This window comes from Megalops cyprinoides, chromosome 12, assembly GCF_013368585.1.
Source record: "Megalops cyprinoides isolate fMegCyp1 chromosome 12, fMegCyp1.pri, whole genome shotgun sequence".
Taxonomy (NCBI): domain Eukaryota; kingdom Metazoa; phylum Chordata; class Actinopteri; order Elopiformes; family Megalopidae; genus Megalops; species Megalops cyprinoides.
Window position 1 is genome coordinate 21,476,995 of NC_050594.1, and position 269,713 is coordinate 21,746,707.

General features: G+C 42.2%; 12 protein-coding genes and 1 long non-coding RNA gene across 17 annotated transcripts; 9 read left to right on the plus strand and 4 right to left on the minus strand.

Moving 5' to 3' along the window:
* Positions 1-4,081: 4,081 nt before the first annotated feature.
* LOC118787200 (prostaglandin E2 receptor EP2 subtype-like) lies at positions 4,082-11,377 on the plus strand. Its single transcript, XM_036542671.1, has 2 exons — positions 4,082-5,354; positions 10,204-11,377. The coding sequence occupies exons 1-2, from the start codon at positions 4,545-4,547 to the stop codon at positions 10,495-10,497; spliced, it is 1,104 nt and encodes a 367-aa protein (XP_036398564.1). The 5' UTR covers positions 4,082-4,544; the 3' UTR covers positions 10,498-11,377.
* A 14,998-nt stretch (positions 11,378-26,375) lies between these two features.
* txndc16 (thioredoxin domain containing 16) lies at positions 26,376-52,654 on the minus strand. Its single transcript, XM_036542485.1, has 19 exons — positions 52,183-52,654; positions 50,997-51,079; positions 50,224-50,297; positions 48,925-48,999; positions 47,939-48,060; positions 47,692-47,782; positions 47,322-47,478; positions 46,025-46,191; positions 45,631-45,691; positions 45,431-45,551; positions 44,992-45,138; positions 44,612-44,671; positions 43,962-44,130; positions 41,007-41,143; positions 40,095-40,179; positions 39,620-39,758; positions 35,284-35,480; positions 34,071-34,261; positions 26,376-26,759 (listed from the first exon to the last, which is right to left on the minus strand). Exons 1-19 carry the CDS (start codon positions 52,412-52,414, stop codon positions 26,518-26,520), a joined length of 2,550 nt encoding a protein of 849 aa, XP_036398378.1. The 5' UTR covers positions 52,415-52,654; the 3' UTR covers positions 26,376-26,517.
* Positions 52,655-53,143: 489 nt separating this feature from the next.
* Positions 53,144-74,629, plus strand: gpr137c (G protein-coupled receptor 137c). 2 transcript variants are annotated; one of them, XM_036542510.1, is made up of 7 exons: positions 53,144-53,802; positions 65,130-65,179; positions 65,865-66,093; positions 68,131-68,280; positions 69,957-70,082; positions 70,848-70,972; positions 71,668-74,629. In XM_036542510.1, exons 1-7 carry the CDS (start codon positions 53,416-53,418, stop codon positions 71,894-71,896), a joined length of 1,296 nt encoding a protein of 431 aa, XP_036398403.1. In that variant the 5' UTR covers positions 53,144-53,415; the 3' UTR covers positions 71,897-74,629. The 2 variants fall into 2 exon arrangements, with proteins under 2 accessions (XP_036398403.1, XP_036398404.1); XM_036542511.1 differs by having other exon boundaries at positions 71,671-74,629.
* A 1,470-nt stretch (positions 74,630-76,099) lies between these two features.
* On the minus strand, positions 76,100-81,457 carry ero1a (endoplasmic reticulum oxidoreductase 1 alpha). The gene is made up of 16 exons (XM_036542286.1): positions 81,148-81,457; positions 80,805-80,924; positions 80,631-80,714; positions 80,504-80,542; positions 80,347-80,423; positions 79,603-79,676; positions 79,249-79,369; positions 78,946-78,989; positions 78,759-78,770; positions 78,625-78,651; positions 78,177-78,269; positions 77,808-78,054; positions 77,420-77,489; positions 77,213-77,299; positions 76,544-76,680; positions 76,100-76,443 (listed from the first exon to the last, which is right to left on the minus strand). Exons 1-16 carry the CDS (start codon positions 81,247-81,249, stop codon positions 76,383-76,385), a joined length of 1,395 nt encoding a protein of 464 aa, XP_036398179.1. The 5' UTR covers positions 81,250-81,457; the 3' UTR covers positions 76,100-76,382.
* Positions 81,458-83,063: 1,606 nt separating this feature from the next.
* Positions 83,064-88,685, plus strand: psmc6 (proteasome 26S subunit, ATPase 6). The gene is made up of 14 exons (XM_036542022.1): positions 83,064-83,170; positions 83,920-83,999; positions 84,159-84,198; positions 84,379-84,431; positions 84,728-84,795; positions 85,153-85,267; positions 85,573-85,660; positions 85,839-85,900; positions 85,982-86,105; positions 86,315-86,376; positions 86,541-86,661; positions 86,876-86,956; positions 87,829-87,900; positions 88,047-88,685. The coding sequence occupies exons 1-14, from the start codon at positions 83,086-83,088 to the stop codon at positions 88,163-88,165; spliced, it is 1,170 nt and encodes a 389-aa protein (XP_036397915.1). The 5' UTR covers positions 83,064-83,085; the 3' UTR covers positions 88,166-88,685.
* Positions 88,686-89,699: 1,014 nt separating this feature from the next.
* styx (serine/threonine/tyrosine interacting protein) lies at positions 89,700-96,903 on the plus strand. Its single transcript, XM_036542620.1, has 11 exons — positions 89,700-89,896; positions 90,643-90,675; positions 93,238-93,291; positions 93,449-93,546; positions 93,788-93,848; positions 93,945-93,981; positions 94,455-94,494; positions 94,647-94,697; positions 95,358-95,430; positions 96,258-96,351; positions 96,651-96,903. The coding sequence occupies exons 1-11, from the start codon at positions 89,837-89,839 to the stop codon at positions 96,722-96,724; spliced, it is 675 nt and encodes a 224-aa protein (XP_036398513.1). The 5' UTR covers positions 89,700-89,836; the 3' UTR covers positions 96,725-96,903.
* Positions 96,904-98,741: 1,838 nt separating this feature from the next.
* Positions 98,742-103,472, minus strand: gnpnat1 (glucosamine-phosphate N-acetyltransferase 1). Its single transcript, XM_036541539.1, has 6 exons — positions 103,348-103,472; positions 101,445-101,607; positions 101,270-101,332; positions 100,948-101,075; positions 100,798-100,859; positions 98,742-100,394 (listed from the first exon to the last, which is right to left on the minus strand). Exons 2-6 carry the CDS (start codon positions 101,596-101,598, stop codon positions 100,247-100,249), a joined length of 555 nt encoding a protein of 184 aa, XP_036397432.1. The 5' UTR covers positions 101,599-101,607; positions 103,348-103,472; the 3' UTR covers positions 98,742-100,246.
* Positions 103,473-113,074: 9,602 nt separating this feature from the next.
* Positions 113,075-114,503, plus strand: socs4 (suppressor of cytokine signaling 4). Its single transcript, XM_036543020.1, has one exon. The coding sequence runs from the start codon at positions 113,244-113,246 to the stop codon at positions 114,417-114,419; it is 1,176 nt and encodes a 391-aa protein (XP_036398913.1). The 5' UTR covers positions 113,075-113,243; the 3' UTR covers positions 114,420-114,503.
* Positions 114,504-117,778: 3,275 nt separating this feature from the next.
* On the plus strand, positions 117,779-135,441 carry wdhd1 (WD repeat and HMG-box DNA binding protein 1). The gene is made up of 26 exons (XM_036542947.1): positions 117,779-117,813; positions 118,424-118,517; positions 119,060-119,171; positions 119,884-120,035; positions 120,915-121,026; positions 121,266-121,316; positions 121,536-121,631; positions 122,000-122,092; positions 122,204-122,310; positions 122,509-122,659; positions 123,024-123,225; positions 123,679-123,857; positions 124,203-124,387; positions 125,001-125,242; positions 125,641-125,778; positions 125,977-126,133; positions 126,248-126,362; positions 126,876-127,007; positions 127,386-127,579; positions 128,083-128,219; positions 128,655-128,711; positions 128,882-128,913; positions 129,580-129,750; positions 130,781-130,920; positions 133,249-133,384; positions 135,253-135,441. Exons 2-26 carry the CDS (start codon positions 118,441-118,443, stop codon positions 135,439-135,441), a joined length of 3,357 nt encoding a protein of 1,118 aa, XP_036398840.1. The 5' UTR covers positions 117,779-117,813; positions 118,424-118,440.
* A 1,277-nt stretch (positions 135,442-136,718) lies between these two features.
* Positions 136,719-148,569, plus strand: gch1 (GTP cyclohydrolase 1). Its single transcript, XM_036542793.1, has 6 exons — positions 136,719-137,238; positions 141,070-141,179; positions 145,572-145,627; positions 147,695-147,726; positions 147,968-148,052; positions 148,322-148,569. Exons 1-6 carry the CDS (start codon positions 136,878-136,880, stop codon positions 148,446-148,448), a joined length of 771 nt encoding a protein of 256 aa, XP_036398686.1. The 5' UTR covers positions 136,719-136,877; the 3' UTR covers positions 148,449-148,569.
* Positions 148,570-155,335: 6,766 nt separating this feature from the next.
* Positions 155,336-188,782, minus strand: samd4a (sterile alpha motif domain containing 4A). Of its 4 annotated transcripts, XM_036541994.1 has the most exons (13): positions 188,622-188,782; positions 186,405-187,007; positions 170,085-170,600; positions 168,042-168,311; positions 165,739-165,848; positions 165,301-165,387; positions 162,954-163,173; positions 162,660-162,745; positions 162,173-162,291; positions 161,439-161,643; positions 160,214-160,340; positions 158,882-158,965; positions 155,336-157,207 (listed from the first exon to the last, which is right to left on the minus strand). In XM_036541994.1, the coding sequence occupies exons 2-13, from the start codon at positions 186,598-186,600 to the stop codon at positions 157,179-157,181; spliced, it is 2,049 nt and encodes a 682-aa protein (XP_036397887.1). In that variant the 5' UTR covers positions 186,601-187,007; positions 188,622-188,782; the 3' UTR covers positions 155,336-157,178. The 4 variants fall into 4 exon arrangements, with proteins under 4 accessions (XP_036397887.1, XP_036397889.1, XP_036397886.1 ...); XM_036541996.1 differs by lacking the exon at positions 168,042-168,311; XM_036541993.1 differs by lacking the exon at positions 155,336-157,207 and having other exon boundaries at positions 158,809-158,965.
* A 14,536-nt stretch (positions 188,783-203,318) lies between these two features.
* LOC118786499 lies at positions 203,319-224,828 on the plus strand. The gene is made up of 3 exons (XR_005005343.1): positions 203,319-203,431; positions 213,841-213,936; positions 224,575-224,828. It is a non-coding gene; the product is annotated as an uncharacterized LOC118786499 (long non-coding RNA).
* A 12,523-nt stretch (positions 224,829-237,351) lies between these two features.
* Positions 237,352-247,871, plus strand: bmp4 (bone morphogenetic protein 4). Its single transcript, XM_036542681.1, has 4 exons — positions 237,352-237,647; positions 242,872-242,994; positions 243,625-243,989; positions 246,953-247,871. Exons 3-4 carry the CDS (start codon positions 243,632-243,634, stop codon positions 247,798-247,800), a joined length of 1,206 nt encoding a protein of 401 aa, XP_036398574.1. The 5' UTR covers positions 237,352-237,647; positions 242,872-242,994; positions 243,625-243,631; the 3' UTR covers positions 247,801-247,871.
* The last annotated feature ends 21,842 nt before the right edge of the window (positions 247,872-269,713 follow it).

The window sequence follows — 269,713 nt, forward strand, 5'->3', positions numbered from 1 at the left end:
AAGTAGCTTAGGGTACTTCAAGTAGGGTCCTTGAAAACTACTGACATCTGCCTGTCTAAACACTAGGTGGCCTACTGAGCATTTTTATGGCATAGCCTAGTTGAAAAATGCTAAAAAAATAAATAAATAAATAAAAATCCAGTTATATCCCATATTTCTGTCATTTAATGACATTTAATTCATTTTGCCTGAATAAATTATTGCTGCACAAAATTACATGTTACATATGATAAATGGACTGCATTTATACAGCACTTTTCTACTCATTTTGAGTACTCAAAGTGCCTTACATGTTTATGCCTCACATCTACCTACTAGTGACAGAGGCTACCATGCAAAGTACCAACTAACCACTGGGAGCAGTTTGGGGTTCAATGTCTTGCTCAAGGACACTTCAACATTCTGCCAGGAGAAGCGCCAGATTCAAACCAGGGGCCTTCCAATCCCCAGTCGACTGCTCTACCTCCTGAGCCACTATATATAGTTCTCTCTTACCAGAGGGATACTGTGTGACCTGGAGAGAGCCCTATACACAGACCATGAATGTAATCCACATCTTAACGTTGTAAACTACTGAATACCAAGGCGCATTTTGGGACAGTGTTTACAGGTTTGCTCTGGCTCCACCATGCCATTCAACGCCGGAATCCCGAGCTTGCCCCCGTTCATGAAAGATTAGTGACATGCCAACCTATTAGGTACACAAGCTAGATCAGAGTGTGTGTTATTTGTTTTACGGCTTGGTGGGTTGACCGGGGATGCAGAGTCCCCTGCTTCGGGTGACCAAGCATTGAATTTGTATTTCATGTTTTTTGGACCCAATGACCGGGCAGTGAATGCATTTTTTTGTGTGTGTGTGCTGAGCCAGCCACCAGGGAAATATCACCAGCCCATTATAAAAGCAGCTGTGCCAACACATTCCAGTCACTGGATGAGCATATTTCCCGTTAAGCCCTTGTATTACGAGCGCAAACCTCCAACATTACTAAAAGGACAGGGTGCCATTTGCAATGTGCGAACCAACATGTCTACTTTAATGGACATTCAATTAAGCCATCAATTATTAAAGAGAAAGTCTGTGTGACTCTAAACGCATGAGTGAATGTGGAATTCATTTTGGAAGACATCCTGCTGATGGAAAAAAAAATGATATAAAAGAAAAAGTAATTCAACTCAGGAGTGAAAAAGAATGAGGAAAACAACCTGCACCCTTCACACCAGTACCGCTGTAAGGACAGCATTGTGTTTCAGTACCAAGGTTTAAATGGTTGTCAGTACCAACAGGACTCTGCTGTCCTTAAGCAAAACACTATTGCATTGGACTGCTCCAGCTCACTCATACATCTTGTCATGACAGTCATTTTGAATAAATTTGCCAAACTGATAAGAAAGATATTATTCGGTCTCATTATTTTTTTTACATTTTTACATTTGTTTATCCTTGCATCTCCATAATATGATAATAAATGCGGTGAATTCTCTTCTTGAAAAAGCACTGTGCATCTCGCAGGCGTGGTGGTGGGGTTATCCTTCGATATGAAATATTTTGAAATCCATGAATTAAAGGCACTATAAAAATCCATTCTGTTTAAAAATGATGTATTATTATTCATATAAACTGAGAACATTTGTGTATACAAAATTAAAACTCCAACAAATATATACACCACTATCCAGTACTGTTCAAAAGATCCATGCTGTCCTCCCGGTGCACACAGTCCTCTGTTTGACCTTGCTAAATGAAAATCATGCAGCTAGCTGTGTTGTGCACAGGGATCAACAGGTCTTTCATGTGACTGAATATGAGAATCAGTCAGTGGTTGTATGAAACTGCTGATGTCTACACATCAGTGGTCTATGTCAGGGGCTGAGTGTGGCCACTTTAACAATCAAGGGAAAGGGTTGGCGGAGAGGTAGTATATTGGAGGAAAGGGTCAGCAAACAGGGGTAGAGAGGGTTGATTGAATTGAGCTGAGGGGTGAGAGAGAGAAGCAGAGAAGAGGCACAGAGTCACTATGTTACTTTTATAAAACAATGAATGCATTTTCCTTTGATTTTTTCAGGAGCAACAAAAGACTGCATGGCAGGTGCCCACAACAATTATATATAACAACAACAATACAACACCTACTACTAACACAGTCTATTGAAACTGAAATTTCACCACCCTGCACTTTTAAAGAGTTTGTTTTTCAAAAGTCTCATCAAAGATGGTAGTGTCAGGTCTTCAACTCACCAACTGACATAGACAGCAAGCAACATATACTCTATTGGTATACCAGAATTTAATGTCCAAACTTCATGAACAACAAACTTACACCACAGAAGAAGTACAGAACTACTGATAATACGGCAAGACTGTGTTGCTTAGCTAGGAGTAGTTATTATTAAGGAAACATTCACAATGCTGATTCGGGTGACTGGTGCTGGCTGTCACTGCTGCAGTAGCTTTGCTTATCATAATGTTCCTGCTCAGAGGTCCCCTATTCGACAATGTCCACCCCACAGAATGTGCTGGAATGTTTTTCTACTGGTTGTTGAGTTAGTTCTGGCTCCTCTTTTGGCGGTTCTGTAATATCATTTGACTTTTTTTAACAGTCCCATCATAAGTTTTCCTTTCCTTTCTTATCTCTCTCAGATGGTCTGATTTTAACACTGAGCTCTCCCTTATGGACTGATTTTATGACTGATCTCTCTGGGATGGTCTGATTTTATCACTGATCTCTCTCGGATAGTCTGATTTTATTACTGATCTCTCTGGGATGGTCTGATTTTAACACTGAGCTCTCCCTTATGGCCTGATTCTATCACTGATCTCTCTGGGATGGTCTGATTTTATCACTGATCTCTCTCAGATGGTCTGATTTTATCACTGATCTCTTTCGGATAGTCTGATTTTATTACTGATCTCTCTGGAATGGTCTGATTTTATCACTGTTTCACAGGGATCCCTCCAAGTCATCTTCAGCACAGTCTGCCCATTGCATCATAATACACATTCATTTTAACATGCAATTTGCACAACATTGAGGCTATGTTCCATTTTGCTGCAATAAAACATTGTATTGTTTCTCACATTCATTGTTTCTCACTTTAGTCTTACATTTGGAAGACAATATTTTAATGACTAACCAGCCAACATACAGAACAGAGTGGTTAGCTGTTGCCTCTCTGCCTCTGGCTCTTGCTTGCTAGCTTCACAGATATAGCTAATAAAGTAATGATTGTGATATCTACTAGCTAGGACTGTGTTTTGACTGACATGAAATAATAAAATCAAATTAATGTCAAAAAATGCCCAGCATTTTCTGTTTTTTTTTTTGTTTGTTTTTTTTTTGGGAGGGGGGGGGGGGGGGGTGTTTGTTTGTTTGTTTGTTGTTGTTGTTTTAACATGCATGCAGGGAAAGAATTAATCTTTTTTATTCTTCTGATATTCTGTATAGTACGGAGAAAATAACTTTTTTGTAATAATGAAAGCAAAATAACTCCATGCCATATTTGGTTTGAAATAATAACAGGTCGGCTTTCATATACAAAGTTTCTGCATGCCGCAATGCAGTCTGAAGGTTTTGATAACCTACGGAGCTAGTAGCAACAGACCACGACGATTAATGGCAGTGTTATGTAAATGTAAGAAGCAAAATCTTAGTAATTTACATTTAAAATGTAAGTGTATCCACAAACAAAGTTCTAGTGTAATCCTGACTGCCACCAAAAATCTCAACTTTTATTTGGTCGCGCTTATCAGGACAACTTCGTATTGTACCTTTCATCTTACATACAGTATGTGCTATCCACACTGCTGCAGTTCAGGGTTAGTGCCTAACAAAGGTTTACCTAGGAAGCGGCCATGTAGTTTCCAAATTAGTAGTGTTATGCTTGCAGTAATAGAAATATCAGTATTGTTCTACTTATTTTATGTACTATTTTAAAGCATGTTCATACTTGAAAAGGCATCTACAGTAGTTGGCGTTTTGAGGAGAGGGTGTGTCGACAGCTGGATGACGTCACCCCATCACTGACTTCGGACAGCTCATTCAGAGAGGAACCCATGGCTCATACGGACTGTCTCACCGTCGCTTCAGTGTATGGCAACCCGCGAGCCGCTCATTCAGAGAGGAACAACTCGGAGGGGACAAGAACCGTGTACTCTGACAGAAACATTTTCAGAAAAGGGAAACTTCCACATAGATCCTTCTGTACTACTTACGCACGTGAAAACGCTGAAGACGGATTTTTTTCATTGTGTGCGAAGGAGGAGTTTAGGCGTTCAGTTGAAGATATGTTTCGAATATCTCTGAGTTCAGAACTTTCAGCCCATGTGCAACTCGGTTATTAACATTTGAACACGGCGCCAAGAAGAAAAGGTGAACTCTTGTGGCGATTTCTCTAGCATTGAACTTTGCAGCTACTGGACAAATAAAGTCTCTCAGTTGTATGTTGCCATTGTGTTCTATTTGCTATATTAAAAAAGGAAGTTGTATGCCATAACAGAAAATAAAAAGGCAGCTGGAGAAATCCGGGGCAGTGGCGAAACTAGTCCTATGGAAGTAGTGAACATATCGGACACCTGCCATCAAAGGGAATTTATTGAGCCAGGAAGCCCGACCATCAGCGCGCTGATGTTCTCAGCGGGAGTGATCGGAAATGTAGTCGCTCTGCTCCTCTTGGAGATACGTCGGAGAAAGGACCAAAGCCGGCAGCGCCTGTCTCTGTTTCACGTGTTGGTGACCGCGCTGGTTGTTACGGACCTGATGGGAACGTGTCTCATTAGCCCTCTCGTGATGGCTTCTTATGCGACTAATATGACAATGATAGGTATGAGTGGCGACCTCACAGTGTGCAAATACTTTGGCTTTAGCATGACATTTTTTAGCCTGGCCACTTTGTCCATCCTTTTCGCTATGGCATTAGAGCGTTGCTTCTCCATAGGATACCCATACTTTTACGGGCGGCACATCACCAAGCGCTGCGGGTACGTCTCCATCCCGTTCATTTACTGCGTGTGCATAGTCTTCTGTCTGCTGCCTTTCCTTGGTTTCGGCGATTACGTACAATACTGCCCGGGAACGTGGTGCTTCATCGACATGAACCCCCCACAATACCACCACAAAGTTTACGCCAACGTGTACGCTACCGTAATGCTTTTAATTATCACCTCCATAGCGGGTTGTAACGCGTTTGTCGTCTATCACCTGGTCCTCATGTATCGGAGACGCAAAGTGAACCGAGGATCCATGGTGTCAAGGAACAGAAGGGACCGAAGGTCTTTCTCCATGGCTGAGGAGGTCGAGCACCTCATTCTCATGGTCTTCATGACAGTGGCTTTCGTGATTTGCTCACTTCCGTTAATGGTAAGACGAACGAACATGCTTTATTGTGCAGTTGCAATTTCATTTTTGATTTGGGGCTGACACTCCATTAGAAGTGGTTAACGCTGGCCTAATACATTCTTTCTCTGTTGTAAGCGGAGTTGACCGCCAGATTTTGATGCTAAAATCATTACCAAGCATAACAATGCAGACTTTGAGAATTGATTCATTTACTTTAATCCAGAAATCCACAAGAAAACACAATTTACCTTGTGGGTGCCATTTGATATTTCACCGATTATTATACATTTTGGCACACAAAGAGGATATTGAGTTTTTATGTCTAACGAAATAGCTGTAGACATTAGGCCAGTTCTTTACCCTGGAGCTGTTCGGCATGTTTTGTACTTTAGTGTGCTATAAAGGCGTGTACTTTTACTTTGTTTAAATGTAGGTGACCTCGCATTCAATGATTTATATGCGCCATATCAGATTGTATTTCTCAAAAAATATATGCATGTATATAATTGTAATTTAGGCAAAAAAATGACAACAAATATTATTCTGTATGTACTAAAATTGCTGTTGCTGTTGTATTCCACGAGAGGAGACAAATAGGAAATCACACGCACATCTAATAGACTAATAAGTAAAGGTGTAGTGTAAGAAAAGTTATTTAAACTCAAGAAAACCAAGGTGTCCGTACAAAGTTCACATGTTTGCAGATTTAATGATCAAAGAGTTTTTGATCAGAAAAAGGGCTTCTCTTAACATTGTCAGTAGTAGACATCTGTAGAATGTTCCCTTATCATTCGGCCTTGAAAAAAACCCGTAATCAAGTTTTTCATTCGGCTACAGGTCGAGCAAGCAGCACAATTTGCCTTTAAACGCTGGTAACGCTGGTGTTGGTTTGCGTTTTAACTGTTAGTCAAATAATCTGCAAAATTTGAAATGGGTTGGAATTTTTTCCAAACGTAAAACTTATGGAGGATATGAGATGAGATTCTTTCTGATACTTCTACACTTGAGATATCCATGCATTTTATTACCACCGTTAGGTAATTTTGCGGTAGGATACTAGGACCGCTGCACGGCTTTATTGTTAAATAGGGTTCTGGGGAAGAGTTTAAGGCTTGTGGCCTTAGGACTTGAACCTTGTTAACAGCTAAATTATGAAAGAGGTCCTAGACACGTCTCATTACACACTCAGTAGACAAACATTACATTCTTCGTTAATTTCGGTGATCACTACTTGGAGAGGATAAAGACCTATCGTGTGTATGTTTGTAAATTACACAGAAGTTAATGTAATAGCAGTGGGGAAAACTCAAGCTGTTGGAAACGTAATGAAATTTATAGAACCAAAATCCCAGTGGAATTCTTTGTAAGAATCCATGTATTGTATTACTCCCTGGCATACAAAAGTCCCCTAAATTACGTTGTAAATCATCATTTACTTAATTACATTGAAGACCTGGTCATTATGGCAAATTGGCTTTCTGATTCAATGAAGATGGAAAACTTGTCCATTTCCAGGTTACCAGTTTCCTGATGTCGCTAACCTGATACAACTTGATGTAGGAGTAGTCTCCCCTGTACATATTTGAAACACTAGGTACCAAACAGAAAGCAACCCAAAATCTATTGCCTCACTTCTGCTTCCCATCTCAAAACAAAACATGATCATGCTTATTGTGGAAAAATATTGTTGTTATCATAGTCTAGCCTGGAGAAAGGTAAGATGGACAGATCGCAAATGAAATTGTTCTTGTGACAATGACGGGAAATGCTGCGCAAGTGTTGTCGTTTGAAGGAGTTGCTCAAGAAGGAAGGAAGCTGACGGCACAATGTAGCTGGCCAAGTGGTGTCCTTCAGGTCTGTGGCTGTGTCCCCTTGTGTCACAGGAGGAAAAAATGGTAACCACAGAGGGGCAACACCGGTATATTTCGAGAAGAACAATGATCTCTCTGCAGTTCACCTTATAGATGGTTCAATAGGTACTAATTCCATGGTGCACGTTTGTTTGCAGTGGGGTTGATGCTGTGCGTTGGGGTTGATTCTCTGAAGTTCAGACCCCTGGAAGGATATTGCAAACCTAAGGAAGGCACATGATTGGTGAAGAGATGGCTAGATGAAAAGTCCCAAGTGAATAAAGTGCCATTAGCCACTAGACTTTATGGCGATATCATGAATTGTGGTCATTGAATATTATAAATATTGTGGTCATTAAATTTGAGCTGAAATAATAGCTTGATAGATATGCCATTTGATATGCAAAGAGATGCAAATAACACAGTGATGCTCACACAGTTGTACACTACTGTGACATAAAATAGGCAGGCCTTACAGCATAACAAAAACTGGTGGCACATATAAGTTACAGTATATCTGTAGGTCACCTCTAGCATAATGTACTGCAGGGGGTGTTTAGTTCAGCCCACAGTCTTCATCAGTCCCCTGATGAAACCCTAATCCTATCTGTACTATCATTTAGTATGCACCCTTTCCCGTTTAGAAACTCTAGATAACATGAATAATTAAAACAGCACTCAGCACAATCAAATATTCCAAGTGTGTGTTTGATGTAATTATTTTCTACAGCTCATTATACAACGTCATCTAGTGCTTTATACCTTTTAGGCTGAAAGACAAAAAAGGAGTAGAGAAGCTTTAATATTCACAGATTATTATTTCATTTTCAAACCAGTGGCAACATGATACATTAGATATGAGTGCAGGAGAATCTTAAATGTAAGCTTTGCAAAGGCTCAATAGATTATATTTCAGTACATTTACTTACTAGACTACTCTTATCTAGTGTGACTTATATACCTTACATCTTTATATGTCATCCTTTCATACAGCAGGACATTTTACTGAATGTCATTTGGGGTAAGTACCATGGCCAAGGGTACAAGGGAAGTGCCCTATGCAGGAAATAAACCCGCAACTTTTGGATTAGAAGCCTTACTCCTTACAATTACACCTTATGGCTGCCCAAAGTGTAGTGTATGTGTAAGCTTTGCATATCCACATTACAAACAAGTAAATTCAGTGTCTCATGCTCTTTGCAAGAACACTCTAAAAATCATGACATGATGTGCAAATAACCAAGTTAAAGTATCACACTACTGAAGCACAAAAAGCGCAAGAGGTTTAATTCCTTATTAAGAACAGTGGTCGATACAGAGTCTGATAAATGTATCTACTTTGCCTCTTTTTGGAGGAGCACTCTGTCATCTCTCCTAGGACTGTGTGTAATTTTCTCCATAGTCTAAAACTGATGTTGGACAGCATAATGGTTTTTTTTCTGCATGTAATGGGATGCTTATGGGAACATGATATTTTCCCTTCTGACAGAGCTCTTTTGTTTGTTCATCCATTTGTGAAGGGCGCATGGTTTTACCTGCTTATAACAGAGAGACCCGGCATTGAAGAGTATTTGTAACTTTTTGAGATGAATTTTTGCACTGCTGGTGTGAAACTGTGCTCACACTGGTCATGGCCCAAAGGTTGTGTAGGGGAATGAAGGATGGCTGGTTTATGATACTGCCGTGCAGGTATGGACAGCATGCACTTAATGAGTCAGGATTATATAATGTACCAGAACGCTGTCAGACGAAGCCAGAAATTGTTGCGGGGAGTATGAATCTTCGCAGTTTAAAGCCATTGATGTGGTTGCAGTAAGTCCATGTTCTGATATTTTGATCAATTATGAGTAGAAGCAAAGCGACAAGCTCCATGCCACAAAGAAACTGGAATAAAATAATCTCCTCTGAGTACCAAGGATGCCGTCCTTTTCAATTTGTCCTTTGATAGAGGACCCTTTTTCCACTGTACTGGATTAGCTGTTTTTCTATAACCTACTATACTGTTGCCATGTATTTGGGTTATTTTTTTTTCTGTATGTTGACTTTAACAGTTACGCTGGTGTCAATATCCCTGGAGTACACAAGCATTGTTCCAGTCAGAATCTGTAGTCAACACGCTCCACTCATAGCCCTTAATCAGTACACCATAATTTAGGCAGTGCTAGAAAGACAATATTGAGGGAATCTAGATAGCATTAATTGCTGTTACTGAGGGAATCTAAGTGCTTTAGCTTGTGAACTGACCACCTCAGAAAGCCGTAGACTCAACAAAACTACTCAGAGGACAATGGTAATATTATGATTGTTTTTGGGCATTGCCCAGAGACAATTTAGCGCACTTTCACTTCAACATCTGTGAATCACATTGGAAAATCCAGAAGCGCAGCTGCTGAGTAAAATTGGCAGCAAGTGTGGTATAAGAATGTGTGTGTCATTTGAATACAGAGTTATAAAATTAGTGAGACAGTCATTTTCCGCTCATTTCTGTGGGATGAAATGGGACAGAAATCAACACCAATACCCAGATGAGTTGTAATGTTAAGGGAAAACGGAATATTTTTATTGGATGACCTGTCTCCAAGATATGCCTGAAGTCTGTATTTTTTGAAAATGAACATTTTCTAGGGTCAAGTAACCAAGGCATCACAATTAGCAACATTTACCACTGAGTATATTTTTAAATTCTAATATAGATGTTATTATATTCATTGAATGATTAAATATATAAATGTATAAGATCATAAATTAGATCATCACCAAATGGAGACTGTCTGTATTAGTTTGAAGTAATTTAATGTCATAACCATTGTTCAGTTATAAAATTAGAGCTGAGTTTTCATGTAAACTTAACTGATATACTTTGGCATCCTACTTTTAAATATTTTGAATGTGTTTATTATAATGTCTTGCTTTAAAAACACAACAATTTAATTGCATACACCACAGTCATGACATGCTGGCAAACATTCTTGTTTTGGAAAGCAGTGATAGTGACTGACTGGGTTTCCACCTCCGCCTAGGTTCGCGTCTACATAAACTCCACTGGGCAGAGGAAGGAGAGCCACAAGACTGACCTCATCGCCCTGCGCTTCCTGTCTGTCAACTCCATCATCGACCCCTGGGTGTTCATCATCCTCAGCCCGTCTGTCCTGCGCTTCCTCTGGGGGGTACTGTGCAAAAGCCCGGACCTGCGCCACGGAGGGGTAGTGTTCAGCTCCTCCCTAGGGAAGGAGTCGCACATCCAGCATGAACTCTGCCCCCGCACCAGCACCACAGAGATTTCAAAGCTACAGGGCCTCGGTCAGATGGTGTGATTTGGTCACGCTAACTGCTCAGACAGGTCCCAAGGAAGTGGCCTGCTGTGAAGCCAAGTGACCACCGTGCGCACGCCATGTGGTTTAGGTCTAGGTCAGGACTTGTCAAGCTATTGAAGTGAAAGCCAAGAAATCAGACAAGTCACATCCTACACATTTCACTACATATGGACTTGCACGGAAATGTGGTTTGTTTGTTTCTTTAATAGTTCCTTTGTTTTGATTTGCTGAAGGCAGTGAGTTTTAGCTTGCAATGTGACTTGGACAGAGCGATAGGGTGAAAGACGTCAGAAAAATTGTTCTCTTAAGGACCATAGAAATGTCTTGATGATAGCACATCTTGTCTCAAGATATTTTTAAAGTCACGACATTTCCTCAAGCAAAAGCATACCATATGATTTAAAAATGTTTCAGATGGATTACATGCATTTGTTATGGTCACATGTCATTTGTAAGCCTTAGGTCACAGCAACAAAGTTCCATGAGCTCTTTGTGTTATGACAGGTCATCCTGCTCTCATAGGGTTGAATGGAATGAACAGCACATCTCCGTGCAGAACAGCACACCTCTGTGACGTATGTCAGTATTACATATGCCTGCCTTGGGCCTGCAGTGGTCCACCTCAGATCTCAGACTGCTTCAACACCATGTCTGCCTGTCTCATGGTTTTACATCACTGCTGGAATTTCCATGGTACTGAGAGGGCATGGTAAGGGAGTTATGTGCTGAGTCACTTAGCAGGAGCCGGGTGTTCAGTGCGATTGTGTGGGTGTGCTTTGAAAGAGTGGTGTGACAGCACAGTCTTAGCCTGCTCTTGCCTCTGATTTCCATCAGTAAGCTGTTCATTCTACTATGACTGAGAACCCCAGTCAGGGCAGCAGAAGTCCACACTGTATGCACAACATTGGTGAAATGGAAAGCTACAACATACTGCTGTGGATTAAGCCGATCTTAAATTGTTGCTGCGTGAGTAAAAATATGTGTAATGTGCACTGAAATTACACGATGTCATAGAGTCATAACAGATATAGGCAACTTCATGTATTGTTTTGTTATGTTGTGTCGAGTTATATTATATCACTTTTATTATGTTAAAGTGTGTCATGTAACCTTGCTCTGTAAATCAGTGTGGATAAGTGTGCCTGTAATTAAATGATAATAATAATAATAAGGTAATGTTTTGTTATGCTTAACTGTTATGGCTGTTGTTATTCTGTACTGTAGTATTTTTGCACTGAGCTATGAAACAATGTAAACCATAAATGTATGTGCATGTCTGTCAAGCCTGCTCCTGAGCTGCTTTTCTGATCAAGGCTTTTACTATGGAAGAGGTTCTCATTTATCAAATATCAAATCAGCAATTCTTAGCTCAAACATCTGAAAATTGCTCGACAAGTAAGCATTTTCAGTTTCAGGGCCAAGTAGAATAGATAACCATAAGGAAAGCCAACATTTACAACACAAATTATTAACTAAATGTGGAATCACTTCCTGTTTTCGCTTTGGAAATATTAATTAACGTAGTTAATCAGTAGTAGAAAGCACTTTATTAGCAAAAAGAAAACAGCAGCGTAAGACAAAGCTATGGTGGGAACTGAGGCCTCTGAACATAAATGCACTAGAGTTAATTTCTGTTATCATAAGTCCCCCTCCTACACAAAGAGGAAGTTAAGTTAGGCTTAGCTGCAATCCTACTGGGGGTTTGGGAGAAAAGCAGGCACGGCAAAATGAAGCCTGCTTTCCCACAGGTCGAAGCAGCAGATACCACATGTTCTGGCTGTACCAGAGCTCAGACATCTGTGGTCCTTATCTTTCAAATTCCCAGAGTTTACAATTTTCTCTTTTTAATTTTATAAGAAAGACATGTTCACCTTCAACATAACTTTTGAACCAGTGGTGTTGTTAGGTCCGGGGCTATAGCCCTGAATATTTTAAGCTTAGCCTGAATATTTTCGCCCTGAAAAAGGAGGTGTTCATAGCAAAACAACAGACAGACTGTGTCACAGAACGGAACTTGACTTGCAGCATCCGAAGGTGTGATAATATTTATTTATTATAAAGGTAGATATAACCTCCTCAACCTACCAATGCCGATCTCCCTTTAGAAAAAAAGACAAATTTGACTTAGCCCCAGATCTTTTCAATAGCTAGAAACATCCTTGTTTTGAACCTTTACCCACACATCTATATCGTGCCGGATATTCATCTGAAGTCACCTTCAAGAAGTCAGTGTTCTAAAAACAAGATATACTTAAGCATTGCGTTGTCTTACGGTCACATAAAATGCCCACAGTTTTGGATCAAAGGGTAATCCATTTCGCAAGATGTCAAAGTTTGGTAGTAGGGAAGGTCGGTTCACAGTTTCTACACACACCATGAGGAAGCTGGAAATTTGTCTTGTGGTTTTCGCGAAGCTTTGGAGCATGTCTCCTGTGGGTGTACTTGGAGGGAAAGAAATGCCAAACCTGTTCTAACAGCCTTGCTGTTCTCCCTGAGCCTCTCCCCGATTTCATAATCACTCAGTGTAAGTTGGATGTATTTCAAAGAACAGCTCAGCCTCACCTGAACACTAAGACACTAATGTGTGAGAATTAGATTTTTTCTGAGTGATACAGGCTGGTATAAGATTAAAATGCCACAACCAATTGGTGGAGTCTTTTATTTCAAAGGCTAAACTAACTCATTGCAAAGGACAACAATGTGTCATGGTAGGCTGCACTGGTTGACTATCCCATGATGCATTACTTCCTTATTTAACCTGTGTTTCCTAATGTGTGCCATGTGTTTGGATGAGTTATACCTTTTGTGCCTTAAAGTTTGTGTCCTCAGATATGTGTACGATGTCCTTCATGTGCTGATAGTGTAATGTATTCCAGGTTTGCCATTAACTTAAAAAATGTATATTGTGATCCAAGAAGTTTGAAACAAATGACATTGTAATATAATATAATATAATATAATCTTTGGTCTTGGTGATCTCATCTGTAATGTGTTCTTGTATAGTTTAAACATTGTGTGTCAGTTGCCTTCTTTGTATAAAACTGTAGCCTTAAAACATATACCAATAATGGGAAGCTTGTGGAATATTTTGTTTTTGTATCCATACTTTATATTTTCTGTCCATTATGCTATTTTTCCCTTAGCAACGTTTTCTCATAATAAGAGTAATCAGCCTTAAGAAAACCAGAACGGTATCTGTGTACATTGGGAGTGCTCTCTTCCTCCATGGTAATTTCATTTAGAAGAGTTTATCAGCATTGACAAATTGGATTACTTTTCAGTCAGAGGGGCAATTCGCACTGTTGGAGGAAGCGCTTGTCCATGACTCTGCGTTTATTGCATTGACCCAGCCCATTTTGTACTGCGTTTTCACAGGCAGGGGCAGGAAACAGCTGTACCGAATGTGAGGAGATAGTGGAGTCATAGGAGCAGACACACACACACACACACACACACACACACACACGCACACACGCACACATAGAGGGAACACCATAAGCCCAAGATAAATTACTTTGTAGTGTTTTCTTTAAGGAGTATGACAGAGAATTATTTAATGATTTGCTAGGCAGAAGACTTGAGTTTTCCCTAGTCTCATTAGCCTAACAAGTAGTATGAGAGAATGGCAGTGCTCTCACCTGTATCTCTTGCAATGGTAGGCCTTGCTGTGTTTGTCCAGGTTTGCACAAGCTTTCAATAAGCTCCACAGTGGCATGTTTTCATGATTACTTAGGTGGGCTACTATATTAACAAATGAATCAGAGGCAGCTTCTCTTGATTACTCAGAGCAGACTGGAAAAAATATTGAAAACACTTTTCAGACACTCTTGGTAGTATTAGGCCAAGGGTAACAGTCGCAAGGATTGAATGGATTGAATTTTGGTGGAATGGAACCAGACTGTAGCACTCAAGCAAGAGTACAAAGCCACCATTAGAAATCACTGGTTACTTCAGTTAACACAAACATGAATGAATGGCTTACTCACAGTTTTCCTCACCATTACACCCCAGCAATCCATGAAAGCCAATCACACTGGTTTATGTTAAAGGAACAAGCTGTAGCCATAACAAAATGAATGTCTGTGGATAAAAAAGCAAGTAAAAGTCAATAACCTAAATTATGTGCTTCCTACTGTTTACATAAGTAGCTTACTTCCTGTAACCTGATTCAGCCTGTAACTGCCTCAAGATCAATACAAATAGGATTAAAAAAGGTATTATCTTTCAAGTTTTCATTTTTTGTAAGCATTAAAAGCCAGAACAAACAAACAAAGGCTATTGGTTTTCATGAACAGAATTATCCTATTCCCCCGACAGCATGCATCAACAGCTGGATGATTTCAGACAGGAATTAAACTGATATTATCCAGCTACATTCAAACAGAACGCAAAGACCAGCACAGATTCTGGACCCTGTCACTGCCTCTAGAAATGCAGCTGGCTGCAAATAAATACTGTTATACATAAACGTGTTTCAGTATGTGTTTACACACATGTATATGTGCTCAATGACCACAGTACACTACGTCATATTACAATGAGCTCATCAGTACATGCTGGACAGTCACAAAGCTCTGTTCTTTGGCCATATGAGATTCGATCAATACATTGAAAAATTTGTTCATCAATTAAGCTTATCTACAAAGCTGTACTTCTTACCAGAAAAGCCGTAATGAGCCAGTTCACTAAGCTGTTTGTCACTTGTCTCATAGCCTGGGAAAAACTGAAATAACAGACCATGAAATCAAAATAATTTGGCCAGGATTCAAAAATATTTTATCTCATGAAAAAAAGCAACAACAGAATGTCCCTCTGATTTTGAGCTATTTCCAGATTCTTGCATAACAGCTCTCTTACTTTGAGAATTTTTATGTTCTTTGAAAGATTTCTAACTTTGAAAGATCTGAAGGCTTTATAACTATACCAACCTCATAAACTATGTCAAATTCAGCTTGCTTTTTGAAAGCATCCCTTTGCCCAGCTCCAAGACATGCGGTCCATTCATTTGACTTGTCCAAATGTGAAATACAACTGTGCAACAGCTGTAAAGAATTATGAAATGTATAACAGTCAGAAGAGAACAAACTGATGCACCAAGAGAATGAATTCATTGCTTCTCAAAATGTACTTTCATTTTGAGACCTCTGCAGTTATATAGTTACTGTTATATAGTTAATTGTAACAAATACTGACAGGCAGTACCATCTTTCTATTAAACAGATCAAACACATCAGCCAATGAACATGGCAAAAAACTGAGCTGAATAAGTTAAATAAATGTTCTCCTGATTCAGTCATTAGTGTGTTAAAGCTAAAGCTATTACTAACAATAACAGGCACAGTAAATTTTAACATCACACCTAAATATTGCAGTGTAATAACAGAAAGGGTTAAATAAATGCTGCTCTAGGCACTATTATAAAACAATAAGTTAGACATTACAACATCTTTCCCTTTCTGTTCATTTGTACAGAAAGGGAGTTCCCACTTTAAAATAGACAGAATGGTTACCTAATTCAGGAATGTCCAGAATATCCACTCTAACCTCCTGAGAGAGTGGCAGTGTCCCCACATTTATGAGAACTCAAAGAGCTGTGACACTGCCCAAGAAGACTTTTCATTTCAAACCACAAGCTGTTGTGAAAAAAATTTCTTCCCACAGGGCCATGAGATGATCAAATCACTTCAGGTTAACTGCTGAGGATTAAGAAGCAGCCTTTGTTTCTGACAAGAGCCACACAAATATTATTTACTATAGAACATCATTTCAGTGGAAATTGTCACAAAGCATTGAACATCGGACATAGTGCATGATAGGGAGGCAATCGAAATACCAGAAAACCAAGGGGCAATTAACTGGACAATTACCCAGGAATAGATGCTCAAGAGACTCCTGGAATACATTGGAAATGTTAACAATGGAACAACATGAAAAATAATGTATCCATTCATTGCATCAGTTCAAGTCTATGGGCAGTGTGGTGGAGACAGGATAGCATGTTTGCCTCAGGCAAGCCATGAGGAGGGACCCTCCATCTAACGGTAGCCAGGGCAAAAACATATGGTTTTACAGCACAGTGATAGTCCGAACATCTTTTCTATTGAAGCAGGTAAATCAGCGGGTGAGGCCACACAAGCCCTGTATGTATTATACATATCATACTTCCTGTTATATATCTGAGGTTGTGTTAACACATCCCAGACTGAAAGAGGGCATTGTCTCATCTCCTAGAGACTGAGGCCAATGACATTCGTGCCTCATTTTTCATTTTACAGGCTTGTCAAAGTACCCCTTTGCAGGACATTTGCTCTTGGTAGATAAGCGTGTATCGTATCAGGGAGGACATATGGGTTATCTGCAAACATTTTCATTTTGGATTTATTTCCCCAGAAACAGGAAGTATGAGCCAACAGAGTGCTTTCGACCTGTGTGCTTGGAGAGCGAGACAATAAAGCCAAGGGATTTTTCTCATCCCTTGGCACAACCAGTGCATTTCTGGGACTGAGAACAACATGCTGGGCTGCAGTGGAGTAGTGGTCAGGGTACCAGTGTGAAACAATATGCAAGGCAGCTGTGTGGACCAGCGGTATTTTATATTTGGAGTAATAAGTATTTTATAACTGGCAGAAAAACCTATGCAATCACAAATACAATCACAGGCAATGTATTTATCCTTCTAATTGATTCCCAGTGTCAGTCTCATTTTGGTTAACTCAATTTCTCTGCAGGCAGTTAATGCATATTATCAATTTAGTAAACTAGATGAAATTCTGCTGAAACAAGAACAAATGCGATGAATGGCAGGACTTTGTATATGTTTGTTCTGCATGTGCAAATCAGTACTTTCACTTGAAGTATTTGAAAGAGTAGGACAGTGGTTCAACCGCACAAGAGGACTGTGTCCTCTGGAATACAGTCCACTTCAGAGGCAATGTCTTCCCTCTGAAACACACAAACAACATTCCAATTATTGCCCTTCAGGATAAGGAAGACCTCCAGCTTCCTCTTGCTAATTGATGAAGTTTGCCAAGAGTCCAAGCCAGGTCTTAGTGCGAGCTAATAGATAGAATGAGAAGTGTAAATAAGCTATACCAGCTGACATGCTGGGCTTTTAACGAGAATTATAACCCATCCAAAAGCAGACATGTTTGGTTATTATATCAGCTTTTGTTTCATAACAAAAACTGACCTTGAATAGTGGGTGGAAATAGACAGAGTTGTGAAACAACACACAGACCTAACAGCTGGCGGGTCTCTCCAAGAGTCCAGCTCAGTGCCTGGAGGGCAGCCATGTCTGCCTCCTGCTGGCTCAATTACATTCACTGGACAAATTGAACATTACCATACATGCTGCTGGATGTTTATAATTCAGATCTCTTAAGTCGTCTGCTTAATAAGACATGGAACATTGGGTTTAAAGATACAGGGTTTCCTCAATTAATAGAGGGCCTGTATAGGAGCCTGCAATAAGATCAGGATCTGGGCCCTGGCAGCTTGTACTTCACGCTCCAGACTATGATTCCTTCATATGCTGGGGCGATGGCTATGCCTAAGGCTAAGGCTAAGGCTAAGGCTCTACATTAAGGCTCTTTCCTGTTTTTCTTTGTGGAGGAAGTGGCATTGGTCAGATTTTACTAGGAGGTGAAAGGAGTCTCAGCACCACCACCTCCCCTACCTCCCTCAGTAGGAGGATATCACTCTTCACCCAGTGTTCTGTTTTTTTTTTTTTAAACTTAAAATGTGCACATGACAAGAGAAAAACCTCTCACCTGAATCCCACGTGAAAAGGACAGGAAAGCTTGGTAGAGGATTTTGGCTTGCTTGCAGGTTTTAATTTCCTTGCCCGTTGTTTGAAACATGTGGTATATCAGATTGCCCCCATGACCGCTCTACGAGGACAAATACATTCCAAAGGAGGCTCGGCTGACAGCTGGAGGCCTTTCTAATGCAGCCATAGCTATTAATGCATGTTCATGTCTATAAAACAATACCACAGATCGTGATACAAGTTGATTCTGTTACATAAATGGAGAGAACATTATTCATGTTATGCCAAAAACAGAGGGTGCAAACCAATTAGGCACTGATGGACTAAATAACGTGGCAAGGGGTAGATCCCATCCTGTGACAATGACATATGTTACATTTACAGGATTAATGTATGGGACAAATTTGAGAATAATTTTCAACCAAACAATAGCAAGTAAACAATTTTCAAATTTTCATCACCGGGATCTTTTTTTTAAAATGTTCTAACGCCACATTTATATCCATGGCTTGGAAAAGGCTGAGCAGCCTAAATGTTTAAAAAAATTAACCCAGACTGTTAGTTTGGCTCTGGGCTTTGGAATATACAACAACTACGCCAGCACTGTACCTATTCACTATGTACCTATGTGAGTGATATTCTGGTAAACATTTCCTATCTTGAGAGGCCAGTTATGTTAAAAGGGAAACTGTTAGTAAAGCTTATAAGACTCTTGATGACCCTTGCTGTGTTGCCATTACAATATGCTTTTATTAGATGGCTTTCTGCGTTTGTGCTTGGCCCCTATTAATAACAGATTTTAAACACATTTTTCTTTTTTTGAATGTGCCCTTACTTATTTTGCTTAAGGTTTTGGTTACTAAGGCCATTTGGGAGAATAGTTTCAAGGCTCTCCATTAGCAACGGGTTCAGTGCTAAAACTATTTTTATTTAAACCACCCCAATCCAAACAAAATTCATTCTGTAAATTTAGACTATCATGTACACAACACCCACACATTACTCAAAGAATGATCTTGAAGCACATTTGCAATTGTGTTTGTATTTGTGTACCTACTATTTCTAGATAGTGTGTCATTTTGAGAGGGTGAAGACAAACATTCACTTGAAAAGCAATTGTAGGACACAATAGTTACTGTAAGATTCCGTACTTCAAAACAGTTGGCCATAGGCTTGGTAGATTCCGGAAGCTACCTGACCTGCAAAAAATAATAATTCTCAAATGCTGATGATTCAGGTAAATGACCTCTGGGTAGATATTCAGTATCCTGAGTCTAAATGATTATTTAAATTAAGGAAGCTGGAAATCCCGCCTACTGAAGTTCCACCTTAAGACAGCCACACCCTTTTTTGTGGGTTTGTGTTTTGCAATATTTCCTGCTTGCTCAAGCTGAATTGTGCAACCATATTATGCTCCAGTTTGAATTTTTAATAGAAATAATGAGAAACAGTGGCTCCAGCTGATACAGACAGTGGACCACAGGAAATAGAGGGCATTAAGTAGGAATACATCAGCAAACCTCAAACTCCCTTTCTACCAGGTCCATCAGTGTTTTCAGCCTGCACTACATCTAAAGTGACTGCGCATGTAGTTTTGATTCAGCATTTACGTTTTTGTTAGAAATGCCAGACCGAGTTCCAGTTTCTTTTTTATGCTTCTCCCCCTTTTTAAATTTATTATCACCAATTGTGTATTAAGCTCATCTTGCTGCAAAATCCTTTGCACTCTGAAAAACTCAAACAGCAAAGACAATCCTCCAATACACTCACGCTATTTTTTCATACAGCAAGTCCCACAATGCACCAGAGGACAGTGAATACCAAACGGAGGGTAGGTGCAGCTCTCACTGATGTCACCGGAGAAACTCAAGGGCACCTGACGTGGATGGTAACGAGTGATATGAAACTGGTGGGGGAACACTGGTGGATGCAATCCACCATAGCCCTGACAGAACAAAGCACATTATATCCTGTTACTGTGGGCTCCAGGTTGTTGTCGGCTTATGAGCCAACCTGCACATGGAATAAGAGCGTGTAGCAGTTGAGCCGCTCAGCCAAGCTCCACCCTCCTCAGACAATTCATTACAGCTTACAAGCTGAATGATACAGTATAAAAATGTTCTCTAAAAGCTGACTCATAACTTACAACATGTTCCAGCTTGACAATGGCAGCAGCTTGGTTGACTCAACCTTGAGACTCATGAAGGCCCAATACTCATGAAGTCATCGCTCCATGCATACATGCATACATTCTTGACCTAAAGTTTTCAAGGAATGAACCCTGAAATCAGAGAGTTACCTCTCAGTTTGTCCCTGTGAAAAATAGTTTATCTTAAAGAATGGTCCTCACATAAACATTACCAGATACTGTTCTGAAAACACTGGCGCAACCTGTCTCATTCTGGACTGTTACTCTTTAAAGTTAAGAAATTCCACCCTGTGGGGGAGTTGTGATGCATTCACTTTAATAATGTGAGGAGAAAGGCTGGCAACAGGGCATTGAACAAGGAATTCAATATGAGGGGTGAACAGTTTCTTTTTACCAATTACTCTGTCAGTCTAGAAGTTTTAATAACCCATCCTCTCAGGCCCTAAGCTTTCAAAGGCATGGGAAAGATTAGAAAATGTTAACTCAGAACTCTCCCACACACCTTTGACATGCACTTATTAGAAACGGTTTGAAATGCCAGCACTATTGCTTCAGCTCTGAGGTTGAAAAGGCAATTTTCTTAGATTACTGTTTCTATAAAGGGGATACAGAAATCAAAGGACAAAAAACAAGTAATCGCAACAAGTTCAGAAAAAGCATGTGTAACGTCACATTATGATAATGACAACAGATCTTTACCATTCACAGTTTAGTAGACTGTGTAATGATTGTTAAACAATCAAGATACATTTACATTTATGTTTATTCCCTTGGCCTATGCTTTTATCCAAAGCGATTTACCAAGGAAGACATCTCAGCCATCTCAAGTCATCTTACTACTTACAGGGCCCTTGCTGCCTCTTGTGGCAACTCACCAGGCAGACTCTTTTCCAGAATGCAGCTTGATGTACCGTTGCACAAACCTACAACACAACCTCCCCTTAATGACCTCCTGTCAACCTTGAATGGTGGCACATGCTTTCTAAGAGCTAAATAGGATGTTGCTCTGACTCCCTGAAAATGAGAAATGTCTCAAAAACAATGAACGTTTTCACAAACAATATAAGCATATGTGCCTGGTGGATAACGGTAATGACTGTTGCTGTGTAAATTACTCCCACAACCAGGGGACAATCAATCAAAATTTACAACTTAAACCAGAGCCTCCTGAGTAAAAAACAACCATAGTTTTACTAGTAAGAGCGCTCCCTTGAAAAAGGACAGCTGTTGAAATGCATTTTCCCAGGGTAGTGGGATAAACCAGTATCAGAACTTGACCAGAAGAACCATGCTGCTGTCTGTAGCAGATGGACCTTCTCTCGTAGTGCAGCAATTCTAGTTTTCTATGTCTAAATTGTTTAAATGTCAAGATGAACCCATAGAGCCTTCCGGCCTGATAGAAAGCAGATATGAGAGCATGCTAAAGCCTGAGAGTGATGACAACCAAACTATGCAGCTTCCTGTGACATACCCCCCAAGATCCTTTTAGCTACTCCCATTCACTTTCCTCTTAGCTCCTTGACATGCCAATCCAGATGTTTCACAGGGCTTGAAGAACCACTGATATCATGCAAAACAGGTAAGATTGGAAATCTTGAAGGTGAAATGCGTTCCTGCATTATCAGGGCAGTTCTTTTCCCTGACATTGTGTATGTCCTATAAAAAGAAACTGAAATATACTCATAAAGACAGACCACACCAACTAACATCTGCAGTTCCAACCAGGTACAGCTTCTGTCAGAAAATCCGGAGCACGACTTCAGACTCCCCCCCCCAAGTGACGCAGAATGGCCTGACGTAAATTAGCAGGAAGGAAATCAATAGACTGATGAAGTTTGTATAATGTCTGGTCACGTACATGGCACCACAATAATAATATCACAAACTACCAACTAATGCATTAAACCCAATATGAAATTCTGTGACTCAGAGGGAAATCTTTAGTCATACCAGACTGTGTTCATTTATAAGTTCATTTCATATTTCAAGAACTGCATGAATGGATATCATCATGGGTATTGTGCTTCCTGCTTTCCAATGCAATGGGCAAGGTCCCATATTTTTGTAAAGCCGGATATTCAGCCCTAAAATGACTAAAATATGGAGGCTATGGGACAAAACCTTAAATATAACCTCTGAAATGATGAATAATGTCTGCGTCTGATACTGCATTTCCACAGCAATGATCCCAACCTCCCATATTTCCTGTGCCTGAGACACAATCATATTTCCATCAGAGTATTGATAATGTGGGGGATCTGGCTGACTTTCCCACACTATCTCCACTTTCCCATGTCTGTGAGGGAATTACAGACTCATTCTTGTTGACAGCCCTGTCCTGAGGACAAACCGGCATTCATTCATATCATTAAAGTCAACAGTAGGAGGCTACATCACTACTTGCATCTCTGCTCACGTCCCCTGAATTTAATCTTTCATATTTCATATTTCATATTGTGTGAAGTGAACCAGTAACAAATCATCAAAAGCAGGAATGTCTAACTAATGGACAAAGACGACTGGCTGGCGGATTTAATGAAGTCTGCAGGGCAATTAATTTCATCAGTAATTTCATCTCCCTGCAATACGTATAAAAAGGTTGCTATATATGAAACAATAGATCATAAATCTATGCATGGCTAACAGTAAAAAAGACAGAGAAATCAATATGAAGCAGTGTCCATGGCCCTCACTCTTAGACTCAAGTTCCCCAGTTCTTACTGTTGCCTTTACCCAAGAGAATGGAGGGAGGCTATATCACTTCAGCTCAAGTGGGTGGTGTCAGCAAAGCAATTAACACGCCAATGAGTTTTACCAAAGCAAAAAAAAAAAAGAGACTGTGGGTAAGAGTAGGAAGCCAAACATCCCATAACGGAAGGAGTAACTAACCTTTTGGTAACATTGCATTGCATCATCCTCCTCAGTGTGCAATTAAATGATCATAGGTAGCAAAATTATGTATCAAAAATATTGATGTGTGAAAAAGATTTGAACTTTTAATTCAGACTTTTATGTCATGATTACAGCATTAACGAAACTGCCATCAAAATGGAGGCCAAAAGGAAATCAGAACTCAAACTACCATGAGCCAGTTTTACCCCACAATGGGGAAAAATTCAACTGTATTGATCATGGCTACAGCAAATGGAGATAGGCACTGAGATTCAAGAGTTGTGGCATTTCTTGATAAAATTCCTCTTCTGAAACATTTCCTCAACAAATGTGAGTGTGTGATGCTAGAATTATGACTACACATATGCACATACTTTTTGTGTCATTTATTGTTTGGCATGTGTTGCAATGTAATCACACAGCTAGCGGAAGGCTTCCTTTCCAGGTAAGTATAAAAGGTGAACCACTTACCAGAAGAGGATGAGAAGAGACAAAATCCACAGCAGCGAATATGGAGGGAGACATTGGTGCCTATTGGTTTGATGCAGTCTGAATGTGGAGACCAGTAGTCCACATTTATCAGGGTTAACAATGAACTTGACCACTTTGTCAATGCTGTTTGTTTTCACCAGGATGCCTATAGCCAACTCTTGTTTGGGGCCGACAACAACTGTAGTGCAAAGTTACTGTGTTATGATGTTGTGTTTCTGAAGTTCACAAGGTGGCATTTTGGAGACTCCTGTCCACCGTCAGCACCATCAACCCGAGAGCGGGACTGTCGCCTTTGTGCCATCGTTTTTAATAGAAATAAACTGAATGAACCACCTCTGTGACTCCACTGGCTGTAAAGCCCAGAGAACAGAGCTGGCCTGAGAGGAGATCCCCAGAGTTGGCAAGTCACCTTTGCTGCCTTAGACTGAGAAGTCTCCCTCATGCCTCTTTTGGATTTTTTTTTTTCATCCACTCACACAACACTCAATCAGGTTATTGCTAGCCCATTACAGCAATCAAGCCAGGGAGGCTAGAGTGAAACAGTAATTGCTGTTTCTTCAAACATACATACATACACACATGTAAATGCATTCCACACACATTTTTTTGGTTCTATGAAAATGTGTAAAACTGTAATACCACTCACCAAGGGTATGAAAACTTTTGGAGGCGACTGTATATTAAACAGTAAGTATTAGTAATGTATTTATGTACAGTACCAGCCAAAAGTTTGGACACGCCGACTCATAGAAGGGTTTTCTTTATTTTTATCATTTTCCAAATTTTAGATTAGTAGTAAAGACATCAAAACTATGAAAATACACAAATGGAATTATGCAGTGACCAAAAAGTGTTAAACAAATCAGGACTCACACTTCTTCAAAGGAGCCAAGCAATATTTTTCAAAATTAAATTTTTTTTTGGGAAGTAACTTCATACATAGGCATCAACTTCATTATTTACACTGAAACACATTTCAAGCATTTAAGCATTTAAGTCTTTGGATCAAAATGTCTTTGAATGCATGTTTCCCATTACTTTAATCAGGTGTGTCCAAATCTTTGACTGGTATTGTATGCAGGTATTTATTTTTTAAATCCCCGATCTAAAAGCTATATTTTTCTTTTCTCATCTTTACTGGAGGAGACTGGAGGTAAACAGGATGTCCCTTCATGGATAATCCACAGGGAATGGCACCAATACTCTGTGTCTAATGTGAACCTGCCCTCAGGCCTCCACTGCCCACATTCCTCACCAACACCAGGCCTGTGCCAGTGTCAACTCTGGCTGCTTTCCACTCCACCCTGAGAGAACACACTCCAGACGCGCTGGATTATGAGTGGAAAGCAGAGAGGAATACAACTGCCTTTGAAGTTCTTTACTGAGATTCAAATTCATAAAAGAGACTTAACACAACAAAGCAATACAGTTAAAATGACTTTGATTCAGAGATATGGTGACAACTGTTAATAGAAACAGAGTTTCTGACTTGAATGAGAAATAGGGACACAAATAATGCACACTGGCAGAGACCTGTTTTATTTTTCCTTTGGAAAAGCTGTTGACATTATTGCAGGGCCCACTCCATTAGGAAATGAAAGGAGAGCGTAGCGCCCTGCAAACAGATCAGGTTAATTCTGAGACAAACATGAAAGCAGTGAAGGTCTGGCTGGCTGAGTGCCTTTATTGACTGAGCATTGCCGGCAGTGCTCAGCATTGGCAGGAAATGGTCAATCAATGGGGGCATTTTTCTCATCTTGCGTCGAACAAATGCTTTTGTGCAATAGTTTTCAAGGCAGCTGTGGAGCGTTTGGAACAGCTCTCAGTGCGTAAGACCGACATCCAAATCCGAGCTGCTTATCAGCGCAGGGCTGTTGGAGGAAATGTGTGTGTGTGCACATGTTTTTGTTAACAAAAATAGCCACTTCCACCTCTGTCCTAGCCGGGGCCTTGTGCAACACATTAAAAACCTGGAATCAAAAGCAAACATTGGCTGTATCGAAATGGCATCACCATAGATATGTTTTTTGTTATAATTTGCTTGTTTACAGGCAAATGATCACAATCAGAAGCAGACTCAGTGCGTCTGTTTGGAAATTGCACTTGATGCAGATTACGCCTGGATTCAGCTCCAGCCTTAGTGGCATACTTTCACTGCCAGGGTTTTTGGAAGAGGCCACATGCGTTTAATTACCCACAACTGCTTTTCAGATCAGTGGCACTGATGCTCTGTGTTCTTGTTTCACATGAGTGTAATTAATTTTAACAAGAAAGCTAATACACTTGCTGATTACCAGACGCAATTTAGAACAGACTTTTTCCCATAACTGAAGCATTACAGAATGGAATAAGACACGGAGACTTTGTGGATTTTAAGGCAGTGGGAAGTCCCTCACAGATGGCTCAGGTATCAAAACGACTTTCCTGGAAGATGATCTCATACAGGGCCATTCAATCAAAACACGAAAGACCATCAGAAGACACAAGAAAAAAAAAAAACTCTAATAGATATAAAAATATACATTATAAAAAGTATTCATATGTAAGAGGAAAATAATTTAAACTAGCTGATAAATATGTTCCTTCACTGGCAGGATAGCTACGAGAAACATGTTTCTGCACACCGTACCAATGAAATAGTCTTTGCTGCCATTTGTATGAGGCAAACTTAGTACCCAATAAGGTGCCCCTTTCACTGAGTAAAGCTGCATTCTAGGGATCAGAGTTCATTGTGCTGGTGAGGTGGACGAGGTCCCAGCTGGGACTTGGGGAGCTTGTGATTGAGTGTTCTCCCGTCACCAGAAATCCCCTCTTTGTCCAGCCCTTCTTCCTCCACCTCCCTTCCACTTATCTTCAGCTTTGGGCTCTTCTGAGCAGCGTATCCAGGTGCCTCCTGGTCCATGATTGACAGGAAGTCGTAAAATGGCACAGGGGGACCCCACTTCTCATCTGAAATCACGCCTAGAAGAGAGCACAGCAGATCACGTGACTTCATTATCAGTCCATGCTGCTCCAAGCATCCATTACTCATGCAGAGGAGTCTGAATGACTAAAATCTCCAGAGACCTCATGAAAGGCTTTGAGGGATCCAATATGGAAATAATGAGCACAAGACTGATGGGAACCAACAGAATGCTTTCAGATATCTGTCATTTCTAATGACGCAAGTTTAACTTTACTGTGTTCTAACAGACCCTTCCTTGTCTACATAAAACATAGCACACAATAACAGAAATATCTTACATTTATGGCAGTAAGGTATTACTCACAGTGCTTAATGTATTTTTCAAATTCACCAATCATAGTGCTTAATTATTCCTTGTTAATGTTAAACATGGGAATTACATTGTAAAAATGCTTCCAGCTTTTTTCTAAATAGCACATATTCTGCAATCCTCAATATCCAGTTTCACAGAAAGGTAGTTACAACTTAAAGTAAAGGGGGCACATACTAGTCTTTTCAAAAGCATAGTCTAATGCCCAGTATAATTACACATTTGTTCTCCATTGGCAAGTGATTAGATAGCAATATCTTAAAAGAAGGTTGCTTATTACCAGTGAAATCATGGCATTACCTGATACAGTACTTTCATTATCTAGAAATTATTTTTTTACACAAATTATTACAGATATTACTAGAAATGTATGATTATTTTGTAATTATGGGAGACAATAGTAACAAATAAGTATGTTTAATTTAAAATACCAACTTAATAAAATAATAAAAAAATGAAATTTGTTCCAGACATGTATAAATCCTGAGAGGCAAAAGCATCTCCATTGTTTGTAACTAAAGTTTTAGCAGTTTCACAACAGAAAATTTGGAAACCCTTGCCATACAAGAATGTTTTAATGAAAACAAAAATACATATTGGTACTGAATCAGCTAGTACAAAGTTCACACATGTGCAAAGCATTAATTCTCTAAAGAATGTCAACAAAACTTCCTGTTAAAAATAAAAAGCTGAGAAGGGTTTACACTGTCGTCTTGCAGTACTACGCCTAACAGGGAAAAGGCAACAGCACCCGCGAGCAGGCAAAAGGTTGCTCTGGAATACTGGGCTCAAGGGCCATACTCAGAAACATTCTGAGAGAAAACATAACACTCGAGCATGAATCTAAGATTCAATGTTGTTACCATTTTAATCTTGGTAATGCCCTTATATCTGTATGTCAGTGATCTGCTAGACTTCAATTAAATATGCCAGTAATAGGGCTCCAGAGTAGCTCAGTGGTTATTGCGCAAGCCTTATGAGCAAGATGAGCTCTAATAGCCCGAGTTTGATCCCAATAAATGATCCACATCAGCAAAACAAATTAACTTCTGTTTCACCAGGGACAGGGGTGGGTACGTTGGCCACTGTCTCCTTGTCTCCCCACTCTCAGGCACCCTGTGATTTGTTAGGCTCCTGCGAGTCACTTGGATGACATCGGCAGAGTACAGCCTATCCTCCGATCTGTGAATCCATGCCCACTCCACTGTAGTGTACTGTGCGAATTCCAGTGTGAAAAACTGTTGGCTGTGTGTGAATGTCTCAGAGGATTGCGTTTGTCTCGCCTCAATGCTCCTGCACAGAGGTCGTGGTGGTGAGATGAGCTTAGTATACAATCAGCAATTTCAAAATACGTTTGCATTAAGGGGGAAAAAGCATTCACATAATAGCCACAACTGTTTATGCCCTGTAGCATCTTTTCAGTCTCTAGGTTCTCTGAAAATACTATCAAGTTATTCGTTCATCTGGACTTTTTACTGTTTTATGAGCAATCTAGTCAGCTTTATGAATTTCTGTGTGACTGATTATACTTAGTCTTGAAAATTCCAAGAATACAAATGAATCTTGGGCTATTTTTTATTTTGTATTTATTATATATTTGAATTTCTACAATTAGAAAACAGCCACAGAGGATAAATTTAAGTTAATTAAACTCTTTTGTTTGGGTTTGATCGCCTTTGCACTGAATTTGAACAGTGATCATATCTCCAACTGACGCAACAATGTCTCCAAAACCCTAGAAAATGTGAAGGATGCACATTAACATCACAGTTTGGTAAACAGTGACACATGGCTTTGTTCAACAGCTGAAAACTTTTCCCACTTTGGTCTCCTTAAGAGGTCCTCAGTTGTCTTGGCAAGATGCATCTGGCTGTATTTCCTAACATGTGCAAAGCAAAAATACCCTGTGTACCTGCACTACTGTAATAAATTTATAGAGCACTCAGCTAAACAAAACCTTGCAGTTTAAGTAGCCAGTTATTATTCCAAAGAAGGTCAGGTAGTCATTTTTTCAATAGCTTGTCAAATATTGTTGTAAGATTTTTTTAAAGGAGACAATTAACTGTATCTAGCTGACTAGTCAACACAATATTTTCATCAACTGAACAATGTTTCACATTTATCTGTGTAAAATCAAAACCATAACTTTGCACAGTCAAAACCAACCTGCTTAATTCATACATGTTAGGCTTTCTACCTAGATACAGCCACACTGGTCTGCTAGCCCCAGACCACCTCAGGAAATAGCCTTTTGCCAGACCTGATAAGTGTCAGTGAAGCCCTTGTACAGTAAACCACAGCAGTCACTGCTGGCACCGCAAACCAGCCCATACTAATACAGACTGAGATTTCCTTCAATATTGGAGCACACCCATTTCTACAAGTGGATTCAGATTAGGCTGGAATCAACAGCCGTCAAACAAGCAATGTGGCTTCTCTGGTGACTTTTTTACAGATTGCAAGTTGGTGCAAATATTGAAATATTTCAGCTGTGCTTGAACGAACAAAGATGCTTATGTGCTAACACGAATTAAATTTCATTAGAGCGGGATAGGTGAAATAACTGACTAGCCCTAGGGAAAGAAAAAAATAACAGGTGAGGCAAGGTGAAGAACTGAAACCCCAGGATTTCACAGGAAGTTGGCTGGAGACACTTACTGCTGAGAAGGGGAAAAATTACGTTTTACCACAAAAAATACTGACTTTCTCAACCACATCAGCATGCAAACAATGGAGTGCCTTCAGGGAATTTAGAATCAGAGAGTGCTTTGGAGGAAACCCAAAAAGAAATCAACACTGTCAAATGGTACTCTTAAGAAGTGATGAGTTTTTTCAAAGAATTCATACACAGAGGCAACAATACTAATTGTATTAGGTCAAACACACAGAAGTAGATTGAATAGAAGGGGCATGATCTCATTCATTAAGGAAAGACTATTCAACAGACTGAAACAGAGGCTTAGGTTGACTGAAGTCTGGCACACAAACTAGCAGAATACAGACAACAGCTTCAAAAAGGAAGGCTACTGATCTACAGACAAAGTGGTGGGAAAAAATGATCTGCCATTATATCAAGACATGTTTGTCTTTAAAAGGAAAGCACTTTAAATGTATGACTTCACAAAATAAAAGGCTGAAATTCTTGTGTAATAGGAAGTGTATGCCTGAACTGGAAAGAAAGGTACTGTTCTCCATCTAGAGGCCAGAGCCTCTTACTACAAGATGGCTATTGGCATGCTTTGCATGACTTTGGTATCAAAAGGCAACCTTGCAACCAGGTACAGCAAATAATAATGAGAATTTAAGATAATAAATGATGATAATACTAATATTAGTAATGCTACCACTACAAATACCTCTACTGCTACCACTGCTACTACAACTATGAATAATAATAATAATAATAATAATAATAATAATAATGCCCATTATTATTATTATTATTAAAGCAAGCAACCCATGTCCATCAGCTGTGGGATGTCAACAGGGAGAAAGCAGCCTGTAGTGCAGGTGAATTTACATACATACTCACTGAATATGAACATGGCCAGAACACAGTGAGCTCAAGAATGTGACTATCCTTCTGTTTATTGCATTGCAAAAAATGCAAGTTTTTTGGCCATATAAATACCATACTGGATATGGACACCCTGTGGCTTCAACACACAGTGTTTGAACTGTGCCCAATAGGGCAGGATAGCAATCGATTCCCATAGAACAACCAAGCGTTCTGGTATTCATAAACACTGAATGTCACCCCTGCCCTCTGTCATCATATTTGACTTTAATGTCCTTCCTTAGAAATGAATGCCTTGTCTTCCAATAAATCAGTAAACACAGTCACCATTTATCCATTAAATCATATTTCCCAGGAAAAATCTGAACTGTTGTTGAGTATAGTTCGCTGTTTATTTTATTTAATCTTTATTTAATTTTATTTGGAAAGTACAATTCCAGACAAATGCTAAATAAGAAATGAAAAAACTCTCAGTCTAGGCCAGAGGTCTTTAGGTTATTAACAAAAAGTAATTGAAAGTAAACTTTCAATGTTCACCCCAGCTGCCAAAAAAGTCACCCTTTCGGAAGCCTGAGTTCAGAGAGCATGGTCATTTTTCATTTCGTCTTGACTAGGCAAAAAAGAACCAAATCCCAATTATACATCTGTCATTATATGTAGCACCTCATTCAACTCATAATGATCTGTCCAGAAAAAGGCATCTAGAGTCCCTAAGTCACATCTCAGGGGTTGCCAAACAATGAATCTACTGACAGATTGTTTTAACAAATTCAGTTCTACCCATTTATACTGTTGGAATGGCAGTGTAGCATAGTAGTAAGGAGCAGGACTCGTAACTGAAAGGTTTGATTCCCTGCTGGGGCTCTGCTGTTGTACCCTTGGGCTGCTGTTGTACCCTTCTTAACCAGAGTTGCCTCAGTAAATATCCAGCTGTATAAATGGATAACATCTCCTCTAGCTTATGTTCAAACCCTAGTTTAACTGAAATTAATCAATTCTCAGACAGTATAGACTCCACTTTACGTAAAACTCTGGATGCTATTGCTCCCCTTAAAAGGAAGAAAATCACAGACAAAAAGCTAGCACCTTGGTACAATGACCATAGCTGTGCTCTCAAACAAACTACACGAAAACTCGAAAGAAAATGGCGCTCCACCAACTTTTTTTTCCCAAGTTTTTTCCCTGGTCATGGAAGGGAAGTCTCCTAACCTATAAGCTTACCCTCATAGCCACCAGATCCAAATATTTCTCTACCCTTATAGAGAAAATTAAGGAAAATCCTAGGTATCTGTTTAGCACTATCACCAGAAAAATTAAGAGTCCTGCATTAGTTAACCCTAACATGCCAGCAATTTATAGTAGCGATGACTTTATGAACTTCTTTGACAGCAAAATCATAAAGATAAGAGACACAATACAAAAGTTTTCATCGTCTTCTTCCTCCTGCCTGGCCAGTCCCGTTCCAGACAACATAGGTATGTCTATTAGGCCTGCCTCGTGCCTTGACTCTTTTACACCCATTGAATACAGCGACTTTTTCTTTTATCAATTCATCTAAAAACTCTACCAGCTAACTAGACCCCATAACAACCGGCTTCCTAAAACACCTACTACCTGCAATTGGCACACCGTTATTAAATCTTATCAACACTTCCCTTACGTCTGGACACAGTCCTTCAAAGTAGCAGTTATCAAGCCTATTCTAAAGAAGCCCAATCTAGATCCCAATGACCTGTCAAACAACAGGCCCATCTTGAATTTTCCATTCCTCTCAAAAATCCTGGAAAAAGCAGTATCAAAGCAACGCTGTGAATTTTTACACTCTAACAACATTTTGGAAGTCTTTCAGTCTGAGGTTAGACCTCATCATAGTACGGAAACCGCTCTTCTGAAAGTGCTCAACAATCTTCTACTCTCCTGTGACAATGGCTGTATCTCTCTTCTTGTGCTACTAGACTTTAAGTGCGGTCTTTGATACCATCGATCATCGTATCCTCCTCGACCGCCTTGATAACCTGGTTGGCGTAAGTGGACAGGCTCTATCTTGGTTTTAGGTCCTATCCAGTGTGCGAAATACCCAGTGGCAATCGGGGGTCCACCCCAACCATAGCCTACCTGCCAACATTTAGGTTTCAAAATACAGGATGTTTTTTCGGCGGAGGGCAGGTGGATAGTAAATAAATAAGTAAATAAATAATTTATTATATATAATTTATTTTGATATGCTGTACGTTGTGAAGTGATAGGGACTTCATGACTTATTCAACTGAGAAGCAGGAGTGTGAACATGGGTGAAGAAGTCAGTAAAGCTATTACAGAAGTTTGATCTGTCTTCATAATGTGATTACTTCGGTATGTACAAATATGTGACTAGCATCATTACAAAGCTCTGGTTCCGCTCTTTCTTGTGATATGTGTTCCATATCTATGCAATGACGAGTTCATGAGTAATTCAAACAAGAGTAATGGATGTGGAGATGGACGCAGAGCTGTATGCAGATTCTATCTATGATTAAATTAGTAAATTCAAAACTATTTTTCTCAACAACACATATACAAATATACAGTCACATATACAAGCACCTAGCATCGTTAGCGATGAATACTTCGTGAGCAATTCAACCGAGAAGAAGGGATGTGAATTTGGATGCAGGCTGCGTCTGTCAGGCTTTAAGGGTTAAAAAACGTTTTTAGTGACAATTACAAGTGACAAATAATTTTTAAAGATTTTTCCAGAGACACCCCAAAACCCCCCCGTATTCCACACCCTGGTCCTATCTATCAGAACGATATCAGTTTATCTCCATTAACAATGAATCTTCTGCTCATTCCAGAGTAAGATATGGTATACCACAAGGATCTGTGCTTGGGCCTCTGCTCTTCTCATTATACATGTTGCCTCTTGGCGATAACATCCGTAAACATGGCATTAGCTTCCACTGTTATGCAGGTGACACTCAGTTATACATATCAGTCAAACCTGATGTCCCTCTGAATATATCAAACATGGAGGCCTGCCTAACAGATGTAAAGAAATGGATGGCCCGAAATTTTCTCCTCCTTAGCCCAGACAAAACCGTATCTTCTGGTGGTTTGTCTTTAAGGGTGTGGCTCCATTGTAGTGAACAAGGTTGTTCTGAATTGATACAGCAAAGTGATGTACAGGCAGTTCCACACTTTAATTCAGAATAATCTGGATTGTTAAGCAAAATATTAGACAAACTGGTTACAAATCTCATATATTTGACACGCAATGACCGTTCAGAGAAAGCATTTCAGAACAGTGGGAGAAGGAAGATGGGCTGACACTCCTGGGGATTCGTGGTCATGGGAAAAGTATGAAGGGGTGATTGGGCAAGAATTGCTGGTTTAGTGGTGCAGGCAAAATTGTATAGTTTTGAGGACAGCAGAGTGGATTGACAGCCAATAGTGCTGACTCGTGTAGAGGGGGCCGGGAGGAGACGAAAGAGTAACCCTTACCTGCAGGCTGTTCCTCTTTCTTCTCCACTCTCTGCAGCCACTGTAGGATACCCTCAGACAGTAGGGGCTGTTCTGGAGGGTACTGGAATACCTCCCGCCCAGTGCTCAGCTGGGACAGCACCAGGGCTGGCAGCATAGGCACTGAGCCCAAGTAAGATTCCAAGACAGCCCGCCCGCTCGGAGTCCGTCCTCTGCAAAAGCAAGCACACACCAAGCACGAGTCTAAACACACATTCTACTTGCCGATTTTTCTTTTATGTTAGGATACAAAACATTCCGGTCTGTTCTTATCTCTTGCAGGAACTGGTTGACCAAACTCATTCAGCTTTCTGTCAGGAAATGCTCTCTGGCTGTTTCTGAAAAATGCTACTGAAAAGGGCACCACAGTGATTCAGCTCTTACACATACAGTAATTCGTAGAAGAAGATGCAATAAAGTCAATAGTGTGGTTTTAATTCCCTTAATTTACTATATAAGGGCAATTAAAAGAGCGGAAATATTACACAACCAAGGACTGACAGATGGAAATCGTCAGTTTTTCAGAATTCCCAATTAGTTATGGCTGATGTGACACGCAGAGCATTCTGATTTCCATCCTTGGCAAGGTAGAACATCAGGGACTGATCAACAACTCTGTTTTAACAAGTTTTTTGAAACAGAATGCTGGTGTATAAATATCTCTTCCTGCCACATAAGCAATGGGGAAAAATGGAAAATTGCTCCTTTTTTGCCTTTATAGTGTACCTTATATAATCTGCTACTTGGTTTAAGAGTACTTTGTTATGTACTTAGTTGAAGAGTGGGCAGTGAAGTAGTACGGTGGAGAAGAATAGGGCTCATAACCCAATGCTTGCCAGTTCGACGGGGCATTGCTGTATGTCAAACTGCCTTACCGGTACTGCTTCAGTAAATATTCAGCCGGACAAATACATAGCATGTAAGCTCTGTAAATCGCTCAGGATAAGGACATCTGTAAAACAAACACAACGTACTGCATATGGCAATGCTCTTACCTCCTCTGCAAAACGTAAAGTGATTTCCAGGATATTCTTTGTGTGACGAAAACCAGCTCACTCCTTCAAAACCTATTTGTTGCATCCCTTTACTAAAGTAGAGTTTTAGCCTGCTCAATTCAAGCTAAGCACACTGCTAATGTTTTTGAAACAAAATCAGCTGCTGGAGACACTAAATGAGCAACTGCTGAGGTACTAACAGGTGTATCCAGCAGGGCAGGTAGGAGTCTAGTCGTCCTGTTCCCTGTAGGCTGCGTAGCTCGCCACGGACAGCCTCGTACTGCCTTGCCCCTTCCTCCTCCTCCTCCTCCTCATCCCCCTCATCCCCCACGAAGAGCAACAGGAGAGGCTTTCCAAGCTCCAGGTACGAGGGCAGGTTCTCCACTGTCAACTCCGGCTGGAAGACAGAGTATCACACTTTATTAACGTTTACGGGCCTTCTTAAAGCATCCATAAATACCTGGTATTACTACTTTATAAAGGATTTTTAAACAACTACAACGCTTTAAAATGGACGAAGGACTGATGTGGTGCTAGAATAAAGCCATTTAACTAGAATAAAGCCATATAGTCTTAAAAGTGTCATTTGATCTGCAGGAATTTTATCTTCCGCTGTTGTCTCAAAAGGCATAATGGGACCTGTAAATGATCATGTCTCTCAATGGCTGCCATAGCAATTGATCACTTTCTTGCTGTGAAGCAATGCACTAAATAATATCCAGCAGTACCATAATTGCATGTTCTCATAAACCCCTGATTTGAGCTGTCCTTCTCTTGCAAGTTGTACCTTTCTTGTTTCCTAGAACAAATGCACAAATTTTTAAATAAATTCTCAAGATTAGTTTATTGATATCAATGGAAACCAATGAATGAAAACTTCCAATTGTGCCTTTGCTTCTGCTCAATTGCACTGTATAATATTCTGACACGACCAGCCCTGCAATTTTAACAAAATCAACACAATGCATCTCCCATCTGTCAATCACAAATAGTGGACAGGACCATTAATATTTTCCATACTGGGACCTAAAAACATATGGAGTGTTTTAAAGAACTAAACAGAAAAAACGACGGCATATTAGAGCATTTACGTGTTATCATAGCCTATGTACATCATCCATAGTCATATAGAATAGTTGAAGGCAGGGGCAATACTAAATATATTCTGTTTTGACCCACCAAAAACAAGGACAGAGTATGCACATTTGACTACTCATCTCTCAAAGGTCTTACCCTCCCCACCAGGCAATGACTGGACTACTGTGAATGCATATTTCAGGGCACTGGGCGATACCCTTGCAGGAAGTTGTTGTTAATGTACTGTGGTTAACAAGCTATTTACTGATGGTGGATGAAATGCAAAATGTCATTACATCTAATTTAGGGCACTCTCAACAACAACTTTGAAATCTGTATTTCAATGCCAAGGTGAGAGAAGGAAACTCAAGCAAAAGAGTCACGCCGGCCACAAGACTTTTCTCTAAACAAGCACTCACTTCACATTAGCGGGAGTAGTCTGGTTTGTGTTAAACATAGTTAAAGTTAAGTTAAAACATATAAAAGAGAAAGAATTGTATGGTGTTAATAAAATCGAAACAAGTACAATAAGTATCTGCTCATGCGTACAATTACCAAAATCCTTTCATTTTGACATCACTGCAGCTATGTAATTAGATGTGATACGTTGAAAGAAAAATTGGTGAGTTGGCTCAAACTGTACCAGCTGAATTTAAACCAGTAAATCACTTGCAGTGTGGAAAACCTAGGCACCACAACACAAAGCAAAGTGTTACTACAACCACACAGGCCATCATGTTTGACATCTGGAAAAAACATGGCATGCTACTGATCACACAGATTTTTGCATTCAATGCAAAACACAATAAATATGTACAGCACCTGCAGCGATTTATGAAAACAATGTAGAAAAGGAAAACAACACAGAAAATCATACTATCATTTGGAGCTTGTGCAACAGAAAGCTACAAATGGTGCGTCAGTACAAATCAGAATTTTTTTGAGGATCAACAACTAGCTTGTCCAATAACAAATACCACCTTTTTATTGCTTCAAAACATATTATTATAATACTGTGCACTTCCATATACATTTATCAACAACACCAAGCTAGCACCCCTTTGAGCAATTCCTGCATAGTCTGTGGGAAGCATAATTTCCGGTCAACTTAAAAAATGCAAAAATGTAAAAATAAAAGACCAAGTACAGAAGCGTTGATTTGGTAGATAAATACTGACATCTAGTGTTGAGTTATTCTCAGCAGTGCCTATGCCAGCTCCACTCCTTACAGAAGAGTTCAGTTCAACTCCTTTTCCAGCACTGACTTGAACAAAAAACATCTGGGACTATTGGCAAAGTCCACTTCTGATTTCAAGGGTTCATATCCCCATGGACTATTCCGTACATATATTTCTGGTAATAGATCATACACATGCTGTACACTACTCACAATGTGGAAAAGTAGACCCTGAGAAGCCTGCCATTAGAGATTTCCAGTTCAGAAAAAACCCACAACATCAACAGGAAATGTCCCTGACTTTTCTGGTTTCTACATCTGTTGTGGATATCTGACATTCTGACAAAGGACTGTTGCTTAAGAATGCTGAGCAAACTGAAAATCATGTTTAACAGGAAATTTAGTCTTTATGCTAGCCATGAGTAACTGAACTTTACATTTTAAATAAGATCGCTTTGTTGACAATGCAGATCACTCAAGACACCAGGTTCAAGTGCAATGTTAGCAGTCCGATGTAACAACTGCCAAGACAATTTTCCTTTAAACATATCGTTCTGCTTGTTAAAGTGTTAATTTGTTAGTACTAAGCACAAACGTGTTCTTACACTGCGATTTCAAAGTGTGCTTTGCTCAAAGGAACTCTGGTCTGTTTACATAGGCAAAAGGTAGATTTCCTTTAGCCAGAAAGAATAATTACCCATGGCCTCAACTGTGGAAGGCAATAATGTGCATCCAACAGTGTGACAAAACATGGCCATAACCAAACAAGCACTGGATGTACCGGTTTCAAACAAGCATACAGACAACAGAACACACCTTTACATATATAAACTTTTAAAAGTGATTATTCCTTTTAGAGCATCATGGTTACCTTCAAAGTTTTATTTTTGAGTCTATTTTATTTGAGGGTATTTGTGAGTCTTGACATTGTTATTTGTGAATCCACAAATTACTTACATTCAAAAGTAAAGGGCCTCCTATTTGTCATTGTAATATTCTGACTGGCACAACTGAGCAAGTATGACATGACTACATATTAATGCATTTGATCTCAAACTGGATAACCAATGCACTATAACCATCTCTGATTGACTCTTGTCATACTGAAGCCAAGCGTAACTGTGAGAGACACAAACAACACAAAGAAACGAATGGTACAAGAATATTGTAGACACACTGCTAAAAAAGTTCATTTCAAAATTTGCTTTTCTTTTTTCTGCTCAAATAGTGCTGACCAGGCCAGTATCCCAATCAACAACTGTGAATTTACGGTTCTCTCTCGAAAGCTTTGTCATGACAGACACCCACTCGGCTTTGTTTCAAAACATGTTTCTGGCTTTTTGGGGATGAATGTTAACATCTGCATAAACCTCATAATACGCTATTCCCGGGGGTTTTTTTATATAATCTTGAACCTTTGTGGAGTGAAAACTTAACACTGCTTCATATGTCAAGAATTTCATGGAAACTAGTCACCACATAGCTGGGATTGTGTTAGCCTCAATTCCAAGAATGCATTTGTAGGGGGTCTTACTCAATTATGTGTGAAGCTTGTGGTTCCAGGCTCGCTGGCAAGAAGTTTAACTTCTTCTATCAAATACCTACATTTAAATCTAAATAACAAATCTATAAATACATAGTGTATCTACATGGTCATACAAGTCATGGTGCACAATCATGTATATTCCTTGACCAGGAATAATTTATTTATTAATCTACTCATTTATTCACGCAATAATGAGAGATGATGATGATGAAAGAAATGGTGATACATAAAGTGAACAAATCTTGCTGTGGGAAACTGCCATCCAGTTGGAGAACGCATAGTAATTCAACTTATTACTTCCAGTTGCCCGGTGAAAAAATCAGCACTATAATTTTACCACATGCTATGATGTTTGTTTCATAATAAATACATCAGAAACAGTATTAACGTTACTACATTATTAAATAATTAGTTTCATCATAGTTTAACATATTTACAAGTAAGTTCAATTGTTGCCATGTACTCCCCTAGCAGACAGGATGCTGTAAATTTAGGTTCTACCAAAATATCACCCAGATTCATCCCATTGGGTCTCATTTGAGTAAACAAAACAAATGATAGAGATTTTGTTTTCGTGCCTCTATGGATGGGGGGATACCAAGTGGAGCAAGAATTTTATTATAACATGAAGGCTGGTAACATCCCTCCCTATCCTAGTCCTTTGCCTTCGCCAAGATGAAACAACAATGATAAACTTTCTATCATGCCATATCAGATATAAAGAAGAACCCCTTACAAAGCTGTCCAGCACAGCCTTGCGGATGTCTGCAGCCATTTCTTCCACTGTAGACAGATGAAGGGAATAAGGCTCAATATGGGTGCCAGGCCCCCTGGATAATAGGATTGCAGGTAGCGTCACTGAGTAATCTTCAGCCCTGAAAAAGGACAGAAAAAACAGCAATGTTACATATTAACACAAAATACACATACAACCACGTCTACGTTCCAGTGGGAGGACATTGACCAACTAGCATGAAATGTCATCGCTTTCACAGAGACTACTTGTCCCAATTGAGTGGTATCAGTTTAAAATGCATGCGTCTGTGGCCACATCTCTCTCTCATGAAGAAATAGCTCATCTGCATCAACATAGACATGAAATACATTTTTTCATAAAACAATAAAGTGAAGAAAACTATATTTTCCCCACATTTCAGACATGAAATAAAAAATAAGACAGGAGATAAAAAAACCCTACAAACGCAAAGTACCATTTTTGTGTCTGCGTTTCTGAAAAAAGGCCCAGCACTGTCTCGCCTCTCAGGAGCCTCGCAGCTTCCTCAAACATGCCTCTTCCTGGAACAAAAAATGTTTCCTTATTATTACCTCAAATTATGGAGCAATTTAGTTCAAATAAAAAAAAAACATCATCTTTCCAAGGGAGCACGCACAGGGCAGCTGAGGGTGGACTCAGCGTGCCTGCAAGCAATTCATAATTGTAATTAAAAACATTATCTTTCCTGGAAATTCGATCTTTACATTATTTATGCTTTTTTCCCTTTATGCAACTTTGTTTTGGAATCACCACTGCACGTTACGCAAACTCCGCAGTAATACAAGAGCACTGAGGCGAGACTAATTCACACACATGCAGCCAGAGGCTATTTTTCACAGATTAAATTACATTATTGTCATTTAGCAGATGCTCTTATCCAGGGAGACTTACATAGGTTACAATTTTACATGTTACCAATTTATACAGCTGGATATTTTCTCCATAAGTACCTTGCCCAAAGATACAGCAATAGAGCTTTAGCGGGGAATCAAACCTGCAACCTTTTGGTTACAATCCCTGCTCCTTACCACTATGCCATACAGCAAGTCACACAGTGTACCAAAGTGGGAACCAACTGGAGGATGCGCCCTTTTCCGCTGACGCCATCTGAGCAACTTAGAGGTGCCTGATGAATTGTGAGGTGCCTGAGAGGGCCAAGACAAGGAGACCCTGCCGACATACCCAAACCCCAACAGAACAAAACTAATTGTCCCACTGTGGGCTCCCAGTCTGTCGGGCTGATGACATGTCGGGATTGATTTTGGGCTGTAGGATTTCTCTGGAGCCCCTAGAAATAAGATATGACATGCCAAAAAGCCGTCCCTAAAGACCGAATGGGACTGTGTACCTGAGTCGGGACTGGAGCCAAACAGGCCCAGCACTCTGACTGGGGAGAGGGCAGCATGACCCTGGTGCAGCTCCCCTCCCAAGAAGGACCACGCTTTTTCCTCAGAAGGCAGGAGTACAGGGGTGGGCACATGACACCTGCCAATCAGAGAAAACAGGTTATGTTCCAGAGAGGACCAGAGAGCAGATGTGGCACAAGGCAGCGCGCAGAGCAGTGGTTAGGGTGAAGGACCGGTGATTGCAAGGGTCGGGAGTCAGAATGCAGAGCAGCACCGTGCTACCGACACCTGAACCGAAATGCCATGAGAAACTGAAAAAAAGTATTCAGGATGAAAAATTTGAAATTTAAGTGCTTTTAAGTCCCTGCAATTTCATTGTCTTGTCTATGTGAATTTCTAAATAATAAAAATATGGATGATCACAGCCAACATGCACTCACAATCCCTTCCCCCACGCAGTTCCACTTCTCCCTGTTATTACAGTATACTATATTATACAGTGCATAATTATTTGAGTGGAAGGAACAGAAAGATCATCAAAAGATGCTTCCATAAACCACTGCCATCTCCCTAATGGTAACAGGCAAGTGAAGAGAGAAACTCCAGAATTACTTTTCCAGTTAATTATCAGATGTGCAACCATAACCTTTGCCCAGCTGAAACTACTTAGATCACTCTGATATCAAGAATCACATTGCTTTAAACTGGCTTTTAACGACATTAATGATATCATGGCATTTTAGATCAATCGGAGTAAAAGACTGGAGGGAATTGCTGAGACTTTACTGGCAGTGAAAAAGTATTAAAACAACTGAGAAATTTGAGTGTACGCATGCAACCCATGTGAAGTAAAACCAGACCCAAAGAGTTGCAGGGAGGCCTCCCAGGCTCGAGCAGTTCAAAAGCGCCATGGGATTTCGTAATGATGAGCTGGTACATCGCAGCCAAAATCTCAGTTAAGGGAGGGTTTCATCAAGAGACTAAAAGTAGATATTCTATTTATTACTGTAACAACAGTGAGTGTCATGCCATTAAAGTACTGCGTGCCAAGAACCGGACATTCTCTAGGATACATTTTTTATCACTCTGTTATTTACTACTGTCTATCAAAACTCACATGTCTTAAAGTACATTGTATAATTTCAGGTATTCTATGTAATTCTATCTGCGCAGTGCCAGCCAGAAGCAGATGGGCTCCCCCTATGAGCCAGGTTCTGCTCAAGGTTTCTTCCTGTAAATTAGGGAGTTTTTCCTTGCCACTGTTGCCTTAGGCTTGCTCTCAGGGGGTCTCAGGCCTGGGAACAATGTAAAGCTGCTTTGTGACAATTTGTGTTGTAAAAAGCGCTATACAAATTGAATTGAATTGAACTGAATTGAATAAAGTGACAAATGCAAGGCTTTAGCTCTGAGACTCCCTCTCACTGTGGCAGATTACTGTGGTGAAAGGAAATTTTCCCCTTGTTGGAGATCTATAAAAAATCTGAAGGGCTCTGATTACTGAACCAAAACATTTATGGGACACAACATATGCTGAATCAAAAATGCTTACTTTGCCCATGATAATATTTTCAGAAAAGCTCTTTTTACCTTAAAATATGGAGTATTAGACTCACAGCAAAACTACACAACCACATGTGACAACAAAGGCCAGACTAGGGCATGCTTATTATAACCACACAACTGAAACTCCTACAGTGTAAGCGAGCCTAGCCACCTACAGCTGTCTTACAGAATTAAAAGGCTGCAGTGTCAATATGCAACAGTGGGACTTCTGTGCATTTACAGTCAACATTTTGCATGGAATTTGCTGTATTTATTGCACTTAATAATGCTTTGCTGTGTGGCTCCAAGTAATTATAAAAACCCATAGCAAGAGGGTTGTCCATCATTTTACTTGCACTGATGTTGACCGGTACAGGGGATAGCTACTAAGTAATGAAGTCATAAGTACTGATCATAAATTAGCTCATACCATTTTCTGAATTTACTCTTCTTTAAAAATTATTCACTTGAATGGAATTAATAAAGCAGATATGGCAGACTGCCTTTCTATTACATACTTCATAAACTGATGGATTTTGACAACAGAAATTCAAATTATAACAGCTGCAACAGAAGTAGTAGCCCTGAAATGCGCTCTTCACCCTACGCATGTTCTAAGTTAAATTAGATTGTCCAGCTTTAATTTATTATAAAAGGATGAAGTTAGATGCACAGCTGGAAGGTAAAATGGTGCTCATCTATGATTCGAACAGCTTCATTTTTGATCTACAAGTGTGGTGCGCATCATATGTATTTTTTGTATTTTACGACTTTGAAAGGCCAGCGCTGTGTCATCAGCGATCTAATAGCCTGGGGCCGAGTCACAAAGGAGCCCTGGAAAAACAAGATCATAAGAAGGTAGCCTATGTTTCACTTATACACAGCTAATGTACTGAAAATGCATTATTCTCTTTGTAAAGTAATTAAAGCTTTAAACTCTGTCCATTGCTGTAGATCTGTTGGAGAGGAATCTTTCCTACATTAATATATAAGCATTGGTTTTAGCTGCTAGTTTCACTGTAAGATTGCTTGGGCAACAGAACAGAAGAGAAAAATGAACATTTAGAGCCAGCTTTACAGAGGAACCCTGCAGGAGACAAAAAATAAAAACAATGCTCTTTGCTAGCAAGTAACTTGCTAATGCATCAGAGCCCCTCAATGCTCTGTCAGTCTCCATGTGCTTAGTTTCTGGATTAATGAGATAAGTACAACATACAATGTATGTAAGCCAATAGTTTAACAGACATGGAAAGCATCTCAAATCATTTTTTGGTGGCATGCGTCTTTGAGCACTGCTTTCTAAGTACTGTTAAAATAGCTATAAGCTATATTTCTCTTCTGCCCATTATTGCTGCAATGTTTATGCACTGATATTTGTAGTAATGTCGAAGAGGAGTGGAGGAATGTTCCCTCACAGCATGATGAAGTTGCTCAGGCTTTCGGCTCCCAGCATGCCCCTGTAGGGCTGGGGCGGCTCCCCGGGACGGTACACCCTCACCGTGGGGAAGGCAGAGACCCCCTCGCTGCTGCACACGTCCGTCCACTCGCCACAGTCCACACAGGCCAGCTGCACACCCGCCACACCTGCAGAGACAAACCGGCGTCCTCACGCCTCCTTACACCCAAGACTCTCACTTGTTCTGGGAGGAACAAGTGGTTGCACAATCATTTAAAGCTATAACGCTGAAAATGTGGCTTGGAGAGGTTATTGACAAGAAAATTGGAAAATAAACTTAAAGTGCAATTTAATTCTGTCTCAAGACCACTACAACCAAGATATCATGGAGGCATAAAAAATAGTACATTTATGAACCACTGCATGTGCAGAAACTGACTGAGAATCCCCTTACAGGAGATTAATTGTGACAGGTATACTAAAGCAAGCAGGTTTTCTTCCATGACTCCCTAAGGGCCATCATGTTTCACTGTATCTCATGAGCATGAACTCAACATTACATGCAAATACCATTTTCAGTAAGAAGAATTTCAAGTATAATTACATTTAAACAAAACTGTACAACTGTATCTATCTGTATCTGTATCTAAATGTAGACGACATCTTTACCTTCCAGTGTTTCAGCAACGTCTTGGTATGACTGCATGAAAGCCATGGATACAGCATCCCCTTGAGGGCAAATAAGACATTTTTGGTTAATTCTTTATTCTTTATTTTTCTCTGTATTTGTTGTTCTCATTCAGGCCAAGTCTCATGCCAAAGGATATAACAGCTTGCCCCATCTGGTATTTGATTCCTCTGGTTACGCGTTCAACTTCACAGTCATCAAATCACACAGCAATCCTATCTTTGATCTCAGGTACTATTTGAAGCTACTAAGCAAACGCTATACAGGAAATGCAGCGGATAGTAAAACGTGAATTTCAGCTATTATGGATAACATTGTGCAGCACAAATTTAACAGGTGAATTTACTGTAGATATACTCACATTTGACAAAGAACAGCACCACCACGTGGTCATATTCTGTCACAGCTTTGTTGAATGTGTCTGCTGTCAACTCCAAGATCAGTTCCAGGTCCAACCCCAGGTCCCTGTCCCGGTACACAGACTCTGCTACCTCATCATCTAAGACATCTGGGAACATAGAGAGTAAATTTGTTTGCTGATTTAGGATTTGTTTGCAAAGAGAATGCATTCAAGTGCATCTCTTTACCTACATTTAAAAAAATAACACGCACAAGTTGGAACAAAATCCCTTTAACAAAATTGCATATCACGGTCTTTACCTGGCAGTGTGTGTTTGACATTTCCAACAGAGCCTGAGCAGATGGTAAATTATTCCTGATACTTACACAGAGTGAAGAAAATCCACCTTAGGAAGTGCTAATGAGGGAAACGCATGTATTGGAGATTATTATTTTTTTACCAAGGACGGCCCAATCCTCTTCATCTTCCTTGTCTTCCTCTTCATCTTGAACTGGTTCTTCTCTGAAAAGGCTGAAAACTTCCTCAATGTTTTTCAAGGTGAAGTACTTAACTGCTGAACCCTGGTTAATGGACAAAAAAGCAGATATTCACAAACCAGTGATGTTTGGAACATAAAATTTGTGCTTTATAATTTCTTACCTCTGCAGGTAGTCTGTAAGCTGCATTGTACTCTTGAGGAGTTTTCACGTCAGGACTGTCCCTGCCCCAAAGACAGAATCCAGCAAATTTGACACACATTAACTTCATCATTTTTACAGAATTGCATATTGCCAGAAACATTTCCAGATGTGCCTCATTTTCAAGGAACTGCCCTTTGCGTGAAACAGCTCCACACATGCCTTATTGCCTAATTTTTTTAGGAACTGAAAGAGACAGCTCCACTTGTACGCATGTGGATTAGCACGCACTTTCAGCAACATCTTGAGCAGCTTAGGGATCTTAAACTACGATTTCATCAACTACTAGTCGTAGCAGCAATACTGATAAGAGGAGTCTTATCCATGATTTCACAGTGCCCCCTGCTGGTACGTACCTGTGTACAAGAGCCAGGCCCACCTCACCCCGAAGCCTCCAGGCCAGAGTCTCTGCAGTGTTTCGATCCACGGCCAGGGTCTCAGCCTGGGTGAAGAGAAACAGCAGGGGTGTGCGGAGGCGGTTGTGGACCGTCTCCACCTCAGTGGGGTCCATCCTCGTCTCTGTCTGACATAGAGAAAGTGGAGTGGATTATACAGGGCTCCCGGCCAAGAGAGAACCATGTAATTCCTCTACCCACTTAATGCATTATTTATTTACTTGACAGATGCTCTTATCCAGAGTGACTTTACAAAGCTATTAAGGCATGACATCTTAAATGCATCACAGGAAAAACAAAATCAATGACTAAAGTACATAGCAGCCAGACCAACAGTAAGTCAGCACTGAGATGAAAAACAATGTGAAAGTAAAATCATAGTAAAACTATGTAAAACTGCCAAACAGTAGTCTATAAATGCAAAATTACAGTCATGGTGTGTATTTGGCACCAAACAACAGTGACCAAAAAACAGTGACTATTACTACCCAAAGGAGCTACATAACACTATACAATAATTAATTTAAACCTTGAGTGATCAGGTTTATAGTGTTTTGTACAGGACATATCCAGACAATGCCAAACAAGATAAAGTCAGCACCTTAGCCTGATCAGGTTACTGGAGAAAAATCAAAAGTTCTTCACCTACCAGGTGGACCAAGGAGTTGGACCCACAGACAAATAAAAATTGTATGACAGAATTAGAATTAGGTAAAAGCACCCCAAAATTCAAAAGTAGGTGTGCGAACAAACAAAATCAATGATCTATAAACCCATCATAGCAGTATTATTTATCATTGTTATTTTACTGGGAATTATCCCACTGATATTCCACTGATAGTCCTGGAACTGGAACTGCTCTCAGATTAACCAGTCAACTAATACTGGTGTAAATGAAAAGAGCAGCTGAACCACCACAACCAATGACTGCACTGGAAAGATACAAGTCTGTTCTAAGGATCGACTCACAGCTGGTAGTACAGTTCACTTTGGTCTCCTCCACTTGTCAGTTTCAGCTTCAAGCACTTCATTTTGTCTTTGGTCTTTCTCCATGGACTGAATCATGGAGAAAGCACTACTTTTTTTGGTGACAATTTTCACATAAACATTTATGAAACACATGCACCTCATGGCAACCACAGCTACAGGACTTTTGTCTTGCTCTGACAATTTCAAAGTAAGAAGCTATTCATCCTGGGGGCCACCTACACTGATCTAGGGGGCTCTTTTGGAAAAACAGGTATGTAGGCCATCTCACCACCAATGGAGCTTCCATCAGCTGCAGGAACGTGTATATGTTGAGGGTGGTGAGGGGTCTCTTCAGGGCAGTGTGGTGACAGGGGTCAGAGCGGCGCATCACTTCCTTACAGTGCAGGAACCACAGGCCGGACTGGAGTGAGGATGGGTCCTCCACACTGCTGGGACACAAGCACAGCCACACATTAGCAGCGCCTCATCGCTAACTCGAACTACTTAATGTACATTACGGAAGGACTACGAGTTATCCACAGCGAGTGAAACACTACGCTGCCTCTGCTCCCTCTGCTACAGCCCTGTGCTGCTTCTCCTGAATTTGGAAAGGCACTGGGGGGTGCAGGAAACACGTGGCGCTGGGAGAAGTGACTCACCCCATGTGCTTCAGCACAGAGCCTCCTGTCGTCAACACAAATTGATACTTGGTGCCGTACACGAATGTGGCCTCCATCACAGCCCGGTGCTCTGTAAAAGCACCAAACGAGCATGGCATAGTATGAACAGCACTCCTACGGGGAAAGAAGGTTCTCTGTGTATATGCAAGCAAGTTCATGTGAGAAAACTATACCAAAAGAAAGACAGGCATGCTCGAGCATGAAGGTCTATTAGTGAGACACATACCTGGTAGCCCCAGGATCTGAACGTATGCCAGTACGACATCAGCCAGGCCTTTTGCTATCCTCTCAATGCTCAGAAGCTCTGCTGGTGTCTGCACATACCTAACCTCATTGAAAAGTACCGCACTGTGGTGGGAGACACAGTTACATTCAGAAGCAAGTCACACACAGACCTGTGCAAGAGGTTGACACATCCACACACCATTATGAAATATGCACACACTTATCACAGATATAAGCGTTACACAATGCAAAGGCAGTAAAGCAAAGGCCTGGTAATGTTAGCACTCAGAAAACATAAAACTCCTATAGCACAAACAGCAACAGCTCCTATAGCAAAAACAACTGAAGCTGTCTATTTTTTTTATCCCAGAGGGACCAATGCTTTTGTATCCGTGATAAAGATTCTTAATCAACATTGCTTATGTAAATATCTGGCTGTATGAATAAATATGTGAAAATTTAAGATATGCCAAAGGCCCTGGTTTAGGGCATCCACTTAGCAAATCATTAACAATCATATTTGCAATTTTCACATGTACATAAAAACAGCTAAAGGAGTGCTCTTAAAATCAGCTCCTGGAAGTCCTTAATTCAGCAGATTTTATACACCTCTTTTTACTTATACCTTCTCAGGAAAAATATCTGAACTCACCCAAAAATAACAATGAATTGATTCAATGAAGTGATTTAGGGCAAAGATGCAATGAAAACATTCCAGGGTTTTTGGGACTCAAACCAAATCATACAGAACATTTTCCAAAAGAGGAAGCAGACAGGCTAAGTGAAATCTGCAGTTCTGACTCCTTCAGCAACAAGAGTCAAGATGGCTAAATGAGTCAACATTTAGGTTTCAAAAAATTATCAAAGTATCAAAAAATTATCATCAATCAATTATCGTATTAAAGACAGAATGTAATTGCATCTATAATATTGTGCCACTCCAGGGACAGGTTGGCTGAATGACTTGGTTAAAAGTGGGTTACTCACAATAGAACATGAGCCACAATAGCATCGACATCAAACACAGTGTCTGCGTCAAAATTCTTCAGAACATCAGATCCTCTGGAAAAAAGAGAAAAAAGTCAGTAACTCCTAGAGACATACTATACCAGTCATATAAAAAGACTAAGACTCTATGTTTTTTGCTAATACTACCTGGTTACCAAATCATTACTAATCAAGACCAATATTATAACACTGAGGGGCAGACACTTTCTGTACTGTACATCACAGTTAAAAATAATTGAATTGTAGTGCAACAGAGCATATATCAGAGAATATCAGCAATATTTTTTGTCAATGAGGGTGTATAGTGAGGAAGACTTCATACTTTGTAAATGATGACTCTAATCATCAGAACAGAGAATCGGTGCATTTTTATATACTATCTAGATGACAATAAAATAACGTGGCATGTGAGTAGCTCAGCTGCTTGAGGTGCTCGTTCCAAGCGTAGGCTGAGTCCTGAGACCCAAGACACTGCAAGTTTGATTCTGGGCTGCTTCATAAGCCAACAATGAAGCCTGCAGCGGCACATAACTGGCTCTGTTTTACTGGGGTAGGGGGAGTAACAGCAGCCAGTGTCCGATTGCCATACCGCTCAACAGCACACTCTAGCAACTCATCAGGCGCCTATGAGTTGCTCAAGGACATGAGTGTGAGATGTGCCTATCCTCTGTGCAGCATTTGGCCTCCTGTGGTGCAGTGTGGGACTTCTGGTGCAAAAAACGGCTGGTGGCTGCATGTAAGTGCATCAGAGCAGCACATTCATCATGCATCTAGACACTCCAGCGTTAAATGCAAACGTTGGACGTTGTGACGATACGAGCTTAATGTGCCTGACTGCCAATTTCAGAGTGAAAAATGGGGAAAGGCATTAAAAATATGATACGCTACCTACCTGGTAGCTAACAAGCCTAGCTCATTTTTAAACTTATTTACTAGGTAGATAGCTAGATTTTCAAACTTGTCAGCTTATTTACCTGTGACTTGACAGCTGTGAAATGGCTAGCTAGCAAAGTCAGGCCATTTCCAGTCTTATCAGCTTATTAACTAGCTTTTAATCAGAGACTATTTTCAACCTTACTAGCTAGCTTCCTCACTGGAAATAAAATGAGGAATCTAGCTGGCAGTCTCAGTGGATGTTCAATTTTATAAACTCCAGCTTGTGCTGTTCCTTGATAAAAAAAAAACAGCTCTTGCCACATAAGTACAATACTAAACACAATATATCACCTTTCAGTTAAACAGAATCTCATCATAAACAAATGAAACTGAAACGCTTACCGGAACAAATATACTTTCTTCATCAACTTTTCACCTGTGCAATACTTTGGCACTCTTTCTTTCGTGCAATTTACCTGCAAAACATTCAGTTAAAAACACCACATGTTTCAAATGTTGATCGCGATCAGATTAATCTACCCAAAGTTGAATCCTCCATGTCCAACAAAATTTAACTTAAAACAAATAATTTATTCTATCTTGTGTTCATGCATACATCAATAGTTTAGTTTATTAACCATAATATACTGATGACATTGTAGTGTAATGGGCTCAGAGAAACTAAAATAACAAGGTGAACAGAACAATTGTTAGATTACATATATACATTTTACTTCCCTTTCATCAGCTACAAGATTCCCTACAAGACTGCAGTCAAATAACTCAACTTGGATGCAGCCGGTTAGGGTTAGGGTTTAGGTTTAGGGTTTAGGGTTAGTATATTGTGGGTTAATCTATAGTTAACGCTTCCCTACGAAACTGAGAACTGATTCCCCAAGGCAGCGATGTGGCCTTCATTATCTCACAAACCAGATGAGGACAAGGATGCAAATTACATAAATGCATTCTCTCACAAGAGGGAGGGACAGACGAATTGGCATAGGTGTTGGATTCCACATGATGCTATGCTTAGAATTCTGCATGCTAGCTGGTGGAAACCGTGTCACTGCTGTTGTCTAATGTCTAACTGTGGAACGTTTACCTAAAAAAGCCAAGAAAGTTCTCTGCACCAAAGCTTACGTGGGTATCTTTCATCTCAAAATCATTTTGGTTACCTTAGCAACTAAAATACCATAATCTTCCAAAGCGTCTGCAGACTTCTCCAGGTGCTCAAGGAAGAGTCTAATGGTGGGATTAACTGAAAAACATCAAATTCAGGAAGTTATTATGAGTTTTTACTTTCTACCAATAAGAACACAAAAACAAAGTATAATTTTGAGAACAGACCATCTCTATGTGAAGTTTGGATATGAAGGGCCCCAGAGTCTACCCATAAATTCTTTGAAATTGATCCATGGATTTATAACTAATGTGAAGATCTACCTCCTAGTCCTGCAGAGAAATATAATAGCAAGCATAAGCACATTTTTTCTAACAATGTGTCAAACGTGGTTGCTCAGTCTCCCCAAGTAAATCCATACCTCTCCCCTACTCATAACGTCCCACCAGTTACCAATCACAGTACAGAGAGCCACGATCAACTCTTGGCCTAGATCCTGACACCTCAACCCCTGTTACCTGGAGGGAAATCTGTGGTAGTGCTATTGATCAGTCGTAAGCACTGTGTGTATGTTGGTGTGCTGCGAGTTGATACAGCTCTTACGGTTGTTCTTATGTTATTCTCATGCTTCTTTGTTCAGCATTTTCTTTGTTTTTAATGCTATTATGCTTTTATTGAAAAGAGAAGATGTTTTCCTTACAATCACTTTAAAAACTATATATTAGCTTATGTTAGATCGGTTGCATGCATATATTACTACTTGCTACTTAGTACCCAGGACCTAGGTGAAATTTGTGCCTGGTTGACAGTACGTTCATCCTATTACATACTGAGCATGAGCTGAGCAGAATATACTGTTTCAATAATCAGCATAACGTACATGCTGCTTAAATCAAGAACATTTTGCCTGTCATCAAGCACATAATCAATATTTGATCATTTTGCATATAGCCCATGACAAGGGGAAACGGGAGGAAGTACATTTATTTAAATGAATCCAACCTATTCTTTACCAGAACTGAATGCCAGCTGACCCTGAATCAAAAAGCTTACATATTATATTCAAATTACAGGTTGTAGGGACATATCTATATTCTCCAATATGACCTACACATCCTACAATACATTTGTATTTACATTTGTAGCGTTTATTTATTCATATTCAAAATTAATCATGTAAATGTATTATAATATGAAACGTGTATCCTAGGGCATGTTCACGTTTGATTGGAGTTGCTTACCTTGGTTTCCAAAATACACGAAGGAAGTCTTCCCAGACTGCAGTGCTTCAAGAAAGCTAGTTTTTGTATGATCTATTAATTTTGAGGTATTTGCGGTGACGCATGGAGTCGTTTTTATACACAGAAAGAATACCAAAAAACAAAAAGCCCAGGCCATGCTTGGTAAAAGATGCTTTAAATATAAAAAACGCACATATTTGGGCCTATATGTTTTAACTTTTATGCGATTCATTTTTGAATATTTCTCAAGTTTTCTATATTACTTTTGGACATATTAGCTACATGTGCTAGCTAACGTTAGACCTCCTTTCTTACAACTTAAGAAATCATCATGATATCTTAATTAGCTCGAGATTCATGACCTGCAAGATCAAACACATTCACCCTCTTAGGTGTAAATGTAAATGTTATTGGGTTGAAACAATTTACAGGGAATTGCTAGCATCTAAACTTGCACTTCGTTTTGTTTTTCGAGAACAAACCCTTCTGTTCAAATTTTAACTTCCGGTAATGGCAGATCCCGGACTTCCAAACAAGCCAATGAAATTGAGAGTTTTTTTAAAGACACTTCACGTGGTGACAAGTCCAATAGCAGACACTGGGAGGCTGAGCACTTAGAGCTGATATCATCGACAACAAATAGAAACGCAAAAAAGAGGAGGCCTGGTGTAGGCCTGACCAATTAAAAATCACTTGAGTTTGGTAGGCGGAGAGTTACATTTATACGCTTATTACAAGGGAAAGGGTTTAAATTGTATCCATTTTGGTTCCACTGAGGTCCGTATCGAAGCTAAATGTAAAGTGGTTTTGAGCCAAGATGGCGTAGGCAGGGAACCAGAGTCCAGTTGTTGCCTATTGGCTAGGAGGCGGGTCTCAAATTGCAGTCTCGCTCAGCTGATCGCTCCCCCCATCACATCTCCCCTTTCCCAGAGTTGTTTTTTTGCACAGAGGGAGCTGCTTAACACAGATTGCGGGGTTTCTGTGGAGGGCTTTTCTTGTTTGTCACTTTTAAAACCCTTGCTCCTAACCATTTATGTTGTAGCTAGGTAGCTAGTTTGTTAGTTTTGTTGTTTTTAAACAGAGCTCGCTAGTTGACTACATTTACTTTGACGTTTATTTATTTTTTAGCAAATTCGAAGTAATTAAATGAAAAGCTTGGGCCTTTTATTATTTTAAAATTAATCAGTACTATTAACATTTTAGTCAGCTGTCGATACATTTTACCTATCCGCTATGTTGTTAACCGATAACCAGGTCAGTCTCAGTGTTTTCACGTCTGTAACGGACACAACTGATGAACCGATCCGAGCCGCGGTCCCTCCTTCAGTGGAGCTCGGTCTGACCGTTGTGTATACTATCCTGTACTCGCTGCTTTTTGTGTTTGTTTACGTGCAACTCTGGCTCATTTTGCACTATGGCCATAAGCGCTTCAGCTACCAGAGTGTCTTTCTCTTCCTCTGTTTGCTGTGGTCAGCGCTTAGGACTACATTATTTTCCTTCTACTTCAAGAACGTTGTTCAAGCGAACCAACTGCAGCCTTTGCCTTACTGGCTTTTGTACTGTTTCCCAGTATGCCTGCAGTTCTTCACACTGTGTCTGCTAAATCTTTATTTTGCACAGGTAAGACTTTTTAAATTTTATTTTAGGTTTTAGTTGGCCAGTTATATTTAAGTTACTGTTGCTCGAAGTAATGTTTTATGTCACAATGAGTCATTAACGCAACCCATTAATTCTCTTGTTCATATCCAGTCTAGCGGGGTCCTGTATGTTTATTTCATTTTTTCCCAGTACTTATCATTAATATTTCGCCATTTCTCCCCAAAGCCCCTTACAGGTCTATTTATATATGAATGTTTTTAACGAGTCGCTTTTTTGTCTGAAAAGCTTGCTGGCTAGTCGGGCAATACACTGCGCTGAACGGCTTTATGGCCATTCTTTTTGTTTTCGAAAAGCACTTGCTCCAACAATATGCCTTGCAAAGTAACTAAGTTGGAGGTTGGGTGATTCAGGAGGATCAGCTATACAGCTATTTTACGCAGGTAAATACTGCAGTTGAGCTGACAATTGTGCGCCTTTGCAAACCTACATCGTTCAGTACGCTTTGGTTGCGTTTGTTTTTTCTTCTCTGTGTGAAGTAATCGGCCCCCTCCATCAGGCCATAGCATGTTTCTGGGGCACGCTCGCAGAAGTAGGGTTCAGTGCTTTTTTAACGTAACACGGACTGCGCTGTTACAAGATCCTTTTGCAGGAGACCGCAGATGAGGTCCACTGTAGCCCCCCATCGCTGCACCCTCAATGATTGGAGTTATGCAGGCTCGTTGCTGTACGGCACATTTAAACAAAGTAGAGAGGGGCTATGTGCGTTGTTATTCTGCGATATTCGTCTGTATTGTGTTCTGGTCTGAAATGTAGGCCAGAGAAGTGTGTGTATTGCTGCACTGTTTTACTAGATCGTCTCTTTAAACAAAGTTTATATAACTTGCATATTTTTGGTTTATGATGAATAAGTGGATTGTAATTATATCTTTCACTCCTAGTAGCTGCAAATTTCGAAGCGCCATGTCCAGTGTTTTGAGATAATCTTTTTGGGATCGCACTGGTAAAGCTTAATACATGAATCAAGCCCTTCATAGCCCTTCTCCCCTGGTTTTGAAAGAAGAATATCTTCCTCCATTCTGTCACTTGTCAGGATTGTTTGATTACTGTTTACTGGGATGAGATCTATCAGATACTGACTTCTTACAACAGCATTGCAAGTCAAATTCCTCATTGGTAAGTGATTACTTCAACTTGCTACTGAATATTGTATGCATTCAGGTGTTAATGTGCAGGGGTAATGCGGTATTAAATTGTTAAAATGAGGATGGAGGAGTGGGTGTTTTCCATGTTGACTGATATTCTTGTTCCACACTTGTTGGATGCGTTGTGCACAATCCCTTCAAATTTGCATGGCATATCAGGACATAGGATCTAAAGATGTAAATTGTGTCATTTTATTTGTTGTATATGGCCTTCACGTTTAAATTTAATCAGTTTGTTGAATAAGTGATCATGTGGTGCATGCTACTTTTTCCTTTGTTTACACAGTCAGAGAAGCCACATTTAACTCATAGGATGAGCCCTACAGTTTTCAGTGGCTTCAAGTGACATTATTTGCAGGTTTTGCAATTTCCTCTGCAATTTTCAGATTGTGCTGCAGGCTTGCTGCTCCCATCCACAGCATGTAGGGGAGTGCGCAGATAATGTGGAGGGATATTTCAGTGTTTTTCTCCACACTGACAGCGGAGAGCAGCGCACGGATACCGAGGTCTGCCGGAGTTGGCATTTAAAAGCATGAGCCAATCAGAGGCACCTGCAGGACCATTACATCACCGTTTTCAGTGCTATACAGTTCCAGGAGCACAAAAGCGGGTGTGCAGCGCCCTGCAAGAATTTCTCAAGGCTTGCACAATGGCACAGATCATCCGGGTTCGATTATCAGAAATGACACCTCCATTGCTAATTTGATGTTAGTTCTTGAAGTGAATAATTACAACTACTGTAGCTTGTGTATGCAGCATGGATAAACTGCAGCAATCAGAAATCTTTTGTTTGTGGTGACCTCTACAATGGTATACTCTATATTGCAATGTGCCACTCTGTTTTGCTCTAATGTTTTTACAAGGTGAAATGAGCCCAGTTACCTGTTCCTGCATCCCCCATATACTGGCAAACTGAAGGAGTAAGAGCCCAGGATGTTTCATGCAGTTGTCCTGATCGTGGATCACAATATTTAGGGAAGTGGGAGCACAGCACCCATGGCCTATGTTTTTGTTTTTTTAAAAAATGTGGGAGACACATCACCTGCATGTGGAGGTTTCTGCTTAATTCAGAATTTCATTTTGACATGGCAACCCACTGAGGAAAGACTAAGAAAAGGTTGAACAGCAGCCAGGAGGTGGATAGCAGTGTGTGGAAGAGGAAGGGTCTGCAGCTTACAATAGGGTGATCACAGGCTGTGTAAAGGGCTTCCAGGGAGGACGCATAGGTCAAAGGCCTGATGTGTTATAGTACCTTCAACTGCATTTCTGTGGATTGTGTGTGATGTAGGTAACTTTAGTTAAGTGTTCTCTCTTCCTGCGTTGCTCTCTCTTTCCCCCTCCCAAGAGGCTGGAGCAAAGTGATGAGAAATTAATTTTTCAGATTATGACTCCAGCAAGTCCCTTGCAGTGTCTCGGGAACACATTAGTTTATTGTGCTTTGAATACCAACAGTTTACATTAAAAAGCTACTACCTGCTGTATGGAATTAATGTGAAGTGCTGTAGAGCATTGTGTTCATTATTGTCCATACTGAAGGATATTGCTGTTCGACTGGTGGCTGACCTAACTTTTCATCAGTGTAGGTGTTTAGAAATACCTGAGAGATACATGTTTAAGGTTTCTTTCCAAACCAAACTAAATCCACTTTTGGCCAGTATCAGATAATGTAGTCATCAGATCGTGGTCCTGTGTTGAGCCATGTTTCTTTCCATTCCTGAGGAAAATACTTGAGAGTTGGATGCAAATCTAAAAAAGAAAAAAAAAAACAGGTGTGACTTTTAATGTAGAACAACATTCATTTTTAAACATTCATGCGTTTATTCAGGTAGTGCCAGTGACACCTAGGCAGATTTTATTTTCATTTTTGTAACTGCTCTCTTCAAAAGCTCTTAATGGTATCCTCTGTTCTGTCTCTCATACCTCTGCCACATCTTGCTTTGTTGGATTAAAATTTGTAAAATAGAAATGAATCAGAAAGCAGAGTCCTTTCTTCCTCCAGTTACCGGAATTAGATTAAGAGTAACAGGTTATTTGAATTATATTCCAAATAATGCCTTCTTCTAAATGACCAAGGTGTACACAGAATGAAAATGAATGAAAGAAATCCCTTTGACCCTGAAAGACTCAAATCTCTGTCCCTGATTGCATAGATTTAATCAGGTTAACAGAGGGGTGGAAAGGTGATCTTTTAATTGAATGGTTAAACAAACAACTTTAATGTAAACTGGCCCAAAGCAGCAGCTGTCCTGTCAGATGAAGGATCATTAATAGTTTTGTAGATGTTGAAGAAATGTTCAAAAGATGAAAATGTGGTGGGGTATGTTCTCTTCTCAGCTGACATACAGTAGTGTTTGCACAGTGGTAAGGCGCATGACACCCAGGAGATGTGAGATAAGGAACTGAGTCTGCATGCCTGCACTTCAACACCCTGGTCAACTTTGGCCAGCCAAACATACCCAGCCCTCCCAGTATCAGCAACTTTTTACCTCAATATAGCAATACAGAACATAAACAAAAGATCTGTGGTTGGCCTAAAAGATTAACATTAGCTTGCAGACTGGTACCCAGGCTATTGTGTAGCCTCTAATTTCAATTCATTGTCAATGATATGTTGGAATCACTTTTGCTCATTTTATACAGAAATACAGACAATGCATACAACAAAAACCAAACATGATCACACTACTCCTCCTTTAATTCTAGTTCATATAATTTTATCTCAGTTACAATACAGGTCTACAGGTTTTTCAAGTCAAAATGCAAGGCATTTTCAGGGCGCTCCCCAGTATTAGGCCTACCCTGTACTAACTGTATATCATTGATGTAATTCCTGATGTGGGGCGTGTTAATTCCTGATGAGTTTAGTGAAACGGCAAGCTGCACTAAGCTGTGGAACCCTCCAGAGAGGTGCTTGAGAATGCTTCCTCTGACACACTGCCAGACTCCACCACTGCTGCATACAGCTGAATATTTCCCCTACCTAAATGGATGGCTGTTTTTTTTTTTTTTTTTTTTTAAATTGGATTTTTTTGATTAATATAACCTGAAGTCCCAGGTTCAGATGTCAGTTTCTTGCTCAGAGCAGAGTGGGCCTAATCTGTGGTTTGAGCAGAGTAATAGCTCTTTGCTGCAATTTGCATTTTACGTTGTAGGTGTGTTTCTGACAACAGTATATCTCATCACATACGTTGTATTGCTCATTGGTTAGCTGAGAGTGAGTAGTGCATCATGTGATTTGAAATAGTAGCAGAACAGCAGCGGAAATTCAGTGTGTGTGTGTGTGTGTGTGTGTGTGTGGGGAAGTTCACTTATGTCACTGAGGTTCTGAAAATACAATCAGTAAATTTTAGATACTCAGCTGCTGATTTACAAGTCTTTAAACTGTTTGCCTATTTACCTGAGTAGTGATGTTTGGCTTGTCTTTGAACTATGCAGTGAAGTGGCATATGGTACACTGTGGGCTTTCTTTTCCTCTTTCTTATTGCATTTTGTGTCATTGTTCTTCACCAGTGAAATCTGGTTACTAGTGCTAATGTGGCAGACTGTTGTTAATGTGTAACTAGGCCACAATATGGAGATGAAGCTGTTTCAGAGGCAGGGCTCTCTAGGTACCACCAATCTGCTTGTTTAATAAAGACAATAAGTGGGTAATGCGGCCAGTTCACTGGGGTATTGGAGAAAAAGAGTTGTTTAATCTTGAATGTCTATTGCAAGCCTCCCTTTGTACCCAAGACCTTAATGTAGATGTCTTGGTAGTTGCTCATCCAATGCATTATAGTCATGATAAAGCAACAGTGAGCCATACCACAAATCAACACCAGGTTGTTTTATTTCATGTTTTTTCTCCCTGAATGTACAAAATACAAAGGAGAGGAAGACGGTGCAAGTGCTGTGCATCGGTTTATGTTCACAGTATATTTCATTACTTGCAGGTGTGTTGAAGTGCGCTGTCGTGCTTTTGCCCAGTCTCAGCTCTGTCCTCAGTCTGCGCTCCAGTCACAGGTGACCCATGATGCACAGCTGGAGACGTGTTTACCGTCTGCAGATTCAGCGCGAGCACTTGCGCAACGAAGTGACTGTCAAGAGTTTTGATGTATGAGTCACACAATATGGTCTCTGTGTGATGAGGCCTGCTCCAGTCACGGGTTTCCTCTGTGTCAAAAGCTCACTCACACTATGCTGATTTGAGTGACGCAGGCCAAGAACAGATTCCAGCGAAGGCGCTCATTGGGCAGGGTTTGTCCAGGCACGACGACTGAGAGGAACTAGTGAAGAAACCCCCGGTGAAGATTCCTTTCTCGCTGATTCAGCAGGCATGTGCCTCTCTGTGTTTTCCTCCAAAACCAACAGTCCACTCATCATCAGCACTGTTTCACTTCGAGATCAATGGCTGATGTTGCATTACTCTGTGGTTCTGGTCCAGGAGAATCATCTGGCTTTGGTTTCGCAAAAACTCTTGGATTGGATTGATTGTTTAGCCTTAATTGCAACAAATGGATGGCTCAAGATATTGAATAAATGCTAAAAACGGTGTTGGCCAAAATATAGTGTGGGGTTTCCCCCCTTGGAATGCATGTTTAGAAAAAAACTTCCACTGTATTTGCACACCACAAGACCAGAACTGAAGTGGCAAAATCTGGTACCGTTGTCTAAAATGAAGTTGGTGTATAAAGAGTATATACAGCTTCCATGATTTTTTTCCTCTCCCTTTTTCACATTGACTTATGAATTACTAATGTGTCTCCCACAGGGAAGCACTGAGCTGAATCCTCCAGTATACTCACCTGCAGCAAACGGCAATTTCACATACACACACAGTGTGCATTTTTGTGCCAGAAAAACAAAACATTTTCTTACCATAGAAGGTATCAGCAGTCGGGTGGAGATTGTGTTTGTAATCTAGTAACATGGTTTGAAATCCAGCATGTCAAGTCTCGACATGTTTTGTAAAATCAACAGTTTAATTCTCTGAATCACTTGTAGAAATGAGTCCCACAGCAGTTTTGAGAGTCAGTCATAGCTTTGTCAGACACAAGTTTTTAAGTTCTCAAAGTCTAATCATATTGGCTCCCTTGTAGTGCACTGATTGGTTGTTGGCGACTAGTGTATCAGATTGTACGCTTCCCACCTCCTGCATGAGTGATGCATGAGTTTGCTGAAATTGCATTATTTTTGGTTCTGATGAAGTACATTTTTGTATGTTTTTTTTACATTCTTCTGTTTGAAAAGGAGTGGTTCAGGTTGCATTATAGTCAAACCATTATACCATTCATGTGGTGGAAAGTTTTTCTGTGTGTTGTCTTCAACGTGTCTTAGCTTGTCAGCTTTGAATTTAGTTCCAGTTAATATGTTGTGGAGCTGGACTATTTATGGTCAGTGTTAGGCCCACATGGTGAGTGGGTTGTTTGCCTGCTATCAGAAAGTGGAACATCTTTTACCTTATACACATGGGAAAACTCTTACATCTCAGAGGACACCAGTTTCCTCTTAGAAAATCTTGACATTTTCTTTTTTCTATCACTAGTGCTGACACAAAGTTGGCATGTGACTAGAGGCATGATTGCTATCTCACCATTAGGACCGAGGACCAAAGACCTGCAGCCGGCCTCACAACTGCACTTACGCAATTTTACGCTATTTTCAAATAGAGCTGCTCTTGTTTATGTTTTGATGCACTGCAGGCAGGGAAAAGTGGGTTTTATCTCCTCAATACACTGATGCTATCTTCTCCTTGTAAAAATGCCTGACAAGTAGTTTTTCTTGTTCAAACTCTTCTCTTTACCCCCTTGATGGGAAGGAATGTTGCAGTGCGATCAGGTTGGAGTTGAGATGTGACGTTTGCAGTCAGTTGGTCGCCGCGGCTTTGACCTTGGGGATGCGCAGCATCAGGGAAAAGAAACTTGCGCACACACACACACCCCCCTCCCACCCCCCCAACCAAACATGAAAGTGGGGCAGAACCATGAAGGGGAAATGAAAGAGACTAAGGAATGGAGAGGAAAGGAGAAGCTGAAACCGACAACCCTTGATAACCTCAGAGGGCAGCGTTCACTTACAAAGCACACGTGTGGGTGATTGCATTTTCTCACTCTCAATCATTCAGATGTCTTCAGAATTGCTTGAAGGGTGACATACACTAGGTATCGGTTTCCCCTTAAGGGGAACCTCCTCAGTCTCTTGCGCATGTATGGTATGTAATACTCTGTTAACGTTGTGCCAAGCTGGAATGTAGCCTGTTCCTTTTTGTGTTGTTTTTGCCTTTCTTCATTAAAAAAATTGCACACATTCCAGATGTAGTGAAAAGACTGAGCTCACAGTACAGGGAACACATGAGCTTCCCCTTGTCCTGCCTCATGCCTAATCCCATCCCTCTTATGATACCAGCACTCAGAATGAGCGACCTGCTTATGTGAGTCATGAGTTTATATTTAATCCCAACAAAAACGCTCCTGTGGAACTCCTAAATTCTGACCCTAAATTCTGTTTATTCACAGGCAGGCTTTTTCTCTTCTAGAATCAAGAAGTTTGATTTAAGCATACATTGGGTATCATGTCTGCCATGTCCTTTGTTCTTTTAAATGCTTTTAGCCCTTTTTTTTGGAATCTCCAGTTGTACCCTGGGCTTTTCTCACTGCGACAACCTCTATACGTATGCTGAAGTGAGGCAAATGTGCTGATGTGCTTGCACACAGCCAGCAACTATTTCATACATTACGAGTCACACAGTGCACTACAGTGGAGTGGGCGCTCGTTGGAGGATAGGCACTACTCTGACGCCATTTGTGCAACTTGCAGGAGCCGGACGAATCACAGCGTGCCTGAGAGTGGTGGAAGGGGGAAACCCTTGCCGACCTACCCACCCCTGTCCCAAGGAAAATAAACCTAATTTGTTCCACACCTCTCCTGGCTATTGTCATCAAATGACATGGCCAGTTTGTACTGAGGCTTTAGGGCTCAACGTGAGTACCTCTCCTACTGAGCCACTCACAACCTCCATGTTCTTTATTCTTGATCATTAACGGGCTCAAAATAGAGAATGGGCCCCTGGGTCAGTGGCCTCTTTGACTTCTCATTGCGTCAAGCAGAGTTCTGAGTCTGGAGGAAAGTGTGCCCTGGTTTTCCTCAGGGTGCAATGAGCACAGAGGCGTTTTACGTGTGGTCTGAGGGCTGCATGCTCAGTGAAAGCTGCATGCTTCCAGTGCTGTGGATCCCCCGAGGTCTGACCCCTGATCCCGTCCTGGGATGACTAATGCAGAAGTTCAGTTTTACTCTTTATTCTGGGCGCTTTTTTCCCGGTGTGCCACACGCTGATACTGCTGTCCCTCTCAAGGCTGCTGTGTGCCTTAGTGCTGAGAGAAGAGACGCGGTCCTATTGACAGGAACCGCTTCAGCTGCAGCTAGAGTGCTTCACTCTTTCATTTCACATCAGAAAAAAAACTCATGCTGAAATGTTCATTTCTTACACGTTATTCAGTTTTCTTTCTGATCAGTCTTCTCTGTGTAAAATTCACATTGAAGATGATTTTTTTTATTTCTTATTTTTGTGTGTGAGCAGGAGGTCTGCCGGCAGCTGTCCACTGCTGTAAAATAGTTGAACCGATTAAGCATGAGTATGTGTTTTGACAGGGCAGTAAACAGGACGAATGATGGTGCCATGTACACAAGTAGGCTTCTGAGTGCCTGAGGGCAAGCAGCTAGATAGACAGGATAGGGAAGCGCACAAACCTAGCAATCATAAGCATACACTGTGGACACTCCCATATGCGCGCACACACAGACAGCCAAATGCTCCACTCAAACACAAACTCGCATCAGACATCCCCCAGGCACACACACGCCCCCCTCAACCCCCTCAAATCATGGACCCCTGCCCCCACCCTTCAGACACACACACACACACACACACACACACACACACACACACACACACACAGCATCTGTTTGTGATTTGATTTAAAGCCACACATTTATCTCATCCCTGTCACTGGCTCTGATGAAGTGAAAACGTGTCACCCCGGATTGTGTCAGCTCAGCCAGCACTGCTTACCCTCTTCTCTCTCTCTTTCTCTCTCTCTCTCTCTCTTTCTCTCTCTCTCTCACCGGTGCTGAAGAAGGCCATGGCGTTTCCATTCAAACTTTCTCGGTAAAGTGGCAGGAATTTCAGCCACCATAAATAACCCATCCTGCCCAGCTCAGGTCCTCCTGCGCTCTCCAGCCCTTCTGAGCGTTCCACAAAGCTGGCGAGGCCGCCTGCCATTAGATTACATTTATCCGCCGTGCTGGAATAAGAAGTCTGGGGAATCCGGCAATTTTATGACATTCATCACACTACATTGCCGCTAATCCCTCCATGCACAGAACCAGGTCAGCTCCAGTGCAACGCTGTCATTAGCATCAGGCAGGGAATATGTACACGCTGGAATCTCACCGCTCTTCTCCCACTTACAGGAGCTAAAGATGGGCTCTTGGAATGTTGGACCTGGGTGTGGATTTCACAGCTGTTTCCCAAATAAAAGGACTTTGCATGTGTAGCCCCAAGTTTGTTTTTGCATTCTTTTTTCCCCCTCCCTCATGTGAATTTACACTTGTGACCGTCTCGCTTCATGTTGGCAAGATAAGTGTCTGGGAGACAGGAGGGTCCCTGCTTAGTTGCTGGCATGGGCTGTGTTTCCAGGCGTACTGTAGTTACCATGGAAAAAAACTGATGAAAACCCACTGTGCATGTGTTAGGGAGAGGTACTGAATGGGTATTAGACTGTCAACAAGCAGTGAATTGAATAACAATCAGATGCAAATGGAGCATTTAAACAGAAAGGCGATGGTGTGCTTTTGTTTGTTTTAGAGTGTGGTTGTTACAGGAAGTTTGCCAGAGCAGGTGGCAAGTCCTGAGTCTCAGCAGTGAATGTGAGGAGACAGACGCCCTTCTCTGCAGCCAGTCTGTCTGTCCGTCCTGCTGGGTGTTCCTACAGGGGGGCGTTGGCTATTATGATCCCTTATTTTTTGTTAGTGCGCATATAACAGAAAGCAGTCACAAGACTGTGCTTGTCAATGGATATTCTTTTCTTTCTGGATTACAACTCGACATGGGTTCAGTGAAAAGCAGTTCTCTTTAAAACATTTTGAATACACGCTGTTTCTCTCTTTTGAATTTAGATTTGAGGGCCAGTGCATGGCGGTTGGTCTGTCTCTGTCCCTCCCTGCCAGCACTCACTAATCCTGGACTGTGGAGATCAGTCCACTGAGCCGTATTCATACATCATTAACAATTTCACTGTCCCTCTGAGCCGGTCCACAGCTGGAGTCTTCCTTTGCTGTTTGTGTTAGATAGCAAGATACAAAGGAGATAAAGTGATAAAAAAGGTAAAAATCAAGTTTGGGCAATGGTCACCTGATAGCACCAGGTCTCTTGATGGCTCTGAAAGGTGTTCTTAGAACAATGGGTAAAGATCATGTAACATTGTTTGGGGGGGATGCCCTGGAGCTAAACCCGTTTGCCACGTGATATCATTAAGGCCAGATATTTGACCTCACAGGGACTTCTGCAGTTTTCTGTACACCTGTTTTCTTTTTACCGCGTCAGTCTAAATGGGAAAAGCTCCCGGTAACTCCTGCTGCATGTATGCTAGATGGGTTTTGCTGCTGTGAAGGCAATCTGTGTTCTGTGTCCCACTCTACTGCACTATTAATGTGTAAGCCCTCTGGGAACTGTCAGTTTGTAGGAAAATGAAGAAATTCAGTCAGAAGTGCAGAAGTTTGTCCCCATGTACCAGGTTTGCTGCTGCCCAGTTCTTTAGACTTAGCTGGGTTATTCTTCGTGGGGAAGGGATTCAGCAGACGCTGACTAGTAGTAATTTCTAAACAGCCATGTGGCCGAATGCCAGGATAATCGTGATAAAGGCGCCTTAACCCCATCAGTGCCTCCACCTTCTAAAACCAGGGATCCTGCTGGGATGGATGAAGTAACTCTGTCTGAACCCATTCCACAACTGGCCCTAATGTTGCCACACCCCTGCTTTCTGAGAGTGAAATCACACAATGTGTTATCTCCTAACCAGGGCTCAAAGTGGTTATTTTCAGTACTGTTTACAGTTCAAACGATTAAGGTCATCTCCAATTAAAATGCTCTCTCTTTTCATTTTTCCCCAGGTAATGTTTAAAGCCAAAGCTAAATATTCTCCGGAGCTTAACAAATATAAGTAAGTATGTTGCCATGTTCCTTACAGTGCTAGATTTGGGGGGGGGGGGGGGTGATATGACAGGATCTGTAAATTATAAGTAGTTTTGGAGAGGTGGGTCTTACCTGTCTCTAAGGATTTTATTTGAAGGGCTATGGGAATAATTGTACTCCTTAGGTAGTGGTTCTTTTTCAGGTAGCCTGTCATTCTCCATGTCTTTAAAAGTATTTGCTTTAGTTTAAAGAGGACAATATGAGTCATATTTTATATGAGATGACACAGAGAGTCTGGATTGTGTTTCCAAAAATTTATTTGGTCATGTATCTATCTGGTGCTTTATTAAAGTAAAGCAGCATTTGTGTACCTAATTTTTAAAGTAACATATTAATAAAAGGAAAGGGATCATTCTTGATTTGCTTGTCAGGTGTCTGTATTGTGCTGGGTTCCTCTGGGCTATGCGTGTGTTTTTACATGAACAACTGATTTAAAACTGGACTGAGATTTGACTTGAATATCTGTGCAAATAAGGACTTTGTTCAATTGATTGGTGCCTAATGTGGGCTGAAAAGGTCAAAGCTCAGGTCCTGGAACTAGGCCTACAGGGAGGAGAGCTGAGAATGGAAGTCAGCATGCCCGTGTATTGCTTCATTTGATTCTCTGTGTGTAGTATCCTACTGACAGATTGATTTGTTCCCTCTCCTCCCAGGGTTCCGCTGCGACTGGCCTTCCTCTTCGCCGGCCTCTTCTTCCTGGTGGTGAACGTGACGTGCGCCATGCTGGTGCAGGGCAGCGCGGGAGACGTGGAGGTGAAGCACGCCGTGCTCGCACGCGTCCTCATCAACGACAGCCTGTTCGTGCTCTGCGCCGTCTCGCTCGCCGTCTGCATCTTCAGGATCGCCAAGATGTCCTCCGCCAACGTCTACCTCGAGTCCAAGGTAACGCCGCGAGCCGAGAGTCACAGACAAACATTGGAGGGAGACTTGTGTAAAGGAACGATGAGATGAAAGTAAAAGGGGGTGGGGCTGAAGGTTACGAAGGTTTCCTTGGCAGCGTAACGGTGTTGTCTACACAAAAGCTAAAAATGCCAAAGTGTTTTTCTCACTGCCCCAGAAATGGTCATACGACTGCAAGAGACTGGACAACACACAACAAGATGGCATCTCAATATAAACATTTCCCCGAAAACTTTCTGGGAAATTCAGCTTCTGAAATGAAGAATGATGTGTTATGCATTGATTAAAGACTCTTTTGTCAATACTGTATCCAATGTAATTTGTAATCTGCCTTTGTGTCCTTACTTAGTTAATGTTGCCTCTTAGTACTGTGTATGGACTGTCTGAACTATCATCAATGCTATGTAACAGTGCAGGGATCCAGATCATTCAAATAATTGACTGTTAATTCTTATTCCATGTGTAATAACTAAAATTGGTGAAATGATGGGGATGATGGGAGGAACTACCCTCATCTTTTCAGCATCATAAGCCAATGTGCCTTATACTTGCCAATACTTATTTCCAATTTGATGTCACCGAACAAACTTATTTATTTGACCTAGGCAAGACCAAGGTTGGGAGGGGGAGGATGGAGACACTTTATTGGTAGTTATTATTCTACTAATGGGCAAAGAACAGCACATCTGACATCACTGACATTTGTAGCTAGCTGATTGGAGAATAACAAATATATGCCCTGTTTATGGTTGCTCCATCCATTCAAACAACAAGTGTAGAAAAAAAGATTATTTCAGACAAGGTTCATTTTTGAGAATAGTGCAACTGAAAATGCATCAAAAAACACTAAATGAAGTGGGTAAATGGAAAGGTTAAAATCAGTAGAGGCCCCTGAACACACAGGAGAGTACTTCATTTCAGTTTAGCTGCAAATATCAACCGAACTATCAAGCCATTTAGTTTTACCAAGGAACATCAATTGAGCAACTGAATTCTCCAGTTTCCTGTCACCATTTGAATCAAACAAATGAATAACTTATCTGGGAAATCACTCACCCTTGAATAAAACACTCTTGAGATCATGAATCCAGCCACAGATTAAGAAGTTAAATGCCACTGTACTTTTTTAATCACATTCCGATGAGAAGTGACTGTTTACCCTAAGTCAGTCTCTATCTTTGTAGCTCTCTGCTTTGATAGGTCTTAAAACTGACAGTTTATTAAATTCTTAAAGTCTGTCAGAACTTCTTCCTCATTCATACACTGTAGATCGAAACCAACACACAAGGTATTTGTTTTGTTTATGCTCTGTTTGAAGATTTCAGCCATGCACACTTTTCCAGGCTGTAAACATGCTCTGACAGGGCTGGGTTGCTCAGTGCCTCCTTTGTTCCAGTAGTCATGTTAGTCTTTGATCGCTCATCATTATGTAACCAGAAGTAAAGTCAACATAAGTATGTAACCTTATTAATAACAAACTATAGACATGAGACGTGGTGCTGAGGTAAAGGGGGGGGGGAGTGACGTTATCAGAGAGCTTTAGTTACATTGTTCACCTTAAAAGCACCATTACTCTAATCCATCCGGTTCATCAGATTTCAGATTCAGATCTGTGTAATGTGTTTTCTTTTGGCATTATGATACAGTAACACTAAAACATAAAAACAGAACATTGTAATCATACACTCTCCTGTGCACACATTTGCCAACGTACAGTATTTCAGCAAACAGTGCCTATATGCCCAAGCTTGGAATTTATTTGATAAAGACTGTTTTAAAACCTTTAGAGTAAATGTAGATTTATATAGAATTTAGAGGTAATTTAAAATTTAATGTCTGAATTTGGGAGCCTAACCGCACTTGGTAAAAGTCCAAGTTGCTGTCATTGTGCTTGGCTACTCCTGTATCAGTATTTATGACATAGTTCAACAGCTGCTCTCATTGCAGTGTACTTCCATCATTTACCCCAGTGGTCTCATCTGGGGGCAGGAGCTTATTGCGCTTTGCTTGTACCCTCAGGGCACGTCGGTGTGCCAGGCCACAGCGATCGGGGCGGCGGTCATCCTGCTGTACACCTCGAGGGCCTGCTACAACCTGGTGGTGGTGGCCCTCTCCCCAGAGGACCGGCCGAGCCCCTTCAACTACGGATGGTACAACGTGTCCGACCAGGTGAGTCCGCATCGGGGCTGCTGCTCACCTGTCACGGCTGTACGCCAGGCTGTGTCTGAGGCAGGATCTGGGCTTTTTTTCTGAGTGTGTCTTTTTGAGACTTCTGTTCACCCTCTGACAGCTGTATCTCTGTTTGTTAAAGCTGTTAAACCCTCCCTGAATGAACCCGGCTGACCCAGATAACAAGACCTCAGTTTGTCGCCAGCCAAGCACAGAGCTGCTCTCTGACATAATTAATAAGCTATTATGCCTCTGATCAGTATGTAAACACTCTGTCTCCGTCTGTGATGTGCCTGTTTGTGTGTACCCATTTTCACGATTTTAGTGTGTGTGTGTGTGTGTGTGTGTGTGTGTGTGTGTGTGTGTGTGTGTCGCGAATGCAGAAAGCTGATGGTTGTTGCAGAAGTGAGGCACCCGGCTGGGGTTCTGGTTCCAAGGATTTCTCTTCCCCAGTGCTGATAGAGACCGTAGACTCTCAGATCGTAAACCTTCTGATTTATGCCTTGCAATGTGAAAAAGTGAGACACTTTGTCCTCCTGCATGAGTGTGAATATATTTTCTGTGTCTGTCACTGAACCACATGTAAATGCAGCACTATGACAATAATTAAATGAGATCATTCTCATACACAAACATAATGTATATGGAGGATATATTGGTCATTTCAGGTATACATTGTTGGTTGGTGACTGGCATGTCATTTAATTGGCTTGTCAGAAATGGTCTGACTATGCATATGCGTTTTTGCGGGTGGTCAGTATTGCACTATGTGCTGAATGGCTGTCAGTGCATTTTCACACAGACGTGTGCTAGTCTGGATCTGAATATTGATGGGGCTTGCAACTTTCTGTGCTCTGTCTATAAGGAACATTCCAGCAAAATTGCGAAAGGCCCTGCCTATGGCATGAGATGTGGTTATCACATTCTGAAGCCCTCCCATTGGAGGGTGGAAAGTGCTGGGTCACATTATTTGTTGGCCATAGTATATATGGAAAACGTGACCAATACAATTTCCTACCCATAATATCACTCCTAAATAAGTCATCTATTGTAACTAAGCCAGGGCAAATAAATATACATTAACAGGCTGAGAATGTATTTGAATGTATTTAAATTGCCAATATTAAGTGCTTAGAATTTCAGAAAAATGAAGACCAGTTTCTCATTTATATGTTGTTGTGTTCTGTATACCACACTGTCAGTGTGTCAAATGAAGTCTGCCTTAAGGCGAATTAGTCCATTCTGAGCAGATCTGTTTTCTCTGGGCTCACCGCTCTACAGAAACAATCCATTTCTGGGGATTTAAAAGGATATTGTCTCTGTGGGGGGAAAGGTCTTTGTTTGGATATAAATAGCCAGGGCTGTTCACCAAAGCCACAGGCTGGAGTGGTGGTGACCTAGATCGGCTTCACCCCTGAGACAGACAGCCAGCAGTACGCTCTCCCCAGGCCTCTGTGGGTCTGTCCGAGTCACCTCAGGCTGTGTCTGTGACTCTGCATGTCTGTCTGTCTGTATGTATTTCACCACAGGTCTGCAGGTGTGTCTCAGTGTCCTTTTCATCATCTATTTGTAAGTGCATTGCGGAGCTGTCTGTGGGCTCCTCTGTCTTTTTTTCCTGTCTCTGAGCCTGCGGTCTGTCAGTGTGTGCATTGCTGAGTGGTGTGTTTCTTGCCCAGGCTGACGTAGAGAAGATAAGTGGTGAGGCCTACATAGTGTTTGGAATCATCCTGTTTTTCTGGGAGCTCCTACCCACCAGCCTAGTGGTGGTCTTCTTCAGGGTCCAACGGCCCAATCAGAACCTGGTGAGAGAGCTGTCCCCCAACACCACTTTATACCACTCATCTTAAACCAACTTTACACTCAGGCTTCTGTTACTGGACTCTCTTCATTCCCCGATTCAGGCTTAAACTACTCACCTTAAACCAACATTACATTCACTCTTCTGTTAGCCATCTGTTAGCCACTTTGTTTCCCAGCCTTGTATTAATCCCCATCATGTCTCACCCTACTATCCTTAACACCATGTTCGCTGTCTTCTGTAACCCCCCAGCCCTCTGATCCCCAACATCACATTCACCTCTTGTCCCCAACACCGCCTTAATCCCCATTACCCTACACCCTCCTCATTTCCAGTACAAATTACATCTCCAGTCACCAAATAGTCCCTTTACTCTTCCCCATTGCTCCTAGTCTAGATCCAGCACAGCCTTAGACATACAAGAGGCAGAAGGAGTTCAGGATTCCTGGCAGGGGTGTGAATATAGATTTCCACAATGATTTTCATATCCCTCTTATTTAAAAAAGGGAAATTACAAATTAACACAATACCACTGAAACACTATGTTGTTCTCAGTGCTGTTCACTTTAATTTTAGTGTTTTGGGGCCTCCTTCATTGCTCCCTTTGTTAACGTTGATGCTAAAGATGTGCAACTGCATGATGGGAAAAGGACTAGCATGCCAGTGTTTTGTCCTGGTGGGAGCTATAGGCTCATGTCAGTGACAAAAATACTGTTAATGAATTGTAGCACTAATATGTGTGTGTGTGTGTGTGTTGGCTCTGTCTTAGGCACCAGGGGGAATGATAAACAGTCACAGCTTTAGCTCCAGGGCATACTTCTTTGACAATCCACGGCGCTACGACAGCGATGACGACCTGTCGAGGAGCATCACCTCCCGAGGGGATAGAGGCAGGTGGGCAGAGACTGCGTTTACTCTCCTGTGTTTCTGAGTGTTGAGTCTGGGTGCAAGCACCAATCCCGGATGGGCCAAAGATGCTTTACCTTTAAGCAAGGAATTCTGCCTAAATTACTTCAATAAACGCCATCTTTCACATTCAGAAATCTTGAGGGAATTATGAGTCATATGTAAAATGACAGCCTGCATATATTAAAAGCACTGCCTATTGTTTTATCATATGAACAAAGGGTACAAATGCGTAAACGGCTAGTGTTTGGGGAGGTTGTCATGGTGATGTGTAGGTCTGCTGAGTATTGGTTAGAACTGTGAACTGGAAGAGATGAGTTGCTCTGTGTCAGGGTGGGAACCCACTGTTGTACACTATTCTGAGTTACTTCATCTGAATTTCCTCAGGTGCGTGATTGTCTCCCTAATTGCTGTGAGGTACATAAAGAACATTGACAAAGGACAGTGCTCACCTGAGGCTGAAAGAAACATAAAGAGATTGTGAAGAACAAAACTCTTTTTCAGAATAGAGAATGTAGTTCAGATTTTACTTTGTTTAGTTTGCATTTGAATCAGAAGGATGTGATTATTTTTACTTTTTCTTCTTCTTGTCTACTGAGTTACTCTTATGAAATTGAACTTATTGTTGATTAACTGTTGTGCAGTGCAGTTATGCTTATTCTTTCCCACCTTTTGTCTCCCAGCAGTATACTATCATCTACGCCCCAGGCTGGGCCTAGCTGGTACGGCTCCATACAGAGGAACGGCAGCCTCACAGGCATACCGCACTTGCTCAACGGGCAGCCTTCTGCCACTGCACCCCTCCTCCTCGCCTACGGCAATATCCAGACCAACCAGCACCACAACTACTACTCCACACCCCAAAATTACTATTCCACCCCCCAGAACTACTACTCAACCCCCCAGAATTGAACTGCAGCCTCCCTTCAACCCAGGCAAGGCAGCCAGGCCATCTGCTTTGTGGTTCCGCCCCACTGCAGACCCGTAAACCCGCATATCTGGCTCAGCTCGCCCGTGCCCCCCGATTCCACCAACCGTCCTGCTCCTCACCTGTCTGGTAGCTGTCACCATGGCAATGACCCTAAGGGGCAGGAAGTTAGCAGATGGGACCACGCTGGGGGCAGACCCGGGCACGGTAGGGGAAGACCCTGTGAGCTTGTTTACTTGGCTGTTTTTTTTTTTTCTTTAATTATTCTTTTTCCATAATTTCTTGGAAAACTACAATTCCTGGAAGCTAGCTGGACAATTTGAAAATAAAAAAAAAGGAAAGTTCTTTTCTACCGAAGCACTTGGAAATGTGCTTTCTTCAGAGGTAGATATTTTCTCTTGCTTTCCCAGAGAAGCAAACATTTGGAAACGGAACAGTCTCCTTTTGCTGTTGTGGACCAGTCTGGCCTGTGGACCAGTTTCTCTGTTGTTGACTCAGCCCCTTCTCTCCCCACAAATGTTTTCCCCACGTGTTGCTTTGTTGTTGACTCAGTCCAGCAGGCAGCACCTGTTCCAGAAGCTTCCTGCACAGACAGGCTCTCCCTCTCTGAACTGGGATGCAGTATTTGCACTTCAAAACCTGTTCTAGTGGTCCTGATCAAATGGCTTTTGTCCTGAATGTAGACACAGCCTCTCTGTGTATTCTTGTTTTGGGGGGGGGGGGGGGGGCCTTTCCAGTTTCCCCCCTCTGGTAAGGGGGTTTGGGAGGATGCGATGAAAATGAGTCAGTCAAGCTGTGGCACTTCACCATACCGACAGTGGACAGATGCCAGCACCGCTTTTGCCTGGGCGCACTGCAGCCTGTTTTCGTGGTATTAGAAGCCATTGTGCGCCAGGAAAAAAGGAAAACATTAAAATTGGTGTGTCTGGGTCTTTTTACTGACAGACGGTAAGAACGAAAATCCACCTCTGCCAAAGAGCACAGACTGCAACTGTGACTAGGCCGAAACTCGAGCCTGCACCTTGACTAGCAGGAATAGCCCCGCTCCAGTGTATGCTCTCAAGCCACTTACGGAAGGGAGCTCCATGGGGGTGGAGAGCAGTCCAGTGGGAAGCTGTGTGTGTGTGATGAATGTTCTGGATTCAGTAACATGAATGTATTAGGACGGATCAGCATTCTTCAGCAGTCTGATCAGTGGAATATGTTACTGTGTTCCGGTTTGGTACTTCTTTCCTGGTAGGCCTCAAGTAGATGGAGAGGGATGCTTTGATCACTTTGAGGAAACCATCTTCCAGTATATATCTCTTGTATGTGTCAATATTATACAGTAGCTATCTGTAATGTGGTAGTTTACAGCGTCAAGCTCCCTATCTTGTAGAAATACCTGCCATTGTGCCATCGCTTTGTGTTTTTTTACTAGGAAAACCTGTTGCACAAAATGCTGTACATATTTGATATGATTAATAAGCTTTATTTCTTCATTCTGGGTCCTGTTTTACTAAATTCCACGTCTTACTTCTGTAGCAGGGCTCCCACATTTGGGGCAATGTTCAAATCAACATTGCTATATTAGGACCATGTGTACATGGTACAGCTGATGTGTGTGTTGAGGAGTGTGTGTTGTTTGTGTATGTTGGAAATGTGTTGGAGTATGTGGGAAAAGTTCAGAAAGTTTAGGGAACTGTAGGTTCTGTGTTTTTTCATCTGTGTGTGTGTTACCAAACAGTGTTTTGCACTTGCAAAAACTGTTCACCGAGAGTACGAGGTGAAGCAGAGGCCTGTTTTCCTTTAGTGTGAAACCCCAAGCTTTTTGAAAATCTTTACTTATTTTTCCTTCTTCATGAATGTCTGAAGCACATTGTTTTCATTGTTATTACTATTTGAATACGGTATATCGTCTGACAAACACAATCTCTGGGCGAATGCAATCATATATATCTCACTCTTTTTTTTCCACCACCAGTGCTCTGTACATCATTGTGCTACCTGTAGGTGATTCATGATTTCTCTGTTGGGCTCTGTTTGTCTGTGCTGAAAAGATGGCCAGAAGAGCATTCAGCATATCAAGTGGAGCAAGGTCTAGTTCAGCCTTCCCCTCCAAAATCCCACAGACATTCTGACAAGTCTGACCTCTCCACTCAAAGGACCAGACACAGGCAGCCTGGAAGTTGCTTTCTTTTAATTCTTTTTCTTTTAATCAAAATGATTTCTTAAGAGGTTATTGCAGGGTATGGGGTTGGGTAAACAAAAACACCAAACAAATGGTTGTGTAATCATTATAACTGGTTTGGGTAAAGAGGATTTTTACTATTGGTGTCAGCGAGCCATTAGATGGTTGTGACTGTGGGTTGCCAGATGCTGCTGTAAAGCAAGAGAGAGGAAGCAGTTGTCAGCACTGAGAAAATCAGTGGGCTCTAACAGTGTGGTTCTCTTCACACACATATCTGAGGACTTAAAAGCGTTCTGTTCAGAACAAAGACAATTCACCACATACAGCATACAGTGGAGGGGAAAAGTGTATTTCACAAAAAGTGTTGTATTTTTGTTATTTGTTTCTATGAAATCTGTTATTATATCAGCTTTTGTTTCTGACAAAGAGCCAGGTTGTAGCCTTTATTCTTTTTTTATTATTTTGTTTGTGGCCAATGAATGTAACACGTTTACCCATGTTTCATAGTTCACTAAAGCTGTATGCAAGCACTACCATGTTAAAATAAAGTTTTACTGCACTGTTTTAAATGGTTGTGTGGGCGTCTCCATTGGCCTCTGAAATATTTATTCCACGTTTTGTATAAGGAAGAGATCTCTGTGGATGCAGTTGAGGTCACAGGTTTCAAACTGCCATCTAGCTGACATGCAGATTTGTTGATGAATATACTGCATGTAGGAATGTGAAACAGTTTGTGGATGTGGGTACACAGTGGTTGAGGAGACCAGTTTTTGGAAAGACCGATCGGTTGTGTCTCTGCATTGATTGCTTCAGAACAAATCATGTAAAATATGTAAAAGAGACTGTAGAAGTCAAGCTAAAGAAGACCATCTCCAAAGTAAATAAAATCAAAATCAATAAGTAACTCTCAGAAGTCCAACAAGACAATTGTTACAATGAGACTGTGATGAATCTGAAGCTGGCCTTATTTGCAGTGGTTAACCGCTGTGGTTGGAGTTAAAACTCCCAAATACCAGAGTTCTGCCCTTACAAAAAGATCTCTGTTGAAGAGATTAAGTTGCCTTTTGTTTCTTGGCTGAACCCTGGGTTTAAATTGAATTTGTAGTAGTTCAATCTGATTGAGCTTAGTGTCCGTAGGTTTTGGAGAGAGTGCCTGTGTCAGTTGGCACATCAGGAGTATGATTTTTATGGGAACATTCTGGGCGGATTATTTTTTCACTCTCATACTCAGTTTTTCTGTTGTCATTAACCTTCACATGAGGATGCTGGACTTCAGTAATATCAGAATACAGTGTGCACCTACCAATGAACATTTAAAGTTGTACATCCAAACCAATGTGGAGTTAAATGCACTTTAGTAAATATTCTCTCCTAATTTATAAAGTGTATATATGCAAGAAGAAATACTGTGCCTTCTGCCAAGTACTCAAATGCATATTAGCATTTTATGCAGAATGTATGTATGATTTCCATTTGACTTTCAAATATTAAGTTGGATCCCTTTAATCAACTGTAAACAAAATGGAAGTCTCACATCCTTTCAGACATAGCATTTATTCTTAAGTATAAAACACATAAATAAAAAATTCAGTCTTTCCAAGTGTCTTGTGCTTAAATCTAGTGCAATGTGACACACAGTGATTTGACAGCATGAAAGCAGAATTTTGATAGGCCCTGAGCATGGTACAAATTCAGTCTTTGATTGGTTATGCTGTACTCATAAAGATGAATATCACTTCAGTGGTGTGAATATAATAAGATGCAGTAATTGACACTGTGTCTCTCAAAGTTACTGCTCTCAGTTTGGCAAATAACCCATTATGGATTTCAGTAAAATACAGACCAAACCAAAATTTCCAATTTATACCCTTAGAACATGGCTGGAGAAAAAGAACTTGAATATTTCCCCCAGCACTTTTTTCAGCCACAGCAAATAGAGAATGGGAGAGGCAGTCGAGCCATGTTAGCAGAGCTACAATTAAAATGTAGAAAAGTACACATCTCCAGATAACTAGGCTAAAAGAGATAAAGCTACACGATATGCAGCAATTTAAGGTGCCCATTAAAAAACAGTAGTAAGTAGCAGTAAACCCTACGAAGCTTATTTTCCAAAGACAAAAATTGCATGGAGCATATTCTTCCGACAGAAAAGAAAATGAATGAAAGGGTCAGTAAAAAAAAAATTATCAGTATTTGTGGTCCCTAGCCTGGCTCCATCTTCTACCCTCGGTGACTGTGGCTTCTACTCTCTTCCTGGGGAGAGTCTTACATGATTAGAAAAGAGAGACTCGCTCCTGATCTCAACGGACCTTTGATAGCAGCCCGCGGAAGTTCGCCAGTTCTCTGATGCTTGTTGAGATTCTGAAAAAGAACACAACAATATAAATAAACATGTTTTTCTAAAATCAAAACATAACTCCCTCTGTTTCATATTGGGTAGTTTGTAGATGAATGGCCATACCTCCCAAAGGCATTAAAAAGGGCTACAATTTCCTGGCGGGTCAGCTGGAAGCTGGGGAGGCTGCTTTTGGACTTGGGCAGGGCCTCAATCTGCCGCTCAGAGAACAGGATCTTCAGTGCCGTACCCAGACCTTGGGTCTGAAAGAGCAGGAGGTCAACATGTCAGCATCACGACCATACCACAACACAACTCTGAGCCCCTCTATTTCATACCAACACTTCAACACAACACTGAGGGAACCTCCTGTGCCTCACACTAACACCTCAGCACAACTGAGTATCTCACCTGCACCTCACACTAACACCTGAGCACAACCAAGTATCTCACCTGTTCCTCACACCAACACCTCAGCACAACCGAGCATCTCACCTGTACCTCACACTAACACCTCAGCACAACCGAGTATCTCACCTGTACCTCACACCAACACCTCAGCACAACCAAGTATCTCACCTGTACCTCACACCAACACCTCAGCACAACCGAGTATCTCACCTGTACCTCACACCAACACCTCAGCACAACCGAGTATCTCACCAAATGTTTTTCTTGAACGCTCACAAAAGAGCTATTCAATATCAGATGACCCAAATAAATGTAAAGACAGTACCTTATTTATCTCAGCATTTACCTTTCAAAGCAGTACTGTAACATAACCTGGTAACGTACCTGCAGCTTCCCCCAGAGCCTGCACTTGAAGCACCCGACGCAGTCCATGATCTTGGAAATGTTCCGAAAGGTCAGCTTGAAGTCTTCCTGACATCAGAGATGAGAGGAGAGATATGATAAAAAAATACATGGCCATCACAGAACGGTGCTGAAGCAATCCGATGATTGATTTCACTGCAGTTCCTGCAGTCAAGGCCTTATACTTACCTTGAGCTTGGCAGCTTCCTGTTTGTTTCCAGTAAATAAAGAGGTCTCATCAAAGTGTAAGGGAAAAGATCTAAAAAGAATTTACAGGGTAAGGTACTCCAAAACATCTTAAATTACTTAGAGCAAAGAAAGAAATTTTATGAAAGCCAACTGCCATCTGGGTCCTGTGAATATCAATAGTGTAAATACTATTTTACGTTAAATGTCTCTCATATAGAGGAAATGTTCTTTGATATAGTGTTCTTTCTGTTGAAAGTATTGAAGTTACAAATATCACTCCTTCAGCTTACGAGAGTTGCAGTAAATAACACAGTTGTGGGGAAAAAACCTTGGTATGAAAAATACCAAATTCATCATGTTTCAAACATCATGCCTGTGGTACACTCACTTGGCCACATGGAGGAGCTCTACCAAGAGATCTTTGGTGCGTCCATCCTGGTCAGGCTGGCCAGTGTACAGCTGGAAGGAGGGCTGCTCAAAGAAAGGCAGGACTTTGGACAGTGCACGCAGCTCGATCAAGTACAGGAAGTAGAGGTTGCGCAGCCGTTTAGGCCCCTCCCCTCTCGTCAACTCTGCATCAAACCGCTGCTGGAACTCTGTGACATTGTGACCCCACTTTTGCTCAAACCAGTTATCTGAGGAGGGTGGGAGGGGCAAAGAGATCATTAATCTGTGCACAAACAGAATCTAACACAACACAATCATAGGAGAGTCAGTCATAAGTCAAATATGAACCATTCTATTCTGTCTTACTCACCATCCAAGAGGTACCTGGCACTCAGGTGGATGTTAATGCTGGCGTGAAGCCCAGAGACTAGCCTGAAGAAAGCTCTTTTCTCCACACACAGTCCTGAGAGATGCAGAGACAGGAAACTGATCATTTCAGTGTTGCACTAAAATGCATTTCATTTTAGAACTCCCTGAAACAAGGCTTGGGAACCCATTTTCTTTGTGAACCACTGGATTTTTTGTGGTGCTTTGGCGCAAGATCTAAATCATTAATTAATAAGAGACTCACCACACCTGTTCTATGCGTAAATCATATGGTGACTTTTCACCCAGCGACTTAAATTGATCTAATAAGTGTTAAGGCACAACACAAAACCAGCAGATCCTGTGGCCCTGTGGGAACAAGGATTAGCACTAATGTACCACATCCAAAACAACTATTAACAGCCCAGGGTGGGTTTCAGGGTGATACTCACCTTCAAGCCATCTGTAAAATGTCTTTCCTAAAAAAGGAGAACAATGTTTTTGAAGAGGTCAGGACTAATATCAAGTTTAAAGAATGCAAATACACAATATGTTGTTTAGTGTGCAAAGCATCAGGGCTTCTTACCATCATTTTCTCCTGAGGGAAAGAAAAAATATTAAGGTAAATAATATATAATAAACAAACATATTGACTTCAAAGGTATTTGGGAATAACATCTTCCACATGAATATGAATCAACTGAAATACGCAGATAGGAAATATGGGTGTGCAGTTTCAGAGAAAAACAGGAAGACGTATACTGTCTACTTACTGTAAGCTCTTGTAGGGTTCAGTGGTCGCTTAACAGAATATGGCCTGACAGAAACACAAACCTCACAATGAAGATGTATTTAAATACAAGACACATTGAAAATATAGACGCATTTTAAAATAACTGCAAGAAATAAAACTGACAACAAAACATGCCTCTGACAAGAGACACATCAGCCAGCAGAGGGCAGTAATAGCAAACTGAACAAACAGGAGGAAAAAGGCAAAGTACATCAGACACGTTTAACTTGAATCGCAAGGCAACACTCTCTCCAGCTCATATTAAAAGCATGAGCAGTCTTACTTGAAGCAATTTTCCTCATAGATGCTGTTCCATATCTGCCAGGCTTCAGGCCCCTTGTATCCAGTGTAGCGCTCTGGGTTGAGCAGCAGATCCACATACTGGGAATTGGGGGACCCCTCATCTGGGAGAAACAGGGGAAACGCACATGGGTCATTCCAGGTCAGCTGCACTGAATCTGTTATCTTTCTTCACGCTGTCAAAGCCATCTGTGAGCTTGTTTCCCATCGCCCGTCTGAGACTGAGAGCAGCACAGATTTCTGACACGTGCAGTGCAGAGTGCTCGTAAACTGCTGGAAGTGGGAGTGAGAGGGGAGGCTAGGAAATTGCCTCAGTGGGACCGGGGGGAATTCTCACCGTCAACCACACAGAAGCGGTCTTCTTCATCATCGTGTCTGTTCCACTCTAGCAGGGCCTGGCGGGTCTCCTCACTGCACAGTAGAATAGTTACTGTTAGATAAACTCATTAAATACTCCCAGGTACATTACAGGGAAGAGTTCTGGCCCATTAACACGGCGGTGACTGTGCTTGGGTTAGGAAAGGAAATACAGCTGTGGCAGTGATTGGTGTTCACAGGAAAAGAGATTGTGCAAGGTACGTGTACCAAGTAACAGAAGAGCAAGAGCGGATACACCCAGTTTGAAATTTTTGATAAAAATAGGCCATTCTGAGAGTTTCTAGCCATTGCATTCCATAGCAAAATACAACTGAAAAAATCATGTAAGTTACACTTCCACATTTAAAATGTTTGCTAATGACAGCTTGTAACATAAACATGAACATTTGCATGTCTAAAAAAAACAGACATTATATTTTATCTAACCCAAAGCATATTAAGTAAAATATCGATGATGTAGTGTAAATGATTTTCCAGATTTTGTCAACGTGGGTAAGTGGGCAATGGTGCTGTTTCACTGCAGGTCTTTTATCAGATGTTTTAATGTGAAAACCAGTTTAGAGAGAAATATTCAACAATGCACTAACAGTTGGGTAAACAAAGCCATACACCCTTGTTTACAACCATTATAGTAATACATATTGCATGAATGTATTTCTTATCATCGCCTCATGCATGTTTAATTAAATCCGTTACGCAGCACCTGAGTGAGCTGTCTACAGCGCCCAGCTTTTCAGCTTTCTCACACTCCTGTAGGGCATTGTTGGCCTCTTCTGAATACTGTAGAAAAAAACATTGGTCGTCAGATATAATTCAGGCATACTCTGAAGTTATTCATTCTGGCACTCGTTCTGTAGTACCTTATAGCTGTTTGACTTGATCCCATCTGGCACCTCATTCTGTAAAACATCAGAAAGTAAAATTCATTGCATTGCTAGGGATCTCATGACAGTAGCATAGTTTTTTTTTATTAATAACGGGACTCACTGGTTTGCAAGGTTTCACAGCACAGTATTTCGATCCACAGTGCCTGTCGTCTGCCCAGAATGGACAGGGCTTGTTCAGATTCACCTGAGACAAAGACAAAGGGGGACGTTCAAATTTTCGTAATCCCACGAGTAAACAGGTGTTATATAGTACCGATGAAGCCTCTGATCCTACCTTGTAAAACCTAAAGTAGTCAGATTCCAAAAGCCGTTGTAATTTTGGAAAGAGCTGCATGTTGTTGAAGGCGTCGATGCTCTCCACATCACACACACAGTCATCAATGTGTCCCGTTACCTTAAACGATTCCCAAGTTAGTTTATTTTTCTCTTCACAGTAAAATTGTAAATATTATTGTTTATTATTTTATTAATATTGTTGGTATCGTTGGTACTATCATGAGTAGTGCTAACAATGATGTGAGAAGCAGACGTGGTACCAGCTGTTTGAATAACTCGTTACAATAGTGCTGGAAAGGTGGTGGTGACAAATATTTAACTCCCAATCACAATTACCTTACCTGGCAGAAGCACCTTTGCTCAGCCGAACTTGAGCCTGAGTCTTTGCAATTTAAAAGCTGAAGAGTACACAGCAAAAGCATCACTTTCATTACACAGTCCATGGTTGCGTTCTATCCGTAGTCTGTCTTCTTTGAATTGTAGGTTGCTCCTATGTGAGAAATTCGCGTCTTTACCCCCTTGCTGACTGAAATCAAGGGATTGAGGGATTTCTGCGACGTGTTACTTGAAGTGTCAAGAGTGAAGTGGTCGCGAAGTGACTTGGTCCCGTTTCATTTCGTTTTCAGCGATTTGACAGTTGCACGTTCGCACCAAGAGATTGAGTCAGTAAACTACACTACTTCCTCTTGACTCAGTCAAATACGTGAGTTACGTGACTGCGTCTGTTGCTGCTGTCTGGATACATGCGAGCTGAATTCTCAGTTCATGTATTCATTTTACAATGGGTATGCAGTATTATTAATTAAATTCACGAGACCGAATGTTTTAGAGGCAAATAGACTAATTAAGTGCTTTAGAATAAAGCATGGTAAGATTCACGTTTCCTGAAACCGCGTGAATAAAACGTATTAGAATAACCATAGCTAACTTGCTGTGCTGGTAAGCAGTCGCGTATTTGCATTCAGGTGCTTCAACCTCCAAAGTACTGGTATGTTAAACAAGAAAGCTAGAATGGGTGATATGCTTTATACTAAGCTGGAGGCCAGCTACGGTTATTTCCAGGTGTATTGTAGGATGCAAAGGCTATAATGACACATTATGACATTACTTTCTTTCCTGTTTAGTCATTTGGCATTAGCAAGATGGTTATCTCCCGAAGTAAGCTTACGTAGTCTTCTAAGGTGGCTACACGTACCCAGTCGTATACAACTTTCCCACACGCCCATTTAGCTTTGACAATGAGGTGTCGGTCACTGCCGCAAGCTCATGTTTGATTCCGAATCCGATATGCGTATGGAGATGCACACACTTGTATGTGTGTCCACATTCAGACATTGGTTGTACAACTGATTATTAAATCAACCCTTTATACTCCTTTGACATTCTGGAAATAATTCTGGGGTTTATTTTCTTTAGCAATAACTAGGTTTTTGACCTCCCCACAGAGGACCTTCACTTTTGTATGGGAAGGATATTACTGAGTCTTAAACTATACATGAATGCTGAAAAGTATTTAAGAAATGTTTATGTTATACCCCAGGCGTAAACTTTATATTAAACACGATCCATGGATATGGCAAGTTTCATACTGAGAAAAATGCTACTATAAAAGCATCTAACAAAGTATTTGAATGAATGAAGCCGTGGATCATAAACCAAGGCTCTCTTTTATTGCGTCGTGCACTTGCAGTAGAGAAGTGTCTGCTGTAAGAATCTCTAACTGGCTCAGTATTCACTGCAATTAGTTACACCACTGATTTAAAAAAAGGGGTTTTAGATCTGTTCAGAACTCTACACCATAAAGAGGTCAGTGAATCTACAAAGATCGCGTCCGATACGTGGTATAACCTTGCTAATTCAGTTGTAGATTTTTCACTGTATATGATTTTTTTGTTGGTTGTAATCCATCATGCATATTTCCTTGTTCACTTCAAGTACTAGTTAATCGGATTTTGTTTTAAAGTGTGTGACATCGCATCTAAAAGGAAAAAAAAATCTTTCTTTAATACACATTAGATAACCTAATCTCCAGAATAAAATGTTACATATGCGTAATACATTATTTTATATACAAGCATGGGAAAACTGATTCCGTGAAACTGATTAGGTCACTACTGTTATTAAAACCACGAAGCATGACTGCCTCCTCTGTGGGTCGCAGCATTGCGCTCTCATTCGCGCAGAATTGATTTCAGTGAATACACAACATAACCCAGAATACCTATCACCTAAATCCCACAATTCCATGCGGCGCAAGAGCTGTGGTCAGGCAGTGCATCATGGCGGACCCAAGAGAGAAAGCTCTACAAGACTATAGGAAGAAATTGCTTGACCACAAAGAAATTGACGGGCGTCTTAAAGAGCGTATGTTCTGTGTTATTCATGAATAGTATTTAATCTGCGAGAGTACTCAGGATTTGTGTCACTAGATCGTATCTTTTGTACTAAAAATGATGTGAACAAGGCAACTGCCTAAGTCGCTTTGTCATCCAACCATCCATTGATGTACTGCCGAAAAATGTGTTGTCATGTTGTCTGTCTTGAATGTCCAGGTAGGAGTAAAGCATCACCTTAAACGATCTAAAACCAGTGTAATTTCAATAATATGTGCTACGAGTGGTATGGTCATGGCCAAATCTACCTATTTTAATTTGGTTCTGTTTTGAATTTAGTAACTGGCTAGCTAGCGAGCTAACTAGCTAGTGGCTAGGGATCACCGTTACGTCCGCTTGCTAGCTAATGTTTGTTGAAGTAGGATGAACCTCTGTCATCGTGATTCAACCTGTTTGTTTGAAATTGGCTATCTGTTTTACAAGGTAATATAGCTGGCTATCGGTATATATAGACGACGAAGAAAATGTATCGTACTCGCTAGCTATCTGTAGAAGGTAATACGGATTCTGAACTGTGGGGACGATTGGATAAATATCGAATGTTAGACTAGACACCTTTTGTTGTACAGTTGTTTAAAGAACAATTGTCAAGTCACATGCTGTTCCCACAGTACCCAAGTATAATTCAAAACCAAAATTAATGCGGGACGTGACAATTTGCCAGCTTATCAGGTGGTGGTGTACTACTGTTTAATTTAAGCATTTGTTTTTGCATTGTAGTGCGAGAACAGCTGAAAGAACTCACAAAGCAATATGAAAAATCTGAAAATGACCTGAAAGCTTTGCAAAGTGTCGGGCAGGTAAGAAAATAGCATATGAATGTCTCATAATGATACCCCAAACATTAAACCTGATGATGATTACCCACACCTTGATATTGAGAGACATACAGATGTGGGAGTAATTGGACTGTTGATTCAGTGGCAGTCGCAGTATTGACAAAGTTTTTTTGTTTCTAGATTGTTGGTGAAGTCCTGAAACAGCTAACAGAAGAGAAGTGTAAGTACTGTGTCCTCATCAATGAGTTTTTGTTTTGCTATTGTAATCTCATTGCTGATTACACTTATATTGTTTTATTGGTGGACTGCATATTTGTCTCAAAATTAGTCAGAGCAAAGATTTTGGTATCAGCAGGTTTTTAAATTGTGTTTGCCTTAAATACTTCTAATTGTATTGCAGTCATTGTCAAAGCAACCAATGGTCCGCGATATGTTGTTGGCTGCCGTCGACAAGTAAGTTCAGTCATTGCAAATGATCTTTCATGTGTATATTTATATACACATGGATAAGTTTTCTCTTTGTAACTGCACACCTCAGTTTTTTTAATAACATCCTCTTCATATCATTTAAAATTCCACTGACATTACTTATACCTGTTTTGCACATACTCTGGTTAGGTGTAAAGTATCACACCAATGCCATGCAGTTGTCAGGACTAGTCTGCCTGTATGTGTTTGTGTGTGATAGAGGTGTGAATGCCAAGTAGATTATGTTTTTAATTAGATTTTGTGCTTTTCTTGTGATTCAGCTGGACAAGTCCAAACTCAAACCTGGCACCAGAGTTGCCTTGGACATGACCACATTGACCATTATGAGGTACAGATTGGGATGACTTGTATGTGTTGTTGCACAAAGTCAGATATTAATCATGCATCTTTTTAATACAGAAATGTAGATGGGTCTTCAGTACAGCACCAGCCAGAATGTTCTTAAGGTAACAGGGCCACTTAATTCAGCATAGCAGCATCCTTCAGTTCCAGGGCTGCAGGTGCCCTGTGAATGCTGATACTAATGATGGCCAGACAGCTAAGACATGTTAATGAGCTAGTCCCACAAATATAAAGATTCTTGAAATCCACAACATTAATTACATGTGGAGAGGTATTCCTAATTTTAGTGCAAACATTTTTTTATCTTAAACACTCAGTTAAAGATACTGAATGTGATTTGTAGGTACCTGCCCCGAGAGGTTGACCCCCTGGTGTACAACATGTCCCATGAAGACCCTGGCAGTGTCTCCTACTCAGAGATCGGAGGCTTGTCAGAGCAAATCCGTGAGCTGAGGGAGGTAAGTTACAAGTTGGTTTGTGAATATCTTATTATTCAGTGTAGGTGAATTTTTCTATTGAAATATCCATAGAGTGGAAAGTCATTGGCTGGCATAATCTTGCATTGTGCTGTAAGCGGTGTGTTTGATTCTCATTAAAGTGAATGTGCAGTGTTCTGTAGCATTTTTATCATTGAAGTCATCAGTGTCCTTTAAAGTCAAGTTTATTTTCTTGGGTGTGTAGAGTTTGGGCAGTTTTAGAATGGATATTATGAGCTCTAAGGATGCATGGTTGCCAGATGTTCAAAGTTCCTCTGCTGTGTCAGGTGATCGAGTTGCCTCTGACGAACCCTGAGCTTTTCCAGAGGGTGGGTATCATCCCCCCTAAAGGCTGCCTGCTCTACGGACCTCCAGGTGATTAGATATATTTTTACAGTTAATAGTTTAATATGCTTGCAGGCTCAAGCTTTGGTGTCTGTTGTGAGATAGCTGTACCTACAACTCAAGTGATGTTCAAAAGACTTTTTTGTATGGTTACTGTGTCAGATGTGGGTGTAACAGATAAAGCATCATGTTTAATTTTTATCTTTAGGCACTGGAAAAACTCTTCTGGCCAGAGCAGTTGCCAGTCAGCTTGACTGCAACTTCTTGAAGGTGAGCTGCTTTCTCCCACACTAGTTTCTGAATTTTCCTGTGGAGAAGCTGTATGACTGAACAGCTGCTTATCTGACCCAGGTGGTGTCAAGCTCCATTGTGGACAAATACATTGGAGAGAGCGCCAGGCTGATCAGGGAGATGTTCAACTATGCCAGGGATCACCAGCCCTGCATCATCTTCATGGATGAGATTGATGCCATAGGTAAAAACACAAAGACTTGAACAGGTTACTGTGCAGGCAGGGACTGGGGGATCTTCACATCTCAGTGGCCACAGTTTCCATGTTTGTTTCCACCTTCTCAAGCAGAAGGCCGTCAGTGCTTCAGTCACACAAACATTTCAACGCATTAGTGAAATAAATTTTTGAAATCATCGTGGCCCTGATGTCCTGTTGTTGTTGTGACTATTAAGGCGGCCGTCGTTTCTCTGAGGGGACGTCTGCTGATAGAGAGATTCAGAGGACGCTGATGGAGGTGAGCTTTTTGTCAAGGCATTATCCACGTGGAGAGTCATGTAGAATTTAATTGATTCCTATTTATTTCTATCCATTTAATTTTTCTTGGAATTTGAATGTTTCACACCATAACAGATTCTGAGGAAGTTGACAGCCTTGCTGTTCCTTTTTTCTGTTCTTCAGCTCCTGAACCAAATGGACGGGTTTGATACTCTGCACAGAGTGAAGATGATCATGGCCACAAACCGGCCTGACACCTTAGACCCTGCCCTGCTGCGCCCAGGGAGGCTCGACCGCAAAATTCGTATGTACCAGAACCACTGGCAGTTCCTCTAACTCTGACTTGTGTCCTCAGGCCTTTAGGGATCCTGCCTGTAGACATTTATACATGTAAAGCACAATTTACTTCACTTCTGCAAGAACTTTTCAAATACTTGTGTAGTCACAAATGTCACTGAAGGTACAGGATTTTTGGTAGCGATTAGTACTCAAAAGGATTCTTTTCTCCCACCCTGCAGACATTGAGCTCCCTAATGAGCAGGCCCGTCTGGACATTCTGAAGATTCATTCTGGGCCCATCACCAAACATGGAGACATAGGTCAGTCTGCAGAGAGCTGGGCCCAGGCCCACAGGGGGACTTGGCTCCAAAGGCTGTTTTGGCTAGAACTGTGATGCTATAGTTAAGGCACAGAGCCTCTGTAAGCGTGGCAACTTACACTACTGTAGTCTGGTAAGAATAAAACTGTATTAAAAGCTGTTGTGGCTCATGAAGGGGTGCGAGCTTTCTCATTTTGATTGGAAATCTTTGTCAGTTTAGAAATGTCAGGTCTTTGGAAGTGGTATGTGCTGCTTGAGTTGAAACAAAGATGAATGAAAGAGTGAATGCTTAGTTTCTCAACATCTCAGTCAGAATCCTCACAGGCTACTATTTATCAGCTGTCTTAAGCTCATGCTTGACAAAGTGCTGTTTTGACTGAGAAGGGTTTTCCTCCCAGGTGAATGTGGTTCATATAGTCATTGAGCAAATTTACCCAAGATGGTGGTATCATACCTCTGAAATTTCACTTATAGAAAGTTCTGTTTCCATTATCAATAATACCTGTGTGTCTACTACTCCTACCAATTGCATGAGCCCCAACATACACATTTCAGAAGCACATCAGTGTACACTTGGTACCATTCCTCTAAAAAAAATCCACCAGTCTTTTTGGTTACAAGCACATATGGAGATGCAATAGTGAATGATTTGCTTTAATAGATTCCTTGAATTGAGCAATGTATATTTAATCTAAATGATATTACAGGATTTTACCAGGTTAGGTTAATTGTTGCAGCTTGAAAATTGCAAAATACTAGCCAGTTCTTCAGTGTGCTGCCTGTTGTGTGTGGCTGAGAGTCATTTGTAACCATCTGTTGAAAGCTTTGTCATTGCTTGGTTTTGAAAATTGTGTATGTTTGACATCTTTGCAGATTATGAAGCAATTGTGAAGCTCTCTGATGGTTTTAATGGAGCAGATCTGAGAAACGTGTGCACTGAAGCGGGTGAGAACCACAATCTGTGAATGCCTTAAGCAGTAGTACTCCATTAACGTAGTCTTGATTTTAGTTACTCTCACACCAATTTATACTTTCAATAGCAATGTAAAAAAAATATTTGTGATGTGTATGATCTGTAAATTGTTTTGCAGGCATGTTTGCAATCCGTGCCGATCACGAGTATGTAACTCAGGAAGATTTTATGAAGGCTGTGCGCAAGGTGGCAGACTCAAAGAAGCTGGAATCCAAGCTGGATTACAAACCTGTATAACAATGTTCCATACCATCGATGAAGATATTGGGTGCACAGAAAAGAAAAACAAACTATACTAAACAAAAAAAATGGGAAAGTTTGCTATTTCTGTACTGTATTCCATTACAAATATATATACAATTGTAGAGTGTAGAATCCATTAACTTTAGAGAGTAAAGCTATGCTACAGTGTTTTTTTGTATGTAGCATAAAAAACAGCTTTGTTCTATTCTGTCCATTGAAAAAATATGGATGTCTTGATTAACTGTCCAATTCCAATGTCATATTATATGATACTCTTTGCCATTTCTACACCAGTGTAATAAGAACCATCAAGTGACCTCAAGGATGATTGAATATACATTTAATACAATTGTTCCTGGATCTGTCATGTTTCTTTTGTCCTGGAGAAGTCCTATTAAACACTCTGTTAAAAGTGAAAGTATTTCAGTGATTTATTACCACTTTAGGAGAAAAGAAATGTTCTTCATCATTGGAGCATTTATATCTATCGCTTATAAAATATATGAAAGCTGTATGCCTGGTTGACTTTGTACCATGTAAAATACAGTCATTAAAACTTTCAGTAAAATAACTAAACTTTGGTGCTTGTGTCTGTATTCTCCAGTGAACGTGAGTCAGCATTCTTGAAAAACGTTTCCCACTAGACACATAATTCAATACTACAGTTGCTTCTAGTCCTTAGTATGGAATGATCACTTGAGAACTATCAGTATAAACAAGGTTTTTCCTCCTAAAAATGGCTGAACACAGAGGATGGAGCCTTTTATAGCGTGTCTAAATTCACTGGGGACTAATTGTTTGACACTATCGCTAAAGCTTAACTGCGAGAAATGCAGTATGATATATTCGTTAGTATGACTGTCCTTGATGGTGAAAACGCCTTACAAATTTAACCACACGGCTTTCCTTGGTCTGACTGGACTGGCTTAAACTTTATAAAAGCAATGAAACTAATACAACATTCTTTTGCTACATTCATTATATTAAATTAGTTGTGAGTGCATCAAATTTTCAGAATATGCTTTTGAAACAGGATGGAACACAAATTTCTCTGACTTGCTTTCTTTTGACTTGATGCTTTAACTGGCAATATTTAGTATCACATCCAGCAACGTACACGTACATATATTACAGTTAAATAATTACTGAAGAAAATGAGGTGAAGTGCTGTGGTTTAGAGTAAAACAGTAGTGATTCATGGAGGATCTCAACCTGCAACACAACTGCATCTAAAGATATCCATTAAATTAGGTAATGTCACTCATGCAGCTGCAGAAATATATCTTTAAAATGATACTAGTCTGACACTAACTTCAATAAAGGCATTCTGGTTTGGACTAATGCTGCACTGGTGCAATATTGTCTAACTCTAACTACCACTCTGTCCAGCCCTGTTTTCCTGTTACAAACAGCTGCGGCTTACAAGCGCAAAATAATTGAACGCATGCTTTATAATGGTTAACTCCGAGACGGTCCCTAACTTTGAAAGTCGGGACAGATCACGTGACTTTCTTAGTAGTGAGCAACATGGCGGACATGCATGTGGAGCTCCAAAACAAACTCCAACGATACTACAGTTAGCTAGCTAGTTACTCCTTCAAATAGCATCATCTTACGGCGTCTGCTGTGCGGGTTGGGCCACCGGTGCCCAAAGAACACCGCAACATGGACGGGGAAAACAAGCTTCAGTTCCCGTCCCTGCCTGCCTCCAAGGAAGACCAACTGGTAAATGTCATAAACTAGCTGGCTGGCTAACTATCTGATCAAATATCTTGAAGCAGGTAGCTAGGAAGCTAATAGCAATGTCACATTTATCTGATAGTTAGTTGGTTAGATAATTAATTTGGCAATAAATCTGAAGCTGTAACTGATTCCTAAAATCCAGATTACACGGTTGACAATAAATAGCTAGCTGGACACTAACAATGCTCTGTGTCATCTAGCTAACATTATCTGACTAGCTATTTAGCTAGCCATATTGCTAGCCGGCTAACTACATTTTAAGGCAGTTATAATCTGGTTTAATTCGGATTAGCTAACTGGCTAACTTTAATGGTTTCATAATAGCTGGCTGTCTAAGGAGGTATTTATTATTGTTGGATAAGATAGTAGTTTAGATGACTCCAGTGAAATACTTAGCTAACTAGCCAACGTTTTTTTCCAAACCTCGTCCTAGTGTTTGTTTCATTGTAGCAGTATCGCCCGGCTAGCTAGCTGTGCGAGCGAGTAAGAATAGCTAATCATGTGTTCGATTCGCTTTGCTCGCTAACAAACAGTTGTTGAGTACTTTTTAGTTAATGTCTAGCCTGGGTAGCTAGTTAGCTACGCGCCTCACACACATTCTCCGAATTCCACGGTAATCGCTTTAGTGTAACCTTTGAGGGTTTTTCTTATCCAACAAGCTATAAAGGAATTTTTAGGGTGTGCGCTAAGATATTCAATTGACTCACTTTGGCCTTTTTATTTCACAGGACTGGGCATATCCAATGAGACGAGAAATGCAGGTAGGTCCCCATGTTAACATGCTTCAGGTCCCTCGGTTAGATCTAGTCAGCTAGTTGGTAAAATATATAAGATGGTGTGTTCACAAGCAGAAGGCATTAAGATATTTACATGGCGCATATCATAAGTATTTTTTTTATAAAGAATTGTTTGTCGAAGCTCATGGAGTTATTCCCCTTTCCCTCGTTTATTTCCCTTACCTGAACATATGGTTTATTATTCTGTGATCTGAACAATTACAGAATGGCTGCCCTCACTACTGTGTGTATTATAACACACCAACACATTTCTTTAAGGCCAGGGAAAATGTTTTGTCTAGTGTAACCAGTAAAATTTCGGCTTCCCAATTTTTTGTGCTTTATTTTGTATGTCATTTATGTTTTAAGGTAATTAGCGTTTTCCCGGAGTGCAATTTCAAGCATTTTTGCTGCATTATCACAAATCCAACCTTAGCAGTTCAAAACAGATGTTCATGATTTTTAGATAATTAGACCAACAAAAGATAAGAACATGAATAAATCTAAACTTCAATTACAAAACAATGTGTGAACAAATCAGTGTTTCTATAATTCAGTGATGTCCATTTCACTATGAATGGAGATTCTGTCTTGCCCTGTGATCTGTCAACTGGGGTATTTTTTCCTAAACAAATCAATATTAGAAATTACTTGAAGAAGAAGTATGCACATATTAAATATATTTTTCCAAAGACTTTTCTAGTTTTACTGATCTGTCATATGCTTTTACAATGTTTTCTAAAACAACTAAAATGCAGTTCACTGAGATGTCCTTTGTGACCCACCATACTTGACATTGAGAACAAAAAGATTCAGAGTGCACATCACAGAAGGTATCTGTATCCTAAAGCGTTCATTTTAGCACTTAGTATCTTGCTATGCTTGTAATGTTCCCATTTTAATCCATTTCTGGACACATCAAAGTAGAATAACAAGCCCATACATATGAGGTGACATTAATTAAAGCTTTGGTAATTATTCAACAGCAATTTTTACCTGGTAGAGAAAAAACAGGACAAACACATTTTATGACTGTGTTAATGTGAAAGTCATAGGTTAGTAAGGCTTATTTAAATATTTTCTTGTCTATCATGAGGTTAAACAGAATACACAATATGTGATCACAGCAGTTATAGGCTTGCAAAGGTGTCCCCTCCCCTTGTTCCCAAGGCCCTATTGAGTCTATCCAGGAGATAGTGGCTTGCTTGCAAGCTGATGGCTGCCACCTGACTAGCTAACTGAAAAAATGAGCGTTTTTCCCTGGCACCAAGGAAATCTCCAAATGGAATCTCTCCAAGTCTGTAAGGATCCACTGGTGCCAGGAAAGGCAGTGGGATGGCTGCCACCATCAGTGCAACCATCTTCTGTGCTGCAGTGATGCCCACTAATGGGCCCCTCCTCTAAATGGAGGAGAGAACCGGTGCTGAGTCATCCCCAAAGAGCACATTTATGTGTGCATTACTTCTGATATACTAGAAGATTCCCACTCCCAGAATCCTGCTACCCCTGGACATTCTCGTGCTGTGTGTATAAAGAGGTCTGTATCACTGGTACACCCTGAGAACAGTGTAGACACAGGCGGTGTACAGTCTGTTTTAGGTCATTTTTACACCCCCCCCCCCCCCCCCCCCCCCCAAAAAATTAAATAAATAAATACAAAATCTAATAACTCCAAATAAATAATTTGGCGAGTCCAGTCTCACAATGCAGAGAAGTGCAGAGAAAATGCATAATTTGGAAAGGAGTGCCCATTGTGTTCAGGTTGTGAAAAGTCATTTATGCCTCCATGTGAGTGTATGTAAGGTAATTATTAATACAAGGGCAGTTTGACACATTTCCCTAGAACACTACACAAATTTTAACAATGACAAACAAGTATTCTGTACCTGACATACTACAGTAGTAATTTCAACAATAATGGTAGCAAACATGTAAATGGGAGCCTTCAGGGTACTGCAAACTTTAAACAATGTATGAGAATACCTTTTTAAGGATTATTCTCTAACATGTATCCTGTGTGAATTATAATCGATCAATGTCACATTATGTACAGCTGTACAGTGAGGGGCAGAATTAATGTTCTCTTTATAAATACTGTACTTTTAAAACTTGTTGACATGACAAACCTGAATGTTTACTTTCTATCAATATGTACAATGTCCTTGTAAGAACTTTTACTGTAAGAAAAAGACTCAGTTATTAAGAGGTTAAGTCAATATGGGTGTAGCCAATTGGTACTTAAGCTGCCTACCGATTTAACATCCTCCTTTGTATATATTACATGTGAAGTACTTTCATGCTTATCTAGAAGCTTGCATTTATGTCCACATACTTATAATTTCTAATTTCATGTGAGTTTCTAATGGTAACTTTTGTAGAGTTAACTTTGAAAGCAGCCTGATGCTTCAGTAACTGGCCATCATTTTCAGTCTTAAATACCATTTGTGTAAACTGTGTTGAGAAGTGATGGAGTAGTTACAGGGGTCTTGGAATGCTGGACTTTGGAAACCTCTGAGATGGGCAAACATGTTCATTTTGTTGTTTCAGGAAATCTTACCTGGCCTGTTTTTAGGTCCTTATTCAGCTGCCATGAAGAGCAAGGTAATCCTTACTAAAGAGTATGTGAATGCAAAAGGCTGAACGACAAAGTATATTTTACATAAGTATGATTTCTGAAGTTTGTTGCCAGAATGAAATGGTGGTTGTTTGATGTTCTGAATACCAATTTAATCATTTCTTCCCTCTTTCCCCTATTCAGCTGCCCACCCTTGAAAAGCAAGGGATTACTCATATTGTTTGTGTCAGACAAGATATTGAAGCCAATTTCATTAAGCCAAACTTTCCACTGAAATTTAGGTGAGGCAACATTAAGTGCTTGAAGAAGATTGGATTTTTTTGTGTGCAAGCTAGTCTTTGCTTCTAGACTTGTAGTAGTCATTCACTTTAAAATTCCTGCCATGTATCATAATTTAATAAAAAATGTTACTTTAACTAAATTTTCTGCATGTATATAGCACCAACTTTGCTGAGGCTAAAGGTACTCCTATTTTGCTTATACTTCATGTAATTTCATGTATTCTTTCTTCTGCGTTTTCAGATACCTTGTCTTAGATATTGCCGATAACCCTGTGGAAAACATTATTAGATATTTCCCAATGGTGAGTTACCTGGCATGTTTTAGCATATGATGCAATCTTTGATGGTTTCAGGAAATTCAGGATAATGCTTATAACCTCTTTTCTCTTTTTTTCTAGACTAAAGAATTTATCGATGGAAGTTTACAAACTGGAGGTAGACGATACTGCATGTGACACCAAACCAGTGGCTCACGAGCAATACAGGGCTCAAAATCCTAACTTTCATCTAACTTTTTATTATTTTGAAGGAGTGGTGGGGAGATTATAAAAACAGCTAGATCCATGAATAATATGGTAATATGAGAATGAATATCTCCACTTGACTGCCTTCCACACATAAGCAGTTTTTTTACACGGTCAATATTTATGATGATATGATATGTAAACTTTTTTATTATCATTCATCCACACGGAAATACATGAATGAGATTTGTTCCTGTGTAAATCTCACAGGTTTTCACAGCCATATATGTATACTTGTTGTGTTAGACATGGTTCAGAATGGCTGGGGCCATGACTGTTGAGCTCTTTGTCTTGTGTTCACATACAAACCTTTGACAAGCAATAAGAATGTTTTGATTCTGTTAATGTATTGATGTGGAAATCATCTTGATTGTTATTTTTCAGGAAAGGTACTAGTTCATGGAAATGCAGGAATATCAAGAAGGTTTGTTTTGTTTGTGAATATGAAATTGATTTCCTCTAAGCAGATCTGGCCAAGTTACAAATATTTCTCCCAGTAGTTCATTGTTAAACTAAATTTATTTTATCAAATCCTCCTCCTCAGTTCCTCTAACTAGTTGTCTCTTGTTGGTTTAGTGCTGCCTTAGTTATTGCCTACCTTATGGAAACATTTGGTGTAAAATACAGGTAAGTAATTCTTATTTTTAACCAGTTAAATTCAATGTGCAACGATTATTGCACTATTTTGGACAGACAACTACGTAACGTTATCCTTGGGCCAGATGTTACTCTGTTACACTAAGCAGTGATTTATTGCAGGCATTCTCAAACATGGGGATATCATCTTTTTTACTTGACCTTTTACTTAATACTAGTACATTCATTGTGACTTCATGAAAATTAATTTTGGGGATTGGTTATCACTGTCAGCATTTTTCAAATTTGACCTTTCAAACTTGAGGTTTGGACTTCAATGTAGATTTAGACACAGATACTGTAAAACGCTGGACAGCTTACTGCTGAACCAAAATAGTTTAGACATGACAGTTTACACCTGAACGTCATAATCTGAAAACAACCTTAGCTTTGTAACGTGTGAAGATGACCTAAAATAATTTATTTAGGTTTTCCTCCCATTTACATACAGAGAGGAAATTGTCAGTTTATGTGATCAAATTGTGTGTATCTTCACAATGCATATCTTGTGCACTGTCAATACCATAGTAACCATGTGGCTGTTTCTTACCTTAGCTAGGTCATCTTTTAGGCATGTTCACATTGTTAGGTACACCATGTTTAAGCTCCCTGTCTTAGTTGACCTATTGTGCCATTTATGCATTTTCACAGGGATGCTTTCAGCCACGTTCAGGAGAGAAGATTTTGCATCAATCCAAATGTTGGCTTCGTGCATCAGCTACAGGTAATCTTCTGAATGCCTCTGGAAACATTAATCCAGTTTATCCAATTCACAATTTAATGTGAATCAACTGGACCCCTATTGCTGTGGACTTGCGGGGAATCCTGAGAAGAAAATCAATCCATCATCTATTCCACTCCACTGAAACCTGAAATGAAACCGATATGATTCCATCACAAAAATGTAGGTTTCGGGGTAACATTTTGAAGGGGTATGCAGGTCTACATAGCAACTACATAATCTCACTACATGATGCTGTCATTATAAATGGTGCATGTTTTCCATAGAAGTTGCCTACACCACTCAACATTCTGCGTTTTCAAAATTCAGTCTGGTTGAAATGGGCTCTCACAATACAAGCACAAAAGATTTTCAAGGCCTCTAAATTTAAAATGGTACTGATGTTACTGTTATGTCAGCATTAACATAATGTCTGAATACATACATGAAAACAGAGCATTTTGCAGTAAGACACTAAAATGAGATTAAATGTACTCACGTGGTGCTAATGGCTCTGCATTCTTCCTTTGCTCCATCAGTCCGTCTCCTACGCAGTTGTCATTTAACACTGATAATGTTTAACATGGTGTATGATAGAACATTGTGCTGTGATAATTTCTGTGTGTCAGCTTTGTGGAGATGAGTTCATATGTACCACTATGTCAGTTAATATAAACTGACACCCATCTTATTTGACAAATTATGTAATTTTGGTGTGGAGAGGGACTTCCACACCAAAATTTTGTGACTGTATATATGAACTGTATGAAGGCTTGTGTCACCTAAAAAAAATATTAATGCCAATAAATGCTTGTCAATGTGTTCTACAGGAATACGAAGCAATCTACCTAGCCAAACTTACCATCAAGATGATGTCGCCAATTCAGCTGGGCCGATCATTCTCCTTACAGGCAGGGATGCCAGGTCAGTGGAGCGGTGTATCACAGATTGTGAAATCCTAAGGATTTAATGGTTTTGGGAAAACGAGACCGTTGAATAAGGCCTCAGCGGCACCACACGAATGTGCCCCTGGGACCGTATAAATTTTAACATTCAGTACACTGCATTCAAGTAAAACAGAAAGGTTATATTTCACACAGCGTGCAAGTGAATAGCCTGAGTGTAAGGCTTAAGCTGTGTCTTCCCACGTAAGTCTTTAGCAGAAGAGCTGTGTTGTTTTAGGTGGGAGGGTGCAGTTTGACTGTGGGGTGTCTCTCTCACAGGGAGCCTGAAGAGAACGCTTGAGGAGGACGAGGATTTTGGAGGCATGCAGGTCACTGCTGCGCAGAACGGATAGGACCCTGAAAGCGCTTCACTCAAAAAGGACTTATTTTTACATTTTTATTGGGATGAAAAAGAAAAAAAAAATTATTTAAACTTTTCTAATGGGTGGGAAAGGGGAAAGGGGAGGGGGTAGAGAGACTGCTCTTGGCGTCTGAGACCTCTGGAGCTGGGGACGGATTTGAGATGTGAAGACTTTTGTTTTTGGGGGGGAGGGAGGGAGCTGTACGCACTGATTTTTTTTTTTCCATTGTTTTTTTTGTTTTGTTTTTTTTGGCAGTTTTATAGTATTTAAAGCATTTTGCATTTGCAGCGGGACAGTATTGCAATAATGCACTTTTGATACTTGAATTTTTTTTTTTTTTTTTTTTTTTGCAGGATGGGAGTAATGGTATAAGGGAAGGGGCAGAAAGTCAGTGTTCTGAGTGGAGGGAGGAAGAATACTTTGGGGTGCCAGAGAGAGACTGGTGAATGTGAATCTACAGTATGACTAACTATATTCCACGGAGAGAATCAGCTTCTCTCAAAGACCGCTGACACTTAGCTCTGCTGCTGCTGCTGTCCTTAGCCAGAGGGAGGGGGGCAGGGGTTATTTGGCAGGGATTATTTATCCTTATCAAATTATCAGTTATTTATCATGAGGGACAGTTTATTCAGCATTAAAAATTGCTTGCCGGGGGAATAAATAAGCTCTTGCTCACTTTAAAAAAAAGCTAACTAATTTGCAGTGTAAGTTTCTTGCCACAAGGTGCAACCTCTCCTTTCAGAGTCTTGACCACCAGTATGAATACTACAAAATATTTGCCATGGAATTATCAGTCTTTATATCGAACTCGAGAGAACAGCACTTACACCGCAGCATTCAGTGCAAAAGCGTGATGTGAAAGTCATATTTCTGTACATGCAGATTATTGCTCCTGTGCTGCTCTTCTTCACAAGGGTACTGCTCTGGAGTGGGAGTGTGAAACTGCTTTCTGGAGGGCTGCTGTGTATGCAGGTTTTCACCTCAACCACCTCCTCAGTGGCTAATGTGGTCTGTTCACTCATACCCACATGGGTCCCAAAATGCTGGAATATTTCCTCCAATTAGTGCACATTTTGGGCTGTATTGTACCTGTTGTCAGAATTGCAGATTGAGAAAATTAAACGCTGTACTCTCAGGTATCGCAATGGAAACCAGCAGACACGGTGCCCCTTTAAGAAATGTTTGATACTCTTGCTATGTGGGTTTATTCATTTTGTTCAGGTGGTGCAGTGCCATTAGTCTTTCGGTGGCCTTGCGGTAAGTGTTTTATTACTTGGTGCAAGCTGTTTGGGCCATTCTTTCTCTGCTTGTTTTATAAAGAGTGATGCTCAATGGCATTGTAACACAAGACCATAAAGCAGAGATTAATCTGGAAGTTAAACCAGAACACGCAGTTAACACACCGTTACCAGAACACACAATGGTTGCCAGCTTGAAGTATTATCTGGCTTATTTGAGGACAATCTTTCACCAGTACAGAAATGTAGTGGAGTGTGTGAGATTTTCATTTTGTGTACATGCATGTATTTTAAGTCTGCGGAAGATGTTCATCTAGATTGGTTTTATTTCTCTCCTATTCAGTTAAATTGTCTGCTCTGTAGTGGAACCAATTGAGGGAGGTGATGTTACTGCATTGACATACCGTTTAGAGGCATGAGAGGGGCGATTTTTTTTTTCCTTTCTTTTAAAAACCCCAACATTGGTCTGCAGTAAATATTGTACATAATAGGTGCAAGACTGTAAACCAAACTAAATAATATTTATGAATAAAAGAATTTTGCTTTAGAGGGTTTTTCGATTTTCATTGCCTAAAAAACAAAGGAAGAGAAAACAAACAGGCAGTTGTTTGCAAAAGATAATTTATATGCACTTTACAACATTGTTCATTTTTGCAAATAAATAATGTTAAGACATGAATTATCCCCAGTTCCCAAGACTTCAGGTATATTATTTCTGAATCTAAATTCATACTATTGAAATTAAATAAATAAAAAGCAACTATACTTCTAAATTCTCATACCCCAAAAACTCAGTAAATGGCAATTTATATATATATATAATATATATGTGTGTGTGTGTCTCTCTTCATCTGTAAGGGGAAAATGTTGGAGATCTTTTGTAAATTTCCTCATTTACCTTGGGTCCAATTCCATTGTATGCTGTGTTTGAGCAGGATTGCAGTTTATTAAAAAAAAAAAAAAAAATCAACCATCTACCTGAATTCCACATGGAATACAGTGGGTTTGGGGTTCTAACTCTTGCTCGTTGCCATCAAATTATATTGAGTTACACACATCACAAATAATGTTTAAAATAATGTAAAATTCTGAACTGGGAGACTGATAAATGAATAATTGCCACATACATAAGTTTAACCATCTATGTTACTTAGATATCCACCAGTACCAGAAATTCTGATGATTAACAGCATAACACCACCACTCAACCAAAAGTGTCCAGAATATTCATTCATAAAATGAGAAAACAAGCCCTTTTTACTGGTGTTTTTCCTTCTAATGTACTTCATCTAACAGTATTTTTATGTACATCCAGTCTTTGGCTTTTTACATCATGAAGTCAAACATTAAAATAAGTGTTTTTAAAAACTTGTGACAGTTAAAGAGGGGAGTACACCTTTCCAGTAACATGACTCATTTGGATGAAGCATTGTAAAATCTGATGTAAATGTTTTCAATGCATCCTCAAGGGCTACTAAAAATAGGGAACAAAATGGGAGGTAACTCTCACACCAGACTCTTGCTGTGGGATTCTCAAGACAGGGTGGCAATGTGTACACCAAATTTTACAGTACCTTTGCACAAGATGGCCAATACTAGAAACAAAAAACACATCCCTGGAGTAAACACTTTGTTTTAGCATTCTGCATACATATCAAACAATAGATTTGGGTTCTATTTTGGTTACTGAGGTGCAAATAGCAGAAAAACGGGTAACTTATGCTAATGCATAATCAATACATATGAAATAATGATTTATACATTTGTACATTGTTATTCACAGTTCAATTAGTCATTGGTGCAGGGGTGTTAGAGACCTTGCTAATCACCTTTGTATCTCGAGAATTACAGCTTCTACAGCTGGGCCGAACAGTCTAAATTTGATCCTGTCATGGGTCGAACAACGAAACACAGCATTGTCGTTTTATGTAAACAGTGAGTCAGGTTGACCTCCAGTCCCACAATCTTTCCACTCCAAGCACTCAAAGGAACAACTGCTGTAGTTCAGAGGTTCAAATATGGAGGGTGTATGCTGACATTTTGAAATGCACGTTCTGAAGTACACTTACTGTAACAGCCTAAGCAGTGTCTTCATGGAGCACAGTGTTCTTACATGACCAGTTTAATTTTCTCTTGGGGGGTGGTATATGAAGAATGCACAGCAGGAGCTCCAAAGAGGTGATGTACCTTTGGGATCTTAGCCTGTCTGTTTGTATGAGGGGTTTGGGGGTTTGTTATCCCAGTTCCATCCAGCCATCAGGAGCTTGGCAAGACCTTATTCAAAGAACCGACATTGCATGTACGTCTCATCTGATGCAGAGTAACCAAATTTCTTGTAGAAGGCCACATTATTTGGTGCACATTCCAATGTTATTTTGTAACAATCCAATTTTTTGCTGAGAAGGGTGAGAGTTGACACCAACCTGTAATTTGGGAAATAATATTGAGAATTTACAAATGACAGTACGACAAAAGTGATTCAAACAGTGTTGCCACTTCTTCATGGCAGAAAGTCCCACTAGACAGCCTAAAATGTCATTTTAAAAAAATGTTTATCATACTTAAGTGTCCACCAATTGAAAATGTCTGTTTCCAAAGAGAAAATGTTGAATATAATAATATTGCAACACGTAAATAAATCTCACTTGGTTTCTCTTTGTCTGTAGAGGTGATGATAAAATTGTTGATAACAATGTGTACTCATGGCTAGGTGACATCTCAAATTAACACATGTCATGCTCCAATGACCACCCTAGATGATGTCACTGAAATCTTTAGACAGACATTCCAGGAATTCCTAAGTGAATTGTGCACAGTCATACTTACAGTTTCCCCAACTGCTTCCCTCGGCACTCGTCACTCACTACAACTTCCTCCACTCTCCCTCTCTGTGAAAAGCACAACAAGGATGAGTACTGCCTCTGTGCTGTATCCCCGAACAAAGAACGGCACACTAAGCAGTGAACTGCACTCTACCTTGGCACAGGCGTGGATGAATTTGTGCTCTGTAATGAGTGTTGCTGTAGCAACAATTTGCCCAATATTTGTGTCCTCCACTACAATGACGTAGTAATCGCCCGTCTTCTTCATGTGCTCGAAATTCTCTAAAAAATGCAGAACAAGTTTGTAAACACAGTATGTGCTGAAACTCATACCTGACTTGGCACTTTTCAGAAGTATATAAACCAACAGACATTCCCCCACTACATGTTTTCTGCTTGTTGTTTTTTTTTTTTTTTTAACTTCACTCATTTCATGTACCTTACAGATCTGTGAGAAATACCTCATTGCCACTTACTGATAAACTGTTCAGGTGTGACATCTCCGGCCAGGGTGAGCTGAGACAGCACTTTGTAAAATCCTGTATTTCAGGCAGAAAAACATGATCATCAACCAGTCAGCAGTAGAAAATCTTTGGGTGAAATGAACATGGAGTTGCTAGTCTGCCACTGTGGGTAGATTTGCACTGGTACCTCGGTTTAGGTCGGCAGTGTGAAGGGGACGGAGGACCAGGCCTTCTCCTGGTTGGGAGGGGGAAATGGGTGGAGAGAAGGGCACAGTGTTGCTACTCCAGTCCAGGTCCTGGAGCAACGAAGGGTCGAAGAGCGGCGTCTCGTCCAGTAACATCCCACAGACCTTGAAGATGGGACAAAAATGGATAATCAACAGTACCACTCAATGTGAAGAGTAATTTGAAGATACCCACCTCATGCACCCATGTTTCCTATATAATCACTCCATTTGAGAAAAATTGGTCATCCATTTTTGCTACCTCTCAGCAATGGCATACTATCCTTATCCATACATACCTTAAACATATTCCAAAAGACTCTTCAGGAGACTCTTGCTCTAACATATCATTATGTACAGAACTACTTCCATTAAAAAGTATAACACAAAAGGTGAATGAATCTCTGAACTATTCAATCTGGATAAAAGAGTATCTTAAAGCAAAATGAATTTGCATTCAAAAAGCATACTGCAGCGTCTATCTCGATTTGGAAAGAACAGAATTAATGACAAATGATATAAAACCTCATCATGTTGTCTAACATCCCGTTACTTACGCGTACAATGCACGAAGTTTTAGTGCTCTCTAAACCCATTCACACACCCATTTAGGCAACGCTAAAACAACAATCAAGGCGTCAAATGGTTGATTAATTGCCTTGGTGGAGCGCAAACTCCGGGAGCTGGGCTTAGAACGTTTAACCCCCGTTACAAAGCAGCTTTTTTGGCCGACCTTCTACCCAGTCCCCTCCCCTCCAGGATTTGAAACAGGAGATGGACATCAAGCACCCTTGCATTTTGGGGACTGGTAGCACTGTAGAACACGTTTACCCAATCGTACAGCAGCGGGACTATTTTTCCCAATGGACTTTGATTCGGCGCAATTATTCAGTGTGACGCACCTTTTATTAATGCCAGCGAACCCTAACTTTGTGAAAGTTTAATGAAACCGTAGTAACAATGTGAGTGATCGCTTGTTTAAGATTATTCTCTCCTGGAATTAAATGCCTGAAGTTAAAAGCGATTAGCAACAGTTCATTGAGTAAATGGATGTAAAGTAATAAGCTAGCTAGGTATCTATCGTTCAAGATCTGTGTTTTTCCAAGATCTCGAATTTAGCACTTTACCAAGCTAACGTTATTTCAATGTATGCTTGCTCATTACTGCAAGCCATCCAGGCAGTACTCACTTCGTCTCAGAAGCATTTAACTTGCCGGCTAGCTACAGCAGTTGATCCGCCTTGATAATCATTTCCTGTTCGCTTGCACTGCTTGCAAAGTAATATCAATTCTCACTTCATAACTCTTGCTGTACACTGTCTGATTAAAGACCGTTCATTTACCAGCTAAGGCTATTCTGACGAATCGTTATACTAGCTAAATAGAAGACTTGATTGCTCAAAAAGTAGCTGCCGCGTCCACCTAGCTAATGCTACCAGTCTGGTTTGCAAACTAGTCTATAGTTGGCTCGCTACTTGTATCGCTAGCTGGCTATCTGTCATAATTGGCTAATTAGACACGTCGGTGTCTGATGGGTAGTTGTGAAGCTACCTAACTAGGTAATTGCCAACGTAATTCACTAACCATGCAAAGGAACATCTAAACTTAGCAAATTTAGCTGGTGAGCAATCCAGGTTTATGTCAGTAAAACGACTGACAGTCTTGTAAGTACGGTCACCCATCTAACTTAAAGGGCAAATTCGGTTTAGCTGTTATCTAACTTAACGCTGCCAGTTAGACTAAGTTAACCAGCGCTGGCTAGGTGACACGATGGTGGGTGTTTCGTAGCAGCCAGTCACCTATCTGAACTGTTTCGTCCAAATACAAAACAATAACACGGTTCAAAAGGAAATGTGACATTACTTACAGTGACGACGACGAGAAGAACCGTTGGCTTGGTAATACGATTTTCTGTAAGTTTCGTCTGAATGAAACACCTCCGAATTTGGTGGCTAACTACCTCCAGCAACTGGCAGGAGTGTTTCCTCCTCCTCCCCCTCTCAACACTACGATATGACGTGGCAGGGGCTGGAGAGAAGGGGGCGCGGCGCATTGACGTACTTAGCTATCCAGGATGGGTCCTGTGCAGTTCCATGGAAACCCCTTTGACATGAAATAAACACAAGGAAATGTGTGGAATACAGCTAACGCCTCGTCGTTAATGAGTAATTAAAACGGAATGAGTGGTATTAAATCAATTTATTCCATGGCAGCAAGTAAATTCGCTAGCTAGCTAACCTTTCTACAAATGTTGCAACATGTGGAAAAATAATGCTGCGCCCTAACTAAACAAAATTACAGGATTGCGTTGCCTGTGAACCGGTGAAATTCTCATGAAGGCAACAGAATGGTTAATGTTAGAGAGCAGCAAGCCATCTTGCTAATTAACGTTTATAAAGGAGAATACGTTTGTCAGGCTCTGCTAGATAGCTGGGAAGCTCATCGTGTTCATTCAAACACTGACACTTTGTTAGCGCTACTTGAATTATGTTAGCTAGCAAGCAAATTCTTAAGATAGCTAGCTATCTTATTTACTGAAAGTACGATCATTGATACCGTTAATGGATTTATTCATGTAGGTAGCTATACAACGAACTCAGTTTGCAATGTACCAAGCAAATGCTCATTGCTATTGTAGTACGCTATTATATATTAGTGTCATTGTACAAACTACTGCACTTTAGGGCCATCTAGTGGATAAGGGACACGTCCATTTCCCCAGAGTCGTGTTGTGTAACATTTCAGCTCGTAAATTTCAAGTAAGTGCGTAAGTTCCTCAGACGCACATAATTCTATTTAATTTTAATAATCTACAAATCTGTTTATTGTGTCGCCGCATAAGATGAAATCTGACTGGCAGGACAACAGAAGTCTGGGGTGTAAAATTCATCGTCTGTTACAGTTAGTGTAAGTGCAAATACTTATCGTCTTGAAGAATGTAGTTGATAAGATACATATTTTAACGACGTGTTAAGTTAACAAGTGGGCATACAGTGTTCCCTGAGCTCCCCAGTCCTCAGCAGCGTACAGTAATTAGGAACACATACCAATGGTAGAGCTGTCACAAAGTCCATAGCATACGACCTTATTTTACCAATCCCTGCCTCCACTGCCCACTGCTGATTCATGGGGGTGGTACTGAGCTCAAGTTCCTGAGTTTACTAATGGGTCCGTCTTCAAAGATTAGAGTCCTGTTTTTTCACACAACTCTCTCCTCCCATTGCTGAGGTCTTGCCAGGGAGTCTACGATTGTGACACCACCTCCTTTTAATTCTCCATGTGACTTATTGTTGTTGGCATGTGTGTGGAGTCTTTTTTCCTCATCCATAGAGCGTTTGCAGATGGTGATGACCAAGAGTTAGTTTTAAGAAGATACTGGCAGTCTGACTGGTGAGTTGATGTCATTGAGGCGGTTGCTGTCCCAAGGGCTTGTGTATGGGTGTTTTTTGTGGTTGTCACTGTTCCCAGTGAGGATTCTGTTTCCTTAGTTCATCGCAATTACAAACAGAAGGCTTGGCCAGTCCCTAGCTCCTTCAGTTACTTCGCCACAGCCCAAGTTTGCCTTTGAGTAAGCCTCTGTGTTCAGACACTCTGACCTCATCCTGAACAGCAAGGCATGTAAGCAATGAGAAATTATATGTAATGTTGTAATCTTGTGCTCAAACAGTCAAACAGTCTTAAATTTGTAGAGCTCTGTTCATTTTTCTTTAATCAGTCATTTCCCCCAGTGTTTCATTGGGTTGGTCACACTAATACTCCCTGTAGACAGTCTTAGTTTTTTGTCCTCATTGGGTTCATAGCTACACAGGAATTGCCTGGTTTTCTCTTTCCAGGCGTGCCTGTCTGGGGGTGTGAAGGGATGATGAGAGAGAAGATGCAGCCTGACCTGTTTTTCAGGAGGCTCAACATCATTTGTCACATTTCCCCTTCCCAGGGAGGGGCTGCCCAGTTCTGATCATAAAGAACAGTAGTTTAGCAACATTTCCTCTTCTTTTAAAATACTATAACCAGTGTTTTGACACCCAGAACCTTAATCAATTACAAACTGCTTCCGCAATGACCATTTTGTATGGCATACCTTAATTCTTGAATATATATGAATATGTACATTTTTAAATATGTACAACATGATATAGCTGAATTTTTAAACAAATAATGTCTGCTAGCTAGCTAATTATACTAGCTAGGTATTGCATTGCTATGTGTGACAGTATGTATTTTTATATATAGTTTCTGTTTTATATTTAATAATTGTGCTTCAGGTTAGTTGCCAGTAGTCTAGACTCCTAAAAGTGACTATGTGAATGTTGTGGAAAAAATGCCTTTGAAAAGGGTAGTCAAACTTGAATGTATAGTGTGAGCAGAGCTTTTCTGGTTCTGCTCACATTCATTTCCAGCTAATCAGTCCTGATGGTAGTCTTAAATGGCATTATGCCCATTTAAAAACATCAAAGTCTGGCTCTACAATGGAAGATTTTTTGTGTTTTAATACCAGGCTCTCATCATCTGAGTATTTCGTCCACATTGTTATTAGGAGTGTCCACATAGCAGAGGAGTGCAGCCACCCAACGGCCAAATACAGATTGCCATGGACATCACTGGCAGCCTGCAGTCACTAAGCAACTCAGAAATGATCCAATATGGTGAAAGGGTCTGCAGTACTTTAATGACCGACATGTCCAAAATAAGAGGAACCATCTTGATGAATAGTTTTGCAGAACAACAAAGTCCCTGTCATCAGCGGATCCAGATCCAGAAGAGAATACTTTATATGTGCATTCTACTTAGATTTGTATGCTGCTTTTCAAAGGAAAATCTGTCTGTGTACAGAATGAAGTCTTTGTCTCTGAGGACACCTGTGTGGTATTCTTCTTCCTCTTTTCACTTCAGCTGCATGTTGATTAAGTGGGCGTGATTTTGTGCTTCCATCTCTGCATCAGTCTTCCCAGCTGGATCCAGCGCAGTGGAGATACCAGCATCACCTGATGATGACGTCTGCCCTTAAGAAGAAAAGTTTGCCTCTTTCCATTTTCTTCTTCGAGGGATCTTGATTTATTACATGAATGTGTTTTTCCCACAAGCTTTAACATCTATAGGAAGCAGTGTGATAAAACAGTATTGGATCACAGTTACAGCTTAATACTATTTGATATTTACCCAGATTAGGCTTTTGAAGGAAAACACTGACAGAACATCCAACGTGTATTTCATACCTTCACATAATGTACATTGAACGCCAAATGGAGTGGGATTCAAACTCCTCAATTGATTTGATGGTGATGTGAAATGTCAAAGTATTTCCTGTGTGTATGGAAATTTGGGAAGATTGTTAAGTCTTTTAGCTCTGCTATAGATCTGTGTTGAGTGTAGTCTGTCAGTGTCATTGATGTGTCTGCCTGTGATGGTAGACCCGCTGTGTAAGCAGCATACAGACTAACAGTTACTGGAATTTCACTCCTCTGCTATTGATTTTCATGTATCCTTACATTTAGATGAATAAAGAGACATATAGGCCTTTTTGATGATTTCACCCCATATGCATTTGGGGTCATGAGACAGCCAGGAGATGTGCACAGTGTAGGAGGTTTTAATGCAAAGGCGTTTTACAAGAGAACAGAGTTAGAAACCTGTTGGTAAGTCCCAGATAGTTTAAATTTACAGGTTGGTGTTTCAGAGTATTTAAAATGTTCTTGTGTTTCCATCTAGATAAGGCATAAGTAGTTCACATTTCAGGGAATCCATTTAATTTACACTAGGAGTTTATAACATCTTTGCTGTATGATGCAGGTGTGGAAGTACATAATACTCCTTAATAAGTCTTGATGAGTCACTGTGAGGAAGATGATGTCATGCTTGCATTGAATTGTGGTGATGGATGCGCATGGTGTTTCTGCATTTCACTGTTCAGGGACAAGTTGAACTAACATGGACAGTGTTTTAAACTGTACACTTACATGCATGAGTAATAAGGGAATATTTTGTTGAACATTGCAAGCATTTATGAATCCGTCTCGCATTTGTCATCAGCTTGTCCAACCAAACACTTTCCTTGTGTTTCGTTCTGAAATAATTGATGTTTTTTTTTTTTTCAGGACAGCACAGGAATCATTTCAGAAGCAAACTGCATATATACTTAATGGAAATGATAATAGTGTAGTTAACAATGATTTTACCTAAATAATAACCTGTATAAATGCCCTAAATAAATTCATAACCTAAATAAATGCCCTTGACTGGACCCTCTAGACTGAAGGACAATCAAAGTCATCTGTCTTTCTAAAACAGGGTGTTAAATGCAGGACAGCTGCATTTGCTACAATTTGCCCTCCAAATTTCTGCTCTTGTCTGGTTTACAGATATAGTTCACTGAATTTCACCACACTTCTGACTCATCTAATGAAGGATGCACAGTCTCCTCAGAAAATTGTTTGGGCTATCTGGGTAGGTGTTAAGTGTGTAATGGCTGGAAATGGGTGGCACTAAAACCACGGTAAACCCTGAGGAAGTGAGCTTTAAATCTAGTCCTCTGAATCTTGGCCAGTCGGTGATGTGTAAAACCCACTGCTGACAGAGTTTAAAAAACATATGGTGAGAATGCTGGGGAATAACAACCCCTCGACAGTTGGGCCACAGTGAAAAACAGCCAGAGATCTTTCTAATGTGCTAAACCAACAAAGCAGATGGAAAGCAAAACCGAGAAAAAACTAGGTATTGAATTAACCTAGCGGGAAGTGGGATGACACTGCACATAAAAATCCTGGGCCCGAAAGCTGATACACTGGTTTACATGACTGTGGATCATTGAATTGAGTGGGAGATTTATATTGAGGAGATGCACCCTGTCTGCTCCTAATGGCTACTCTGGGATGAAGCAGGGAACAAGGGTGAGTTTCACATGGAGGGGGCCTGATGTAGGAGGTCCCCCAAGCAATAGGAGCCAGAAAAGGGCAGGGGATCCTGAGTTCTGAAAAAAAGTAAATTCCAGGAAATCTACACCAGGAGGAAAGGAAGTGATTTCATGTTACAAAGTCAGAGGGACCATACTAGGCAGCACACCAAGGAGAGGGGCCGGGCATGTGTGGTGTTGGGGTCACCTGGTAAGATTTTATTTTTCCTTCACATTTTCCCTGAAGATAATTTACACATCGTCAGTACTGTTGATGAATGTATTTAGGCATGCTTACTAAATGCAGTGAAAATAACAGAAAAATACAGTTTATACCCTCATTAAAGGCTCTACTAAGATTGTTCCTTGATATGTGACTGTGGGAGCTTGCTTCTAACAATCTCAGCATCAATACAGTCCCAACTTCAAAGGCAAGACTCCTTCCATGCAGTCTGTGGGAGACAATGGGGGGAAAAGGAGGGCTGGCTACAAGTCTCTGAGCAGCTTAAATAATCGGTTTACCTTGTAATCAGTCATCCTGGAGGTAAACCAGTGACAGTGCACAGCCCAGAGACTCCTCCGGTGGATGACAGTGTCCAGAACACCACAACAGCACAGCACTGCACTACGGCAGAGACCACAGCGGCCCTTTGTTGATTACAGATTAATGGAGTCAAACATTTGGAGAAAGTCTGAGGCTCCGCACTGGTAACGTTTTTACCTTGATTCCAAGCATCTTTCTCATTACAATGGGCTAACAGACCTGTGATCAAATATGAATCTAAAAATTAAGCATACACAGACAATATGCACAGTTGCACTAAAGGATGTGCAGTACAGGGTCTACAGTCCTAAGTTGTTTTACTGTCATTATCGGGCCAGGCGGGAGGTGTAAAAACCTGAGAGAATGGTAGCTCGTAATCGAGTGAGCGCTGTTTGTCTAGCTTTTACCTTCCTATTCATCTGTACCAACTAATAAATTATTCACGGTGCTCATCCTGGTCTGCTGTTCATCGGATCGATAACACTGTAATATCTGGCATTTATAAAACCTCCCTGATCAGGTCCCTCAGCAGCCATAACGAACTGTACCATCTTAATGGCCATACTAAGTTTCCTCCACATCCTGACTGTGAGCACTCTGGTGTGAGATGACAGACAGAGGATTGTAACCGTGCATCATGCTCATATTGGGTTGGCAAGTTATATTATCCTGAGACAAAGTCTCATAAGTATGCCTCTTGAAACAATACCACTTACAGTGTTTTCTGCTTAGTTTACGTATTTTTCAATTCGTATTCACTTTATTTATTGTTTAGATGGTAATTCATGTTGACTCTGTGGAAGACAAGGCATGAAAGATTTGATAACAACATGAAAATCAGATGTAGCTGTACTGCATTTACTTGTTTCCATTGTAATTATAAGGAATAGTCAGATGAAACAGACCCATTAAATGTCAAAACCACAAGTTTTCCTATAAAACAAGGCAGAAAAAACAAACAAACATTTACCTGTTCTGCTGAAGGACAAGAGCTGGTACTCAAAGCCAAGGGTATTATTTTCCACTGATTAGAGACAGGGAAACAGTTGAGAGAATTTATGTACAATTACAGCATACAAACTGACATCTATCCCAGCCGGCAGCATTACCACTCAGAAGCATTCTCTGTTCAAATGGCTGAACCTACATAGGATTGGGTTGGGTTAGGTCTTATCTTTAAACCAGGCAGATACAATGGCAAACTATATTGCAGGAGGTACATGGATCAGCATGTTTGCACTGTGAGAAATACATTGCACTCATCATAAAAGACTAGGGCTGTGTGCCGTATCCTACTCATCCCTCATTTTAATAGCCATGTATGATGCGTGACATGGCTTTCTGGTGCAAAAATGGCTATCATGCCTCAGCTGGGTGGATGTGACACATTGTAGTTGAGGTTTCCTATTGTCATTTCCTGCACAATGCTTTCAAACCATTGAAAGGGATGAAAACACCTTCTAAAAGAAATTTATCAGCACTTTCATAACCTTCATTGTAATTTCACAGAACCTAACATGATCCTTGCTCAGACTCTTTTATGTACATTGTATACTTGTGTACATGCATTTCTCTTAAATCCATGTTCAAGGCCAAATGAGAAAGCTCCATTGTTGTAAATCTTTACTAAAGTTCACAACTACCATTTTACTGCACTTTCTGCCTTTGCCATAACTGGTAGGCCTTTGCAGAAAATTAATAGTCTATCCCATACCATGACAAAAAATATAGCTCTTTTTGGGGTTTAATAATAAACGACTCATCAAATATTAAAAAGCTGTTTCATCGGAAGGAGGATGTCATCACATTATCTGGATCTTTAAAAACTGACTGATGATCTCTCGTTTTCCTTCTTTACACTTAGCCCAATCAGAATGGAAGCATTGGTATTTTGATTCACCAGTTGTAATGGCTTAGTCCTTATAAATAATACATATACTACAAGTTTAATATGTCTAGCAAGGAATGATGTGGACAAGGCCATGAAAATTAGTTTTAAATATGAACATGACATCACCTTATTAATGACTACTGTGGATGGGCAACGAGCTATTGGATTTATCCAACAACGCTTTTAGCTGCCCGGATGTCCAGTATTCAGATACTCCTTTTGATATCTGATACAGAGCGTTTTAAGGCGGAAGGTGGGAATGGCTTATAGATTGAAAAGAGTTCCGTGTCGACAAGACTCTTCTTTTCTTCGTCGAACAACGGCGAGGTCGCCGGATGTAGAGGAACTTAAAGGAACAGCCTTATTGATTAAAAAATCAATAAATCATTCGCACAGCGCTGTCTAAAAGCATCACCGTTCCCTTCCCAACAAGGCTGTACTGGTGAACAGAAGTAGCAGTCTATTATTATCGCTTAATTACATTGAGGTTTGTTAGATGGCGAGTCATAAATCTTGAGCAGACAATGAAGACAGTCGTTTCTGGCTCTACAGCTAGAACGTTATCTGACAATGTAGAACCAAGGAGGTTCAGACGCAGCATATTTCTTGGAAATTACATTAAATGACCTTTTACAGACCGATCTTTTTTGTTGTTGAACTGCTATGTTCCTTTTGATTAATTTATAAACTTCATGGAACTGTGCGTTATTAAAAAATGAAAGAGGATCTGATTGTACAGAATAACAATTGTACAGGACAAGAACAAACTATTACCTGGCTTATCGTGATCTTGATTGAAAGCCCAGCTCCGTATTGATTGGCGACTAATCATTCATTTCCCCTAAATTTACCTCTCTCACCCAAGGGAGGAAACAGGGTGTCCAACCTATACCTCAGTTATAATGGGCCGTCACTTCCTCGACATAGTGTAGGTCTGTACGCGTGCGATTGTGTTGAGGGGGGAGGAATACTCCTTACCATCCAGGCTAATGAGGGAAAAGGACAACTCCCAGAGGACCATCAGGGCTGTGTTCTTTAAAGCGAGCGGAGCGCTAGTCTACAGTGGTTTGACAGTGCTTTGAACAGTGAAGACGTAGGAGTGCGGAATGGAAAAGACTCTGTTCCGATCAACTAACGAAATGTTTTGCTAAAAAATCAAATACGGTAAGTTTCTTAAAACTTGTTTCATCAGCTGAAATTCTTTAGAGAGTAGCCGTAAAATTGTTGATCATTTTGGATTATTGTAAGGGTGGCATGCAACCAGTCTGTGTATTTTACCTGTTTAGCTATAAGTTTTAATGTTTTTAGTTTGTCATGACAAAGCCATAACATTCTTGCATAGTCATACCAACTGTAATTCAAGAGACAATAATTAACTATATAAAATATTGATGGTATACGCTATTTATAAAGGGCAAAAGCCTGTTTTAGCCAAATATGGGTCAAAGTAAATTTTAAATTTTAAATTGTGTGCAATGGTGATTACATCCCGCTTGGGGTATAGGCATGGATCCTAGGTCTATTTATGTCCTTTATTATTATTATTATTATTATTATTATTATTATTATTATTATTATTAAAGACAAATACGAATTACTTTGCACATATACACGTTCGCGTATATACGGCATTGCGCACGTTGCGCATTTGGTACACAGGTCAACAATTCCGCCGTTGTGTCTGATAATGGATGTTTAAAATGTAGATTTTTAACATGTAGAGATAACCGCTAGGATTTTTTCTTCGTGTCTAACAACGTTACAATATTGTCTTATAATTATAACTTCACTAGCGGTAATGTGGGAGTAACGTGGGGCTGTTTGAACTCTCTGTGGCGTTATAATAATGCTAAATGTTGATCTATATCCGCATTCATAATCAAACATTTTAAATAGCTAAGTTCGTCGTGTTTGCAAACCATCTGTTGTTGGATTAGTGACCATATCACAGTGTACTCTGTAGGCTAGCAGGCCTCCCTGGGGACTGACTAGCACAGCAAACGACCCAACATTGATTTCCTTTCGTTTTTCCCACAGACTGAAGAAGCAAGATATTTAGACTTTTACTGGAACTTTCAGAAGGGGAATGCATTGGTGTTCCAGTAAAGAAACAAAGTCAAGAAAATCCATATGGAACAGAAAAAACAGTGTCGCCAGAGGATGTCAATAAGTTCAAAGTTGTGATGAAAGGAAATATTGTCTCTAATTTCAAAAAGAGGTTTGGACTTGTCCATTAATAGATTCCCATTAATACAAGAAAATAGGAACAGAATCATTTCCTCCTCATTCCATGTAAAAACAATTCTGTGGCATGTTTTAATACAACATAAATTTCAACCTGTGGATTTTCATTGTACTCGCAGGTGAACTAAATTCTAGAAATTATCTTTAAATAGTGTAGCCTTTAGCTCAGTTCATTACATTCAGCGAAACACCAGATCTATGAGCTCCAGAAAGGCAGATATGTCAGAGAAGAAATCTCGGAACTCGGACACCCGGCCAAAATGCATCCGCAGCTGGAGTGCAGACAGCTACGTATGGAGCAGCAAGAAGCGGTCCAGGAGCGCCCAAAATGACATGGGTGTGAGGGGCACGGAGGCGGAGGAAGATCAGGTGGGGCGCTCAGCTTCCTGCCCTCGGAGGCGCAGGGAGAGGAAGTGCAGCTGCACAACGCTGGGCGAGGGGGACCCGGAGATCCCCTGCCGAAAAGCCCTGTCCCGCCGATCCCTCCGGCAAAAGTTTCAGGACGCGGTTGGCCAGTGTTTTCCGATTCGCACCCACCACCACCACCATCACCATCACCACCAATCCGGGGCCTCCCGTCCCTTCTCTGTACTGCTCTGGTCAAAGCGCAAGATCCACGTGTCGGAGCTGATGCAGGATAAGTGTCCTTTCTCCCCCAAATCTGAACTCGCGCACTGCTGGCACCTTATCAAAAAGCACGTCTCGCAGCCGGGTGGGTCCATAGGTGTAGGCGCTGACCACAAAGAGAGGGCTTTTCCCTCCTCCTCTTCCTCTTCCCCTCCGCCCTTGATTTCCTGGGAGGAGATCAGCTCGGGCGGGACTCAGAGCCTGGACGACTGGGATCCCTCCCGCCCGGGCAACAGAGCGCAGGGCTGCTCCCACACCGACTACATCCTGGTACCCGACCTGCTCCAGATCAACAACAGCCCCTGCTACTGGGGCGTCCTGGACCGCTTCGAGGCTGAGGAGCTGCTGGAGGGCCAGCCGGAGGGCACCTTCCTGCTCCGGGACTCCGCCCAGGACGAGTTCCTCTTCTCTGTCAGCTTCCGCCGCTACAGCCGTTCCCTGCATGCCCGCATCGAGCAGAACGGCAAGCGCTTCAGCTTCGACGGCCGCGACCCCTGCGTGTACCGGGACCCCAGCGTCACCGGCCTGCTCAAGCACTACAGTGACCCCGCCACGTGCCTCTTCTTCGAGCCTCTTCTGTCCCGCCCGCTGCCCAGAAACTTCCCCTTTTCCCTGCAGCACCTCTGCAGGGCGGTCATCTGTAGCTGCACCACCTATCAGGGGATCGAGGCCCTGCCCTTGCCGCACTCACTCAGAGACTATCTTAGGCAATACCACTACAGGTGTAATGGGGCCTGTGCTGTGTAAAGCATTTAGCACTATAAGATAAGGCTTTGGCCTTTATAATCCCCACTGATGCCCACCAAAATACTGAATAATTGCTTTTTTTGTTATTTTGTATGAGACACCTACCAATTCTGAAAAACTTGCTCTGGATGTACATTTCTGGGTGACAACTTCAAGTTTAGTACTGACATTTATTTGGATAACAGACCTGAAACTAAAACTGTGATTAGAGCTTCTACTCATCAAAGTTCAATGAAAGAAAAAGGAGAAGGAGGCTTGGTTGCTTAGTCCTTCAGACCCAGTCATGGACTCATGTCTAACAATCAAATGCCATAACTGCAATGGCTAAGGAAGTCTGGTTTGGGTTTTAGACAATATCAGTGAGACAAAGGTTGCCCACAACCCTCCTGCTTTTGTTGGCACTTTCAAGTCTGGAAACGAATTATAAACAGAAGAAAAGAAGATTGTGGAATCATCAAATCATCAAATACAGGTGGAATGCACATTTGTGGACAGACTGGGAGGGTTTTTTTTTTACTACTTCCTGTTTGCACTACATTATAGCAGAGACACAAAATTCAATACTGAAGTGGTTATTTCTGATGATGCTGTTTTATTAGAATCCACCAGGTGGCACTTTGTGTACAAGGTTGAAAGGCCCCTGTGGTTGGCTTCTATATGGCATGTTTCAATCAAATCTGACAGTCCTGACAGACATTGTCACTTCAGCAAGGCATTGCTCATTTCTGCATTCCTTATGTAAGAGAAGACCACATTACAATATTAAAGCTCTGTTTGCATGATCATACTCACTTAAACAATTTGTGTCGACATGGGAGAGGCAGTGTTTTGTTTTGTAAGAAACAGACTATCAGAGGACACTGGAACAGAAGAGCACATTTGAAGTGTACACGCCCCGGTTCCTGCATAGGTTAGGCCAGTCAGGGCCTGTTTTTCCTTATTTTGATGGGTAGTATTTCTAAACAGCTGTTGTTTTTATACTATCCCTTTTTTTAGTCGTTTTATGTACAACTTCATTGTCATCTGACATTGCACTGCGTGATGCATATATGGTATATAGAAACCAGCCCATCAACTGAATAATTAGCAAAAATGCACTGGTCTGTATTTTGTTCTGTATTCCTGTTGATTAACCAATACATTTCTTAAATTTTAAGCTTATTTAAAGATTGGACCCAAACAGTATTGAATGTTTTAATAAACCCTTGTCATAGGAGATACTATTATGACATATCCTTTTTTCCATTCTTGTACCTGTTTTACTTGTTGAAATGCAGTACACTGAGCAGTACACAGTTCGCCCACCTATTCCCATGCTTTAGGTTTTTTCCATGCTGCTTCATGGCGATCGCACAGCCTGTAAAACCGCATTTGCTTCGTGAATTGAACACCCACTGCACAAAAGATATCAAGTCAACATTTTTATTCTGCCTTTTCTTTACAGCCACAGTATTTTTTCGAGATGTTCCTGAGTTGCTACTAAAATGATAAACCCAACCTTCCGTAAGCCTTAATGGTTTATTGCCTGTAGTAATTGCTAAAGGACAAGCGGTGGTCTTCATTACCAGTAGAACCTGCTTCCATGTTGACTTTACTGTAGTGCCAGTTCATCTCTGTTAATGCCTAACTATGATTTGCTGATTTGCTGCACCTGAAGGACAAGATAACAGCATGTAAATTTTTCCTCATTTGAAGACAAATGTTATTGAAAAATGAGTAGAAAGTGCATCCTATGAAAGATTTTTTTTTTAACAAGAATGCTGCAGATTGAAATGGAGAGTGCTTTTGCTATAAGCTACATAATCATTTCCATGTTTTATTTACTTCATTGCATTTATACATTATGTACAATTCCAACCATACATACTTTACACAAACTTTACACAAACTCATTTGGAACAATTAATGTTTATTGGTCCAGAATGCAGGTATTCTGCTTTGTTTTTATTTTGTCTTTTGCCTTGCTTTCCTAGGGAAGGAAAAACTCAACAAAGACTGATACAACCGTTTACCAAGCTGGTGTATTTACTTTATGTCCATACCTTAGAAATGGACTGTTGCTGGAGAGTGAGGAGCCACAATTATTGATCTGCACAAACCACAGAAATAAAATATTTATGCATCTCAATTGATCAGGTTGTCATCTCACTGTCTCTGTCTTCATCCAAATTCCAGGATCATGTTGTTATACAATATGGCTGAGCAGAGGTTTATTTATTTATCAGTCTGGTGGAAAATTCGGGAATAATGATGCACTGAAATTGGTATGTCTGGAGCTATACGTTAAACTGAGGCTTACAATGAATAAATAACTGGGTCAGTCATGAGATTATCTTGCAGACGAGCCACCTCTACTCAAATTTCATTGCAAAAGAAATTCAGATACAGATCTGCAACAGGATATTTCCTGGTATGGTTATTAAATTACCCCTCAGAGACACCTATACCACTCAGACATATTGTGGGGAGACTAACCAAAGTCAGGCTTTCCCAGGGGGCATTGTTTGGAGTGAGCTGATTGGTTTAACAGAATGAACGTTCCTTTTGCTCTCATTTTACTAGTATTCCGGGAGGCCTGTTCTGCCAGTGCTGCCAGAGGAGTTAATGATAATAAATATTGACTACCCTTTAGGCTGTTTGATATGTGATATACATGAATGTGTGGAAAATACACATATTACACCTATTAGCTCCCTAACTGATCATTTGAAATTCACGTCTTAATCTCTGTAATCCCGACATCATACAATAAGCATAATAACAGCAGAAGACAAGTACTTTGCTGACGTGTGTCTACACAATATATTGTTTTAGAATACCAATAAGGTAACAGTAAATTATACCAGCAACCTTGGTTTGCTGGCATTTTTACACAAAAAAGAACATTAACTGAAAAGAGCAAACATTTGAAACTGTCCCTTTTGGGTCATTATCCCTCTGCTGGTTGACAGTACATTCGTATTGTTTTTAAGCAGCATGGCAGAGCAGCTAATGTGGAGCACAGTTAATGAGATCAGTCAATAAAATGATATTAAGACGAGCGCTGCTGCGCAGCATAGCTCTAAAATATGCTATTTTAATGAGCATCAATTCAGATATGGCGCTGTGCATTAGTACTCATATGGAACACATATGCAGTAACGAGCAATATGTGTACATTCCCATCACATCCTGTTAATATAAAAATAACTTCATCTGAGTAGGCTAGTGACTGCTGGCATTAGGGACAAATCCACAACCGCGGACCGCCCTTGCATGTTAAAGAGCACAGAAGTGAATTGTGGGAGGGCACTGCGCCGATGACGTCGCTGGCGGGAAGACTGAAGCGCTCAGAGTTGTTTCCTTCGTGCAGCGCGGGAGACAGGGCACAACAATTCCTACTGCCAGCAGCAATGTAAGTTCAGTTGCACTGCAACGATATTCCCGACAAGTTTGTATCACATTGTAGTGGTCATATTTTATATCAAATAGGTACATAATGCGAGGAGCGTTCAGTTACAATGTGCTGGCCTGTTTTTTGAAATGCATAGCTAGCTAACTGGGCTAGTTGAGCACAACCTTACTGCTAGGCTAGATAACGTGGCTAAATTGCTGCCTAGATACCATTCTTGCAAAGAGTGTTTACGTGGTATCATTGCTAATCTGTTATGTATAACCGATTTATTAAAACCATGATTTACTTACACGCTGGTATTTGTAACCAAGGAGTTGATGGATTCAGCTAACCTCGGGGTAGCGCATTTGAGAAGACTGGTCGTGGTTAGCCAGCTCTTTTGTCACGGGTGAAGTCAAGTTTACAGCAGTAGTTATCTTTGTCTCTGAAAGGAGAGGTCCCAAAGACCTGAAACAAATAATAGTGAAATCACTAGCCTAAAGAATGTCTGCTTCCCGGGTTTTATGCTTTTATCCAACAAACACACTTTGTCCAGCTTTCCATGACGTATAAGGAGTAACTAATGTTTGTTTGTCATATTTATTATTATTATTATTTTCCCTTTTCATAGTCTATTCGAAGTTGGAGATGCCAGCTGAAAGAAAACCGATGCGCTATGGCCACTCAGAGGGACACACAGATGTCTGCTTCGATGACACTGGGAAGTATGTAGCTGGCCGTGAAGCTTTCCTGTGTGTGACGCCTGCTAGGACTTCACACTTACAGTTGCTGTTTTTGGATAATGTCAGTTATGATTTCTTCGAGTATTTGGTAATGTAAATTGGTATGGATCTCAGCCATCGGTAGCTATTTAAACTGGGAAATTTCGTGCAGTTTGTGCTTTATAAATGACTGGCTGAACTGCAACCTTCATCAAGTAGTGAGCAAATGGATATACCTTTTTATTACTGGTAAATAGCTGTATTTATGGAAGCATTTGCACTACATAATATCACAAAACACCACCAGAGATCTTTTGTGATTGTTTCAAAGCTACCAAAAATACGCATCTATTCTAGTAATTTTACCCTTATGTAGGATTTGCTAATATGTACGGGGCAGTCAGGACAAACACTTGTATTTGTCATTGGTAATGGCTAGATTCTGTGCTATAGTAGTGTATATGTCCACACATTGAAGAACTTGTTCATCTGGGTTTGTGTTGGTCTCCGCTCTCTGCACAGCTTTCACTCTCTTGCCTCTTCAGGTATATAGTCACCTGTGGAAGTGATGGGGACGTACGGATATGGGAGAGTCTGGATGATGATGACCCTAAATCCATCAGCGTGGGGGAGAAGGCATATTCTTTGGCCCTGAAGGTGAACACAAAAGATCACTGTGATTCAGTTTTATTATAAAGTAGTACATGAGGTCATATTAATCATATGACAGTGGTCTGTGAAAGACCACATAGAACTTGTGTAAACTGTTCATATTTCATTTTCAAGTCAGAATGGTTAGAAGACTATTGCTTTGGTTCTTTTGGTTGTTTTCTTCCTTATGTAGTTTTAAATAATTTGCCGCATTGCCTGCTTTTGGCTTATTATCCCTCATTAGTCCACGTGCATGAAATAGATGTCCAAAGTCATGCCCAATATGGTGGCCAAAGCCTTTTTTCATATGTTAATGAAGTTTACGGCGCTCAGACATGACTCTTACACTTGGCACATTCATTAGCCGTGGATTGCAGAGGTGTGCAAACTGATTGCTGTGCCTGTGGGTCCCTGGCCAGTCTTAGCCGTGCCCACTATGGTAAACACCCACATTGTCTCTGGATGGTCTTTTTGTAAACAAGACTTCTTGTGCATGTCATGGTCGGCATTCTCTCCAGCTAATTTTTCCAGTATTTGTAGGTGCACTCTTGACCATGCCTCAGTCCCCAGCCATTTGAATAGCAAGCTTGATGCATCCCTTGCGGCCACTAGTTTTTAATGAAAGCCGTTGATCACAGTTGTGTTTGCAGGTGGTTACATGCACTGCGGATTGCGTTCTGCAGTTCTGATGGCTGCTCTTACCTTAAATGTCCTACAGAATGGGAAGCTGGTCACTGCCGGGTCCAACAACACGGTCCAGATCCACACATTTCCCGACGGGGATCCGGATGGGATTCTGACCCGCTTCACCACCAATGCCAATCACGTCGCCTTCAGCAGCAACGGGTCCAGAGTCGCAGCCGGCTCCAGGTGAGCATCTGCTCATTTAGTGATTAGGATAAAACGGTGCTGGATTACAGTTTGGAAAACAAAATGAATATAGTTTGAGGAACGTGTCGCCTTTTATCTCTTTTACTATTTTTGTTACTCATGATTGCTTTAAAAATGGAGTCTGAAGTCAGACTTAAGTTGAAAAGGGTCTAAATAGGTACCTTCACTGAATTAAGTGCTTTGGTCATTGGGTCTATAATGTGGGAGAAGAGAGTTCTGTTATTTGTGGCTTGTTCTCCGTATTCTGAGTCAACTGAGTTGAGGAGTGAAATAGAATGGAAGTGAAATAAGTCCTAAGGTACAATTTCAGGCTTGTACATTCTCCGGTCCAAAAGAGAGACCTTTGGCAAATGCAAGCCACCACTGAACTAATCTAACTAAGGTCTCACACTTCAGCTGTTAGTTAATTCCTTGAAAAGGTTCTGCATTCTTCATACTCCTTCCCTTATTCAGAATGACCAGCGTTGCAGTGTTGGTTGTTGTATTTCTTGCCTGACGTGAGGTAAATGCCTGTTGGCTGTGTGCATCGACTTTAACCAGGTGGATTACGGAAATTAAGCTAATGACCAGCTCACCTGATTGATTGTCCTTTTGTGTGTCCGATGTTTGTTTGATTATTGATTAGGAGAGATACGCCAGCTGGGGCCGCTGGAGCGTTATTGAACTGGCTCCTCGAAAACCTCAGAAATATGCACAGAGGAGCCTTTTCCATTAGTTCTCACTGCGGAACCTGCAGATTGAGATCTTTAATATGAGCCTGCCTGTCTCTCTCTTCCTCCTCCTGCTGGATAGAGGGTGTCAGAGTGAAAGGTGGATGCAGGGTGCTGTGATTTCATATTTCTCCTCCTTGGCCCCCAGTGACTTCCTGGTGAAAGTTGTGGAGGTGTCGGATAGCAGCCAGCAGAAGACGCTACGTGGCCATGATGCCCCTGTACTGAGCGTGACCTTTGACCCCAAGGACGAGTTCCTGGTAGGTTGCGGGTTCTGTTCTTGCATTCCAGAAAGGCGCTATCAAATTTGCTAAGGACAAACGTATCGGCTGACTCAGGGAGGCTGCCTCTGGCATCCAGACATATCATAATTGGTATAACATGTTATTGGACGACTGCCACTGATTTAGATTATTAGAGCATTTGATTATAGGTCCACTACTGCTGAAAATGCTGTGTATAAGTGGAGTCTGATTTCAGTGTTTTTATTCCAAACCAGGGCTCATCTAGCTGTGATGGAACTGTAGCTGTCTGGAAAATTGAAGACCAGGTATGATGATCAGGCAGTGGACTGTAGTTTGTCTGGCTCCTTTAATTTATTTGCTCAGTGGATGACCTTGACTGACTTGCAGAATCCATTTGGTCATTTAATTTAGATTGCAGTACTGAACTAAAGTTTACTGTGGTGACTGAACCTCTGCCCCATCAGGCAGTTGGCCACACTGCTTCCTTGAAATAATACACAGAAATGTGTTTTAATGCTTTACAGGTACAAGTGAAAAACTGGAAGATTCTTCAGAAGTTTAATGATGTCAGCAATGCCAAGTCTCTGTGCAGGCTTGCGTGGCAGCCAGGTTCTGCAAAGGTACCCGTTAACCTCCTCGCCTCAGTGAAGTAACTGTATTCACCGGTGACTCTTTCATTTCCTTGGACATTCACGAATGCCTACACTGTTCGTAATGCTTGTTAACCTTTTGTGGTTGGTCTGTGCTAAAAAATGTTCAGGTTGAATGAAATTGCTGGCAGACAAGACAGACACACTGGCAACACCTTATGAGATGCCATTGTGGCTACGTGTTCGTAGAATGTTCTAGTAGCATTGCTAACTACCTTACATGTTTTACTCTGATCATGAATGTAATCCGGTACAGCTCAGACCTGAAATGGTACTATTTTGTGGTACAGTATGCCAGTGGTTTCCATAGTGACACACCGTGGTGCTGTCTGTTGTAGCTGCTGGCTGTTCCCGTGGATACAGCAGTGCAGCTGTATGAGAGAGACTCCTGGAACCATGTGAGCAGCCTCTCCGATGACTTCGTAACTCAGGTGAATGGAGATTTCCCCCCCGCGCTGCATTTTCAGTCCACATACTGACCTGTCTGATCCCTATGCCTTTTTAACTTTTTTTTCTCTTTCTGATTCTTCTCTCTCCTCCAGCCTGTTAACGTGGTGGCGTGGTCACCGTGTGGAAAGTTCCTCGCAGCAGGAACTGTGGGGGGCATCTTGGCGGTTTGGGATGTGGAGAGGAAGCTGTGTGTCGAAAGGTAATGGAGCACCTTAGGGATTTTAAAAATGTGTTTAGTGCTAATGTTTTTTTTGGAAACGCATTTTCATTTAGTATGATAGATGGTAGGAGTATTTGTCTTTAAAAAATTTAAAAAAGTGAATCGCCTGGAGATGTTGTTGCATCTGTATCTCGTAAGGGTGCTGCTTGGCTGAGTTTGCTGTTTGTCCTGCCTCAGAGAGAAACATGAGAAAGGCTACACTGTGTGTGGGATGGCCTGGCATCCGTCTGGGGGACAGATAGCCTACACTGACACAGAGGGTTGCCTCGGTCTGCTCGACGGGGTGTCTGCCACCACCTCTTCATCAGCCGCCACAAAGAGCCTCAAGGTCAGTCTGTGACGTCACTGCGGTGCTCCCGGGACAGTCCCTGTGACAACATTACTAATGAGGCATATCAGGAAAAGAAGCACCTGTGTCTAAATGAAGCCAAAAATGTGGTCTGTTTGAGCAACAATAAGGTTCCTGTTTGTTGGACAAAGGAGTGCCCGTGTTCTTGGCAACAGGTTGCATTTGTAATGTGTGGAAAAGGGTGAAAATGCAGTCACTAACCTGTCACTACAATATCATGTAGCTGAAGTGAATTTCAGCGTGGATATCAGAGTCGGTCTGTTGAAGGACAGGCAGGTTGGAAAATGATTTGCTGGCCGCATTTGACCTTCTCACCGAGACAGTGGTTTGATGATGCTTGCAGGCCACAGAAAACAAAGTCGGAGGAGAATATGACGACCTGTTTGATGGGGACGATGACGGGCTGCTGGGGGAGAACCTGAGTGAGGCCGGCTCGCCTGTGAAGAACCCCATCGCCGACGATGAGGACGATGATGACCTCATGCCCTCCACCGGCAGGCCCAGAAACCGTGGCGCTTTCCTGGATGATGACGAAAACTCTCAAGGTGGGTGACGTCAGAGCGGGCTCGTAACCGTCTGAGGATCAATGTCTGCTTGTTCCAGGAAAAGGAAATTAAATAAATGCATTCTGACTGGGGCTTTTGTTTTTATGGACGTGTATTAGATACATGAGACACATGTAGAACCTGTCCACCGATCTCTCACACACCTGGTTTGGCAGTTGCTGACAACCAGTTGCCTGGTTTTCCACACTTAAGCTTCTGGTTCCATGAAGCTGATTAGCACAGCCAAGATATGCGTGTTGTTGTGGGGTACCCAGGTCAGGTGCTCAAGGATGGCTAATCTTGTATGACAAGTACAAAAAATTAGACGTGTCACATCTGAACATGTGGTTGTAAGGACTGTAGTTTTTTCTAACTGATCCAAAAACACGAGGGGGAGGGTCGAGGAGACACAGCGGTACCAATTCTGAGCCCGAGCGTGTTTTCTCTGCACAGATGCGGGGTCTGTGAAGTTGGGCTCGGACAAATATGGGGACGATGACGGGGCCAGCACCATTCTGCCGTCCTCGACACCTGCCCCGCCCCGCCCGGTGTACGAGGGGCCCATGCCCACCCCCCCGCAGAAAGCCTTCCAGCCGGGCTCCACTCCAGTGCACCTCATGCACCGCTTCATGGTGAGAGGACCGACCTCAGGCGCCGCTGTGGGCTCTCTGGGGTTCTGCTAGTTCAGATCCTCATCTTCTGAAGCATCGCTCTTGTTCGCCTCAGTGCGGTTGTGTTTGATATCCTTATAAAAATAGCTTGGCTCAGGCGTGTGTTCTTAGAAATCACTGGGCTTTTTGGGTGACTGCTTTATGATTAATTCTGAATTGAGTCTGTGAGGAGATGATCATTTGAGAGTGCTGAATGTCAAAGTCTGCCTCCTTTTGTAGAAGAGAGTAATGACTGGTTAGAGAACCTGTTGTGTCATTGTACCTACTGAGAATGTGACATGACGTCCACTGTGTCCCACGCTTCAGGTATGGAACTCTGTGGGCATCGTGCGCGGGTACAACGACGAGCAGGACAACGCCATTGATGTGGAGTTCCACGACACCTCCGTCCACCATGCCATGCACCTCACCAACTCCCTGGGCCACACCCTGGCCGACCTGTCTCATGAGGCCGTGCTGCTGGCCTGTGAGGGCACGGACGAGCTCGCCAGGTAAGGTACTTCCCACCCGCGTCCTACAACAGGGGCTTGTCCTTTACGGAGCTGCGCGTTAAATTGACTTCACTGTGCGTTACTGAATCTGAAGCTTCAGTGTGAATTTAGACAGCGGAGTTCACAGTACCGGTCAAAGGTTTAGACACGCTTGATTAAAATAGTGGGGAAACATACAATCAAAGACATTTTGATGTAAAGACTTATGCTTAAATGCTTGGAATTTGTTTCTTAGACATCAGCTACACTATTTATATTTGTCTATGTATGAATTTCTTTCAAAAAAAAAAAAATATATATATTTTTGCCTTCTTTGAAGAATCTAAAATGAGTTCTGATTTGTTTAACACTGTTTTTGGTCACTGCATTATTCCATTTGTGCTATTTGATAGTTTAGTATGTCTTTACTATTATTCTAAAATGTGGAAAATAGAAAGTTTTTTTTATTTTTGCTATGACTTGGTGTGTCCAAACATTTGACTGGTACTGTAAGTGAGCACAGTTTTGTAGTTGTTTCTGCATTATAACCATCAATAGAGAAAGCCTCTCTCGGGTGTTGTGCAGGGTACCTCAGCTGTGCGGCTTACATTGCTGTTTCCTCTCTCCGACGCAGCAAGCTTCAGTGCCTGCACTTCTCCTCCTGGGACACCAACAAGGAGTGGATGGTGGACCTGCCGAAGGGGGAGGACGTGAGGGCGCTGTGTTTGGGGCAGGGCTGGGCGGCCGCGGCCACCAGCGCCCTGCTGGTGCGGATCTTCTCCGTCGGTGGGGTTCAGAGGGAGGTGTTCTGCCTGCCGGGGCCCGTGGTCTGCATGGCAGGGCATGGGGAACAGCTCCTTATCGCCTACCACAGAGGTACACACATACGGATGCACGCTGGAATTATCTCACTTGCTGTGGCCTAGCCTCAAACCTTTTGAAGTGCGTATATTTCCGCAAGAAGATTTTGAATTTAACTGTACTGGAAATCAAATAACATTGTTTTGTTGTTGTTGTTTGTTGTTGTTTCTGTTATTCTATGGAGAAGGCACTCTAAAACCTTTTTTGGAGGAGTTATCTTTCATTTTTAACAGATAACACTGAAAACATCTGAAATTGCTTGCTGATTTCACTAAACTGTTATAACGCTGAAACAATGCTGGCTACTGTGTTCTGAACTTGCCGATGCGGAGACTTGTGTTTCACGCATTGTCGCATTTGATGGTTCAGTTGCATCCCCATTGATGTGGTGCCTTGTCTGCCCTGGCTCCCAGGCACAGGGTTTGATGGGGAGCAGGCCCTCGGGGTCCAGCTGCTGCACTGTGGGTCCAAGAGGAAGCAGGTGATCCATGGGGAGCCCCTCCCCCTCTCACGAAAATCCTACCTTTCTTGGATGGGCTTTACCGCTGAGGGTGAGTCTCTCCACCTCTCCACACTCTCTCCTTCTCTTTCTCTGCCTCTTCATGTCTTCATTCTCTAAATCTCCTGTCTGGCTCTCCTATCCTTTGTTTTTACCTCTCTGTTTCATACTTCACTGAGTCTTTCCTGCTAATGTCACTGCTGTGCCCCCGGTGTCACAGTGTGAATACGAAGTGGCCGTTCTTTCGCAGGCACTCCATGCTTTGTGGACTCTGAGGGTGTTGTGCGCATGCTAAACCGCTCCCTGGGAAACACGTGGACGCCGGTGTGCAACACGCGGGAGAACTGCAAGGGGAAGTCGGACCACTACTGGGTGGTGGGCGTCCATGAGAACCCCCAGCAGCTCAGGTGCGACCCCCGTCCCCCCCCCCACCGCCACCATGTGCACGTTCATTAGATCACGGTGGTCCTGTGGTCAGTGTCATTGTACCCCCTGACGGCCGGTCTGCTCTCTGTCCGTAGGTGCATACCCTGTAAGGGGTCACGTTTCCCCCCCACGCTTCCCCGCCCCGCCGTGGCCATCCTGCCCTTCAAGCTGCCCCTGTGCCAGACCACCACGGAGAAGGGCCAGATGGAGGTAAGTTCTGCGGCGCCCGCGGGCACATGCTACGGAGCGGCTGTCACCCAGGAGAGCTCCCTGTGGGCGCCCACGCTGCCTGAAACCCTGCCACTGTGCCAGATCTGAGCCCAGGGGCTCCAGCCTGCTGCAGATACTGTCTAAATGGAGCACTCAGAAACAATAGCAGATCCTTATATTTATGGAATCCTTTTATTGCTATGTAAACATTTGTAGCTACTTCTGCACTCAGTCACATTGATTGGACAAGAGAGGGTGAAGGAGTTGCACATGCTGTGGGTGTCTGTCTGAAAGAACAGATGGGATCCTAGGAACACAACAGAAGTAGCGTCGAGTAGTTATCAGGGCAGCGGACTCCTGGCCAGATGGTCTTGTGTTTGAATCCTGACTGGTATACTTCTGTGTGTTTATTTTTTTTTTAGCAGTAAGAATGCCACATTCAAGAATGCCTGGCGAATAAACAACATTGAGAGAAAGAAATGACATCATCCGCTGCCCGTGTCTCTGTTGCAGGAGCAGTACTGGCGTTCTGTGCTCTTCCACAACCACTTTGACTTCCTGTCCTCCAGCGGCTATGAGATTGATGAGGAAGGGAAGAACCAGGCCCAGAAGGAGCAGCAGGAGCTGCTGATGAAGATGTTTGCTGTGAGACTAAATTATGTTTAGACTGCACCGAGGAGAATGATTCCAGTCTGCTAGGGGCTGTGCCAGTGTCCTGCGACACCAAATTCAGTGATATTTGGAAATGCAGAATACACATTTTAATTACATAGCCATTTACAAGTGTATATTACATCTTCTTGCACTGAAAACCCACAGTTTTTTGTGCTTCGGGGATGAAATTGGGATGCACCAGCAATAGACTCTTTGACTTCTTTCACGTTGTTTCCATTGGAATTGGGTCCGAAACGAGAGATGCTTAAAGCCGCGTCTTTCCCTTTGCCTTGTGTTTGTGTGTGTGTGTGTGTGTGTGTGTGTGTGTGTGTACGTGTATGAAATGCGTGTGTGCGTGCGCCCCTGCAGCTGTCGTGCAAGCTGGAGCGGGAGTTCCGCTGCGTGGAGCTGGCGGAGCTGATGACGCAGAGCGTGGTGACGCTGGCCATCCGCTACGCCTCGCGCTCGCGGCGGATGGCCCTGGCGCAGCGCCTCGGCGAGCTGGCCATGGAGAAGGCGGCCGCGGCCCAGCTGGAGGAGGAGCAGGAAGAGGAGGAGCCCGAGTATTCCAGGCGCAGCTCTGGGTAATGACACTCTGCGCGTTTTTAAAAAAATGAGTGACACATGGAGGAATTGCGAACGTACTTATTTTGTTCTGGGAGTGGGTTTATGATGTCACTGTTCAGAAATAAGTATGGAGTAGGCATTGTAGCATAGAAGTTTTGCTCAGAGTTTCGTTACATTGTTATCATTAAAAAGACACTCTTATCCAGAGTGACTTACACAGCTTACAACTTGACATTTCTACAGCTGGATATTTACTGAGGCAATTCTGGGTTAAGTGCCTTGGCTAAGAGTACAGCAGCAGTGTCCCTGAGAGGAATCGAATCAGCAACCATTTGGTTATGAGCACTGCAACTTATCACCGTGCTACACAGCTGTCCCAGACTTGCATTTAAACATTTTCTTTAGCTGCTGTTCCTCCTTGGTTACTCAGAAGGGAAGAGCAACAGATTAGGAGACACAATTTGAAATTTGGGGATGTGTGATTGAAGTGTCACCTCAGGTACAACAGGACTGGCGCTGAGTACCATGAATCGCGACAGTGGAGCAGCAGACAGTCCCAGGAGGAAGAAGGCTGTGAGGATGAGGATGGTCAGCAGCAGATGGAAACTGAAGAATGCGCGGAGAGAAAGAAACCATGTGAGAGCCGCTACAAAACACAGACACCACGGCCTCAAGCACAGGCCCGATAATGCTATTTGTAACCCCACGGAATGCTTCCAAAACCAACCATCCTTACATCGGGTGTTGCCTTCACAGTCTTTATTGTAGTCTTGTATGGAAATAGCATGGAGTTACTAGGTGGATATGAGTCACAGGTTGACCTTTTTTTACTTTTTTTCCTGCCAAGGTTCAGTTTGTTAACACAAGTTTTATAGAGGTGTTGAGGAGGTGTGCTGAAGGAGGAATGTGTTTCTGACAAATTAATATCAGAATAAATTACAGTTCATGTTTCTTCCTGTCATGGTGGGGCATAAGTAATCTGTCTTCCCTTTATGTAAAGATAAAATCTTTGAGATATGCATTGTGTGACCCAAGTTGTTGCTTATAAAACCATTGTACTTTACCAAGCAGGCCTAAATCCGTTTAATAAAGGGGACAACTCGCCAGAAAAACCATCACCTAAACCTGGTAAGTAGAGTATGTGTTAAAGGGTTTTTAACTAGATAAGCAATTCAGGGAACCCTGTCTTCATAATTCATACAAATTGTAACTTTTTTTTACTGAAATACTGCATGCTAGATTGGCATTACCCCCTATCAGTCTTTTTGAAGAATAACTCCATATTATCTTTCTTACAGTGAGCAAAGAAGGGCGTGTGAACCCTTTCAAGGTAAGGTGCTCTTGGCTGTGTGGGATGTATGGTGTGATGTATTTGTAGCTTGATTTTTAAGATGGTGGCTCTGACATGTAACCTTCAAAAGCAAAGCACAGTTGAAATGGTGGAGAGGCATAGTTCCCTGTGCAACAGAGGACCCAACCATATGGAAAGGCAACCTTGTTGAATAATCATACGTCTGTTTGTTATTAAATGGCAAAAAAGCTTTAGAATTTATGTGACTAGCCTTCATAGTCGATAGGTGAACTGACAGGCAGTTCGTAGGTCAGTTTGTTCTACACAGAGTAGTACAGAGCAAGGCATTTGTCTGGTTTTCTCTATTTCTTGAGAATTAGCCAAGATTGCTCACCTTTTTTCTGTGTGGACACATCTCTCTAGTGTACAAACAGATTGGAATGTTAATTGTGAAATCAGTGCAATCATTCAACTGTTAGCCACTGCCAAAGAGCAACACTGCACCACGTTGATGTAAACGAGCAGCGCCTCAGCCACGCAACACTTAAAGTTTGCATGTTAATCTCAGTAGCTGCACCATTAAAGTGATACTACCCTTAACACTGATACCAGAGATTATGGAATTCTTTCCTGTGGTGGTGCTCTGCACTGGCTTTCAGTCCATTGGATCTTCACAGCAAGGCTGATGGCTCCTGTCATTGACAGGTGTCCGGTTCGGGGAAACCCAACAGCTCGTCATCAGGTCAACAACGGGTGACCAATGTCCTGGACTCCATGACACTGACGAGCAGGAAACCCTCTATGATGGGCAGTTCTGGGGCAAAGCAAAGAAAGGACCCAGTTTTGAAGCCCCTGGCACCCAGACCCAAGTCCAAGGTACGTGCAGGACCTTAAGTGACCAATTTGCTCGGAGCCCACCACAGGGTACACATGATCATATTTCTGCTTAATAGCTGTTCAGCAGGTTCCCTGCTGAGGGTAACTGCATATCCGATGGCAGTAACGATTTCCGTTTGGTAATGAGGGGCTTGCATGACAACCAGAGCCCTTTCAGCCTCTCAGGGTTGCAGCTGTGCACCTCTAACGCAGAGATCAATGTGTGGATGTTATAACCTGCTCCCAGTGTTTGCTGTTAAACATTGCATGTGTATGGGTGCACACACTGAGCGCAGAAAGGAACTGTGAGATCAGTGTGAACTTACGTTGACGCACAGTATTATAAAGGGCCATTGAGGTATAAAAAACCACAAGCTGAGATCAACAAGTTGGCAGAAATTTTGCTGTGTCTAAATAAAAAAGTTTATCTGGACACACAAGGTAAGAGTGTCTTACCTGTCAAATCTGAGACAAGTGTGACCTCAGACCCCATGTATGATGCTGTATTATGAACAGGTGTCTCTCTTGGATATAGTTCTCTTTTTGGGACACATTACAGTGAATAAAATTGTTAAGAGCAGAGGTTGAATAGAATCCTCTCAAACAAACTCATTATTGACAAGCCCCTTAATTAAAGTGACCACTCAGTAATGAGCCGTCAGGCATTTTGTCTTATCAGTCATTTGATTGATGAACATCTGTCCCATGGAGAGTTAGAGTTATAGTTCCTGTGTTTTTACAGGGGGATTTTTTTTATTGTACAGTGGGTCTAAATCTTTAGAACAAGTTAGGCATTTCAACACTGAGATTTTTTTTCTCACTTGCCCAGTCAAGATCATTTTCTTTATTAATTATACTCTCTGAAAAATCACTTCACATCAGGCTAAGCCAGTCAATTTCTGTTCACATGCAGTCCTCCACCCGCTATTCCAAGTTACGAACTGAATTTATGAATTCACACAGCAGTTGAAGGAGAGATGTTGATCACAACTTTGCCAGTGAGTGACACTGACATTGATGTCTCCATCAGACCCAGGCTACACTACTGCAGATGAGTGTCCCCAAAGCCACCAGTAAGAAGCCAGAGGAGAAGGAGCCGAGTGCAGACACACAGAGGATCACAGAGGGAGCATCTTCAGCCTCCCCTGCTGACAACATTGAGAACAGGAAGTAAGAAACATAGTTTATGTATTTATTTTAGTTTTTGTTTGTTTGTAAACTGTGTCAGTAGATCTCTTATGGGGCTCTCAGTGTTGTAATGATGTACACATTCAGTAATATTTTGACCCTAGTACAACCTTCTTCTTAAAAATTTGACACCAAACCCAAACCTCTTATGATTTAAGGCACATAATATAGGTAATTCAAGTTTCTTGTATCTGATTGGATTGTATACACAATGGATCATTCATTGAACAAACAAGGTACAAACTAAAGTGATTTATCTATGAATCAAAAGTAGGACTGAATACACTGCAGACACTTGAAGATACCAGAAATGGAAGAAGGTCTGTATTCTTCACATTGGTTTGGCTGGAGTGTGTAGAAACGAAATGGATGTAACCCTGGCACTGTGGATTCCATTTCACTGGGATTCAGTGCCAGTTTTTAGCTGATAAGGTTGTGATTAAGTGCAGTGGGCACTGTGGATTAGTTGGTAGCTGTGTCACTGCCATGGTCCAGAATGGTCCATGGTCCAGAATGTTGATTTTGTACACAATGAAACTCTCCTGGGAGTGGGATCTTGTGTCAAGGGAGCTGTGTCATCTTTAATCAAAAACCTCCCAGCTGATGAATATGCTAGTAATAGATGCCATCTCTAAGTATTACTTTTAAAACTGCAAAATGACCAATTAGAGCAGAGACAGGCTAGTTATTTTGTGTCTCTGAGATTTCACAGGACATGAAAATTTCAAGATAATTTGAAGTGGAAGTTGGGTTTCAGAGGGTGGGTTTAACAAAAGGGCAAAAGAGAATATATTCTGCCTTTCACAGCCAACACAGTACAGTTCATGAGATTTGTTGTGAAATGTATAGAACTGCTGAGCGCAGGGTTCAATTAATCAAATTGCAATAAACTGTCCCTAGATACCTCTGCAGGTGTAAGTGGTTTAAGAAAGGCCAAAGCTTTGTGCAAATACAACAGCAACAGACATGGCTATGAATACCTGGTGGCAACTAGCTGCAGAGCCGAGTGGCACAGCACAGAGACTGAGCGTGTAGAGGGTGAGGTCATGTAAAATATTTCAGCCTTCACAGCACCCCTGGTTCTCATTACCAGGCACAGGCAATTAGGCAATTGTGAGAGACATAAAAACTTCAAAGGGGTGGAAAACCTCAACAATGAAATCTGTGAAAATCAGATATAGTCCTCAAGGACTATACCCAGGGTACAGTCCTTGAGCAGCAAAAAAAAAAAAAAAAAACGGTAAATGGTTGATCAGCAAAAGTGCCGCACGGTGGCATTAGCTAGCTAGCTAACTAACGTTGACCACGTCCTGGGTGACCTACAGCAGTGTTATTTCACCACTTGAATTGAACCGAAGACTACTAGCGAAATGCGTTTTGTGGAGTTCTTTGTGCTTCCCTAGGTTTGCACTGCAGCAAGGCTTTTAGCTTAAGTGTTATTTAAAATTTTCGTTTTACACAATAATAAAAACAGTGATTTAACATAACAGCAAAGACAGAAATATAAAAGCAACAGAAAAAAGGGAGTGAAATGAAACATAAAACAGCCAAAATATAAAAAAGGATGAAAACGTTATTCCTCAGACATCCAAATTACAGTTCATTGTATTTCACAGAAAATTATTAATGAATCTGTTTTGTAACTATGGAAGACCTGACCCCTTTAAAAGTGTGGTTTGACAAATTGTACCAAAATTACTACAAAACAGGGGCCCATATGTCATTTCACCAGTCTATGACTGTGAAAATGTTGCCTTTTAAACCAAGATGTTGGGATAAATATTCTGAAGCCTAAATGCTGAAAGTGGCTATGCCTCATTCTGAAACATGTCATCATATGAACATTTTATCCAGTAGGAGATATTGGATTGTGACAGGACATGAACTTTTTAGATTTGTTATCTGACTCTTAAATGCCATTGACCCCAACAGAGGTGAAACTCCATCTAGGATTGGCACACACTGCGAAATCAGGTTTTTCAGGTTCAGGTCCTGGGGTCAGTGTAACTGTGCTGATTGTTCAGATAATGTAGAATTTAATTGTAAATGTTGTGTATTGCACTGAATTAAGGTGTCTCCCAACGAAAAAAAGCGTGTAAAAGTAGGGCATGTGAGAACTCTGCTTAGTAATATGTAAAATGGATGTCTCCTTCACCTCAAGTGGACATGATTGTAGACTGTTCTAGCTGTACATGCTTTTCGATTGTTGAAAGAAGGAGCTTCCATACCGAAGGCTCTGGTGGGTGTGCTACTACCCCAGCTGCACAGATGTGCACAGTGTGTAAATATAAGTTTGCCTGTCTATTTCAGACCAAAGACGGGCTTCCAGCTGTGGTTGGAGGAGAACCGTAAAGGTATCCTGGCTGACAGTCCAGACCTGGATGAAATGGATGTCATCAAGGAGGCCATGGGTCGCTTCCGGGCTTTGTCAGCAGAGGACAGACTGGTAAGATCGGCAGCTGGGTAAATGTATGAAATTATTCATTATTAATTTATATTATTATTAAATATTTGTAAATTTGAATGTAAGGCATCAGCAACAAGTCTCAAAGTTGTCTGGGTCTTTAGGGCAAATGAAGGCCACTATACTCTTTTAGGGTATAAGCCATTGTTTTTCCCACCTCAGGTCCTTTACTGTCAGAGCTGAAATGTTGCTTTTAGTCTAATTGCATAGCAAAAAGGGAAATGTCTATGAAAGGACATGTCACGTAAAAGCTGAAGCCAGCTGTATTTCAGATAGGGTATTCCACACTGTTTCAGCAGAGATCACGAACCTCAAACGTAAGGATCAGTAGTAGTTTACAGAAAACTCATGCATGTACTCAACAAATATTTATCATTAAATTACGGCAAGGGTCTCCAAAACCCACCCCTCCCGTATTCCTCGTTTGCAAACAGACATCATCCCCCCTCTGATTCCCACTTCCTTTTTTTTAACGTGGGCCACACAAACCACAGCACACACACACAAACATTCGCTCTTAGCCCTCTTCAAGGACCTGGTCGTGACCCAGCACTCAGAAGGCCACTCAGTAGAAAGGAACCTGACAGATACACCAGAGCCTTGGGGAGAGGTCGGGCTGAATGGACTTAGAACGCCTGTTGCTTGGGAACCCAAGCTGGAGAGGGAGGGGGGTTCGGGGGCACTCTTCATTGATCTTATGCTAATGGTCTCGGATTGGGGGTGGGGGTTGGGGGGTGGGGTGCGGAGTAAACGAGCCGGCAGATGCGGGGACACGACAGTGGCTCGCATTTCATTTAAGTTGAAGAATAGGAGTGGGAGGCTTTGGCGGGGTGAAGTGGGCTCCGCTGTTCAGACACGAGCCGGGTGTGATGACTCATCACGGGCTCCGTGACGTCTAGCGTGCTCCGTCTGCCCATAACCGGAATGCTAAAAAGAATACGCTCCCGGGCGAAAGTGCCCTGTCAATAGTGATTACATATAAATGGGTGAAATTTACATCTGCATGATCGTGTGTGTGTGTGTGTGTGTGTGTGTGTGTGTGTGTGTGTGTCACAGAGGTTCCTCATCGCTGTTCACACATTATTTTCACTGCTTCTGGAACTTAACTTTTGCCAGGTCAGAGTGGAAATTACATTACGTTACATTACATTCATTTAGCAGACTCTTATCCAGAGCGACTTCCAGCACAAAAGAACATAAATGTATCCATTCAAGTTGAATGAGCTACGGTGTCAGACCAGGTTAACACTCCCAGACCAGTGAGTGCAAGCATAACACTGTTCAAGCCCCACCCTAAATCAACTAATGTTCTGCTTGATCAGCCTCTATTGAAATAGTGCTGCGACCGAAACGGCCATACCCAGCTAATTATCAAAACAATGACATTAACTTGGCAGCAAACAAACACTCAATGAACAACCTAATACAGCTTACAATACGATGTAAAGAGCTACAAGATATAGTTGCGAAGCACAAGAGTATCATCTTAAAATAATGTCCTTAACACTAATTGGCTATCGACAGTGAAACTAACCTATTTAGTAGAATGCTGGATGTTAGTTCCACAACTGATGAAATACACTCTTCAGTGAAATGTAGTATTTGCTGTCTCTAATGTTGGGGCTATATAAACTCAGCTGGTAGGTTTGTTTTCAGTAATGTTATTACTGCATGGAAGTTAGATCTGGTTTTATTTTATTTTAATGAAAGTCTGCAGACTACTTGTGGTTCTCTGTTGTTTATCTGATAATGCACTTGACTTTATCCTGGTCTGGATTTCAGCTGTTCTTGTTCAGCTTTTATCATTATTATTATTGATAATGATAATAATAATAACCTCTTTCACTCAGTCCTGGACAGAGAGAGCAAAAGGAGGGCAGTCAAGGGAGGTAGCAGAGCTGAAAAAGAGAAAGCGGGAAGAAGAGAGTGAAGAAGGAAAGGTTAATGAACAGAATGAGACAGAGGAGAGCAGCACCAAGAAGAAAAAGGCACTGGACACTTCTGCTAAACTCTCTGCATTTGCCTTCAATAAAAACTGATACACGAGTAAATTAAGCAAAAAAAAGTTTTAGGTTTGTGTTTTTTTTTTTTTTTTTTTCTGTGTAAAATGTGGAACTGAACGTGCAGTTCAAAAAATTTGATGTTACTTTGAGTGAAAGTCTAATTGGTACATTAATTGATATGGGTATGATGTATTTGTCTAGATTAATAATTTCCTCGGCAGTATGCTCATGGGGTTACAATGACTACATGGCATTAAAGGAAAATATGTGGAGGCACTTTGAACATTTTACAGGCAAAACAGTTGAATACAGATACAGTTTTTAAAGCAAGTCCTTTCCTGTTATATGCTTGGGGGGGGGGGGGGGGTAAATGTGTGACTACATACATTGAGTCATTCCATTAACTTTTTGTGGAAAGTCAACAGTCACTTCCTTTCCTACTTGTGGTTATTTGATGTCTATAATGTTGGATGTTTTTTTGTTACTTTTCTTTATGAAATTTTGTATATTTAGATTTTATCTCTAATGAGGATTTTAAGTATAATTAATAAAATGTATTACTGCTTGCTATCTAACATTGTTACTTTGTGTTTTTTTTTCCTTAGTTTTTCAAAATGATGTAAAGAAAGCGATATGTTCAGGACATAAACTGTAAGACAAAGACAAAGAAAGGTGTCGCATGATAGACATTCTGTGACTTCTGGAACACTTAAAATCTGTAACTGGTTAGCGCTTGTGGCTCGTCTCAGTGTACTCCATGGACAAACTACGGCTTTACAGGGATACGGATATTTTGAGGGCATACCAGGTAAACGGTTCCCTTTATTGATCAAAGGGTAGTAACCATGAATTAATTGCACTTAGTTATTTTTTTGATCTTAGAACGAAATGAGAGCGTATACATATTGACTACAGATCATTGACAAAGCGTTTGCTGCTAAGCATAGATTCCACAGCTCCATACATCTTCGTAGGACGGTGGTATTGATATCCAGAATTTTCTTTCAATGTATAGCCATTTTGTGTTATCCGTTCTAAGCTACACCGCTAGTCCGTTAAAAAAAGACAAGCCCAAATACGTTTAACCTCCTAACCTGTTTTACTGTCATATTGGGCTTTCTGTTTGTTGTATACATGCACGCAGACGCTCGGCGCAAAGCTAAATCTATTAAATGTTACCAGTAGACGCAGCCCTCGTCCTCTTACGATGACAGGTCGTGACGCGGTCCGTGAGAGGGACCAATCGCAATTTTCGTGGATTAGCCCGTGTTTATAAAGCCACAGGGTGACAATGTGCCCGCGCTTCGCGTAGAGTTTGACAGGCGCTCGGCTGGCATTAGCACCTCTAGGCAGGTGATACTCACGTCAAGCCGCTTTCGACGGGGAGATCGCAATAAGCCACCACATAATCTCTCAAGTCCAACTGAATAAAAAGTGAACGGGGGGGGAAAGCTCATTGTTAAGTCCGAACGATGGACCGATCCAAACAGAAGCAACTTAACCAAAGCGAGATGCAAGCGGCCAACGCGAACGATAGTTCTGTAAACGGACATTTTGAAGGGATGGTGAAAATGACGAACCGGACCGGTGGTTCCCAAGGGGTGCCCGGCGAGACGAGTTCACAGCCGTCCTCGGTGATGGAAAGCTGGAAAGAGGAGCGCACTCGAAGTATTGAAGATAACGAGATGAGCTTGCCCAGTCTCGCAGCTGCTTACACCACGATTCTTAGAGGTCTCGGAGAAGATCCCCAAAGACAAGGACTCCTCAAAACTCCGTGGAGAGCTGCCACTGCCATGCAGTTCTTCACGAAGGGCTATCAGGAGAAAATCATTGGTAAGTTCTGGGAAAACACGTCTGCACTGGTCCATCATAAATTAAGCACCAAGTAGCTACGTTTTGATGAACATCTCTTGTAATTATATTTCAGAGCACACACTGAACTTCAGGCGAAAGGCAGCCCTCCTGGATGTCACGTCTGTGCAAAAAGACATTGTTAGTTGAGAGACGGTACACCTCGATCAGGTGCACGCTAACAGACTTGTACGTGTCATGTCAGGTTACATTCGAGTAACCCAAATCACAGAATTCACTTTAGCTAACTTTAAATGATAAACCGATAGAGTATAGTGGACTGCAGTTTGCTGCCGGTCAAAAGGAAAAGCTGAAAAGGAAATAAAAGAACAGAATGCTTTCATTAGTGGAAGAGGAAAAAAATGTTGGCCACAACAATAAAAAATGCAAGATGTTAAAAAAATCCACGTACAAAAACTGAAGACACTAATACTGAAACAACGAACGACCAAATTCAGACAAACGTGTACAACTAAAACATAATATATAATCGTGTCCATGTCTAGTGATTGTAGCAGCTTATTCAATGGTAGGTGATGTAAAATATGATCCAGGGGGAACAACGTTTTCTCACAAATTGAGTGTTAATTAAAAAATTAATTAAAACATTTTTGATTTCATTTTTTATATCATTTTTGATATCCAATAACTTAGAAGCCCTTAACCAATTTAATATTTCATATACATAACACATATACCTATGTACTGAATTTGAACATTCTCAGTGTCATAATTTATATATAAGTATAAAAATTATATATAAGTATATATTATATATAAGTATTATATAAGCATTTAACCAGTTGGATGAAACATGTCCACTACATGCATGCAACATGTACATTTAAAGCAGAAGACCTATTTGCCGTTATCATACTAAACATATTTTATTGACTCAGACAATTTCACCCTTGAATATTAAAAAGTTTTCAGTTCCTTTCCAATTTTTTAACTCATTGGTACAGACCTAGCTGGTGAGTGCTAATTCTTTAAGAAATGGGCACATTTTGTTTCATAGTTTGTTGTAGTTCTGCCTGTTGTCTGAAATGAACTGGCAAAACACACAACACACCTTCATATACAAAGCACTCAACAAGCATTCATTAGCAAATAATTGCATAATTACTTCTGTGGAATGTGGCCTTTTGGTATGTCATCTAATATATCACCTCTCATGCTCACACAGTCTGAAACCTGAACATTGTGTTTCCACAGGTAATAAAGATTAGTGCGTGCATCTGTCTTGAGTTCTTCATGGTCTGTGCCATTGAGCTGAAAAATGGTGCAGCCCATCCCTGGCTGTAGTCTAAGTGGTGGAGTGAGGGAGCTGCCCCTCAGTACTTTGCCCCATCCCCCTCCAATACCACATCTGGAGCTGGTTTGGGGGGGGGGGTGTTTTGTGGCCTCAGTCGATGCAGAAGGAATGTTTTCTTGTGTTGTCCTTTACTGAAAACACATGCATCTAGAGGTGCTAGAGAATGTTCAGTTTTGCAAGATGCCGTTTTATGCACGTGCTGCTGCTGCCTTGGCCAGGGTGTTGGTGTGAGGGGAAAGCGTGCTGTCGGAATGGCTTTTGAATAGCAGGTCTTTATAGGAAAATGAGACTGTCTTTGTATGAGGTACTTCTTCACACTGGTGTTGCCATGTGCTCCCATTGGCATTGCCAGTTTGCAAGCGCTGATGTTTGATTTGACGTGACGTTTGTTCTTGTGTGTGTAAATGTGTGAGCATGCATGCTTCCCTGTGTTTGCACAATCATGCGTGCATGAGAATTTGTTTTAGGGCATGTATATGAGCTGGTGACTCATCGATAAATGCTAGGGGCAAAGGGACTTGTGGGCATACAGGAAGTGACTCCTCGGGTCTCTGTGGACCTTTCTGATGTCTGAAATGCACGCATTCACTATGCGCTCCTGTCAGTCCCAATATATGTGCATTCAGACATTTTCCATACATGCGCCCTATCACTTCTGATAAATGACATTAAGGAAAGGGCATTTATTTCATAAAAATAGAAACGATAATCAGTTTGAGGTTCAATTTATGACAGAGACTCAGGTCCAACCCAGAAGTTTCATTGTTTGAGACTCTTGTTCTCTCTTCTCTCTGACAGTGGTTATTTATCCTCTGCAACATCTAATCAGAAAGTGTCTTTGATTGTAGAATTTATGATTGCACATGATCATGCATGCAATATATGACTATAATATAACTGTATGATAAACCTCTTTCCTACCATCAATTTGCCATGAAAGGGCAAATTTGGCAAATATATTCGAATCATTACCTCATAGTCACTGGATCTATGTACCCAATTTAGGTACTGCTTTCACAAATAATAGTCTAATCTCCCCTCCACAGCTTTTTTTAAGACTTTACCAACCGCAAGGAACAGAGAACTCACCACCCCCAATGACGTTAGACGGACTCTCTTTGACACTCTAACAATTTGTAGGGTTTCCATAGCAACCCATTGTTTTTTGTGTGTGTATGTTTGTGTGTGCGTGACGAGTGGTGGTTGTGGTAGCCAGGCTTATAGATGACCCAGGGCGATGTTGATTTGATTCCCTGTTCCCTTTATTACGTTGCCCTGTCAGGTGTGGACCAAGTGGCTGGTTGAATTGTTTGTCAAGGAGCAGACGGGTGACAGTGACAGTCTTTGAACAGCTGCTGTCCTGGGTTTGGCAAACCATGCAGACCTGAGGCTCAATTCATCAGTGGCACTTAACTGGAACTGCCCACGTGCGGAACAGGAGAGTCGCTGAAAGCCCCTCGCCTGCGTTTGGAGAGGCCTGGGCCTAGTTTATAACTCAGTTCTGTACAGCTTTCTGTCTTCAGATTATAACTTAAGCCAAATACTATACTAGTAGCAAAAAGTTGTAGTTGTTGCAGTGTTCCACAAGACATTATCTGTATATTCAGAGAGTGCAACTCTTGCAATGACTTCTAGTTAAAGAATACATTAAACAAACCATCGTCCATACGGACTTTGACCTATTTGGCTATTTGACACTACCGCTTGTAGACGTAGGTAGGCGGAATATTTTGACAAACCCATGTTGTCACATTGCTTTAATTTGCATATGTTCTTTGAACATTGTTAGAACCGTTTATAAACACCATCATGTGGTTGTAATGAAATCCGGAAGAAACAAAATAATCACACGAAGCAAACAGAGAGGCTATTTGACTGAAATCTTGTTCCTTCTCGAAACGCTTATGATCCTTCAGCTCCACAGTTATGGAATATTTATTTGTTTCGCAGATGCTTATCAATTTTCTGGAACAAATAAGGTTATCTTTAGATGCGTTTGATTTGATTGATGGAGATAGTCATGCTTCACGGCAGCCTGCTTTCAGGACATTATCCTGCCCTTTCACTCCTCTGCTCAGCCGGTGCCCCGATGCCCAACAATGGCCGTGACACACGGCTCTGCAGGGCCACACGGCAGCAAGTCGGAGAGCGCGCTCACTCGCGTTTCCACGGAAATTTCGTCTGCGGCGAGATAGGCAGTCAGGAAATTAAAAACCACGAGAGAGAAAGGGGACGGCGTCGTCATAAACAGATAAAACGGGTTTATTTGAGCGACGATATGAGCGAGGAGAAGAAAATAAAATAAAATAAAAACAGGAAGAGCGGACGGGGCTGAAATGTAATTAGCCTGGCACCTGGCGCTCGGGCTGGGAAGGGGAGCGGAGGAGATGACGATGTCGCCGTGTTGCCGGTCTGCGTGGCCGCTTAAAAACGGCGGATTAACCTTACGCCCGAGCTAAGACCTGAAGAAGATCTCTCTCTCTCTCTCTTTCTTTCAGATGTGCTAAATGACGCCATTTTTGACGAAGACCATGACGAGATGGTAATCGTGAAGGACATTGACATGTTCTCCATGTGTGAGCATCACCTGGTTCCCATCTTTGGCAGGGTAAGAATGGGCACCTGGTCCTTATCACATCCATGAATCGCACCTCTTGCATGAAAGGCAGTTTCAGTCTTCATGGGCCAGTGCCCCCAGGGCTCCTACCTTTGAATGAGTAACGGGGTTAGCCCTGTGATAGGATAGTATCATGTGAATTTACAGCCTTTACCAATGCACCCCTCAAACTAAAGTTTTCCTGCAAAAAAAAAAAAAAGACAAAACAAAACAAACAAACAAAAAAAACATTTGTGACAGCCATAATGGTCACATAGCACTAGGAATTTTGGGGTGGTCTGTGGGTTGGTCTGTAATGTTAATGACAGATTCTTAACATAGCAGGGTAGAAATGGTCAAGCAATGGGACAGAAAGTGCAGGAAGCTGGGCAAGGGAGACTAGAGAAGAGAGATGGTGACAGTGGGGGTGCTGTGGAAGGCTGTTTTTAAGAGGAAACAATTCAACATTTTATACCATTGAAACTTTGTGAATATGTTAATTTCATTACAGCAGGTAAACTCCAGTTTGATCAATACATTTTATGAATCCCTTTGAAGCTTCACCACTTTGGTGTCACCAAGGCAGTGATCATTACCTTGACATTACCCAACGTGTGACCATTATATGACTTGATTAGCTACATCACAATAAAATTAGTCTAGAATATAATAGAATTAGCAGAATGCAAATGAATGCCATTTGTCTCAGGCTAATCGTTTGCATATAGAATGTTAAGTGCTTCACACTTGTTTGGCACACAGCGCTAAATCTGAAGAATCTCCCACACAGCGTTGATGAGAAATGATGGGTTAGTAAAGGAGAGAACCATGTAGAAGATTGCGATAAGGACGGTTCTGTAACACGCCTCTGACTAGGAACGTCTGTAATTAAACATGCTCTAGAGAAGTGGCAGCAGTCCAGATTAGCTAAAACCCCCGTTACTTTGATTCAAACGAAACAATGCCTTGTCTTAATTTTCAGGTCTGACATTTGGTCGCCTCCTCCCACACCCACTCCCCTGCACGTGTTTGCCATTTAAGACAAAGGGGGCAGTAATCAATCTCTTTCATGGAGCAAATGGCTGTGATGATAGCGCACACCATTGATCAAGCCAGCAGAAAAAAGGTTTTTTTCTGTAATTTTGTTTGTCAGCCGCTGTCAGGAGCTTGCTGTTTCCGTTCCTTCCTGCTGATAGCTCCCTGTCGTCACCGGCGCATCCCTTATCCGCACTCATCTATTTACCTTGCATCTCGCAGCTCCGGGAACAAGATAATGACTCACCCATTTCTCCAAAGAGCCATGCTTTTTTTTATTTTCATCTGTCCCTCACTTCTGTATCCCCCTGGTCTGTAATAACACAGAAACCTCTTAGTGTCTGTCATTGCTACTGTCCCAAGGAGACACACGCCGAACGCTGTCACACTCCTGCTTTGAGAATTCAGCCGTGCATCTCTCCAGTCCTTTGCGGAGGAGTTGATTTTCTCTTCATTTCTACCTCCACCACGGCAGTTGTGCACAAACGGCGTTCCGGTTCCTCATCCTTTCTGAGAGCGACAGCAACATTGGGGTGCAGCTTTGCTCAATTCTGAAATGTTTGCTGTAAGAAAACTCAAAATTCAGATTCAGGAATGGCAGCTATTTTTAACGCGGTGCGGTGCGTAGGCCAGACAAGGATGGTTCAGTGGCTCATCGCCTGGTCTGCGAAAGCAAGGCAGCGGAAGCAGAGAAACAGAGGAGAAGGATATTTGCACGCGGCTGCCCTTTCTCTTAGCCTGTTTCATCAAATTGTTGCTGACATTTGAATAGAGAGGGAGAGTGGTTGCTGTGGTGGGGGTGGGGGGGGTTGTTGGGGGTGGTGGGGGGGTGGGGTTGGGGGGAGGCTGTGCTGCAAGGCAGGCGGTCAGCCTCTCACTGCTCAGTAGGCACGGAGCACTTACCAGCTGGTGCATGAGCCTCTCCACGTCCAGCTGCCTTTCATTTGTAAATTCCCTCTAGGAGATGAGCGACTGGCCCCCCCGCCCCCCAACCACCACCACCACTGTGACGTGCACCTTTCTGCAGATTACAGCTTGAGATTGCCTTTGATTCACACTCTCACTGGAATACTGGCAAACATACCATTAGGCAAATTTGTTATATGAATGACAGATGACGAATGATGGCATATTTATAAATGTACATAAAGCGATGGCCAGACGTCTGAATCTATCACCCGTGTGAAGTTTTCTTGCCCAGAGATCTAACGGAGAGTGTGCTGATTCTTACATCCTGAGAGTAGGAAGATATGGCCCTTTTCCCACAAGGAGCTACACATCATTCTCCCTTTCCAGAATAAGGGAGGGCTGACCATGCCCCTTGAACATCTTTTCATTTTTTCCAGGTCTCAGTCGGATATTTGCCCAACAGAAAGGTGATAGGTGTCAGCAAGATGGCCAGGTAAATGTGGCTGTGGCCCCTACCTGCCCCCCTCCCCCCCCACCACCCTCTAAATGCAACCAGCGCTAACCTCCGTGCCCCCGCTGTGTTAGACAAGTAGCCGAAAACCGAGCTTCCAGCCTCCAATGCATCCGTTCAGATGGAACCATAAAGTCCCTCCCAGTTTGCGCCATGTCTGCCACATTACATCTGCCTCACGCTTTATATAATGACTGGAGGTTACCAAGGAGACCTGAGGAGGAAGTCAGACAGGGCATCTGAGAGGCATCCTTACCACTCCAGACCGGCACGCTTATGTTTCCATTTTGAGACTGCATTCAGGGTGGACGGAAATAGCTACAGTCACATGACTGATGTAGGAAGTAGACCAGTGCTTGTTCGGACTTCTGCTCAGCGCCATCCAGGCTCAGACTCCCTGCTCTCTGCTCCTCAAGCTTTTAAATGCTGCCCATCATTGACCAGTGCAGAGCTTGTTAGATGCCACTAAATACATTTTTAGAAAATGTATCCAGCAGTTTGCCCTCCTCTGCTTTCACCATGTCACCCTGTCAAGTAGTGCATAGGCTTTAACTTACACGGCACAATGGTGTGCACATCTTATCCCTGCCAAAACGTGCTGAAACGGCTTCGTCCCATGGATTTGAATCTGTAAAAGCTAGGTTCAGATGTTGCCATATTCTCCTGCATCTCCTCAGCTGTCTTCAGCCTTCAGTCTGCTTCAGGTTGCCAGGCTGACTGAAACACAGTTTAGTTTTTTTCTTTATTCACCCTCCATTGTGTATGTGACTGTGTTTGTCCAGCCGTGTTCTCTATTCTATCTGAGGCATGATTACACACTAAACGAGATTTATAAAAATACTACCTAATGATTATGCAGAGGCCTCAAGCTTTGTCTGTGTCCTTCAGTCTCCATCGGTGCTCTTGCTGTTCGTATCAACCAAAAGAGCACATTGCATTTAACATTACATTAACAATGTAACAATACATGCATGCATGTAACAGTACATGTTATGGTACACTGATGCTGCATCCATTGGGTTTTTAATATTGTTGCCAGACGAGTGTGTTTTGAATCAGTACTGAATTTTAGTGTGTTAACTGCTAGTTGTGTCCCTTTTGAAAATGTCCCTTCTTAAACATTTAGTTTGTGTCAGCTTGAATTGGTCTATGATCGCCATTCAAGACTGAATGTTGTCTGAAGTGCTGATTAAAAAAAACAGCTTTTTTGTGAACTACAGGCCCTGATTCACAATGATCCAGTGTATGATGATCCATGATTATGACGTTTACACAAATGGCACCAGTCATTGTTTTACTACAAGATCCCGATTTACGGTGAAGAGAGAGAGACTGGGGAGTGAAAATGAAAGTTTTGAAATGAAAGGAAAAGTGGTTTAAAAAAGATTGTGAGGATAATGATTTTTCCCTAGTGGGGGGTTTTTTGTGTTGTCTTGCTTATTTTAGATTTTTGTTTTCAAATGAAAACTGAAAATAGTATTAGATAGCTAGCTAGCGGTGTAGCTAGCTAGATGATACTATTTTTAAATTAAAATGAGGGAAATATATTTCAGGATTTGTTTTGTTATTACTTACTTGTAGATATTATGAGTTACAGTTTAATGCTGCCTGTACTTGCAGTTGGCTGCAAAGACCAGATGTTGCAAGTGGGTGCAATTCAGGACAGACAGACAGGGAAAGCACAGTGTAATAAGGTGCACTGGAGGGTTTGTGATGATGTAACCTGACAAGAAAATTAGTATGGAGAAGTGGAAGATAAGGAGGAAAATGCAAAATTCAATGTTTTTTAAATTCAAAAAGGCAAAGTTTGGGAACTCAGTGTGCGGCTGTATGATATTATATCCAAGTCTTCACTATAGCTGTATGTATTCAGAGGTAAGTAGTATCATCTTTACAGTTCCTTAGGCTTCTTGTCATCAGCTCCCCCCTGTCTCTTCTGTCTTCCACAGGTGCATATAGGCTACCTGCCCAACAAGAGAGTGCTGGGGCTCAGCAAACTGGCTAGGTAAGTACAGCTCCAGAGGTGTTACAGAAATCAACCCAGTCCTATATTATGTGGCAGTGCCTCTCAAGCCCAGCCCAGCTTAGGAAAAACCAATCAATTGTGAAAGAAAAAAACAGGCCAAATTTATCAATGTGCTGAACTGATCAGTGTAAATTGTTCTCAGAACATACCAGTCAAGAGAAGCGTAGTTGTCAAATAATGCTGTTCCTGATCATCTGGAAGTGATTTGACCAACCAAAGATAAGGAACATTGTTTTGAAGACATAACCTAAAAGTGAAATATAGGTCCTGGGTCCAGGTAGAGAAAAGAAAATAGTGGAGGGCCAGTGTTTCCACAGAGTAATTATAAATGTATACATGTCCTGTTATATTGTTATCTGGTTACTTCATCATGGACAAAGAGTCAAAACCCTTGGCTGAGTTTTCCCTTGTGCAAATTTTGATTTCATTTGTAATTATGGCCATCCAATGTGTATTTATTGAAAATCTCCTTAAAATCTGTAACCCGGTAATACAGAGTTAAGACGCTGCCCATATCATATGATGAAATCCTCTTTTCTCAAGGATACCAAGGATCTAGTAGGGATAGGCTACAGATAAAACATCCAAATGTATGTCAGATATCAAGCTTCTTTCTCCTTGCTATTAAAGTGCTGCTAAAGGCTGGAAGATGGGTCACGTGTAGAAATGTATGACAAAGTAAGAATTTTATCAGACCTGATGTGTACTGTGGCATTTTGTTCTAGCTGCATGTACCCCTAAAATGCAAACATAATATGTGCATAGTGGATAATGATTCTGCTCCCAATCAATCAAATTGCAGATGGGATTGAGCAAGACATTTAAGTGAAGACAACTTTGCAAAGTTGCTTTTCAACACTGGGGGGAAGCCCTGCCTCACATGTTCCCTGTTACACGAATGCTTTGGTCAATGCTGTATGCACTAAAGAATGCACTAGCCTGCTAAGAGGGTTTTATGCAGCTGTATGTATAAAGAATACACTAGTCGATGAAGGGGTCTTACACATTTTGTGCCCTGTGGTCATTTTTTCTGGACCCTGTTTGGGTGGTGTCATCTAAATGGGCAGCTATAGTAAGTGACTCTAAGCAGATTACACACGATGTGCAAGTGACAGAGGACACTGATCCTGTCTGACCTTAATACTTGGCTTAGCCAATTCCAGCAATGAAGATACAATACCTGAAATCCCCTGCGCAAAGACGTATATCCTTACATGATGAGAGTGATCTCTCAAAGTCACTGTGAACCCAAACGCAATTGTGCGGCTGAAATAACTCTGCCTTCGCGATGTCTAAAAAGCAGACAGCGGACGAAGCAGATACCTCTGTGAGTGACACCGCTCGTCACTGTTAACAAGTGTGCAATTTTGTCCTCCAAAAAGGAGAGGAGTGTTTTTATCGCAGCGAGCTTGAAGTCCTCTCCCTTTTGAAGCTGGCCCTAAGCTGCAAATGCCTCTGAGGAAAAACGAGGAAATTGGACCACTTTGAGGAGAAAGGGGATAAATTAACCTCTGAGAAAAATGTTTTTTAAAAAACATTAAAATAGTCTCTGATCTTCTTGTTCTGTGACATTTACTGACTGGTGAGCAGAACTGACCCCTTATAGCCAGGGCTGGGCAAGAGATGGCTGTGTTCACTGCGAGCCGATCTGCTTTGAAAAGAGTAAGGGGGGGGGGGGGTCACAGTCGCTGACGATTCCGGTACGAACACTGAGCGGTCCGCTGTTTGCTGACATTGAGCAGCCTTTGATCTGTTATGCAGAGTTATTACCTCAGAATACCACGGCCTCCAGGAGATAATGGAGTTTTCAGTGCATTCTGCCAGCTCTGTGCAGCGTCACCCCTCAGCTTGTTCCCGCATTGTGGTGCGGTGGGGTGGCAGTTTTCCTCAAAACCGTCTCACCTGCGTTTACAATCACTTCTGTCCCTTGCTAAGTAGGAGTGCTTTAATCTGTACTTTTCTCAATAAGCCCCTTTGTACCTAATTTAAATCCTGACGCTTGCATTTTCCGAAGTAATGAAGTGCTGTTTTTCTTTTTTTTTACAGGATTGTTGAAATTTACAGCAGGCGATTACAAGGTAATTTTTCCACCTCACTGTTTTATAATAAAAAACCCACAAATATGCTATGACAGCATCACATTAAATGTAATTAAATGACATGCATATCTAAATATTTGAATACCCACAAAATAACCTCCAAAGGTTTTGGTACAGAATGTACATTTTTAGGTAAGATTGCTTGCACTTAACATTGTTTTTAAGTATCAGTATAGAAAGGGCTGAGGACTGTCTTCTGCATCTGTATGTCTGTCTCCAGTCCAGGAGCGGTTGACCAAGCAAATTGCTGTTGCCATCACTGAGGCTTTGCAACCTGCTGGTGTTGGAGTTGTCATAGAAGCCACGTATGTCTTTTTCTCTTCTGCAAACTCTTTCAAAAAAGTACTTTCAGCTGACAGACTAACAGTTTTCAATGTCAGCTATTACTCCAGTGCTAGACATATTGATTACTTTTTGATTTTGTTTATAGATCTTTCACAAAGCCCTGAACCTGTTGACAGCTTGCTTGTTACAGGGGTAATCCAAACCAGGTCTTTTGGAACCCACAGTTTGAGGCCGTGTGTTTTTGGAGTGTCCAGCAGTTAAGATCCTCTGCCCTCTCCCTGTTCCGCAGTCACATGTGTATGGTTATGAGAGGGGTGCAAAAGATGAACAGCAAGACGGTGACCAGCACCATGCTGGGCGTGTTCCGGGAGGACCCCAAGACACGGGACGAGTTTCTCACCCTCATCAGAAGCTGAGAGGACCCGCTGTGGGACGCCCTTTCCTCTCTGCAGCCGGCATTCTGCCTAACCTGTCTCTCTTGGTGTTAATCTTAATTTGAGGCATTATTGTCATGTCATATATGTGTGTCCCACCCCCCCCCCCCCGCACCCCCATCCCCACCCCCTAACTCCTTGTATCCCATCAACAATATTGTTTCTTTGTTATTGTGTGCGTGTGTGTGTGCACATGCGTGTGCGTAGGTGTGCATGTGTGTGCGTGCATGTCAGTGTAATGGTGGTGCTGTGAGTTCAGTGATTAAGTACGATCAACTGAGTACTGGGTACCCTACCGTGCTGGAAAATCAGTGAGGAGTAGCTTCAGGAGTATAAGTAACTAGCTATGTAAATTCATAGTCGATAAAAAGCACACTTTTAAGTATATTAACTGTGTACACCTTTATTTTTGTGTTACAAATTCAAGACTATTTCATCTGCATTTACAATGATGCGGCCAGTTTTGGGCCTGGGCAGTGGGGCTCGGCAGGATCCCCCATTCCCCAATGGCCCCTCTTGATTAATTTGAACTTATCATTTCAAGGGATGTCTTCAGTGTAATATTACCCTTTTCTTTGTTGCTCTTTGTCCCCTTAATGCAGCAATATTTTCAAATCTCTAATTGTATACTAGGTTTGTCTATACTAGGTTTGTCTCACCATGACAAGTCACCATGACAACTGCAAGTCATGCACCACACTGTCGCGGGGTGGGCGCTCGTTTGTAGATAGGTGTCACTCTGCTGACATCATCCGAGTAACATGCAGGTGCCTGTCAAATTGCAGGGCGCCCATGAGTGGTGAGACGAGGGGACTCTGGTCCACTTACTCCCTCCTATCCCTGGCAGAATAAAGTTGTTTCTTCTGCTGCTGTGGGTTCCTGCTCATTGTGAGTCGATGACGTGGCCGGGATCAAATACGGGCTGTAAAGCTCACCTTAAATGCTGAGCTACTTGGGAGCCCTTTACCCTTTTTAAACATTTTATTTAAATCATCACTTACACCCCAGAATAATTCTATTTCATGTCAAATACATTTAAGAGAAATGCCCAGCTGAATCATTTAATATCCCCCGTTGTTGTCAACTGATGTATACATGTGGGTAAAATTAAGTGTTTCGGCGTGGTGGTTCATTTAAGTGATAGAGAACCTGTGGAAAAGGTTTTAATTGAAATGTAGAACTGATTTATTAGTAACCTGTTAATCAAGATGGCTTCTGCAAAATGTTAAGTGTCCTTCCACTCAATAATTTGTCTGCTCATTGCTCTAAGTAAATGCTCCAGTTGTATGCTATGTCCTATCTGATATTTTTATGTGTACGTCATTTTTTTGCCTGTTAGTAGTCTGATCACTATGTTTAAAGAATGCTACCATAGTTTGCAGTGTTCTCCCAAACGTATTTTTTCCATTACGTATAGAATGTAAGGTTTCATACACTTTAGAACTGACATTTGGAGACTTTCAATTATGGATACTTAATTAATGAGTAAATATAGATGTCATACTGTATGTCCTATACATAAAACAAGATGGCTTCCTAAGGGAATTGCCTTGTAAAATGATTGCCATTCCTGTTTACTGTCACAATAACTATTTTGTGTTGGTGGATAAGAGGACCAAAGCTTATTTTTCGTAGGCAGTAGTTGTGAATTGTTTACATATAAAAATTGTCAGGACTATATGTTGCATATGTTTCTCCTCTGGACTATGAAGGATGTTATGGACTATGAAAAAACGGTACAACAATAAATATATCAGCATGGCTGAATTTTACCATTCAGCATCACTCCTTGCCAGTTTAGAAATGAAAGAATATGAACACAGAGATGAAAGTATTATACAGTGGAAAGATGTTACACTTTTCTCAGGCTCATTTGCATCTGCTGTCCAAATTGGATTGGGAAATTCAGACCCTCAAGCATTTATGAGACCTGCTGTATGTCTTACGGAGGAAGCATGCATTGAATGTTGGAAGAGAGGCTCTGCAGAGCAATGATACATTCGTGGTTTAACAGTTTGTGGGTGTTTGTCTGCAAATTGCTTTTCCGGGAGTGTACTCTACCAGCCCTTGAGGGATCGAGCCCTTTAGATGTTAACACTAACTCTATGCCTTAAGTAGCCTGATACATACCCATTCACAAAGAGGAGCTGACATGTTACCTAAATAATGATTTCAATTATGAACAGGCTACAGGTGAAACAAAAATCAGTGACCAGTGGCCCTCAAGGACAGGAATGAGTCACCTGTGTGGTAATTTCTGTCCAGGAAGGAAAAAAGTGGAGCATTAAAGTGTGGGAGCTCCTGTGTTATGTGGCCTTTTTAAGGGGTACTCTTTTAGTTCCATCCCCCTCTGTACGCTCACTGCCCAAAAAAAGTGTTGGGTTTCAACACCCAAACATTTAGTTTAAAAAAATATATAAGGTATTATTTTGAGAAAAAAAAAATAAATCCATGTGTGTAACTCAGGAGGAATATGTGTTGTCTTTATTAATGTTTAGTAGTTTATGTAAAACCATTCTAATATACTATGGTTAATATGACTGAAAAAAATATTTCTGTAGGTGCTTTGCTGAATTCACAATAGTAATGTCCTCATTTTTGGGGATGGTTAGGTTTAGCCTTGTGCTCTCGTGCCCTGAATGCTGTAGCTGAAAGGGGCACCTCTCTCTCCTCCCTGGATCCCCAGCACTGGCCCCAGCCCTAGGGGAGAGAGGGAACTGCCCCCATCTGTTGCAATACTCAGCTGTGGCACCACAAAACACGGCTAAATGAAAACATCCACAGAAATCAAAATATGCTGAGCATGAACTGTTGTCAGAAAGCTTTTTAATACTCAAGGTCAATACTGAAAATGACTGGATCATTAGCCTTTAGGGCCAAATAACCACCCTACATACTGTCCTTGAATTTAATCAACCGATCTAGGTAAGTGTTGTCTTTTGGTTTCTTCCACAATTTTCATTTTAACCTACTAAATATATACAAAAGTAACACATGCGTTTATTACTCAAAGTTCAGGATAAAATGCATTTAGTTACTGAATTACACTGAAAGATCTTTTTTTTTTACAGGAACATGTTACAGTATGTTATGGGGTCTTGGAGGTGTTGTTTCACAACACACTAATCATAAAAAAAACATTGGTAGCAAAAAAATGTCCACTCTGCAGAAGCATGGTTTGATATTTGAAGCTTGGGTGTTTTTTTCCAGGGAGTTGATTGAATGATTGAATCCACACAGATTTTAAATGTTATTCTTTAATACTTTTTTGTCTGTGGTTGTCACATAGACATCAAGCGCTCAAACACAGACCCCACAAAACCAACATAACAAACATTCATTCAATGTCCAATCAAACACACATTACATACACACACAGCATTGGTTTGTCTAATTGAAAACAAACAGCATTCTCTCTCCCGTTTCAAATGCACACACATGATAGCAGAGATTCCATAGGACATTTTTGAGCTTGAGCTAAAGGCAGTGTGCTGTTAACTTCAACATTTTGAAGCCAATTAACTTCTTATTTTTTAAATGATGTTGGAATGAAATTCTGATAGAGTGGGAATTTTCTGATCTGACACGGCTGTCTCAAAATTGTCTACAGAATCCCTACTTATGAAGTTTGTTACACTTACGATGTGTATGTGTGGCTACGTTCTCCCAACAGATCACCATCACCAATCACCAGTCATAATAAGCCACTGACTGTGAATTACGGAGTCTGCGTTCCCTTGATTGACAGTTCATTATGGTCTTCAGAATAATCCTCAGAAATGTGTAGCAGCCCAGGAAGTAGGCCATAAAAAGTCGCAGCATATTGTTTGAGAAGACATATGTACAAGGTTACACAGACACATAAAGACATTCATACACACATGCTCGCACACACACATACACACACATATATAATATATATATACATCTGTTTGTTGTACAGACAGGTATATTCTTGACTTCATCAGCACTGAAAGTACCTACAGAGTACGGCAACATGACAAGCTGACAGCACAATGTCAACTAGAGGAAGTGTTCCAATTTTTGCCTGCAACGTAGTTTATAGTTGTCATCAAATGCCTCATATTCATTATGTATGATTCAACAACTATCACCACCAACACAGCTGTAATTACCTGCTTTTGTATTATTTTTAAAATCCATACAAAATCATTTACATAATGGGTAAATGTCTGAGTACAAAAAAGGCACTGCCATTTGTTATTCTAGATATGATTTCCCAGCCTTGAGCATGCATTTCTAAAATATAAATTACTTTTTTTTCCTTTTTCCTTTTTTTTTTTTGCCATTTTTTGGCTTTTTATTCTTTTTTTTTTTCTTAAACATCGAATTTTTTTTTCAAATATATATGTAAGCCTGCAGTCAATACAGGACACCGGCTCTTGAGATTAACAAAAAAGAAAAGAAAACAGGCGCACAGTAAGGCGGTAGTACTGCATATCATTACAGTATTGACAGTTTCGCAGAAGAAGTGTCCTCATCGAATAATGATGCAATCTGACTGTTGAGTTGCGCAGAGTCTTCAACCATATTCAGTAAAAGAACAACGCTAAAAACAATTGATATAGTCTTTCATTTACACAACATTAAATAATGATTTTGGAATATCAAGGTAGCATTATGCTGTTAATACTGCAGTTTTACAGCATCTCTCAAGCCTGGGAGCCCTTGAGCTGAATGCACTGGGAGTGTTTCACAGAGGTGGTACAGTTCCAGGGTGTCCAAACCTGCACAGCCACTTTGTATACACGCAGTTGCCTTATTTCTTTAAGGTTTACAAATTGTCTCTTTAAACTGGGCTTCCAGTCCTGCATGTTAAACATTATTCAACACTGCCCTGGTGCCAGTTCACTCCTGTCCCGAACTCCCACTGCACCCCCTGGACTGTCCGCTGTCCTGTCATTCTCTCCTCCTCTTTATGCGCTTGGCATTTTGTCTGATGCCAAAGCAGAGAGCCAGAGGCTTTGGTTCCAGCATTGTGGCTCTCCAAGGAACACCCCTGGGGCTGCACTGCCAGCGTAGCCAAGCAGCAATGAGCGAAGAGGGGCCGACAGATGCCGTCCTGGTGTCGGACACGACATATGAGAATGTCGTTTTTCGACCATTCACTGAGGAACACTACTTTCGGCGGATGGAACGGCTTTGTCATTTCTTGGATCACAGTGGCTTACTACACAGCGGTAAACTGAAATTTAGCCTCCAGAGTGACGCTGACAAAGCTGTAGTCTTCGGCTAATGCTGCAATCCCCACCTGTCGTGCAGACAGGTTTAACGGTGAATCAACCTCTGCTCCCATTGTAATAGGCATTCTGGGCTATAGGTGCCAAGATACAAGCAATAATATGTCAAAAGAAAACACAAAAAAATCTCCTAGAGAAAACTGATATGTCTCTTTCTTACTATCAAATAAAATAAGCGATTATAGTTCAAAATGAACACAGACAAAAATAACTATGTTAATATTTGAGATGTACTTATGGTCACCAGCCATAGCAAGTTAATACATACGGTATCTTAAATAATACATCTAATGAATACAATAATCACCTCTGCAACAGTAATAGAAAAAGAATAAATAATATTTTGAATCTGCAAATAGTATTTATTCATATGGCAGTGACATTAAGTGGCTTCATTTAAAATTTAAATCTATTTAGGAAGCAATTGCGTAAAAAAACATACTACTTAATGCCACTTAATGTTTACTAGCTACACCGAGTTTGCTGCTGACCAAGTTAACATGCGCTATATAATTTTGCATCAGCATGCAGCATTAGGCACTGAGCACTACTTTATTGAGGGAAAAGTTTTCAAAATGGCACACTAGATCTGACAGATCTACTCAGTGTCCAAAGTAGCAAAGCAGAGGAAAACTGAATCTTAAAAACCTGCACGGCTCTTACGCACACATGCCTAACCACTACCTCAACTCAGACACGTGTCTGACACTTATCATAAGGCATCATAAGGCATGCATGGCACAGACATGCTTCTGTTGTTGGATTTGCAATGTGAATACACACACTACTAAGAGGCGTGCGATTGCATTAGTCACACCCACTGACTCTTTTTGCCCCTCCCCACTTCTTAATCATGACACCTGTCAGTGAGGAACTGGGACCAACCAGTAAACCCAGCACTGTGCCGTTGGCACGTCCAGGAAAACAGATCAATTCTGTCAGGTTCCTTTGGATACAGGTCTTTGGACAGGTTTGGCTGAAGTGAAAGGTAACTGTGTCAGGTTCCGCCTGCAGCTGAGCAGGTGGTGAATCCGGACAGTGGGGTATGAGCAGTGAAAGGGAGCGTTTCAGCAGGCGGGGGCAGTGAATTCACAGCTGTATTGTTATCACACTCCCTCTGCCTATCATCAGGTCTGTGGTAAACGGAACAGGCCAGAAGAAACAACTCCTCCTCTGACCCCACTGTCTTAATTTCTGGGTGATGTTAATCTGCTAACATTGGCGTTGCTTATGATATTTCCACTAACATATCAGTGCATCGAGTGCAGAAAAAAATACAAGGTGTAACTCAGACTAAATATCCAAAACTGGACCTTCAGTTGCTAATGTAAGAAACACCTAGAAAATCTTACAATCAGACACCCTTTCCGGACAGCAAATGGAAATCAATAATTCTTAAGTGTGAAGGCAATGCAACTCCTGCTAAAAGTGACAACATATACAAAACTGTAAAGCTTATCATAAAATGAAAAACCTAAAACAGTACAAAGCTATTTCTAATTCAATAAAATTGACTAATGTTTTGAATTAAGACACAACTGGAAATAAAAAGAACACATCAAGTCAAGCTTTATGTCTAAAGGTTGTAAAAGAATTCATAAAAATGTGCAACTGCACTATACTGAATTTGGCCACCAGGTGGAACTAAAAACTAATGTGAGCAGCTTCTGAAAAATTACATGTAATCTCATAGGAAACCGTAATGGACAGAAGCTGGTATCTTAGATGCTGTAATCTAAATAAAAGAAAAAAAAAACATTCTTAGCATCATATTCAACATCCTACTCAGCACTTTTTCCCCATCTGTAATTCTCTATTGTGAGTTTTTTTTTCCCAATATTCATCTGTTCACGTCACCCGCCCCCTCATAGCAACCAGTTAAGGTATTTACAGTAACATGCCTCATATCCATCTACTGCTGATCTACTCAACATAACACTTGCCAAATCTAACTCTCCCAAGTCGCACATACCCCTGAACGTTCTTTTTACCGCCGTGCCCAGTCTCTGCCCATGGTAAATGCAGGCAAAGCACAACCTCATACGTCATGACTGCCCATACAACTGAAAGATCACATAACCTTACCACAGAATGTGCATCACTGTCATCACCACAGCAAATGGGTACAATAATCACAAAAAATATCCCATCATGGCTTTTGCAAATATACAGCAGATATTTATAATTAAAGCAATTAAGGGGAAAAAGCAAAAGCATTTCAGGATTGAAAATACAGATCTTCAATCTTTTTTACGACGTACACCTGCCACTAGCTTACCTATTTGTCCCGAGATGACTTACATCCTCCCCTCCTGACTCCGGAACTGAAACATGCTGATGGCGAACACATCAAAGTCCCTTTTTTCAGATAAAAATATAAACCCGACATCCTCTCCTCCTTCCACGTCCTTTTCACAGACCCTGTACGCATCTCACTTCCCATTTCCTCTCTCCTTCCTCCTGATCTCTCTCTGCCTTCTTTGACTCACTTCCGCTTCATCCCCGCAACATGACACTTTTTTTTTACTCTCAGCTTCTCTGCTGGTAGGCAAAAATAAATGTAAACTATGTTGATAAACTACTGTAGGAAATAAAACTATGAGCATTTACTATGCCATTGCTTAGAAAACATAACATTCATACCTGAAATTTATAAATGTTTCGGTACCCTCAATAGTAGCATCTTATGTAAACAATACATACATATATTACTGCTTTGCCCATCCTTTGTACAAAAGCAAAGTTTCTCTGAATCTGTCCTTCCTCGACAAAAAAAAACGAATGAACAGTCAACAAACCAAACAAACTAAGCGCTTCTGTGGAATTTGTCTGTTTGTTTGTGTGTTGGTTTTTTTTGGATGAGAGGTTGGCTCCTTTTTCGACGTGACTGGCGTGTGAGGCGCGGGCCGGGACGGGCTGCTGCCCTCGGACCGAGGGCCTCGCCGCAGTCTCCGCGCCCTCTCCCGCTTGGCCAGAGGAGGGCCCACCGCTCCGCAGGACCTCAGCGTCACATCCACAAAGACCCTGTAAAAGCTCTCTCTTTGGAAGGAGGCTTTTCTTTGTGAATCTGTAGTTTTGGTTTTTTTTTTTTTTTTTTTCACCAAACACAGTCTTGTTTTACAGTGAGGACCTTTTTGTTTTAACATATTTTGTCTTTTTTTTCTTTTTCAAGAAACCCCTGATACTTGTAAACATGCCATTTTTTGTGTTTTTTGTTTCATTCACAAAAAAGTAGCGGACGAGTGTTACATAGTGACAAAACGTGCCAATGTGGAGCCTTTTGTGAAATGGCGAAAAGTGTTTTTTTTTTTTTGGACCCACCACCCCCTCGCTACTTCTCTTGGCTGCTCGGAAGCAGAGAGGCAGGTGGGCAGACCCTTGTGACCTCGGGGTGACCCTTCCCCTAGTCTCCTGGCCAGCGTTTTCCTCCCCGGGCCGCCCCTGTCCAGGCTCAGATCGTCGATGTCCGGTCAACCCCGTCTGGACAAAGACAAGACAAAACAAGAACCATCTCACAACAAATCATTCCAACGTTTTGCGAAAAAAAAAAAAATGAAACCACACACAATGTTGCCACTGGCATGGTCCAATAAACAGTCGGGAACATTGTTTGTACCAGTGGTTGACAAGTATGTAATGAGTCAGTGAAAACTGTCCATCATGACATCTACCGCAAGTCCTGGCATTATAGTGGAACATGTATGACTCTGGCGGGGTGGCACAGTAAGTGCTTGCGAACACATCTAAAAGTGTGAAGACCCATTACACCAGTTCCTGCGTATGAAAAAACTGATAATAATTACCTATATCAAAGGAGCCATTTCTGTATAGTAACAGCATTTCAGTAATGAAGGCAGTATGCTATTTGAATCGTTCGCCTCATCTTGATTAAAAAAGGAGTGCCAATCTTTTATGAATTTAATTACTGAAATTCTTTTGATCTGTGACCCTCTTTCATCCATACTACTAACTAGTGCCATGCAAATTAACTAAGAAATAAGAGTAGGCAAGAATATTTCACAACAACTGAGCTGTGGACAACAACCCAGTGTGACATTTTAAGACTCGATTTACCCCCTCGCAGCACCACCCTTACCAAGAGGGGAAAAAGTGAATTATTCGAAAAAGTCTCTGATGAAAAACCCACAAGTAGTGGGGCAGTTTCCTGTGAGAGAGTGCGGAGAGGTGGGGGTGGGGACTGGGGGTGTTTCTGGTAGGGGATGTTGGATTTGTGACTTGCGGGGTGGGGTGGGGTGGGGGGTTAGCGCTCATGGCACACGAACACTGCCCGGTCTGTTGGAAGCAGCCAGGGGCAGGACGCAGGACTGCTGTCTCGTCTGGAATTCCTGAGCGCACCGCAGTCCCGGCCTGCCCGCGGTCCTGCCCCTCTCCGCTCCGCCCGCCCTCGCGCCTCACACACAAAGCTGCACTTGTCCGACGGTCCACTCCGAGAACTGAGAGGCACTGTCTCTCCCTTTGCCGGGCAGAGGGGGAAAAAAAAAACCCCTTCTTTATTCAGAAAGAAAAACTTTGACTTCACATGGGAATGGTTACCGGTTTTATCCTTACTTTTTATAACATGTGGATTCATTGTGTATTCACGCCGGGTTTGGAATGAAAAAGGTTTGTTTTTGAAAATTCAAGGGTAATGTATGAGTCCGCTCAGCCCATCATTTTTAGCTGTACTGTGGCGTTATATCCAAGGGTAGGAATCACAGATATTCTATACTGACCAGATACGCTGCTCCTGCGTTCCTCTGCCTGGGAGGTTCCGGGTTTGTAGCAGGGGGTTTCACTACTGTCTATGTTCCTGTGCTGACTATGGATGTTCTGTTTTAGACCACACCCCTTAAGGAATGTGTCAACCCCTTCAACACGCCAGCAAATCAGAACACTTGTTACATCAACAAAGGTAGGGACAGAATTTTCAATTGACACACTATGAGATGACTATCTGGTCCACAAATAAAAAAACTGAGGTAAAATGCACTAAATATATTCTAATAAGCGCTCAATCTCTTCCTTAATGTCAGAAACCTCTTGAAATGGAATGCTAAGGCACAAGAAAACTGACAGCTCTCCCTTGTTACAGTTATACTCTTTTTTCCATGGTTTGTTAGATGTCTTGTGGGCGCTTGTTTGTTTGGACCTTACCTCCCAAAGCATGCTCTGTCATACTCAGACACAGAGACTCAAGACGATTGTTGATGTCTGGTTCAGTCACGGCCACCTGTAAGTCTAGAGGGCAGACCAACAAAGCACATTCAGACTGCAGTGGTACTGCTTCAAATCACAGAAGTACAGAGTAAAATAGCGTACACAACTTTTGAGTCAATATATTGCAAGCTAAGTTTAAAACGAGTACGTCAGATTCTCATGTGCGTGTCTGTTTGTTGACACAATGCTTATAAATGGAAATGTAAATGCTTATTGTCTCAGAAATTGCCACAAAGCAAACTAAGTAATGATAAATATTGCGACACTTCTACATTTAATATGAGCTTCATTCAACCACTGGATGCCACAGCTACATCTGATTTAAGTGCAGAGTTTGTGAATGATTTCAACATCATTCCCTCCGCATTCCGGGAAACACGAGCGAGAGAGAGGGCCATTCTCAAGCTCTAAGCTGCCACTCCAGGCCACGTGAGGGGTGACAATCTCTCGCCTCTCTCTCAGTTTCACTGGAATAGCCTTAAGCGGTCTTGCCTTTAGCTGAGTCAACACAGTCTAGGCTTTGAAAATCCCTTGTGGGAGGAAGAGCTGAGTTAGGCACTCGCTGGCTGGACAGAACAGTCAACCTGCTATTTTTAGGCACCAAATCCTGCCCCCCCCCCCCCCCAAACACCCCAGTGATGCCTGTGCTTTAATCAATCCATTAATCTGACCAGCGTCAGAGGAGAAGGAGGTGGGGTGGGAGTCTGGGCCCAGCTTTCCAGTTACATATTCTGGCTGGGGTCCAGCTCCAGCAACCCCCCCCCCCCCACTGCATGTGCTGCGTGTATGACTCTGCAGTGCTGTCTACTGAGGAGGGGCAGGGGGCAGGAGGGAGAGAGAGGGCAGAGAAAGTGTGCCAGGACGCCCCAGCGCCCGGCACAAAGGCCCTCATTGTGACTGCCGTCCAACTCCTTCTCCCCTTCTCCCCTCTCCCTCTCACTCTCTCACACCGCTGGATTCTCCCCTTCTCTGCCCTTCCCCTCCTCCCTCTTCCTCCAGTATCTGGGGGTGGATTTTCATGTTCATAAAAGACAGCCTCTGTGGAAACCCCTACTGACACGTTTCATACTGAAGCTCTGCTGTGAGACAGGGACAGCAGTGGCTAGGTAGTCTACAGTTTTCCCAGGAACTATTTGGCTTACCTATGAATGGATCAGCAGCTGCTACAAAATACTTCACTTTAAGCATACAGAGACAAATGCTTTAAAATGGCAATGAATCTGGAATCCATTTTGTCCCGGGGACATGTGAGAGGACTCAGGCTCTTACCTGTCTGCTGGAACATAACCATGGTCTGTGGCGTGGTGTGGACAGGCAGCGAGCGGGTTCTCTGCACGGAGCTGTGAGTCCGGCTCGGCATGCTGTTGCTGCCCCCGGGGTTAGCAAACCACAGGCCCTGCACAGAACAGACACGGCCACAGTCACACCACAGCTGCTGCCTAGCTTTCTCAATGGCAGCCCTGTCGTCCCTCTATGTTACAGAATTAGTGTCAGTTAGTGTTACACCGACTAAATAAAAAGGACAACCACATGGTAACAGCAGAAAGAAATTAAACTTAAGGAACATTTCTTTTAAGTCAATAGCTTAGTTTTCATTATAGGTGCTGATCACTTAGGTTTATGTCCTCATTTTTTTGTGCACATCTGATCAGATTGATTCAGGCATACTAAAGGGGAAAAAACAACTTAATGTTCATTTAAATTCACAGTCAGTATCCTCAAAATAAGAACAGGTCACGCTCTGCAAAGAAACTGTCAATGCTAAAAAAAGTGTTTGTGGCTAAATGCTGCTTTCAAAAGCTACAGAAAGGCATCCCTGTAGTGTCCTTTTCTCCCGAAACAAACTAGCCAGCGGATCCCTAAACCAGATCAATTATGCGTTGTACCCTGCCTACTGTACACACAGCGCCCTCTCTCTCTCCCCCCTCGATCCGTCTCGCGCTCCCCCCCTTTCGCGGCCCTCCCATACAGAGGGCCAGGGAAAAACAGGAAATGCCTGTGCTCTGTTCTCACTGCCTCTGACTCGCTCCCTCACTCTCTCCCGTTCCCTTCCCCTCTCTCTCGCTCCCTCTCTCTCTCTCTCCCCCCTCCCACTCCCTTACGCCCCTCCCCTCCCCTCCTCTTTAGCTCCACTTCTCCCTGTGTGACTCACTCTGTCTTTTTTTCACCCCCCCCCGCCCACTCCAAATTCTCAATAGTGTCAAGGAAGCTGTTGGAATTTCCTCCCATTGTAAGGATGCCCAGAAAAATGTTTGACCAGACATGCAAGAATGCCAGGTTATCACTGCTGCTGAAGTCAGATCCTCAACTGTTCCATTGAGCACTGATGTAGGAATTCTGGAATGTGGTAATTTGCCTACAGGTCCGTCCGTTCCACCGAGAATTATTCTTTCTTTTTTTTGTTGTTTTTAAATTCCACGTCTATGTTGCTTCAAACTGGATAAAATTTCTGTCTGAGAAGCGGACGGTCGTGTTCCAGGCTGCGGAGGCCCACCTGTCTGCCCTGCTTGAGGCCCGTCGGGGTGCTGCTGGTGCTGCGTGGCGTTGGTCCCAGCAGCCCCGCGGTGCCCAGGAGCCCGAGTCTCGCGCCAGGCAGACTCCGCGATGGCATCTGGAACGGGCGCAGGTTCCTCCGGGCCGACACCCCGCCCCCGACGCAACCTGCGGTTGGGAGGGAGTTGGACTGGCCAAAACCACTTCTGGGGGACACAGCACAGAGACGACGTTGTCAGACAGCGTCAAGACGACAGTGACGACAAAGGCCGCAGTGTGAGGCTCCAGGTCTCGTCCTAGAGCTATATGAGGAGAAGCTGAAATCATCGAAACTGTACTGGCACCACCACAGACAAGAGCTGAAGAAAGCTAAGGAAAATGTGCTCCTGCCTAATGGATTTCCTCATTTCTGTGCGTTTGACACCATGTGGGGAACAAGGCATCTGTAATGTGATGAAACATTTCTAGGAGCATAATTTGCTTTGAACAGTAACCTTAAAGAAAGTGACACTGTCATAACAATTGTGCACATTCTGTGATAGCAGTTAGCAATTAGGAATAGTGTCGACATTTATAACCTTATGAAAGGTTCAAGTGAGGGTGAGTGAGGGGCTCTTTTTCCCACAGCTGATGATAAAAATGACTGTGCGAGAGGCAGCTGCTGGTGAAGGGCTCTATGATGAGGAAAAAAGGAGATGGACGGACAAACAAAGACTAAATCCAGGGCAGGGTCACCTTCTCGGCTGCCGGTATCCTGCCATGTCTAAGAGGGTTTTCCGTGGAAACGAACGGAACAGCTTCTGCACCTGCTGTTTCCATGACAACAGCCGCTTCTTCTGTGTCTCTGTGAAAGCCTGGGTAAGGAAGGGGGGAGGGGCCAAAGAGTGGGAGAACATGACTCAGGATTTCCGCTCTTTACACTTTGAAAAGATCTTTGATGAAAATGAACCCATGCCATTCTAATCTGTTCCATTCCGATCCCACATTTTTTTCCAACAAAAACCCAAGCTTTCATTTTGATATTAAGTTTACGTGAAGGTTGACAAGCATAAATCCGGGAATGGCAAATTAATTCCAATAGGCTACACCTTGCATTTCAGACATGGCTAGTAAATGGATTTAACAGATCCTGGCAAGAAGTGACATTGGGCATTGTCACATCAAGTGTAATACACTCACAGAAGAAGCAGAACCAACAAGGCAACAGCAGAGGCAGCCTTACCTCATGGATCAGGCACTTATCGATGAGCTGCAGGTAAGAGCTAATGTTCTCTTCATCAGGCCTGGAGACTAAGAGCTGTGTGCAAACTGGGGGGGGAAGAACAGAAATGTGTCAAGAGTGCTGCTGTACTAAGATATTCTACTATCCCTTTATACTACAACCGAGCTTCTGTTCAGTGATTTAAATAAAAGCTTGGCTGAAAGATTCACAATTCAGAGATTTGCTCCCTGATCTAATCACCCTTCACAATCCAGGCTACATTCTCCCAACTTGCTGCTGGTGTAAATGGTGTACCTTTGCCCATGACGCGAGTGAACTGAGCAGGGATATCCCCCTCAGTGATGACCGCTGTCCCCGACTCCGCCTCTCCCATGTGTGAGCTCGGAACTTTCCCGTCGCTCGTCAGCAGGGGGCGCTGTCCTGACTCTTCACTACTACAAGCCTTAATGGGCGTCAGGATCATCTGGTGAAGCTCTTGTAGCGGCGTGCGCAAATTACCCCCTTCCAGAACGTCCTAACAAGGGCAGAGAGAGAGGGAGGGCCAGGGAGAGACACAAACAAAAAATAATAGGAAGTCAGGTGGTGGGGTCTATACTAGGATGGGACACAGAGCAAGAGATATGTAATGATAGTTAAACCCATGTAGGCCTCCTATCTGCAGCCACCTTTTTAAGTTTCTATCTTTTCTATATGAGCTACCACCAGGTGTTTGGTTATTTTAGGCATTTGCAGGAAATATCCTTGGACAGGCGGAATGTTAAATTTAAGTATTCCCAAAAATACACGCGTGTTTGTTTTTCTGTCTCATTAGCTGGAACCATTTGAGAGCCTTATGTGTGGGCAGCATAAAACTTAAAATGGCTCCAAATACCAAGCAACAGGTGTCTTATTTCCTCTCCTGTAAATGCATCGCTAAAACACGCACAGTAGATGTGCAGGGTAGAGGAAAAGGTTAATCCCAAATTAGATGTACCAAGACATCTTTTTATACCTTAGCCTGCTGCTGTTGTTTGAAACTGCGACAGCAAACCCAAGGCTACACTACAGGGATGACAAAAAGCCCTTCTTCTGAAGTGCTGTGACCCCCACAGATTTTGTAAGCCTTTAATCTCACCACTATATATGATGAAATGTGTCTGTTTTGACTAACTAAGATATGGCTGCAGATTTAAGCAATCAGAAGTGTGGACAAAAAAAACATGAAATGCAGGCAGGTGGGGGGAAACATCTCTCTGAGACAGAAGGTTAGTCAGATGTGTCATTCGTCTCTCCCAGCCCTGAGCTCAGAGGTTCAGTATGTCTGTTGGTTTTGGTTCCAGCTGAGCTTTCAATTATTATTCTTTTGACTGAGCTTTTAATTGTATGCTAATCTTTATTCTGTATGTCTACATCGATTTGGCTAGAAATCCTTTGTGAGAGAAATGCCCTATTATGGGTTTGTTTCCGCCAATACACAGATAAAACTGTTTCTTCACTGTATTGTTAAAATTTCTGTACCCATTAAGCTTATTTAGTTGATCAATTTTTTTGTTCTAGGCCTCAAGCCTCAATGAACAGCCATTTAATCAATTAAGATGAATACCTGTCTGTATTACTAATTATCATCAGCTGCTCAAGTGAGTGAAAATAACCTACAGAAACCTGAACAGAATGACTTAATGGCGTGGATTGTTGTATATTAGGTGCTTACAAACTACTATAATTTCTCATGCAAGCGCGACTCAACTTCTGCCAAGTCAGAAAATGTTGCCAGAATCATACTGAGTACGGGGTTTCACAAGCCAAATTTAGGAGAAGGACTTCCATTATTCAATGAAAAGTGACCATTAAACAATGTAATGTTCCAGCAGCTGTTTCTGGAAAGGTATTTGGTATAGCACCTCAACAGCAATGAACAAGAGCTGATGAGGCAGACACATTGACAACAAGCTACAATCACCATTTAATTCACTTTTTATAGGGCTCCAAAATTGTTGCCATATCATGAGGTGGTGACAAATACTATGACTCCCAGATTTCAAAGCGTGGTATGTCAGCCTGGACTGTAATGATTCAGCAGAAAGATTTCAGCCAAACTGTAAGGTGTGATAGTTAAACACACAGTAACACTCATATGCTTTAGGCTTTAGTGAACATTTTTATGCCAAATCAATGATAATTTTCCATAACATTTCCACTATTGAGAAAATGACTACATTAGTTTGCTTGATAGTCCTTGGTAATTTCCTTGAATACATCTGTATTCCTCATTTGCTTATGGGGTTGAATTAAAAAGAAAAAAAAAAACATAATGACACACTTGAATCCTTCTGAACACAAAACATGAATTCTTCTCAGTGATTTATGATCAGTTTAAAATAATATAACTACACAGCTTACTGCCAGCCAAGTCAAGTTCTTACGTGTAATTCCAATCACCTGGATCCACACAAATAACATCCCCTTTTATGAATGGCCATTTCGCAATAGCTCAGAAAAGCTGACCTTTTCGTTTTAAATTTCGGCGGAGGCTAAACAAGACTTCACAATGTCTCTCTGCTTTTCCCCTGGCTTTCTAGCCCGGCACTCTGACCACTGACTCCTTCCCAAAGGCCAGACAGGTGCAGCTGTAGGAGGTGAGCTGGAAAGCTAGGCACCCTACCTTCTCTAAGCAGCGCAGCATGTTCTGCCTCTCCTTCAGCTTCTGGATGCTGATGACGATCTTGTGCCTGGCACCTTTGGTGACGTTCTGAAAAGAGAACAGTCTGCAATCACAATTTACTTCATAACTATACATTTGCTTAGAAAACTTGTTTATCCTTGGCAGCTTTCAGGGCTTTGTCTGAAGTTCTTTAATATGCCATACACGTAGCAAGATTGTTACTGGAGCACTTCAAAAAGAATGCTCACGGATATAACTTGGTGCTTTAGTCTGGGATTTGAGTCAACAGGTTTCTGGTCACAAATACAGTCCGAAGCCCCCTATCCATACCGCTGCCCAATGCTGTCATCGGGGATTCTGTTATTGTGGCCTGCATATCTGTTCTTCCGAAGTGAAGAATCATCAGAATACTGACCACAGTATTGCTGTGCCACTAACCTGGGACTCCAGCTGCTGTTCTGTCAGTGACATCATCTCGTCGTAGGTCATGGTTGAAAAGAGGGCTGCGTACTTGTGGAGGCGGAGACTTTTCAACCATGCTGGTACATCTGTAGACACACACAAAAACAACAGTCTCCTGCTTTATGCCAGCCAATTGTCACTGCTATGTCCCTGAAAACATGAACCAAAAATACATTTCATCACATTCCATCACATTGTGTCTTGCCACCCAAAGTGGATGGGCGTGGCCTCAGTGTCTGCTTCACTCCCAGGTGCACATTGCACTGTCCATATTCCAGCTCCGCAGCTTCAGGTGGTAGCAGTACACTATGTCTTCTTTTTACCTACCTCAACTAAAGAAGGAGAACACAGAGGCACAATCTTTTCTTTTTGTGCTTACAGCCAGAGGTGGACACCCCGGCTTCAGAAAGCAAATGTATGTCCTGCCATGTATTTGTTCCACCCATGCACTACTACAGCTGAATTTAATTAGCACAACTCTTCAACCAGGTAGAGGAGCTAATTAGTGAAATCACCTTGTTTATTGAATGGCTACAGCAAATATGTGGCAGGACTTTTACTTTCTGAAGAACAGGGTGTCCACCTCTGCTTACATCACAAGGTATGTTTTTAGCACAGATTTACCCCTGATGATACCTGTTTGATATCGGTCTATATGGTTTAATTTTGGATTTTTTTTTTTTTTAATTAAGGACACGCACAGAGAAATCAATATACAAATGCTTATACAAGCACCATGATCCAACTTCTGCTAAGTCAGAAAATGAAAACTAACTATTAAAAATGTGATGTTCCACCATATGTTTCTGACAAACTCTTTGCTATAGCACCACAACAAAGAGTGAAAGCTGATGAAGAGGAAAGACTCAATGTCAGCAAGCTACAGTCACTGTTTGATTCACTTTGTGTTTGGACACACCACTTGACTTGAAAATCATAGCCACATCCTGAGTTGACACATGACTATGACTGTCCGTTTTCAAAAACATGCATGGCATGTCAGCCTGGACTCCAACAACTCAGCAGAGACCCTATAACCAACATGTGCAGTCTGTTGGTACACTCGCAGTACACTTGGGTCTGCTCTATACTTTTGTGAGCATTTTTATGCTAATAAAATTCTCATTATCTTTAGAATGTACAGCAACTTACAAAACTTACATCAATCATGATAAATGTATTTACCTAGATCGTGGTTTACTACTTAATAATTACAAAACCTTTTTTTCAAAATATCAGTTGCTTTACTGTACAATTATTGTATACTGTACAGAATCAACTGATGTCATGTTTCCATAGTGTGTAAAAATGATTTTATTATAGTTTAATTTAAACCATTTTCAAGTTTATTTTAACTATTATCAACCTTCTCTCTCTACTGATGTCATTGGAAATGGGCACGACTGGTTGATGTCCCAAGAGGTTTAAAGTTTCTATGACAAATCTGAGCACATTACAGCAGTGGAGATTACACAGTACTTCAATTTTGCACTTTCCAGAAAAGGTTTCGAACAAACCTGTTGTCACATGCCTTTTCCAGACAGCCACATTAGGATTAGTAGTATGCCACATATTAATACATGTGTAACCAGTTGCTCAGGAAGATCCATGACTAAAAATGAGATATGTAACAAGTGAACAAGAATACTATACAAAAAGTTGAGGATTTGCATAAGGCACCTATGTCCACCATACGTCAACCGTTCTATACGTGATCTGCTAGATATTTTGAAGTAAAAAAAAAAACTTCACCACAAAGATCTGCAAAGTCAATCTTCACGTGATAGAACATAATAATGGACCACTATATCATGTGTGTCTAGACTTCATGCATTGTAGATAATAATGAGTGAGAGCATCTGCAATGACAGCAACACTGAGTCATTAGAAGTAGACCCAGACGAAGCTAATAATTAGTTACAAGCAGGGGAACAAGGGCTACCAACAACACTGGACGACTCTTCAGCTAAAGCTGTGCTTATTCCATAGCAGGACAAAAAAACCCCAAAAGACCAAACAGTCATTTATTCCCTGATTGTACACCCTTATCCGGGTCCTTAGGCAGCTTTTAGGTGTGACCTTACAAAGCTGCCACCCGCTACCCATGTGTCCAGCTTATCTGTCCTTGTCAATGCTTTCCTCTTGAGAGGACGGCACAAACAGGCATGGCCATTCCCTATGACTACAGAAGCAACCCGATCCCGGCCTCGCTGGGTACAGGAAGCCGTGGCGGCGCATGCCCAGGCGGTGGCCGGGACAGCGGCGCCCCGCGGACTCACCCCTCATGCCGCTGCCCTCCTCATGGAATGTGCTGCGGTGCACCCCGCTGCCGGGCCCGGGGCCCTCCTCCAGGTGCTCACTGCCCCCGCTGCCCGAGGACGCCACGCTGCTCTGCGGGGAGAGGGGCGCGTGGTCGGGGGCCGGCCCGCGCACCCGCAGGTCCTCCTGGGACAGCCAGCCGTGGCCCAGGGGTTGGCTGGTGGAGCCGCTCATCGGGGGCGTCAGGGAAACCGAGCGCTTCAGGGGACTGTGCTGCCCGCCGGACAGGACTGCGAAAGGTACAAAAACAGACGCCGGACAGTGCCCAGAGTCTCAGAAAAGGGCTCCTCTAAAAATGTCCCAGGGACCACGCCTAAACCAAGGATGGGGCACAACCACGTAACAAAGCCCCTCAAACCTCAGAACCTCACCGTCAAAATGTGCCAGAGATGTGAAACTATTCACACGGTTTCAGGTAAACGTATCTCTAAGGTGATGAGAAGAAGCCACTTATGAAGTCAGGCGGCCAAGCAAGAGATAACCTTGATGTGAACCTCAAGCACACCAAAAAGCTCTGCACTGTGTGAATGTACTGTATTACCTATACCTCCATCACTTATGTGAGGTGTTGCAGTGTTTACAGTACATAAATATCAATCAAAAGAAGTTTTATGATAAAAATTTATAATCCAATCACAGTGAAACTGACACACACCAGCTTCCTCTGTAGAGCATGCAGGGAAAAATAGCAGTGGAGAGAAATGACTCATTTTCCACTTAGATACAGGTGTGTTTTCACTAATCTTACAGAACACTCTGTCACTTTACAGAAGATTGCAGAAGAGGAGAAAGGCACCATGGAGACAAACAAAATAACAAGATGTACAGGAGGGGGCATTATGCGCTGGTATTCCGCTTGCCTCTTCCCCCTATATGCGGCAGTAACTGTTTGGGCTATGTATAGTTCTTCACTGCTGGTCTAAAATAGGGGCCCAGCTAACATTTCAAGTTCCAGTCCCTAAATATTAGCCATTTTCCCTAAATACAGACTCCACAAAGGATACCTTACAAGGGAAGAGATTGAATGGTATGTGCAGCTCAGCTGGGGAGGGGAGGTATCTGGGTGGTGTGTTTAGGACCTGAATTGGGGTGATACAGTTAAACAATTCCTCATTTCAGATAAAGTTAGATGCTCTGGCCCACAGCTTAATCAGAAAAAAATAAACTGACCACACAGCCCTTTGTCAACCATTCAAAATGTCCCCAGCAAATTCCATTTTCCTGTGCGACCAGACATCACTCATTTTATGTCCATACAGTAATTACTGACCATTGTCTGTTAAACCTGTAGTAGCTTTGGGGCGACTTTAGGTACACGGCACAGGAGTTGTGAAATCAGCTCTTTGTGCTGTTGAAACTCGAAGCAGTCAAAAATAAAAAAGATCTTGTGCTGCAGAGCTTTAAATGTTCAATTATTTATATCCTCAGCTGTCTCCTTCATCAGGAAAAAAGACCCTCACATTCTTAGCTGGAAATATCCTGCTCTAACCACAGATATGCTGAATCTAATCTATCTTTGTTGCACCTCCTTTGCTTCTACGCAGCATGCATTCACTTGGATGTGTGTAGTAAGATTATTCCTGACATATCTAAGTTTCAGAGCTACTTTGTGAGTTTATTTCTTGTGTATAACTTGTGTATATTGCTTTCAGTCCCAAGTGACAGCATCGGTTTCACTAGGGTGCTGCTAAGAGCTTGGCAAACTCAAGAGATTTCAAAACCTGAGACATAATTAGCTAACAAAGTGCTAAACAGTGTCACCTTAAGACTCTGGATTATAGCGGGGGCTGGGAAAAGGGGAGCCACACCAATAAGGAAGGGGTGGGACCAGCGATACAGCGTTAATGAGGCAATGCACCAATAAAAGCTGACCTTTTCAGTAAGCGCACAGAACATGTGCAGACCGCTGTGCGTGCTTTGATAATGTGGCCACTATTCAGCGGTGTTGGCTTAAGAGCAGAACTTCCCTGTCAGAAGGAGAAGCCGAGGGGCGCCATGCTTACTTGTGTTGGTCCCGCTCCCAGTGCCCACGGTGTTGATGGTGGAGGGGACGGAGGAGGAGGGGTAGAGGGAGAGGTGCCCGTTCTCGCAGCCCTGCTGGGGGTGCCACCCGCCCAGGCCCGAGTCCCGGGAGCTCTGCCAGCCGTTGAGCCGGTCGTCGGAGCCGTAGCGCTGGTGGTGGGGGTACAGGTGGGGGTGCTGGTGGTGGGGCGTGGGCGCCCGCTCCAGCGAGTCGCCCCCTCCGCGAGCCGCCGCTCGCTCCTCCAGGTGGTTGAGCCACAGGGCGAGGGCCGCCCGGTCGTCCAGCGAGGTGGCGGGGTGGATCAGGGCGTAGGACAGCAGCTGCCGGCTCTCCTCCAGGTGCCGCCCGTGCTCGATGGTGTGCGCCAGTATTTTGGGGAGGAGGCGCATGTACTCCCCCTTGGCGTCGACGTTCCCGGGCTTCAGCAGCGGCAGGTGGGTGAGAACCAGGGAGATCACCCGCTCCTTGGGCTCACCTTGCCATTGGCTGATGACCACTAGAACCAAAATGAAAAGATCAAGAGCAAGAGCAGGAGAGAGAGAAACACAGAGAGACAGAGACACAGAAAGAGAAAGAGAGAGAGAGAGAGAGAAAAGAGAGGAGGTCAGCACAGCCACAGAGGAAACCCCAGTTGTGAACCGGCCTGTCTCCCCTTTCAAGTTAAGCAGGGTGGGACACCACCGAGCCTTCAGCTCCACAGAGCCTCGCGGTTCACAGCCGGCCCTTTTCCACTGCTATCCACATTTAATAAGCTGTAATGTTAAACATATTCCAGGCAACTCTGGCGATCGAGAATCCAGATGACTCCCATACTTATACTGGCCCCAACAGGAACATAAAATCATCAATAAACCGTTTACAGCCACACATGGTCAAAGGAGGGGGTGTGTGGAAGAGTTGTTTTTTTTTTCGCATTTGTTAAAATAGATGCTGTGTAAGGCAGGGGGTGTTCAGGCCCAAGCAATAGCTCTATACATATCCAGGGTCGTGTCACCTATTGTTACCCGTTTGACGGCCGCATGCCGCAGGAATGCTCATTCCAGCCAGGTTCAGCAAGGGCTATAGATACAGACAGGTCACGGCAGCAGCCTTGTCTCCGGCCACAAATAGAGGATTCGTAACAGGCACAAAGCTGACCACTTGGGGACGGGGAAGCGTGTCTGACTGGATGGGAAACCCACTTTATGCTGTCCATGTGAAACCTTATGCCCACCAGACACTGGGGACGTGAGGAGGGAAATCAGTCACAAAGTTTAAAACAGATTCATACTTGAATGCCAGAATGCCCTTTAAGCTGCTTCCAAAGTCTAATTCCAGCAAAAAATCAATTTGTTCGGTTTTACATTTGACTCAGTGTGCATGAGCGGAGTCATTTAAGAGACAAGAGAAGAAAGAAAAGAGAAAGAAGAGAAAAGCTTCCATTCACTCAAACAGTTTTGGTCAATTATAATATATGAATGTACTCCATCTATGCATTTACAAGGACTCACAACACACAGAGTACCATTCCATCCCATGATTAAGGTAGTAATTCAGTGTCTGTGACCAGCTGATATGAGATGCTTGCTCAAAGAAATCACTGACTTGAAAGCCTTAAATGTGTTCTGTGGATTCATATGTTGACATGTATGAAATTAATCATTCTTGCATACCACTGACACCACACAAGCTTTTAACCTGCTGATTCTCACAGCTCCTCGACTCCAACCTCTAAGAGAAGCAAAGTTAGAGGAGCGAGTCCTTGGGCTTGTTTGGGAACGCCGGGTCTCCTTGTTTAGACCACACACACAAATGTCACCTAATGTGGCCAGATCAGACCTGGGGAACTTCTCACATGATTAAGTGTCCCTCTGGAGACCTTTTTCTGGCACTTCCATTTTTACTGGGCAGTCAAAGGGTTCCAGTGTGGCTGAGCGGGCGCGAGGAGGGCCTCTTCCACACCCCCTAGTGGTGGCGTGACCCTCAGAAACCAAACGCCCTCAGGGGGGGCGTGGAGTGCCACCCCTGTGCCAAGGGGGCTGCTGCAGAGTGGCGTCACCTTCAGCTGCAGCCACCATAGCGGCAATCACAGTCCTTACATTGCTCACTTCCTCCACTGCTCCATTCTTCTCAGGAACACACTCTCTTCTCCACTAAAATACACACAAGCGTAAGGGATAAAGCACAGCCCAAATATTGCATTTTTACATTACATTATCAGCATTTAACAGACCCTCTTATCCAGGGCAACTTACATAGGTTACAATTTTTTACACATTACCAATTTATACAGCTCGATATTTCCTGAAGCAATTCTGGCTTAAGTACCTTGCCTGAGGGTACAACAGCAGTGCCCCAGCAGGGAATCGAACCTGCAACCTTTCAGTTATGAGTCCTGTTCCTTGCCACTATGCTATACTGCCGCTCACTGCTGCATCCGCAGTCTGGTACGTCAGTGAAGAGAATACTGATGAAATCCTTCAGAAATAATAAAGTCTGGAAATGGGGGACGTTATTGACTGATCTCCACGGCAGTGCAAATATAGCCGTGAAAGCAGAAACCAGCTCAGTTGTCACAATGCGCTACCCAATAATTCAGTGAATGAAAATAAATTTTAAAAATAGATGAATGAAAAGGCTTGGGCAGGCGCTGGGTCTCCACCACGTGACGCTCATCTTCATGACCGGCGGTCACGGCGCTGCGCTTTTGCTGAATGTATCTGGTAATCATGTTCTCATGATCCCCAGGAACGCCCTCCCCCCCCACTAAATTTAGAGCCGTCCATTTGACTTGGCTGGCCTCAAACTCTCCCTTCCTCAATGCCAGCTCAACCCCTCGCCTCCCTCGCTGCCTGCTCTCTCTCCCCACCTCCATTCTCCCTGCATCCTGACAGCAGCGTTTCTATTCTTCTCTGCTCCCCGCTCTGCTGCCTTTCACACTGTGGACTCAGCGGTGCCGGGAACGCTCCTTCCACTCCTTCCTCACCCATGTTTCCCTCCACTCATTCCCCCCTCCCTATTTGCCCTGCACCTCCGTGCTCCCTTCCTAACAGAGGAGGCACAAAGGAGGTACTCTCCTTTTCCCGCTCTTTCTGTCTGTCACCCCTCCTTCCTGTGACCATGCTGCTACGTAACTCACACTCAAAGCCCCCCCCCAGTAACCCCGCAGCAGCAGGAGCAACCTGACAACAGTCAACAAGTCCTCTGTTGATGTCCTTTGAGGGGAGTTTATGTATGAATTACCTACAGAGAAAGTGATGGGTTGCAGTAATCCCATTAAAAATACATGCACTCCTCCAACAAAGCCTCAGTCAAACCGCATTCATACAATTAATGCTGCAGGAACATGAAGTAACTGTTGCTAATTTAAGACAGTGATTGGAAATAGCAAGCAGTGTGAGTGTAAACATAAACCTTGAACAGACAGTATGTTTTTTTGTAACTCCACACTTGTGAAATTGTCCTTTGGCTTAATGATGTGAATTTTGTAGCCTAGCAGGTGCTTATGAGCAACAATTGCCTCTGCAATGACGTATGAGCTGCAATTAAGCCTGAGGCACACAGTGAGTGAGTGCCAAGTGAGTGCTGCCTACCTGTCACAAGGAACAGACGTCTCTCTGTGGAATCACTGGCATCGGGGCTGACATTACATGAGTGTGGAGATCAACAAGTCATAGTTAGGGCTGGGCAGGAGTACTCACATGCTTGATCTCTCAGAATGTAAGAGGATAAAAACACTACTTGTTGCTTGAAACATGACTAAACAGGTCAAATGACTTTGTTTGAAATATCCATCTAAAAAACGTTCACACTTAAAAGGTCCCATCACAAGGGTAGACAATAAGACCATTTATTAAGAGGGAGCACCCTTGAAACTCTTACACTTTACATGTCAGCTATTTACAGTGATCCAAAGAGGGCAGGTTTGATGGTTTTGGTCCAGAGCCTGATATCAGAAATACATTCACTGACTTAACAGCCTGAGCATGGCAGAAGATACATCACTGAAAATGCCAGAAATATTTACATTTATTCATTTGGTGGACACTTTCATCCAAAGCAACTTACAAGTGAGGTAAGCGTACAAAACAAAATGGTAGAATAATGGTAGAATAATTCAGGATTTGCAATGCAAAGCTGGCAAATCACAAAACACCAGCTAAATGCACCACCACATGCAATCAAATCACACAGATGAAAAATCAGCAGCGTCAACTTACTAAATGCCCTTTTAGGTCAACCCCAAACTAATCCAACCTTTCTTCAGGGAAGGGGGTGAAATTCTGGTTGTAACCCAACTGGCCTGGACTCTTTGGGTTTTCTAGTTTTCCAATTCCCTTTGGAAAAGATATTTTGTCCAATTCTTTGTAAAAATTCCATATAAAAAACTACACATTGACAGACTAATTGATCAATTGACCAATTTATTTTTCTAAGCTTAGACAGCAAAGAAGCTATGAATTGTCACACACATTAAATGCAATGATTCTTCTAACATCTAATCAAACCGGTTATCTCACCAAATTAAAGGTAATTCAGCAATATCAGAACTCATAGCCATATATACCTATGTGCTAGAGCAAAAATAATGTAACATGAAGAAAATAATACTAGATTTTTGTGTCAATTTGAGTGCTTAAAATTGTTTACCATAAAGTACTACACATGCTTGAAATGCACATCCTTCATCCCAGTATGTGTCAACACCTTCAAAACTGCTTATTACTATTAGTATTACCAAGCTTGTTATTTTGTAGTTATGTTGCTATACAGGAAACAGCCTGAAAAACCCTACAATGCGAGACTGTGAACCAATGTAAAGCTCTTGAGTGGGCCACACACATAGAGTCCTCAGGTCATTTGAGGAAAGAGAACAATAACTAAAGAATAAACAATTCTGCCTTGTATGTCACGCATGTCTCCGTGTCTGTGATGACAGTTTTTTTTCCCTTTTACAACAGATGAATGAGATTTGTCAGTGAGAAGTCAGTTCACAGGAACAAAGGTTCAAAGTTCTGCCGCTTGTAAAACGTGCTGCTCGTGAGCTCACCGGAATGTAGCAGGGAGAGTTCTGAAGTTTGTGTCATTTCTCTCTCTCCCCCTCTAACCCCTCTGTGCAAAGTGCTAACCTCATCCTGCTCAAAGGAAAAAAAAAAAAAAAAGAAACGGACACACTGGTGGGGCTAAGGAGGGGAATGGAAACAATGAGCAGACTCCCGTTGTCTCCCCTCACCATTCTCCCTCTCTCCCTCTCTCTCCCTCTCTCTCTCCCTCTCCTATCCCCACCCCCCTACATCAGACAGTGCAATACTTCCAGCCACTGCTGCAGTGACTCATTACTCTCACCGCACAGCACACAAAGCTGCTCTTTTTTCCATATTTAAACTCCGTCTGAGAGAGAGCGCAGCGCTAACTGCTGAGGAGCGAGGTCACTGCCCGGAATTCGTGAATCACAGCAGGCCAGAGGAGGAAAACCCTACTTCAGTCACTTTTTTTTTCCAAACCTAAACAATGCGTGGTGGTGAACTCTACGTGGCACCCAGTCCCAGCAAACAACCACAAGATGAGGGTGTAGCTTTCAAAGATTCCTGCATTCTGCCGTAATTCGTACTCCCCCCCCGCCACCACTACCACCTTTTATTCACTAAAAATAGCATTTCTTCAAGAGTACAATGTCTCAGCACGTACCACCAGCCCCCCTGATGAGGACAGAGAAAATCTGACAATCTCCTCGAGCCTTTACACAACCTCAGTCATTTTACTGACCACATTTTCCATATCCAGTGCTTGTCCTTACACATCTGTGCCCTTTACAAAGCTGGGCTTTTCCTAGCACAAAAACAAAGCCCCGCCCACTTCTCTGCTTACTGCTAGTGTGTACTCCACTGAAACAGCTTCTGATAACCTAAATCTACCCTGTACAAGGGTCCCCATGTCCCCTGTCTTCAGTGGTTCTACCCTGAGGGGTTACAAGCTGATTGACAAGGACTTTGGTTACCTTAAAGCAGGTAAAACTGCCTTAAGGGCCAGAAATCTCAGGGCATTTACAGCGCTCCTTCCTGGCTTGATTTGGTTTGGGTTGGTGTGCGCAGCTTTTCTCAGCATCACTGGCTGCAAAAAAAGGACACACTTCACACAATTACTGTTGATTCAAAGACACGGCAGCTGGAGCTCCACATGACTGCCGACCTCTGGTATACACTAGAGTGTTTACTCCCATGTAAGAGATATAATGGTCACTGGGTGTGTCCACACAGAGGGATTATAGCTTATCCAAAGAGCTGTTTACAGAGAGATTTTCTCCTTTAAATTAAGTAACTTTCAGATGTGTCAAATTAAAGATTGTATTTAACAAAAAGCAGCACTGATGACACATGGCATACAAGCTCTTCCACTGTACGCAATGACTGTTCCGAACAGTCCTATTCTGACTTCACAATGAGAACAATAGTGGTCAATAAACCAGGATCTAGAACATCTGTGAAATCATCCTTGAAAATAACCAGGTTAATAAGCCCATTTATTTGTACCAGTGGAGAACCACACATACTCACATAGGCATGTCTGCATGGGAGAGACTATCTGTTTAGCAGATACATGATTCCCAGTCTAAATATAGGCTGTCCACATCACACAGTCCCAATAAGACAGGGCGGGAGATAACACCCTATTTATACGGGACTATCAGAGAGCACATCAACTAAAAACAGACGGCAAACACATAGCTCCCTGGGACGAGGGCATAAAGCGGGGGAAATCTGATTTATTTCTCAGTTCCTTCAGTAGCTACCGTCATGGTTTCAGACCTGTATATTCTTAGTCCTTTTACAAGTTACAAAATGTGAGACTGTTTCAAGACACCCTGTAACCTTTTCTTTTCAATGGGAGCATCATGTAAAATGATTCTTGTGTAAGCAATACAGTCAAATCGAGGCCAACCTCATCATTCAAGGATCCTTGTTTCTTGTTGTCAAATAAACATAACTCCAATACAGTGTGTCCCACCCAAAAGAGTGTGTGAGCATTGCATCATTTACAATGCAAAGTCTGCTCTCCTTTGATATCAACCCCTGACTGAGTAGACCGGTGCAGTAACCATTCAGTTAAAGAGAACATCGAAAATCACATCAGTTCCCTGAAATCACTACAAAAACGACACCCCATACGCGTCCAATGAGGCCGGGCCTGGGCTTTTTCCTTGGAAAAAACTGAGCCAGTCTGCAGACACACACAGAGAGTATGAGCAGTGACAGGATTTTCCAGGAGGGAAAGTGGGAGAGGAAAATGGCCCATTTGGAAAAGGCAGGCCAGTGAGAGAGAGGGAAAGAGAGCGTTCCCCCACCCATCCCTCGCTCCAGCTCAGCAGTGTGGAATGTGCTGGCATACCACAAGTCCTGCTGAAGAATGCACAGTTTCCGACTTACTGCGCTGCATCCGAAACGCTGCTGGTTAGACACATACTTTCTCTTTGAGATCACCCTACCCCTACCATAACAAACACTTCCTTAAACGGCCTCCCCACTTCTAATGCCTTCCACAGAACAGAAAAAAGGGGAGTGGGGTGCTGGGGTGAGGAGCAGTGTTACAAAAGTATGGTTAAAGGTATACCATTTCAGCTAATGATCCCAAGCTTAGGAATAGCACAGAGAAAGCAGGACTCTGCTAGGAACCTCAGAGCTTCATACACTTGGAGTAAAGTCTCCCTAATGCCCAATGAGTAACATGAGATGATCACGAAGAGAGCTCTGGAGATACACACAATGCTGAAACTGGCCCAACAGAAAAAAGGTTGAAAAGAAAAAAAAAAGAGATTAAGATGAAATCATACTCAAGTATCCCAGGATCCTACACAAAGGATGCAGATCACACAACCCCGCCCCCCTCCCCCGGCCGCCCCACCCACCGATGGCGTTAGCCAGCTCAACAGGCCAACGCAGGCCCGGACGAGACGAGTCTCCGCTGCAGCGCTAAGCAACGAGGTGAAAGGTAAGGGAACTGAATCTTTCCAGCCCGTCATCCCACTGACCTAAATCCCTACAAGCCTCAGATCGGAGCAAGGTTTAATTCCCTTTTCGCAGCCCTAGGCTTCTGACCAGTTAACACCAACAAGCCGAAAAGATACAGCCCAGGCTCTACATGTAATCTGACTGATGCGTAGCAGTGACCTCTGTTTTCTAACGGTGTACATCACCAGGATGAACATGGAATAAAGGCCTGGCATCAACGGCCAGGGTACACATCTCTTCCGCCAGCGTTCAGAAACACCAGCCAAAAAACAATTACACCATGACCTGGATTCCCACATTAATTGACAGGAAAGGATAAACACCTTTCAGTGTCCCTGAAATGTTAAAGTGTAAAGGATCACCAGAAACACAAACAGGATACTTAAAAAAAAAAAAATGAACACACAACAGTGGTTCCTCACTCCACCTTTGAGGCAGCCAGTGTGTGTGTGTGTGCGTGTGTGTGTGTGTGTGTGTGTGTGTGTCTGTTCTCTTTCTTGAAGTTCCATTTATATTTATGACCTCTAATCCTACACAGAGTTGGAAATAGTAGCACGGGTTAACTATCTATTGAGCTCAGCTGGACAGATAACAAACTGGGAAACACCTGCTTCTGTCAGTAGCGAATGTAGTCAGGCCGGCACCTAGTCATCCGTGTGTTTATATTATTCAGCAGGGATGGCGGACTCCTCTCATACAACTTTCTGGAACACAGGAAGTGCATCACACCGTAATAAAAGTGTTCACTCATGTTTTCGTTACTCTAACTGATGAGCTTGGTGTTAGGAGTTAGTTAGTCACTCTACATTTTTGCCTGTTGGACATAAACATGAAGACTGAATCTTTAAAGAAGAATATATGAGGTTTATTTTGTGGTGTCTACAAGTATTTATTCATCGTATCATTTACAAGACTTTTTTTAAAAAAGCATCTTTTAACAGAATACATGTTGTTGACATGGTATTGCTTCCTGATTTCAGCTTTAGTAGGGAGTAATTTTTACAACTCACAATCCACACCAAAGCTCCACACATAGATTCCTACTGTCCTGTCATAAAACAGCAACCTGTGGCAGAAAGCAGACTTGTAATCTAACAAGGACGAGGACCATAAAATAAATCGGAATGCTGTGGAATAGCAATTTAAGTCTACCTGTGGAAGCTCCAGGGGTTACGTTTTCGCCGGGCTCAGAATGTCGCAGTCGGAACTATGCACGGAATGCAAGCCTCAAGACTGAAGATTCCAGAGCCCCAGACCTCTATGTAAGGAAATGGCTGGGCCGGTATTGCTCGCCCCCTTCCTCATTTGCTGAAAAATGATAATCATTTTCCTTTCTGGAATAATACTTTATTTCTGTACCTGCTAGGATACAAAAATGTCTTCCGCACAGCAGGTTAGAAAAGGACCATGAAAAGGCAGAGAGGAGAGGTTCATATATATGTAAGAATTCCTCAGAAATAAGAATTTATGAAATGAATGAAAATTTACTGTTAAAAAATTTACAGGCTACTGAGAGGTACAGCCAGAGAGAAAGAAGGAAAGAGAGGGAGACAGAAAAAGAGAGACAGATGAAACCAAGGTCTTTTTTTACACAGGCATTTTCATAAGGAGGACAGGATCCAAGCATCTCGAGTGAGGCCGTACATGCAGAGACAGCTCAGCTGGGACGCTGAACCGGTCTGACTGCGTCTGTGGAGGGGATTACTCAGTGCACTGAGAATGCGTGGAGTCCCTGCAGCTAACCACTGCCATGATCCTGAATAAAACCGTTCCTCACGGAGGCATCAAGCAAAACTGTGCCACAGAAATATGAGGGTTTAAACAGTTAATCCTGTATGGTCAGGCTCTGTGAGGGAGACTACTTTTCTAACTAGGGCTTTCACCTTTTTGTTTAATCAGCTTCACCACAAGAAAATACACAGAGAAAGCAGAGTAGATTATATTGATTATTTACACTGTCTGCTCAAAAGTGTGGTGTAGGTGATTGAATTCTTGACCACAACGGAATTCCTAGGCCAATACCTGGAGAGTTGCCGCGGGAGATGGAGAAAGACTCACAGCAGAAATGTTGGAGGAAGAGATTTTTTCCCAGAACATCTTCCCAATATCCCACACTCTCAGACATGACAGCATAGGAAACAATGTGCTTCAAGGTTTCTGACAGAGCTGAGCATTTCATTCATAAAACAGGCATACCAACCCAGGACAGCAGCAAGGTTAAGACACAAGCCTGACACAAACACTCGAGATAATTAAACAGTACAAAATCAACACAGCCAGACCTGGTCTTCTTGAGTTTCCACTATGTTCTAAGTTCAGTGGAATTTTCTTGAAAATAACATCACGCTATAAAAATTTATATACACAGATTAACCATATTTTAGCCCAATCTCAACCTCAGTGTATTATCCAAACATGTACTGTAATTTTCGGAAACAGAAACATCATCCTTTGGACAGCGAATGTGCTTCCTTCTAAAGTCACTATTGGAATTATTTTCTGTTGAGCTCCTGGATTCATGAACATATTTTTCTTGTAATGACCTCATCCGTGGCGGTTGCCATGAGCATTGATTCATCCAGTGACATCACCAGGGTTCAGCGCCGCGATGAGATCGCAACAACTAATCACCTGCGAGTGCTTAGCGTCGCAGGCCACCCCTGGTCTGGCACACGTGCACGTATGTGTGGGCATGGGTGGGTGTGTGTGGGGTGATCTTTTGCGTCCTGCTTACAATAAACACTGGGCTGGTTACTGAGGAGGCCCCAGACCTGCCTCTGCCGTATGTCCCCGACCAACCCTGTGATGTACACCCTAGACGGTCTGTGGCCCCTTCAAATTTGGACCAGGATTCCGCCCAGCTTAGCAAGCTTCCATATACAATGAACCATACTGTACAACACTGAGAATGCCCAGCTGCCTTGGAGAAAGAACGGCTATACAGGGGGGGCCTCATGCTGTGTCAACTCCTTAACTCTACAATGTCCTTATCCCTGAAACCTAAAGCTAAAATAACAACACCTCAAACTCACGAAATGAATATCTTACACGAGTCATACTACATACTACATGCTACATTGTCCACAGTCTGTCACAACACTCTGATGCTGTACTGATATTGAACATTGATATTGAATCCCAAAACCCCACATTATTATCGCCTTTGCAATTTAAGATGCCAGCGGAACTGGATTATGAAGAGTAGATAAGGAAACAGCACTGCTGGATTCTAAGATGTTTCAGATAGCGAGTAAGATCAGGACAGAGCAAGAATACAAAATGAATGCCTACACTGTGATGGATACGTGCTTCATCGCTATAAAATCTGTATGTTTATGATTTCAGTAAAATGAAAGATGACAAGTAAATAAACCAAGAAAAAACTCAATTTTCAATCAGAAATCCATTCAGTGTAAAAAGCCATTCAGTGTAAAAAGCTCTTACACTGCACTTGTTTGTGTAAGAGCAATTATTTCCAGGTCAGCTACTAGAGATCAAGCTGAGAAACTCTAATGAAAGATTTCCTACAACTTGTCAATGGCAAAACTTCTGTATTAGTGCATTTATTGAAGGCCATTGGGCGAACAAGAGCAGGATTCAGTTAGAAAATTGCTATCTGAATGGAACGAAAGGAGGACTTTTTGGCAGCTTCTTCGGCCCCATTCCTGAGGTTCCTTATGAGTTCACGCAGCAAAGTCAAGGGCCAGAAATAAACTGTTTGCTCATGCGTGGGTGCAGTGAAATAGTCCGACACCCAAATGAGAGACAAGTCCTCTTTCTTTCTAAACAGGCAAGCGATATTTCTTGAAAACAGCTGAGAGGAGACAGATGGCCAGGACAGTGTAGGCCTGGGGTGTTGGTCATTGAAGAGGGCGTGTCTGTAAGCGAATGGTGGATGTTAGGGGGAGGCGGTGGATTGGGGGATCCAATATCCATGGCTACACCCTGTTAAAAGACAACGGTTAAAGAAAAACAGGGAGCCCAAAAACATTACTGTATAAACTGGCTACAATCTAGTGTAAAGATAAGATAAGATAATAATAAGATGTATCGTGCCGCTTGTATTTACACAGCTAAGTGTGTTATACTGCATGTTGTTAGATCAGTTTCTGCATCATTTATATTACCTTACTGTCATTTAGCAGATACACTTAACCAGAGCAATTTACATTGCTTACAGTTTTCTACATGTTATCCATTTATACAGCTGGATATTTACTGAGGCAGTTCTGGGTTAAGAACCTTGCCCAAGGGTACAGAAGCAGTGTCTCGGCGGGGAACTGAACCAGCAACCTTTTGGTTACAAGCCTTACCACTATGCTACACCGCCACCCCTGTGGTGTGCAACAGCCTATGGGCCTTCCTGAGTGGCCAGTGCCTTCCACAGAGGAAATAAAAAGCTGCAGAGGTAGCCAGTAACGGTAGCTCATACTGGGTGACCCTCCATGGAGGAGTCAGCAGTATTGTCATGGCATTGTCAGCAATGTTCAATGTTCAAAGTAAGTACCGCACACATACGTAAGGCCTTCCTCCCATTAACATACCATCAACATCAACATGTTTAAGTGTCACCTTTATCCGGCCCGCTAAGCGTCAGAGACAATGTGTCCTTCACAGAGCTTCATTTCTCATAATGTTGGCTGACAGCGCCCTAGGTCACAAACACCACTGTGTCTGTACACAACAAAGAATTGCTCATATTTTTCCACACAACTGCAATGCTTGGAATTGCTGGCCCAACCTCTGCTCTGCTCAGCCAAACAGAGGTGGCATGTCAAACAGTTATTTCATTTATATTTCTTATATGAAATTCAAAAATACATAAATATTTAATTTATATTTAAATATTTCCTTCATGCATACAATTAATACTGATTAAGCGTCCATTAATACTGAAGCATACTTCATTTATACTGTAACAGTTTTCATAAAGATTTTCAGAGTTTTCTTGAGAAAAGACTTGAGTTACAGAATTAATTACTGTGTTAAATGTTGTAGTGTTAATAAATGTGGCAGTTAGGAATGTACTTATAACTACACTAAGGGAAACTCAACAGTTGTAAGTACAGTACTTTTAATCTTGAGACTGAATGTCCTCTACATGTTACATAGCAAAGCCATTGTTTACTCCACAGGTGTAGGGTACCCATGAAGTCCTGTCTTTTGACAGGAATGCAAAATACCGTGAATGCACTTTTAAGTCCTTCATCAGCAGCACATTTAATAACTATCCACTAGTTAGGGACATTGATGTGAACTGAAAAAAACAAATGCACTCAACTAGAATGTTCAATGGATATAAAACACATTTACACTGCAATCTTTGCCAGACAAATGTAGTGGGATCTGTGATATTTATAAATCTGTGATTTATTCTGCCCTAAGATCAGAACCAATGTAGGTTTCATTCATCACCTACTGAATGAATGTTGTAATAGGAACAATTGGTTCTACCTAATTATTAGTGAGTTACCGTTTCTATTTATAGTACAATACCACTAAGCTTAATCCTAATATGTACAAAGAGCCAAGTCATCAGCACTTTTGCATCCTTCCCATAGCTGAACAATGCAGGGCCATGAAAGCTTGAGAGTAATTACTTTATCCACTCTTACTAGCAATGATGACAAGTCTTGCTGCTTTAAGAGTACAATTAGGTTCTAAAAGGCATTTTATTAATCAGTTGTAGGCAGACTACTTAAGAGAAACCACCCTTTATTCATAGAATTGTCTCGCCTTCAGTGCTAAGAATTTTTATTGAATGTGAGCCCAGGTCTGCTCTACTTCAAAGTAAAAACACCATTTTTTTGTGGCCGACATCAGCAATAACACAGCTGCCTTCATGCAACGTAGGAGTGTACTGCAGTTACCCACAGAGGGATATGGAAGATGTGGGTATTTTTCATGAAGTGCCATAGAGGGTTTGAAAAGCCACGTTGCCAGAAAAACAAGTGAGAGCAGAAGAGTACAGCGGCCTCTACGTGAGCTGACTAAATCACCGCACACAAAACTGCCGAATGAAGTCAGTCATTCATAACAACAGAGCCCCCCTGTAATGGCTCAGCTCCACCCTCCGCACACTGCGTCTGGGACAGGGGGGGGGAGAAAAACGCCCCTTAAAAAGGAACAATGCTGACAAACAATCATCACAAACTGGAATTGATTTGACTGTTGCTTGTTTTTGTGCCAAGAGGTTCGCAGCGAAGATATGCGTCGGAATGACACTTCCACAGCATGGTACATAGCACAAAACGGTTCCCCAAAACATTATAGCATTCAAAATTTGTTTGAATAAGAATGAGGTTTTTAGGTTTTACTCTGCAAAATATCTCAACTTCCCTGTTGAAGCGTGAAGCTGCTTGAATTTCAGTACAAGAAACAAACATATTAATGGCCTGTAAAAATGAGAACTTTAATCTTCAAAAAAGAATTACGTGTACATAATTCCAACAATTCTGCATAAACCTAGAACAGAATATGCCCACACCAGCAATCATACAGAATGAAGAGAAGCAAATTTATTCATCAAATCTGAAATGTTTTTATAAATACAATACCATTGAGCAACAAAAATTACACTGCTGCTTTAGTTTACTTGATGCTGTGACAAGCTGCAAATAAGTTGCATCACTTGGGTCAGGGAACAAGACTACTTCTTCATGGAGGGAAAAAAGTAGGTCATTGTGGATTCCTTTCATTAGAACAGTACTTTCCAAATAGTTGCGCCTTTCCACTCAACTTCCAGCTGCAAATTAACCCCATATAAACCAGTAACTTTCACTTTTCCCACTTCCCTCGAGTATGTGTCTCTGCTACTCTCTTGCAAGCTGTTCGGCACGCTTAGCTTTGCAGATGTGCTTCTTCAACAGCATCCAGCCTGGCTATATTTAACATCTTACTCACACTGCAATCCATTTCTACATCAGAACTTAATTGTGAATTGGAAGAAACACCTTGTTCAGATGTATGATATCAGTGTCAAACCCCAGACTTGAACTAAAAGCCAGACCTCCTACAGGAACAAACTCTTGTCACAACTGATCACAAATGTTACATTATACCGACTTACTCACAAAGATGTGCACACACACACCTACCACCAATAAAAAAAATGCAGAATAAAGCCTCAGCTAACACGCAATGTTCTCAGAATATTTCTGTAATGCTACAGCTGCATTACTACCTTTCTACAATGTTATGGCAACACAAGTGACATTATCTTTTCACTGGGGCATTGTGACAGTATACATTACTGTACTCAGTCTGGTAATTCAATGAAAGCTGGTATGACTGCAGAATGACACAGGTGTGACCTACAGGTGTGATCAAGCATGAGCTGGACAAATGTAATGGAAAAAAACACAACATATTTCCTGGATATTAAATGTACCCACACCTGAATGTGTACCCAAGACAACTTGTGACTAAGCACTTATGGCATTCTCCTTCCACAAGAAATGAGGACACCTCAGCAAAAAATATTTAGGCTCCATTCAGATCGTATTATACACTGCTGATTTGGAAATACCCTCACTCTCCCTCTGAGTATGTGTAACACATCTCTCTTCCACTGGCTTTACCCTTTGGTGACACATACCAGACTTAGATTTGGGAGTGACCGACTTCCAATGCTGTGCTTTGATGTCTTCGTGTTTACGGCTAAACCAAAACAGTGAACCTGTTGCATTAAAAGCCCACATGTAACACCTACACACTGCCACTGGCACTGAGGGAGCCGCCCCCTCCCTATGAACACTGATGGGATTCCCATGCTGTGTGTGTAAAACCATGTTGGTTGGGAAATGACTAACAATCTGCCTTCTGCACCAGACACTCATAAATGAGCAGATCAGAAAGCATCTTATTTTGTCGTGCCACCACCATACCCTTGACTACTTTTTCATGAGACCATCTGATGACTGGCATATACTCTTCTCCCTATTGATGATATAAAGCAACACGTAAAGGCCCTTCCCCTGACCTTGACAGATACAACCTCATTTTCACCTGTCTTTCTCAAACAGAGCCATTCCAAAAAATATGCCCTGGCACTGATGGGTTTAAATTTGTCATCAGCACCACCCTCCACACTCCACCTTCATCCTGCTACTGCACATCTCTCCTCTGACACTATTGACCTTCTTTCAGCTCTCGAGAACCTGTAAAAGAAACTTACACCACCTCCTGCTCCATGACCTGGGCTGAAAAGCACCCGTCCAGTGGAGCACTGGACATTGGACCGACCCCATCGACACCCCCCCCCTGCCCATTACACCATGTGAGACGTGCACACAGGGAGTGATGATGGCACTCACCCGGATTGTTGGCCTCCCCTTCCAACACATGCAGCTCTGTGCACTCGGCCAGGGAATGCTCCAGACAGAGCTGCAGGAAGCGGGCCTGGGTCCGACTGACACGCTTCAGCAGAGAAAGCAGAGCCACCGTTTGCTCACACTCATTCCACCCCTTGAACCAGCTGGCCAGGACTCCCACCTGGTCGCGAAACATCATGATCTGGAGGATGGGCACCGCGGGACTAGAAACCTTTGGATGGTGGACGCTGGTGTCGCGTGGGAAGTATTAATATTTCAATGCTGTAGTGCGACCTCCGCTCAAAACCATAAGCAAGCTTGATTCTGTCCTTCTGCTCTCTTATGCCTCGCTGGACCAGCAATGTTTTTTGCATGAGGGAGTTTTTTTTGTTGTTACAGAATATTGAAGTGCCATATCATCTTCTCTTCTTCAGTGGTGTCTTTTTTTTCCTGTGTGATTAATAAGTCAGCGTGGCAAAATGTTCTCCTTGATGTACTTCCACTATAGGTACTGTTTATTTTGTGCAGGGAGCCTCAACTTTCCTCTTTGCTTAGGGTGTCAAGCCAACGTTTCTGTTGTCATTTCCCACGGGGAACACCTTCGATCTGCAATGGTAAAACAAACAGTAATGACTAGGCCCCTTGTCACTTGCAAATATGCACACACCCCACAACAGTATCCCTACAGCTAAATCCAACACATCCTTTTTTAAAATGCTAACAGCCATTTTAGCTTGATAGTGGCTGGTTGACAAAACATGGACATCTGTGTAATCACAGATGAACATACCACATACATGCACATATAGAACATAATTTATTACATGTATATAGCTGTCTTACACTAATTACCATTAAAACAATACAAACTCTTGACAAGAACGTATTACAGCCTACTCACAAAAAAATAACCAAACAAATTATTCTAATATTCATGACTCCATGTCTCTCTCACACTTTCTCTCTTTCTCTCTCTCTCACACACACACACACACACACACACACACACACACACACACACACACACAAAGATAAAACCACGCACGCAAATACACGGCGCCTATGATGGCTTGTAGACTCATACGCCAGACACTCATACCCAACTGCGAATCCCCGCTGCAAAGGAAATGCGACATTGCCCTTGCTACTCCAGCCAGCAAAACGACTCACCGCCGACTTTCATTAACGTAGAAGGAGAGGCAGGCTGGGCTATTAAAAGAAACCATTCTTCGTTTAAAAAAAACCTTAGCTAGCTAGCTAGTCACGTCGACCGTCAAGCGGGAACCGAGCCTCTGGTGGAGCACCATTTAAAGTGACCCCTTTTCCGTAAGCTGGACCCCTATGGATGCGGGCCTGTGACATACTGCACATGGACAAAAATAAACTATATCCATCCGTCCCTAAAAATACGGTTCCTGAGAGTAATTGGCGCATTATTTCAAGGTGGAATGTTTCCCCAGAGAACCCGTCCCATTGGTAGCCTCTCTCTGCTAAAGCCAAGTCTCTTCCTAAACGAACTCTACAGCCACTAGCCAGGATCCACCCCACAGTAACGTTATCCCGTTTCGTCAGGCTATTTAGCTAAAGTGTCCAAAACGTCGCAGTTTCGATTGCTCGTTTCACATAGCATTTACCATACTTTAAAAACAATATTTCCTCTAAATACACAAACGCGAATGTACGCCTGTTTCGGTTTTGCCCTTATCGATACTGATATTCAAAGAGCAACGGAGGGATACTCACATACATGTGGAAATAGCTAGCAAGGTACGAATTCTGCTTCGTGCTAAATATGAACACGTATGGTCACCGAGTACCCTAATTTATAGGTCTAAATCTTGTCATCTGCAACATACTCCTAATGTTCGTGCGCATTCCACAGCTATTCTATATTGTAATTCTACACAATATCCTACTCGGTCTATGCACGGTCCACGAACTCCTACAAACCGCATTAACCGTTTCCCCTTCGCTCAGTCACGGATATTCCTACGAATCAGTGCATCTACCAACTTTATCATGATGTCTGGTAAAACTGTAATTCACAAACTACGTTTTCATCACTGATAAGTCAAAAAAGAGAGCAAAGAAATATAGCCTCTACCCATTTTCTCTTTACCAGGTGTACCTTGCAGCGCGAACTGTTCAAACAATAGAAACTATACATAATATCACAGAATCAACGTGATGAATGTTAAAAAATCGTAACATGTTACTCACTTCTAGGCACAGTTTCATCGGTGGTGCTGATCGCTGAACGGGGCGCAACAGATTTCAAAATTGTGGGGAGCGGTGCCCCTTCACTCCGGATCTGTGTGTTTTGCCATCTTGACTAACTTTCCTCCCTTCTGTTACTCTTGTTTAACCGGAGGAGAGTCTCGGCATTGCTTCCCACATGCTAATAATTAACACGAAGCATTACGTCAGGGGCTTGGCAGCACAGGGAAGCACAAAAATAGAGAATGGAGTTAGGGACAGATCACATTGCCTATCCTACGGAGACGACTGACAGGGATTAGCAAGTTTGAAAAAAAAAAAGGTTTCCATAGCAAACTGGACAAAATCAAAACAAGAGTGAAGCTATGTGTAAATGTGAGAGAGCGGGGAGGGGGCGATACATTTGACCATTCGAATCTACACATAGAAACCCCAAATAAACCCGAATGCTTTAATCTTGACTTTGTGGATAAGTTATTTAAGATAGAAAAACATTCATTTTTACTCTATTAATGTATATTATTTCATAAGTTATAATGGAAACTACTATTTCAATGAGCCTGAAAAGTACTATTCTGAAAAGTAATATTCTTGCAGTTCTTTATTGTAAACTTAGCACTTTAATTACACATTCCGCCCAACAGAGGGCAGTTCCCTCAATCTCGCTGCCTATGATGCAGACACTGAATTCTGTCAATTCATAGCAGGGTAACTCTCCTACTAATAAAGAATTGTTACCGTTTACCGTAAAGTGTTTCTTTTATTGGGGAATAAGCGCAACTATAAACAAACAAACATTCACTGGAATGACTGCATGATGACCACACAGAATAATAAAAGTGTAAACTAGAGAAACATTATTAAACAATACAACCGTAGGGAATGACCAGCAAAGGAATAGGAAAGCATGTCTGGAGCTCAAATGGGTTTCTTGTGCTGCTACTGGTATAGAGACATCAGCAATCAGAAATGAATTCTGGGAGCATCGCTTGACAGCACACTCTGGTTGTCATACCTGGCAATCCTTATTACCTTTAGGGCCATCTATGTGGACTGGGTGATATAGGATAGAAGAAGCTTATAGACGACAGCTACAGCTATATGACAATTAAATTCTTTGGCTATTATCCAATGAGCACCTTGCCTGAGGGATTCACAGCTTGTAAGTTACAGCTTGAAAGTTAATCAGTGGTCAAGATTTGCCTCAGAATTGAAGATTAATTTGAAGTGCCTTCAAGCTGAAGGATGTTTATTTATTTGTATGGTTGCCCAACTGTTATGTATCTCAGTCTTCTGGTATGTCACATTTTTGGTTCAGCTATTACTATGACAGAACTGAAACTCACTCTACAGAAACTCAGTGTCCACACACCTACTACTGCTCTCTAGCCCTTTGTGTAGACCTTGAACATGGACAGCTCTTTTGCTCTAGCAAGACTGCTAGTACATGCATCATTTTTCATATAACTATGCAATATTTGAACTCTGGGTTGATTGAGAAACACACCTTTAACATCTTGCGTAAATATTATATGTATACAAGAAGTGTAAGGCAAAATGCAGATATGTAGGGAATCTCCAAGTCCCTCAAGTATTCTAACCAGATATTCTGTAGCTACCGTTTTCTCACCTCACTTTGTTTTCTGGGAAATGGTGAAAGACATTGATTCTATGACTTACAGCCACTGTCTCAGACCTCCACAAAACTGTAGACACAGCAAACCAAATAATGTTCCTTGATCATTACAAGTGATACCTTTGCCTACATCAACTTATGATGCAAATTGCAAAAGGAAAAGGCATTGATTGAGAATGAACTCCTGAATGCCCAAACATACACAAACAGTTTCTGCACAGTTGCATCGCTTTTTTAAAAGATAGGGAATGATGATTCAAGAAGCTTTTGACTGAAAACACAGGGAGTTGAAATAAAACACTTGACAGTTCTAAATTACTTTTATATTTGAAATTATTTATCAGGTCAAATTAAATAATTAATAAATCTGGATAATCAAATATTTTAAGTTTGATTAAGTGATCTTATATGTAAATAATCATGCAAAATCTATGTCATCAGCTTCTATCTTTTGTTAATATATTTCCTTTAATTAAACATGGACTTTCACTCAGTGTAAAATGAATAAACTTTCTTGAGTACATAGTGGCTTTACCTAAGATGAGAAATGAGCCTTTGTGGCCATCTTGTGGTAATAAAGTTTAACGGTTTCGAGAGCAGTTTTTCAGCTTTTGCTTTCCTTGGGGTAACTGTCAGGTCAACACGACCTTTTCCTCAATTGTTCAAACTGAAATTTCTAATAGAAAAAGACTTTCATTTGAACACTTTGATACTCTCCATTTGTCACACTCAAAAAGTCTGAATGTGGAATTTCCAAATTAAGAAACTATCCACAAATGTCCTATCTTAGGTACACTTATATCATAATCAACAAATGCACAACCTGGAGAGCATACAGTGCATGGATGGCTGTATCCACAAACAAGATGCTTATTTTGGAACATGAGCTTTCATGCCACTGAAATCACAGTCCTAGAAACAATATTATGATGTAGTCCTTTGACATTGTCATTGGGTGCACGTTGTCATATTGTTGATGCTTCTTAATGTACACAGTAGATTAGACGCCCCAGAAGGCTCAGAACTACTGAGTTCATCTGTCACTTTGGATAAACTGAGATTTAGTCCTTGCTTCTTTTCTTCCAGACTTGTGTAGAGCAGTAGGCATAGCCAAAAAAAAAAAAAAAAAAAACATTTAAGGAAAAAGGATTGATTGTAAGTAATACCAATGCAACCAGCAGTGTGGCATTTAGCAAACAAACCAAAGGTTGTAGGCTTGATTCCCTGGTGGAGTGCTGCTGTTGTACCCTTGGGCGAGGTGCTTGACTTGAATTGCCTTAGTAAACATTCAGCTGTTTAAATGATAAAATGTAATTGTAAGCTATATAAGAAGATAAGAGTGATAACGGTGTCTTCTAAGAAATCATATGATATGAATCATTATCAGGATCACAAGGACACTTCCGGATATCCTGAATGTATCCCTGCAGCCGGAGGAAATGGTAAGAGTAATTATGGACCACTACCTGTCAGCTAGACCCCATCCTAACAAAGCTTATAAAAGAACAACAAAGATTCATATTTTCTTTTACCATTGTAGTGGGTTGCAGTTACCCAACAGAGATTGTAGAAGAGATGGGGCTCTCTTTGATCATGCTTCAATGTCATGTTTCTAGGATCTTTAGTTAATTTGTTTGTGATCTAGACATGAGAGTGAAACTGAGCCCTTTGTAACTGCCAAAATAAACTGTCTATCATCACATGACCCAAATTGTTTTGTGATACCTTTGGTTTTTGTGAGCTTTTTATTTCATGCTATGTTGAATTTTTTTAAGAAAAAGAAGAAAAAAAAAGATCTGTAATGTTTTTGTTTTTCAATTTTAAGTAGTACCGCAAGGCTTTTAGATGTTGTTGGAGACTATTATAACTATAGTTATATTGGAGTCCTCTAAAAACATGATTTTTAATTAAAAAAAAAAATGCTGCAACATTTTATTGTGACCTTCAACAAAGCAAATTAACTTGTATTGCTCATCACAGTTCACAAGCTAAAGGCTCCTTTTCATGTACAAAATGAAATGATTTTAATAGGTACAGATCAACTTTCCCTGCCAAAAAATACAGAAAGTGCTACCATTACTCATAGCATGTTGCAAGCTGCAAGCAATCTCAACTAGTAAATACTGCTTAACACAAAACATGTATTGTTCACAAAAGGTTCCTGTTAGTGCTTTCCAATAATGCTCTGTGTTATACAGTGGGTACAGTTCAAGAGAACAGTGCAAGAGAACAGAAGTGATATATAAATATATGCCTAACAGAAATATTTCTTTATATATTTTATATTATAATATATTTATTATATTTTTATATTTATATAAATATACACACACACACATATATTATACTTATACTATAAAGTTTTACTCACATATTGTGTAACAGCTGATAGACTAGCCTGTGTTCTTTTGAGGCTGTTATTTGATTGCATGTTGTGTATCTAACCTTCTGTGAACCTTAAAACAAACAAACAAAAGCAAAACAGTGAGCGGTTATACCTGGGGTTTGCATAACTAGCTAAGAGGTCAATAACAACGCTGTAGCTGCGTTTTGATCACGATCATGCGAGCCCTATGCACGCCGTTTAGTTTCAAGGAACGTTTTCTGGTTTCCACAGGAGAGATACTTGCGTGATTATCTGACAAGAATTGCAGGTGTGAGGATGACCTGTAGGGCAGTATCAGAAAATGACGTGTGCATAACGTTACCTGCTCACAGTGTAAAAGTCTATGCAGGAAGAGATGTTGAAAAGGCACTCAGCAAATCACAGTATCTAATAGCAATGTGTAAAAAAGTGCACATCGCGTTAGTGTTTTATTTACTTTATTTGGTACTACGTGTTTCTATGCGTTACCCAGTCTTTCTATCCAGCTAATTGGTATGAGGCGCTTGTGTGCCAGCATTCAATTTTGTTGAGAGATCACTGTGTTTTGCAAGAAGGCACTTGTAGACCCCCGAGTCTAGATCGAATGGTAAGAGTGCTGTTTACACGTTAACGTAAATGAAATGATATAGGTAAATAATCCATCTAGATAGCTCAGAACATAACCTGGCTGACTAGCAGCTTGCTAAGAAGGCCTAGCAAAAACAAAAACCTTAAAACCTGCTGCAGCCCAACAATCTGACTAGTCAATCCGTCTGACTGGTCTAAATATGAAAACCAGCTTTTTGAAAACGTTTTGAAAAATATTTGTTTCCTTTTGGGTATACATTTGGCTTTTAGTTACGCTGAAGAGCACGTGTCCCTGTGGGTAGTCTTAAATCACATTGTCAGTGAGCTAGGCCAACTGAAATATAATCGCAACCACATAAATATTTTCAAAATAAATAAAACAAACAAAAAAAAAGTGATGTGTACTGTTAAATCATGGTATAGAACACAATGTTATTCACGTGTAGAAATTAATTGTTTGCTGTAAGAAACGCAGGATAGAAATTTAAAATGATTGATATCAAACTGAAACCTAGTTAGATTAAACAGTTTGGGCCAAATTATACAAATTGAACAAGTAATGTTAATTAGCAAGTATTGTCATTTTACCATCTGAAATGAAGTATTACTATGCAACACGAGTGCTATCGAATGGTACGTTCTGACATGCTGGAAACTTGTTTTGAGACTTCAGCATTGTAGTTATTTTGTCGCCCAGAAATGTCACAAAACAGAAACGTGTTTTAACAGATTTCTACTAGAACTGAAAAGAAGTGTTTTGACTTTTGTCTTGTGTATGTAATCCTATGATAAGTCAACTTTTATAGATGTATATTTTTACGATTCACTAAAAATGATGCTGTGGGTATGAAAACCATATTCAAATTGCTGTCACACCCTCCCGGAAGTTTTCTTTCTTTCTTTCTTTTTTTTTTTTTTTTTACCATGAGATGGCGACAAATCCCTTTTAAAAGTATTGCTCTGTCTTAGAATAACTCTTAGGTTAGTGAGGTGTATTTTGGTGCAGTATTTTTCACAATGCTAATTTGCAGATTGTTTTAGGAATTACGGTGCTGCGCTAGATATGAAAAATATAATAAGGTACAAGGTCCAAAATGATACCAGAACAATTGAATGAAATAAAGATGGGAATAAGCAGTTGCTTATGAAGGAAAGAGTGTTTTAAAAGATGAGTTGTGTGACATGCTTTTTTATTTGGAATGCCTAATGCTTTCTCCCCTTTTCCCCCAATTTAGAATGCCCAGTTGTGTTTTAGATGCTGCTCCATCTCTGCAAACCCCTTTGACCATCCAGGAGGGAGAGACAAACATGTACTCTCCTCTGGAACACATGATTTCAGTCAACCCTTCTGGACACAACACAGCCCTCAGGCCAAGACTGACCAGCAGGGGTCTCTGGTAAGCAATGGGACAGCAAACCCCTGGCCGACATATCCACCATTGTGTACCCCCCAGTGGAATGAAGCCAGTTTGTTCTGCTGCCATGGGCTCCTGGTCATTGTCAGCTGATGACATGGCCGGCATGAAACCCAGGCCACGGGGTTCAGCCTTGCACTTGAAACACCAAGTGCTTTTTTTGACTGAGCCACTCGGGAGTCTTGAGATGTGTTTTTAACGTTTCCAATGTTTCTGTCTCCTGAGGCACAGAAGTGCAGCACTGGTGAAGCCCTGTCTCCTCTAGAATGGAGTCTTGTGGAGAAGATTGGATGGAACAGCAGTGGGTGTGGGTAATCAGAGGGGCAGATATGAGGAACACAATTTTTTAGACAGTTCTGTATTGGCAGCCAGTGGAGACTGAAAGGCACAGGGGAGATGGGGTCATGGTGTGCAGAATGGGGATCCAGTCAGAGTCCCTAGGAAGTAAGGAGTTGCAGTAGTACAATCATAAAGTGATGAGGGCTTGGACAAGTGCTGCTGCCTCTGCTGACCTTATATTTTATAGGTGGAAAAGGAAACCAAACATTTTAAGATGTGTTTCAAAAGGAAACATGCGGTTAAAATTACACCCAAGCTAAATACCCGCTGGAAGGATCTAATGTTAACACAGACTATTTCCAAGTGAAAATTGTCTGCTTTTGAATCATAGAGGAAGAACCAATTAAAATGACTTCATTTTGGTCACAGTATTATTTCAGAAAATTCTGATGCATCCAGCTCTTAATATTTCTGAGACACACAAGGTAGCTACACTGACACTAGGTTTTTGTGCTGAATTGATTTCCACCACCATGGAAGTGGCAACCTCCATCTATCTCAGCACAGTGAGGTTAATAGTAGATAGTTGCTGGTGACAAGAGACTGACAGGACAGAGATCCATACTCCATTTTGCATCAAGAAATTGAGAAAATGTACAATGCACATGATTTACGATGCTAGCTGTCCATACTGAAAAGGCTTTTACTTGTCTTAATAACTAAGAACTTGAGTTCAGCTGTTCTTAAAAAAATGTCTTGAGCACTTAAATGCATACAAATCCAGTATATTGTATGATTGGTGAGCATGTTGTATATTTATGATGATAAATTTAAACCTATATTTATTTTGTCAATGGGGTAACTAACAGTGCTGAATAGCTAGATGCAGCAAAATAAGCCCCACCGTGCAGGCTCAATTGGGCTATGCCTACATGACATTTCAACTGAAATCCTAAGAAATATCCATAAATGAGAAGTGGATTAAATGTATCAGGACATACATAGCTCAGATGCTTTTTGTCTATCCTTTGAAAAAAAACATTTTAAGCAAGGGAACTAAGGCACTCTGACTTCAGCTGTGACTAATGTTGAAGTTTTATGTGTCAGACTGGAGTTGAGAAGAACTGATAAATGTGGTCAAGCCAACATCAGAATCGGAATTGCTTTATTCGCCAAATGTACAATGTACACAGGAATTTGACTTGGTGATACAGGGCAGAGAACAAAAGAGTAAAAAGGAGAAACATAATTGAATTAAATAACTGTAAATAACATCGTGCGGAGTTGAAAAGAAAGAGCTGGGAAAGGTAGAGTGTAGAGGGATGGAGAGTAGGAGGAGACAGGAAAAGAGAGCAGGTGGAGAAAAGAGGTGGGGTTTGCAGGGAAAATAAGCAAATTAAGACAGAAGGGGCTTGAACTACAGTGTGGAATAAGAACACAGCTTTTTCCAGATTGTTTTTGCCACCAATAACAGTCCTGAATTGGTTTATCCAGCTGCAATGTCTTACCCAGCCATGGCTACCTTTCCCATTAATTTCATATTCAGTAGTAATGATTTAAGTGATGAATGACAACCATTTCTAAACCGGATTTCCAAACCATTGGGTTTTTGTTCATGTGAAAATTGAAATTTGGAGCAACTATATGAAGCACCAGTAGGGGGCTGCCTTTGTCAAATAGTGTGTCAGTGGCGAGAAAAGGCATACCCTTTGAACAGAAGTGCAAGTAGACATCTTAAAAATGTTGCTGTTTCATAATATGAAAGCCTTAAAGGTAATGTAAATGTATATATATGTGCATGCAGTGTGTTACCACTGAAGTTAATTCTGCTCCAATTGCCAGACCAGTAAACGTTTTTACTTTAAAGATATTATTTTGAGTCTACAGTTTTCCTTAATGGATAGGAATGCTGATACGCTCTTTTAAAGTGAATCAGTAACAATTACAGCATAAACTTCGCTTATTACTTCATAGCTCTGTTTCTGCTCGATTTTTAGCGGAAATCTGTCGAAAATGGAATCCTGTCTTTGCTGTGAATTGGTAGGGAGTGAAGCTACATTTGTTTGTATGTGATGAAGTGTGTAAACTAAGTGAAGGACTACGTGTGTGTCTGTAATGCATGTGTGTGTGAGTGCAGTGTGTGTGTGCACCCTGACAGTACAGGTGATCCCCAGACTGTGGGCTGTAGAGAGAAGGAGAGAGGCCCATGCAGCTGTATTTTGTATAAACAGAGATTACTCTGCTGCGTTCTAATTTACTGCCGAGTGGGAATCAAACTCTAAACACGTCCCACCCCTCTGCATTCAAACACGCTAACGTCTGGCCACCAGCAACAAACAACCCGGGCTGCTTTTCACATTGCACAGTTAACTCTAAAAGAGGATGAACGTGGTCGCCTCTGTCCCCCTGTCCACACTCAGACTTTGTTTCACTTAAACCCTCACAGGCCATCCACACGTTTTCTCCATTGAGTGCAGTTTTGGGCCAGTTTCGCCAGTTCCTTCCAGCAGAGATCCGCATTCATAGCCTTGCGAGTATGTTCATATCTCATTGAGTGCAATGTTGTTTTCAAAAAGGAAATAAGAGATTAGGTTTTTTTTTTTTTTTGTTCAGCTCCAGTGACATGGGGTAATGCTCCTTTCTTCTTGTCCCTGGCATCAAAGCTGCCTGTGGACTTTGTTCAGTAGGTACATTGATTCTTTACCATTCAACCATGTTGATACATCACTGGAAGTGGACATGTGACAAGTTAATATGGGGAGTGTGTGTTGAGATATAATCCAATTAAAAAACTGAAAGTGCTTCAACCTAAAAAAACAGTTCAAATATTGAGAGAAGGATAGAAACCTGAAACAAGCATTGTGCAATCTCACATACTTTAACACAGGCACCTGTGTCAGCCTGTTCTTTGAAAAAATGTTATTTCTCAGTATGAACGAGCAAAGAGTGCATTTTGAGATGATGTGGGATTGTCTTTGTATAAAAATTTATCAAAACTCTCATTCCTGGCAAAGTCAAACTCAGAACAGGTTGTGCCAGCCTCCCCCCTAAATTTTCTTATTCTTTTTTTCCCTCATTGGAGTTTTGCAATGACCCACCACCTGGATCACTGTATGATGAACAAACTGCAAATCTTCCTTCCAGTAACTGACCAAATAGATATTTATAACCAGCTGGTCACCTCCCCCTCCTGCTGAGATTGTTTCAACTGCAGCAGCGGAGCTCCTTTAAAGAACAGTTGTGTCCCTCCTGGCTTTGTTCTTAAACAAAGAGAACTGCCCTAGTCTGCCCGTAATTGGGCCTGCCCTTGGAATGTTCTTCATGTCTCCGCGTAGCCGTTACTGTGCTGGCAGGGATGCAGGGAGACGGAGTGGAAACCCCACTCATCGATTGCGGCGTGGCGCAAAGAGGACATCGTCACACCGCTAAATGGAGCACTCACACACAGGCCTGCAACTTCCCTCTGTTAACAAATGCAGGGATACTGATGCTGGCTGAAGAAACGCATGGAACATTTTGGACCAGATCACGCTTTGTTGCAAAGGATGATTTGGTGTTTGGGTCTATAGGTCAGCAACTCTGAAATGTGCATAGTGCACAAGATTGTTAACAGAGGGATTTAGATTCCAGTCTTGGGCGAGGACTGTTGCACATTTTACCCTTATTCCAAATTCCTCTAGTGGTGATATATAAGATGTGCTGGATAAGTAAATAATGTTACATATATAGATTTGGTCTCTGGTGCAGTGGAGATAGAGACTGGGGTTTTAGCTCTAAGGGCAATTGAAACAAAGACAAAGCACAGGACAGATGAGAATCTCGGGGCAGACGTGGGGTGAGGGGCGAGGGGCACCGACCCCCAGGAGCGGCCTTTAGTTTAGATCCCCCCTGTCACTGTCTCTCACCCCCTACCACAATGGCTCCATTTCCCCCTGGCTGTCTGGGCCCCAGGTGCCAGGTAAGCCATTGGGCTGTTGATGCCGTTAGAGTGCTGCTTGTCACAGACTCTAATGACCATCTCTATGGCTGCCGGGGCTTTGTGATTCAGCCCGCCCCCCCAATTGACACGTCTGATGTCCCTCCACCCCGGAGCCTGAGCTCGGCGTGGGTGTGTGCGTGTGTGTGCACGCATGTGTGCGTTAAGGAGGGACTCTTCCTGTTCACAGGATGGGGGTGTGTGACTTAAGAAGTAATAAGGCAGATGTAGTCCTGAACCTAACATATTTTTGTGACTTTCGCTGTTATTACTTGTCAGAGGCCCATATGTAGGACAAATACAAAATATGATACACAAAATATAAATCACTAGTCTATCTCATAGCAATGCCATTGACAGTTACCGACATATTTCGCAGTCGGAAAAAGTTACCATACTGTAGAGTTAATGCAAACAAATAATTGGAGATCACATGGAAGTGGTGATGAAGTAGTCGTCTATTAGTCTATCAGTAGTCTATCAGTTTAATCTCACATAGAGTATTTAACTAGATTCTAAGAATTCCATTTTGAAAGACATCAATGGAGGGCAGTGCTTTGAAATAGGAAATAGTATAGCATGAAACTACCATATAACGTGTTACTCTCATCTGATAAACAATGAAATATCTGAAAGCATTGTTGTGACTTTCATGTAAAAGTACTAAACAGTGTTAAAATAGGCTGTGGTGAGGTGGATATTCTGATTCACGTGCCCTGTGTGTGAACAGTTGATGCCCCTCTCTGGAGCTGGTCTGGTGTCCTTGTCACCAGGGAGAAACATCTGGACTACTTATTTTTCACCGGGAGCAGCAGCAGTTAATGGGGTCTCACCAAACCTCACCCACACCTACAGGGAGATTACGTGATCGTTATCATTGTTATTCAGGCTCGCAATCTGGTAGGATGGGGTATTTTGATTGCTCGAGGAGCCAATATATAAATCACTGTGAAATGGGAAAGCAACCATGCTTTAACACAGTGTCTATTGAATAGCGATCTGCCACAGTGATCGCTAGCAATTGTGCTCCAAACGACAGAACAGATTCCTCAAAATTTATATTGGTTTGGATGTAATGTCTGAAACTACATGCTCTCTTTGTTTTTTGCTGTCAAATGGACTTTATCAACTATTGCTTCTCTGTAGTTCACAACCTTTCCTAAAGTTATGACAAAATGATCTTACTCAAGTTCACAGCCCCTGTGATCATACTCCAAAGCTCTAACCTCTGCAGGAGATGCTTGTTGCATAAAGCCTCTATGTGAGTGGAGGAGACATGGAAAAGTAGTGGCAGTAATGGGGATAATTCACTCTGTCTGTGGTCCCGAGCTCATGACACAGCCAGCACTGTGAATCGCTCAGCCATAGGGGACCCATTCAGGGACATTGTGTGGGCAGCTTGCAGGCTGATTGTTTCTTTATGTAGATCTGTACGCCCCTGACCGAGATGCTATCATGCCCCCTGCATACCCTCTGGGTGTGCTGAAGACCTCCGCTTTTATCAGGGAGGATAGGTCTCTCTCAAATGGCAGAGTGAAAGCCACACTCGGTGCCCCTCATAATCTGGCTGGGAACCATTACAGGAGTGGCTGTGATATGACTGGTGTCTGTGAAATCCTACTGTCAGTGGTGGAGGGAGAATTTTTAACAGTCGGTCAAACTGGGAAATGGTTGTACTCTAAGTATTAGACATTACTAGAGATCAGCATTTCCTGGGCTAAGGGGAAATCTCCAAATACAGGGCACTGGTGAGACACTAAAACGGGGAATCACCAGTGGAGAGTAATCTTTGGAATGTTGTTCGGAAAATGTCAGGGAGACCCTTTTACCTGACACTGCCCACTTCCCCGAGGATCCAGGTCTTAGGAGAGGCCCTCTGAGAAGCAGAGAGTGCAGACTCTACCCTGGCGAGGCCGAGGCTCTCGTTTATAATGGATGACATATGTCTCAGAAACGAGGCCCGTAGCGTGAGTGTGTTTCATGTTAGCTCACAGCGTGATGAGCAGAGAAGCAGCTGGAGATGAACAAAGCACTTGAGCCTTTACAATGCTTCCATTTTTTATCCTTCACTACATTTATGGTAATATACTCCCACTTTCAGAATAATATATTGGTATTAATAAAGGCAAACAAAGGGAAAAAATCTGTAATGAGAAAGAGAAAAAAGGTATTTTTGTTTCCCAGAGAAACAACTGTTCCGCTGTTCTTCTCATCATAAATCTCTGGGCTGTTTCTATGGTTGGATGGCCCGCACCCTGTGGTAACTTTCCATGAGTTTATTATAAAGGAGTCTTTGCCTGTTATTCTTTAAACTGTATTACCTGCTGGTATGATACTGTGGTGGACTTTGCTCAAAGCGTATGTCACACAATATAAGTTAAGCGCTTTGAAACAGTTGAGTTTTTACAGGAAGAAAGGAAGGAGCAATGATACGGCATAAGTTGTTTCCTGTGGGGCGTAAACTCAGAGTTGCAAGTTCAGAGCCCTTAATCATGCCATCACTCCATATCTCCATGGCAACTTAAATCTTACAGGGCAATGAATCATACAACACATTTTTATATTTGCTGCTGACTTGAATGGAAAGTTTAGGTTATTTTTCTCCCGTTTCCTCTAAATGGTGACACAGTTGTGGTGTCTCTGGAAAGAATGGAGTTAAGCGGTGGTTATAATATAGCTGAATTAAACAAGTGCCTCCTGCCTTTATTGTGTTGTTATAAATGTCTCCCAATCGCTCCCGTGGTCATGTTGCTTTGGAAGTGCAATGGCAGGTGCTGAGCTTGTCATATTAGGAAATGAGGAAAACAGGCCATTATCTGATTAAGCGATCTTCTCTCTGTTGGACAGGCAACATTATTCATTTTTTTTTCTTTTAAGAACTGCGGTGCCAGGGTGGAAGCAACGCGCATCTGCGCAGAATGAATTAAATATTGTCAGGGGAAACGAAGGGGGAATACGGGGCGGTTTGGTTTAAACAGGCTGCCTTTGGGTAGGCCTCTGAGAGCCGGATGGGGACAAGCGGTGGGTCGAGGGGTGGAGGGGGGTTTTCGAGACGGGGCGGCACTCTGAGCCTCATTATCTCCCTCTCCATGTCTGGCCCTTAAGTCCATCTCCTCAGCGCCGCTCTGTTTGTTTAGAGAGCGAGAGCCTTTTAAGCCCCGTTTGGGCTAATGAGCCCATTATCTGCCAGTGATCCACAAAAAGGGCCCCCTCTCTCTCTCCCTCGCTCTCTTTCGCCTCCACCCTCCACCTCAACAGTTGGGGCGCCTCTTCCCTTTAAACATGCCCCCCCCCCCCACACACACACACACACACACACACACACACACACTCTTGATAGAAATAGCTGGTTGGAGGTGTAACAATTTCGAGGCAGCACATTTTCACCTGCAGTGGTAAGTGGCAGTGGTTGGGCTCTTGACATGGTTGAAAATTCTGGACAGGACACTCCTGCACTGAGTCACCCCAGGCTATGAGTGCATGCGCTAATCTCATAAATAATCGTGCAGGGATTCGGCTCTGTTTTTTTTTTTTTTTTGACCGTTGTCACCTGTTTCTCTGAGGCCCGCATAGCCTCGCTGTGCATCATCAGAGCGGAGCAACTTGGGGGTGGTGGGGGCGGGATCAGCCGGTGAAGGGCCCCCTTCAGTAGCCACAGGAAGCTGCAGTAGATTAGCACTCTCTCCCTCGTCCAGCTCGGGCAGCCCGTAATGCTGAAGACTTAATTATGGTGATCTGGTAATAGCGGAGAAAATGGCAGGAATGCTGTACACATGGCTGTGCTCACAGCGGGATTAACTGCACGAGCTGCTCTCTAAACCTCGGGGAGCTCAAGAGCGCTTTCACAGCTGCTTTTGTCCTGCGCCCATGGAAAAAAAAGAAAAGAAAGACAAAGAAAATTAATCTGCTGGGTGCTAGATCTTAATTCGGTTTAATGAAGGGTCTGCATTTAAGAGTGTTCGCACACACAGGCGGAACTATTAACTCCTGTAGGTCCTTATTGATCTGTTGGAACAACCTATTATGAGCAATTACATTATCCACTGGCATGGCAAATCCATCTCTTTCTTTTATTATTAGCTAATAAAAGAAGTTTGTAAATCGTGTAAAGCTTAAGTATGATGTTTCCGGGATTTTTGAGAGTGGAACTTTTAAAGCTGAAATCTGGGTTTCCCTGTGCTGTTGGTAATGAGCTGTGTCTAGTTTTCCGTCTCAAATTGGGCTCTGTGAGACATTGTGGAGAAAAGCTCATTGAAAATAAGATTAAAAATGAGTAATCTGTGTGACCCACCTACCTCTTCAAAAAACTCCGGCAATGTGTCTGCCACTTCCTCTGTATGTATGTATGATGATGGGCATGATGTAAAATTAGGGGTAATTCGTAGGGTGTCTGTTTTACAGATCCCCCCCCCCCCCCCCCCATATGGAAAAACACAGCAGCGGACAATGGCCCGGCCCCTCTAAAGAAGAAAATACAGACAACATTCAATACAACTTACCAATTGAAACATTTGACTGCCCAGCGTCCACCATCAGACACAGGACGCGGCACAGGTAACCTAGGGGACCAATCTGAGCTTATCTAGCCGTTTCTAAACATTTCTGTTGGTAATAGATGGTCTTAAATGCAGCCTGCAGTGAAGAGAAAACAGTCACCAGCCCTTGCAGGCTGCACCAAGCCCAAATCCCAGCTCTCTGCTGCACTGGAGAAACCCATTACTGTGTTCATCTTCTCAACATTTGACAGGTGGAAGTAGAACTTTGGGGTTTACGTTTTAATTATAAAGAATTCCAGATGTGGAAAGGACTCATAAATTAGAAGCAGAGCTACTCAAATGTCTTTTTTCAAAGAGACCAAGCGGGTCAGCATCTGCTTCTCATTGCAGTGAATGTTATTAAGGGCCCTGACTAAAGAAAACCCCAAGTCCCCTGTCTGGCCCCACAATAATTGACACTATTAAATGTGCCTAAACAGATTTAGAGCGTCCAGAAAAGTTACATTTGTCTTGGAGAATGACTCTAATCATCTATTTTCAAGCAAGCAACCTGAGACCCCCTAATCTCGTACATGAAGAGAGGAGGGAAAAAAGCAAAAAGGCACAAATACAAACAAATTATACAGGTATGCCAGCCTTGCAGTTTGCAGGAATGTCTTGGGGCTTGAAGTGCATTACCACACCACCCCACAGCTCTGTGTTTGGTTTGGGCTTGAACAAAAGTGTATGTGCAATATTTAATCCATTTAAAAAAAAATTGAGCAACCATTTCAGACCATCTGTTTTATTTTCAGTTGATCTTTTAGTAACTTTATTTATACATTTTTCTATTTTCCATGGTTCACATATGGTACAGACTCAGACTCAGCGGCTTATGGTGCTGCTGCAGTATGTCACCAGGCTCAGTGAGTACCAGCCATTCTAGTGGGAGATGGACTGTAAAAATATGAGTTTAATTTAGATGTTTTTGCTGGGTGCATCTGCAACTGTTTCTAGTGCTAAAGCGTCCTAAAGGATGTGAACACAAAGTACAGAGTCGTTTTCTGATTTGCGCTCTGGTGGTATTGTTCTGTGAGTAATGTTTGGGGTGGTGGGGGGTGCGACTGGGCTGGTACGAGGGTGCGATGTCTCCCGTCGACGTGGGACATAGGCCGAGCCAGATCGGCAGGAGCGAGAGGGGCAGGAATCCTCCGGGGTGTGATTGAAAGGGTGAGAAGTTAATTTGGCAGCTTTTCCTCCTCGCTTTGCTAATGTTTCCTCTCAGGACTAAAGCCCCCCCCCCCCCCCCCCCCCCCACGCTCTCTTTCCCCCCAATTCCACACCTACACTCTCTCCTCCTGCAACCATCCCCCAACGCACCCTACATCCCAGCAGCACACATTGACCCGAAACGAAACCTGCGCTCCCCAGGACACTTCCTGCTCTGAAACACTTCGGCTCAAGTGTGTTTTCTCCAGGGATCTTAGGGGCGGGGCCTCTGGGAGGGGGGCAGCTGGTAGGCCGCGGCGTGATACTTGAACTAAATGGAAGCCGTTTTTGCCGGTCTTCACGGCCTGTCAGTCACGGCCTGTCAGTCAGGGGGGCTTCGCTGCAGCCTGGAAGTGGTGGCCCCGGAGGTTTCTCTGCGAGCTGTCCTCTTTCCCTCACGCTGCGCTGAGAGAAAAATGACGACTTCCTGGTTCATTTCCCAAGGCAAAGCGAAATAAAGAAAAAGGTAAAAAAAATAAATAAGAATGGATCTGTGCATCTGTCTGATCAGATTGCAAATTGTCTGGGGTTGTGGTCAGTGTTGCTCTCATGATCAGGCAGTCATTGGAGGAGTGAATAAAAAAGTGTGCTTGCGAATAAACGCGGTAGATGTGCCACATGAGTGCACTTCAGTGAGTGACAGGCCGGCCTCTCTAGAAGACAAGGTCTCCGACTCAGAGGGTGTAATCATTCTGAACTGCTCCAGAGGGGTTACGTCACTGTGACTGCAGCTCATTACTCAGGAACGAGCCCTGCTACATGTACCGCTGATCAAACATAGTTGTGCACTGAGGCCATTGTATCACACTTGCACATGATCTCACACACACATGTTGCTGTTTTTCAGGAAAGACTACTTTTTTTTTTTACTTTCCTACCACAGTTAATGCTCATGGGTGCAGTTCATGCCCATGATAGTGTTAACGATCTCCTGGCCACAGAGTAATAAAAAGGAAAGGTTACGAAGCAGTCATGTCAGTCTCAACCTGTCACTTTGATTTGAGCTTTTCGTTCTCACTGAAGTGTGTAATGTGATATGATTTGGCTGGAAGAGTGAGGTTGTTGTTTTTGTTAGCATTACACTGCTGGTGCATGCACACATGTGTCTGGTGTGCATACGTGCGTGTGTGCGCGCATGAGTGTATGTGGTTTTATGAGTGTGTGTGTGTGTATGTGTGCGTGTGTGTATGAGTGGGTATATGTGCATGCGTGTGTGTGTCTGAGTACATGTGGATGTGTGTGTGTGCGCGGATGTGTATGTATAAATTTGTGTGTGTGTGTATGTGTGTGTGCATATGTGTGTGTGTGCATATGTGTGTGTGTGCGTGAATGCGCGTGCGTGAGTGTGTGTATAACTGTGTATTGATGTGTGTGTGTGTATGTGTGTATGTGTGTACTGTATGCGAGGCAGATGGTGATGGCTGGAAGCACACGCGGCTCACACACTGCAGGCTGTGGTCTGAGACAGGCCAGGTCGGCTGGTGACAGTGTGCAGCCCCTCTCCTGCCTCATTTATCTGCTGTAGCAGCGGACAGAATGCAATTTCCTGAGAGGGGGAGGCCAGGGGTGGGGGAGCACACATCAAAGGGCCCTGAAAGCGATCAGGAACTTGAGTACTGACAGCGCTGCGTGCCAGCCTCCAGTTCTCCCCATCGTCCGGACGCTGGGCAACGCGCACAGATAAAAATACAGCCATTTAAAACTCAGACACCTTGTACAGGGGCATGTGGGGCGGCCATTAGACCCAAGGCAGCATCAGGAAAAGGTCACAGTTTATCATGGTGTTGCGAATGCTTTTGCTTAGTGTTCGGGTCCAGTCCATTGCTGCAACCATTCATATCTTAGGTGGGTAGAAAGGCAGCTTATATTAAGAACATTTGCTAGTGCGTGTGTGGAGTGCTCTGTAATAGAAACTAAATGAGAACCAGCTTGCGCAAAATGTCTTTTCTTTTTAGCACCCTGCCCTCTCTGTCCCTTGCACTGTGATCTGGTTACAGCAGGCAGGCCTGGCTTTGACTCGGTGCACTGTGCTCAGTGGGGGTAGTAAGAGGAAGTAATAAGGCAACCCTGGATCCCAGGCCCCCTGTTTTATGTGCCGTTAAACAGTTCGCCTTTGCGTGGAGGAAATGGATCTCTCGGAGCCCCGCGGGCGACGGAGCGCACCTGCCCGCCCTGTGTGTGAGACAGCGGGGTGGAATCGCGCCTCCGCCCAGGACCGAAAACGTCCGCCCAGTCTCAAGCGACATCCTCGCAGCCCCATTGCGGCATCCCGCAAGGCCCACACGCCCTGTGTGTACCGTTCATCTGCATACAACATCTAGCAACAGCCAGTCTGTTTGTAGCCTCCATTCAATTAGTAACCTTTACACAGCTGTATAACTTCCAGAAAACACATCAAAGTGTTGCTGTTATCAAGTATGGCTAATACAACTATGCAGACATCAGTTTTTATGCCAAATATTAAACAATTTAGAGGGAGGTTTTGATGTCTTTCAGTTATATTTCCAGAGGGGAATGGTTAACCTGGTCAGTTCAGGGTAGAGGGACAAGGGCCTTTATCGAAGCCATCAGAATTGCCTTGTCCGCAGCCATTCATTGAGCTGAGGGAAAATAAACCAACGGCTTCCACAATGGGCGAGTGTTGGGCAGATAACAGCAGGCCGGGCGGGTCCCTCTCCCATTTCTCTGTCTGCATCTATCACTCTTTACCCACCGTCTCCTTCCCTCTAGCCCTCTCCCTCTCTTTCTCTGCTGCGAGCTCTCATTCTCTCTTTGGTTTTTATTAGGGGAACAGAAAGCCCTGTGTGGGAAGCCTCTTGTTATCTGAGAGTCTTGGGAATCCAGCCCTCAGCAGAGTCTTCACTCACCACACTAATGAAAGCTGGACAATTTTTGTTCTTTCTTTCCCAACATACTTTAGACCCTATTCCTGGTCCTCCTCCTCCTTCTCCTCTTCCTCCTTCAAGATTTCCACCTTACGCGCTCTCTCCCCCAAACAGTATTTAGATTCACAACCACTCATTACAACCCAGGAAGGTATCAAAGCAGTCCACTGTATTAAACATAATTTATACTGCCTTCAGGCACATGTGTGTAACTGGTGCACATATGTAGTTTGATCAGGAAGTGTTAATTCAAACAAACATTTAATGTCAAAGAAAAGTAATGTTTTGTGATATATAAAGACACTTTTCACATTGCCTACAAAGGATATCATCATCTAGTAAGATGCAAACTGTTTTTGCATTGCTGTGGTTCATATAATGTTATTCTAGTAGTATTTGTTATTCAATGTCAAAACAAAAGGTTAAATGCTTCTATTTTTAACTCTAATTCACAGCAAATTAACAAATCAAAAGTAATTTGTAGTAATAATTGGTAATTCCATGTTTTGTATCATCTAGTTTCATGATAACAAGAATGAAGCCAATCAAAGAAATTATCCCTGACATGTGAACACTAGTTAGTAAAAGTAGGTACTATTTTCAAATATCCTCAAAGCAGGAATGTTTTTGGTCTGGGGAGAAGCAGCTTTGGATGTGCGTACTGGAAGCACATTGTCTCAAAGGCTGCCAAAAAAACAAGCAGGCTGGAAGGTTTTTCCTGACTTGTCTTAGTGTATTGATTCTTGTGAATTTTCGTGAGGTCTGCAAAGTGTTCGGAGACAGCTCGTGGCTTTTTTTGGTGGACTGCGGTTGATTGGGTCAATCGGCAGAGGTTCTTCCCTTCCACTTTCTCCTGAGTTGTTGTCAGTGGGGGTGTTGCAGGGTGGGGGTTTAGTGGGTAAAGAGACGTCCCTGCGGGGACGATTTCCTGTAGCTCAATATCCCAGCAGGCCGCGCAGTCCTTCCGAGACAGAGTAATGAAGCGGGGACTGTCTATTGACAAAGCCCGCGGATGGACGCGGAGCACTTTGATCCGTCTCGGCCCTCTCGCAACCACAAAGATTTTTCCCCCCCTTTGTTTTACCTTGCTTTTCTTCTCAGGACAGCCCCCTTTTTCCTCTGTCTGCCCCAAACAATAGAGTCACTTACAAAGCTTCAGCCCTCTGTGCTCTGTGATTTACCTGGGGAATGGGTTCAAAGCAACAGCAGAGGGGCTCTGTATCTCTCATTCCCCAGTGAGCCACATTCAACACATAGGAAAAGGCCTCTGACTAACAGCTGCACAGACCTGCTTTTAAGGAGAAAAAAAACTCCCCAGATTTAAGACAGAGGACATATTTACTATGAAGTAGTGGAGGCAGAATCAGCTGGAAGATGTATATGTTCAGATTTTAAAAGCTTTAAGATTTTTCTTTTTTGTTTCTGTTGGAAGTCTCTCTTAATTCAAAGCAGACCAGAGAAAACACAGTAAAGTATTTAAAGTAATTTTGTGATTGCCAAGAATGGCATGAAGAAATATGACTTTAAACTTTCTCTAATGCTCTCTGAGGGGGGAAGAATTTATTTTGGATCTAAACTCCCTCTTCAGCAGGTGTAGTTAGGAAGAGAAGAACAAACATGGTTTTAGCCAGCCCCACTCTCATCCGGCAGCCAAGCACTCTAGCACTTCTCCTGGAGATCCTGAAAGCACCTGACACATATCTGACACTCAAATCTTACTTTGACAAAAGATGCACAGGTGTGAAATGATTTCAGCCTCATTGACAGCAACAATTTGAGTGTTGCCACAGCCAAAATGAAATTACCCCGTGATTGCTTCCATATTCAGTTCATTTACAGTAAATGCTTGAGTTTAAACATGGAAACAAACTTCTAAAGCCCCACTGTTCTGCACCTTCTTTGCCCTGTTTCTCGCTCTCTGTGAAGTGGCACATGGATGGCTGCCAGTGGGCACTGTAATATTGATGCTCCTTGGTGTTCCACTAATTTGTGTACATAACAGCTGATAAAAGGAATCATCTCTGTTTAGAGGCAGAAGGAATGCAGTTCAGTCACACGCTTAATTGTTTAATACCGACTGGCGCTAACAGTATCTGCGTCACTGCATCATAGCCCAGAGTGCTCCATTTCACACTGCGCATTCTTGAGTTGTGATGGTTGAAATTAGGACCAAAAACTGGGGGGTTTCAGACCCGCTGCATCGGCCTGTGTTGTTGTTTAAAAAAGGGAGAGGAATGATCCCGCAGCTATCCAGCTGTAGTACAGCACCACTGTCGCGACGCAACAGCCACGTTCCGTTGAGTCTCAGTTTGATATGATGTTCAAGGGTATCTTCTCCTCAAATTTACTTTCGTAGTAGGTCATGTTGAAAGAAAACGTCATTTGTTTCAGTGACTGAAAAGGCAGACTGACTTGAGATCCTTTTGTGGTTTAATAATCTTCTTTAGACCATCTAACCCTCATGCAAAGCCCATAACACTTTGCTGCACCTCTCCTTCTATGTGTGGATTGTAGTGAATTACATTTGCAAATTGTGTTGCCTCTTTCTTTAAAAAATGTTCTTGATCACTTAAACTCATAAATACAGACTCCAAACACTTAGCTAAGCTTTGGATATAGTCTACTCTTTGTACACTAAGCTGTTTTATGTCTTGATGCCTGGAATTTGAATTGATATCCATTTTAGCAGTGTGATAGCTTTGTGGTAACAGCATGACCAACCTCACAGTGCATTCTGGGGGCTGGAGGCAAAGAAGTGAGATTATGGGTACTTGGTTTAAAATGTAACTTTATACTTCAGAATATACTTTGAACATTTAAATATATATCTATAGTGAACAAAGGGACTGCTCATAGAAATGTGTGTGTGTGCTTATTGTCTGTACGTACTGAAGTTTCCTTTCATCAGTGGGGTGAGTGGCCTGGAACTGGTGACCTACGATGGATGGGCGGGCGGGTGGGTGAGAGGGGGCCTAGGGGAACCTGAGGGCCACAGTGGCTGGAATGCAAGGCTTGCGCTGGGCCTCAGTGGCGCTAATGCATTAACAGCCCGGCTTGGCATGCTAATGGAGATTGTCTGTGATGTAATGAGCTTTTAATTAGGTCACCTCTGAGCTTGACCCTCTTGTAATGAAGGGGGTAGGGGTAGAGCAGGGGGGCCGGTGATAGCCCCCTGACCTGCAGGTGTGAACTGACCGAGGCTGTAAACAGGGCTGGACATTCCTGGCATTCTTAGCGCAGCATCCCTGCTGCCCCCCAGCCGCCCACCGCACTCCCTGCCAATAACCCTTCGCTTGCAGGACGGGCGGATGGAGGACAAATGGGACCAGCTTTCCGTGCTCTCAGGTGCAGGGCAGCCAGCACAGACGTGCTTAGTGCCTTTTATTTCGTCAGCTCACTGATGCGGTGAAAATACCTTTTATTCAAAGGTTTCAGGATAGCGTTGTGTGAGGTGATACTTGCCTTTTCGTTAGTGTGGGATTGTGGCATGGTGGTTAGGGGACTGAGGAGAAGAACCAGAAGTCTGCAGGTTCTGTGCTGTTGCTCCGCCTCTTTCCTTATGTTAAAATGCAAAAATCAATGCTTTCCTACACAATGTTGGTGGCAGGGCGGGGGGTTGTTTTGTCTACGAAATCTAAAAAGGCACACTTTATCACTGTGTTGTCAGCTCCCCCCGGCTCGCTCTTTTATCGAAGGAGCCAAATATGCAGGTGAAATGGACAGAGTTAAAGCTGCCCCACGTCCATCTCAGACTGAAAGCCGCAGGGTTGGCACACAAAGGAGGGCTGATACGGTCCCACTCTCTGCTGCTGGCAGAACAAAATGGGTCTTTGTTTCAATCACTGGACCAGCGGAGAGACAGACAGAGATGAATCTAAAATCAGGAGAAATGCTCAGTGAAAAGTCATGGAGAGCATTCCCCTTTACCTCTCTTACTGATACAGTTCTGTTTTACTGGAGTTTAGGACTTACAGCAAAGACCTGAAGAGGATATTTTAAGTCTGAAATATGTGATTTATTCTCATTTTTTAGCCTTAGTGTTTCTCTCATTTAAAAAGACACTTGAAAAAACTGGGTTGATAACAATTATTTTGAAAAGATTAAGCCAACAAATAAAAATAGGTCAGTGTTAGAGCAGGGATGGCCACTTAAGCACTGTGAGGGGAGGACAGAGTTAATCTGCGCATCTGCTGGCTACTTCCTGTGGGATGACATTTGTGCCTGCATCAGAGCCTCAGAGACAGGCAGGCAGCCTTGGTATATTGTCAGAGGATGTATATTTTCAGAGGACTTTTTAATCATCTCGAGAAGAGATGTTATCTGTCTCCAGACAGCAGGATCTGGAAGCCAGAGAGAGAGAGAGAGAGTGAGAGACAGAGAGTGTGTGAGAGAGAGAGAGAGAGAGAGAGAGAGAGAGAAAGGGAGAGGATGCTATAGCACACAATGTGAAGCACAAGTGTCACTGAATATCCAGTTTTCATGGCGTGAGTTTTGAAGGAGACTGAGGGAAGAGCACCCCGTGAACATTGCTTTCGGAGGTACAGCTGCATTGTTGCATGTTATTCCAACTGCATGCACACCAAGTCAAAACACTTTGGAACTATTCCTTTCTCTGAACCAGATAAATTTATTGTGAATAGAAACTTATTGCTGTGTGAAAAAAGAAGAATGTTTACATCCTCTTTTATTTTTATATTCCTTTTGGGCACGCTCACATTGACCGAGGAGTATTTATATCAGGTACAAAGGTGTTTTTTATGTATTAAACTGACATTCCTTATTAACATTACTTTGCTATAGACCACGACTTCAGTTTTGATAATGGAATGTTTTTCTTCCATTGGCATAGCAACACCTGTTTTATAGTGGAATGGGGCAGGATGTAAAAACAGGACCTAGACCCCGCTGCTCATCTGTGTGGATGGAGGCACAGCGGAGATTTTAATAAGCCAGTGTTTACCTTGGTTAAATTTAGTGGGAGGGAAGTAGTAACAAAGTCAGAGGAACAACCTCTGGCTCCGGAGGCAGAAGATACAGATAACCTTTCTTTCTCTCTCTCACTCTCTCCCTTTTCTCTCCCCCTCTTTTTCTTGTTTTTTTTTTTGTGGCCTAGACTCATTAAGATCCTATAAAACGGGTCTTCTTAATGAGGAGGGTTTTATAGGGTTCTTGTTCGGCCTCTGGGGGATAATCAGACTGGAGTAGGAAGTCGTCTGTCTTGATGGCCTGCCCCTTTTCTCAGCGGTGGTCTGGCTGACTGTGCCCCCCACACCCCCTACCTCCCTCCCTCTTTCTTCCCCTTTTTCTTTTTCTTTTTCTTTTTTTTTTGGAAATACTCCCATGTTTAGTTGCTCTCTGACATGATAAAAGTCAGCTGGTGCCCAGTGAGCTGGCGATTTGCATGTCTTAATTGCCTTCTTCCTCCGCTGCCCTGCCCGGCTGTGCGGCTTTTACGAGGCCCGGGCCCAACTGCGATCCTCACCCTGGGTCTTCCTCCGCTCCGCAGGTCACCCTGCCCTCTGCTTTATTTCTTCCTCCATTTCATATTGTGCGCAGACAGATGTTGGAGGCTCTTCAGGGTACTGAAGCCCACAGCTGGGGTGTGGGAGGGCAAAGCAGGCAGCTAATTGGCCCATTCCACATGTAGAGTTCATCACTGAGAGCGTTTTTCCGAGCGCAGCTCTGTGGAATCCACCAAAGCGTGGGGGGTTCAAGTCCATGGTGACATGCTGCTGTTGTGCATGGGAACAGCGTAAGCCTTGTAAGATGTTAAATTGAAATTCCTCAGACTGTGTGTGTCGCCGTGGATAATGAGCAATCAGGTTCATTAAAGTGCGCTTATACACCCAGAGGGAGCTTGTGCCTTACTCTTTTCTATGGAGATTCTCTGTGCTGCACAGTTAGAGTGCGTAAAAGTATGTTTCACACTGATTCTCTGTGCACACCATTTTAGTCAGTGGCAAAAAAAGATGAGGAAGATTTCTGAAACTGTTGCTCTCCCGCTCTGTGTGGCTGAAACTCTGTTTATCGGTCATGCCATCCTCCCCATGAGCGCGGGGGTAAGCCTATCCCTTACCAGATGTTTACTCCACAGGTCATAGGCCACTTATCGTTTACATCAGGGGTGGGGGGTGGAGGAAACTTGTTTAGAATTGAAAATGCTGCTGTAGGCAATTAGCGTAATTGAATTACTTTTTTCCCTTCTCCTTTTCTTGTTCCGAAAGAATCTACCAGATTCAAAACAACTGCTGCTCAGCATCATTCAGTTTATGTCACTTCCTGCCCAAGGGTTACTGCAGCTCATCAACTTCCTTCATTATTCATTCTGTTTCAGAAAAATCACCGAAACCGCTGTGCTGCATGACCAGTCAGAGGGAGCCGTTTGGCCTGCAGCACATTAAGTGACCACAGTCTACTTGATTTTTAATAGGTATGTCAATCTGGGCATGCTTGTTGAAAACTGCAGCTGACCAGCTGCTTTATGTCATATTGTCTAAAGATATACTTTTTAATGCTTGAGAGGAGATATAAAGGGGAGATGTATCCCTGTCTCTGTGCGCCTCTCCAAGAGAATGGAATATAAGTAAGACCAAACTGTTGTGAGGGTGATTCATCATAACTTTTTTTTTGCTATGATAAGGGCTGACACACACACACATCTCGTTAGTGTTTTCCCATGCATAAACACAGGGTGCTGAGGCTTTGTTGTGTTGCTATGACCACAGGTATTATCAGAGGAACAACTTCTTTTTCATCGCTTGCATGCCACGAAGGAGATTCATAAAACAAAAAGACAACAGCAAAATACCACCTGCTTCACTGTGATTTAAGGCAGGTGGTATGGCTATTTCATAAATCAGTGTGAAAGTGCAAGTGGAATGAAAATGTGCTTAATAGAGCCAAAGAGATTTATAGACTGTGAGGTCCTTTCTAATTGCAAATCATTTTGCTCAGGACCACCTGCTCAGAAATGGTGTTGATCATAGTAACAAGTGTTTTGCATTTTTATGTGACTGCTGAATTTCAGTGATCTGTGAGACAAGGCTTGGGAGTGATTCAGTAAGCAAGATCAAGATATCTGTTGCACTTTACAGCTGCTGTGATGGTGAGCACATCTCCACATTCCCCAGATAAAAATGTATTTTTGTTAAATTATGTTTCTTCTGATATTTGGCATCCTTTATGAAATAGTCATCATTCAGCACCTCCATAAGTACACCAAGCATGCCCCCCTTTGTCTGCTGCTGTGTTTGTGACTCCAGTAGTTTTTCTGATATTTTACTGTGCAGCTACTTTCAATTATTTGGATGAGTTTTCCATTACTCCCTCTCTTAAAATATTATGTAGCATGGAGAGCTTTGGATTTCTTTGGTAGCCCTTTTCAGAGTCCATTGTACTGGCAGTCTGTGACAACCAGTTGGGTTAGGTGTATGGAAGAATGAAAATTTTCCTACAATATTTCATTGGTTGTTGCCTGAATGATAAATTACTGTAAAAAACATTGCTGAAGTATGTGGACACTGTTAAAGCAATCATTCAGACTTTTATGAATTGGTCATTACAAATTCAGATTTTTCAAGATGCAGAGATGCTACTGCAGATAGTTAGGAGTAACCCAAACATCATCCAGGATTTATCGAGATGCTAGCCTGCCATCAACCGCAGCGGCAGACAACAACAGAAAAACAAATAACAAGAGAGAAGGAGAAAGGTACACCAGGAGCCTGGGGACTGAAGGGGGAGGGTGTTTAGTAAGAGTTGGGGGGATCGGGGGTCAGGTTTTGGGGGTTGAGTTGGGGGTGGTGGTGGTGGTGGTGGTGGGGGGGGGGGGGGGTTATGGAGGAGGTGAGGGCTGAAACGTGGACAGGGGGAAAAAGCGAAAACTATTCTGAGTCCTAATGATGTTTTCTTTTGGAGGGAAAATCTAAACATGTCCGCCTCTCAGTAATGTGACCCGGGGTGGGGTCGCGGTCTGGTCACTCCGGGAAAGTCTTGAAACAACACGTTTGAGCTGGTGAAAATGGGGAGGGAGGGGAGTTCACTGCTCTGCGGAGAGCACATTTTCCCTTTGGAAGGCCATTGATAACATGAACTCTGAGACCCAGCTATGTCTTTCCCTGTTTCAAAAAAAAAAAGAAAAGTTGCCTGTTTGTTTTCACCAAGGGTCTGTTTTCAGATTCGCTGGGGGAAACAAGACTGTTCTGCTGATGCTTTATATCACAGAAACAAGAAGAACGAACATGAAGTGTCATGTTTCATTGGGATAGGTTAATAAGTGCATTCAGTCTTTAAAGCCAAATAGTTGCATTATTTTAAGTATCAGATGGCCCACCGGAATAGAATGACAAAAAAGCTGAAATGTGAGACTTGATTTAATGTATCCAGTGTGATTGAACAGCAGTTACAATTGTGAAAAACTAAAGCAGTAACTTGAAGGATGTGGAGAAACTTAAGGGACAAATCTTTTGTTGTATTGTTTTCAATGAGGTTTCATTGGAATCATTGTGTTTTCGTCTTTTTCCTCTGACACCTCTCCGGAGTTCTCATACCTCAGTGACTTTATTACGGACATGGAGCCTTTTGGTGAAGCTGTGCCTTTGTTGTTGACATGATTGCTGTGATTAACGTTCCTTCTCCTGACCCCAGCTGCTGCCTGCCTTCGCTCTCATGGTCTTTGTACCTGTAGTATGTCTGGCTCTGGCTCCCAACACTAGTGACGAATGCAGGCATTTGTAAGTGGGAGATAGAGCGGAGGTAGGCAAGATCTTTTTTTTTTTGCCATTACAACAGTCCTTGAATGACACTGTCAATCAAAAGGCAGTTTCACACTTCATTTTTAAGAGAAGAAGGCAAACTGTTACAGATGAAATCTGCAAAGGGTGTGACATCACCCCCCGGGGCCCGCGAGTAAAGAAAATTAGAGGGGAACTTTCACATGAAACAACGGGTTTACTCGGTTTCAAACTGAGTCAGGTGACGCAAAGGAAACCAGGTATTTATGGTTGTGGTTGGTTTTCTTTCTCAGAGGCCTGCAACGGATAAAAATTCATTTCAATTATAGATAAGAAATCCTGCAAGTAATTTTGTTTTCCAATTGGAGCTGTAATCAATTTCTCTTCAGCGAGTGCAATTGGAATCATAGGTGACCACAAACCCTGCTAGCTAGCAGACCGCATGAAAAAGCTCCTAGAAGTTCATACAGGAGAATTTTTCTGTGAGGGACAGTGGATTAAAGAACAGGGCTAGCACAACCTCTCCATCTCAGCCCTTAAACCACCCAGTGTTTTTTGTGTGGTTGTGTGTGGGTGGGTATATGCGTGCATGCAAGGTGTGTGTACATCCGTGCGTTCGCCTAGTGAGGCCACTGTTCAAAACAGACCGTGTAGCCATTGTCAGACTGAGATTGATTGTTAATTCAACCCCCTCTTCTTTCATTACCTGATCAACTGTAATAATGTCTATTATAAACCAGAAAAGAAGTATTAAAAGTGTAGCACTCTCCCACCTTTGCTACTGTACATCCCTCCCTTGTTCCCTGCTCATGGCCTGCTGCTCCTTCACATCCCAGATATAATTATACATGTTGTAGGATGATTATATGTTTACGATGGAATCTGGCTGGCTGCCTGTCCCCAATCCCGGTGGAGCTGATTCTCAAAGGGTTTTCTCTTTAAAAGCACCACAGAGGAGTTTTTAAATACAGCGCAGAGCAGCGGCTGCCATATAATATCTATTTTTATAACTCTGCCACATGATCTCTTGTCTGTTCCTTTACTTGAATGGACTGAGGAGACTATGCCATGATTCCATGAGTGTAGAAATAGAGTTAGATAGCCAGGAGATGCAAGAGAGCTCTGTAGAACACATTAGTCATTTATGTAACAGGCGCCCATCTCCAGGTCATTATCTACATTTTACATATTATCCATTTATAGAAGCTGTGTTCTACCAGAGTGCCTTGTTCAAGGATGAACCAGCATTATCCTGCCTGGGGTTTTAAATGATGTTTCTACTGTCAGGCCTTCAGCAGGAGACATCTCTGGCACAGGTGACTCTACCCAGCCCAGGGGCTCTTTAATGTGGCCTAAGTCACACCTGTCCAATTTTCAGCCACAATGACTTGTGGGTCGAGGGCCCTAGTGGACCGGGGTTCATCTAAATAAACTGCATTTTCTTACATTATACTGACATGTAGTTGGCGACAATAAAATGTCAGATGTCTAAACATTTTCTACTCACTTCACTACTTTACAGTGATAAATAACTTACAACTACTACTTCTACTAGGTAGTGGGCTAAAAGGTAGCATCTGGTCTGTTACAAGCAGCTTCATAGCTGACATGGCTGATGGAAACAACCTGTGGCCAAACCATGTAAGTCTAAGTAAACGTATTTATGTTGCTGAAGGTCATGTTCATATATATGTCTCCTGCACAACAATATTGACTAGTTTTGGACTGGCTTTGCACACTGTCTGTATCTGAAGAATTTCTGTTCACTGAAGTGAGCCAGTTTGCTTTGATGAAACAGGTAGTTATCCAATTTGATCACAACCATGATAATACCCCTTATTGTCCATGAAAAGTCCCAAAAGTGATCACAAAACATTTTTCTCCCCAGGTAAGTGCAGATATTTTGCAAAACAAAATTAAGAAGTCAACCAAGTGATTACAGGATTGTGTGCAAAAGAGTCAGTTATTCTAAGCCTATTCTATAATAGGAACAGAGTTATTAGTAGTTTTGTTTGTTGCTATTTAGCTAACTAGCAACCAAATAGTTAAACATGAAACAGCGTATCATTTTTGTGCACTGCAAATGAGTCTGTCACACTGTGTGAGTTGGAGGCAATTTCTTTCTTTGGAATAACTGGAGTTATAGCTAAAACATACGCTTTCAAATAACAGAATAGTAGAACTAATGCGGAGTTACAGCTTTTGTAAATGGTATGAGAGTTTACTATAACTGTATCTATTATGCTGTACACCTAAAGTTGGCACAAAGATTCTTTGTGTGGAAATGTAGGAATCCAGGCTGACATACCACATGAATCAGGTAGTCATCGTATGCGTCACCACCTTAGGATATGGCAACAATTTACGAGCTGCACTTTGCCGCCAAATACATATCATGTTGTTCAGAAAGTCCTCACTTGTCGTAGCTTTATAGAAAACATCTTTCTGGAAAACTTGCGGGGATTCATTGGTTTTTAAATCACCTAGACAGTTCATCCTCTTCACTGAGCATTGTATGTTATCTGATCAGTGTGGTCTTATGCTCAATTCGTGCATCCTTCAAACAGAAAAAACAAATCTGTTGTTGAATGCTCATTTTTCATTGGCTAAAAGTAACCTTGGATCATTAAACCAGACACATGGTGACACGCTGCTGGAAATTTTCTGACTTGCCAGAAATGAAATTGCAGCTTGTGTGTGCTCCTAATTATCATAACTTGTAAGCACCTCACACGCTACAAGATTTACACCAATGTGTGACAGCAGTTTGCATACACAAAATTGAAACAATAATTGTAGTAACCACATAGCAAACTCATAATGGCTGTTATTGGGATTTAAGTAGTACTGTTTATTTTAGGTTAATTATGTTGAAAATGAATATAGTCTATGAAGACAATGTATGATGAAGTAGACAACTATACAACTATGAAAGTTGTAAAGACTGTGGAAACTATGGCTATTCAGCAGGGATTTTGGTTGAAAAAACAGGGTTCATGTGTGGGTCCATATATCTGGAAACCCATATTAATTCACATGCAGTTGATACGTATATGTGTAGTGGACAGTGATTTCATTCATGCATTCATTGTTATAGGTGCAGGCTGTGTAGGTGCATGAATTCCATGAGAAAACTATATACAGACACAGAAGAACTATACAGACTATCAAATCTGAGTCCATTATCCAGTGCCCCAACCTCTTCCCTACACTATCTTACAGGAATGTCTGGTGGTATCAGAAAATATTAAAGGAAGAAATTCTGAAATAATCACAAATAATATTCCACAAGATATGGCAGAACAGGTTGAGACTGGCAATGAATACACAGTATTTGTAAAAATATATATTCAGTGTCTGTTAAAATGTCAAATAAACCAAAACAAACACAAGTTTGGTTGTTTAACCTAAAGGAACATCCTTAAAGTTAAGTGTATTTCTTAATGCTTGGAGAATGACCCCTCTTAGCATCTAGCTATCTAATTTCCTGTCCAAGTATAAATAAACACAGGCACAGATACACTCGCTCTTGTGCACACACACACAACACACACACACACCTCTATACTGTCCATCTGGTGGATGGTATTTTGGGTCTTTACTTCCGAGGAGGCAGATAAAAGCAGGGCTGTTATATTTTATCTGTCCCGCTGAAAGTTAGCTATCGACACCAGGCACTTTAGAGGAAGTGTCACTCACAAGGCTACCTCCTGAATCCTGCACTGGTTTGAGTGTGTGTGTGTGTGTGTGTGTGTGTGTGTGTGTGTGTATGTGTATGTGTGTACAGGATGTGTATTTTTTAAAATTTCCATTCAAAGGTTTTTGATATTACAGGTACACCTTTGCAGGGAATGTCTGAAAAACATGGAACTTGCAGTTACTGGCATAAGGAGGCAGGGTGAATCAGAGGGAAGTGTTACCTTTTCTGTATGTGCGAGAAAAAGACGTCAGTGGAGTTGTTTGTTCAGTTTTCTAAGCTGACAGACCTTGCCCTCACTTGTCAGCAATCCAGTAACAACAAAGACAGTATCTTACTGTAAAAGTCATACTGTTGCTGGATTGAGAGTACAAAACAAAGGGAGAATAGACTTTAGCGGGCACCTAAGGACCCTTCTGTCCCCCCAGCGTAGCTGTAATGCTATTCTAAGTGCAAACAGCAGGTGTCTTCCATTCAGGACTCCGCAGGTTAATAAAGTCCCCCTCAGTCAATAAACAAGGCCTTGTTCACACACTAGCTAATTGGTTTTCTCAGGCTGTGCGGACAGCAATGATGACAGAGTCCTGCTCCCATGAGTCTCCCTGCAGATTCTCACATCTGAAGCCCGTAGGCATTGTGTTACTTTTATTGTATTATACACTGTAATATTTCATTATGGCGTGTATTAATTTGCTCAATAGATACCTCTATGAAGGACAGATTCCACTGCAGACAGTCAACGTCTATATTCATAAACCTGTCTGTTAACTGCTAATTAAGTAGTTTTGCATCTAAAATTCAAACCAAACCTCCCATTTTATTCTCCATTTATTTTCTCTGCTACCTGCCCTCACTCAAAAAAATCATACCAGTACATTTTAAATGGTGAATGCCTTCTGAACATCTGGTGAAAGAAGTCAGGATATTATAGAATTATACATGACAGCATGGATTGTAGGCCCAATGCAGTACTGTCTAAGGAAAGTAAATTAAAATATGAAATAAAATCTGTGCAGCTTGGTTTTGAATCTCAGTGCATTTGTCTTAATAAGAATGGATGCTTCCTTTAGCATAATAAAAACAATGTGTCAAGTAACTAAAAGAGAACAGGGACAGGACACATGTGAGATTACCAGCATACCTCCTGATGGAGTCTGAGTTGAAAAGAAAACAGGTTTCCAATTTATTTGTTTTTCAAAGTTGTGGTTGTAGAAAAACTAAGATAAATGTGTATTTCATCAAGGGTAAGTATTTCCACTGCATGAAAAATGCACAGTGGAAAACAGAGGCCAGATTTAGAGACAGTGGAGGGATTGGGGTGGGGCATTCTCTGTGTGTGTTCACGGTGGAGTATGTATACAAGTCTGATTGTCGGGGGGGGGGGGGGGGCTCTGTGTGTGTCTGTTTTCATGGCACATTGCGTAGGTCTGTGTGTAGGCAGGAGCGGGGGAGCAGCGGATTGGGGCGGGCGGGGGTTTGGGGGGGCACAAGGGGCCCTTCTCCTGGCAGCGGTCTTGGAGTGGAACAGGTGTTCAGTGATTTAACAGGTCCAGTCCGCTGGTGTTCCACCCGCCTGACTCTGGCACCGCGGGTGGCAGCCTCCCTGGTACTGACAGAGAGAGAGAGGGAGTGTGAAATACAACGTAATAATCTTTTCATTCACCATATTTGGATGGCATGCCAGTGCAGCATGAGCCTCTCCTCAGAGCCTGCGTCGTACCACCTCTCCTCAGCATAAACGAGTGTACAGTCCTGATCTCTTCTCTCTCTGGCCTGAGCAATGACCTTTCATAGTCGAGGCAATAGCGTGCGCCTCTTTCCATGCCAGCGATCACTGCCACTGTGGTATGTCAAGTCAGTGGAAATGCTCAGTCCTGTTGGGGTTGGGAAGGAAGGGTAAGGTACAGAGGTCAATAAGTAATCTTGCACAGATGACCAGCATAGAAACCCTGACCAAGCCTGTTATTATGCTGGTCTAAGGCGGAAGGTTTGGTCAGACTCCCGCTGTATCCTCAAAGCAACCAGCTCCCTCACATTTCTGGAATGTCTCACATTTCTCTTTCTGTTTTATTATTGCCGGTTTGCCTCAGACTTAAAATGCTATGCCAAGGTGTATTTTTTTTTTCCTCCTTGTTCCTCACTTGGTGTAATTTTCTAGAAAAACAAGACCTAACAGTAAAAGGATATGTCAGTGACAACTTCAGACATCTGTGCATCACACAGACTGGTGCATGCTTAATTATTTTACCTTCATTACATAATTTCTGCATTTATATGCTTTGTCATTCCGGAATGCAGTCTGGTACAATTACTATCAGTTTAAATGCAGTTTGAATTTAATGACTTGCTATGTTAGGTTGTTCAAAGGGGAAATTCTATGGTAAGTGGTTAAAAAACTGAAATTGCTTGATGCTATTTAATCATTACTCATCAGTTTACCATCGATTTAACTAGATTTGGGCACTTAAACAAAATGATAAAGTTGGTATTTGAAAGCTGCTTTTCTCTATTCCAGAGTGTTATTGAGTGACAGACATTTTTCCATGGCAATCTATATATCCTGCTTATTAAAAAGAATGCATCATTTATAAAAATAGTGCAATAATGATTAAAAAAATTGAACTAACTGAAATAACATTGCTGGTTATAGTGAAGTGTACAATTCTGATGAAAGTAATTGCAATTACAAAGTGCAAATGAAATACTGACACTGATGGCAATTAGAATTGGGAACAAAAAAATTGTTAAATGAAAGGCTGATTCAATGGACCTCTTCTATATGGAACATGAAAATGCACAAATCTAAGTCAAGAAAATCCTACACATGAACATGGCAAACATTTCATATGGAAACCTTGAGCCTGACCACAACAAACATTACAAGTGGAAAACCTGGAGGCTATGGTTTGCAGTCTGGTAAACAGTCTGGGATGATGTGTGTATTTATGTGCAAGTGTGCATGCATACTGCATCAGTAGCCTGCTCTGCCTATGATCTGCAGCATTGGTTGTGAAAAGGTTCATTTTCACCATAACAACACGTAGATTAGTCTATCATACCAGTGCAGATCATGCGCCTGCAGACAAAACACCCAGCAGCTGTCTTTTGTAAAAATCCCGCAAGATTCCCAGACACTCTCCTGTCTGGATAAAGTGTAAAAGTCAGTGTGCATTGTTTGGAACACTGTGATCTAGAAGATTTAATTTTTCAGATATAACATCGCAGCATGATAAACCTGCCTGGTGATAATACAAATAGCAGGAATCATTTAGCAACCAAGTCAAACAAAAAAAAAAAAACAATTTAATTTAACTATTGATAAAATTTTTCTCTTTAATATGCCACTGTAAGCCACCATACCTGCATTTAACATGTGTGGAAGCCAGATTTAGAAGTTCCATTGGGTAATGGATAATGGGAAAATGGCTGTGTCATCTATGTCATCCACTCCTCCCCTTTTTTTATTTTTTGGATGTCAGGTAATCCAGAGTAACTAACACTTAGCGCATTATCCTTATCCTTATCACCTCTGCATGAGATAAATCCTTTGGGGTGATGGCTGCCATGTTTTCTTGCCCCTTAGCCTTAATTTGTTATCTGCTTTTTGTCTTTTTTCCTTTTTTTCGAGCTTTCCCTGCTCTGCCCCACTGAGACAGACCTTGAGCACCTGCAAGTGCTCACTTTGAAAGATGGTGCAAGCGCAAGAATGTGCGCTGTAAACACACGAGAACAGTATTTATAATAAATCAGCTTTATGGGCCTCTGATGGAGGTGATATCAGTGAAATTTATGCTGGGAGACCTCGTGGTCCTCAGTAACAGCTGCAGGATGGCGCTTCCCTTCCATGGTTTGGTCCGCCAGAACAGAACAGTCTGCTACAGTGGTCTGGGCCGGAACGCTCTATCATGGACTGAATTTTTTTGGGGGGGGAGGGGAAGGGGGGGGAGGGCAGTTGCTGGGTGGGTTTAGAGAGAGAGAGAGTTTTAAGACAGATCAGCGCTCCATGACTCCAGCTTTAAATCATCTGTGTGGTTCTTAGGGGACCTAGCATTCCATCTGAATTTGGAGATCATTCTTTATCGCACCCTTCCAGTCCAACAATTAGAGTCAAATGGGTTCATCATGCGAAAACATGGAGAAAATTTTCACCCAAAGCCAGACAACACACAAGGCATATAGGCTGTAAATAAATCTGTGCTTAACTACATTCTTTTCTTTTCTAGCTGTTTCATGTCACCGCCGTAAATTTAGGTAGAATGGGTGCAAAATCATAACTTCACATTTTCATAGTCGTTGTTTGGTTGAAATTACAAACCTTACTCTCGTTTTATGATGAAAGTTGGCCACCCATTGCTATTTGGTTTTCAACAGATGCAAGCAATAACAAGGACGGATAAAGTGAATGGATGTAAGTGTCTTTACTTAAAGCTTAAATGCCGTTGAGTTACACGTAATCAAGGTAAAAATACCCACATAAACAGTTCATTAGTGCACTTCTCTCTGACGTCAACAAGCCCGTACTTGGTGAAGAGAGCGTGAACGCTTTTATAAATATTTGTTGTTCAATCATCAGTGTCTCTTTTTATGGGCCTAAAAGTGGCGAATGTGAGCTGATGTGCTATTTTTGTCTCCCGTTAAGGCTGAAGATACAGGAGGAGTGAGCTCTGTGGGGGAGGCCACTGGAGCAGTGCTTTGGTGTGCAAAATGAGGTGCCTCCCTGGGTTCCACCTACCTGTCAGAAGAGAGCAGTTGAACAGGCCTCTCAGAAAACCCTACCTTGAAATGGCAGTAAATCATCTGGTGCTTTGCCTGGCAAAGTTGTGCTCTCTGCCAGGAGGCCGAATGTGGTAATTGCTTGTGTTTCTTGCTCTGAGTGATAAATAAATAACAGATACACAGCAATAAACCCCCTTTTACTGACTGCTAACAGCTGACCTCCTGCTGGGGCAGACAACATGGGGAACGGTGGTGTCCTGGCCGCAGCCAGTGTGTGGTTTGGGCCCGAGCCTCTGAGAACGTCCTGGAACCCCCCCCCCCCCCCCCCCAATATCACTCCTCCCCTGCTGAGTCGGAGGCTCCCCGCTGATGTAGCTAGGTACTGGAGGGGAAACTGATGGGGTAACGCAGCAAATTTGGCAGCCGACCCAGCACCAACCGCTGCCATGTTTGATCTATCACCATGACAACGGCTAGGCCCCAGGTTGGGTATGTGCTTCCCATTTTTCACCACGTTGCTCCGGGGAGGAAAGTCAGCGAGCGGCGGGGGTTTCGGTTACAATGGCGCTGGGAATGAGGGGTAAAAAAAAACTTGTTCATTACAGCTTCCAGAAAATCAAGCTCATCCATAATTCCTTACACCCGCTCATAAAATATGTCTTTGCGGTGGGGGAAATGAAGAGCGGGAAACCAAGGCTGTGGACAGTTTTACTCACTGCATGATTTCATTATGCGAGCCTCCTGACCCTGCTGGGAGCCAGTGTGTGAAACTACTTGAAAGTTGATGACGAGATTTTCTCATGTCAGTGTAGTGGAAAGAGATACAAACCAGCCAGCGCAGTAAACAAGTAAGAAACACTGCCTTTCAAAATGACTTTCTTTGTTATTAATCATGCTCTTATTTGGTGAAAACCTAGACTGGCATAGGTAGTGATTGCTGTGTCTGTCAGTATAGGATGCCATTTACAGCACACACCACATAATTTTTGAGTTATGGCTAAAACTTGAAAATTTTGCAATTGTTTTTGGTAACAGGTAATATTTACATTGTACATTTCATACTTAGAGTCCAGCTAATTCCTCAGGAATTCTACACACTTGTTGGATGTACTGAAAGTGCCATAAACACATGTCCACCTGGATACATTCCGCACATCTGATTCGTAACCTTTCCCACCCTGATTCTGTGTATTGTCCGGGTCTTTTATCCCCATCTCTTGATGTCTCCATTTTTTCATATTCTGTCATGGTCTCCCCTCTCCCACTTTCTTAAAATATTGGGGAAACGCTCAACCTGTCCCGGTTATATGATAAGATTCATCATACTAGTGCCTTCCAAAGCAAGTTACTTCAGTGCCATGTCCCTCATTTTGGCTGGTTCAGAGTTCTTCATCTTGATATGCCAGGTGTTACTTTGATTTTCTCACTATTCAGGAGCTGAGTTTCCTTAATTTGCTTCTAAGCACTTAATTCCTACTAAGGGCTAGTTCTTCATAACTCTTGTGTACTGTAGTGCTAACTGTTCTATATGACTTACCTACTGGCAGACTGCCTCTTCTCCCATTTGTAAATCTTGATCTGTCTGTTCTGTAGCTCAGTGTAGTGGAATGAACTGCTTATCAACGTATTAATAGGACATTTTTAAGATACTTGTAATCTCCTAAATTATGTAGCGGGCAGCTGTCTTTGTCCAGAGCCGTAAACGCAAATGCTAAATAGAAAGTTTCAGTCCAGTTGCAGTGTTTTGGGCGGCAGTGTAGCATAGTGGTTAAGGAGCAGGACTCATAACCGAAAGGTTGCCGGTTCGATCCCCGCTGGGACACTGCTGCTGTACCCTTGGGCAAGGTACTTAACCCACAATTGCCTCAGTAAATATCCAGCTGTATAAATGGATAACATTGTAAAGAACTGTAACCTATGTAAGTCGCTTTGGATAAAAGCGTCTGCTAAATGAATAAATGTAAATGTAAATGTAGATAAGTTATGCTTAGGACACACATTATGATTTTAGGCCCAGATTTAGCTTTTTAAGAGCTGTTTCAAGTTTGTTATGATTCTGGAAATTTGGCACGTGTGAAATGAAACTGTGCACTGGCTTCGCACATTTGATCGTGTAGTGTCATCCGGTGCCTACAAGCAATGGTAATTGGTCTGACCAGCACCTGTGACCTACAAATGAATTTCTAGCATGCTGGAAATTTTCACTGAATCGTACTCAGTGTTGGGTTTCAGAAGCAATGAAGCCCTGTCAACAACCAATGGAAGATAACCATTAAATTGCATAATGTATCAGCAGGAAGCAGCTTTGTTTAAAGTTTCCTGTAGACCCACTGAAATAAGCAGATAGAACTGTGCAAGAGAAAGATCCTATGACATGAGTGCCAAACCCAAAATACTTGTTGGACAGAAGTAGAAGATGAGGAATTTATTGAGTTGTGGTGAGAGCATGAGGGTTTATTTGATCCATCCACAGACACCTACCCCCACAACCAACAAAAGAACGATAAATGGAAGGAAACCGCCTGGCAGCCTGATAGAAACAGCTGGTGACTTAGTGCGGTCTGGAGTTACATTTCCTATAACTTTATAGCCTTACAAGGCAGCATCACTGACCAGTGGATGACACTGTGGATCTGAGAAATTTTTCCCAAAGTACAGAGATTGTGACACACACTACGATTCCCAGAATTCAAAACTTGTGTGGTTTATCAGGCTTGATTCTTCTGATTCCTCAGTAGTCCATTCTTACTAGGCTCATTCTCAGTAGATTTGCCTGCCCTTTTGAAAGTATATAATATATGTGCTAGTCTGTAGAGAACTTGAACTTAGCCTGAAGAGTTCAGTCTTCTGATATGGTGCAACCAGTGTGTGACTGTTCTGACAGTGGTGAGCAGCTCATCCCACCACTTAGGGGCCAAAGATGAAAAGATGTAGGCCTCCTTTAAATAGTTATTTTTTAAAACATTTCTTTAAACAATACTTATGTGATTCTCTCACTCTCTAATTATTCTGTTTGTGCCTTATTCCTTGCCTTGACTCTCTCTAAAGATCCACAAGAATTTTCTCTAGTTATAGCTGCTGTATTAAGCTCAGGCGTCATGAGATGATTTTAGGCCCGATGAAAGCCATTAACCAGTTTGCTACGATTATTCGTAAACTGAGCACATGCTTGCTAAAATGATGTATTAGCTCAATTGCATAGATCTTGTCATTTTGCAGGTGTCTACAATCTGTGATAATAGCTCTTGCAAGCACCTACCAGCTGCAGTCAGTAAATGAAAGTCTACCAACAGGTCAATGAAAAAAGACCATTCGGCAATGCAGTTTTTTTTCTTTGTTAGCACTACAGAGATTCTGTGCAAATTCACTGTTCATTTATGTAATATGTACAGATGGTACAGGTAGGTATGGTGGTGACAGAATGAGATACACAGGTTATTTTATAGATCAGTGACAGAAGCATGGATTAAAAAATAGTCTCATGTTCTAGCAGCTGCTTCTGGCAAGCAGTTTAGTTTAGAACCAAAACAAACAGAAGGTGCAAGAGAGCTGCGGAAAGAGAAAGACACAGTGGCAACAAGACATGAGTACCAAGGCAAAAAAACACAACACAGGGTGGACATCAGCTGAAGATTAGGAGCTTGTTTAGTTGTGGTTGGAATACGACTATTTGTTTGATACACTATTTATTTGGCAGCACTGGATGGCTTTGAATTCGTAGCCACATCCTAAAGTGGTGACGCATACTACGACTCCCCAATTTCAAGCCTCTTGTGGTATGTTAGCCTGGACTTCAGCAGAGGTTCTGCAGAGGGAAACTGCTGCCAACTCTTACAGTGTGAGAGATACACTCAAAGAATGCTGGCGTACAATTTTCAAGAATTGAATTCCGTGTTCCAAGCTTCAGAAACTGTGTGAGAGATAAAGAAACAAGGCAGCTGCCATGGAGAGAAAACAAAGGTGAGGTGGTGTGTCTTTATAACGTGCCGGCGGGAGTGATGCAACCAGTCCTCGACAGCACCCACGTTTCCTACCTTTGGTAGAGCCTGCTGTTAATGTGGCTTTAATTTGCCTCTGCCATTAGGAATGCTGCCCAGCCCCCCTGTCTCCATGGCTTTGCCATTGTAAAACACTACGTGAGCTACAGCTGTGGCCCACTTTAGGGTCTTATAGTAAAAACACCAGGCTTAATGCATGTGAGTCATTTTGGAATCAGCATTTTATTTTTTTATTGACAGCGGAAAATTTGTGTCATGTCAACCTGCCCCTGAGGCCCTGTGTGGAGCTGCGGTGGAGAGTGAAATGTGGCTCGAGTTAGCCGGGCTCATTACCCATGCATTTATTATATTTGCCCAACATATAAAACTGGAGCCCATCGTGTCGACCAGTTTTTACAAAAATGTTTGTTTGTTTCTTTGTTAATACGCTGCTGTTGCGCTTCACTGAGATTAATTGACCATCCAGACTGAGCCATAATTCAAGTAAGTGATTCCCTTCTTTTCTTATTAATGGAATTACTATATATTATATGTATTATATATAGTAAGGATATGTATAAGATGATATGAATAAGAATATCTCTCTCTCTATTTTTATTCATATCATCTTACACATATTCTGTGAAACATCTGTACAACTCAGTCATCACTAATATAAAGACACTTTCCAGTGCCCAAACCATTACTCATCACCACTGTGGAATAAGAGATTTACACTTATGGGTCCTTCACCAACCAAGGGAGACACATGCTGAGACACAGCAATGGTGAATGAAATGGTGTGGGGCTTTCTGAAGCTGAACCAAGAGCAGCGGTCTCAAATCAAAGCACAGCAAATAAACACTCAAAGCAAAGGGAACTCGTTTATCAAACTGAAATTGCACTTATAGGCAAAATTACCTACAATTACAAGCCAAGCTAGAAATTAACTTTTCAGTCAACCATCCAGAAAAAGATCATAGGATATCCTGCAAGCTGGGACTCTTGTTTACCCCCACTCCCCACCCACCTACACCCTAACCCAGACTCCCTCTGAGACAGGGTGCATGTTTATGCCTTTCAGAAAGGTTGTGCTAAACTTTTCAAAGGGCTCCTCCAGGCCCTTACTTACACTGGGAAATCAGATGCTACCAGTTCCGCCAAAATATTCTGACCACTCCCAAAACTACAGCAGCTCTAACAACAGCAATTATGTGCTGGCAAAAAAGCATCATAGTGAGCTCTCTCTACAAAGTTTGTAAAATTCCCACCCTTGTTTAATTATGTTTTGCTGGGCGGACCTGAGGCACTTGGTTTGGTCAGGCTGTGGTGTTTTTTTTCCATGGCACACACATACAGGACATTGTTTTCCACAGAAAAAGCCGGAAGAGCCCAGCGGGGGCGATTCTGGTCCTAGCAGCCGGGGAGATGGAAGATGAGCTCACTGCATGACCACCCACTGTCACACCAAGGACCAAGCCATCGGCATTCTGTGCGCTGGTATCATAGCGTGTCGGCCATCTTGAATGTGGGGGTCACACAGAGTCATCAGTAAACTGGGGCTTTACATGGCTTTTTGTTCGGTCATTGATCAAATTATCCTGATTTTCTTTATTGTTTTTATAGTAGGGTTAGTACAAACTCATTTTTCTGTCCAGTTTCCATTTTTCATGCTGGTCAGGCACTGGTCATCACATTCCCTGAATATGGTTTCTCTAATAAAAACAAACTGTACCCCAGCCAACACAGACAGACCGACAGACACACACTAACACACACACATACACACAGTATGTTTAATAACATACACCATATCTTTCTAAACAAACATGTCAGATGGGGATTGGTTTGATAAACAACTCACTTCCTCCTTGTTCTGGAATACATGTTGTTTTTGATAAATGAGTTTCATATTATTGTATTAATACGACAGGCTAGTACTCCAATATTCATCACTGTGAATTCCTTACAAAAATATTTATGTCAATCTATGGAAAATGTAGACAAATAATTATTAATAGGGTTAAAACACATTTATCTTGATTTTCAACACTGTAAAGAAAGATGAAATAATGCAATAATCTCTGTTCCATTGTTATAATCTGAACACCTTTGTACAAAGTTTTGTATTTTTAAATTTCAACTGAACTATTAATACGCACTAAAGTTTTAATACATGTAGCACTCAGCTAAATGGTGAGTGTTATTTTATTTGAATGACATTATTATTCATTCATTCATTTTTAATAGATGTTTGGGATATCATCTGAGCTCTTAAAAACTGTACATCTCTGTTCCTTCTGTCTGTCCAGACTGAAACACTGGCCACATCACCCTTTCCTCCTCTCAATACCTAGAGTTAGCCTGTACAGAGATGTTAGCATATTCTGACTACTTGGAATTCCTTCCTGCCTTCTTGCAAGCACACACTGCATTTTAAAACTTGTTGGGTTCTTTCAAGTTTTATTTTAAAGTATGTAATTACATTCTTGAAAGAATAACAGGTCCCCTGAGTGATTTATATTGAGTATTAAATGTCAGGGTTTGAAAAGACACAGTTAACACTCGCTCATCCACTTAAGAGCTTCTCAATGGGTTGAAATGTTGAGAGCTTTAGGCAAGGGATGTGTAATAAAAATATGTTCAGAAAAAGGGAGAGTAGGAGAGAGAGGGGAATTATATCGTGAAACCGTTTACCTTTTGTTGGTGCTTTTGTTCCCATCTGTCGCTTGAGAATCAGTAACTCTGATAAAATGTATAGAGTCCCTCAAAGCCTGTTTCTCACTTCATGATAATGCCCTCACTGTGCCACTATTTGAACACCTTGAGTATTTACAAGGTGAGTACTGTGTTTATAACTTTAACATGGATGATTTAACTTAGTTAAACATGCTCTATTTTTCAGATTACTGTAGTTTTTGTGTTCTGTATAGAAGTATGTTAGGCACAATATTTTTAAAGTCTGAGGGCAGCTGTGACTGGTTCAAGAAAATTTACGTATAGATTGGAATCTAGACTATTTTTGTTAGTATCTCAGCATTTCAGAGCAGTGCAGTGTTGTGTGTTAATTTACACATCATCAGTCATTCTGTGATTTTTCACTTGAGACAGGGACCAGCCTCACTTGTGCTGTATCTCAGCTGATTGAGAAAGGAATTCTAGATGAGGGAAATGATAATATTAGGCCAGTTTGAGTCCTGTATCAATAGAACAGTGTCTCACAGTGTTATCCTACAGCAGGGTGCTCTGAGTGTGTTTTGTGGCTTTTTGCTTATGTGCCACAGAAACAAGCAGACCTTAGCCGTACCGGTATATGGATTGTAATGAATCAAGAAATCAAGGACGTAAGGAAGGTGTCAGTTGGACATTGTACTATGCAAAGGGTGTGAAGGGTTTTAATTCAGGTCACACCAATACTTTATGGTTAAATCAATTTGCTGAGGTGACAAATCCAGTTCCTGACTAATAAAACTTTTTAATCGATTGAAGCTTTCCTGCAGGACCCAAAAACCCACAGCAGGCTACTTGGTGCCCCACTCACAGAGGGTCTGGACAGTGTTGCAGCAAGAGTGTCTCAGTGCACTTTGGAAGACTAAACTAAAAAAAGGACCTGGCAGTCATACACTCACCAGTTACCTTTGATAATGTGTGCAAGGTGCAAGTCTGAAATGTGAACAACAGATGAAAACAGGCCTCTAAAAGCTCTTGTCTGCAAGGCAAAATGGCAACAAATTGCTTACCCATCTTCTCTCCAAGATCTCACGTCAGACACATTGCAAGTCATATCCTTAGACATACAACATCCTCATGTCTCAGACTGCTGCCTTTTGAAGGGCTTATTTTAGATTTGTATTGTCCTGCACTGAATTCTTGATTCAAAATACAAATATATGTATTGAAATGAAGTAGAAAGAGCAGATAGAAAAATAAAGACAAGAAACAATAGAAAATAGACAGGATGACATGCAACAGACATGGAACTGACTTTAAACTGAAATGGATACATCTGAGATATTAAAATTTAATACTGGCTTTGTTGAGAGTTAAAAGATCTGATTAGACTTTTTCAGTCAGGTTTGTTGCAAAGGCACCGGATCACAGACAAGAGCAAAAGAAGGACTGTAGCGTGATGAGGCAGTCCCAGTAAAAGTAAACCGATTATGTTTATTTAGTGATATTCTCTGTTAATGGAACGGGAACAAGAAGAGCCTGTGATCTCTTTGTTCCTACGCAAGGGGTCAGTCGGTCATTCTCGAGAGTCAACATAATGGCGATTCTTAAAGCTCGGCCAATCCAGAATCCATTCTTCGTTTTTTTCCCTCATGTGTTTACTTCTACTTTCATGAGTTTACATGCCAATTCCATTATGGGGATTAAAATGGTTTGTCTGATTCTCCACCCCCCCACTCTCCACCCCCCCCAACCCTCTCTGCATCTTTTGGGCTTTGAAATACAAGGAGTAAGAATTCAGGAGGGTATGGTTGGGGGGTTGGGGGGTGTTGGGGGGTTAAGGGATTACAGCAGAGTGTTCTATATTTCAGAATGTTACGAAAGGCAGGAGGCAGGTACACTCAGGAACGTTCAGGCGAAGAACAGCACCGGTGAAAGCTGCGTTTAATCAATGACTCCAGAGTGTGTCTGCGCTGGCGAATACCTCACCGCCGCGGTTAAAGCCCTCCGTTTTAAAGATAGGTGTGTTGTGACACTGAGCAGTGGGCTTGGACCCCCGGGTCAGCTTAGAGCTCCTGTTGAAACCGTGCCCGAGGGGAGGCATTCACAGGTGAATGCTGAACGGTGTGTTTACCACCGTGACTCACCCTGGAATTGAAATCTGTCATTCTGACCTGAGAAGGCAGAGACATGACCTGTTACATTGCTTAATGGAAGTATGTTCTACAATGGTTATGCTGACTGACAAAAACTGCCTTCATAGTGTATTTAGAATAGTTTATGTAATGTATGGTCTTACACACATTGCATATGTGGAGTCAATATACGGAGCAAGGTTTCCTGGCAACACAGCACATATAATGGTTTTCGTTCAAGCTGAGATATCTGTTAGATTTCATTTGAATACTGACTGCCAGACTGCCAGACATCAGCTGTTAATTCTTTGTCATAAGTAGGTATGGGTTGTTTGAAGTTTGTTCAGACAGGACTATAAAGATAAAAACATTGTGTGAGTTGATTCAAGTATTTTCAGCCCTTTAAATCAATAACACAGTCAGGTATTCTGTCTTCATAACTTCATTAAGTATATTAAGTTATTTTCAGGAACTCAGAAAAATTAACTCAACAGCTAATCTTGAAGCAGCTGCCCTACATTTGCTCAAGGGGCAGATACAAAGAAAGCTGAAAAAAGATTCACCTTATCTTTATATCAGCACAAATACACTTCCAACTGCATATTTATTTCACAAAGAATTTATAGCATATTAAATGTAACAGTGTCAAATAAATATCAGTATTCAAATATCAGCCTGATCAAACCTGATCATGAATGAATGTGGTTTGACTGTGCTTATGTTGCTTGAAAGTGCTTATGAAAGTTCCTTGTTTTCCATAAATGACGTGTTTGTGTGTTTTGGAGGGAGGTTTGATAATATGAGATGAATTTGTGAGTTGTGGAGGTCAGTGCACCACTTAGACGGAGCACATCGCATGTGGAAAAAAAAGCATTTAGGAGAATTCTGAGTATTTGTGATGGATGTTTGTCTCTGAGGCGGACATGGGGGCAAGCTGCGCTGTAAGACATCTCTCTGTGAGATCCCCCTGCACATCGCCTGCAGCCAAACCACCGAGGAAGGTAATCTCCCCAGATCTCTGGAGCTAAGCGTGGCTAAGCCTGGTCAGCACTTGACAGCAGGCCTTCATTAGGGCCCAACAGGTGCTACCACAGGAGCCCACCGCAAAGCCCAAGGCTCTCTTTACACTAGCAGTTTATCGCGATCCCACAATGGTTTCAGCATCACTATTCAAAAATCCATGAAATTTATATTTTTACCACAACCAAGTGTACAGCTGATTCCATTGATTTTCACCACACCACATGCAGCACATAGCTACACTAAATATATGTTTATACTGTATAGCATGCATATTATTTTGTGTACTTGCAGCATTACTAGATGAATCAGATAGCAGCCTACCAAACAAAGGATGCTGAAAGGAGGAAGTTGAAACTAGCTGCTTAATTAGCAAGTGATGCAAGACCCAAGACTTTGGGCAGGTAACCTTAAAATACATTGATGAGTTTTCATGACATTTTCATTACATTGTCAATTTCACATAAAAATAGCATGGATTTTTCATACACTACCTCCAGATGTGGTTCTACAGTAATACTATTTCTTTATACTTAAAAAACAAAAAAATCTCAATTTACAAAACGATTTCTGATACAAGATGGAATAAGAAATGCCAATGTGAAGAAAGTGTCCCAGAGAATTCCAGCATAAAACAATTAGGGAGGGGTTACAGATTAAACCGCAGGGATGGGCTTCTCATTGGGGCCTTAAGATGTTTTTGTAATTGCAACAGAGCACTACAGTGCATACTGCAGCATGACACATTCTCAAAACCTCTAAAGGGTTAGCAGGAACCATTAAAGGAAATTAATAAGAAATGCACAAGCTGCCAGTGAGGGGATAAAACTTTTAAATTGTTCTGAATGGAGCCTATGACCAGTCCAGTCCGGTCTTGTCCAGGACGAACAGAGTGCAGCTGAGCGATAATGTGAGTGCGTGGCTCCCCGCGTGCCAGAACACAGGGGCGGCTCTCGGATGCTCCCGACACCAGCCCCCCCCCCCCACGCCGTGAACCTCGGAGCGACGGATCCCACAGCATCTGCGGCGGGACGGGCCCCGATCCGCTGACACCTCACCACGGCGGGCGTGCTGCCACGGCGGGCGGCGGATGGAGGAGAGCCGCGGTTTGCTGCGCTCCTGCGGCCCGGACATGTGAGCTGCTGCACGGCTCACACTGCAGACTGAGCAGCGGTGGCGGCACGCTCGGGGAGGTGATCTCCATGCCACTTGTCCCCCTGATGAAACGTCTGCGTGTGGCGTCTGGCGAGTGAGGGCGAGAGGGTGTTCTGCCCTCACCTTCTCCAAGCTTTGCACCACAGTGCTGCTGGGAGCATGAGTTTGGCCATTTCTTCTACCTGCTATCCCAAATCATCCAACCCTTGTCTAATGATTATGGGAATTTGATTGTGTATGGCTCACCTTGATAATGCATGGATGTGAGCATGGAGGCACAATGTAATCAGTGCAATCTGGAAAGATTAAAGAAACACTCAATTGTCTATCTTTTTGGTACATAAGAGCTCTGCAGTTTGCTGTACTGTGCATTAAGTTCTGTTTGTTGTGTGTAGAGACTTCTCTCTGAAGCTGTAATTAGGAATAGGTCAAGCCATCTTGCATATATAGCTCTGAGACATACAAGACATTGTGTGTGCGCGCACATGCTTTTATGTGTGTGTGTGTGTCTGTGTGGGTGCGTCTGTGTGTCAGTGACAGATAAAGTTACTGTGTTGACATTAAAGGTCACATTCTAAGCCCTGCAGTCATTTGGTGGATGTTACTGTAATTTTATGCAAGGGAAATGAAAGTAAATAAACTGTGAGAAATAGCTTGGCCATTTGCATTAAGTCCCTTGCAAACGTTTCCTGTTTAGACCACTGTTCAATCTCACCCTAATCCCCCCAACATGAGTGCATTTCTCAGGGCGGTTATGTGACCCTGTTGAGAGAACCAGAGAGATCCAGAGCAGATTTAAAGCTTTAGGATTCGTTGGGGCCAATTTTTTCTACACTGTTGCCTAAAAAAGATGTCTTAAGGACTTTACTTGTCCTGAAGGAGTATGGTTTAGCTGAAGCTGCATTTTTGCAAACACGTTGCCTAATTGAAATATGGAACAACATTTTTATTTCTGTTTGGGGCATAACATTTCTCTCCAAATTGTATCTTTTAATTGTTATTCCCCCTTTTTAAAGTCCTTTTTCAGAAATGGAAAACACAGTTTTCCAATATTTCAAAATACTGATTGGCAAAGAATACTGATCACAAAGCACACCCAGAAGCTCTCACTTTAACAGACAGCTGAGGATGGAATGCTGGAATCTTCCTGAACCCCAGATAATCGTTTCCATAGGAACACAATATACTGTATAAACAGAAAGGCTTAGGAATGAAGACAGAGGCTGTATCCCCGAGACAAGTCATTAACATATGAGATATAAGAACTTAATGGACCAGTAATAATGTACTCATTACCTATTTTTCACATGGCCTTACAGCTACTACTATGCTAAACCATTGCCTTGACATAGTGTGAACTACCTCTGAGAATCTTACTTCCAAAGAGCATTAATTGAAATAAGCCTATCATCAGTAAAATAATTATATTTATCTAAATGGACCGACTGCAATAATGAAAATGAGTGTCAGTAGCCTACAGTATGATGAGTTCATTAATAAAGCTCATAAGGTTTGTGCAAACTAAAACGAAACCTTTAGATACTTTTGTCAAGTATCATTATTTTAGAGAAAAAAAAAATCCATTGTGTTTTGCCCCGCTTCAGTCGAGAGCAGGGGGGGCATATCTTAGGTGTTTTAAGCGCGCGGGGGGAGGGGGGATGGGGGAGGAGGCAGGGAGGCTAAATTGGGCGGACACATAAAAACTGCATGTAGCATTAGATGCCTGAGCAGTTAGTGGGTTGTCTGAGCGTGCAGTGTTCCGCTCTCAGAAACGTCTGGAGATAGGAGCCCGCTGCATCGTTGCACTTGCTGCATTTGACCTAAACTCCTCTTTGTCTCATGGTATAGAATTTATTTTCAAGGGCGACATAAAGGAATTAACGTGATTTGGTGACACCTTCTTAGGGTTCTCGTTCGTAATTTTCGGCATTTCACATTTACCTGGACTTCTTTGGTGTGTGGAGAACTCCCCCCTTTCCGCCCCTCCTTTTTGTCAAATTTACTTCAACCTGAGGATACTACCTGGACCGCTTCTGATGGTAAGCGCTAAATGCTGTTTTTTGGCTTGATACTTTTTTGACAAATGGCTATTTAATTTACACGTTAACAAAATTTGTGTTCATTTATCTGCAACTATAGGACGGCGTATACTGTTAACTCCGTTGTTGTAGAGTTCGTTGCGATTTCAAAATTGTGCAGTGCCTTTTAACATCATATTGCAACAGTACTGCAAAAATTTCCCCGTTAGTACTGATTCAAAGATAAATTACGTGGGATATGAAGGTTAGGATCACGAGAACAACGCAATACATCGCTATCTCATCTTTGTATATAGATATATATATAGATAGACATGCAGTCACACACACCACACACAACAGATCAGTAATTTACATGCACGCACGTACTGCAGCATTGATGTAACCCAAAGACTTAAGATCACTTACAAGTTGCCATGTTTTACGACCGCCGGAGAGGTAAAAAGTAAGCGATTAATGCGGATGGTTGATTTTCCACCGGAGGATGGATATGAGAGAGTTTTCCATACCAGTCCGTCGTGTGTTTCTGCGAAAATTGTATGTTTCTGGTTATTTAGGATTCGACCACTTTCCTCCGTCGCGGAGCTCTTTACACCTGCCCTTGCTGTAACTGATGTGGCAGTTTATTTTTCTGATAACCATCTGGATTGGCAGACGAGTCATTTGTCTTTCGGGATAAAAAATATATAGTCAGATGCAAAGACATTAGAGGTATCTCGGTTTTGTTGTTGTTGTTGTTGTTTAATCATTCTACATGCTGTCTTGTTGGTTTCCCATTGCCCAGTACAACTGAACTTCAGAATGGGCCTATGTCGTAATTGCCTGTATTTTCCACTATATGTATTACATGATGACATGTAATGTTCGTGTGCGTTTTAGATGACAGCTGAGCAGTGTAATACAGCGCTCTGACTTGAAATAAGAAAAAAGTTTGGCATAAATTGATGCTATAGCAAGCGAAATGTTTTCTTGAATGCGCGCAGTTCGTGTCGCGTAAGCTGTTTTTCTGCATTCCTGCAAATTTTTAGTGAATACATTAATTATTCTTTTTCTTTATAACTCCTGAAATAAACGATAACGCAGCAGCCACAAAACCCCGTAATTAAAAATACAGTTTACAGCTAAAAAGATACACTTCACCAGAAATCATAAAACACTCGCAAGTTCACAGTATTGCACACTATTAATAGCAAATAAATAAGTAGATGAAAAAAGTAGTGATGAACAGAAGTGATGAGTGTATCAGTATATGTGTGTTTCGCAAAAAAAATAATAACAGGAAGAAAATTACCAGACGGCCTACTGTAGCTGTAAGGTTATCGCGAGCTCCCAAAGACGTGCGTAATTATTAAATTCCGTTCCTTTCAGATGTTTCAGTCTACAACTGGGTTTTAAATTACTAACCTTACCGCGATTTTCGTTCTTTTCTCAGACTGTTTCAGGGTTTACGCATTTATCACACAGAAAATAGCACACGGTTTAGTGGTTTAAAGTGAATTCTGGCAATGCATGGAAATGTTTCTGCTCTTAATTTGAAAAAGTTGGCCTCCCCGCTAAGTATAAACAGACACTGTTGTGCTCTTGCTTAAATGTCAGTGCCTCAGAAAGAAAAAAGGAAGAAGCGGATTTTAAAATTGGATCGTAAACGGTTACACATATCAGGACAAACTGCTGGGAGCGTCGAGACAGTATTGTGTAAATCAGTAATAGAGCACTTGACATTGCCAAACCGAATTGTTTGGTTTGCTTTATTTTGTTCAAAGTATTAAAGGGGACTAACACGATGTGAGGAAAATTAAACTGATCCATCGAAAGAAACAAAGGTCTCGCGGTAGTATCATAGGTGGATAGTCACATGAATACATAGTGATCAGTCGTAGTCAAGTTTAATAAGGCTTTGCGTTTTAGAAAGTAAAATATATTTTAGTGGAATATACAGGGTGTCTTGATAGATAAAATGAAATCAGTAGTCACCCATGAATAATCAGATGTTTCCACTTAATCCCCGGGTAGAAACACGTTACTTTGTTATTGCGCCTAGCATAAAGAGATGAACTTTTACTGAGTTGAAATCATTTAATATTGCTACCGTTGTCTGTGGGTTACGAATTAAAGAATGGCTTCTTAATAATAAACCCAACTATATTTAACAACATATTGAGAACTTTGCAGATTAAATGCTGTTTGAATAGTTGTTTAGACTTGGATTGTTGGTTAATACAAAGTCACGAAAATAAAGTTTCAGGTCATCCTGAAATGGAAGTGCTCTGCAAGCAAGTTCAGAGTGCTCATTCCATGGATGATAATTGACATTTTTATGATTTTTGAAATGTAAAATATTCACATGTAGTTAAATATAATACATTGCATATGCTCATAATGTATTTGAAAACGTCGGTCTTCACGGATTTGCTTTCTCTTTTCGCGCCTGCTGAATATAATCTCTCAAAATTTTCATATTGACAGATACGCAGTTGTTCCATATAAACTGTTTTAGGCACGATCAAGGAAAGATCTTGTGTTATATACGTTTGTAGTACAAACTGTTGTGCTACAAACTATTTGACATTAAGTTGCATAACAAGATTGCGGTTGTGCAACTAAGACTTGGAATGAAGTTAAAAAAAAAGTCACATTAAAACGGAGGTCGCTCAACTTGAGGCAGCGTGGTGGTTTGGTGAGTTTTGAGCTTGAAAAAGATAATGCTAAAATTGGGCCCTTGATTATTGTCTGTTCCCATGGTAACCTGCTTTCCCCCACCCTGTCAAATTCCTCAGGAAACACATCTAAAGGGCCATGTGCACAGTCTGATCACATTATCTCTGGTTAAAGAGAGAGGAGCTACAGTCAACACAGGGAGGCCTAGAGGACTTTGCCAAACCATGAGAAGCAAACTGCCTTAACGGCCTAATTGGTGTCCAGGCTGCATTTCTTCCAGTCCAAACTGTAGAGAACATTAACATATTTACCCATTTCAACCAGCCTAACGATTCTTTCAGCAGATGAACCGAATTATATAGATGTGTAAGCTTCTCATTCAGATCATTTCTCACATTTGGTTTGGGATTTGAAGATGAAAATGGGTGGTATACTTGTGAGCAAGGACGCCCCTGGAAGATATTGGATGCTCTCGCTCTGCTCCCTCTTCCTCCACAGTCGTTATTTTATCGAGGGAGGGACTTAAGATTTAGCTAATGGTACTGTGTGATCTCCAGTTATTGTTATTTGAACAATATGACTTGCTATAGTCATGGGAGAGGCCTCTTCTGTGAAATGGAGCTTTTGTTGTTATGTATGCACACACGGTTTTCCCTAAAGGGATCATGGGTAATGGAGCTTGGAAATGATCAGAACCACTGCCCTCTCCACAGGACATGCAGAGTACCGCATGCAAACAAGAGTTCCAGCCCTTAGACTGTACTTGCAGAGCACATGCTGGTGTGTAATAGTGGAGAACAGAGGGTCAGACTCAGTTTGACATTTCCTAATTCTATTGTAGAAAGATTCCTTGATTGCATGATAAATGATCAAATGAAGGACAAACACATGCTTCCCCCACCACACACACACAGACACACAGAATGTTCTTGTTACTGTGCATCGTTCTGTTGTAATGGTTGGTTTTGTTCCAGTGGAACTGGGTCCAAGCGATGACCAAACCTGCACATCGTTTTCGCTCATCGAGTTCTGCCGTTGTAGCCCTATTGTTTCCAGGCCTAAACAAATGCTCATAATTTTGTTGATGTGATTCATCAATGCCTTTTTAACAAAGATTAATTAGGCCCAATCCCTCAAGTTGTAATGTTTTACCCAGAATATGGATGTTAGTCATTGCCTGGGAGGCTGCTTTTGTGGGGTTGGAGGATGGTGTTCATCTGAGGGCTGCCCTTGATTTTGAGTCATTGCACCGGTCATTAAATCAACTGGATTGCTGTTCTTATTGATACCCTGAAGATATTTCACCCAATGAATCTTGGTTTGAAACTGCATCTAGGAAACATGACCCATCCCCCCTTGTACTATGTAGATGAGACTAGGATCTTTGATTAGCTTGTTAGTGTAGTACTGACCAAGATATAATTCTTTATTTTATATATCTTATGACTGTCGTCGGGAACATCGCCATTCCTCTATTCATCAAAGCTCTATAGGCATTCTGGGGGAAACACACTCCCGTAGTGTTAAGCATAGGCTCAAACACACACCTGCCTAGTTCATTGTGAACAGTAAGGTTATGGATGATGGGTGGGTGGTGCATCTGATGACAGCAGTATGTCCCAAAGTATTGAGGCTGTCATCGCCCTCTTCCTGTGTAGGGCTGTTCTATGTGATCTTGGGGGCAGATACTCTTTTGATGGACTCATTTAAATGGGTGATCAGTTCTCTGCTTGGGGATCTTTGAGAAAGCCTTTTTAGGAACCCTTTGTTTGAAAAAAGAATCTTCTTTTACATGCAGATTGATCCCCTGATCAATACCTTGCTATCAAGTGTCATTTGATAGCTTCTTTTATAGGGGAGACAGGAGTTTTCTACTTGGGAAAAGAGCAGCCACACTGTGTCTGTCTTCCAAAGTCATTGCCCTGAGGTGTTCTGAACTCTGTTAGCACGCTGCTGTTGATGTAACACAATGGCCTGAGCTGTAATTACTTTTAATCTCTGACTGCAGTCCTTGTTGTTCGCCGATTGTCATTCAGAACTCATATTTAAAGTGTGAGATCTGCTAATTCGAACATGATGAGCTTATTCAGATTGTTTATGCTCAGGCAATTGGTACTGTTTGTATAGATCCTAAAGGTTTTTGTAACTTTTGATGAAAACATTCTAAAATTGGTTGTCCATTGATATTTTGTAAGACCCGTTAAACCTGAAGAATTTCTCCATTGCATATTCAAGGTGCATTGACTGGCAGTTTATGTACATGTGGTGAGCTGAATTAGTGCCTATTTACGCATTTCTATAGCAATTAAGAGTACATAAATGTAATGTCTGTGCCTTTAATTCTTTTGTATGTTAAATATCAGAACCATGAAACTACTCGTGCCAAGTATTGCATTTTATTCTGTGATTTGTGTTATTGTTATTGAATGTGTTGCCATAGGGTTCTTGACTTTTTGTTTAGCTGTTTCTCTTCCAAGCAACTTTTATACGAACATGGCTTTGTTTGTGTTATTGAGTCAGACATGCTGCCCTTCTCTGGATCTCTAAAGTGTTTTTTTTATTTTAGGAACAGGCTCATCCCAACATACTCAAGCAGCCGTCCAGCACCACGTAGTATTTCCTCAAGAAACGCGTCCACCATCGGATCCCAAGAAACATGGACTGTTTCCCCATGCTTTATTTTCTGTCAGTAAGTAGAACACGCCAATCCAATTTATATCATGTGACATAATCACCACATCAAAATGCCTTTTCAAACAGTGAATGGGAAATATTTAATTAATACTAAGCTATATTCTCAATTTGAAACAAAATTATGTGTTTTGCAATCTGCAAAAGGAAAAATCTTTAACTTGTGTTCTAAGCTGTTTGTGGAATAGTTCTTTGTTTCATTTTGTTTCGTGGTCAGACTCATACAGTTTCTGCTCCTTATCGAGTTAGAGTTTAGTCTGACCCCAAGGCTCCTCCTCACTTATTTGTCTAATCATCGTCATGGAGAAGGAGGGGTAAGACGTAGTTCTTCAAATTCCATTCAAAAGGCTGTTTTTTTGCCAGCTGTTTATGCTTTGTGAATGTTGCTGGAAATAAACAGGACAGGGGATATCTGATCAGGGGCTATTTGACTGTAAACAAGCTGGACAGAACAATTATTACCAATTAAAGATGTTTTCAGGGGGGACTGTTGTCCAGCTTTGGGAAGTTCCTTTTTCGCCCCGGGTGGGGGGTGGGGATTAAGCGCACTTTAAACAGAGTTCTCTGTTTCTCTCCACCCCCCTGTCTATCCCCCCCTCTTCTCATCCATCCTCCAAACCTCATCCAGCGACATCATGATTCCTGGTAATCGAATGCTGATGGTCATTTTATTATGCCAAGTCCTACTGGGAGAGAGCAGCCATGCTAGTCTAATACCTGAGGAAGGGAAGAAGAAAGTGTCAGGCCTGCAGGGTCATCACCTGGATCAGAGCCATGAACTGCTGCGGGACTTCGAGGCCACGCTGCTGCACATGTTTGGGCTGCAGAGGCGGCCCCGGCCCAGCCGCTCGGCTGTGGTACCCCAGTACCTGCTGGACCTGTACCGACTGCAGTCGGGGGAAGCGGAGGAGGCCGGAGCACAAGACACCACCTTCGAGTATCCCGAGAGGTCTACAAGCCGTGCCAACACTGTGAGGGGCTTCCACCATGAAGGTATAACGGAAACCAAAAAGCTAGCGTTAAAGTATAAAACAGTGTGAAGTATAAAAAAACTCTGGTATTCCCACACCATATGGTGTACAAAAACCTGACCTTTATGTACAATTGTCAGCATAAAAACCTGGCATTTGTACACAGTATTCATGATAAAAAAACAGCACTTATACTAAAATTTGCTTTATAAAACTCTGGTGTTAACATTTGCCAGTATTAAGACCTAGTACTTACACACAGTATAAAAACCTAGTGTTTACATACAATATGCTGTATGAAACCTGGTATTTACACAGTGCATGAGGTAATTTAAAAAACCTGGTGTTTACACACAGTATGCAAAACCTGGTGTGTGTGCACAATTTGCACTGTAAAAACATTTTTACAGACAGCATGTGGAGTAATAACCTTGCCTTTATGCACAGTTGGCAATATAAAACCTGCATTTTGCATGCAATGTGCACTATAAACATGACCCAGTGCAGAGTCAAGTAAGGATGAATAAAATCTAAATTTTCCTTGTGTTGCATACCTGTTTTGCTTGATGAAAACAATCCAAAGGTTGGGGGCAATGAGGACAGTGTACCATGCTTGTTGCTCAAGGGTACAAGAGACAGGGTAAAGTTATTATTTGTTTAGCGCCACAACCACAGCTGCCCGTTACTGCCCTTGGTGAGGATATTCCAAGTTAACACCCTATTGGTGTCTTCTCTGCCATTTTAGTCTCATTATTGCACTTGAATCTGATCCAGGCTGTTAATCAGCACATGAAAACTGGGTTATACTTTAAACCCAGGCAAAGGTGTGACTCAGTCTGCAAATATATAAGGATTTTGCTGGGAGAAAAGCATATATTTACTCCTTAAACCTCTGTCCTCTTGCAAAGAAGATATGGAACAATTATTTATTGTTTGTATATTTATTATAATCAGTTACCTTTTAAAAATTTTGCTTTTATTGGAGGGCTCTAATTGTAGTTATGTTTTTACATGACGTCAGAGCGGTGAAATGTATTGCAGACACTTCCTAAACCATTTAACTTCTAATGACTGACAACTTCCCTCAAACCAGAAATCTAAGCATGCGGTCACAAATGTGTAATGAACCAAGGTCCAGCCCAAAAGACGTAACACTTACAGAGTGGCTGTGCGGTCAGGCAAAGGTTGTTACTTGTTTGGTTTGCTGTTCAAGGAAGGCATACCTTCTTATTATTGAGTTACACGTCACCCCACCCAACACAAGAACTAACAAAGCTTCTGCAGGAATATGCCTCGGTCTCCAGTTATATGGATCTTTAGAGGGACCTTCTTGACGTGTAATTATCTTTAATGCTATACTGCGCCCTTCTAAATAAAGTCTTCCTGCCAACAATGCGGGCACGGAGCAGACAGGCAGCTAGCAGAGCAGGAAAAACAGACTCTCCAAGGTGACAGACACACATACATGGATATTCAGAACAAGGCTCATATTTCCAGTCTAGTTTTTTTTTATTGCTAAAGATAACAGATCAGAAGTGCTGTGGCCAGCCATGGGTGCATGCAGATGTACAAAAAGACAAACAAGTTTATCTTACTCTGAGGGCAGGAAGCAGAGAAACTTGGGCCGCAAGAAGATGTCTGCTCCTCGGGGAGGAAAGAACGATGAGTCAGTTTTAATGGGGCCTGTCTCGCAGAGTGTGTACTTTAACAGCAGAGCAGTGAGGTTTGAGGAAACTCTGGAACCGCTCAAAGAGGGTCATAGGCTTGTGATGCAGCTGGTAGTGGTAGATGAACCAAGTCAGGTTAATAACTCCAGCCAACTTAGCTGGCCTGGACACGTGTTTGTGCAGATCTCATGACATAAACTCTGCTGGAAATTTTCTGGATGTTTGACAATACATTTTAATGCAGAAATGAAAGCAATTAAAACAAAAGTGTCTATTTTTCTGTAGCTCTTTGCATGGGGAAATGGGGGCACTAAAGACAAGCAAGCGTTTTGAGACACAAATACCCAGTAAATCCTAGAGGAATTTAAATGATAGGATAAACGGATTTTTAGCTGACCATTGAGTTGGCACATTTCTCCACAACCTAAGATCGCTCCATCTGAATCAGTAATGATTATTCATCACGAAAATGATAAATGTACCACACTCATAAACCGCAGATCCGATCAAAAACACACAAGGTTTTAATAATGAGAGCCACCTGGGTAGGATTAAGGCCGGGGTGTGAAATAACAGACCTGATGATTAAAAATGGTAGACACAACATGCTTTTTGAACAATTGCGATCTTGCCAGACATTGACTCTCTTTGCATGTGATGGCTCCCCTCATTACTGTGCAGAAGATGTTTATATCTGTGGTACACTAATCACTGCTCTCTGTGTAACGCATGTGTCCGGAAAAGGGGGGAAAGAAATGCAATGTGGCAAACTGGATTATCAGGATGAATGGATAAGAAACTGTACATTGTGCACTTTTATAAGTGTAATCCTGTATGCTACCCTTATTAAGATACTTAGATTGCTGAACATGTATATATTTATTTATCTCAGGATACATATGAGGATATGCAATGATTTTTTTAATTACAAACCTCCACCTTCTACTCTAGAAGGGGACAAGTTAAAGTATGAATATAATGTTGAGTAGAGGGTAGAAAACTCTGCACTTGGAAACTAGAGACAAGGAAGATATTTTCTTATAAAAATCATCTATAAGTCACATAAAAGATATGAGAAGAAATAAAACTGAAGGCAAACAGAAGCAAAACTGTACAGACAACAGGCAGCAATAATAATAGTTCTGAAGGCACCGAGGGCAGTTATGTGGAAGAAGTGAAGATGACTGAAGACAAAGTGGGCAGGAAAATACTGTACTAGCTGGAGAGGACAGGCAGGAAGGCCAGGGCTGATAAGCCATCTCAGAGGTTGCCCCGTTTCCCTGGAGGAGGTGATAATGTGTGCTCTCTCCTTCCTCAGAGCACATGGAGCAGGTGACGGGCGGGCCGGAGGACGGGGACGCCCCCCTGCGCTTCATCTTCAACCTCAGCAGCATCCCGCAGGACGAGCTGCTCTCATCAGCGGAGCTGCGGCTGTACCGGCGGCGGGTCCACGAGGCGGGGGAGCGCGCCGAGGGCGAGGGACTGCACCGGATTAACGTGTACGAGGTACTGAAGCCGCCGCGGCCCGGGCAGCTGATCACGCGCCTGCTGGACACGCGGCTCGTGCACCACAACACCTCCAGCTGGGAGAGCTTCGACGTCAGCCCCGCCGTGCTCCGCTGGACGCGTGACAGACTGCCCAACCACGGGCTTGCCGTGGAGGTGCTCCACCTCAACCGCACGCCCCGGCAGCAGGGCCGCCACGTCCGCGTCAGCCGCTCCCTGCACCAGGCCCCTGGGGAGGACTGGGACCAGGTGCGGCCGCTGCTCGTCACCTTCGGCCACGACGGCAAGGGCCACCCGCTGACCCGCCGGGCCAAGCGCAGCGCCAAGCAGCGGGGCCGCAAGCGCAACCGCAACTGCCGCCGGCACGCGCTCTACGTGGACTTCAGCGACGTGGGCTGGAACGACTGGATAGTGGCCCCGCCCGGGTACCAGGCCTTTTACTGCCACGGGGAGTGCCCGTTCCCGCTGGCAGACCACCTCAACTCCACCAACCACGCTATTGTGCAGACGCTAGTGAACTCGGTGAACACCAACATCCCAAAGGCCTGCTGCGTGCCCACAGAACTCAGTGCCATCTCTATGCTTTACCTGGATGAGCACGACAAGGTGGTTCTCAAAAACTACCAGGAGATGGTAGTGGAGGGGTGTGGCTGCCGCTGAAACGGAGCATGTGCAGGCAGCAAGAACACTAAACTTTTACTGTCCGACGTAACACCTGAACATCTTCACTTGGACCCTTATTTATAACTTTGATGTTGAGTTGTATGTTTGTCTCAGTTTTTTGTTTCTTTGACAATATGATCATATATTTTGACAAGAAATATATATATATTTATAACTACATATTAAAAATAAAAGTGAGTCCTTATTTTAAACATAAATAAATAAAAAGCTGTACAACTTTTCATAATGTATATTAGATTGTATAAGGGTTTTTTTAAAATGAGAAAATAGTAAAAAAAAAATCTAAAAAGTAAAGTCTATATACTGGTAATATTTATTGCTTTCATATTATATACATTATACAACGAAAAATAAATTGCCTTCCACTATTACATTTGAACAGGTGTGAACAAACGGGATGAACCATATTTGTGTACTTAAATAAGAGCACTGTGTGAATTGATTACAAAGTAGAAAACATTTCGAAATCAGTTCAAGTAATATGGGAAGTACATTGATTCTAGTTGACCACCCTTCATTAATTCTAGTCTAGTGGCTCTAGGAGTGTGGAGAAAAATCAAATGGAATCATTATTCACTAACTTTTAAAAAATGTAACAATCACCAAAAACCATGGTTGTTGGAGGAAGTAATATCCATTGCCCTTCTGTATTTTGTTATTTTGCTTATAATTCTTGGGATTTCACATTTATTTTCCTGATGTTTTGAGTGTAGACAACAAAGTATTGGAGTTCCCCATTTCTGAGATTAAATCATTAAATGAAATTAATTGAATTAATTAGATTAAATCGGTGACGCTATGTCCCTCTCAAATAAAGCATGTTTTTGTTCTCGGTCTCAAATGTCACCCTCCCGACTTAGATATGCGTACAGGTCGGATCTGGGTATGAGGAATCCGCACCTATATATCAACCAGGAAACTGGGGCAATAATTGCTGGAACGTAGGGGCAATGGCATTACTTAAATGTTTTATCCTTTGCAATAGAGAACTGTGCGACACGGGGGTTAAAATTACCGAGTTAATTGTACGCAGGATTTTTTTTATTCGGACTATTCCACAAAGTAATGTCTTTGCCAGTAAAGTGATGATAATACCTTACTAAATGCATTTGTGTCATCTTTACGATTTGTCATTTAGTGTCAACTACAGGCTTTAAGAATCTTAATAACACAACGTGTTCTGATCTCCCAGTTACAGCGATCAATACGAGCGGTGATCAGGCACGTTGTAATCCAATTACAATTTGGAATCCAGTAAATGTAGGAAGTGTATGCATCAAAGGCGATGGAGGTTGGATTAGGAGGATGGGCTGTTTGCAGCAAATGTTTGGTGTTGGTTTTACCCCCTACTGTAACTGGCGGCTTGGCCATGCAATCAGATGGATAAAGACGCGACATGCACTGAGACATGGCGATTCTGTCTTAAGAAGAATCAAAGCTTAGACCGGCTGTCTCTCCCTTTGTCTTCACAGGCCTCCGCTGAATAAAGATAGACCACTGTCTCCAACCCGTGCTCGTTCGAACAATAGACATTTACATCACTTACGTGCAATCAGACGACTTGGCCGTATTGCCCAATTACACTTAAAACAACCTACCCCATGACACTTTCGAAGTCGTTTCATTTTACCGTCCTTCCAGCAGTCTCGACAGCCACTTTACCAAGACCAATAGTAACGGATATGTAAATATTCGCGCTTAACTGTAATATCTTGGTGAGTTTATGTAACTAAGCAAGACAGTCCGCTAATATGCTACCAGTTAGCACCGAAAGTGACTCATATTATTAAAATATATTAGAAACATCCAGACCCAGAACCTAATTTATTCTCATCTGTCAATTTCACCTAACGCAGTGAACTTCACACACGTGCAACATGAAATCACAAACTGTAAAAGGTTATTACCTTGTGAAGCTGTATTTCATTGCACCTCACTCTTGAATTTTTTACTAGAATGCAATCCCGACATTTTTATCGAGATATAAACAAATTGGTACACTGCATACATTCCAAACAAGTAGGTATTTAATAACCCTGGAATTTACAACGTCATTTAGATATGAATGTGACACTGCGTTCGCAGCATAGAAGAAGCAGACGGAAGGTATGTTGTTACGGTGCCAATACAATAAATATTAACTCGTGGTATAATCGTAATACGAAAATCTAACGAGGAAGCCAACATAAGGCTGCATGGACTTGGAATTGGATTTTGCGAGTATAGCATGTGTGCTTATGTAAGGTTGGAGTACCCATTGGATAGGGTGCAAAATTGGGTTATTTTAGCGTAAGTAATCTGCACGGAGGCAAATGGAATGGGCCACGTGCTACAATCTTGCTTTTGACAATTCGCAATGTTCACACATTATATATAAATATATATGATCCGTTCAGGCAAGAACTAAGCTACCCTACTGATTTTAGACATTTCCATTTCATAAAAGGTTAGGCATTCGTTTAATGTTTTGGCTTTAAAAACTACACATGGAACACACTTTGCGGGTTCAAAACCAATAGGGACGCACATGTGTCTTCATGGCGGTTTGAAGAAAAGTCTGTATCATTACGTTTTTTTTTTTTGGAAGCATGCACTTCGCTCACCTCACCTCTGTAAAGTTATCGTAGCCTCAGGGGAAGTGGCGGCTGCTGGCTTTCTCTTTGATGCCTGCATATCAGGCGTAACCTCGGTGGAGAGAGGGAAAAAAAGAAAAGAATTTCATTTTGAAGTGGCTGAAGGCAGAGAAAGGGGGTTCTTTTCAGCGGGTTGACAGTGCAATTACACACATTTCAACTGATCTCCCAGCATTCAGATAACATCAGCGAGTTATGGTAATTGTCTGCTTGCTCATTATCCCACCTACCCGCTACAAAGAGGACACACGTTTATTAAAATGCCCGGAGTGAAATGCGGCTTCAGTCATAACATTTTCATGTAAGCTTTGCACATTGCTTCATGTCGGCTTTGTTTTCAGTTTTTTTTTAAGAGGCTTGGTGCGATTTCCAAACGGTTCATTCACAGAGAAATGAGCGTGTGTGGTTGTGCGTTTCGGGGGAGGGGTGGGGTTTAAGAATATGCAACACTTCGAAAGTATTTCAAAATCAGGTAAACTAAGCTTTTGTAATGCAAGCTATAGATTGTTATCGTTTTGTTTTTGTTTTTTAAAGTTGTTTATCTCGGTAAAGAAACGCATATGGAAATCAGATACCGTTTTGTTATTCAGATGCGATGTGCCATTCTGTCTCCCTTGAGTGGTTGTTCTCACGCAATTACGGGTGACTCATTACGCGCTCTGTCTGTTGACATCCCGACTAATTGACTCGATGAAGTAGGAGTGAACTCTTCAAAAAGCTTTTTACTCGAACATTGTACCGTAAAGTTGAGCGTTTATAGACAATAAAACCTCATTTAAGAACAAAGAAAGATGATCTCACCAGCCTGGTCCTGTCGCGGTGCACCTCATCTACCTGACTTCATGTTATCTTTCCGGTATCCTCACTGATATTCATGGTATTTGTAAATAAATGAGAGATGCAAAGGTAAGCTATTTGGCGTACCACATTATATCATACGTGAACCAACTACAGAGCCAAATGTTTGAGATTGTCACTATTGAAAGCAAAGGGTAATGTGAACCACTGGTTGCGTTTGAAGGCAGATTTTCTGCATATGGAATGTTGAATTTTTCTGTGGTTAAATTAAGTGAATTTTGCTAGGTATGGTTTGCTCTGACAGTCTTCTGCTGGCTTTGAAAGGACCACCAAGGCAGGCATTGTCTTGGCCTCAGACCCCGAACTAAGGTCAGTCTGTTGGAGCTTATGTTGGTTTGGGAAGATAAACTTAACGCAAAAGGAGAAAGCACACATTGCCCTCTGTACTGTAGAGCAACTGCAAACCTGATCTATTTCTGTACGTCAAGCTCTGTCTCTAGCAGAACACATAACAAATCATTTTATGTCACTATATTTTAGAGAAAATTACAGTATACAGTTACCCTACATTTAATGGTAGCTGTAGTAGTGCTTCTTTACTGCTTTTCTCTATTTCCATCTCTCTCTCTCTCTCTCTCTCTCTCTTTCCCTCTGTCTTGCTTTCTCTGTCTGTCTCTCTCTGTTCTTCAATGGCAGCCCTTGTACACCTGGCTTGGCTCACCTTAATAAGTCACTTGATTTGTTTGAAAGCGGCCGTTTCAGATAAAAAAGAGCGTTTTCCTACGGTAGATTGGGCACTTAAAAGCCCCTGTTGTTGAAGGGGGCGTCACCCTGTGCGGTCCCTGGCTTAAACCTGTTTCATCGTGCGCTCTGCGCCACCCTCGTTATCGGGGTCTGAGCGCTGACAGTCAGTGTCAGTCAGCTGGAGGTCAGGGCCTCTAGTTTCACTCTGCCACTCACTGAGCACCATTCACACACACTCCCAGGCTCAGGAAAAGGGGTGGGGGTGGGGGTAACGTTAGAGCCCGTCGCTACCCATCTGTGGGGGTCACCTGAGTCGCCCTGGCTCCGCTCGCCCCTTGCCTGCACTTCCCACTCATCAGTAACACCTCCGAATTTCCACACAGTGCCCAAGACCTGTCCGCACCAGCCCCGCACACTGAAGGGTGCCCCACTCACTGTAACACTAGAAAAGAGACAGGGGAGGCACTGTCATCGGGGACGTCTCTACCTCAGGGTCAGCTTCGGCCCAGCATTGTGATATTCACAGATGCGGTTACAGCACTTATTCACTGTTGTACAGCCTGTGATTGAGTGCACAGAGGTCACCCCGTGGTTTGCACAGGTGACCTGGTCACGGGCAAAGTGCAGTCTGATACTGTTGCCTGTCACACGGTTTCCGCGCAGAGGGACAACGGAGTTCACCACTTGCTCTGAGACAAAACCTTGGCAGGTCAAATATGGAGGAGGAACCATTGTGAGGGTCGTAATGATGTCTTGAGCAATGCCCATTTTGAGTCTTGTTTGTGAGGTTTCATGTTAACCTGTAATATTATCACTGTGCTGTCATTCCCAAACAGCAATGTGGTAATGTGTGTTCTGGATGTTAACTCTTCTTTCAGCAGTGGTCAGGTGTGTGAGAGGTAAGCATTGAAGACTTTCACAAACAGTTACAAGTTTCCAGTTGCACAAAAGTACTGAAAACGCAAAGTATAGTCTTGCCTTTCAAAAAGTCTGAGCTGGGAGTGATCCAGACATTATGAAGAAAATGACCATTGAATCCTCCCATATGATGACAAAGAGGAAATGCAGAGTAATAACAAGCACATAGTGTCTCCATAGTGCGCTGGGTCCTAGCTACACAGGTGTCAATATCACAGATTAATTAATGCAGGGCAGGCTGTTGAGGTCAGACTCAGCAGGGTAGTCACAAAGAGTTGTGTGAGGACTACCCACGTACAATGGAAATTTCCATGAGGCGAGGACACATCGCAGCGGAATCAGGTGTTAAGTGCTGGTGTTGCTAAGTGGCCAGAGAGCCTCTTTTGTTGTTGAGCGAAGAATAATTTGGAAGGCAGGGAGTCGCAGCAGTGGAGCTTTTTGTCACCACGGCACAGTTTCATTAGACACAGCTAATGAAAAGATGTCTCCCAGCTGTCCCGGCCCTCCACCTGCCTGCTGGCCTGTACTTAGGCCCAGCATCTTCGCGGCACTCCAACAGGTGTGCGCCTCCCACATCGGGCACCTCTCTGCCTCTCATCTTCCCACAGCAGGAATTTCACCAGGAGCCAAATCGCCCACCCCCACTCCCAGCTTTAGGTCTATTCCCAGGGTTAAAGAGGCAGCAAAGAGGTAATTGTGGCAATTGTAGGCATGTTAAACACCTCCCATAAAAACAGGCAGAAGACTCTGTCTGTTCCTCCATAAGGATTAGTCCTAATCATGATTCTGCCATTAACAAAATACAAAGTCAAAATTCGTGTCTGTTTTTTTCCTCTGCTTTCCTAAAGAAATTTCAGACTAAAGCCTTTTTATTTTGTCTTGACTGTGCACAAACAGAAAGCAGGGTGAGCAGGTTGCTTTGCCACATGTGCACATTGGTTTGTCGAAAGAGTCTCCCTTGGTGAATATGGTGCTCTCTGTAAGTTAGAGAGAGAGACAGAGAGAGAGAGTGAGAGAGAGAGAGGCAGGTGGATTGTCGTCAGAGTTGTGGGGCTACAGTTTAAAAGCAGTGATGTGAAACCAGATCTGTAACGTGACCTTGTGGCAATTAGGCCACAATAGAGCCATTTCTTTCTTCTGTTTCTTTTGTCTTGGAAAAAAATGACAATAAAATGTTTCTTGTTTTTCGACGTAAAGCAAAACGGAACATGGAATTCCTGCAGTGGATCACGTTGGGAAAATGTGTGTCTTTCATGGCCACTGAGATAGAGCAGGTTTCTCTCAGGAGTCGGGGAGAGAGGCCTTGCGGCTCTGCACTCCTTTGAAGTCGTGTCACCTTGTGTTTGCCTTTTTTGAAGTGAGCGGATGGGAGGTGAGGGGGGACGCAGGATAATGGAGATTGTTTGTAGGAGTGCAGTCAGCCCTTTCCCATGTTTGCAGACAGAGAGCGGAGGGAGCGCTGGGACCGTGCAGGGCCGGGAGGGACCTGCGCCGCCCACCCTCCCCTGCGCTGCGGTATTCTTCTGCCGCTCCGCTCTGAAAGGAGCGTGTCCACCGGATCTGCCTGGGATGAAATGTCATATCTCAGACTGATCTTTATCTGTTAATCGCTTCCTTTGTCTCCCATGATTCCCTGGGTCCTCCCTTGCGTCTCTCCACGGACCCAGGTCTTTGATGTGTCAAGCGCAAGGGGGGTGGTGGTGGTGGTAGTGGGTGGTGTGGTGGGGGGGGGGGGGGGGGGGGGAGTCTGGATATGCCCCTGTCTGAGCTGAACCAAAGACCCAGGTGTCATCAAGATTCACTTGAAATGCACACCACTGGAGAGAGGAAGGAGTGGAATGTGTGTGTATGTGTTTGTGTGTGATGTATTGCTGAAAATAACATCTCAAACATATATCATAATTTTAGCGCATGACTGAGAATTTCATAACATTTGTGGTTGAATTGCACAGAGGCCTGTACTTATCAGTCATTGTTAATATGATTAATAATTGTCATTAGTTATTGTTACTCGCTCCGGCAGTCTCTGATGGGTTACCTGCAGGATCCTGGATTGATGTGCGGTGAGGGAGAGGTTTCAGCAGTGTTCGGCTTGTGTGGAGTGTGTCATGGTGGGTCTGGACAGGCGCAGAGGCCCAGAGTTGTGTGTTTTGTTTCAACGGAGTGGTGGGGGGTCGAGGCGGGCCGGTGTGTGTGGGCGGGGGAGCTCAGAGGGGGGGCAGCGGGGGTCGTGGCTGGAGGACCAGCAGTTTAAATCAACAGCGGCCCGCAGGCCTCAAACGGTGCGACGGCAGGTCGACCCGCTTCTCACTCCCCAGAGCCACAAACAGATGTTTGCTTTTGTGTCGGAGCGGCCAAATGATCTACTAGTCAGGAATTTAACAGGGAGAGAAAAATATATAAAAAAATGATTATCATAATAAGAAAAATCCCCTGCACGCAGCGCTTTCAGAATCACCCCGGTCTGCTTTGTTAAAGCACATCTGGGGCGGCTGGAGAGGCAGGAGAACAGAGCCCAGGCCCCAGTGTGCTCTTCAGCTGCTTTGACAGCAGGGGAGAGGGGGGGTGGGGGGGGGGGGGGGGGGGGGGGAGAGGGGAGAAGAGGTGCAGCCAAGGCCTTTTGTGTTCCATTAGGGGGACTGGGGGATGACTGCTCATAGATTGTCAAAAATGCACCAAGGCTTCCCAGTTTCTCAGGAAAAACATCCCTTACTCTACAACGAAGGCTGCGGTATGGATGTTGGGACAAGGAGTGACTGCACTGAACTCAGCTGCAAAAGAATGATTTTCTTCAAAGCTGCTAGAGATTAATTAATCATCATGACCACTTAAAAACACAGTTGTAGGGCACTTAAAGTATAGCACCCTCTGCTGGTAGAAGACAACATGCCACTATAATCCATGTTTCCATTGGCCTGCCCTAGGTCAGTTATACCTGAGACAAAGCAGACAGCACATAGTCCTATAGCTACATTATTAGTTTCACCCAGAGCCCAGGTGAGACAGAGCAAAGAGGTCATATTTAGAGAGAAGCAATACTTCTGACATTTTCTTGGTGACTGATAATCAACAGTTCACAGTAGTGAAATAAATGCACATTTGTTTTTGACTGTGAACTGTTGACCTGTGATCAGGAAAATGGCGTTCAGCTCAGATGCATAGTCAAAGTCTAGTTGAGCCGAGTTAAAGACGCTAACAATGCTCAGAGATGCTATGAGATAAATATGGCTTACATCACTTGATTCACCAGGGCAAGTATAGTTACAGCTTCATTCTCTATGATCTTTTTCTTGTGGTCTCTCAGGAATAACAACAGGAATGGCAAAAATGCAATCATAAATACTCCTGTCTCCATCATAAAGTAACGATCTAACACACACACTGGTGAGCACTCATCAATTCAAGCACAGATGTGATACAGAGAGGAGCAGGCTTTCCCCAAAACTAGGTGCAGGCTCAACTCTAAAGATGCTCCAAGATGAGCAGAATTTAAGGGGAGGTGAGATGGTCAGTTGAAATGCAAGCCTTCACAATGCGGTGCAGTAGCTGCAGTGAGGCAGTGGAAGCACAGCAGTGGAGGGCAGTTGTCAGGAGGTGTGAGATGGACAGCATGGCCTTGGCTGGTGCTGCACCACCAGAGCTAAGACAGCTTGAAGTCTTTTAGTAGGAGTATCTCAGAATCCCGTGTGGGAGGTTGGCCCGCAACCGTTCGCATAATTAAGAAGTGCAGTAAATTTTAATAAAGTTAGTAATGGACGTCAGTGATATGCCAAGAACAACAGTTTCCATTTCAAAAAAGAGTGCTTTCTGTGCGCTGGGGGTTGGGCCTAGGCTATAGACACCTGCAGCTGGAATTCACAGAGAAAAAGAGGGCAGTGGAAGTGCTTTTCTGTTTTAAAAAGGAAAGAAAAACAAGGGAAGGAAAACACAATCAGTGTCAGAAAATGTTAAGTCTAAAAAAGATTTAGATTATAATAACAAGAGACTGACCAATAAAAACGAGCCAGCATCATTCGGCCTTTTAATATTATGGCGTTGGCGAGATTTGAGTCTAACTTGAGTTATGATGTTCCATAAACTATGAGTGTCCACTCCATATGTATGTACAGATGTAGACCCCATTCTGAAGAGTGTGTACACACAGTCATGTAAAGTGGGAGGATCTACAAACATACATAGTTGTGTTAGTTATGTTAAAATGTCCCTAGGTACGCATATGTTCAAGTTAAGGAAGTCAAGTTTCCGTAAAATAATGGGATTGCAAGGAACAGGCAGTCCAGGTAAGTGAATAAAAAATAATTTTAAAAAATGTGAGAAGGAAAAGGCGAGGCGATGATGTTACTTGCCAATGCTCAGTGAAACAGTATGCCACACCACAGTAAATGGAAAAATGGTTATCATGTGGCTATAATGTTTATCACAAACTGAAATAATTGTCCATGTGTATGTATTATCATGTGAATACAATGATTTGTCTCTCAAAAACTGACTCTGATTTAAAGGCTTCTGCAATATGCTCTGTGAACTACCTAGAGAGGTTTCTCACCATAAGGTCTAAAGAACCTTCAGTCGACCTGAGTCAGTGAAAGCTGATGCTGAAATATGCTTAGGTTGTGGATTTTTACCTATGGAAGGAACATGTTGTGTTAAATTCTAAAACTGGGCCACATATACAATGACCAGAATCAGTGGGAGAGTTGACTTAGTTGTACCTATGATGTCTATGACGTTTGGCAATCTTTTCCATTTGACAGCATGCTTCAGTTGCACATAATTTTGTTTAGTTAGCGTTTAAATTGTCTTTTGACAGTAATAGATTCAATTGACATGTGTTTATATTTGTTTGCTTGAGGAAATAATACAATAATCAAGTACATTTTCCATACATATTACCAGTCTTTGTAACATTATACCATTGCAATAAAACAACATGGAAATATCTTTCTTTGCTGTAATGAGACACATGGAGAAGCAGACATCTCGATTTGTCCTTCCATAGCATCACGGCAAGCTCCGCTGCCTCTCCCTGCCTTGCTCTGGCTAAGTTTAATGTCGTATTGGAAAGTTAGCTGACTGAGACTGGTCTCAGCCTGTATCAAGACACACCAAGGAAATGGCAAAAAAAAAAAAAACCCACCACTCTGAGGTACAACTGAATCGTGGCTAGCAAAAATACCCTTACACATGAATATACATGAGACCTGACCAACCCATTATGTATATACTTTTAAATGTTTTATGTAGCTTTAAATTTGTTTTTGTTCATTGTCATTTGTAACGATTTATTTGTGAAAAGCAATCAAACATAATTACCTCTTATTATGGGTTGCTGGTGGGTTTGTTTGTTGTAGAGGTTTCTTGGTTGCATGCTTTAAGAGAACATATTTAATTTTCTGTATTTATCGGGAGCCAAAGAATGTGATAAATATATGGTGTTTCTTGCTCCATTATACTACTGTTACAGATAAATATTAAGTTTATACAACTTCCATTACGTCAATGACATACAATTACTTTAATCTCCGCTTGAAAAGTAGGCTGGATAAATATGGCCAAATGCTAATAAAAGAATTGTTCAAATTTAAACAAACCTTGCCTGCTTGAGGCAGAGGACCAACCGCTGATCAGCACAGTAACATGTGGGGACAAATTCCAAATGAACACACAAAGCTTGGTACGTTTTTATGCTCATTGAGCTATCAAAATACCAAGGCAAAATTAGTTAACAGGAATGGTATTTTCAGTGTACAGTCCCAAAGTAAATTTGCTCTGTTCACATTTTCTCTTACCTCAGTTCTGAGGTGAAAATGTGAGATATTTCTTGCCACTTGTCTCTCAATGCCCCAGCTCCACTAGAAGAAAGTCATGGCTTACTGATTACATGAAAAGAACAGGTAATAACTGTGATTTTTAGGAGTAATTTTCAACAGTATTAAGACTGAAATACTGATTTTGTGCTTTGATGTGTGGTCTCGAAATACGTAGTATTAAAATGTGAGAAGTTTATACCGTCATAATAAGTGTTTAAGTAATTGTAAGATGCTGTGAGATCACAACATTTAAATCGCAAATAAAAGCATTTGAGAATGAAATGGGTGAAACAGTGGATCCGGTACAGCTAACGGGTTCAACTGAAACTACTACAGCTGTTTTATGTAGTTATAGAATGTTGTTCCTTTAGCACCAAGTGCTGCACAGATTGTGTGGAACATCAGGAAACAATGTTGTTACCTCTTGTAAATCTGTTGCAGATCTGATATTGGGTCTACTATCTAAACAGTTAAATTCATTCTTTCATGGGTAGGGAAGCTGGCTTCGGCATGTTTTTAAACCAGGCAGCCATCTGAGAAATTTCAAGTTCATTAAAGTTGAATTCTGTGGTGTCTTGCTGTTGTTTTTTGTTTAGGACTTTTAGAATTTGTTTGTGTGTGGGGAGTATACAATACACAGTTGTTGCAGTTATTGTGGCATGAGATCAGCTTCTTAGTTCAATGAATACAACTGAATTGTAACAGATCAGCAGCTCATTTGCAGATACCAGCAGATTAATAATTGACTGGTTACCATCGTTTTTGTGTTTCACTTTTTTGCTTTTCAGCTTTGTCAACAGTACAAGGTGGTAGCAAAAGAACTTGACAGACTAACGATTGTGTGAGTACATAAAAGAAAATAAAGACAAATAATAAGAAAATAGATTTCAAGCCATAAAATGTTATCAAAAATTCTCAAAACACTTGGTATTGAGTATTGTACATGCATACATGTACATTACTCAGAACTCATGGCTGGTTTTGTACAGGGGTTAGATTCACTTTGGCATCTGCATCAACATACTGTTCCCTGGTACAGCATTCCCCCAATATCTTAACATACTTCGTGTCTGTTGTTCATTTTGTAGACAGGGTCTCAGGGTCTGGCACAGAGGGGTGTGATCCAGCCACACCCCTCTGTGCCAGGTTTGCCAGGTGTTTATGAGATGATTTCTGAAATTATACCCCAATATACGAAGGACATTTTGAAGAAAAAAGTGATACATGAATCACATAAACTGAATTTGTTTGCCACATAGAGAAATACATGCCCTCAGTTAATAAAATCTTGACACTCCTTCCATGGCAGGGGTTTTTTGATAGGCAGATGTCATCTGGCAAATGGCACATATATTATAACACTGGAACATACAGTACAAGACAGAGATCATCATTCATGGATGGACCAAGCACTGAACCGTGCAGGACACCATTTTAGCATTTGCTAAAAGCTGATAACTTACTTCTGATATTTCCCCATCTGTTTTCAGTTAATGGAATTATATCCCTTTCAGAAAATTTGTAGGAAAGTATCTACACAGAGTTGACAGGGCAGAGGTACCACTGAAGTAAACACTCAGGTATTTCATAGCAAAGCTGTAATGAAGGCAAATGGTTAATGTGTGCTACCAAAGCTATTTCTTTACTTTGTTCTACCTGACAATTGAGTAAAAAAATCTCAGATTTTCAGTCATATCTGATCTGCAGTCAAATAATTTCCCTTCTTCAGTCTGAAAATAGAGCTCAAATAACTCAAATTTGCTATTCAGATATGACTTTTTTCATCAGTACTCATTGCTTCAAGACCTGTATGTGAGTAACCTACAGACATTTAATAGATCTTACTCAGTTTTGTGTGCATATATTTTCAAGGCTTCAACTTCAATGAAAACATACATGTGTGAATGTGCTTCGTTCTTGCATATGTGCCTCGCATTCAATTCTTGTGCCTGCGTTGAATCTCACAGACAGGGGGTTGTTATGTTAATGGTGCTGTCAGGAATGCTCACTTTGCAGTTTGTTGTTTCACTGTGAGTGAGTATTTCAGATGGGGCCAGTGAAGAGGGATAAAAACCCAACACAAACTACCAATTAAGCAATTCAGCCAGTCATAAAAAATGAAAAAAGCAGACCAAACAAACAAGCCGATTGCCATGACAGCGGAGGCAGCTCTCCTGAAGTGAGCCTGCAGGACCGGGATGAGGTCCCAGGTGCTGGGAACTTCTGTCAGGTTGCTGTGGATATTTTGACCCAGGGGAAGGAGGGTGGGGGGAGGTTTCAAATTCAGAATGCATCCAGTAATGTCCCAACCATGTCTGAGAGATGGACGGTCTGTTCACTGCAGGATTGATTTAACACACCAGCATTCATCTCCATGTGCCTCAGAGTTAGCGAGAAAAAGTAGCAACCAGCAAAATCCCAAAGAAATAAATGCTTAGTGAGGACCAGACATGGCTGGAGGACAGGGATGTTACTCAGACATGTATGGGAATTTTACTCTTATTTGGGGGAAGGAGGATATGGTGATGATAGTGCATTTTCACATTAGCATCCTCATTTCCCTTTTAGTGTAATGCTGTGTCACAAGTGTGAGTTAATGTATGACTTGTTGCTCATTCCTCCGGCTGGTGTCTCACATCAGGTGCCTGTGTGGGCCCCTCCCTAGATGCAGGGGGGCAGAGGGAGAGGGCCAGGGGAGGTGATCTCCCTGACTGGTTGCCATGTGTGTGAGGGTGGCTGCTGGCCACAGCCATGCCCGGAAAAGCTCGGAGCGCAACGAGTCATTAGGAAGTGAAGATGTCTGGAGTGCATTAAGAGCCGGGTACTGTAACTCTTACAGGAATGGGCTGGTATCAATTCCATGCAGAGAGAGAGAGAGAAAGAGAGAGAGAGAGAGAGAGAGAGAGAGAGAGAGAGAGAGATTTTAACTTTATCGATAAAACGTGGATGTGTGCAAATTTAGAAAAGGATGCCCTGTGGTTCTTCTTTTTTTTTCGTGATGAGAGATTACAAGCAGGAGGGTGGGGGAAAGAGCGAGGGACCAAAGCGAGGCTGAGTTAAAATGTTATCCACAGCTGTGGTTTTGACTGCAGGCTTCAACAGTTTGACAGTTTTCAGTGTTTCTCATCAAATCTTTGCTTACACTGGCCCAGGCTGAATTTCATCAAACGAGCATGATTCATTTTAGACAAGGGAGAAAAAGACAAATCTCACATTCCTGCTCTGCTTCTGGGCGCTTCTGTGGCTTTCTATCTCCAGCGCTGAGCTAAAAAAAAAAAAGAGGGGAAAAAAAAGAAAATGGAAGAGGTCCGATGCTCACGTGGGTGAGTAAGAGAGAGCAGCTGCGATAAACAGGAGTAGAGCATGGATCAGGCTGGAATCGGTGGGCTGTATACACACAGGGGAAGGCTTGGGGCTGTCAGGCCTGACACTGTGTGCCGGAGGTCAGAGGACGTATCGGAGAGACTCGCAGGGCTCTGGTCGGCGAAGTGGATGTGCAATGTTGTACTGACACCAGAATAAACATTTGGCGGTCGCCCCCCCTTAGCGATGCTCTTGGGCTGACTCATCCGGGCCGGGGCGCGTGGAGATGGACCAGGGGGCTGCATTCCAGAGTCCTTGGACCGGCCTGATAACAGCCTGCTGTCAGCGCAGTGACCAAGATCGCTCCTTATCACTGCGCAGCCTGGATCGAGGGAAGCGGCAGCCTTGAATTATTCCACACCCCCCCTCCCAGATGCAATAACATTACAAGTTATTTGTGTGCTTTTCTCATTAAGTGGTTATCTAACATCCTTTCCCATTTTTACTGGACTGTTATTGAAGGCAGGCATGCTGGCAAAGTGGGTACATGGAGTAGCCCTGTTCCCCAGTGATGAGGGTTTGGAGAGGGGAGAAGGCCTCTTCTCCCTCATGGCAGGTATGGCTTTGGGAACTAAAGAGGAATAGAGGAGTGGTGCTCTGTGGGGGTATCCAGTGCTCTGCAGTAGAAGGCCAAGCAGATTTAGAATGTTTTTTGTTTTTTTTTGGGGGGGGGGGGGGTGGGGGGGGGGAGTGGACCGGATGCCTGATGGAGATCGTTCAAGTGTTGATGAGGGTCAGCAGGAAGGGGTGACATTTGCGGGTGTTTTGTTGCGGGGGTCCAGGGCGGTCAGGGTGGATTGCGGAGGGCAGCCGCTCCTTGCTCTTTTGCTCAGGCTCACAGGCCCTTTCCCTTTGCATTCTTCCCATTCCCGCCCTAATCAAAGACAGAGGAGTAAGCCGGGCCAGGCCAGGTTAGGCTGTCAATCACCCCGACTCCTCACCCCTCCTGCAGGTCCCACTGGGCAGCACCGAGGGCCCCGCTGTAGCACGGAGCCCCACATGTGGCAGGTCCAATTTGGCTGGAGAAGAACAAGGCGATGCTGGGAAGGCAGAGGGGAGGGTCGAGGGCATATTGTAATGCTGCCGTATGGGTAGGGTGTGGGCAACAGCTGGTTCACTGGCTTCTTCTGTCCCCAGTGGTGTATGCCCAGTAAAGGCGAAATGTTAAATTGAGCTTCACCAGTATGGACTTGGCCACAGCCATGTTATATTCGGATTGCTGTAAATCTCCTTTCCCCTGAAATGTGCTGCATGATTTAGGGCATAAATGGAATTGCCTGGCAGAGGCCTACGCTGTATGTTAGGCCCCAGTGTAAAATCAGACACCTGTTTTGATTTATGTTGTTTTGATAGTTGGCAGCCGGCAGAAACCCCCCCACCCTGCCCCAGTCCTTATAAATGATTGAAATGAACAAGCACTCAGTAAATCAGCCCTGAAGCATCCACATGTGCAAGAGAAGCCCAAAATCCCCGGAAGTCCAGGTTAATATTGAATCTTTTTACATACCCTGTTGAGCGCAGGTGCGCGCAAGTTGGCTGGATTGGCACCGAAAGAGCTCGGTGATCCTTTCAACATTTCATGTCAGGCTCTTGGAGTTTGACCACATACCTTGAAAATGCTGTAGCCATAATGGTTTTTCTAAGTAGACTAATTTGATGGGAAACAACAGTGGCATGGACATAATCAGCGCTTTACATGGAGGAAAAGAGAAACACGTATGCCCTTCGATATCGTAATCCACTTGGAACAGATAAGAATAGCAAGAAGCATCGTACATCTGATTCAAGGTTTCTCTCTTTCTCTTTCACACACTCTCTCTCTCTTTTTCTTTCCTGGAAAGAAGTACACCCAAATTATAAAAGTTACAAATAGGAAATCCATATGTGTCCTCTCCCTCTGTCCTTCACCGTCCGTGAGCTCTAAACACATAGTTACATTGTGAGGAGATGCAGGGTATTCCTGGGGACAGCGAGGAGATAGAACAGAGGTGCCCGAGCCGGGACAGTAATGGCAGTGATGTGGACCGAGGGCCGTGGAGTGCGAGCAGAGAGGAGTGTGATGAAATCTTGCCCAGGGTCTGCAGTGTGGCTGTTCCCCCCCTGTTGTTATGAAATTGTCCTGCATTGTGGCGGCTTCCAACCATAACATCCTCTTCCTCAAGGGCTACCTCTCCGCCTGCCAAGTTTCAGGACCGACTTTCTCCACACTCCGGTATGCGCTCGGGCTCCCCGCGCCAAGCGGTGCTCTCTGCAAGCCCTCCGACGGCACACCGGGAGACAATGTAACATGGTGGCTGCGTGTCCAGCAATGCGCGTAAAAGCTCAGCCTCCAGCGAGAGGTCTCTTGCCTCATTTCAGATGGGGAAGATAAGGCAGAGCCTGATCTAAGAACTTCTGAATCACTTTGTGTCTTTTTATCAGATGAATTGTGCAAAATGATTTCTCTGTGTGTGTGTGCATGTGTTTGAGAGAGAGCAAGGGAGAGAGAGAGGGAGAGAGTAAGCGGTAGGGAGAAATGGCCAGCTGGTTGTGCATTTTGCACATGAAGATTTTGTAAGAAAAAGCCATAATGATGCAGTAAAGACCTGCAATTATCTGGTTGTGAAATCGAGACCAATCAGCCAGGCTGAGTATGTCCCTCTTCCTGTGTGTGTCAGCTCAGCATAGTGACTCATCCAAAGATGGGACACAGATTACAGGAAGTGATGCAGTCCTCTGATTTGACGTCAGCTTCCTGTGAGATAGTAGCAACTCAGATAAAGCCTTCAAGGAGGTACCACAGAGACGACACACCGTAAAATGTCTGCACACAGGGCGTACTATAAAGACAGGAATTCTTGTTATCATTTTTCTAAAAGGATGTATCGCCCGCTGGTTTAGTACAGCTAGGATCCCGGTTTAAAAGCAGGGACAGTGTTAAGATTGATGAAGTGGCCGGTGAGGGTCGTGTCTGTCTCCCCCCTGAGGAGGCTGCTTTGTGGAGGAATTTGTGAGGTATGGGCTCAGCACCAGGCAGGGAGCCACTCCTTGGGCCACAGTAATAAAACAAAGCACTTGTAACATGAAAGAATTCCTGCTCTTTACAAGAGGAAGCAGAACATCTGACAGCTGAAGTTGTTTGAATTCTCTGTGTACTCTTCTGGGCACCGTGTCAAACCTGGAGCTGCCCCCCCTCCCCCCACTCTAAATCCTAAATCTCTTCCTGCACCTCTACGCTCTTCATGTCTCTGTGACCAGGAGGGCTTCGGTTTGATACAGTCTGAAACGCATGCCCCGGTCGGGCAGAGCGGCGAGGGCCGGTCTCACCGTGAACCTGGCAGCTGGAGGGAACATTCCTCGCTGAAAGGTTTATTTAGTTATCTCTGGAAATGTCCTGAAGTGAAATATACTGTTAAATAAACCTAGCTGATACAAACCAGTTGTGGACAGGCAACAGTAAACACATTTGAGCCCCTTATGAATGTCTGCAGTCTGTCTGAACCTCCAATCTCAGTGTCAGAAAGAGCAGGTTTTCTCTCATACACAAAATTCCAGATATTTTGCTTTAAAAATGTATGTTATAGTTTGTTACCTTTTGTCAGGCTTTTTTCTGTTTAATACTATTGGGGAGATTTTCTTCTATGCACAGACCAATGATAGGAGTAAGCTACATGACTAACACATGATGATGTTCATCTACGTTGGATAAGCCTAGAAGCTGATGCTCTCATGCTAGCAAGCAGAGGATACCCTTTGTCAAACCCAAATAATTTTATTAAAGGAAACTCTTATAGCCCTCAGGGTGTCTAACATGTAGGTGTTATACCATAACTAAGGGGCAGAATGTAAGGGAAAACTTACACTCTTCTGGTGTCTCACCCTGTACCTCAGTATAGTTAATCTTGTTCAGAAACACAAGGGATAAATGGCCACAATTCATTTGTAGGCTTCAATCACACATAGTTTACCCAGAATCCTGCCTGTGTGTGTCTGTATGTGTATAGCTTTTTGAGTTTTGGTCAGCATTGATGTGGATAATTATAACTTTATAGAGTTTTTTTCTTCTTCGACCACATCTGCAGCAGAGGCAAATAAAAGTGGAAGGGTGGAGGCCACTGTTTCTGCCTGTATTCCTCTTTGATATAACCCCTCTCTCTCTCTCTCCTTCCCTCTCTCTCTTCCTCTCTTTCTTGCCAGCTGGGACCACCAACATGACTGGCCTGGGCTGGAACCAGAACCAGTGCTATCAGCACAAGTGTGTTCAAATAGCCAATAATGACTCCCACTTAGAGTCAGCCCATAAACACTCTCAGATGCAGTGATGTAGAAGGGCTGGGTTACCCTCTACTGAGAGAAGCCCTGGAGTTTTCAACTTCACTTTTTCGGCTGACCCCTCTGAGAGGAGTTTTCTATCATTCTTATTCCGAGCAGGAAAAGCTCCTTCTCGGCGTCACCGTTCACTGACCTCAGTTTCTGCGTTTCAACACAATTTTACAGCTGGACCGTGTTTTTTCAATTTCGATCTTAAGTTTGTTGAGAAAATATGTTTTTCGTTCAATGCTTTTCTGCCTTGAACCACATGTGAAACCTTCTCACAGCTTAAGTGCAGACGAATTCTGTACATCTCTTCATGCTTATTTATGCACTACAGCAATGCGTCATGTTTCACTATCTGATTCCACCATCAGACTTTTGATCGCAAACAGCGAGGACTGTACAGGACAAGGTAGATTGTAGAGCTAAGGGAGGCCCGACGTGGACGCTGAGAGCGGACTTGTGCAGCCCTTGGCAGGGCCTGGGGAGACAGCATCGTCTGTGGGCAGGCAGGGAGAAGCAGCGGGCCAAGCTGCGGTCACAGCCCAGGACAAACATAGAGTTTTGGCAGAATTCCTGTCTGGTGACAGTCAGCCCTGAGCCAGGCCTCAGTACATTGCCCATGCACTGCAGCTGTTCGGGACACAGGGCTTCCAGGGCCTCAAACCCTGCCAGCGATGTGTCCTGGTCACTGCGTGCGCCAGGACCACACCCACAGACCCGCCCTTACATTGTCCTCCAGGGGCCACACCCATCCTCTTGCTCAAAAGCGTGGCGTGAAATTGAATTAAGTGACGCAAATTAAGCGAGGCAAATCAACACAGTTTCCAGGAGGCTCTTTCATGGTGTCATAAAGCTGGTGGGTGTCAGTATGCATGTGAAATCCATAGCCCTGTCATTCACCCACAGTGCTAGCTACATAAGACATCTCTGTTATCGTTCCATCAGGAGCGATACTCCGGGCACCCTCTGATAGGCACCCGCCCACTCCTTGCGGCTTCGGTGCAGTGTGGCGACCCATCGCGTGGCGAGCGCCTCTGGGCCCCCGCTGGGAGATAAAGTTCAATCGCGCCCCATGATAACGCTGCTGGAGCTGTGAAACCCCACGCTTGCTGGGCCAAGCTCCTGTCAGATACCTCGCTCATGTACAAATGGAAAAAAAAAAGGAGATTCCACAACAAGATTAAAGGGGGAAGATTTCCAAACAAGATGCTGTGTTCCTCTGAAGGAAAACAACGGCAAAAGAAAACAAGGCGTTTGAAAGACTGTTCGCTTCTGTGCTGTTGCTATGTGGGGCCATTATGTGATCCCAGACCCCTAGTCCTCGCTTGATACTGTGTGAAGATCAAACATCATGGAGTCCCCACCTCTAAAATGGTGAGGTAGGGTATTATGCCAGTGTGGTTTGACAATATGGGGTATTGAGGAGAGATCTCGATCTCGTGGCCTCTACTGTGCATCTTTGAGGTTCAGGGTGTCTTCCTCCTCTTGGAGAGGTTGTCTGTAGTCACGTATTGGGCCTCATGGTCGGCTGGCAAAAATGCCATTTTTTTCTGAAATTCATTATCTCCTCCGAAGCCAGAGTGTGCGAGACGCTGGAATCTAATCTCAGATGATGGGGAATTTGAGCCGTTTTTTAATTGTGAGGGCCAAGGATGTGTGAATGTTTGTGCATTTCTCTGCAGAGATAAACTCCAGGTGGTGTGATTAAGATGTTAGGATTTCATATCTGGCATACCAGGTTTACAATGACATTTCTCCAAACATGGTGCTGCACACAGCTGCGCACATTAAATTATGACTTCCATATGATGGCTCATAAATGCGTCAGACTGCACGCGTTTATTCTACTCTACATATGACTTCTCAGCCCATTATTCATAAATGCATTAATCTCACACCAGGTTTAGGTTATGGTAATATGCTCAACAGTGCTTGTGCTGTCAATATTTAGCATTTATTGGCTTTATGATTTGGGCTTCCAGCACCATCACGTTTATTCTAAATATGTGGAGAGGTTGATTTGCTAATTCTTTTTTTCCCTTTGTTCCAGACCCATCATCACCAGAGAACACATCAACAACCTCTAATGTGCCTGAAAAAGCTCTTGTTCATGTTAACTGCTTTTGGATGTTAAGTGTTGATTATCACCTCTTCATATTGATGAGGACAATTAATGAATCCAGTGCCTGATGTGAATGTGTGACTCATCAGCTTTGTGCAAGTAAACACAAGGAACCTCTTTGGGAACCCAGCTCTCCAAAATGTTTGTGTCGGCACAGCAGTTCCCTGCTTATGTTTAGTTACCTACATGGCCCTCCCTCACAGATGTTCCCATGTAACATAGAATTCAAGGACAGGAAGGGTAATTACTGTTCTGTTCAAATTTTAGGTGCATATGTGAGAGCACACTATGACTAAGGTGCCTGCAGCCCATCTACAGATGAACACTGCGGTGGATTAAAACGAATCAGAGCAGGAGCCCATTCAGAAAATGAACAGGAGCCATTGGAGAGCCTGGGCCCTGGAAAATGCATCACTGTAAGGCCTTGTTTGTCCCCCTTGTCTGCCAGTGGGGTAGTCTCTCAGTTAGTAGGTGAGAGGTTAATCTGTCAGAGGGTGCTGCAGTGCTGTGTGCACCTCGGTGGTATTTTCAGCATAACATACTGAAAGAACAGGTGGGACAGTGCAGGGGCACGGGTGGTGTGGGGCACAGGGTGTGGCGACTCACAGCTGTCCTGAAAACCACTCACTCGAGGCCCCAGGATATCTGAGCCACAGGCTGAGTGAGTCAGCTCAGAGCACTGAACTCCTGCTGCTGCCAGACAGGAAGGAAGGCATCTGTCATATGACTTGTGTTGATGATGATGGTGTTAGGGATGCAGTTGGAGACGATGACTGGGCAGCTCTTTAATGTCCTCACTGTGGGGCACAAGTGTGGGGGATTTGAGTGAGAGACAGCAAGTGCCCCTGAGACTGTCTCCGCAGTGTACAGTCACCTGCATGGCTGAACCCAGAATAGCTTCAGCAGGAAGCGCAGGGAGGAGCTCTGACACAGGGCTGGAACGTGGGCCGAAGGACAGGGGCCTGGATTATTCATCTACCCCAGAGCTCTGCGGCCTGCCATTTCCACACACTTCAAAAGGAGTAGAAATTACAGCCTGTGCCCAAACAGGGACCTGGCACACTCACAGAGTGGACTCTCTCTTCCTCTCTCTCTCTTCCCCTCTCTCTCTCACATTCTGTCTTACACACACACACACACACACACACACACACATTCTGTCTCTCTCATTCTCTTTTTCTGTCTCTCTCATGACTTTCACTGCC

Excerpts from the sequence above, each read along its gene's own strand:
- gnpnat1 (XM_036541539.1), bottom strand. The coding sequence starts at position 101,598 with ATGTTACTGGACGAGACGCCGCTCTTCGACCCTTCGTTGCTCCAGGAC. Across the intron at positions 101,333-101,444 it reads CACTGCCGACCTAAACCGAG|GATTTTACAAAGTGCTGTCT; the intron begins GTACCAGTGCAA and ends CCTGAAATACAG. Across the intron at positions 100,860-100,947 it reads TCATCCACGCCTGTGCCAAG|AGAGGGAGAGTGGAGGAAGT; the intron begins GTAGAGTGCAGT and ends TGCTTTTCACAG.
- socs4 (XM_036543020.1), top strand. The coding sequence starts at position 113,244 with ATGAGCTCCAGAAAGGCAGATATGTCAGAGAAGAAATCTCGGAACTCG.
- gch1 (XM_036542793.1), top strand. The coding sequence starts at position 136,878 with ATGGACCGATCCAAACAGAAGCAACTTAACCAAAGCGAGATGCAAGCG. Across the intron at positions 137,239-141,069 it reads CTATCAGGAGAAAATCATTG|ATGTGCTAAATGACGCCATT; the intron begins GTAAGTTCTGGG and ends TCTTTCTTTCAG. Across the intron at positions 141,180-145,571 it reads TGGTTCCCATCTTTGGCAGG|GTGCATATAGGCTACCTGCC; the intron begins GTAAGAATGGGC and ends TGTCTTCCACAG.
- samd4a (XM_036541993.1), bottom strand. The coding sequence starts at position 186,600 with ATGATGTTTCGCGACCAGGTGGGAGTCCTGGCCAGCTGGTTCAAGGGG. Across the intron at positions 165,849-168,041 it reads GGAGGGCAGCGGCATGAGGG|ATGTACCAGCATGGTTGAAA; the intron begins GTGAGTCCGCGG and ends GTGTGTCTACAG. Across the intron at positions 162,746-162,953 it reads CACTCGCGTCATGGGCAAAG|TTTGCACACAGCTCTTAGTC; the intron begins GTACACCATTTA and ends TTCCCCCCCCAG.
- txndc16 (XM_036542485.1), bottom strand. The coding sequence starts at position 52,414 with ATGAATCGCATAAAAGTTAAAACATATAGGCCCAAATATGTGCGTTTT. Across the intron at positions 50,298-50,996 it reads ATGGTATTTTAGTTGCTAAG|GTAAATTGCACGAAAGAAAG; the intron begins GTAACCAAAATG and ends AATGTTTTGCAG. Across the intron at positions 45,692-46,024 it reads GGCCTGGCTCTTGTACACAG|GGACAGTCCTGACGTGAAAA; the intron begins GTACGTACCAGC and ends TCTTTGGGGCAG.
- bmp4 (XM_036542681.1), top strand. The coding sequence starts at position 243,632 with ATGATTCCTGGTAATCGAATGCTGATGGTCATTTTATTATGCCAAGTC. Across the intron at positions 243,990-246,952 it reads GAGGGGCTTCCACCATGAAG|AGCACATGGAGCAGGTGACG; the intron begins GTATAACGGAAA and ends CTCCTTCCTCAG.
- LOC118787200 (XM_036542671.1), top strand. The coding sequence starts at position 4,545 with ATGGAAGTAGTGAACATATCGGACACCTGCCATCAAAGGGAATTTATT. Across the intron at positions 5,355-10,203 it reads TTTGCTCACTTCCGTTAATG|GTTCGCGTCTACATAAACTC; the intron begins GTAAGACGAACG and ends ACCTCCGCCTAG.
- wdhd1 (XM_036542947.1), top strand. The coding sequence starts at position 118,441 with ATGCCAGCTGAAAGAAAACCGATGCGCTATGGCCACTCAGAGGGACAC. Across the intron at positions 122,093-122,203 it reads CCGATGACTTCGTAACTCAG|CCTGTTAACGTGGTGGCGTG; the intron begins GTGAATGGAGAT and ends TCTCTCCTCCAG. Across the intron at positions 122,311-122,508 it reads AGGAAGCTGTGTGTCGAAAG|AGAGAAACATGAGAAAGGCT; the intron begins GTAATGGAGCAC and ends GTCCTGCCTCAG.
- styx (XM_036542620.1), top strand. The coding sequence starts at position 89,837 with ATGGACGGGGAAAACAAGCTTCAGTTCCCGTCCCTGCCTGCCTCCAAG. Across the intron at positions 90,676-93,237 it reads CAATGAGACGAGAAATGCAG|GAAATCTTACCTGGCCTGTT; the intron begins GTAGGTCCCCAT and ends TTGTTGTTTCAG. Across the intron at positions 94,698-95,357 it reads ACATTTGGTGTAAAATACAG|GGATGCTTTCAGCCACGTTC; the intron begins GTAAGTAATTCT and ends GCATTTTCACAG.
- gpr137c (XM_036542510.1), top strand. The coding sequence starts at position 53,416 with ATGTTGTTAACCGATAACCAGGTCAGTCTCAGTGTTTTCACGTCTGTA. Across the intron at positions 53,803-65,129 it reads TAAATCTTTATTTTGCACAG|GTAATGTTTAAAGCCAAAGC; the intron begins GTAAGACTTTTT and ends ATTTTTCCCCAG. Across the intron at positions 70,973-71,667 it reads TCCCGAGGGGATAGAGGCAG|CAGTATACTATCATCTACGC; the intron begins GTGGGCAGAGAC and ends TTTGTCTCCCAG.
- ero1a (XM_036542286.1), bottom strand. The coding sequence starts at position 81,249 with ATGGACTGTGTAATGAAAGTGATGCTTTTGCTGTGTACTCTTCAGCTT. Across the intron at positions 78,270-78,624 it reads ATTTTACAGATGGCTTGAAG|GACTGTGTGTGGAGAAAAGA; the intron begins GTGAGTATCACC and ends TGCATCTCTCAG. Across the intron at positions 76,681-77,212 it reads GGCTCTGGGGGAAGCTGCAG|ACCCAAGGTCTGGGTACGGC; the intron begins GTACGTTACCAG and ends CTGCTCTTTCAG.
- psmc6 (XM_036542022.1), top strand. The coding sequence starts at position 83,086 with ATGGCGGACCCAAGAGAGAAAGCTCTACAAGACTATAGGAAGAAATTG. Across the intron at positions 85,661-85,838 it reads CCTGCTCTACGGACCTCCAG|GCACTGGAAAAACTCTTCTG; the intron begins GTGATTAGATAT and ends TTTTATCTTTAG. Across the intron at positions 86,377-86,540 it reads TTCAGAGGACGCTGATGGAG|CTCCTGAACCAAATGGACGG; the intron begins GTGAGCTTTTTG and ends TCTGTTCTTCAG.